A 285,002-nucleotide genomic window follows, 5' to 3' on the forward strand; every position below is an offset into this window, starting at 1 on the left:
CAGCTTAGATATAGTTAGCCATTCTTATCAGTTCTGGGAACAATGAGAGCTCTCCTGAAATCCAAGTTCACAGATGCCTGCCAAGGGCCTGTTATGTTAACTCTTTTCTGCACAACTTCCTCAACTCATTTTATGAGGCCAGTATTACCCTAATACCAAAGCCAGACAAGGACTGTAGCAAAAATCTCCCCCAAACTACAGACTTTTATCTCTTATGGGCTTTAACACAAAAATCTGCAACAAAACATTAGCAATATAGAATCCAGCAAGGTATAAAAATAATTATTTTATGGCCAAATGGGGTTTATTCCAGCTATGCAAGGTTGGTTCAAAAATCAATATTCTATCAACGTAATCTACCATATCCACAGGCTAAAGAAGAAAAATCACACGATCATATAACTTGATGCAGAAAAGCCATTTGACAAAATTCAGCATTCACTCATAATAAAAACTCTCAGCAAACTGTGAATAGAGAGGTACTTTCTCAACTCAATAAAGAGCATCTACAAAAAACCTGCAACTATCATATTTAATGGCGAAAGACAATGTTTCCCCTTAAGATAAGGAACAAGGCAAGTATGTCCACTCTCTCCACTCTTATTCAACATTGTACTGAATGTTCTAGCTAGAACAAGACGGCAAGAAAAGGAAATAAAATGCACACAGATTGGAAAGGAAGAAATAAAACTGTCCCTATTCACAGATAATATGATTGTCTACATAGAAAATCCCAAAGAATCTGCTGAAAAATTCCTAGAACTAGTAAGTGAGTTTAGTAAGGTCAGAGGAAACAAGATCAACACATAAAAATTAATTGCATTTCTATATATTAACAATGACCAATGAATGTGAAGACAAATTATAAACACAATACCACTTACAATCATGACAAAGAAAATGAAATACTTAGGTATATATTTAACAAAATATGCATAGGTTCTGTATGCTGGAAATTCAAAAATGCTGATGAAAGAAGTCAAGGAAGATCTAAATAAATGGAGAGATAGACATATCGTGTTCATGGATTGGAAGATTCAATATACAATAGTAAAGATGTCAATTCACCTTAAACTGATCTATAGGCTTAACACAATTTCTTTCAAAATCCCAGCAAGGTTTTCGTAGATACAGAATACACTCATTCCAAAATTTATATGGAAAGGCAAATGACCTTGAATGGCTAAAACAATTCTGAGAAAGAACAATAAAGTGGGAGGAAGTGCTCTACCCAATGTTAAGGCTTATTATATAGCTATAGTAATCAAGACTGGTATTCACAGAGGTATAGGCACATAGATCGATAGAACAGAATAGCGAACCCAGAAACAGCTCCACACAAATAGCCCCACACAAATATGCCCAATCGATTTTTTCAAACGTGCAGAAGCAATTCAGTGGAGGAAAAGTAGTCATTTTATTTGAGCCATCAGACAACCATAGACAAAAATATGAACCTCAACCTTAGGTTTAGATCCTATATAAAAAGTAAATGAATCATGCACTTAAATGTAAAATATAAAACTATAACACTTATAGAAGGAAAGATAAGAGAAAATCTTCAGGACCTGGAGCTAGATGAAGATGTCTTAGCCATGACACAAAAACATGATACATAAATGCAAAATTTGATAAATTGGACATCATCAAAATTTAAAATTTGGTCTGCAAAATCTCTTAAGAGGATGAAAAGACCAGCTAGAAACTGGGAAAAATATTTGCAGATCACATATCTGACAGAGGACTTGTATCTAGAATGTAGTATACAGAATTCTCAAAATTTAACAGTAGGAAACAATCTGATTAGAAAATGGGCAAAAGACTTGAACGGACATTTCACCAAAGAGGTTATACAGATGGCAAATAAGCACATGAAAAGATGCTCAACAGCATTAGCCATTAAGGAAATGCAATTTAAAACAACAATGAGGTATCACTACACACCTATTAGAATGGCTAAAAGAAAAAGATAGTGACAATACCAAATGCTGACAAAGATGTGGAGAAACTAGATCTCTTATACATTGCTGGTGGTAATATAAAGTGGTATAGTCTGGAAAAGTTTGGCATTTTCTTGTAACACTAAATATACACTTACCATCTGACCCAGCAATTGCACTCCTGAGCATCTGTCACAGAGAAATGAAAACTTATGTTTACACAAAAACTTCTACATTAATGCTCATAGCAGTTCTATTCTTAATAGGCAAACATTGGAAACAACTCAAATGACCTTCAATGCATGAATAAACAAACTGTAGGACATCCATACTACAGAATACTACTCAGTAATAAAAAGCAACAAATCATTGAGACATGCAACAAACTTGGGTACATCTCAAGAAAATCATGCTGAGTGAAGAAAAGCTGATTTCAAAAGGTATGATTCCATTTATGTAATACTCTTGAAATGACAAATTTATAGAGATGGAGAACGTGTTAGGGGTTGCCAGAAATTAGAGGAGGAGAAAGCGGTGACTGTGACTACAAAGTGTAGCAGGAGGAATCTTTGTGGTGGAGAAAAAGTTGATTGTGGTGATTACACAAATTTAAATGTGTTAAAATTGCACAGAACTATATACACAGACTCAGAAATCAGTGCATGAAAATTGATGAAATCTGGATAAGGTCTGTGGACTGTATTAATGTTAATATCTATATTGTATTATAGTTATCTATTACCATTGGGGGAAACTGGGCAAAGGATACATGGGACCACTCTGTACATTTTTTTTTTACAACTTCTGGTGAATCTATAATTATTTTTAAATAAGTATAATAAAGTGACATAAGTCTGAAGGACTACGAATATTTTAGAACTCACACATTTCCATATTATGGAATATAACTAGATCTTTAACATGGAAAACAGACAAAATACAAAAGAGCCTACATTATTGTTCATCCTAGAAATGTAAACGAAAATAGCCCAGGACAGTAGCTCATGCCTGTAATCCTAGCACTTTGGGAGGCCCAGGCAGGCAGATAGCTTGAGCTTAGGAGTTCAAGACCAGCCTGAGCAACATGGTGAAACTGTCTCTACCAAATAAATAAATAAATAAATAAGTCGGGCCATGGTGGCGTGTGCCTGTAGTCCCAGCTACTTGGGAGGCTGAGGTGGGAGAATCACTTCAGCCCCGGAGGTGGAGGTTGAAGGGAGCCAAGAGGTTGCAGTGAGCCAAGAGATCTCACCACTGCATTCTAGCCTGGGTGACAGGGAGCCCAGAGGTTGCAGTGAGCCGAGATCGAGCCACTGCATTCCAGCCTGGCGACAGAGTGAGACCCTGACTCAAAAAAAAAGGAAAAGAAAAAAGAAAGAGAATGAGTTCATCATAGTTGCATATAGCACATTTCCAAACCCAGAGAGGTAAGCCAAAAAGGTTTGTTGCTTAAACATCTATATTAGGATTCAACCAAAGGATCAGAACCAGTAGGAAATTATATATATATATACACACACACACACACACACATATATATATACACACACACATATATATATACATACACACACACATACATATATATATATACACACACACACATACACCCACGGTGCCCAGCCTGCCAGAAGAATGCGTGGTGGGAATATACGTATATACACTCCCTGTTCATTCATTTCTTCGAAGCTATTGTCTTAGACGATTATGGTGGTGGCCAAGTAAATCCAAAATCTGTAGGGCATACAGTCAGGAAGGGAAGATCAGGAGCAGGCTGGAACCAATGGACATAGGCCAAAGGTGTCATCCATAGGGGAAATTCTCTTTCTCTGACGTACTCAGCACCCTCAGCCCTGATTGAAAGGCTTTCCAACTGATTCCGTCAGGCCCACCTAGATTATCCAGGATTATCTCCCTAACTTTAAGTCAACTGATTAGGAGCTTTAATTACATCAGCAAAATACCTCCAGAGCAACACCTGGATTGGCATTCGATCAAATAACTGTGGGCGATAGCCTAACCAGTGGACACATCGAAAAAGCCACACAACATCACAAACCACCTGTGCTGGCAACTGAATAAATGAATTATGTTAATAGCCACCTTGGCTTTATTATTACAGGTAATTCAAGCACAAGCGACATAAATCAATAGCGGCCACCGAGTTGATGTATGAGAGTCCCACTTTGGAACTTCAGAGTTGGAAGGGGCCATGAAAAGCTTAGTTTGTATTTCAACACAGCCGAGGCATCTGCACCTCGTCCTCTCTAGCGCTCGGCGGGGCTGGGGCGTCTCGGGCAGTGGCGCACCCAGCTGGACGGGAGGGGAGCCCACCTGGAACGCGGCGCCGCGGGTGCGGGAGCGGCGAGTGGGCGGGGCGTCGAGGCGGCGGGTGGCGACGGCGCCCAGCCCGCCAGAAGAACGCTCGGCGGGCAGACGGCTGGGAGCCGCTCCGGTAGGGCGAGCGCGGCCGGCGGTGGGTGGGAGGAGAGGTTGGGGGAGGAAGGAAAGGGAAGAGGCGGAGCGTGGGAGCGCACAGTGTCAGGAATACAATAGTGCTCCGCGCCGCCTCAGCCGCCGCCGCCGCCCAACCGCCTGCCCAGCGCTGAGGCCTGACGGGCCGGGCGGACGAGGGCCGAGGGCGGGAGCTGAGGCGCGGGGGGCGGCCCCGGCGGGGGGCGGGGGCGAGGAGGGGATTAAGGGGCAGGTGCGAGGGAGGGAAGAGAAGAAAGCGAGCGGTTAGGGGGGCGGTTACCACTCCGACCGGACTCACCCGGCACATTGCCGGGCCGCGGCGTGGAGCCGGGCAGGAGCCGCGAGCCAGCTGCGCGAAGGTAGGCGCCGCGGAGGCCGGACCCGGCGCGGGCGAGGTTGGGGGCGTCGCACCGGCTGGGCGGCGGGAGCGGCGGCCTCCGGGAGTGGAAGCGGGCGGCGCGGAGCGCACAGTCCCGGCCCGGCCTCGCCGCGCTCCGGGTCGCTCCGGTTCCACATCGTGGTCGCCTCCGGCGTCCCCGGCGCCTTGGGGCCGAGAGCGTGTGTGGGCTGAGGTAAAGTGCATGGTGGCCCCTCTGCCCGCCCGGGTAGTGCCTGGTGGCCCGGGCGGGGGGCGGGGGCGGACGCGCGAGCTCGGCTGCAGCTCCCGGCTACACCGGGCAGGAATTGAGCGCCATAACTGTTGCGGCTCTTTCCTCCGGTGCCCCCTCCTGGCGCCCCCTCCTCCGTTCCTGCCCTTTGCCTGGCTTCGGGGCTGACAGGGCCAGACCCGTGGCGGGAGGACCTGCTCTGTCGGCCGCCAGGGGTCGGATGCTCCAGGGAGCGAGGGCGCGCCCTGGCTGTTTAGATGTTGGGGGGCGGAAAGAACCGAGTGCCTGAAGAGGGGAGAACGGGTGGTGCTGGGTGCGGCGAGGCACCCCGGGAAGCCCGGGTGCCCACCCGGCGGGAGCGGGAGCGCGGGCGCCCGGCGGGCCGGCGAACTTTCCCTCCCGCTGGCGGCATTGTTCGAACTGCGGGTCCGTGGCCGCCGAGCGTCGGGCGGTCCCGGGGTGGGAAAATCGTGAGGGCTTTGCTAGTCTTCCGGGGAAATTTTCCCACCGCTGGGCACGGCAAAGTTAACTTTTCTCCAGCTTTCGAGTTCGTTTTATTCCCTCCGCCCCGGGGGCCGTAGTTTGTTTTTTTTGTTTGTTTTGTTTTGTTTTTTGTTTGTTTGTTGTTTTTTTTAATAGCCTTCAATCTTTTTCTCCCGCTTTTCACAGCAGAGCCAGTGCTTTGGTGGAGTCTAGCTTTAAATTGCACAGGGCAGCCTGCGTTTGTTATTTGTGAGGAGGGGGTGGCGGGATCTGGAGTGAGTGACCACAATGGTGGTATGTGGAGGCATGTTTCAAAGTTTTTATCGCTGTGCAGCCCTGGGACATATGTGGCTACTAGGGATTTGGCAAGAAACTTGTTTGGCCGCTTCTCCGACTTTGAGTTGCAAGGAAATCCGTGGCCTCAGATGTGCGCGAGTTGTTTGTGTGTGTGTGCCGTGAGGTGCGTTTATCTATGAAGCTGAGGATGAGATTCCCCCCTCCCGCCGTCTGATTGTGTAAGAAGTCAAAACCGTGTTGAAGGTGATTCCAGTGGTGGCCTGGAGGGAAAGGCGACCTCATTCGCTGTGTTCAGTCTGATAAAGTGAACTGCTGCTCTCTAAACTTGGGAAGTAATGAAAAATAATTTAGGTAAAAACTGGTTGCACAACGTCTTTGCTTAGTTTAAGCAACCCACAATCCACTTTCCCAGACCAGTTCTCCTGTTAAATACTTTCCCTTTAGCCACTTCTTGTCAGCCTAGGCTGGGAGGGGGAAAGAGTAGGGCTGAGAGAGGAGTCGGTCTGAACAAAGCATTGTGTTTTTATTTAGTTTAATACTTCCAAAACATCTGTAGACAATGGGAGTATGGGTCCCGGCCTTCGTACCCTTTGAGTAGTGTGGTTCTCATGCTTTTGTAGCATCATGTGATTACTCTTCGGATACGTAAAAATAGAGTTTTTTTCTTTTTTGTTTAACCTAGGAGTATTCTACCTCCATAACATATCATTTTCTCTTTCGTTTAAAGTGAGCTCTGAGCTTAAATACTTGAACTGTAAAAGGATAATACCCTCTCTTCAAGGATTACCTGAGATCGTTGAGAAGTGTTTCAGTGCCCAGCGTGTATTCAACTTTCAATCGATGTTAGCCACCATCTTTGCCACCTTTTCTCCAGTTGTGCTCTTCTTTATGCTTTTGTTTGCTAGAGAATAGCTTTTAACCCAATATTGTTGCCTTGCTTTCTGTCCAGTCAATTCTGGAATACTCAGGGGTGCAAGTCTGGCTCTAGAATTCACACTTTCTCTCTCCCCTCTTCTCTGAGTCATGTTGCTTGCCCTCAGCAATGCGATGTGAATCTGGTCATAGGTAGAAAAAAGTAGAGAAAGGCTTCCCACTCCTCCCTGAAGTGTTGTGACCCACCTTCAGGCCCGTAGGGGAGATTCCCAGGAGCAGGACAGGTGATGGTGCAGGGCTGGCATCATAGCTAAGAAGTATGGATTGGTGAAAGTTAAAGAAGAAAGGGTGTTGAAGACTTGTAGGTTTAGTATTGTCCTCTCCTTTAATAATGCTTGTCTTTTCCCTCTCTTGTGTTCCACCAACCATAACAACCCATTTTTTTCCCCTAACCTACACAAAGCCATATCTTCTTTCTGCCCACTGCTTTGAGGTCTGGCTGGAACTAGGCAAGTATTTTGGAAGAGGTGGGGGAGGTAGGAGGCATCAGGTGCTGGTAAAGACATGGCATTAGGGAGGGCTCTTACAAGCCTTGATCAGAGTTACAGAGAGCCAGTCCAAAAATGAAGCTGAGCATTATCATGGGACATAATGCACCTACCTCCTTGTGGAGCTTACACAAAATAGGAGCTGAGAAGACAGAGGTAATATGCTGTCTTACATTAAGAAAATCTCTCATTGAGGTATGATTTACTATGATCTTGACTTGTCCCACAATATAGGTGAGAAGTGAGTGTTAGGTGACACCTGTCTGGCACTCTCCTAACATGGGGACACTTTAATGGCTCACAAGTTTCTGTTGTTCCAGTTACAGTGGCTGGGAAAGCTGAAACATTCTGGTTTGTATGGTGGGGAGGATCTAGGGTGAATGGGTAAAAGTGATGAACAAATAAACGGGTACTAGCAAGTAAGTGGTCATTATAAACCAAATAACTACCACTTTGAGTTTTCTGATTTCTGGAATCTTTATGACTCCCCCATGGTTATTTTTGCCTTGTTCCTGTAGGTCTTTCCATAGATAATAACAGCAAAATTCTTACCATTAGAACTGCCTCTGTGCTTTTCTTGGGAGAAAGTAAAAAAAAAAAAAAAAAGGGTCCTGGGAAAAACTTGCCCGATTTCATAGCTAGGCTTGTGAAAAGGAAGGTGATAAGTCAGAAGACAGCCGACTGAATAAAGGACCTGGTGTGAGGAAATAGTACTGGGGCTTTGACCAATAGGAAACACCTATGAGTTCATCAATGCTTTTCAAGCAGCAAATAATTTAATCTTTGCCAAAACCCAGGAACTATGGCTGTGCCCTGCTACCCAAGGAGCTCCTTTTCCCTTGGTATTGGCTGATGGGCAAGGAAACCCAAGCCTAGAATGTGTTTTTTTTGTTTTGTTTTGTTTTGAGACACATGACAAGAATATATGATACCAGCATGGCCAATACACTAGACTTTGTGTGTTGGAATCTTCTGGGACACATTCTTTTTTAAATTTTAAAAACTTATTTTGATAATTACAAACTGTTATAAGAATAGTACAAAGAACTCACTATATTCCCAATTAGTAACGGTTTGCTCTCATTTGCTTTATCACTTGCTCTTTTAGTTTCTCTTTCCAAACCATTTGTTAGTAATCACTGAAATTTATTATTTGTTGTTTCTTTCAAGCCATTTGTTAGTAATCACTGAGAGATTGGTACTTATCAAGGGCATCCTGTCCTGAACAGTGGCTCAGTTGCAGCCACTGGGTATAGCAGAACAGTGGTGGTGAGGCAGGGTCCAGAGGTAGAGCAAAGTCTACCTACAGCTGTGAAGCACACAGTTGGTAAACCGTGTAGAATCTCTAGGGCTAGATATAGAAATCATTATCGATTGTAAAAGTGGTTAAGATAAACTCCACTTTTCTCACCATTCTTGTCAAGTTTGTTCTTAACTATGCCAAACTTTAATATTGTTAATGAAAATTCACTCCACTCCCCAACTTTGCAACAATAATATATTCTCCAAGATTTTCATTTAATTCATTCAGCAAACATGTATTAAATACCTTCTGTTTGCTAGGGGTATAAGAGGTGAAAGATACCCCCTTAACAGCTCAACTTCCAGTGGAAAGGAATTAAGTCATCTTCTCACAGTCAGGGGGAAGAGTGCTCTGCTGAAGGGGTTCACAGGGAGTGATGGGAGCACCATCCTGGTTAAGGATCTGAGAAGTAGATCTCTGGGAGTCATTTGGGATGGGTGTAACTATGAAGATCTGTCTTCTCTGAGGCCTGCTCTTAGATGACAAGGTTCATGAGTTAGAGAAGCCTTTGGTGTCATATACCCAGCACAGGCTGTGAGGTCAGGCCAACTTGGATTCAAATCCTAACTCTACCACTTGCTCTTGGCCAGTTATTTAACTTCTCTGTGCCTCAATTTCTTTGTCAAACCATATCTCTGAGGGTGGTAGTGAGAATTGATCAATGCTCTGTAAACATTCATTTCATCTTACTCTACAAAAATGCAATGTATGGGGAAATTGCCTGAAAAGTAATAGGTATTAAGGTGGGATCCAAGCTGGTGGGGGCGGGTGGGGGTGGCGCGGTGTGTTTCTATTTTTTCAACAAATAAATATCTAATTGCACTAAGAGCTATGATGGACATTACCATATAGGATAATAACAATAACAGCAGCAATGATTTCTTAAACATTTCCTGTGTCCCGAGTACTGTGCTAAGTGCTTAACTAACAGAGGATCTCTCTCTCTGAGGTGTGAGACTCAGAAAGGTGAAGCAAAGGTAACTTGCCCAAGGTCACGCAGCAAGTATAAGGTAGAATGTCCCTGTGAGGGAGACCAGCATGGTGCCCTGAGCCTTGAGAATGAGCAGGAATAAGCAAGGTAAAGGTTAGAGAGAAGGGATTGCCAGGCAGGGGTAGCAGCAGGTGTTGTGAGGGCACTGAGGTGGAAGAGAGATGTGGAAAGGATCCACAGAGGTTTGGCTGGGACTTGGGGTAAGAGAGATGAGGGGGACAGGGAAAGATTGACAGGGCCTTATGGGACCTCATTAAAGAGCTTGTGTTTTATTCCAAGTACAATGAGAGGTGTTTCTTTCTCTCTCTCTCTCTCTCTGTCTAATGGGAGGTCTCTCTCTCTCTCTCTCTCTCTCTCATCCTCTCTCATCCTCTCTCATCCTCTCTCATCCTCTCTCATCCTCTCTCATCCTCTCTCATCCTCTCTCTCTCTCTCTCTCTCTCTCTCTCTCTCTCTCTCTCTCTCTCATCCTCTCTCATCCTCTCTCATCCAGGGAAGCATATAGTGAGGCCTAAACAAAAATGGTTTAAGAAAGTCATTTCTCCTTCAGTGTCCCACCTTGCAATCCAATAGAGGCAATGTCTCTGGACCAAATGCGTAGGTCTTAAACAGTTTTTATTGACTGCCATTAACATGGCTAAAAAGAGTTTCTATGATGCTGGAAGAAGCTGATCCTTCAGAATGCTTCTAGAAGGAGGTTTAATTAGGCTCATATAGCTGATGCTTTTTAGGCTGCATTAAGGGAGCTCTTTCAGCTCTCACTGATCCCTGTCACATGGGGAAAAAGTAGAATTGAGAGAAAACATAATTCCTGGAAACCTGAGTTGTTGTTCAGTGTTAGAAATGGAACTGTCGAGTATAAGACTTTGGTTTAAATATATCATGATAAAGATACTTCAGTGACTAAATGGAAATTTTTTTATGTTTTTTGTTTTTTGCATGTGTGTGCCATCTGTGATGGCAGACAGCACATTTGTTAGAATCTGGGAAGACTTAAGTATTTTTTCAATACTTATATATTTATATTTATTCTCATCCAGGTACTGGAAGTTTTTCTGTTTGAAACTATTTCTTATCTACAGAGTAAACTTCACAGGAGGAAAACCAGTGTTCTGTTCCCCTTCCCATAAGTACTAGGCCACAAACATATTTACTTTTAAGTAGCCTGTGTCAATTAGCTTTTTGGGGGAGGGTGGTTAGCTGGTGGCTAGATGATCTGGGATAGCCTTACTCACACATCTGGTGGTTGGCAGGCTGGTTGGTCTAGGAGGCCCTAAGCCGGGATGGTTCATCTCCATTCTATGTGGTCTGCCCTCCAGCTGGCTAGTCTGGACTTATTAACATGGTGGTCTTGAAGTCACAGAGTAGCAAGTGAGAGCAAGCACCAGTGCACAAGCACTTTTCAAATGTTTGCTGTGTCACATTTGCTATTGTCCCATAAGCTAAAGCATGGAAGTGCTTCTGTGGCGAAGCCCAGAGTCATTGTAGGTGGTGACCATTCAAAGGTGTGGATACAGGGAGATGTGAAAAAATTGGGGGCCATTACTGCAATAATTCATAATAATTAGCAATGAATGTAAGCTGTTAAGCTTTGATAAATCTTGTTAAACACCCATTTCTGAATGTAGTGTATTCTAGAGACTAAATAATGTGATTGTGCCATTGGTAACACCTCTTCCACCAAGTGTGGAATGGAGTGATGGTTTTTCTGGGAAGAAGCCAAAGGCAGACAGTGTGGTTTTGGACATAGATATTCTTGTGAGTGGCTTAACTGCTTTCTGATCTTGTGTGGCTATTATCAAAGGAGTCTCTAGATTTCCTCAACCTTCCATTCAAGCATTATCACGAAAACCCTAGTGTATTAGACTCTACTAGGTTTTGTGGTCAAGCCAAAAGACCGTTATTTGGGAACCACCACCACTTAAGAGATGAAATAAACATTTGCAGTCTTTCCTTGGAACCTTTATATGATTTATAATTTGTACCTAAGAGAGGAAATCCTTATTTGAGCATTGGTAATAAGGACAAGGGATTCTCTGTAAATGTGTTTTAATTGGTTAAGATTTAAAAATCTTCCTGTGGTTGCAGTGAAAAATCCAGCATTGTACTGTGAAGTGAGTGGCCAGGAATTACCAATTTGGGGCATCAGCCTTTGACCTTTGCTTGTGAAGATCTCAGAAGTAACACTTTCCACATAACTGAAATAGGCTTCACAACAGCTTGTGGCCTGAAATATATTACATGAAAATGCAACTGGACCCCAGGAAGTATGTGTGGGAAACTATACAAGGGTCATTTTGTATGTCTTAGAGATGTACATTCCCCCAGAAAATTGCCTGGTGATAGAATCTTAGCTTTTCTTCTTTCCTCCTAGGATAAAAATTAAAAATCTCTGACATTTTAAAAGTCAGTGACTTGAAAGAGCAATCAAAATTTATAAACACACACATCATTAGACCCCGCAAACACTTCCAGGAATTTATTCAACAAATATTTGCATATTAATTGGAGTATTGCTTGTAGTAGCAAAAGATTGGTAATATCCTAAGGGTCAATCAAGAATATTGAAGACACTGATAGTTTTGGAACATTCATGACCAAGCAGGTAGAGGGTGAGAGGGAGACTTTTCACTACATAAACTTTTACGTATGTGTTTTGAATTTTAAGCAATGTGAATATATTTTCTTATTTTAAAAGTTAAATACATTTTTTAAAGAGATGATATATAGTGATGCAAAATTCCATAGACTCCTATCCGAGTTGACCTGATCAGAGCTATTCCTGTTCAAAAAAAATCTAGCCAGTTTTTCCCCCTAGAAATGCCTCACGATAGTGTACTTCTGAATTTTTAACTATAATTCTGCCTTTTCCAGAATATCACATGAGTGGAATCATGCAATATGTAGCCTTTTTTTGGTCTTGCTTTTAGTGGATTCATCCATATTATGTGAATGAATAGCCTGTTCCTTTTCATTACTGAATACTATTCCATTGTATGGATGTACCACAGTTTGTTCATTCACCTGTCGAAGGACGACTTGGTTGTTACCAGTTTTTTGGTGGTTATCAATAGAGCTGTGGTAAACATTAGTGTACAGATCTCTGTGTGGACATAAGTTTGCAGTTTATTGGGGTAAATACGTAGGAATGGGATTAGTGGATTTTTCTTTGACAGAAATTACCAAACTATGTTCCAAAGTGGTTCTACCATTTTATATTCTCCTGCCATGAATGTGATTCCACGTATGGATGTCTAGTTATCCCAGCACCACTTGTTGAAAAGACTACCCTTTCTCCATTGAATTGCCTTTGCATATGTGTCAAAAATCAGTTGACTATCCTTCTGTGGATCTATTTCTGGGCTCTCTGTTGCATTGATCTATATATCTATCATTTCTCCATTAACACACAGTCTTGATTATTATAGCTTTATAATAAGCCTAGAAATCAGGTAATAGAGTACTCTGGCTTTTTAAAATCTTTCTCTCAGGGTATGCTTAAGTTAATTTAAAAAAAATTTTTTTTATAGAAACAGGGTCTCACTGTATTGGCCAGGCTAGTCTCAAACTCTTGGTCTTAAGCAGTCTTCCCACTTTGGCTTCCCAAAGTGCTGAGATTACAGGCATGAGCCACCACGTCTGGCTTTTTTTGCTTTTTAAGAGACAGGGTCTTGCTCTGTCACCTAGGCTAGAGTGCAGTGGCCCCATCATAGCTCACTGCAGCCTTGAACTCCTGGGCTCAAGTGATCCTCCTGCCTCAGCGTCTTGAGTAGATGGGGCTATGGGCACATGCCACTATGCCCACCTATTTTTAAATATTTTTTGTGCAGAGATAAGGTCTTGCTATGTTCCCCGGGCTGGTCTTGAACTCCTGCCTCAAGTGATCCTCCTGCTTTGGCTTCCCAAAGTGTTGGAATTACAGGCGTCAGCCACTGCACCTGGCCTGGCTTTTTTCTTCTTTTTCAGAGTTGTAGTGGTGAGAGAGGACATCCTTAACTTGTTCCAATCTTGGAAAGCATTCCATCTCTCATCATCAAGTATGATGTTGTAGGATTTTTTTTTTAATATACTGTGTTGTGCAGAAAAGAGTTAACATAGCAGACCTGAGGCTGCTGTCTTTAGAAGGCCAACGTGCACGATTGGCCCTTAGCTGGTGTTTGGGAAATTGGCTTTTCAAATGTTTAAAAAGAAAAGATTATATTCTACCTTCATTTATTCCTTTTCCAATGCTTTTCATTTCTTTATGGTAATCCAGGTTTCCTACCTTGATCACAGTCTTTCTGCTTAAAGAATCCCCTTTAACCTATCTTTTGAGGGCAGATCTGGCAGTAAATTCTCTGTTTTTGGTTGTCTGAGAAAGTTTTCATTTTCCTTCACTTTTGAAAGGACGCTTTTGTGGGTTGACAGTTTTTTTTCCTCTTTCAACATAGTACTCCACCATTGCCTGGCTTACGTGGTTTCTGATGAGAAGGCTGCTGTAATTCATTTTTTTTTTTAATACCTTAAGTTCTGGGATACATGTACAGAATGTGCAGGTCTGCCACATAGGTATATATGTGTCATGGTGGCCCGCTGCACCCATCAACCCGTCACCCACTTCAGGCACCTCTCCCAATGCTATCCCTCCCCCAGTCCCCCATCCCCCAACAGACTCCAGTGTGTGATGCTCCCCTCCCTGCGTCGATATGTTCCCATTGTTCGACTCTCCCACCCATGAATGAGAACATGTGGTGTTTGGCTGTCTGTTCCCGCGTTAGTTTGAGGCTGCTTTAATTCTTATCCTTGTTCCTCCATAGTTAATGTGTCTTTTTTTCTCTGACTACTTTGAAGATTTTCTTTTTGTCTTTGGTTTTCAGCAGCTTGAATATGATATGCCTAATTGTGGCTTTTAAAATTTTTTCATTTTTGTCCTGCTTTGTGTTCTCTAAACTTTATTGTATCTGTGGTTTGTTGCCTGTCACTAATTTTGGAAAGTTTCTCAGCCATTATTTCTTCAAATAATTCTATCTTGTTCTTTTTTTTCTCTCTTTCTGGGATTCTAATTACAAGTGTGTTATACTGTTTGTTATTGCCCCACAGTTCTTGAGTGCTCTTCAGTATTTTCATTCGTCTCTTTTTAATTTTTATTGACTGATCAATAACCTTGATCTTCAAGCTCACTGAGTCTTTCCTTGGCTATGTCAAGTCTACTGTTCAGCCCATTGTTTTTCTTACTGTTTTTTTTTTTTTATTTCTAGCATTTCCCTTTGATTCATTCTTACAGTTTCTATCTCTTTGCTGAAATTATCTGTCTGGTCTTGCATATTGTCTATTTTTTACATTAGAGTCTTTAAGATATTAATCATAGTTCTTTGACATTTTTTTCTGATAGTCTCAACATCTGCATTTACTGAGTCTGGATTTAGTAATTCCTTTGTCACTTGGAATGTTTTCTTGCCTTTTGTTACGCCTCCTAAATATGCTGAAAGCTGAACATGGGCAGGAGATGCTTAGGTAAATATTTGATATGTTTGGAGAAGAACATATTTATGGGAATTTGTGTTAATTTGGTCAGGAGTTGGCCTGTGTTTTTTTGTTTTTGTGTTTTTGCTTTTGAGATAAGGTCTCTCTCCGTTACCCAGGCTGGAGTGCAGTGGCATGATCATGGCTCACTGCAGCCTCGACCTCCTGGGCTCAAGCTATCCTCCCATCTCAGGCTCCCAAGTAGCTGGGACTATAGGTGTGCTCCACCATGTCCAGCTAGTTCTTAAGATCTTTTGTAGAGATGGGGTTTCACCATGTTGCCCAGAGTAGGTCTGGAACTCCTGGGTTCAGGTGATCTGCCCGCCTTGACCTCTCAAAGTGCTGGGATTACAAGTGTGAGCCACTGCGCCCAGCAAGAGTTGACCTGTTTGATATTGGGTTTGTTTTGTTTTGCTGTGGGTACCAGAGATTTCTTTTCTCTCTCTCTCTCTCTTTTTTTTTTTTTTTTTTTTTTTGAGACAGGGTCTTGCTCTGTCACCCAAACTGGAGTACAGTGACACGATCATGGCTCACTGCAGCCTCAGCCTCTCAACCTTCTGGGCTCAAGCAGTCCTCCAACCTCAGCCTCCTGAGTATCTGGGACCACAAGTGCATGCTACCATGCCCAGCTAATTTTTAAATTTTTTTTTGTAGGGATGGGGTTTCCCTGTGTTGCCCAGTCTGGTCTTGAATTTCTAGGTTCAAGCGATCCTCCTGCCTTGGCTTCCCAAAGTGCTGAGATTACAGGCATGAGCCACTGTGCTCCACCAGGCACCAGAGATTTCTGATTTCTCTAGTAATACATTCATTTTGACTCTTGCTTAGCTTTGGGTTTTTATTTTGTGCTGCTTCCCAAGAGCTAGCTCTAACAGCTCTCCCAGTTGTATTCTATTGTTCTTAACCATGGAGCTGGTTTGCCAGGTTGTGGTTAGTAGGGGAGGAGGGAGTTCTCTGATGATCTGATTAAACCTTACTTAGACAGGTACTAGAGCCTGGGTCTTGAGTGTGTCCTTGGCAAGATTTACTTTTCCTCCTCCTGGACTGGAGCTTCTTTTTCTTTTTCCCATGTTCCTTTACCCTAGCTGCAGTGGGTATCCACCAGTGTTCTCCAACCATGGGTTTCAAGTCCTTCCCCCGAAGACTAAGCCTTTTTTTCTGTATTGGGGATAAAGGGATCTGGGTAGGTTTCACAGTGGGTGCTGTTTTCCTCAGCCAGCTAGCCAGCACCATGGTGGGCGCTTTCTCTGAGATTTTTCCCTGATCTTCTCTGTGAGAGCCTGGTGGAATTCCTGTAGGAAAAGCTTGTAAGAGTGTAGCAACCTCTTACAAGCTTCACACTCTCATGCCAGCTCATACTCTGGTCTCCAGTAATTTGTCAGAACTTCTAGTTTGGTCCTCCTACAAGTTTATATGCTCGGATCCTGTGTCTCCCTGCGGGTATGAGTATTTCCATATATTGGGATTGTGGGATAGTGGTTTGTCCTAGGACCTCAGTTCTGTCATATTGAAGAAAAGTAGTTGCTTTTCAGTTTGTCTAGCATTTTTCTTTTAGTGAGAGTGGAGATGGTAGCATCCCAGTGCTTTATATCCAAGCTGAAACCTGGAAGTTTTAATCTATATAAATGTCTAATGCAGTGCATGGTACATAGAAACTCAGTACAGGTTAGTTTTCCTTTATGTTTCTTTTTCTTACTCTCTTGAATTTTATGGTTTTATGACTAGGGAGCCAGGAATAATTGATTCTAGTTTGGTTTCTCCCTGTTTTAGGCTTAAAAATCCTCTATACCACTTAAACATTATACGTTTGTCTTGCTTTCTTCCAAAATTCAATGTATGCCTTTGTAGTTTTTGAATATGTCATTAGCACTCAGTAATTTGCGTCACTGAAAATAAGAGCATGATTTTATCTGTTTAGATTGTAGATTTTGTTAGTGACCATGTTTTTGTCATTTTTGTTATCCACATCGCCAGGTGCCGTTCGCTTCAGCAGACATTTGTTGAGTGCCCACTGTACTATGAGTGAGGCACTAGGTATTGAGTAGAATACAAACCTGACTAGGTAAGTGGAATAACCAAGGGGTCCCCAAGGGCAGTGGAAACTCCATGGAGGGAAGGATATTGCAACTTGCACAGTATCTCCATTTCAATCTAGAAAGGTTTAATTCTTTTAAGAATTCTATTTTTATACTAATGATACATGAATGCATCCTAGCAAAAAATTGAAAAATTGTAGAAAGAGCCATGGTTGTTCTTGACATCCTCCTCCTATCACATTCTCCTTCCCAGGGTTAATTTTGATTACTATTTCTGTTTGACTGTAGAAATTGCTGTGTGAAATATCATGCCATCTAATAACTTAGTAAATACTTTTATTTTTAAGGGAACAAGCTCTCAAATTTATTTAACTTTTAAGGAATGCTTATTTAAAGAGATGACTATTATCATTCAGTGGGGATGTGTGACCTGATGATGGTTCTTTGTTTCACTTTATAGTATAGCTATTTTAATTGTTAAATCCTACGTTAGTGGTCAGTGGAAATGTTGTAGTAAATGGGAAACACAGAAATTAGTAGTGACCAAAAAGATGACCTATTGGCTGGGCGCAGTGGCTCACGCCTGTAATCCCAGCACTCTGGGAGGCTGAGGCAGGGGGTTCATGAGGTCAGGAGATCGAGACCATCCTGGCTAACACAGTGAAACCCGGTCTCTACTAAAAATACAAAAAGAGATTAGCTGGGCGTGGTGGCAGGCGCCTGTAGTCCCAGCTACTTGGGAGGCTGAGGCAGGAGAATGGCGTGAACCCGGGAGGCGGAGCTTGCAGTGAGCCGAGATCACAGTACTGCACTCCAGCCTGGGCAACAGAGCAAGACTCCGTCTAAAAAAAAAAAAAAAAAAGATGACCTATTGACTTTTTTTTTTCTTTTTTGAGAGTCAGGGTCTCACTCCATCACCCAGGCTGGAGTGCACTGGCCCTATCATAGCTGACTGCAGCCTCAAACTCCTGAGCTCAAGTAATCTTCCCACCTCAGCTTCCTGAGTAGCTAGGACTACAGGTGTACACCACCATGCCCAGCTAATTTTATTTTATTTTATTTTATTTTATTTTATTTTATTTTATTTTATTTTAAGAGATGGGACCTTACTGTGTTGCCCAGGCTGGTCTTGAACTCCTGGGCTCAAGCAATCCTTCTGCCTCAGCTTCCCAAAGTGCTGGGATTGTAGGCCTGAGGCACTACACCTGGCCTATTGACTTAAAAAAATTATACAGTAGGTTGGACTTTTTTGGGGTTATTTATGGTTCTGTGGATTTTTTTTTTAAGACAGGATGTCACTTTGTTGCCCAAGCTGGAGTGTCACAGTTGTCACTCACTGTAGCTTCGAACTCCTGGGCTCAAGCAATCCTCCTACCTTAGCCTCCTGAGTAGCTAGGCCTACAGGCACGCATTACCACACCTAGCTAATGTTTTAGTTTTTTTGTGGAGACGAGGTCTCACTATGTTGCCCAGGCTAGTCTTGAACTCCTGGGCTCAAGTGATCCTCCCACCTTGGCCTCCCAAAGTGCTGGGATTACAGGCGTGAGCCACCACACCTGACCCAGTTCTGTGGATTTTTAACACATAAATAGATCAGTGCAACCACCACCACAATCCACCACAATCAAGGTGCAGAACAGTTCTATTACCCAAAAAATTCCTGTGTGCTGACTCTTTAGTCATACTCTCTTTCCATCCTAAACTCTGGCAGCCACTGATCTGTGTTCTATCACTACAGTTTTGTTATTTTGAGAGTATCACATAAATGGAGTCAAACTGTAATCTTTTGAGTCTCATTTTCCTCTCTCAGGGTAATGCTTTTGAGATTCATCCAAGTTGTATATATCAATGGTTTGTTCCTTTTTATTGCTGAGTAGTATTCCATTGTCCAAATATACCACAGCTTGTTTAATCATTCACCATTGAAAGGCATTTGAGTTGTTTCCAGTTTTTGGTGATTGAGTAGAGCCGCTATAAAAATTCATGTACATGTGTTTGTGTGCATATAAGTTTGCATTTCTCTAGGATAAATACCTGGGAGTATGATGGCTAGAATTGTACTACCATTCATGGTAAAACTAGTTAGCTAGAGTTTGAATGCTAGGATGGATAGAGTAGCAGAGACCCAAGTTTGAATCCTGCTTTTTCTTTTTACTAGCTCTGCAACCTTGAGTCAGTTTAACCTCTTTGTGCCTCAGTTTCCTCATTTGTAAAATGAAGTTAACCACTGGTATTGTGTGAAATAAATGACATATTAAGGATAAAATGCTGAGCAATGTATGACATACTGAATATATTATTATCTCATGTTTAATAGAACCCTTTTTGTGAGAAACATTCATCTTTGATGAATTAAAATGGAGAAATTAAGTAATCTATAAGTGTGGCGTGTTTGGTAGGCAAGCCTCCAAAATATGTTGTCCCTGGGGAAAATTTCAGAAGTCCTCAGTGGTGAAAAGGTTTAGGAACATAGATGTATGAGAGTCTTGTATAACATCCAAAGGTTGGACCAGATGCCCAAGTTTGGTGGTTTGACTTGCCCTGTCAACACTGAAGAATCAGATTCACCAAAAATTGAATACATTGCTATATTTCGTGTAAGAAGCTGCAAAAAGTAGCTCAGAATCAGTGAACACTTATTGAGCTCAGGAGATCCACCTGCTTTGGCCTCAGAAAGTGCTGGGATTACAGGCGGGAGCCACCACCTGGCTTAATCTCCCCAGTTTTGAGAAACACATTGAGGTCGGAATTACAGAAATACTCAGCAAGTCTTGCCCTAGAGCACTATACCATTAGAAAATGCAGTGGAGACCCTTTCTTGCATAACTGCCACATAGTATGGTCTGGCTCAGTCTGAGCAGGCACCAAGGGCAGAGAGGATATGTTTTCCCCTGGAGAATTTTCCCGTATCCTATGAGGTGCGCACAGAAGACTACCCATTCACTCACCAGGCAGTGGATGAAATTCAGCATTTGCAATAAGGAACCTAAATGTTCTTTTATTGTCTGTTCATCATTTTGTAATGTTTTCACATGGTACAGTCCATCAACGGTGACAGTTCTTTATCTGGGATTTCAGCAGAACTGGGTGGAACAAAAAGTCTTGAGCACACAATCTTAAGAGATGTCATCTCTGGACTGTTTCTGCACTGCCTTCCCTCCCCCGTACCATCAACAATCCAACACTCATGTTTACCTGCACCTTTCCTCACAGCTGGGAAATCCTTCCCTCTTTGCCCTGCCAATCCTGCCTGGGCCAATTCTTCCAAATTCCTGTAAATTCTATCTCAGCGAGAGATTTTCCACTATCCCCAACTCTATTCTTTTGGATGCCATCCCCTACTACATATTTCCTCATTAAGTCCTGTCTTTTCTATTCACTTTGGCCCTAATGCCATACTTCCTTACTCTGTGACCTATTTGTATACATGTGACTTGCAGGTATACAGCTAGACAGAGTGATAGAAAACCCTCAGGTTCTCTGCATCTTATCTCCCACAAATACCTGAAGGGGACTTGCTGCCTCTTATTCAATTAACAAACCAAATATCGATTATCATTTTGTGTAAAAAAAATTACATGTAACATGTTCTTATTTGTGTTTTTTGGTTTTTCTTAAAGACAGGATTTCACTCTGTCACCGAGGCTGGAGTACAGTGGTGCTATCATAGCTCACTGTAACCTTGAACTTCTGGGCTCAAGCAATTGTTCTACCTCAGCTTCCTGAGTAGCTAGGAGTACAGGTGCACACCACCATGCCTAGCTAATTAAATGGTGGGTTTTGTTTTGTTTTGTTTTGTTTTTTGTAGAGACAGGGTCTCACTATATTGTGCAGGCTGGTCTTAAATTCCTGGCCTCAAGTGATTCTCCTGCCTCAGCCTCCCAAAGTGCTGAGATTACAAATGTGAACCACCCTCCCCAGCTGCATGTAGCGTGATCTAATGGCCATATACTTCCTGTGGAAAACAATAGTTAGGAAAAGAAATATACATTTTGCAGATTGTCAAAACTGCTGCTTTGCCATGCTACCGTTGTGAAAAGTGTGGCTGTACAGTCTGCCTGGGTAAAGTATGGCTTCAGAGTGTAGATTGCAGACAGCTCTTCCCTGGCTCCATTTTAGTTTCTAGCCTTCCTCATGATTCCTTGCCCACTTAAACAATGTTAACACCAGGAATTTTGTCTTTTCAAATATAGACAAAACTTTGACTATAAACAGCTGTATCCTACTTGTCTCACATGAAACTTATACAGGAGCGGTGTTTGTGTATGTGTGTGTGATAAGCCTAAATTTAGCTCTCTTTGGAATAACTAACATAAATCCAGAAGAAACTTTTTTCTTTCTTTAGTTGATAGTATGGATTAGAAAATAAACATGCAAGAAGGAGCTTTTTTAGACTTCTAAATAAACTTACTTGAAAGAGCTCCAATTATGCCCCTTAGCCTCTTAAGGATAATCCGTGTAGACACTTGCCTTTAGGGTAATTGTCTCTAGGTTACTTTCTTCCCATAATCTCTGTGTCACCATATTCCAAGTCCGACTCAACTTCCTTCTGGACTGCTGTCCATAAAGATGCAGACTCAAAAGGCTTTTTCACTATACCCGTGTTTCCCACCCTCACCACTAGGCTACCACTGACCTCTGGCTGTGCACTGCACAGTAAGTAGTGTGTGTACCCTCTAGAACCTGACATTCAAGGTCCCCCATACCCAATCATAATCTTTCCCACTACCCTTGACTCCTCTCAAATACTTTTCTCTAGCCACTCTGTCCAAGCATGTATTCACTAGAGTCTAAACATACCATGAGTCATTCTGACCGTCTGCCTCTGCCTGGAGTGTTCTCCATATTGCTCTGAGTTTGTTCCATCCTGTGTGTTCTTCAGGACCCAGTGAAAAGCTCATCTTTTCACTACAGTGGTTTCTTCCACCTCTGAAGCCCCACAGGACTAAATGTGCTCAACACTCATTTACCCAGATGGGATAGTGTGGTAGAGTACTTACTGGCTACAATGTCCTTTCATCTCTGTATGTACACTTAGAGTGTGATTTTGCAGATCCTTGCAACAAGAGGTGGAGTCTGTTTCTCTACTCCTTGAATCTGGGCTGTCCTTGTGACTCACTTTGGTCAGTAAAACATGGCACAGGTAACTCCAGATGACTTATGAGCCTAGGTCTCAAGAAGTGTTGTAGCTTCTTTCTTACTCTCCATTCTGAGGCAACCATGTGAGGAAGCCCCAGCTAACCTGCTGGAGGAAGAGAGATGGTGTGGAGAGGGAGAGAGAGATCCAGTCATCAACCAGCCATCAGATATGTGAGTGAAGCCATCTTAGAACATTCAGCCCCAGTCACATTGGCAGATGACTGTAACCATATGAGGGACCACAGAAAAGACCAGCAGAACAACCACCTAGCTGATTCTAGCCGAAATTGCTAATCCACAGAATTGTGAGCTAATAAAATAGTTATTATTTTAAGCTACTAAGTTTTGGGGTGAATTACATAGCAATAAATAACTGAAAGGGCAGGGTTTGTACTGCTATATCCCCAGGGCCTAGAGGGCATGACCATGGCAGGTTTTCAGTAAAAGACTGTTGTGGATTACTGTCATTGTGGTGTCACTCCTCTCTTTGCTTAATAGACAACCAAACTTCCCAGTCCTCTTGGCTCTCACAAAAGTTCAAAGCTTGACTTCAACACATTCTTCCAGAATAACACCTTGAAGTTCTTCTTTGCCCCACTGCACCAGCATCTATCCATTTGCCCCCATCACAGCCCTATGACAGACAGTTCATTACACCCCACCTCAGCTCCATGTTGCATCCCTCCTACTTACCCTTATTCTCTAACCCTGTGGGGTCAACCCATTGACCACCTCAGTGCCATAAAGCTCTTCTCAACTTCCCAGCCCCCCATCCATACCCTGAACGCTCACTACCTGAATCACATGTGCTTATAATTAGGAGGAACCTTAGAAATTGAGACAGTCCCTTCTAGTTATGAATGAGGAAAGGAAGGCCCAGATAAGAAATAATAATAAATGGCTTATTCAAAGTCACATGGCGGCAATGTCAAAAGTAGAGCCCACATCTCACACAGATGATTACCTAGTGGATTGCCTGTGTTTTCCTGCATCTGGTGCTTGGTTTATGTGTAGGACAATGCCTTTAATGATTAAACTATGGGAATTCTTTGGAGGCAGGCATAATACCTTTTACTTATGCCTTTTCTCATTGCCGGCATATCTCCACTTAAAGACTAACCAGTGACTACTAGACACATCAGTAGTCAATAAATACCTGTTGATTAATTGACATTTTAAAAACAATTATGCCTGGAACTTTTTAATATATTGTTTGTGGTAGTGATTACAATAGTATACATTTGTCAAAACTTTAACTGTACGTTAAAAAGGGTAAATTAGAGTATATGTAAATTTTTTTTTTTTTTTTTTTTTTTTTGAGACAGAGTCTTGCTCTTGTTGCCCAGGCTGGAATGCAATGGCACGATCTCAGCTCACTGCAACCTCTGCCTCCCGGGTTCAAGCGATTCTCCTGCCTCAGCCTCCTGAGTAGCTGGGATTACAGGTGCCCGCCACCATGCCCAGCTAATTTTTTGTACTTTTAGTAGAGACGGGGGTTTCACTATGTTGGCCAGGCTGGTCTTGAACTCCTGACCTCAGGCGATCCACCTGCCTCGGCCTCCCAAAGTGCTGCGATTACAGGCATGAGCCACTACGCCCAGCCTATATAAATTTTTTAAATTAAAGCGTAATCAAAGCAATTATGCTGAAGAAATCCATTTATTTGATAAATGTGGCTAAATATATAGGTAACATGTTACTATGTGAAAAGAAGTTTGGCCCTTTGAAAATAAACTTGCATATAATAGGCACTCAATGTTAGTTTCCTTCTTCCTTGTATACCAATGCTTCATGATCACCTGTCAAGGCTGCTAAAGAAAGCATTCTTGTACTAGAAGATAGCTGGATCTGATCTGACTTCTAAGATTCTATGATTTGTTTAAAAGGTAAATAAATGACTGTTTTGAAATGCCTGTGTAAAGTAAAAATACGTAAGCACTACAACACTGTTCTAAAAGGTGGCCCCCTAGGACCTTAATTTTACTTTCAAAGACTTAGTTACAAAATAATTAGTCCCCTGTTAATAGAAGTTACTTAAAACTTAAAGCAAAAGGATGTCTGAATATCCTTTCAGTGTCATACTGGAGCATTGGCTGACGGGCCCACCCAAGAATTACTTAGTTCTCTAGGGGATTGCATCTTTGTTTGGCTCACTGTTCACTAATGATTAGAGTCGAGACCTTTTCAAGCAACATGTTAACTTATAGATTTTTGCCTGGTAGAGATGTAAAATTTTCTGTTTGGTAGAAGAAATTATCCTAAAGACTACAGATTAATTTTCCTATAGGGCATAACCACTTTTCTGTCTAATTTAGCAATTTTATTCGAGCATTCTTTCAAGGCCTATATATAGCAAGTCTCTCAAATATTCTTTGAATAAGCTTTAAATCCTGTTAGTTCCCTAATAAGTTAAATGTCTTTGACATGTGTTCAGTCTACATTTGTATGAGTCATGTTTTTAATTTTGAAAATTATATTTCAATACCCAAACATTCTACAACATTGCCTGTGGGTCATGACCCATCCTGTACAGAGTCCCTGAAATCCATTACTGACTGTTGGTTTTGATGCTGTGCTAGCACCTTCAAATACCTTTGTGATCATGCTAGTACTTGAAGAGGTCTTCACAGGAATAATTTTGGATACCTCTGCAGGTACTCAAGAACACTGCAGAAAGACTTTCTGGGACTTCTCTCACAAAATGAGAAACTAATGTTCCTTCCTATCATGTTATTGTTCTGTCTATAAGCTGAGAGGATGACATTAAGAGCCTTTGTTTTAGGAGATCCATGGCAAACAGACTCACAGAGTCTTTCTTGTTAAACAATATTTCTATAATCTGGCTTTCCTAGTAATGGCCATAAAATAACTATATCATAGCAATAAAAATTGATAAACTATCAGCTGCCTCAAAAATCTAATAGCTTTGGCAAAATATACTATAGCTCATGTATATCCTCTTTTTCTCTAACAGATTTTAATACTTTTCCTTTTCATACTACTGAACAGCATAATCAAATCAACAAATTCAGCTAATGGCCATTGTGTTGTGGGCACTGTGCTTGGCCCTGCACATCCCCATGTTCCCTCTCCCCTTTGTCAAAAACTAGCTCCACTGGTTCTTAATGTCAATCACTGATTTGCGGTTGTCCAGAATAAAAATGGAGAGCAGAGCCCAAACGCGGAGGGTGGCAGTTGGCCTTGTCATTACCCAAAGAACTAAAAATGGAGTCATGCAAAAGAGTGGAACTCCTTCACATTAACAAAAGCTTAGTTATATACAGTATAAGACCACTGAATATTAAACACACAAATTTGAAATATGCAGAGAACCAAGAAGAACAGGTTAAAACATGGTTCACTAATTCTGGTATTTATAAGTATTCTGAGTCAGCTTGACAACTTTATTGAAAGAAGCATGAAACATCTTACAATAAAAATTCAAACTCAGAAGTAATCCAGGTGTGATTCCCATTCATACAAAAGGATCAAAGTGCCAACTTCGTGTGCAGTATAGGGAATCCTCTGCAGAGGAAGTGTGAACCAAAATTTTAAAATACCAGGGAGGATGAGGTGGAGTGGATTGAGAACAGGAGTGGAAGAAAAAATTTCAACCCACTTTTCCTGGTGATTATTTAAAAACAAAAAATCTACTATTTAATGTTTCGCAATAAAGTGTTTTAGAAAAAGTAATTAGCTCGGCCAGCTTCTGCCCCAGGATGTAGAAAGCTGGAAGCAGTGTTGTTCACATCCTTAAAATTAAAAAAAAAAATGCTGGGCTAATTTCAAATTCATGACTTTTGTCAAACCCATCAGAGAGAAGTATTTTGCCCAAGTATTAGTTCAGAGAAGTATTTGTTCAAGTGTTTTGCTTATTTAAGTTGGGTTGTTTCTTACTGTTGTTTCTGAGGTTTTTTCCCTAATAGTCTGGGTAAAAATCCTTTGGTTATTTGATTTATCAGCAAATATTTTTTGTATGTAACTTGGCTTTTCATTGTCTTAATGGTGTCATTCACTAAGCAAGATTTTCATTTTGTTTTTTTTAAGACGGAGTCTCGGCTCTGTCACGCAAGCTGGAGTGCAGTGGTACAATCTTGGCTCACTGCAACCTCTGCCTCCCAGATTCAAGCAATTCTCATGCCTCAGCCTCCCGAGTAGGTGGGACTACAGGCGCACACCACCACGCCTGGCAAATTTTTTTTTTTTTTTTTGAGACGGAGTCTCCCTCTGTCACCCAGGCTGGAGTACAGTGGCGCGATCTCGGCTCACTGCAAGCTCCGCCTCCCGGGTTCAAGCGATTCTCCTGCCTCAGCCTCCCGAGTAGCTGGGACTACAGGTGCCTGCCACCACGCCTGGCTAGTTTTTTATATTTTTAGTAGAGACGGGGTTTCACTGTGTTAGCCAGGATGGTCTCGATCTCCTGACCTCATGATCTGCCCGCCTTGGCCTCCCAAAGTGCTGGGATTACAGGCGTGAGTCACCGCGCCCGGCCTTTTTTTTTGTATTTTTAGTAGATGTGAGGTTTTACCATGTTGGCCAGGCTGGTATCCAACTCCTGATCTCAAGCGATCCAACTACCTTGGCCTCCCAAAGTGCTGGGATTACAAGCCTGAGCCACCGTGCCCGGCCTTCTTCTATGTTTATAAGAAAAACTTGCTTATAAAAGTTTTATAATTTTACATTTATGTCTATTTTGAGTTAATCTTTGTAAATGGAGTGAGGTTTAGGTGAAGGTCTATTTTTGTGTATATGGATGTCTTTAATTTACTTTTGCATCTTTGTTGAAAATCAGTTGCCTATATTTATGAGGGTCAGTTTCTGGTCTCTCTTTTGTTCTGTTGGTTTATTCTCAGTCTCACTCTGGCTCCCAGGCTGGCGTGTACAGTGGTGCGATCTCAGCACACTGCAACCTCCACCTCCCAGGTTCAAGCCATTCTCGTGCCTCAGCCTCCCGAGTAGCTGGTATTATAGGTGCCCACCACCATGCCCAGCTAATTTTTGTATTTTTAGTAGAGACGGGCTTTTGCCATGTTGGCCAGGCTGGTCTCAAACTCCTGACCTCAAGTGATTCACCTGCTTCAACCTCCCAAAGTGCTGGGATTACAGACATGAGCCACTGTGCCCAGCTTGTTGGTCTGTTTTTAATCACTTTGCCAATACCACTACCTTGATTACTATAGCTTTATAGTAAGTTTTAAATTCAATTGTTATTATTCCTCCAATTTTATTCTTCTTTTTAAAAAGTGTTTTTGGCTCTTCTAGTTCTTTTGCTGTTCTTTATAAATTTTAGAAGCCGCTTGTCTCTCTCTACAAAAAATAGGCTGTGGACTCTTACCAGCCTGTGGCCTGTTAGGAACCAGGCCACACAGGAGGAGGTGAACAGTGGGCAAGCAAACATTCCTGCCTGAGCTCCACCTCCTATCAGATCAGTGGTTGCATTAGATTCTCATAGGAGCACAAACCCTGTTGTGAACCGCTAATGTGAGGGATCTAGGTTGCACACTCCTTATGAGAATCTAATACCTGATGATCTGAGATGGAACAGTTTCATCTGGAAAATCATCCTCCCTTCCCCCGTCCGTGGAAAATTGAAACCTGTCCCTGGTGCCAAAAAGGTTGGGGACTGCTGCCTTATTGTACAGGCTGATACTTCCAGTATGACGTTGAATAGGAGTCATGAGAAAGGGCATCTTTTTCTTGTTTCAACTTTAAGTCTTTCACTTTTTTTTTTTTTTTTTTTTTTGAGACAAGGTTTCTCTCTGTCACCCAGGCTGGAGTGCAGTGGCGTGAACACGGTTCACTGCAGCCTTGATCTCCTGGGCTAAAGCCTCGACCTCCTGAGATTACAGGCATGAGCCACCACGCCTGGCTGATTTTTCTTTTTTTAGATTTAACGTGGTTGAATACATTGATTTTTTTTTTTTTTTTGAGATAGAGTCTCACTCTGTCACCCAGGCTGGAGTGCAGTGGCACGATCTTGGCTCACTGAAACCTCCGCTTCCTGGGTTCAAGCAATTCTCCTGCCTCAGCCTCCTGAGTAGCTGGGATTACAGGTGCCTGCTACCATACCCAGCTAATTTTTGTATTTTTAGTAGAAACGGGGTTTCGCCATGTTGGCCAAGCTGGTCTTGAATTCCTGATCTCAGGTGATCCGCCCATCTCAGCCTCCCAAGAATACATTGATTTTTGAACACTGAACCCAACCTGCCTTACATTCCTAGGGTAAACCCCACTTGGTTGAGGGGTATTATTATTTTTACATATTGCTGTTAGATTTGCTAATATTTTGTTGGAGGTGTTTGTTTCTGTGTTCATGAGGGATATTGGTCTGTAGTTTTCTCTTTTTGTATGTATTGTCTGTGTTTGGTATCAAGGCTTCATAAAATGAGTTGGGAAAGCTTCCCTCCTTGCCCATATTCTGGAAGAGATCTTGTAGATTTTTTTTTTATGTTTGTTGGAATTTGCCAGTAAAACCATCTGAGTCTGGGCATTTCTTTTTTAAAAGGTTTTAAACTTTGAATTCAGTTTCCTTAGTAGTTATGGGAGTATTCAGGTTATTTATTTTATTTTCAATGAGTTTTAATAGTTTGTTATTTACAGGGGATTGCTCCATTTCATTTAAGTTGTCTATGTGTGCAGTTGTTCATAGTGTCCATTTATTATCCTTTTAATATCTGCAGGACCTGTAGTAATATCCCCTTTCATTCTTGATATTAGTAATTTGAGTGTTCTTTTTTGCTTTTCAGTTGTGCTAGAGGTTTATCAATTTTGTTGATCTTTTCAAAGAACCAACTTTTGGCTTCATTGATTTTTCTCTGTTGTTTTTCTGTTTAGTCCTTTATCTTGACTGTTTCCTAATCATCTTGCTTTGGATTTATTTTGCTCTTCTTTTCATAGTTCCCTAAGGTAGAAGTGTAGGTTGTTTTTTTGAGACCTTTTTTCCTCCTAAAAGAGAATTTAATCCTATAAATTTCTCTCTAAGCACTGTTTCCACTGTAGTCCACAAAATGGGTTATATTTTTGGTTTTCTTGAGTTCAAAATATTTTATAATTTATCTTGAAAGTTTCTCTTTGATTCGTGGATTATTTAAATATATGCTGTCTAATATCCAAGTGTTTGGAGATCTTCCTCTTATGTCTCTGTTGTTGATTCTTATTTTAATTCCTTTATGGTCAGGGAACATGCTCTTTATGATTTCCATATTTTATATTTTGGAAGGTTTGTTTTGTGATCTAGGATATGGTCTATCTTATTGAAAGAACACGTATTCTGCTATTTTCGGGTGAAGTGTTCTGTACATGTCAGGTAATGACGGTTGATGATGGTGTTCAGTTCTTGTATATTTTTGCTGATTTTCTGTCTACTAGTTCTGTATATTAATTAGAGTGTTGAAACCTCCAAGTGTAATTGGATTTTTCTATTATTTTAGATCTTAGAGTTTTGCTTCACGTATTTTGAAACACTATTGTAAATGTTTACACATTTAGGATTGTTAAGTCTTTTGGGTATGTTAACCCTTTTAACATTATGTCATGTCCCTCTGCATCCCTCTTCTATCTTGGTAATTTTCTTTGCTCTAAATTACTCCTTTTGGCCAGGCGTGGTGGCTCACGCCTGTAATCCCAGCACTTTGGGAGGCCGAGGCGGGCAGATCACCTGAGGTCAGGAGTTTGAAACCAGCCTGACCAACATGGTGAAACCCCATCTCTATTAAAAATACAAAAAGTAGCCGGGCGTGGTGGTGGGCGCCTATAATTCCAGCTACTTGGGAGCTGAGGCAGGAGAATCATTTGAACCTGGGAGGTGGAGGTTGCAGTGAGCTGAGATCACGCCACTGCACTCCATCCTGGGCGATGAGCAAAACTGCATCTCAGATAAATAAACAAATAAATAAATTGTTTCTTTTGATCAGTGTTTGCATCACATATCTTTTTCCATCCTTTTGCTTTTCACTTACTTATATCATTGTATTTGAAGTGATTTTCTTACAGATAGTGTGTCGTTGGGTCATGTTTTAAAAATCCATTCTAACAATCTGTCTTTAAATTGTAATGTTTAGACCACTACATTTAATGTAATTATTGATATGATTGTTTTACATCTGTCATTTTTTATTTTTGATACCTGTTTTTATTTCCTCTTTTTTCCCATTTTCCTGTCTTCTTTTGGTTATGTGAACATTTTTAGTGCTACTACATTTTTATTTACCTACTGTGATTTTTTAGTTATCTCTTTTTTTTGTGGTTGTTCTAGGGATTATAATATACATAGTTTTATACAGTCTACTTAGAGTAAGTACTTTACCACTTCAAGAGGAATGCAGAAACCTTACCACCCTATAGGTCCCTTTACCCTCCTTTCTTTATGTCATAGTTGTCTTATATATTACACCTATACCTGTTGAAAATTCCTTCACACATTGTTACCATTTTTGCTGTCAGCCACCAAACATATTTTAAAGAACTCAAGAAAAGGACAGTATATTGTATTTATCCAAATATTCACCATTTATGTTGCTCTTTTCATTCCTAATATTCTAAGTTTCCTTCTGGTATCATTTACCAATTGTCTGAAGAACATCCTCTAGCAGTTCGTTTAGAGTAGGTCTGCTGGCTATAAATTCTCATTTCTGAAGGACATTTTTGCTGAGTATAGAATTCTGTGTTGACATTTTTTTACCCCCAGCACTTCAAACGTGTTGTGCCACTTCCTTCTGACCTCCATGGTTTCTTTTTTGAGACGGAGTCTCGCTCTGTCGCCCAGGCCGGTGTGCAGTAGCATGATCTCAGCTCACTGCAACCTCCGCCTCCCTGGTTCAAGTGATTCTCCTGTCTCTGCCTCCTGAGTGAGTAGGACTACAGGCACGTGCCACCATGCCCAGCTAATTTTTTGTATTTTTAGTAGAGATGGGGTTTCACCATGTTTGCCAGGCTGGTCTCAAACTCCTGACCTCAAGTGATCCACTCACCTTGGCCTCCCAAAGTACTGGGGTTACAGGCGTGAGCCACCACACCCAGCCTGGCCTCCATGGTTTCTGATTAAAAATCCACTGTCATTCTAAATGTTGTACCCCCATAAGGTAATGTAATAGCTGCTGCTTTCAAGATTTTTTTCTTTGTATTACTTTCAGCAGTTTGATTTAGGTATGCCTGGACGTGGGTTAATTTTTTTTTTTTCTGTTGGGATTTTTCACTGCTCAGGCTATTGAAAGTATAAGTCAGCTCTAGATTTTATAATAGACTGGAATAATATTGATAAAAGACTTCTTTTGAAAGTGGCTTGGCATCATAGGGAATTGCACAGTGAAATATGTAAGTATTTACTATACATCTCAGACAGAATTTAACGTTAGTAAATTCTAGTTGTAACTCCTGCTCCCTTTCAATGATGTGGAAGATTGTTAAAAACGGACTAGAATGGAAGGAATTAAGCCCCAGAAAAAATAAGTGAGTTTTGTAGCTTTACATACCTAGTAAGTTGCAGGTCTTATTTTCAGGTACTGTTTCCACTGTAATGTATTGCTGTGTACTTACAGAATTTTCGCCTCCCTCAAGCTGAAACTTTAACATAGGTTTATGGTGAGATACTGGTTTGAAATATCTACTTTTTATCAGGAAAAGTCTGAAATTTTCAGTTTCTTCAGTGAGGCATCAAGTCTTAGTTAAGAGCACGATTGGCACCCTGTGGCCTGCCAGCCAAATCTAGTCTGCTACCTGTTTTTGTACAGTCCATAAGCTAAGAATGGGCTTTTCATTTTTAAATGGTTGGGAAAAAACTCAGAATATTTCATGACATGTAAAAATTATATGAAATTCAAATTTCAGTGTCCATAAGTCAAATTTTATTGGAACCCAACCACATCAGTTTGTTTACGTATTGCCCATGGTTTATTTTACACTACAATGGCAGAATTGATTAGGACACAGACCAAATAGCCTGCAAAGCAAAAAATATTTACTGATTAGCCCTTTACAGAAAAAGTTCGCTAACTCCTGGTTTACAGTAATGTTGAGTGAATTAGGTTAGAGTGTCAGTAATCTGAACTGTGTGAAAAGGGTAGCTAGGATTCAAACTTTGCTCTTTGAATAAGTATCTTAGATGTGAGAAAATTAGAAGATGAGAGTTAACTGATTATAATCCTAGTCTATTAACATATATTAAACATTATCAGTCCTACAGCAATATTCCACATTATCTGTACTTTTTAAATTAGCCCATCAGATCAGGAGAGGTTGATAGGAGGAAAAGTCGGAGTTGTTTCTACCTAGGTATTTGAAAATTGTTGGAGGCATTGAGACTCATGCATAAGGGACTTAGGAAGCCTTTACTGGCTGGAGGAGATAAAGGCTCTTATTTAAAATTCTGTGTTTTCCTGGTTATATTTCTGTTTTCCTAGAGTTGGGCTTTTTATAGGTCTAGTTAGTTACCTAGTTGCCTTTCTGCAGGCTTCTTTTGCGAGGGTGTTTCTCTATGGCTAGTGGGAGGAAATGGCTGGTCATTTTTAAATGAAGAGGAAAGCCCAACTCTTACCAGGACCTCAGCCTGACATTGTCCCTTACCCCTATAGAGGCCTTTCTTCTGAGCCTATAGACCCACCTTGCCAGCTGACATCAGAAGCCTATTGAGATGTCCATAGCCTGTTGTTCCCAACCTCTTCCCGTTTTCTCCCCTTCTTTTCAAAGACCAAATGAGCTACATCTACACTACGTATACATTTAAGGATTTTTTTTAAGGCACACATCATCTTGTTACCCACTGAAATTTAAGCTTAGGTGGGTCACCTAAGAAACAACCTAGAAACTGCCAATTTTATTTTTTCATTTAAAAATATAATTTCAGCTTTTATTTTAGATTGAGAAGATACATGTGCAGGTCTGTCACGTGGGTTTGTTGCATGACATCGAGGTTTAGGGCACAGATGGTCCTGTCACCCAGGCAGTGAGCATAGTACCTGATAGGTAGTGTTTCAGCCCTTCCTCTTCCCTCTCTCCCCATCTAGTAGTCCCCATCTTTATGTCTGTGTGTACCCAGTGTTTTAGCTCCTGCTTATAGACGACAACATGCGGTATTTGGTTTTCTGTATTAATTCACTTAGGATAATGGCCTCCAGCTGCATCCATGTTGCTGCAAAGAACATGATTTCATTCTTTTTTATGGCTACATAGTATTCTATGGTATATACGTACCATATTTTCTTTATCCAGTCCTCCTAGGTTGATACCATGTCTTTGCTATTGTGAATAGTGCTGTGATGAACATATGAGTGCATGTGTCTTTATGGTAGAATAATTTATTTTCCTTTGGGTGATATACCCAGTAGTGGAATTGCTGGGTTGAATAGTGGTTTGATTTCACGTTCTTTGAGAACTCTCCAAACCACTTTCCACAGTGGCTGGACTAATTTACATTCCCATCAACAGTGTCTAAGTTCCTTTTTCTCTGCAGCCTCACCAGCATCTGTTACTTTTTGACTTTTTAATAATAGCCATTCTGACTGGAGTGAGATGGTATCTCATTGTGGTTTTGATTTGCATTTCTCTGACAATTAGTTTTGTTGAGCATTTTTTTCATATGTCTGTTGGCCACTTGTATATGACTTCTTCTAAGAAGTGTCCATGTCCTTTGCCCACATTTTTTTTTTTTTTTTGGATACAGGGACTCACTCTGTTGCCCAGGCTGGAGTGCAGTTGTACAGTCAGTCTCAGCTCACTGCAGACTCAAGTTCCCAGGCTCAGGTGATCCCCCTGCCTCAGCCCCTCGAGTAGCTGGGACTATAGGCGGGTGCCACCATGCCTGGCTAATTTTGTTTTTTTTTTTTTTTTGTAGAGGCAGGGTTTCACCATGTTGCCCAGGCTAGTCTTGAACTCCTGGTCTCAAGCAATCTGCCCACTTTAACCTCCCAAAAGTGCTGGGATTACAGGCGTGAGCCATTGTGCCTGGCCTTTTGTCCACCTTTTAATGGGGTTGTTTTTTCACTTGTTGAATTTTTTAAGTTCCTTATAGATTCTAGATATTAGACCTTTGTTGGATGCACAGTTTGAATATTTTTCTCCCATTTGTTAGGGTGTCTATTTACTCTGTTGATGGTTTCTTTTGCTGTGCAGAAGCTCTTATTAGGTCCCACTGGTCAATTTTTGGTTTTGTTGCAGTTGCTTTTGAAGACTTAACCATAAATTCTTTGCCAAGGCTGATGTCCAGAAGGTATTTCCTAGATTTTCTTCTTGTATATTTATAGTTTGAGGTCTTACATTTAAATCTTTAATCCAGCTTGAGTTAATTTTTGTATATGGTGAAAGGTAAGGGTTCAGTTTCTTCGGCATATGGCTAGCTAATTATCCCAGCACCATTTATTGAGTAGGGAGTCCTTTCCCCGTTGCTTATTTTTAACTTTGTCAAAGATCAGATAGTTGTAGGTGTGTGGCTTTATTTCTGGGTTTTCTGTTTTGTTCCATTGGTCTATTTGTCTTTTCGTACCAGTACCATCCTGTTTTGGTTATTGTAGCCTTATGTTTTGAAGTTGGGTGATATGATGTCTCCAGCTTTGTTCTTTTTGACTAGGATTGCTTTGGCTATTTAGGCTCTTTTTTGTTGTTGTTGTTCCACATGAACTTTAGAATATTTTTCTAATTCTGTGAAAAATGATGTTGCTAATTTGATAGGAACAGTGTTGAATCCGTAAATTGCTTTGGGCAGTATGGCCATTTTAATGATATTGATTCTTCCAATCCATAAGCATGGCATGTTTTTCCATTTGTTTATGTCATTGTGATTTCTTTCAGCAGTGTTTTGTAGTTCTCCTTGTAAAGATCTTTAACCTCCTTGGTTAGATGTATTCTAGGTATTTTATTTTTGTGTGTCTGGCTATTGTAAATGGGATTGCATTCTTGATTTATTTCTCAGTTTGAATGTTATTGGTGTATAGAAATGCTACTGATTTTCATATATTGATTATCCTAAAACTTTACTGAATTCATTTACAGAATCTGAGAGTCTTTTGGAGAATTCTTTAGGGTTTTCTAGACATAAGATCATATACTCAGAAAACAGATAATTTGGCTTCCTCTTTTCCAATTTGGATGCCTTTTATTTTTTTCTCTTGCCTAATTGCTCTGGCTAAGACTCCTGGTACTATGTTGAATAATAGTGGTGAGAATGGGCATCCTTGTCTTGTTCCTGTTCTTAAGGGGAATGCTTCCAGCTTTTGCCCATTGATTATGATGTTGGCTTTGGGTTTGTCATAGGTGGCTCTTATTATTTTGAGGTATTTTTTTGATGCCTAGTTTATTGAAGGTTTTTATCATGAAGAGATGTTGGATTTTATCAAAAGCTTTTGCTGCATCTATTTGGCATAAATGCATCTATTTAGATGATAATATGGTTTTTGTTTTTAATTGTTTATGTGGTGAATCACATTTATTGAATTGCATATGTTGAACTAACCTAGTATCCCAGGAATAAAGCCTACTTGATCATGGTGAATTAACTTTTTAATGTGTTGCTGGATTTGGTTTGCTAGTATTTTGTTGAGGATTTTTGTCTACCTTCATCAGGGATTTTGGCCTATAGTTTTCTTTTGTTTTGCCTTTGCCTGATTTGGTTATCAGGATGATGTTGGCTTCATAGAATGCATTAGGGAGGAGCCCCTCCTCCTCAATTTTTTTGGAATAATTTCAGTAGGATTGGTACTAGTTCTTCTTTGTACATCTGGTGGAATTTGGCTGTGAATACATCTGTTCCAGAGCGTTTTTTGGTTGGTAGATTTTTTTTATTATTGATTTAGTTTTGGAACTTGATCTGTTTAGGGTTTAAATTTCTTCATGATTCAATCCTGGGAAGTTGTATTTTTCCAGGAATTCATCCGTTTCCTCTAGATTTTCTAGTTTGTGTGCATAGAGGTGTTTATAATAGTCTCTGAGGATCTCTTGTATTTCTGTGGGGTCAGTGTAATGTTACCCTTGTCATTTCTGATTGTGCTTATTTGGATCTTCTCTCCTTTTTGTTAGTCTAGTAAGCAGTCTATCAGTCTTATTTATCCTTTCAAATAACCAACTTTTTGTTAATTCTGTGTATGGATTTCTGGGTCTCCGTTTCATTTGGTTCTGCTCTGATTTTAGTTATTTTCTTCTGCTAGCTTTTGGGGTTCTTGTTTTTCTAGTTCTTCTAGGTGGGCTGTTAGATCATTGAATTGAGATCTTTCTCACTTCTTTTTTTTTTTTTTTTTTTTTGAGACTGAGTATTGCTGTTGTCGCCCAGGCTGGAGTGCAATGGTGTGATCTTGGCTCACTGCAACCTCCGCCTCCTGTCTTGGCTCACTGCAACCTCCGCCTCCTGGGTTCAAGCGATTCTCCTACCTCAGCCTCCCGAGTAGCTAGGATTACAGGTGCCCACCACCATGCCCAACTAATGTTTTTGTATTTTTAGTAGAGATGGGGTTTCACCATATTGTCCAGGCTGGTCTCGAACTCCTGACCTCAGATGATCCACCCGCCTTGGCCTCCCAAAGTTCTGGGATTACAGGAGTGAGCCACCACACCTGGCCTTTTCTCACTTCTTGATATAGGCATTTAGTACTGTAAACTTTCCTCTTAACACTGCCTTTTTTACATCCCAGAGATTTTGGTATACCGTGTCTCTGGAAACCACCAATTTTAAATGTTCTATACACATTAATTTTTAGGCTAATAAAAATGTTACTCTCTTGATTTGGAAACTTATCTTTTAGGTGACAGAAAAACAAATTTTGTACTATTCATGCATATGTATTTTCAATACATATGTGTGTTCTTTTTGTTTAAGACCGGGTCTCACTCTGTCAGCCAGGTTGGAGTGCAGTGGCATAATTATGGCTCAGTACAGCCTCGACCTCCTGGGCTCAAGCAATCCTCCCACTTCAGCCTCCCAAGTAGCTGAGACTACAGGCGCACACCACCACACCTGGCTGAATTTTTTTTTTTTTGATAATTTTTGTAAAGATGAGATTTCACCATGTTGCCCAGGCTAGTCTCAAACTCCTAGGCTCAAACAGTTCCTCCCACCTTGACCTCCCAAAGTGCTGGGAGGTGCCCAGTCCATATGTGTATTTTATAGCTATTCACTCTTGGTTCTGTTACTACCATGAAATACAGCTGTCCTAAATGCCCTGGGCCACATCATCCAGGAGGGTAAAACCAGAGTCTGGATGATAGTCACTCATAGACTTTAGCTGTTATAGTTCTCCAGCTTCCAGAGCAGTCTTCAGCTATACCCATTTTGCCCTGGAGGTATCTGCTATGTTTTCCTGACTAGGTACTTTATAGCACCTAATGTCCCTTCTCTCTTCTTTCCTCTTAGCACTTTTGGTGACCTCTTGGGCAGGGTCTTTCCTGGACTACTATTGATTTCAACCTCTGGAAGCTTCTCTTCTATTAATATGTTTGCACAGCCCCCAGTGCTGCTGCTACCACTGACTTGCTTGACTTCCCATTTGGCTGACCCACTCATGCAGTACTCAACTAAGGGTACTAGTGTCTGTGCTAAGGTTCTTGGCTCTCTCATCTTTCTGCTGTAGCTGGGACTCCTGGAGCTGTGGGAGCTGCATGTCAGCTTGTTTAGGTTTCTGTGAAGAGCCTCTCACTAGGATTCTGAACTGAGTCCTTGCAAGCTAGCTGAGCTAAAGAATGAACCTGAGTAACACACTTCACACAGTTTTATGAATTACTACTCCCTCACGCCTTGGAATATTGCCACCGGATTCAGTTGGTGAGCTACCATTTTCTCTTGGGGCCCCTTCTTTAACAGGAGATTCCTGTTCCCTCAATAATACAAATTTCTGGTAGGATAGGCCGCTCCTAGGCACTCCCTAACAGGTGAGAATCCTCCTGGTGTGTTCATCTCCTTATGCTTAAGTAGGGCATATGTGAGGATTTGTGTATGTATTGATAGTATATTCCTTATAGTGCATACATTCCTGTTGGAAAGCAAGACTTCAGAGTAGCAGGTAAAGAATTACGATTACTAACCTTGCAAAAGAGAAGATCAAGAGGGTGCCCTTTCAGTACTTGGAACATTTTAAATGAAAATAGGTAGTAGCCAGTTATAATTATGGGTACTGAGAATAATATAAAGACTTTCTTGCTATGATAGGTTTAAGAAAATAAGGAAGTATTTCTGACAACTGTTGAAATGGGTCCCAAAGGAATATAGTAGAATTTCCTGGCTAGGCCTGAGAAAAAAATGTCCATATTCTCCCTTTTGGAAGTTAAGGTAAATGTAGAGGACTTAAGAGGCAGTCGGCAGGATGGGGGTGGGGGTGTGTTCTTACGTCATCACCCAGCCCTCCCATGGAGGTAGCATAATGTAGTGGAAAGATGTGTCTTTGGGAATCAGTCCATGGGTTCAGATCTCAGCTCCCTGAAGCTGTTCTGTGTAAATAGATACTATCATGTGGCATGTATGATTAAATGAATTAAAATAGTGCCTCCATGAGTATATCCTCCTGTACTTGGGGAGGGACTTGAGGTCACCTAGCTCTTGAGATCTGATCTGTATGAGGTAAGATGGCAGTTTATTGATATATAGTGAAGATTCAACTGTGATTGCATTTTCATATGATGGAGCCACCTCACACCAGATTGCAAGAGCCGATTTGCGTGCATGGCTTTCAAACTCCATGATGAGTGACATCATCTTAGTAGCTTGAAATTGACCATCGTGGGAGTATCTATATCACAGGAATCAGTAAACTACAAATCAGGGCTTTTTCTCCCTCTTGAAGAGCCTGATGATAAACATTTATCAGCATATCACTGATACTATCTCTCTGTCTTTGGGTGAGTTGTGTGGTAGGCCAAGCCATCTTCACAAGATTACATCCCAAGTGTGGACTTGGACCAGGGACTTTAGTTCTGTGATTCTCATGTTTGATGCCATCAGCATGAGAATTGCTTTTGGTCCTTTTCTTTTCTCTTCTTTTCTTTTCTTTTCTCTTTGAGACGGAGTCTCACTCTGTCACCCAGGCTGGAGTGCAGTGGCACAATCTCAGCTCACTGCAACCTCCCCCTCCCAGGCTCAAGTGATTCTCATGTCTCAGCCTCCTGAGTAGCTGGGATTATAGGTGCGCGCCACCATGCCCAGCTAATTTTTGTGTTTTTTGTAGAGACAGGGTTTCACCATGTTGGCCAGGCTAGTCTTGAACTCCTGGCCTCAAGTGATCACCTACCTCAGCCTCCTAAGGTGCTGGGATTACAGGCATGAGCCACCGCGCCTGGCCTTTTGGTCTTTTTCTGAAACTGCGGTGTTCTTGTCCTTGAGCCCGGAGGGGTAGATACTTGGACATGGACTGTATCTCCTCTGGACCATGCTTACATAGGAATTTCAAGCTGTGTAACTTTCGTTTTTGTACTCCTTCAGACTGATCCCCCTTTTATTTTTAGTCTTTTTCCATCCTAAGTAGAATATAAACTACAGTTGTTTGTTTTTACTAAACTGTAGTCATATTCTAATCCTGCCTCCCTGAAATGAAGTCAGACGTAACTGTTTTTTGTATCCATGCCATTCCCAAATTAATTTGGAGTTTTGGATATTGATGAGCTTTTTTGGCTCCTATATAGGCAATATCAGGGTTTGTCCCCTTAGCTGTCCAATTACATCTGAATGCAGATTTTACCAGTTTATCTTTCATAATAAAAATCTGCATTTTGCTCATCCCCAGCATGAGAGGTACCGTGCCGTTTGATCCATGTCCTGATAATGTGTCACTTCCAACATGGAGCCTCCATGCCATCTCTGGACAGATTTAGTCAATATTCTATCATGCCCCCAGGAAATTTGGAGCCTTCCTTTCTTCCTCTGTTATACAACCTGTTACTCTGGGTTCTGGTAATTTGTTTTCCTTTCTTCCTTATCCCTCCACCAGAGCCCACGTTCCTGGAGATTACAGACCTGCAATTATCTGTCCCTGATATCTGATACCACAACTGTATCAGGCCTCCAGATGAATTTGGCATGTGGATAGATTAATAAATAAAATTATGTGAAATTAAAGGGTCGGTGAAAGTTGTTAGCCTGTGGGAGTTTTTAAGATTAAGATCACTGTCTAAATTCAAGTTGTGTACTGTCAGTTAAGAATCAATTCCTGGGCAGCTTTTTGCCTCCTTTATAATATTTCTCAGCTTTGATAATTGCTAAAGTATGTGAAAGTGCCTTTGGACAGATTCCCTATATAGGAAGGAGCACGCAAAGGAATGTCACTCCTGACCTACACCTTTGTCCTGGAATTATGTGGATAAATAAACTAATCCTTCTATTTAAAGGATGGTTTCCCTTCTATGGGTAGACAGGCCAGATTGTTTGATGCTAACTCATGAAATTCTGCCTGTGTAAAGGATGCCTGTATTCTCCCTGCATTCATTTTGTGGGCTCACTTTATTTGCATCAGTTTTGACTTAAGTGTTCCTAATCATTGGCAATGAAGATACAGGTTAAATACAATATATTATTGATAGTTCAGCAGACAAGAATGTAGAGAGAGAATGCAAAGAAGGATAAAGATAGTGTCAAAGAGGGAAAGCCTTAAATATATGTACATAGAGCATAAAGGAAAGTATATAGCATATAAGTAGAAGTATAATATACCTGAAGAAAAAGTGAACAAGTCATAAGGGTACAACGCTATTAATAATCTCAAAGTGAACTTACACATTCAACCAGTGCCCCAGTCAAGAAGAAGAACATTATAAGCACCTCAGAGGCCTTCTTCCTGAGTACCCCTTTCTTCTACCGCAGAGGTTACCAGGTTACTGCTATCTTGAATTCTGTCACTATAGACTAATGTCATTTTCACACTTTGTGTAGATGGAGAATACACATACACAAACATATCACAATTAAAAAAAAAAACTCTACTTTTTTGTTTGAGACAGGGTCTTTGTCACCCAGACTGGAATGCAGTGGCACAATCATGGCCCACTGCAGCCTTGACTCACTGGACTTAAGTGATCCTCCCACCTCAACTTCCAGAGTAGTTGGGACTACAGGTACATGCCACCATGCCCGGATAATTTTTGTATTTTTTTTTTTTGGTAGAGATGGGGTTTCGCCATGTTGTCCAGGCTGGTCTCAAACTCCTGGGCTTAAGTGATCTGCCTGCCTTGGCCTCCCAAAGAGCTGGGATTACAGGCATGAGCCACCACGCCCAGCCAAATCTACTCTACTAGTGATGAACATTTCTGAGTTGTTTCTAGCTTGGGGCTGTTACATATAGTGCTTATCTGAGCATTTTCATACATGTCTTGAGGAACATTTGTGTACATTTCTGTTGTATATATAATTAGGAGTAAAGTAGCTGGGTCATAGGGTGTGCACATGTTAAGTAAGCTTCAGTAGCTATTGTAAAACAGCTTTCCGAAGATTTTATCCTAATTTACATTCTCACCAGCAGCATAAAGAGGCACTTTGCCAACAACACTCGTATTGTTGATGTTTCGAATTTTAGCCATTTTGATGAGTAGTAGTGGTGACTTCCTTATTTCTCTTTTATTGAGGCATAATTTACGTATAGTAAAATGCAGAGATTTTAAGAGTACAGTTTGAGTTTTGACAAATGTATATACCCACGTAGCCCACACCCTAATCAAGATATAAAACATTTCTATGTCCCTGAAAGTATCATTGTGTCTCTCTTCAGTCAGTCCCCTCTAAGCAGAGGTAGCTACTCCTATTCTGATTTCTGTCACCATATAGTTTTTCCTATGACTGAACTTCATGTAAATGAAATAATATAGTATATATATTCTTGTGTCTGGCTTATTTTTGGTTTATTTTCCTCAATATAATGTTTCTGAGATTCATCCATGATGTAGAGGAATATTCATATCAGCTATATTTCTAATAACCAAAGACTGGAAACAACCCAAATGCCCTCCAGTAAGTAAATGGTTAAACTGTGGTGCATTCATAAAATGTAATAAAAGAAACAAACTATTCATAAGTGGATCAACTTGGGTGGCTCTCAAAAGCATTATGCTGAATGAAAAATAGCCTATCTCAAAAGTTTACATACTGTATAGTTTCACTTATGTAAAATTATTAAAATGACAACTTTATTGAAGTATAATTTATATACCACAAAATTCACCTGCATAAGTATATAATTCAATGCCTTTTAATGAATTTACTAAGTTGTGCAACCATCTCCATAACTCAGTTTTAGAATATTTCCATCACGCTAATAAAATCCCTTGTACTCATTTGCAGTCACTCCACTCTTCTCCCCTCAGCCCTAAGCAACTACTAATCTACTTTCTGCCATTGTAGATGTGGACATTTCATATAAATAGAAGCGTATAACATATGGTCTTGTGTGTCCAGATTCTTTCACGTAGTATAATGTTTTGGGGGTTTATCTGTGGTGGTACAACATATCAATAATTCATTCCTTTTTGTTGCTGAATAATATTCCATCATGTGGATGTACCACATTGTGGTTATTCCTTTGCTAGCAGATGGGTATTTGGGATAGTTCCAGCTTTTGGTTCTCATGAACAGTGCTGCAGTGAGCATTCATGTACATATCCTTGTGTAGACATAAGTTTTCATTGCTCTTGGGTAGAATTTTAGGAGTAGAATTGCTGGGCTGTATGTTAAATTTATATTTAATTTTTTAAAGAAACTGCCAGTTTTCCAAGGTGGCTGAACCCTTTTATAGTCCTACCAATAATTCCTGGGAAATATAGCTTGTGTACTTGAAAAGCATGTATATTTTGCTTTTCTTGAAGTGTTTTGTAGATACCAGTTAGGTCAATTTTTAAAATAGTTCTTGTTTAGGTTTTGTATATTCTTTATTTTTTTCTAGTTCTATTTATTACCAAGAGTGGAATGTTAAACTCTGTTAGTGTCCAATTGTCTATTTCTTCAGTTCTTTGTCTTTAGTTTTCAGCAGTTTGATCATGATGTGCCTAGGTGTAGATTTCTTTGTATTTATTCTGTTTGGTGTTCTTAGTGTCTTGGCAGTTTTAAACTTTTTTTTTATTTTTATTTTTTATTTTTATTTATTTTTTTGAGACAGAGTCTCGCTCTGTTGCCCAGGCTGTAGTGCAGTGGCACAGTCTCGGCTCACTGCAACCTCCGCCTCCCGGGTTCAAGCGATTTCTGGCTAACTTTTGTGTTTTTAATAGAGACGGAGTTTCACCATGTTGGCCAGGCTGGTCTCGAACTCCTGACCTCAAGTGATCCGCCTGCCTCGGCCTCCCAAAGTGCTGGGATTACAGGCATGAGCCACCGCACCCAGCCTGTAATCCCAGCACTTTGGGAGGCCGAGGCAGGCGGATCACTTGAGGTCAGGAGTTCGAGACCAGCCTGGCCAACATGGTGAAACCCCGTCTCTACTAAAAATACAAAAATTAGCCAGGCATGGTGGCATGCGCCTGTAGTCCCAGCTACTTGGGAGGCTGAGGCAGGAGAATTGCTTGAACCCGGGAGGTGGAGGTTGCAGTGAGCTGAGATTGCACCACTGCACTCCAGCCTGGCAACAGAGTGAGACTCCGTCTCAAAAAAAAAAAAAAAAAAAATTATCATCACACTCTTTTTCGTCTCTGTGTTAGATTCTAGTTATACAAATGTTAGATGTTAGATCCTTTATTGTTATCCCACAGGTCCCTGAGGCTTTGTTATTTTTTTTTCCAATCTTTTTTTCGTTTAGATTGGCCAGTTTATCTGTCTTCAGGTTGCCTGCCTCCTCCATTCTGCTGTTGTGTTCTTCCAGTTAATTTTTATTTCGGTTGTTTTCTCAGTTCTAGAGTTTCCATTTGGTTATCATTATATCTTCTTTTTACTGATATTTTCTATTTTAACATTCTTTCAAGAGTGTTCAGGTTTGGTGATTGCCTGTTTGAGTGTGTGGTGGTGGTTGTTTTAGAAGCAAGATCTTGTTCCATTGCCCAGGCTGGACTCAAACTCCTGGGCTCAAGTGATCTGCCCACCTCAGCCTCCTGGGTAGCTGAAACTATAGGTGCAGGCCACCATGCATGGCAATCTGAGCATTTTTAGAGTAGCTGCTTTAAAGTCCTTGTTAGATAATTTCAACATTTGTGTCATCTCATTGTTGGCATCTGTTGTCTTTTCTCATGTGAGCTGGCATTTTCATGGTTCTTTGTATATCGCATAATTTTGGATTTTATCCTGGATGTTTTGGATATTATGTTATGAGACTCTGGATCTTGTTTCAACCCCATGGAGAATGTCAATGTATTTGTTTCAGCAGCAGTTGGTCTGGTTAGGTTCAGACTGCAAGTTCCATCTCACTTTCTGTGGGGTGTAGTTCAAATATCAGTTCAGTATTCAATGGCTTTGCAGTGCTGTTCACCTCTGTCGTGTGTGTGCCACCCACCTGTCAGTCAGGGACCTAAGTGTGTGTTAACTCATTTCTCCAAGTCTTTGATATGCTAATTAGAATCAGATCCACCTGTGAGGAAGTGGAGGCCTTCCCAGGAGTTTGTAAGCAACTTTTTGTGAGTTTGTTTTCCTGAGCTCTTCCTTCGTTGTTATTTCTCTGGTACTTTCTACTTTTCCAGGGCTTTCCTTTTTAGTCCTCCAGTGAGAAACTACACACTTTCACAACACACTGCCTCTAGGGCACAAGGGGCAGGCAAACAGAGAGAAAAAAAGTAAGAAAAATCAATGGGAGGCCAGGTGCGGTGGCTCACGCCTGTAATCCCAGCACTTTGGGAGGCCGAGGTGTATGGATCATGTGAGGTCAGGAGTTTGAGACCAGCCTGGCCAACATGGTGAAACCCCATCTCTACTGAAAATATAAAATTTAGCCGGGCATGGTGGTGCGTGCCTGTAATCCCAGCTACTCAGGAGGCTGAGGCAGGAGAATCTCTTGAGCCCAGGAGGCAGAGGTGGCAGTGAGCCAATATCGCTGCAGTCCAGCCTGGGTGACAGAGCGAGACTGTCTCAAAAAAAAAAAAAAAAAAAAAGCAATGGGATTTGGCTTTGCCCTTTTGGAGCCATAGTTCCACCAAATGGACAGAAGTTTCTTCTCTCTCTTTCAGAGTTTTAGCTCGTACAGTCTCCCTATGCCAGTTACTTTTTGTTGCTGCTGCCACAGCCTCTACCATGGGATTTTCTAGACATTAGAAAGGGGAGAAAAAGGAGAGAAAAACCCAGGGGATTCCCCCCCCACCGCCCCCCACCGCCACCTCACCACTCCAGTTTCTCTGAGCATTAGTAGTTCCCTTTTCCAAAAAAGCACCTTGAACCAGAACATGTGCTCTAACCACAGTGCTCACTTTCAGATTTCATTGTGTTGAATTCAGGCCAGTGAATACTGGAAGAAAAAAAGTGGTTAAGTCACTGCCAGTTCAGTTGTACTCCGCATTCTGGCATTCTTTCTTGATCGCCTGCTGTTATATACTTTTAAGAGTTCTCTAATAGTTGCCCATATTTTCTTTACAGATTTTATAGTTGCATTTGGTCAACAGAAAGGTTACGTGTGTGTTTATACCATCTTACTTGGAACCGGAAGTCTTCACTGATATTTTAATGGATGTTTTGGGTTGCTTTCCCTCCCCCTTAAAGTATTTATATCTCTGAAATAATAGTTTCAGATATGTAGTGTTTGGTGCAGTTAGGTGGACAAAAGTTGCTAAGAGTAAGCAGAGGAGCTGCACTATTGGCTGAATACATAATGACCCCCTGAAAAACAGAACCACTTTTCTAAAGGCATATGTGGTAATCTCATCTGGAAGCACAGTTCTTTGTCTTTGTGTAGCATATCATTGACCTCGTTGTTTTCCTTGGCCCTGCCTCTCTGTCGTAGTCTCTTGCTTCTGTCCTGCTGTTTTCCAGTAACCTTTGCCCTGCAGAACTTCATTCCTCAACCCCTTTCTCCTCCTCCCTCTCCTGTTTGTCTCTGGCTTTCCCCACACTCTGTCCTTCCTAACATTACAGTCTTGCATTTTATCACCAAATTCTATCTCCCAAGGATAAATGCACTGTTTTGTGACATTTTAGGATGTTAAGTGCTTGCATTTGAAGGATGGAGAAACCTGGAGGGGGGTGGGAATCAGGTTTTGCTCATAGATTAGGGCCCCAACTGTGTCTCTGCAAGGCATTGTGGTGGTCTAGGCAGCTGCTTTTCCAGCGTATTGGGGCTTTCTGCCTCACATGGTATTTCTGGTGGGTAACAGAGACCAGGACACATGAAACTCCAGCACAGTCAGGAATGTGGGTCTAGAAAGAAGGTATATTTAAGCCATACTAACCTCATTAACTTGGGAATATTTAAGAGCTTTGTGGGCTGTTTTTTGGTTTTGTTTGGTTTGGTTTTAGTTTTGAAAGTTAATAGAAGAAACTACTAAATAACAGTCACTTTTATGAAAGTATTTCCTATTGTTAGTTATGTGGTACAGAATCACTGAAGGAAGGAAATCCTAAACGAGCAAAAACACATGGGCAGAGCACATGTTTTTATGTTGCAGCATGCTTTCAGTATTTTTGTGGTAGAAATATGCATTCTTTATTTTTTATTTTTATTTTTATTTTTTGAGATGGAGTCTCACTTTGTTGCCCAGGCTGGAGTGCAGTGGTGCGATCTCGGCTCACTGCAGCCTCTGCCTCCCGGGTTCAAGCTATTCTCCTACCTCAGCCTCCTGAGTAGCTGGGATTACAGGCATGCACCACCACACCCAGCTAATTTTTATATTTTTAATAGAGACAAAGTTTCGCCATGTTGGCCAGGCTGGTCTCAAACTCCTGACCTCAAGTGATCTGCCCACCTTGGCCTCCCAAAGTGCTAGGATTATAGGTGTGAGCCACCGCACCCAGCCAGAAATATGCATTCTTTAAAAGCCACAGTGGGCTTCCCAGGTGTCTGTTGAGATCTGTCAGGTTCCAGGCATGCAAAGGCTGCTCAACTTATAACCTTCTAGGCATATATTAACTGTGTACAGCAAAGAACCTTACTGGTTTAAAAGGTATGGTACCTTTTTGAAAGAAAATCCTCAGCTATAACATGTTGTCTCATTTACTCCTATTGAAATCCCTTATCTTCTTGGCTGGGAGCAGGGTAGCAGCAGAGAGCTGCTTGAGTTTTTACCTCACTATCTTTATGCCAGACTGGCCCTCCTCATAGAAGTGATACTTGTTTTCCATTGCTAAGACTTTTATTTTTTCTTTTGACAGCAGCCAAAGCAACTAGTTTAAAAGAAAACACATTCATTATTCTTACTCTTCCATTTTATAAAGGAATGTTTATTTCAGTGGGATGTTTCTGTGGAGATCTCTTTAGCTGTGGGGCAATTTGCCTTTGGTACTGGGAGAACAAATAACAAGTCACAGAAACAGTAATTAAACAGGCAATAGTTCTCCAAATAATACTGATTTAATTATGTGCATAAGGTTGATCGGGGTGTGAGAATTAAAGCTAGCTTTATTCAAGGCCAGTATAATTCTTGTGACTCTCTTGCCTATAATAACTATTAGTCCCAATTAAGTGATTTATTCCTTATTGATTGTGAAATATTCCCAGGTAACACAATTCAGATTTGCATTGTGTTCAGACTGTTGCATTATCTTTTAAAGTTTTCCTTGGGATAACCGTGGTGCATTTCCCAGAGCCTGTGAACTAGAATTTAGAAACTGAGAGGTTCCAGTCCAAGGTTGATGGAACCTGAGAATTGTAGGGAACTTGGAGATTACCAAATCCAAATTCCTTCCCAGTGCAGGAATCCTTGCCACAGTATCTGTCAGACAGGTGGTTGTCTGACTCTTGACAACTTTATTTTTTACCCCAAAGAATACATATTTTTCCTCCATACAGTTTTGAGGCTACTAAAAAAATAAGACCAAAAACCTTAATAGATTGGTGGTTCTTTATTCCCAAGCCAAAATCTGCCTTTCAGGAACTGTCACCATCATTCCTGGCTCTCCTCTCCATAGTCACACACAGCAAATCTCTTTTGTCCAAAATATTTAAAGCTATCTATTTTCCTACTTCCCATTCCCCTTTCTCCCACCCGTGGCCTTTTTTTGTGTGTTTTGTTTTGTTTTGTTTGAGACAGAGTCTCGCTCTGTTGCCCAGGCTGGAGTGTAGTGGTGCCATCTTGGCTCACTGAAACCTCTGCCTCCCGGGTTCAAGTGATTCTCCTGCCTCAGCCTCCCAAGTAGCTGGGATTAGAGGCACACACCACCACACCTGGCTAATTTTTGTATTTTTAGTAGACAAGGGGTTTCACCATGTTGGCCAGGCTGGCCTTGAACTCGTGACCTCAAGTGATCCACCTGCCTCGGCCTCCCAAAGTGCTGGGATTACAGGCTGAGCCACCGCGCTTGGCCTCCGTGGCCTTTTAAGCTAAAACATTTCTGATTCATGTAACAACTTATTTCAAGGATTTTAATATAATGGAAAAATTCAAAGAATAATATGATAAATACTCATATTCTCTACCAGCCAGAATTATCAACAATTAAGATTTTGTAATATCTTTTTTTTCTTTTTTTCTTGCTTGTTTATTTTAGAGACAGGGTTTCACTCTGTCGCCCAGGCTGGAGTGCGGTGGCGCAATCATGGCTCAGTGCAGCCTCGAACTCCTGGGCTCAAGCGATCCTCCCACCTCAGACTCCCAAGTAGCTGGTACTGCAGGTGTGCATCACTATGCCCAGCTACTTTCTTCCTTCCCTTCCTTCCCTTCCTTTCCTTTCTTTCTTTCCTTCCTTCCTTTTTTCTTTTTTTCTTTCTTTTCTTTCCTTTTCCTTTTCCCATTTGTTTTCTCCCCTTCCCCTTCCCCTCCCCTCCCCTTTCCTTTCTTTTTTCTTTTCTTTTCCTTCTCAGGGTCTCTGTTGCCCAGGCTGGAGTGCAGTGGCATGATCTCGGCTCACTGAAACCTCTGCCTCCCGGGCTCCAGTGAGCCTCCCACCTCAGCCTCCTGAGTAGCTGGGACCACAGATGTGCACCACCACGTCCAGCTAATTTTTTTTTAATTTTTGGTAGAAATGAGGTTTCTCCATGTTGCCAAGGCTGATCTCAAACTCCTGAGCTCAAGCAGTCCACCTGCCTCAGCCTCCCAAAGTGCCGGGATTATAGGCATGAGCCACCATTTTTAAATAAAGGGACTAAAACATTACAGAAATGCTTATTTCTCCTTTGGTCACCTCTTCTAATGTCATCCTCCTCCCTCCTCAGTTTCAGATAGATAGATAGATAGATAGATAGATAGATAGATAGATAGATACGATATATAGATTTGTTTTGGATCTATGTTTTAATTTACATAAATGGTGGTATTATGAATGTGTCTGTTTTTTCTACACAGCAAAATATCAGATCTTTTCATATGTTTTCTATTAATCTTTGCATAGTATGTATTATTATATGTCACATGATGTTTTTGGCTGTCTGCCATTTGGGCATGTGGTAGGATTGTAGTTCCTATCCCTTTTGAGGTTAGGCGTGGCCCTGTGACTTGCTTTGGTCATTGAAATGTCAGTAAAAGTAATGAATGCACTTCCAAATGGAAATTTTAAGAGCTAATATGAGATTTGCCACATTCCATTCCCCTGGCCGGTAGAGATGGAGCTTCTGACAGCTTAGGTCGAGAATAACTACAATAAGCTCTCCTACCAACTCACTTTAAACATGTAGCATATGGAATAAACAGACTTTGGTTGTGTTAAGCCACTCAGATTTTAGGTTCCTTTTGTTACCTTGGCAAACTTAGTCCATCCTGATTGATTATAGACCCACTTCATTGTTTTTAACTGCTGCAAAGTATTCCAGAGTATGAATGAACCTTATTCTGTCTAGCCGTTCTATTGATGGAAACCTAACTACTTTCTGAATTTTGCTTTTATAAACAGTTCTATGTTGATCATTGTGCAAATTTGTGAGAGTTTCTCCAGATATGTGTTTAGAAATAGGATTGCTGGGTCATAGGGTTTGGATATTTTCAGTTTTATAGGATTCTGTCTTTGCTTTCCCAGGCGGCTACACCATCTCTCACCCTTTCAATGGTCATTTATGTGATATGATTCCCAAACTTTTTCTAGTCTTGGTTCCCCTCTCTGGATGCACTTTCATTGGTCACCATTAATGGTACTCAGATTGGAACATGGTTGTCCAGTTGTTGTCCAACTGAGGTAGATATTATGTTTCTGAATTCAGCCCGAGTTTAGTAGCTGCATCACTAAACTGTGGTGTTTACTGACATCAAAAGCTGAAACTGCTATCATCCTGTATTTGGGAAACAATTTAATTGCAGTGACTTGACATATGTTCTAGTTAAATTTCATCCTGTTTTTGCTTATAATATTTGCTTTTGAATTCTCCTCTTTTCTTTGATGAATGTTATCCCTCTTAGGGTCAATAACCCTAAATTCATCTATGTTACTCATCAAAGTTTTGATCAAGATAGGGCCAAGGGCATAGCTCTGTGTCCCACCAGAAGACTCCTACCTTCAGGATTACCTGCCTGCAGCCTGCATTTTTTTTAATCTATCAGCAGGAAAATCCTGTCAGCTGCCTCCACGTATTACTGTACCTATAAACAATTTTCTCAATAAATGAGTGACTGGAACAGAAAAGAGCCTAAAGTAAGTTGGGTGTGTCATGTTCTTAGAGAGCCTATGCTGGCTGCTAGTGACTGTTTTCTTTTTCAAGTGCTTATCCAGCCAATGCTTTATTAATGTGGTTTAGAATCTAGTTTGAAGTGATATTCAAGCTTTTTATTTGCAATAATTATATCTACCCCCGTTGAAAATAAGGGAGATTTTTGTCTCTCTGTAGCCTATTGGGAGATCTGGTTTGAGTTTCCACAAATAAAGTAGTTTTTAGGATAATGACCAGCCAGGATGCTTGTGCTCTACTTCCCAGCCAGGGCATCTTTTCTCCCTGAACAATAACCAACCCTTTTTGTAATTTAAGGAACTGTAAGGACTCCCTAGGCCAGTAGCTTGGGACATCACAAGTTAGGCTTCCTGGTAGTCTTTCTCTTGTTCTTTAGGACCAACCACATGCCTAATTCCAGTTACTATTTTTCTATAAGGATTCTTAGTTATACATCTCAGAGTCCTGACTTAAATTAGCCTAAGTAACAGAAAGAGGGTTTACTGGTAAATGAAGTCCACAGGCTGCTGACTTTAGGAATGGCAACATCCAGGCTGTTATTGCAGCCCCAAATCTCCTTTTCTCACCTGTGTGTTCCTGTGATTTAGTTTCACTCTCAGGCAGACTGTATCTGTAGCAATGCAGTGCCTCTTTCCCAATACCTCTGTCAAAACACTTGGCTGACTTGTCGACCTAGCTTAGGCCATGTGCCTTAGAGACAGGAGGTGTGTAGTGTTGGGGATGGGGAGTGAGCCCTGATTCATTCTTCATTCATATGTTTGATGAGTGCCCAGTATGTACCAGGCACCGTGTTAGGCTCTGTGGTTATCACAGTGAACAACACAGGCATAGTCTCTGCCCTCTTGAAGTGTCAATGTGTAAGGAAATGGACTTTAATGTGCCCACAGTGATAAAGGAGAAGTTACTTGGTGCTGGGAAGCAAATGACATGGGTCCCTACCTACTCTGGGGTAGGGGACAGAAGGCTATCCTGAGGAAATGTTGTTTGGATTGAAATCTGACATGACTAGGAAATAGCCATGTGAAGTAGGATAGGGTGATGATGAGCAGTCCAGAGTAGGGGGTAGGATAGTATTGGAGGTAGAAAGGAACATACTCCAGGCACTGAAAAGAATACCGGATGTTGGGACCACAGAGACTGAAGGGGCAGAGTATCACAGGTAGGACTGGAAAATTAGGTTGGCACCACCTCTGACAGAGCTGCATGGTTTGCAGGAGATTTAGAAGCCATACAAAGTTTAAAGCAGGGAATCAAAGTGATTAATAGCCCTGGTCCATATGGGTAACTCACTTTCTGAGATACAGCTTAGTCTCATTAATTTACCAAGCTCACTTACCTGGTTGGCATTTAAATCTATGGACACCACAATATCTATCATGTTCAAACTGGGCTCAGGCATTGCCTCTCCCAAGAAGCAGTCCTCATTGCCCCTTCCTTCTTGCCACTGGAAAAGGATGGGTGTTCCTCTATTCCTGTTCCCTTAGTCCCCTGCTCAGAGTACTGTCACAGTTTTGTTTACCCCATCCAGGTCTGGGCAGAATGTGTAGGTGCCCAGCCAAGCTAATGATTGGCATCTGTGCAACAACAACAAAAAATGTTATCATAGCAGACCTGACTTTGAAAAGGCCTGCTTACAAGGTTGACTCTGGGCTGGCGAATAAGAACTTTATTTTGGGGATGGTTCTTGACCTTCCCAGAACAGATAAGGGTGGCTCATTGTGCCGGAATTGTTTATACAAGTAATATGGTTTATGCTGAATACCTGCTTTATTTCTTGAAGTCTAAAATTTTGGTCTGTACCAGTCAGAGGGTGCCTATGTGACCAGTCCCCAATAAAAACCCTGGGGCACTGAGTCTCTAGTGGGCTTCCCTAGTAGACAACATTTCACATGTATCATCACAACTTGTTGCTAGGGAAATTGTGTTCTGTGTATGCACTAGGAGAGGACTCTTAGAAGCTTGTGCCTTGTCTCCCCTGCACTGCATCCCATGAGCCTTTTCCCTTTGCTAATTTTGCTTTGTATCCTTACAGTGTAATAAATCATAGCCATGAGTATGATTATATGCCGAATCCTGTGAGTCTTCCTTGTGAATCGCTGAACCTAGGGGTGATCTTGGGAACCCCTTACACGGCACCCTTGCAAAAACCATTATTTGTTCAATGCATATTTAAAGGAGAGAGTGAGCCTGGTAAGGAACCAGGGCAGAGAGAGAGGTTCTCTGATGGTGGCAGTGACTCTCCTGTTGAGCAGTCAGATTTCACCCTAAACTCGCACTCTCCACTCTACTAAACCGCAGTTCTGCAGGGGCCTAAAAGGGAGTCTGTGAGCACTGGGAAGCAACAGAAGGGTTTTACACCAAGTATCATAATCAGGTTTGCATTTTGGAAAGAATAAATGCCCCAGAAGCAGGAAAATTTGTGAGGGGAGTTTGCTTTATCAAATTAAAACTTACTACAAAGCCATTATAATAAAAATAATATGATAATGGACTAGAAATTTGGTGTTATCCAGATTTTCCAAATTCCAGCCTAAGTTCCTTCATCAGATCTTTATTGAGTTCTTTGATGGGCCCTGTGAGAGTGAACATGTGAGACTTAGTTCCTCCTTGGCTGTACTTCTGAGACAGATCATGCAAAAACTAGCATCATTTATACTGTCTACAACGGAACGCTCTGAACTTGTTTTTAGGTGGTTGTGATGCTATCAGTTGTCAAAGTAGTTATGTGGGGTTCTGAATTCAGAACTTGATAAAAACAGTAAATGAACAAAGGACTTTTTACCAGTCTCCTGTGAATTATTGATATTTCAAATCGTTGCATATTAATAGCTTAGGGGTAGTTTTAATTTTTATAGTTTTTCAGCTGGTAAAAATGAAATATTTCTGTTTCCACAGTCTGCCACCATTGTTTTGTCTTCCTTTGTGTGTCAGGAGTGGTGTTTCCTAAGGGAAAACTTAATTAGACTGTGCAATAATTTTCTTTGGGAAATAGAGAAAGCTGGTTATGTAAAACACACTGGACGAAAGATCTTATAAAAAACCTTTGAAGGAGGGAAACATCCTGTACTGAGGGAACTGAGGTGGGATGATGGAGTTTTGGTGTCCCTGTTTTGCATTTCTAACAGTAAGCTTGAAAGCACAGGATCTTCTGACCATTGAAGCTGAAATTATGTATGCAGTGTTTCTCATGAAATAACATTTACCATAAAAAAGACTGCGTTTATACTTGGGTAATTCTAAAAATTTCTAGGCAGAAAATTCTAAAACCGTTAATGCAAAAAATTCACAAGCTCAAGACCCACACGAGCACACAAAAGCATTACATTGATTACATGTTTGTATATTGGCCAATCCCTGAAATGGTGTCTCAGAAGGATTAAAATTGAGCCTCTGTTCTGAGCATGTGGCTTCGGCTGTGGCCTGGGAGAGTGCCAGTTATTCGAAGCACCTGCGCCTCCTCACAGGGTCTTGTTGTGGCTGCCCAGGAAGATGGAGGAAAACTGCCTCACCACTCTAGTCACATATGCAGGGGTAGGAATCCTGCCTCTTAGGCTTCTCCTGCTCTGACTGACAAGAGACCCAGAGATGATAGTCTAGCCATCTGGTTGCAACTCTGGGGCAGAAAAAGCAGAAACTAGAATAAAATCAAATATATCCTCCCCCCACTGACACCAAGCACACACTGATAGTAATAATCAGAATACTTTTTTGTCAACAACCTCCTCTTGTGTTAAACAACATTCTGGAATCCTGGTTCGCCGTGTACAAATGGCACATGAAAAGAGGGTGCTCAGATCTGATCTAGAAATTTGAGATGTAGGTAGAGAGACCTAATACTCCACTGGGGACCCACAGGCCAATTACCTTAAGTCTGGTAAGTGGAATACAACTCCTAAAGGAAACTAGGTGTTTTGAATTGAGAAAAAAAATGTATTTATAAGCGAGGCTTTATGTATTTCTTAATATATGTCCTTAAAAGTTCATAGGAATTAAACTTCTCTAGAATATGTGAGGGCTTTGGAGACTAAGAGAAGCAAAGGAAGGAAGCTTTTATTTTTTGCTTATTTTTGTTCATGAGCCAAATCCTGCAGTATTAGATTGAACCCTATGAAATTGCTGATATGCAAACATTTTGACTTGCAACAATGGCAGTTTCATATGGTTCAACCTAATATAAACTAATTTTTTTTTTTTTTTTGGAGAAAGAGTCTTGCCCTGTCTCCCAGGCTGAAGTGCACTGGCTCAGTCTCCGCTCACTGCAACCTCTGCCTCCCAGGTTCAAACGATTCTCCTGCCTAAGCCTCCCAAGTAGCTGGGATTATGCGTGCCTGCCGCCACGCCCAGCTAATTTTTGTATTGTTAGTAGAGACGGAGTTTCACCATGTTGGCCAGGCTGGTCTCGAACTCCTGACCTTGTGGTCCACCCGCCTCGGCCTCCCAAAGTGCTGGGATTATAGGGGTGCTCTGATGTGTTACTCTGACATTCCAGTTAAATAGTTAACCACTGGTTGCAGGTGCCACGCTTATCTCTGGACAGGGGAGGTACCTTATGGCTGCCTTGGCATCAGACAGGATTAGAAACTTCCAGATAGAGTGACATTTGCTACTCGTATGGCTGCTGTTATGTACTTCTTTTGGGTCAAGTGCTTGACCCATCTGTGATCTTGGCATTAGCTACAGTGCCTTCCTCTGTGGATCCCAGCAGTAATGCCTACTTTGGAAAATTAGTACCCAAAGTGATTTAGTGTAGTACGACTGAGGTTTGTGATGAAATTTCCACTCTACAGTTAATCATTAAAAGCTGTGTTTCAAATTCTGTCAGTTAACTATTGCTATATAACGACCACTTCAAAAATTAGTGGCTTAAAATAGTAATTACTTAGTTCATTCTATGGGTCAGTCATTTGGGCTGGGTTCAGCTGAGCAGTTCTGCTGTTCTCAGCTGGTCTCCCCTTATGCCTATGGTCAACTACAGGTCAGCAGGGAGCTCTGCTTTTGAAGTCCAACGGCTGTCAACTGGGGCAGTGGTAGGAGGTAGGAGCACAGAGCTATGCATCTCTCATCCTGCAGCAGGCTAGCCCAGACTTGTTCTCATGGTAGTTGGTCAGGTTTCTGAGAGTGAATAGAAGCAGCAAGGCCTCTTGAGGCCTAGGCTCTGAACTGGCACACCATCACCTCATACTGTACTCGATTGCCCTAAGCAAGCCACAAAGCCAGTCCAGATTCAAGGAGCATCCATAAGGAAAGGGCATGGATAAAGAATTGGGGCCATTTTTGCTATCTATCACGCAGATACAAATTACTCTTTTTTAAGGCACCAGTCTACTCCTATAACACTTAAAAACGCATGTGTTCTATGTGTTTGGAATTAAAGACTGACCAGAAGCAAATAGGAAAGTATTAAAATTGTTCACATGTCATGACCCTGATGATGGTCCTCTTGTGAAGCTAAATTGTTTTGAAGCTTGGATGCTCTGAGACCTGGATGTGTATCACATTTTAAATCAGTCATTAATCCTGGATCCTTGCAATAAAATGATGTGAAACCCATAAATGAAGGTTTAAAACACAGCTGCAAATTTTTTTATTCTCTTCTCCTCGGGAGGTAGGATCTGTGCCTCCTTCCACTTAAATCTGGGTGAGCTTGTGACTACTTCAATACAATAGAGTATGAGACTTCTGAGGCTAAATCATAAAAGGCAATCTGCCTTGTTCATTGGAACACTCATACTAGGACTCCTGAGCTGCCATGTAAGAAGTTTGACTATTGAGAAGCCACCTATGCCAGAGAGGCCTTAGGTAGGCACTCTGGAGGTAGTCTCTGCTAAGCCCAGCCATCCCAGTCAAAGATGCCAGATGAGTGAAGACGTCTCCAGATGATCCAGCTGTTTGAATCTTCCCAACTGAGGTCCCATACATTGTGGAGTAGAAAAAAGTCATCACTGCTGTGCCTATCTGAATTCCTGACCCACAAAATTCATGAAGTGATAAAGTGGTGGTAGTTTTATGCCACTAAATTTTGCAGTTGTTTGTTGCACAACAGTCAGTAACTGGAACAGCATAAGTGAATGGTCATGGGTGTGTTCCAATAAAAGTTTATGGACACTGAAATATGAATTTCACATAATTTTTATATGTCACAAAATATTTTTTAAATTGTTTTCAACCATTTAAAAATGTAAAAACCATTCTTAGCCTCCAGGCCATACTAAAAATAAGCAGTATGCTAGATTTGGCCCATGGGCTGTAGTTTGCTGACCCCGATCTAAAAGGTTGTGTAATAGTCATAAAATTTAAACTTGAGGGCTTCTCGTCAAGATGGCTCTGATTTCATACTTTAAACTCATATCTCCTTTCTTTAAAAGTGATAATAAAGTAAAAAATTAGACATATCTGCGGTCAAGAAAGTATAAATCTCTGGACCAGAAACAGATCAGACAATAAGTGAGGATTATTAGTTACAGGCCTATAGTTATGGACATTCTGGACTCTCAGGTCCAGAAAAAGGTAGAGATGGCTGGGAATTGTATTTCTGTAGATAATGGGATTAAAACATTCAGTGAATGGAGGAAATGATCCCTGACTGTGAAGTCAGAGATTGCCCATGAACAGAGACAGTAAAAAGATGTTGCTTCTGTTCAGAGTGGCAGGCAGGAGAGCAGAGAGAGACTTAGGACCAGGGACAAATGTATTATTGGCTCACTGTCTAAATCTGGGAGATTTTCAAAGAGATAAAGGAAGAATAACATCCATTACAAAATTTTTAAAGTCCAGTCCATACCTGGTAGGAACTCATTCTCGGAGATTTGATAATATTAGTGGTTAAAAATACTTTAAGTTAGTGATGGTAGTATACACAGGCCACTCTGAGAGCATACTGCTGTTGATTGTCAAAGTGTGGGTGAGTCATAGTAGGGGAGGCATCCTAGAAGAGATTTGCTGTGCCTTATAAGGATAAGGCTCCTGTTTGCTGAGCCTTATAAGAATTAGTTTATATGTTTTAAAAGTGAGGAAGCAAGAAGAGGGTCCTCCTGGGAGAAGGGATGGTATAAAGCCTAGAGGTAGGAACTGCAGAGGTTCAGCGTTGTTTGAGCATAAAACTGGGGCAGAATGTGGTGAGGGATAAAGCTGCAGAAGTAAACATGGCTTGATTGTGGAGGGCTGTGTTGGCCTTGATGAGGACCTTAATAAAGATCCTAGGAGCAAAGGACAGCCATTGAAATCTCTTGACCGTGGAGGCACATGATCCAATTTGTGTTTTAGATAGGTCTCTGGCAGTTGGGTGGAGGGTAAATTTGGGGACAACAAGATTAGGACTTTTAAAGCCAGTTAGGAAACTGCTCTTGCATTCTAGGTTTGAGGAAATAGATAGGTCCTAAACTAAGAAAATGACAGCTGAGATGGGAAAGGAACATTGATTTGGAAGATTATTTTAGAGGTTAACTGACAGGGCTTAATAATTGATTGGATGTTCCAGGGTAAGATATAGGAAAGAGTTCAGAGATTTTTCTAGATTTTGTGATGGCATAGAGGAAGGTGCCAACTGAGACCAGTTAGACGGTAGGAAGAACTAGTGGAAAACAGAACATAGTTTCCTCAGTGTTGATCGTCTTCCAGGTTGATGTATCTGGTTGTCAGGACTTTTTTCTTTTTGTTGATGTATCTTTCCTATTCTTTCTTCCTTCCTTCTTTGCTTTGCTTTTCCCTCCTACCTTCCTGTCTCTTTCGCCTTTCCTTTCTATCTCCAGCTCTGGACCAGAGGACCTTGTTTTGGGAGCCATAAGCATGTGGGTAGGGCACTTCAGGGAACCACCATCACCTACAAGATGGTTAGAGGAAGAAAAAAAGTGTTAGCAACACAGGGAACTTGAAAAAAGCTTCTGGAAGCCAAAGGAGTAGTTTCAAGAAGGCCAGAGTGATCAGCGTGTCAAATGCAGCATACAGATACTTAAAGATGAGGGTTGGGAAGTATGCACACTTTTCCAAGAATTCTGGTGAGATAGAAGCAATTAAGGAGAGATTGAGAGTAAGGAAGGAGTTACAGACTGTAAACTACTTTTTGAGGAGTTTGCAAGAGAAGGCAAAGAAAGAAAGAAAGTGGATATTAGCTAGAGAAAAATGAAGTAGGGTCAAGAGATGGTTTGGGAATAAAGGTAGAGAGATTGGAACCTGTTAACAGAAAGAAATCCAGTATAAAGGCAGAATTTGGAAGTTAAAAGGCAGATTTTTTCTGTTCATCGAAAATCATCCATATGTTTAGAGCTGTCTAGACATTAGAATAAATTGCTTGTTAGATAGTGAGCTCCTGGTCACTGGAGTAGTCAAGCAGAGCTTAGCTGTTTTCTGGTCAACTGTGTAGAAAGATACATTGGTGAGTGCCTTCGGGAGTTTTAGCCTGTGTTCAATTCCTAACAGTTTTCCCAAAGTTGCTTTAAGCATTATGAGTTAATGAGTTATTCTGTGGATCTGCCTTGCCTGGCAGCTCTCTAGAGATTTGTGGAATCACTAGACCAAGTTAATTTATTTGCCTTTGATCTTGAAGGATGAAATTAAACTGCAGATTTTCAGATAACAAAATATTGAGGCTTAGGGTCCAGGAAAGTTTCATCACATTGAACAATCAATCATGCTGTAGGCTCACAGGTATTTTTTTTTGACAAGATGGTCACTTTCCACACACAGCAACAAAGAGTCTTTGTTTCAAAATTTTGAGTTTAATTTTTTATCTGTCCATTTTTGTAAAATGGCGTTAACTCAGAATAATTAAAATAGGGCTAAGATAATAGGAGAAATGAATAGAAAGGAAAAACCTGCTTTCTTCTGTGTTTCATATTCCTATCTGGATGTTTTTGGTTTTCTAGGGCCAAGGGGAGGTAATTAGGTTCCATCCATGACTTAGATCTTTTAGTGATCTCTTTCGTTAACATTTAAAACAATTCAGGGGTAACTTGTTGTTTTGTCTCAAATGACTCAGGTACTATCTGTTTCCAAATCTGGCTTCCTGGGGCGGGTACTGGAGCATGAACAGCAAAAATGACTGAACTCAACTAATTCTCAGAAAGCCATATTTTAGTCAGTACTTTCCAGCTTTCTCACTCATCATTGCTTTTACAGAACTAACAAGTGTTGTAACTAACTGATTAGCCTTTTATTTCTTCTCGAGTTACACATTTTAAATTCTGTTAACCTTTCAGAATGCTAATAAGTAGTGAAATGACTAAAATCCAGGCAGGGAGACTAGAAAATGCAAGGACTGAGAAAACAGCTCCCCGCTCCCAAAGCAAAACCAGGAATACCAGGTGTGGTGAATATTTATCTTTTGAGGAAAAATAGATATACTTCCTTGTTACAAAGTGACTTGCTTTCTTCTGGGCCCACAGATAGGGGGTCAGCCTCCCAATTATCCCCAGGCTTGTAAGTTTTACCCGTTTCTTAGCCTGTTTGTTTCCTCACTCTGGAAGAGTACAGTAAGGGAAAATCTCACAAAATGATAGGTTGATTCTTTCTCTTTCTCAAATTAATACTTTCCAGATATGTAGGAACATTAATAAACTGCTCTTTTTATCATATACTTGCTTTTTTAATAGTTAATTTTTAAATTTTGAGTTAATTTTTTATTTTGAGTTAAGAGATTTTGAGATAATAAATTCAGACAAGAGTTGCAAAAATAGTGCAGAGAGCAAATTTCCCATTCCAGACAGGATGGAGTAGACACATTTCAGTCTATTCCAATTCAAAGTAATGATACAGTGAGTTTAAAGGTAAATGGAAAATTAACCAGGCACAGTAGTGCACACCTGTAGTCCTAGCTACCTGGGAGGCCGAGGCAGGAGGATTGCTTGAGCCCAGGAATTGGAGGTTATGGTGAGCTACGATTGTGCCACTGCACTCCAGCCTGTGTGACAGAGCAAGACCGTATCTCAAAATAAAAAGTAAATGGATGGAAAAAAATATCATGCAAACACCAATCAAAAGAAAACTGGAGTGGCTATGCTAATATCAGATAATTAGATATCACAGCAAAGAAAATTACCAGGGACTAAAAGAATGATACAAAGGGTCGATCCACCAAGAAGGCATAGCAATTTTAAATGTGTATGCACCACATAACAGAGCTTCAAAGAACACAAAGCAAAACCCAACAGACCTGAATCGAGAAATAGACAAACCCAAACCCACAATTATGCTTGAGAATGTTAATACCCCTCTTTCAGTAATTGATAGAACCAGTAGACAGAAAATCAGCAAAGATATAGAAGAAATAACACCACCAGTCAACCAGATTTAATTGACATTTATAGAATGCTTCACCCAACAACAGCATAATATACTTACTTTTCAAGTGCACAAGCAACATTCACCAAGGTTGACTACATCCCAGGTCGTAAAACAAACCTCAACAAATGGAAAAGAAGTGAAATCATATAGAGTATATTCTCAGACCATAATAGAATCAAAGTAGAAATCAAAAACAGAAAGACGGCTGGGTGTGGTGGCTCACGCCTCTAATCCTAGCACTTTGGGAGGCCAAGGCGGACAGATCACTTGAGGTCAGGAGTTCGAGACCAGCCTGGCCAACATGGTGAAATCCCCTCTCTACTAAAAATACAAAAATCAGCCGGGTGTGGTGGCACATGCCTGTAATCCCAGCTGCTTAGGAGGCTGAGGCACGAGAATTGCTTTAACCCAGGAGGCGGAGGTTGCAGTGAGCCGAGATCGTGCCACTGCACTCCAGCCTGGGCAACAGAGTGAGACTCTGTCTCAAAAAAGGAAAAAAACAAAACAAAACAGAAAGACTACAAGAAGTTCTCCAAACACTTGGAAACTAAGCGTCACACTTCTCATCAGTACAGTGGCTTGAATGCCTGAATGTAGATGAAAATATAGCATATCAAAACTCGTGGCAGGGCGCAGTGGCTCATGCCTGTAATCCCAGCACTTTGGGAGGCCAAGGCGGACAGATCACCTGAGGTCAGGAGTTCAAGACCAGCCTGGCCAACATGGCGAAACCCTGTCTCTACTTAAAATACAAAAATTAGGTGGGTGTGGTGGCAGGCACCCAGCTACTCAGGAGGCTGAGGCACAAGAATTGCTCGAACCCGGGAGGCAGAGGTTGCAGTGAGCCAAGATCGCTCCACTGCACTCCAGCCTGGGTGACAAGAGCGAAACTCCATCTCAAAAAGAAAAACTTGTGGGGCGTAACTTAAATGAGTGCTAAGAAGGAAATTTAGAGCACTGAATGCTTATATGAGGAAAAGATGAAAGGCCTCAAATGAATAATCTAAGCTCCCACTTTAACTAGAAAAAGAAGAGCAAGATAAACCCAAAGTAAGTGAAGGAAGGAAATAATAAAAGAACAAAAGTCAATGTAATCAAAAACAGAAAAACAGAAAAAATCCATCTAAAAACTGGTTCTTCCAAAAGAGAGATTCTGACTTAATTGGTAATGGGTGCAATTTGGACATTGGGATTTTTGTAAGTTCTCCATATGATTCCCATGTGTAATGGGGGTTGAGAACCTCTGCTGGGGAGGCCAAATACATTTTTTTGGGATTTAACATGTATTGGCATTTATCTGCCAGACCCTTTGATTTCTCCCCAGGGAAATTTGTTGCCATTTCATTTTCCCTCATTTTTTGTTGCCTTCAAAGTCAGTACTGACTTGTATGTTAACTTCCATGTCTGACTGCTCCTTTGCCATGGGCATTGATCTGACCAGAGGTGAGGGTTTAACAGTAACCCTCCTTCATGTCACACCCATACCCTATTTGATTGATCTTGGGATTAACTCAAACCCCCCTCTAATTGGTTTGTCACACATCATTGGTTAACAGTTTTAGGCTGTGATCACCCAAGCCACAGTGTTTGGTGCACCTGGTCCTGTGACCCTGGCTCTGTGGGAGCCAAAGGACTTGGTTTCTCAGTTTTTTCCTTGTCTGTCCTCTTTCTGGTGGCCAGTACAGTGCCTGCCCTCTGTTAGCACAGTATTAAAAGTTGTTGTGCAGTGGATTTGAACTTGCTCAGTAAGTTTGGGGTCATTTCTGTGTGTTTAACCTTATATGTGAGGTTTACATGCCTCACATATAAGGCATGTTACGTTGTTACGAAAACCTGGGATAAAGGTTGTTTTTCCTTCTAATAAATTGGGATGATTACTTTAAATCACATGAACGTTATTGTAAATGTATAGTGGGTACATGTGGGTAAAAATTTCAGTGTGGAAACAACTCACAGCAGCAGATAAAACAATGGGAAATCGTTTTTTTAAATCGTTTGAGTTTCTATCTGGAGAAAGAATTGTGTATTTCATAGTAAAAGCATCTCTTATTGATTTACTTTACTCTTAAGAGGTCTTATCTGCAAATGGTATTTTATCTTAAAGAGACTTGTTTTGTACATGTATATATCTTTTTATTCTTAAGATACCAAGTTGACTTATCTGGGTAGTTGAAATTTTTTTTTTTTTTTTTTTTGAAACGGAGTTTCACTATTGTTGCCCAGGCTGGAGTGCAATGGCGCGATCTCGGCTCACTGCAACCTCTGCCTCCTGGGTTCAAGCAGTTCTCCAGCCTCAGCCTCCCGAGTAAGTGGGATTACAGGCGCCTGCCACCATGCCCAGCTAATTTTTGTATTTTTAGTAGAGACGGGGTTTCACCATGTTGGCCAGGCTGGTCTGAAACTCCTGACCTCAAGTGATCCGCCTGCCTCGGCCTCCCAACGTGCTGGGATTACAGGCGTAAGCCCCCGTGCCCAGCTGAAATTTTTGAATATATGTACATAAATTAAGAAAATATACTGCAAATTTTTAAAAAGTTATTGGAACTGGGGGCCTTTTCTTCAAAAGACATAAAGCAGGCCGGGCACGGTGGCTCACGCCTGTAATCCCAGCACTTTGGAAGGCTGAGGCGGGCAGATCACGAGGTCAGGAGATCGAGACCATCCTGGCTAACATGGTGAAACCCTGTCTCTACTAAAAAATACAAAAAATTAGCCGGGCGTGGTGGCAGGCGCCTGTAGTCCCAGCTACTTGGGAGGCTGAGGCAGGAGAATGGCGTGAACCTGGGAGGCGGAGCTTGCAGTGAGCTGAGATTGCGCTACTGCACTCCAGCCTGGGCGACAGAGCGAGACTCCGTCTAAAAAAAAAAAAAAAAAAAAAAGACATAAAGCAGATTTTAATTTAGAAAGGGCTAGCACCATTAAAATCTGTCAAGATAACATTATAGAGTTGACCACCCAGTGAGGTCTATAGCAGCCAAACAGTGAGCTGAGAAATTAGGGATTGGGGTGGGGAGTGTTAGGAGAGTGATAATTCAATTGTATTCTTCAAATTTTCAATATTCTTTCTTTCAGTAAACATTTTTTTTAGTTTAGACCGGAGGTTAACAAATCAGCCTGTGAGCTAAATCTAGCTTGTCACTTATTTTGATATGGCCTACCAGCATACAGAATGGTTTTTACATTTTTAAATGATTGAAAAATAATGAAAGGAAGAATAATATTTCATAACACATGAAAATTACATGAAATTCAAATAGTATAATAAAGTTTTTTTTTCTTTTTTGAGACAGAGTCTCACTCTGTTGCCCAGGCTGGAGTGCAGTGCATGATCTTGGCTCACTGCGACCTCCACCTCCTGGGTTCAAGCAATTCTCATGCCTCAGCTTCCTGAATAGCTGGGGTTATAGGCATTCACCACCACGCCTGGCTAATTTTTGTATTTTAAGTAGAGATGTGGTTTTGCCGTGTTGTCCAGGCTGATCTCGAACTCCTGACCTCAGGTTATCTGTCTGCCTCGGCCTCCCAAAATGCTGGGATTACAAGCGTGAGCCACTGCACCCGGCCACAAGTTTTGATATGCTGTATTTTCATCTACATTCAGGCATTCAAGTCACTGTATTGAGAGAAGTGTGATGTTTAGTTTCCAAGTGTTTGGAGAACTTGTAGTCTTTCTGTTTTTTTCTTTTTTGAGACAGTCTCACTCTGTCGCCCAGGCTGGAGTGCAGTGGCACGATCTCGGCTCACTGCAATCTCCGCCTCCCAGGTTAAAGCATTTCTTGTGCCTCAGCCTCCCGAGCAGCTGGGATTACAGGCATGTGCCACCATGCCTGGCTAATTTTTGTATTTTTAGTAGAGAGGGGATTTCACCATGTTGACCAGGCTGGTCTCAAACCCCTGATCTCAGGTGATCCACTGCCTCAGTGTCCCAAAGTGCTAGGATTATAGGCGTGAGCCACCGCGCCTGGCTGGAATAAAGTTTTATTCCGAAGAGAGTTGTGTTCATTTGTTTATGTACTGTCTATGGCTGCCTTCATGCTACAATGGCAGATTTGAGTAGTTGTGACAGAGACCATGTGGCCCTCAAAGCCAAAAATATTTCCTATCTGGTCCTTTACAGAAAAAGTTGGGTGACCCCTGGTTTAGACACACTTCCCAACCTGGCCTTCTCATGCAAGGTGATTTCTACTCACAGAGTTTGAAATTCCCAAATAATTTGCTAACAAGTCTTTATATTAAAGAGGGTAAGCCTGGTTCCTGGTGACAGAGATAATTGTGGTTGACAAAGAAATACTTGTCCGTGGCAGGAATCTGCCTAGGTAAATTTGTATGTTCTTCCTTTATTTTTCCTTGGATGTTTTTTGAGGGCTTTGGAAAAGAGTTGACCTCCAGACTCCTCATCTGGTCACAAGATTCATGAGTCATATGGTATATCTTAATTTTAAAAAATAAGCTTTGAAATGCTGAGATAAAGTCTTCATTTAGAAAAGTTCATTATCCCAACTTCTGCTATCTCTTTCAAAGATTTGTTAGGGGTGAGGAGAAGCAGTGACATATGTAGAATATGTTCTCTTCTTATTTTTTGTTTATTCAATCTCTAGATAGATGTTTATGGCTTTAATTACTGGACTACTGAGAAGTGGTAGAAATGAAAGATACACAAGATGAACAGATTTGAAGGATAGAGTTTTGTTTCCATGACATTGAAGCAGGGATAGAATTGTTTTGTAGAGAGGGGTGAATTCTGAATTAAAGCACAGGCACTTAAACTGTCTCACTATAGAGAAGGTTAGGATTGTTTGCCCCAAAGCAGAGGATAATCAGCTCAAGAAACACATTTATAGCATTCATGACTTCTATTTAAGAAATAGTTGGCCGGGCGTGGTGGCTTATGCCTGTAATCCCAGCACTTTGGGAGGCCGAAGTGGGTGGATCACCTGAGGTCAGGAGTTCGAGACCAGCCTGACCAACATGACAAAACCCCATCTCTACTAAAAATACAAAATTAACCAGGTATGGTGGTGCATGCCTGCAATCCCAGCTACTAGGGAGGCTGAGGCAGGACAATCGCTTGAACCAGGGAGGCGGAGGTTGCAGTGAGCCAAGATTGCGCTATTGCACTCCAGCCTGGGCAACAAGAGCGAAACTCCATCTCAGAAAACAAAACAAAACAAAGAAATAGTTTGGGCCGGGTGCAGTAGCTCATGCCTGTAATCCCAGCACTTTGGGAGGCCGAGGCGGGCGGATCATTTGAGGTCAGGAGTTCGAGACCAGCCTGACCAACGTGGTGAAACCCCGTCTCTACTAAAAATACAAAAAAATTAGCTGGGTGTGGTGGCGCATGCCTGTAGTCCCAGTCCTCTGGAGGCTGAGACAGGAGAATTGCTTGAACCTGGGAGGCGGAGGTTGCAGTGAGCCAAGATCGCGCCACTGTACTCCAGCTTGGGCGACAGAGTGAGACTCTGTCTCAAAAAAAAAAAAGTTTGGGAGGTTCTTTGACCACATGGGCAGGAATTCACCCTTCGGGATATAAGAAACATGCTGCTCTGGTCTGACCAGTGGCTTAACTGAAATGTCTGTCTCTGATAATGGCTCTGAATATTTTCCTGAAAGCCTAAGGGAGCTAGACTTTCAGATGTTTCTTTCCTTAAGGATTACTTCCAAATACCATCACAGATTTATTCTGATTTTTATCTCAGTCCTTCTTGAACTTGTTTACATTTTCATTTTGTTTCACTTCTTGAACTGACGAGTTCTCTAAGTTAGTTCCCTAAGCATGGCCGAAAGTCCTGTTTTCCTTTTGATAAAATTGCCTTTAGGTTTCAGGGAATACCCCTTTGTTATTTAATTCTATAATTGGGTGAATAAAATCAAGCTGATCATTTCTACACTCTTCTTAATAGCTCATTGATTTCTGTTTCATCCCTTTAGAGCAAGATTTCTCAGCCTTGGCACTGTTGACATTTTGAGCCAGATAAGTCTGCACATTGTAAGGGACTATTTCTGTGCCTTGTAGGATGTTTAACGGCATCCCTCCTGACCTCTACCCCTAGATGCCAGTAACATCAATTATTGTGATAACCGATAAATGTCTCCAGATATTGCCAAATGTCCCCTGGGGGGGCAAAATTGTCTTCAGTTAAGAATCACTGCTTAGATCTTTGGCTTTTCCAAAATGCAAAGTCTGTGCGACTGTCTTTATGACACAGAGATGTCTCTGTTTAATTGATTATATTGCACTTTTCTGGATTTCTTTCAGCTCTGGTTAATGTCCATCTTGAATGACAGCGATGGCCACTTTTATAGTTTCAATGTTTCAAGTCAGCTGAATCATTTGGGAGTGACATGGGAACAGATATCTTGAAATCTTAGAAAAGTATTTTTTCCGGTTGTAAACGTCCTATATGTTTACTCTAAAACTGTGGGGAATGGAAAAATTCAGAAAGAATGTTTTTATCAACCAGAAATCTGTCACTTCAGTGCAACTAATGTTAGTAAATTGGTTTATGGTTTTTACTTTCTATATATTTTATTTCATACATGTATAGTAATTTCACTGTAAAACCAATTTTTATACATTTTAAAACATATTAGCATAAATGTTTCCCTGTATACCATGTTTAAATGACTGGATGAAATACCATAATATTAATGTACCTTAATTATTCCTCTTTTGTGTGATAGGTCGGTTTTATTTTTATTATAAAGTTTTAATGGACATTTTGGTTCATAAATCATTTTCCGTGTTTCAAATTATTTTTCTTTCTTTTTTCTTTTTCTTTTTTTTTTTTTTTTTGGGACAGAGTCTCGCTCTGTCACCCAGGCTGGTGTGCAGTGGCATGATCTCAGCTCACTGCAACCTCCGCCTCCCAGGTTCAAGCGATTCTCATGCCTCAGCCTCCTGAGTGGCTGGGATTACAGGCACCTGCCACCACACCCAGCTAATTTTTGTATTTTTAGTAGAGACGCGGTTTCACCATGTTGGCCAGGCTGGTCTTGAAGTGATCTGATCCTGGCCTCAAGTGATCTGCCCACCTCGACCTTCCAAAGTTCTGGGATTATAGGCGTGAACCACCGTGCCCAGCCTGTATTAATTTTCAAGGACGAATGTTAGAAATAGAATTCCTAGGTCAAACGGTGTGAATATGTTTAAAGTAGAGCATTATTTTTTAAACTGCTACATGGCCCTGCAGAGGGCAGTGAATAGGGGCCCCTTGCACTGACCATGCATTTCAAAAGTATGTCTCATGGGTATATAGTAGGAAAGGAAAGGGCTATGTTTGAGCTAATCACTTTTCCTTTCCTTGGCCTGCATGTTCTTCCGTGGGAATATTAATGGGGAGTCAAGTAGCCACCAAACCACAGGCTTAGGTTCCAGTCCCAAATAATCCCAGTTGGGTTGACTTCCAGACAGTCCTCCTTTAAAAGGGTATTTTACTCAAGGAAGACATTTACTCCAGACATTTGTATTTTGCCTGGTTTGCAGTCACTGTTAAACCACTGTGCTGTTAATCATTGTACTTGAGATGATAGTAGGAATAAGATCTGAAAACTGCCATCAAATTACTGTTCCCAGTGGTGCAAGGTGAGGTCTAGTGTACATTTTGTTTCTGCCAAAATGAAGGTAAGGAAGAAAAGAATGCCTTTATAAAGTCTGTGCTCTGATCTGAGGACTAGAAAATAAACAGCTGAATAATATAACCAAGTGTAAGACATTGAGATATATCACAGTTACTCCAGGATTACACTATACTGATTTATGGTTTTGCTTAACAAAACATTTTATTCTAAGGTAATTTTTTTCATGGTACAAATAAATTTATTTGCTTGTTTTGTTTTATGTTCCTTATTCCTCTTTTCTTCCCAAGAAGTTACTTTGACAATCACAGACCTTATTGGGCCTCTTTCCCTTCTAGTTCTTAAATGAATATTCATGACAGGGACATCACAGAAAACAATTGTTTGCCGTATGCTTTCAGGTGTCATCAAGCATCATGCTCAGCCCCTGGGCTGCTGTGACTTTGAGATCTGCCTGGTCAACTAAAGAGGGCTAGTCCTTCTATGGGGCTTTTCTTTCTTAAAAAATTTTTTTTGACATACAAAAAGCTGTACATAGTTAATATATACAACTAGATGAGTTTGGCTGGGTGTGGTGGCTCACGCCTGCAATCCCAGCACTTTGGGAGGCCAAGGTGGGTGAATCACTTGAGGTCAGGAGTTGGAGACCAGCCTGGCCAGCATGGTGAAACCCCATCTCTACTAAAAATACAAAAACTAGCCAGGTGTGGCAGAGCATGCCTGTAATTCCAGCTACTCAGGGGCTGAGGCATGAGAATCGCCTGAATCCGGGAGGCAGAGGTTGCAGTGAGCTGAGATTGCACCACTGCACTCTAGCCTGGGTGACGGAGTGAGACTCTGTCTCAAAAACAACAACAGCTACTAAATGAGTTTGGAGATAAGTATATACCTGTAAACTATCATCACAATCTATGCCATAAACCTATCTATCACCCCCAAAAGTTTCCCTTTGCTCTCTTCTTCTGTCGTGGTAAGAACACAATATAAAGGCCTATCCTGTTAGCAAACTTTTAGGTATACAATATAGTATTGTTAACTATAGCACTCTGCTGTACAAAAGATCTCTAGGACTTACCTTAAATTAAGTAGTACATTCTTAAAATTACCACTTAATAAGGATTCACATGTTAAGTAGGGGTGCCTAGAAGCAGAACCTGAGACAGTATTCAAATGTACATGATTTATTGAGGAGTGTTCTCAGGAGAAACCTGTAAGGGGAAGAGGGTAACCGGGTAAGGAAGGAGCTGCCAGTTAGGGTCTTAAGAAAATCTAGCCATAGCCTGTTTGAGGTGATGGCAGAACAATTATTGACTGCAGGCTGCCTCTGGGAGGGAGACTGGAAGAGTGTAATCCCCAGTTCTTGGGAAGAGAGGGGCCATTGTGAGCCATTAGCAGCCAACAAGAAGTAGCTGGAAAATGGGTACAGTATGCTAGCTAGGTAAACAGGATTGGGTGGGGGCAGCACAGTGTGTTATTCCTTTGCCTGTTTATTTTGTGCAGGATACTGTGCTAAGAGCTAGGGGTAAAAAATGAATGTGACACAGTCCCTGCTTTCAAGATGCTTGTGGTCTAGTGACAACAGGGCTGACCATGTAAAGCAGCAGTGTCCAATCTTTTGGCTGCCCTAGGCCACATTGGAAGAATTCTCTTGGGTCACACATAAAATGCACTAACACCTAACGATAGCTGATGAGCTTTAAAGAATCACAAAAAAAAGTCTCAATGTTTAAAGAAAGTTTATGAATGTGTGTTTGGTGGCATTCACAGCTGTCCTGTGCCACATGCAGGCTGCGGGTTGGACAAGCTTGATGTAAAGAATATTGATGGTGCAAGTGAGGTGCTTCTTTGCATGTACTTGGATAGAAAGCAAAGGAGTGAATAATTGTGGGGGAGGGACATCTGGGAAGCTTCATCGAGGACATCCAATGAATGAATAGAACCAGGGTTGGGGAAAATGGGCTGGTCAAGGAAAACATGGGGAGGAATTGTAGGTAGAAGGAAGAGCCCTGTGCAAAGGCTGGCAAGCAAGTATGAAACAAGACGAACGTGTTCCCGGAATCACATGGGGCATAGTATACGCCAAACAATTGGAGTGGGGTGGGGGGAACAGCAGTTGATGAGGCCTGAGAGACTGGGAGCCAGAACTGGGCCTCGCAAGCCATGCTGAGGAGATTGGGCTTAGAAGGGGCACCATTCTTGCTGTCATCCTTCCAGCCTGTCCTCTGGCTTCTGGATCAACTTGGAGTGCTCATTGTCAATGTACCTGACTGCCCCCTGGTGGCCATGTTGCTCTAAGCATGTCGCTTTAATGCTTCTGAGCCCCAATTTCCTCATCTGTAAAATGGCTGCTGCTGCTATGTGTAGGACTGTTGTTGTGCTTAGAAATAATAAATAGAGATATAAAGATTTACCATCATTGAGTTATTCTGCTGATATTTATTGTTTTCTGTCATTTTCCTACAATAATTAAAACAGCAGTATGTCACAGAAATGGACAGACAAATCACTGGACTTTAAACAGCCCATACCCAAAAATTAATTTGCTTTGTTTTCTTTTCTAGAAGTCATTGATGACTCATTTTCTTATTTCCCAGGACTGGTGTAACTCGTATTAGATAATCTGTTTCCTAGGCTTTTCACTGATAATACAAGATTTTTTGTTTCCATCTATAATAAAAAATAGTTGTTACTGTAATTGTTTTTAAAATGCCAAATTTTGCCTATTCTTTAAAATCTCCCTCTGTCAAGAACAGTTTGATAACTCTTTTACTTAAAGAACAGAATATTATAGAAAATGGAGAAACTGTTTTATCCAAAGTACACATACCCAGAACCAGATGAGAGGAGTATCCATCTCACAAGAAGTCTTAGGTCTTCTGAAACTCTCAGGGAGGTGAGGAGAGAGGGTCCATGGTCAGTTGGCTTTCTTCACTGAGATTTTTAGAGAATAAAAATGTTTTTTCTATGACATTTGTTGCCCTTGATCCCATCATGAGTCATCCATATGGAGGTTATATTCAGTATATTCAGTGGGAACATAAACTTTCATTTCTCTGGGATAAATGCCCAGGAGTGCAATTGCTGAGTCATAGTTGCATATTTAATTTTTAAAGAAATGACCGAAATATTTTCTAGAATAGCTATACTATTTTACATTCCCACAAGCAATGTACGAGTGATATAGTTTCTCTACACTTTCTCCATGATTTGATATTTTCACTATTTCTTTATTTCAGCTATTGTAATAATAAGTATGTAATAATATCTTGTGGTTTTAATTGGTATTTCCCTAATGGTTGGTGATACTAAATGTCTTTTCACGGGCTTAAATGCCATTTGCGTTCCTCTTTGATAAAATGTCTGCTGTTTTTTTTTTTTTTTTTTTTTTTTTTGAGACAGAGTCTCGCTGTCACCCAGGCTGGAGTACAGTGATGCAATCTAGGCTCACTGCAACCTCCGCCTCCCAGGTTCAAGCAATTCTCATGCCTCAGCCTCCCGAGTAGCTGGGATTACAGGTGCATGCCACCACACCCAGCTAATTTTTGTATTTTTAGTACAGACGGGGTTTCACCATGTTGGCCAGGCTGGTCTCGAACTCCTGACCTCAAATGATCCATCCGCCTTAGCCTCCCAAAGTGCTGGGATTACAGGTGCGAGCCACCATGCCCGGCCCATCTCTTGATTTTTAATTAGGTCATTTGTTTCCTTACTGTTGACTTTTTAGAGTTCCTTATGCATTCTGTAATATAAGTTCATTGTCAGATATGTGTTTTATAATAAATATTACATGTATAATATTTCTAAGAAATGATCAAAATATTTTCTAGAATAGCTATTCCTTTTTACATTCCCACCAGCAATGTATGAGTGATAGTTTCTTCACATCTTCTCCAGCATTTGATATTACACGTGTGTGTAATATGTGTAAATATTCTGTCCCATTCTGCTTGCTTTTGCGTCTTGTTAACAGGGGCTTTCTCAGAGCAGAAGTTTTTTAAAAAATATAAGTAGATAGTTTATTTGGGCCAAGTTTGAAGACCACAACCCAGCAGCATAGATTCAAGTTGCCCTGGATATGCTTCTGAGAGCAAAAGTCTTTAATTTTGATGAAAACACATTTTTCTTTGCCAGTCATGCTTTAGGTATCAAGTCTGAGAACTCTTTGCTTAGCCCTAGATCCTGAAGACTTTCTCTTATGCTTTTTGTAAATATTTTATAATTTTACATTTTTTATTTAAGTCTGTGATCCATTTTGAGTTACATTTTGTATATTAGGTTGTGGTAGGCAGAGATGTCCGTGTCCTAATCTCTGCAACCTATGAATATGTTAAGATTGCTATTTAGCTGACTATAAAATAGGGACATTATCCTGGATTATCTGGGTGGGTCCAATGTAATTACATGGGTTCTTAAAAGTGGAAGAGGGAAGCAGAACAGAAGGGTCAGAGAATGAGATGCGATGACAGAAACAGGATCAGAGAGATGCAGTGTTGTTTGCCTTGAAGATGGAAGAAGACAGCCGAGATCAAGGGAGTAAGAGTGTCCTCTAAAAGCTGTAATAGGCAAGGAAATGAGTTCTCCCCTGTAGCCTCTAGAAAGGAACGCAGTCCTGATGACATCTTGATTTTAGCTCTGTGAGACCTGTGTCAAAATCCTGACCCACTAAACTATAAGATAGTAAATTTATGTAGTTTTAAGCCACTGAGTTTGTGATAATTTGTTACTGTAACATTAGAAAACTAATAGGTGTTTTAGAAAAGCTTCTGTTAAAATAGGATTTTATACATTTGGGTATACTGTGTATCTGAACAATTTTTATATATGCAACATCCCCATGATATCAGATAAATGAAGTGCTACTCTAAGTAGATCTGTGCATTCAGTGGGGAATAGTTAGAAAATGTATTACTTTTATTTCTGCTTAAATTTCTACGTTCATTGTGACTTTAAATTCCCCACTACTACTTTTTAATAGGAAGTGTCTTGTTGTTACTGTTGGTTTTGTTTGCGTTTCAGAAGAGATTTGAATGAAATTTTGCACCAGAGAGCCAAATGTAGCCCCCAAAATTTATGTGATGGGAGGCTCTTTTTTAAAAATATTCAATTGACTTTGACTGTAGGACAAACAGAACCTTAGTTAATGGTTCTGATTCTTGTACTAATTTTATTAGTTTTTTAAATGACAGCTTTGAGATATAATTTGTATACCATGCAGCTTACCCACTTAAAGTATACAATTCAGTTATTTTAATATATTCACAGATATGTGCAACCAATCACCAAAGGACACAATATGTTTTCACACTGTCTTCTAATTTTGTTTCTGAGAAGTTAGCTGTTAATTTTATTGGAGTTCTCTTGTAAGTGATGAGTTGTTTTTTTTTCCCGGGCTGCTTTCAAGATTTTCTCCTTGTCTTTGGCTTTCAGTAATTTTACTATGAGGAATCTCTTTCTGGATCTCTTTGCATTTATCCTACTTGGAGTTCTTTGAGTTTTCTGAATATGTAAATTAATGTTTTTCAGTAAATTTGGGGAGTTTTTCTAATATTTTTTCTGCTCCTTTCTCATTCACTTTTCCTTTTGGTACTCCTATTATGTATATGTTGATGAACTTAATGATGTTCTACATTTCTCTGAGGCTGTTTATTCTTCTTGTTTCCATCTGTTCTTCAACTTGCCTAATCACTGTTGACCTACTTCAAGTTCATTAATTCTTTTTTCTGCTTGTTCAATCTACTATTGAGGCCCTTCAGTGAATTTTTCATTTCAATTGTGCTTTCATCACCAGAATTTCTATTTGGTTATTTTTTATACTTCCTATTTCTTTATTGATAGTCTCTGTTTTGTAAAATATTGTCATCATACCTTCCTTTACTTCTTTAATCATGGTTTTCTTTAGTTCTTCGAACATATTTATATGGCTAATTTGAAGGTTTTGCCTGTTAAATCTGACATGTGGTTGTATGGGTCATACTTTCCTGTTTCTTTGCATATCTCTTAAGTTTTTGTTGGAAACTGGGCATTTTGGATAATATATTGTAACAATTGTGGATACTACCCCTCCACCAGGGTTCTTTATTATTATTTGCTTGTTTACTGCTTTAGTAACTGCCTGGATTATTTTATTGAAGTCTATTTCCTCAACCCCCATTCTCACCCTGCAGTATGAAGCCTCTAATGTTGCTCTTCGGGGGTACAAGCTTGTATATGCCCACAGTCACCCTGGGATGACAGTGGTTTTGGTGAGGCTCTCCTTGGCTGTCTCTTTACTTGACCACACCATGCTGTTATGGTCTACTAATTGTTGACTGGTTGCTCTTGTTTTGTTTTTGTTTTTTTGAGATGGAGTTTCACTCTTGTCGCCCAGGCTGGAGTGCAGTGGCGCGATCTCAGCTCACTGCAACCTCCACCTCCCGGGTTCAAGCAGTTCTCCTGACTCAGCCTCCCGAGTAGCTGAGATTACAGGCGCCTGCCACCATTCCCAGCTGCTCTGTTGTTTTAATCATGTCCTGGAATATAAATTGCTCCACAAACTGATCCAATCAAATTAGGGCTCCTTTGAAGATAGTTCCTGAGATCTGCGTTTGAGATTTCTTCTGACCGCAAGAGGCTCTTTCCCTGCTGTCTCTTTCTCTGGTTCTCTCTGGCATATTAGGCAGCCTAGGCTTGAACTGCTGTACACTCAGTTGCAAATGAAGTCAGTTTCATTGCAGGAGAATTGAAGCCCCCTATTCTATGCCCTGCCTCTCTCCCTGGGAAAAATCTTTGAGCCACAGCTCTGGCGCAGCGAATGGAGATAAATGGTGAGCTTCCCTCTGAGTGTCAGCCCCAGGTCTCCCAGGTTTGCTTCTTCTGGTATAGAACCCCCACCCCACAAGGTAACGCCAGAGCAATCAAGGCTCTGGTATTCTTGGTGGCACAACACCCAAGGCATAGCCTCCATCCCATGAGTTGGGGGCTAGGTGGAAGAAGGGAGCCCCCACCTCTCAGCCACATTCTCCTGGAACGTAGCCTCAGCAAAAGTAGCTGGGAACAGGATAAGAGATGCCGACATCCTGTTCTTCCCAGGAAGAAAGGAGCTTGGAGCTGGGGTAGAAGGAACCCTGTGTTCTTGCTACTGTACTCTGGCATGAGATCTTTGCTGGGAGGGAAGATGGAGGAAGTGGTTCTAGATCCAAATACTGCAGACTTTGACTTTACTTTATGAATTTTAGTAGATTTTCTCGAATAAGTACTTCTTCATTTGCTGTATGCCCTTAAAACCATTTCCAGAGACTTTAAATGGTTGGGTTTTTTTTAATTGAAATAACTTTCACCAGTTTCACTGGGAAGAGGGTCGTCCATGGAGCTGCTCACACTGTTATGCCAGAAGTGGAACTCTGTAAGCTTTTTAATGTAAAATTTTGTTGCTGCTATTCTTAATTGCTCAGAGTGGCCTTGTATTTGGATTTCTACCTCCTCAGTAGATTGTAAATAGCTTGAAGGCAGTAGCCCTGACCTTTATTCATTATGGAATCATGATAGCCCCTGGTAGCATGTTGTATGTTGTGGCACATAAAAGAATGTCAGTCACTGACTGTATTGCTGTCTTTTCAAGTTTACATTTTCAGCACTTCATTTGTGACTTAAAGTGCTTAACTGTGTCTTCCTTTTTTCTTACACTCCAGTGCTAGTGTGTTCCCAGAAGGGTGATGCTTCTTTTTTATCTGTCATTGGCCATACTCAGGGAAGTACACTTGAACCGTTGGAAGTTTTAGTCCAAAGCATTTTTATTTACCCTTCACAATATAGGAGCTTTGTTTAACATTCCTTGTAGTGTATATATAATTATGACTTTAGGCTACTTATTTGGGATATGGGGACAGGAAGAGAGTGAGAGAGGGATAAAGGGCAGGCAGAAAATCAGTGTGGTCGTGTTCTTAAAGGTGGATGTGCCTCACTTGTTCTTTCTTCAGCCAACTATGTCTCATGCTTTTCAACCTTGGCTCTTGATGGCCCTGCCCTCATGACTGATTTTTTCTTTCCTGTTCGTCTCTTATTGGGGATCACTGGCTGGTTATGGCCCCATGGCTGCCCCACCCTTTGTTTTGGTGGACAGTGGCCATGTGGCCACATCTGAGGCTCCAGTTAGTGCTGTACCACTCATCTGTGGCTTGGGCTTCCTCCTAAGGCTAATGTGGCCTTTCTTAGTCTTTGACATGCTTTGTATTGAAAGATCTGGTAGTACTCTTCTGTCATTATTCTAAGTCATTTGAGAATATTCTTGACAAAAATCATTCCGTTTGTATGATTTGCTTGCTGCTATTTCTGGGATCCGTGGGACAGTGTTGACTGCCCTCTGGGATGGGTGTGTGTGAACTGTTTTATTCAGTGTTTTTCTTTTTCCCAGGATGCTCCAGGATGAAACGCCATAGGCCTGTCAGCAGCAGTGACAGTTCAGACGAGAGTGAGTAGAACCGGCTGGCAGCTGGTAACCTTTCTATCTATATCCCTTGAGGATTTTTCCTTTCATTTGAGGATAAGCCATTTCATGCTTTTTTCAATGGTTGAAAAATGTTTCTGAGAAGGAAAATTCAGGGCACCATTTTCTTATTTAAATTTCATTAGAGATAGATAAATTAGAAGAATTGATTGTGTGTGGCATATAACTTTTCACTTTTCATTTACCTAAATAACAAAAGCCAGATCTAGTAATGCTTTAACAGAGCTTCTCTAGAAAGAAGAAAAGTACAAGAGCATAAATTGTAGGCCCTGATTCTAATTGTAGCTTAGGTACTAAGTGTTTGACTGAGTCAATCATCATTTGTAAAAGGCAGTAACCTTATTAGCAATAGCCTTTGGGGAAGTGCTGAAGGATACACAGATTACTTGCTCCACAATTGTAGTTTTTCCAGTTGTTTTTGGAGATACTTTTTCTTCAAGTGGAATATGAATTGTGTTATTGCAGAACATTATGAGGTGTGATTATACCAAATCAGATAATCTCATCCTTAGCATTGTTGAAGCTTTTGCACTGTAGGAGATCATCTATAAATGTCACTAAACTCCATTATGAGGCACTCTTCAGTGCAGTTTGACTGTTTTCTTCAGTGGTATGAGCTCTCTGGTTTCTCCATCATATTTTTCATATTCTCTTGGACGACATTTAGTTTTATGACATTTAGTTATATTAGTAGGTAATGTGTCTCAGTATTTTTTTCTAATTATCTTTTACAGGTCCTTCCACTTCCTTTACTTCTGGCTCAATGTATAGGATCAAGTCAAAAATTCCAAATGAACACAAGAAACCTGCTGAGGTGAGATCGTATTCTCAATTTTTAGACTTAAGCTATAGTTTGGATGCTTGTCTCCCAAAACCTCATGTTGAAATTATATCCCAATGTTGGAGGTGCAGGCCTAATGGGAGATGTTTGGATCATGGGAATATATCCCTCATAAATAGATTAATGCCCTCCCAGAGCAGGGGGGTAAGTGAGTTTTTCACTCCGTTAGTTCCCTTCAGAGCTGGTTGTTACAAAGAGTCTGGCACCTCCTCCCATTCTCTCTTGCTTCGTCTCTGGCCATGTGATCACATATGCTAGCTCTCCTTTGCCTTCCACCATGAGTAGAAGCAGCCTGAGGCCCTTACCAGCTGCCCAGTCTTGAACCTTCCAGCCAGCAGAACCATAAGCTAAATAAACCTCTTTTCTTTATAAATACTTAGCCTCAGGTATTCCTTTATAGCAATACTAAATAAACTAAGACAACTTTTAAAAATATAAATGGCTGCCTCCTAACTATATACCAACAATACCCAGAATCTGAAGATGTGAAGAATAAAGAATGTGTCAGTGGGTAGGCTTGTTTTCTGATGAACTTATTTGTTTTCCAAGAAAGATTTCATTTTCTATCTCCTTTAGGAGAACAATAATCTTCACACTGTGATTTCATTTTGTGATTTCAATCATCTTCACACTGTGATGACACGTAGTGCCTGGCTTTAGAATATTCCTCCCCTAACCAGGAAGCCAAAGAGAGCCAGACTAGGGGAACTGGGAAGGACCTAGAGATCTCCTGGCCTATGATTGGGAAAAGCTAAGTTAGCAGGTGAGGAGAGATAGTACAGAAAGGGATAGGTGAGTAGGTTGTAGATGGACTACATTAAAGATCATATGGGTCATGGTCTGTGAAGCTGTGATGGGTCCTTACAGCCTTTGGATCACTGCTGGCCCAGAAAGAATAGGTCAATCCCTATCAGGCTGGTCATCTTTTCCACAAAGGGCAGCAAAGTGCCAGCGTTCCTCTTGGACTTGATAATGGTTTAGTGGATCCTACAGACTTTCCTCTGTGATAATTAAATGATAAAATGACTTTGTATATCTTCACTTCTACTATGAGTAGACTTCCTTAGCTGTAAAGGAACAGAGAATATATTAGTTATGTATTGCTACATTACAAATTATCACAAAATTCGTGTCTTAAAGCAGCACACACTTATATCTCAGTTTCTGTGGGTCAGTAATCTGGGCATGATGTGACTAGATTCTTTGTTCAGGATCTTTCAAGGCTGAAATCACTGTGGAAAATGGGATGTGTTCTCACCTGGAGGCTTGCCTAGGGAAGAATTTGCCACCAAGCTCATGTTGTAGGCAGCATTTGTCTCCTTAGAGCTGAAGGACTGAGGTTTCTGTTTTCCTTCTTGCTTTTGGCAGAGAGCACTCTCAGTTTCTAAAGGCCACTTGTAGTTCCTTGCCACATGGCCTTTTCCATAGATCCTCTCACAACATGGTAGCGTACTTATTCAGCGCCAGCAAGGAGGGTCTTTCCCTCCAGTCAGCTAAGATGTAGTGTTACATAACATAATATAATCATGGGAGTGGCATCCCCACCACATTTGCTATATAATGTGACCTAATCAAAGGAATGACATCCCATCATGTTTGCCATATTCTGTTGTTTAGAAGCAAGTCACAGGTCCCACTGCCTTAGTAGAAAGGGAGTGACTCTTTGTGGGTTACTTTTGGGTGTGTCCACCAGAGAGCATTTCTCTCTTCCTTGGCGGTCACTTTTCATTTGTTTCTTTGGCCAGGGATTTTTCTGGGCACAATAGAATGTAAGAGTTTATTTATATATGTCCATGTCATACAGAAAGACTTGTTATACAGAATATAACACACATAAACAGGAGTGGAAGAAATTTCCCACCTGTCTAGAGGAGACTTTGACTACAGAATGGTGAGAAAGAAACCTCGCTACCTACCCTTTTAGGACGACAGCTGGTTCTAGGACATAAGGCAATTCAAGGGCTTTGGGTTTTGAGGCCTACTGCCTCCCAGGCAGTGGTAATAGTAGTCTTTTTTGTTGCAAGGGATAGGGGACCTGGGCTGCTGAAAGCAAATTGTTTTCGTTTATATTTAATATTCTGTTATAAAAAGGAAAACCTGGTGATATTGTAGGACAAAACTAGCCTTTGCATTAGAAGAGCTTGATCCCATGTTCTGCTTTGCTGGCTTATTTCATCTCTCTGAGATAATTTGTCAGCATAACATGGACATTATCATACCTATCTCTCATACCTATCATTTATTGAAGTTTTATGTGCCAAAAGCTTTACATTAAATAGTTTGTTTCCCAAATTTAAACAATTATGAGACTCTCCTTGGATGCCTGTTTAAAATAATGATTCCAGACTTACCCCACCCTGTGACACTACTGAATTAGTATTTCCAAGAAAAGTGCCTGGGATCTGGATTTTAAAAAGTGACTCAGGTGATTTTTATAATCAAGCACGTCGGGGAAGTAATATACTCTTGTTCTATTCCTCCAGTAACACTATAAAGTAGGTACTTTCCGGTTTTTTGTTTGTTTGTTTTGCAGGTGATGAGGCTCAGAGAAGTTACTTGCCCAGGGTCATTAAAAAAAGCAGAACTGACATTCAAGTTTTTATTCATCCTGAATCTTGTTTTATTAACCAGTATGCATTGGACATATTATGTAGGGTACAATAAGTATATAGTAAACATTTGTTGAAACTTTGGCAGTTAAGAAATATGGGACAGCACCAGTGTTTTCTCATGAGTAGTTATAATCAAAGTTTCCATAATGAAGTGAGAGCAAAACTCAAGATTAGAGAGAACAAACCTGGAATTGAACAGGGGCTGGGAACCCAGGCAGCAAGGAGAATATGGTAGGAACCCTTGGTAAAAGAAGAAAAGTAAAAGTTAAGTGGGAATTGGCAAAGGTGACAAGCACACACTACTCACAGGTGAGTCTGAAGGCAGCCTTTGAGGAATCAGATGGAACCACTGTGAATTCTTTCTTCCTATTTGGCCCCTGAAACTGAAGCAATATTGCCATTGGCTGCTTTTTATTTATTTACTTATTTTGAGACGGAGTCTCGCTCTGTCGCTCAGGCTAGAGTGCAGTGGTGCGATCTCAGCTCACTGCAACCTCCGCCTCCCAGGTTCAAGCGATTTTCCTGCCTCAGCCTCCCAAGTAGCTGGGAGTACAGGTGCCTGCCACCGTGCCTGGGTAATTTTTGTGTTTTTAGTAGAGACAAGGTTTTACCATCTTGGTCAGGCTGTTCTTGAACTCCTGACCTCGTGATCCACCCACCTTGGCCTCCCAAAGTGCTGGGATTACAGACGTGAGCCACTGCGCCCTGCCGCCATTGGCTGCTTTTTTCAAAGCGTCAGTTTATGCCCTATTTCTGATAGCAGACTATCACTTTTCTCTCAATTTCTGATTTTCCTGGCCTTACTTGCTGCACCTGTTTGCTTCAAACAATTGTTTTAAGGTTCACTTAAGAAATATGACATATTTGTATGCTTCTTTATTTCTGATGTTCCCATTTTTCTTTTTTGTTCATTTGTTTCTATTTGAAGAATTTCCTTTAGCTGTTATTTTAGGATAGGTCTGCTGGTGATAAATTCGCTTAGTTTTCCTTCATTTGAGGATGTCTTGATTTCTCCTTCATTCCTGAAGGATATTTTCACTTGATATAGAATTCTGGTTTCACAGTACTTTTCTTTCAGCACTTGGAAAATGTTGTGCTACTTCCTTCTGGCCTCCATGGTTTCTGATGAGAAATCTGCCCCCATTCAAATAGGTTGTTCTCCTCTAGGTAGTCATTTCTTTCCCAGTTGTTTTTGAGATTTTTCTTTGTCTTTAGTTTTTAAAAGTTAGATTATGATGTACCTGGGCATGGATTTCTTTTGGCTTATCCTCTTCGGGCTTTAGTCAGCTTCTTGAATCTGTAGATTTATATCTTCCACTAAGTTTGGGAAATTTTCAGCCATTATTTCTTCAAATATTTTTCAACTCCACCTTCTTTTTCCCCTCCTTTTGGGGCTTCAGTTGCATGAATGGTAGATCTTTTGTTATTTTCCCACAGGTCCCTCAGGCACTTTTCTTTTTTTTTCAGTGTATATTCTGTTGAACAGATTGAATAATTTCTCTTGTTCATTGGTTCCATCTTCTGTTTGTTAATTCCATTCATTAGTTGAGCCTATCTTATGAGTTTGTTATTTCAGTAATTGCATTATTCCATCCTAAAATTTCCATTTGGTTGTTCTTTATATATATATTCCATTTCTTCACTGAGACTTTCTGTTTTTTGTTTCAAAAGTGTTTGTAATTTCTTGTTGAAACATTTTTATCATGGATGTTTTAAAATCCTTGTCAGATAATTCTAACATCTGTGGATCTCAGTGTTGATGCCTGTTGATTGTCTCTTCTCGTTCCCAGTTCTTAGTATGATGAGTGATTTTCAGTTGTATCCTGGACTTTTTTAGTATTATGTCATTAGACACTGAGTCTTATTTAAATCTTCTGTTTTAGTAGTCCTCTGCTATAACCAGGCAAGTGGGGAAGAGGGGTCCTGACTCTCTACTACCTGTTGTAGAATTCCTAAGCTCCCCATCCTAGCTCTTTCACTCTCTGGGAAGCAGGGCTGGGGAGTCTCTACTGCTTCATAGAGGTGGAAATTCCCACCACTTTGTTGCCCCCACTGATGATGGAGGGTATGGTGGTAGTGAAGGTACCACCTTATTGATCAGTGATGGTGACAGCCCAGGCTCCCTACCCAGTCTGCCAACATCACATTGAGGAGGAGAGGTGCCTCATTATTGCTGGGAGAGAGTGAACATCAAGACCTCTCAGGTGGTGTACATTGACACCCCAATAATCACCCTCTTTTAAAAACCATTTTAACATCTTTTCTTGAAATATAATTCTTGTAGCATACAATTCACCCATTTTAAGTGTATAATTCAGTGGGTTTTAGTATGTTCAGAGTTGTGTAACCATTACAATCATAATTTAGAACATTTTCATCATCTCAGAAAGAAACCCCTTACCCATTAGCAGTTACTCCCCAATCTCCCTACCTGCAACCCCTGGCAACCACTAATTTACCTTCCTTCTCTATGGATTTGCCTATTCTAGACATTTCATATAAATGGAATCATACAATATGTGCCCTTTGTGTCTGGCTTCTTTCACTGAACATAGTGTTTTCACCTCTCATGTTGTAACATGTATTAGTTCCTTCCTTCCTTCTTTCCTTCCTTCCCTCCCTCCCTCCCTCACTCCCTCCCTCCCCCCCCCCCCACTTTCTTTCTTTCTTTTGGCAGAGTTTCACTCTTGTTGCCCAGGCTGGAGTGCAATGGCGCAATCTCGGCTCACTGCAACCTCCGCCTCCTACGTTCAAGCGATTCTCCTGTCTCAGCCTCCTGAGTAGCTGGGATTACAGGCATGCACCACCATGCCTGGCTAATTTTGTATTTTTAGTAGAGACGGAGTTTCTCCATGTTGGTCAGGCTGGTCTTGAACTCCCGACCTCAGGTGATCCACCCACCTCAGCCTCCCAAAGTGCTGGGATTACAGGTGTGAGTCACTGTACCTGGCCACTTCATTTCTTTTTATGACTGAATGATATTACATTTTATCAGTACACCACATTTTGTTTATCCGTTCATCAGTTGGTGGACATTTGGGTTGTTTCCACTTTTGGGGTATTATGAGTAATTCTGCTATGAGCATTCAGGTACAAGTTTTTATGTTGACGTACGTTTTCAGTTGTCTTGACTATACACATAGGAGTGGAATTGTTGGGTCATATAGTAACTCTACTTAACCATTTAACTACTTAAAGAACTACGAGTCTGTTTTCCAAAGGGGCTCATCATTTTTCAGTCACACCAGCAATATATGAGAGTGTTAGAAATTTGTTATTGCTGTAACAGAGACTTCAGATTCTTCTAGTGACACTGTTTTTGTCTCTCCTCTTGGCTCAAGGTCTCTTTGTGCTTGTCCTCATAGGAATTTTGTTTCTTGCAGCTCTCCCAAGCTGTTAGCCAGTGTTATTATCCCTGGAGTCTTTAGCGTAGTAGAGGGTATGGGGGAGGGGCAGTATTCGCTAATCTTCTCATTAACTCTTTCTTAGTCTTTAGGGTGCATAGTGGTCCTGTTTCTGGGGGTGGAAGTGGTGGTAGGGAAGGTAGTCTTCAGGTAGAGCCTTTTTGCCCCTGCCCCCTATTCCCTCATTGGCCTGTAGCAGGTATCTTCTGATGTTCTCAGCGTTTGTCCTTGAGGTTCTCTCTCTTGTAGATTACCTTTTTGCCCGTTAGGTAACACAGGGAGGCTGAGGCTGGATGCTTTTCCCTTCTCCCAGCAGTAATGAAACTACACCATTGTCCTCACTTGATACCCTTCCCCTGAAGATGAAGCCTTTTGTTTGGTAAGGGAACCAGGGCACTAAGCACCAAGTACCCAGACAGCACCACTCTGGTGCTTTCTCCAGGTACCGCCCCCTGCCCTGGCCCTGCCCCCGCCCCAGCTTCCCTGTGTGAGCCTAATTGGGTTCCTGAAGAAAAAGCTTGCAAGCGGGTGGGACCCCCTCCATAACTACAGCCCCCAAGAACTTCATATTCTCATATCAGTCCCCACGCAGCATCCAGCGATTCAAAATTTCTAGTTTAATGTTCCTGCTGTGGCTTCTGCCACAGGTAACCAAATGCTCTGCCCTGTGTCTCCCTGCAGGCACCTGTCTCTCTGAATTGGGTATTTGTGCTGTGATTCACTTCTCTGATGGGTTCATGAAAATTTGTTAATTTGCTGCCTGTCCTGCCATTTGCTTCTTACAAAAACGGGAGGTTGTTTTGTTTTGTTTTTTGTTTTCTGACTACAGGTCTGAGACAAAACCAGAATTCTTGAGCCTTATGATTTTACTGGGAATTAGTCACTGACATGCAATATAAATTACCCCTTTTGCAGAGGATTAATTGGCTGCATTAAAAGATACATATTTTTCTTTGATATTTAGTGTATCAGTGAGATTCTTGTGCAAATCTCCCTCTAATTTATCCTGTAGAGAAGAGTTTCCTAGGGATATGTGAATCCCCTGTATGGTTCAGGGGCTTTGTGTACCTTCTGGAAATTGTATACAGATTTTTAAGGGTATGTTCTTTGTTAATTTTTTTTTCTGAGATAGTAGCCTTATCTGATTCTTAAAAGGGCCCATACTCGTAAAGTTGTTGTTGTTGTTTTTAATCCCTAGAAAAAGTACATAGTAACTGGCTGGGTGCTGTGGCTCATGCCTATAATCCCAGCACTTTGGGAGACTATTAAAAAGTCTTCCATTCTTTATCAAAAGCTAGGATATTTTTGACTACTAGTCTGGTGTGTAAAACATATCAACCTATCTTAAAACATTGACTGCATATCATCTGTAGGCCTGGAGTCTCATTATTATCCAAGACTTTCATAGCAACAGAATGAAAGCTCATATATTTTAATTCAGTGGAGAGCACTACATACTCTCTAGTAAAGCCTGTTTACATCATTGTACCTATATTTCTAACAAGCTTAATTACTTGGTTTTCTGACCTACAGCAGATAAAAAGCACTGAGCTACAAGTGCATACTTATTACACAAAAAGGGACATTGAGGGAAGGGAGAATAATTTGCAAAGCAGCCTTCAAATGTTATTTCTTGTGCTGAAATTGCTCAGATCTCTAAATCAGACTTTGTTGCTCCCCCTTCTCCATTACACCTCTGTTTGATATGGGGGAAAGGGAATAATCCAACTTAAGCAACCCAAAGGTACATTGCTTTATGGTAATTGATGTTGCAGTTGGTGTTAGCCCATAGCCATCAAAACGTTCTGTTTATTCTTTATAAGAAACCTGAGAGTTATTTTAAACTATTTGAAAAATATTTCCATGGGTTTTAAATTTTTAAATTTAGAAATTACATAAGCTTTTTGATTCATTGAAAAAAATCAATGTGGGATGCAATGTCTTGACAAAACAAGAACAGAGTTTTTAAGGGTTTTAGGCACAGTGTTCTTTGCTAAGTTTTCTCTGCTATTGATTTTCTGGATAACCTGACAACTTTTTTTGCCTAAAGATTGTATAATTATAATTAATTCCTTTTGCTTAAATATAATTACCAGTTTGTAGCTGTTTTATGCTTTTGGGGTGACATGTTAGTTTGTGGTCAGTTATGTGTAGCTTCAGATTTCAGTGACTGAATCAAAATTGATCAATCTCTCTGCTTTATTCACACGGACCAGACAGTGTTACTCTTTGTGTCATACAGGAAGTTAATGTTTTGACTTTTCCTATGAAAAATGTCACACAAATGTTCAGAGGAGCTGTGCTTTAAAAAACTGCCAACTGAGAGATGTTAATGAGAGCAATAAAAGCCAGAGTTGTCTGCAAAGGGCATTTTCATTTTGTGGCTCTGGCAGGTTAAGCATTGATGTTCTAATTGAATTCATAGTGAGGCCTCCTTTGTTTCTGCAAGCATCTGACAGGCCAGATGTGCACACAGTGTTGGGCTTGGCATAGCTTCTGGACTGTATGTTAGCCAGTGAATCCCCTCTTTGATCATAAATGAACAGTTATCTGGTAAGTACAAAGCCTTTTTGTTTCAGGAACTTTTGGGAAAACTACCAGTGCATATAAAATAGACACACTATTAAGAACTTGTAAAACTTCTCAACTTCATTACCTAGAAAGGTCAGGATCAGCATCTAGATCCCTCCTTCATTATCTTTAATTTAGCAACAAATGGCTGTGTTTTATTTTGTGAAGTTTCTACATTACCTTGTGGCCTTTGGAACGTTGGTTAAAGTTCTTGATGGGGCTCTTGCTTGGGAACTGTGTCTTCGGGAGCCAAACCATGCACATTTTAACTGAGCTGTGAACTCATATCTCTCTTACCCCATCAACAATTACTTTGTGGACTATAGAGAAGAACTCAGTTATATACTTGTTTCTGATTTTAGAAGGAATGCTATGGTGATGATAATAAAATAACACCATCTAGCATTTATTTGGAAATTACTGTGAGCTCCATACTGTGCTAAGTCCTTTATACAAGTTCACCCATTTAATCTTTACAACAACCCCTTTGAGGTGAGTGTTATTATCCCCATTTTATAGATAAGTTGAGACGCAGAATTTGGATAACTTGCTGAAAGCCACTCAGTAGTGAAACCAGTATACCAATCCAGGTGGTCTGTCCCAGACCCATATTCCTTTAAGATTTTTTTTTTTTTTTTGAGATGGAGTCTTGCTCTGTCGCCCAGGCTGGAGTGCAGTGGTGTGATCTCAGCTCACTGCAAGCTCCGCCTCCTGGGTTCATGCCATTCTCCTGCCTCAGTCTCCCTAGTAGCTGGGTCTACAGGCACCCGCCACCACACCCGGCTAATTTTTTGTATTTTTAGTAGAGACGTGGTTTCACCGTGTTAACCAGGATGGTCTCGATCTCCTGACCTCGTGATCCACCCGCCTTGGCCTCCCAAAGTGCTGGGATTACAGGTGTGAGCCACCACGCCTGGCCTAAGATTTTTTAATTATATAAAGTATTTGCCTGCTTCAGACTTTAAACTGTAAAACAAAATATATTGAGAGATCCAGCTAGATTCAGCTCAACTATTTTGGTAACTTTTCTATAAGTCTCTCTCCCCTCCCTGTTTTCTCCTCGCTCTGCAGAGTTAACCTTTTTTGTTAAGTTTTTGGTTTATTCTTTTATTGTTTCTTTATGAAAATATATACAAATATGTACGTATGTGTGTGCCACTGTCTGTATATAAAATTCTCCTCACTAATCGGGATTTGCTATAGTTATTTTGTTTTCAGTTCAAAAACTTTAAAAATGCCTTTTCTTATCAAAAGCGGGTTAATTAGACCAGTCTGGTAAATATGTTTTATATCACTTTGCAGATATCTTCTGCCTGAGTACTGAACTGACATTCCCATCCACTCAGCATTTTATGTTCTGTCTCATGCTTGAGATTGACTTCCATAGCAAGATAAGGCAGCCTCTCACACTCTGCCTTAAGTAAAAATGCTTCTCTAGAAAACTTAGATCTGATGCTCTTTAATCTGGCTAGCTTGTAAAATTGAAATCAGGCTTATCGTATGCCTGTTTTTCTCTAAAGGGGAAGGGAAAATTATAATAGTCATTGGATTCAGTTTTCATTTGCTTAAGAAAAACAGGTATGAATTGGTTGGTGGTTTCCCAGACTTCACCTTCGTGGAGGTTTGAGTATTTCTCTCTTTTTTTTGAGGCAGAGTCTCGCTCTGTCGCCCAGGCTGGAGTGCAGTGACGCGATCTCGGCTCACTACAGCCTCCGCCTCCCGGGTTCAAGCAATTCTCCTGCCTCAGCCTCCCAAGTAGCTGGGACTACAGGCATGCGCCGCCACACCTGGCTAATTTTTGTATTTTTAGTAGAGACGAGGTTTCACCATGTTGGCCAGGATGGTCTTGATCTCCTGACCTCGTGATCCACCCACCTCGGACTCCCAAAGTGCTGGGATTACAGGCGTGAGCCACTGCACCCGGCCAGGTTTGAGTATTTCTGAAGCCATAGACAAGGACCACATTTCATTGGCCTCTGCTTTTGTATACCTTTGTCTGTAGTCTTCAAGTTACTCTTCTGTTTGGTAAACATGTGTATTAGTTTCCTAGGGCTATAATAAATTAACATAAACAAGGTAGCTTAGAACAGTAGGAATTTATTCTTTCACAGTATGAAGGCCAAAAGTAAAAAATCAGCCAGTCTGTGCTCCCTCCGTAGGTTTTAAGGGTGATTCGTTCTTTGCCTCTTCCAGCTTTTGGTGGATGTCAGCACTGATTGATTTGTGGATCAATGAATCACTCTAATCTCTGCCTCCATGATCACACTACCTTCTCCTCTTCCATCTCAAATCTCCCTCCACCTTTCTCTTGTAAGGACACTTGTCAATGGATTTAGAGCCCACTTGGATATTCCAGAATGATATCTTCACCTGAAGATTCTTAACTTAATTACATCTGCAAAGACCCTTTTTCCAAATAAGGTAATATCCATAGTTTCTGGGAACTAGGATGTGGACATATCTTTTTGGAGGCCACCATTCAATCCACTGCAATATGTTTTCAGGTTAGGAAACTATGTAGAGCAGATTTCATAAGCAGTTATGGCAAGTATGAAGGTACGGCTTATGCTTTGTAATTAGATCATTTGGCATTATTCATTATTAGTCAAGCCCAAAGCATGATCTTGTAATCAATTGATATATTTTATAAAGACTATCACTTGGAAAATAATGAAATATTTTAGGATGTTGACACACACTTTCCAGAACTAAGGAAGGATTTCCCACAGCACCATCTTTCCCAAAGATAGTAGTTTAGCAAATTGGAAATTGCCACCACTACTTAACCACTGCCTCATTAAAGATACTCTGAGGCCAGGCACCGTGCCTCACGCCTATAATCCCAGCACTTTGAGAGGCCAAGGCGGGCAGATCACTTGAGTTTAGCAGTTTGAGACCAGCCTGGGCAACCTGTCGAAACCCTGCCTCTACAAAAATTACAAAAAAAAAAATTACAAAAATTAGCTGGGCATGGTGGTATGTGCCTGTAGTCCCAGCTACTCAGGAGGCTGAGGTGGGAGGATCGCTTGAGCCTGGGAGGCAGAGGTTGCAGTGAGCCAAAGTCACGCTATCGCACTCCAGCCTAGGTAACATAGTGAGACCCTGTCTCAAAAAAATAAAATTAAATTCTGGAACAGAAAGACATTAGGGAGAAAAATAGTGAAAATTTGAATGAATTCTATACATTAGTTAATAGTATTATAGCATTGCTACTTTCCTGGTTTAGGTAATTGAACTCTGGTTATATAAACTGTAAACAATTAGAGGAAACTAAGTGAAGGATATATGGAAACTTTACTATTTGATAACTTTTCTTTAAGTCTAAAATTATTTCTAAATAAATTTTAAAATGAAATGATGCCCAAATAATTATTAACTATCAGTGGATACTTGTTACTTAATTTAAGAAAGTTAAGGATTGTTTTATACAAACTGTTTTGAGTAACCTGTATTGTTGGTTTAAATTTAGAGAACCCAAGAAAATAATTCAGGAAGGACTGCATTACCCTTTATTAAATCCCAAATAAGCTGGCTTCCTTGTCAGTACTTCAAACCTTTCCAAACAGAAGTTGATCTGGCCATTTAGGAAGTTAGAGATGTTTCTCTTGTTGGAAGCAGAGTGGATGGGGATGGTCTTTTTAAAGGAGAACATTGAATGGTATCAGTTGCATAGTGATGGTCTTCTCAAGATATGTGCAATATCTTTCCAGGTATTCCGGAAGGACCTCATCAGTGCCATGAAACTTCCAGATTCTCACCACATTAATCCTGATAGCTATTACCTCTTTGCTGATACATGGAAGGAAGAATGGGAAAAGGGAGTCCAGGTACCAGCCAGTCCAGACACTGTTCCACAGCCTTCTCTCAGGTATTTGCATGCTTGCACCTTTGACTTAGGGAATGAATGCTCTCATGTTTATCTGTCTGCTGCTTGGGGAGAAACTTAGAGTGGCTAATTATGCATTTATAGTACAAAGTCACATACCATTTTCACCAATTCGCTCAGACCAGTGGCAGATTTTACCAGGCTATAATAAGCAATAAAGTCAGGCTCATGTATTTAGGGACATAGTATGTGCCCATTATTCATAGGATAAAACCATTTGAAGTCCAATCTGAAATTATGATAAAATTTTGGAGACAAGAATTTCCAAGTCTTGACTCAACAGTCAGTAGCATTTATTAGTCTTCTGAGAGAAACAGAATTAATTACATAATGCCTGTCTTAGTCTGTTTACTGTTGTTATAACAATACCTGAGTCTGTTTTATTTATTTATTTGTTTGTTTGTTTGTTTGTTTATTTTGAGATGGAGTCTCACTCTGTCACCCAGGCTGGAGTGCAGTGGCACCATCTTGGCTCACTGCAACCTCTGCCTCCCGGGTTCAAGAGATTCTCCTGCCTTACCCTCCCAAGTAGTTGGAATTACAGGCGTGCACCACCTTGCCCAGCTAATTTTTTGGTATTTTTTTAAATAGAGACAGGGTTTCATCATGCTGGCCAGGCCGTTCTTGAACTCCTGACTTCGTGATCTGCCCACCTTGGCCTCCCAAAGTGCTGGGATTACAGGCCTGAGCCACCGCGCCTGGCCGAGTCTGTATAATTTATAAAGAAATATTTGGCTCACAGTTCTAAAGACTGGGAAGTCCAAGGGCATGGCAGCAGCTTCTGAAGGGCTTTTATACTGTGTCATAACATGTGAGAAAAGAAGAAGGACAAGTGAACATGTGTTTAAGAGATCACAAGAGTGAGCCAAGCTCACTTTTATGATGACCCACTCTTGTGAGAATTAATTCACTCCTGCAGGAACTCATTCCCACAAGAACTAACTGCTGCTATAACAGCATTAGTCAATTCATGAGCACTCCACCCTCAATACCCAATTATCTCTTAAAGACCCCACCTCCCAACACCGTCACATTGGGAATTAAGATTCCAATACACAAACTTTTGGTGACACATTCAAACTATAGAAACACCTGTGGGAAGTTTTATATATATATAACATATATATACATATATAACATATATATATATAAAATAGGGTCTTAAAGTAATGGTATCTATAAATAGAGGGTCAAAAACATAGAGTAATGGTACCTGTAAATAGAGGGCCAAAAACATAGAGTTTGTAAATGCATAAACCCAAATAAAAGGGGATTACTGAATGATTGAGTTGACTCTAAGCACATGGCCTTCATTTGCATTAGACCTGAGAAGAAAATTGAAATAGAAGAGGGCTTTGGTTTTAGAAAGAGGAGAGAAGGACTTTTCTGCCAGAGGAAGTAATAAGTAATAAGTTCAGTTAAAGAGTAGCGACTGGTTTTGGAAGCCATTTTTTCTTTCTGGTCTTTGTGTTTCCAATACTTTACACAAAGGTTGGCATTAAACAAAATGCTGAGTAAAAGTTTGAGTGAATGAATGAATGGGTAGAATGTAGAGTGCCAAATAAAGGGGCTAGTGGGACCTACTGGTTACTGTGAGAAATTGCAGATCTTATTGTACACCCATCAATTTCTATTACATATTAGATTTTTTTAAGGGCAGAGATAACATCCTTGAATTCTCTGCTCCTAGTACTAGGTTTTTAAGACCTAGTCATGCTCCAGAAATGCTTGTTGGAATCATTTCTAGAAACCCAGACTGTCCTACCCACAGAGGCTGTCCTACCCACAGAGAGGCTGCCTATGCTCTGTTAAGGAAAACTCCACAGCCTTGCTCAGCACATGTCCCAAAACTCACTGGCTCATCATCAACACCATCTCCTGCCCCCTAAAAATCAGAGTAGCATCATGAATGAACATATGAGTTGAGTGTTTTCATGTCCTTGTTGTCAGTATTTTTATACAAATATAGCAGCCCTGGTGCTGAGTTGACCATCACCATTCCATTGATACTCCGAGGATTATTGAGTGTGACTAGCATCTTGACTTTAGTCTTGTTGGTAACTCAGTATCAATTATCTACTCATTGGAGGTGATTTTAATCTTTTAGGTTGAGTGGAAAATGTCCCCTGTACCACTTTAAAAATGTTATCTGATAAGTGAGCCATGGGTAAGTAGGGTAGCAAGAATGGAGCAACAGTTTAAGAACAGTAATTTATTTTCATTTTTTTAATTTTTTGAGATAGGGTCTCGCTCTGTCCCTCAGGCTGGAGTGCAGTGGCATGTTGTCAGCTCACTGCAACCTCCGCCTCCTGAGTTCAAGTGATTCTCATGCCTCAGCCACTTGAATAGCTGGGGTTACAGGCATGTGCCACCATGCCTGGATATTTTTGTATTTTTAATAGAGACGGGGTTTCACCATGTTGGCCAGGCTGGTCTCAAACTCCTAGCCTCGAGTAATTTGTCCGCCTTGGCCTCCCAAGTGCTAGAATTAAATGTGTGAGCCCCCGCGCTCAGCCTAAGAACAACAGTAATTTTAGAAACTAAAAGAGTTTAACTTGTTTTCAAATATAGGGATGTGCGTTCCTAATTCATGTGTGGCTTCAGTGCTCTAATATTTGTTCCGAGGGCTTCAAATATTTACCATTATAAGTGCTGTGAATTGTTGGTAAATCTCTTCTGTTTCCCATAGTTCTTTGCCTATCATACGAAACTCTTAATTTTAATGGAACAACAAGGCAGACTATTAAATTATTGATCATATTGAATTCCTTAATGAAATCCTTAACTGGTTGCTCTTGGTAGGTATATCAGTTTCTGTTTTTTAGAAAATATCAATAAGACTTGTACTGTAGTATGTAGCCTTTCCTATGGAACAGTAATTCTCAAATTTTAGGGTGCATCAGAATCATTTGGAGGGCTTGTTAGAACAGATTTCTTAACCTCACCCCTAGTTTTTGATTCAGTAGATCTGAGGTGTGAGGTCTGAGAATTTGCATTTCTAACAACTCCTGACATGATACTGATGCCACTAGTCTGGGGATGACACTTTGAGAACAATTTTGTTATGAAATATGTTTATCTCATTTCCTGAATTTAATGGAAATCTCCATACTTTTATCATCTTCCTTGGATTTCTCTTTGGCTTTCAATATAAGCCAGCCATATTGGAGGCTCAACCTATTTAGGATTTGGTTGGAGTACCTAAACTTTGTTTGGAGTACCTAAACTTTGTTTGGAGTACCTAATTTCCTCAACCACAGCTGCTTATCACAGCAACCCTTAACTATCATCATTTTGCATGGGTCAAACTATGTCTTGTGATTTTTACTTTCTGAATTTTGTAAGTCACCTTAAAAATTAAATCTTTGTGATATGAAATTATATTGGAACATTAATAAATAATTTGTTTTCATGTCCTTCAACAGATTTTCAAAATCAAATGACTTCAATTAACATTTTTAAGTACTATATAAATTCAGGCCTATTTAGATACCCCATGGTATGAAGTTACTCTCAGACTTGCCTTTTAACTAGGAGCTAGTCTTAAGGTTTTTTGGCAGAGCTTTCTATTTGCCATCCATATACCCTTTTCAGTGAAATATATGTCTTTTGCCTGTTTTCTAATCAGATTCTTTGTTTTTTTACTATTGAGTGTTGAGAATTACTTATAAATTTGAGATATGAATCCATTGTCAAATATGTGGTTTGCAAATATTTTCTCCCAGTCTATTTATAGATTGACTTTTCGTCCAGTTAACAGGGTCGTTCACAAAGTATAAGTTTGTGATTTTGATGAAGTTCAATTTATTGATTTTTTTTTCTTCTGGATCATGCTTTTAATGTCATGCTGTGAACTTTTCACTTAGCTCTATGTCTCAAAAATATTCTTCTATGTTTTCTTTTAAGAGTTTTATAGTTTTACATTTAAATGCGTGAACCATTTTGAATTAATTTTGTGTAAGATATGAGGCATAGATCAAAGTTCAAAATCAGGTAAGTTGATTCTTCCCACTTTATTCTTTTTTCAAAATTGCTGTGGCTATTCCACTTTCTTTGTCTTTCCATTCAAATTTTATAATAAGCTTTCCATATGTACAAAAAATCTTGCTGGATTTTCATAAGGATTATATTAAACCTTTATCACTTGGGAAGAATTGACATCTGTACAAGTCCTGTACACATTTTGCTAAATTTATGCTTAAGTGTTAAAATTTTTTGAGCAGTTGTTAATGGTATTGTATTTATAATTTAGGTTTCCACATGGTCATTGCTAGTACATACAAATACAACCAATTTTTGTGTGTTGATCTTGTGTTTTCTATAACCCTGCTGAATTACTTAGTTCTGGCAGTTTTATTTAAAAAAAAAAAAAAAAAAAAAAAGTTTCCTTAGGATTTTCTGTGTAGACCATCATGTTACCTGCAAATAAAGATGGTTTTATTTCTTCCTTTCCAATCTGTTTACTTTTTATTTCTTTTCTTGCCTTATTCTAGTAGCTAAAATGTCTTGTAGTATGTCAAATAGCAGTGGAGAGAGCAGACATCATTGTCTTGTTCCCAATCTTAGGCGGAAGGCTTTCAGTCTTTCAATATATTAAGTATGATATTAACTATAGGGTTTTTCATAGATATTCTTTGTCAAGTTGAGGAAGTTCACCTCTACTCCTAATGTGTGGTAGTTTTTTTCATAAATGGGTATTGAATTTTGTCAACTGAAATGATCCCTATCAAATGATATGATCAGGTGATTTTTTTTCTTCTTCAGCCTGTTAATGTTATAGATTACATTGATTGATTTTTTTTAATATTGAACAAGCCTTGCATTGCTTGAGCAAACCTGAGTATTAGTCAGCTTGGGCTGCCATAACAAAATATCACAGGCTGGATAGCTTAAACAACAGAAATTTATTTCTCAAAGTTCTGGAGTCTGAAAGTCCTAGATCAAGGTCTTGCAGAGTTCAGTTTTGGTGAGGGCTCTCTTCCTTGCTTGCTGCCTTCTCACTGTGTGCTCACATGGCCTTTCCCTTATGACCTTATTTAAGCTTAATTACCTCCTGTAGGCCTTGTCTCCAAATACAGTCACATTGGGGGTTAAATTTTGGGGGTGACACAATTCAGTCCATAACACCAAGTTGATCAGGGATTATATTATATTTTTATACTGCTTGATTTGACTTGCAAATATCTTGTTGGAAATTTTTATGTCTATGTATTTTTATGTCTTATTTTTATGTTCCCGAGGAATATTGACCTGTAGTCTTATATATATATAAATAATTATATATAATTAATGTATATATATAAATTTATATATTTATATAGATATAAATTTATATATATACATTAATTATATATTATAATTAATGTATATATTATATATAATTAATGTATATATAAATTACAAATTATAATTAAATTTGTAATTTATATATAATTTATATATAAATTAATTATATATAATTTAGATATATTTTATATATAATTTTGGTGACATACACCAAAATTATAAATTTATATATATTTATAAATTTATATATATATTTATTTTTATATATTTATATTTTATATATAAATTTATTATATATATAAATTTATAAATTATTTATATATAAAAATAATGTGAGAGACAGGGTCTCGCTCTGTTGCCCAGGCTGGAGTGCAGTGGCACCACCTCAAGCTCAGTACAACTTCCACCTCCTAGGCTCAAGTGATCCTCCTGCCTCAGCCTCCTGAGTAGCTGGGATTACAAGTGTTCATCACCACGCCCAGCTGATTTTTGTATTTTTTGTAGAGACAGGGTTTCACCGTGTTGCCCAGGCTGGTCTCAAGCTCCTGACCTCAAGCAGCCCTCCAGCATTGGCCTCCCGAAGTGCTGGGATTACAGGCATGAGCCAGTGCACCCAACCTCTCATGATATTTATATCTGTATTGTATCAGGGTAGTACTGGTCTTATAAAATTAGTTGGGAAATATTCCTTCCTCTTCTAGTTTTTGGAAGAAATGGTATAGAACTGGGGTTAATTCTTATTAAAATGTTTGATGGAATTCTCCAATGAAACACTCCAGACCTGGAGGCTTCTCTTTGGGGATTTGCTTAAGTATAAATTTGAGTTCTTTTTTTTGTTTGTTTGTTTGTTTGAGGCCTTGCTCTGTCACCCAGGCTGCAGTGAAATGGCACAATCACGGCTCACTGCAGCCTCAACCTCCTAAGCCCAAGCAATCTTCCCACCTCAGCCTCCCAAGAGCTGGGACCACAGGCCTGTGCCGCCATATGCGGCTAATTTTTTAAGAATTTTTGTAGAGATGAAGTCTTCCTATGTTGGCCAGTCTGGTCTGAAACTCCTGGGCTCAAGTGATCCTCCCGCCTCAGCCTACCAAAATGTTGGGATTACGGGCGTGAGCCACTGCACATGGCAAATTTGAGTCCTTTAATAGATAATTTGAATAGCCCTGTAACTATTTCATGTTGAGTGACTTTGGTTAGTTTGTAGTTTAAGGTACTGGTTTGTTTCATCTAAGTTGTTGAATTTACATGTATAGAATGGCTCATAGTATTCCCTGTGTTGCTTTCATTTTAAAATTCAATCTTGGCTAGACTTCTACTTCCAAAAAAATGGAGTAGGTATGCTTTTCCCTATGCCTCCCACTAAGTACAATTAAAAACCCTGAGCATTTTATATAATGCAAACATAAGACTTTGAAAGATCAGGAGAAGAAAGCAGAACAGCTAGAGTCCTTGAGACCTGACGAACAACCCAGTTTTATGTTCCCTGGGATTTCTTTTTGTTCCCAGAGTTGGTGCTGGAGAAGCTAGCAACCCAGAAGCACAAACCAGCAAAAACAAAAAACAAAAACTAAGAAAAGCCTGTCCTCTCTAGCCAGATGACCAGGAAAGGGACAGCCTATCAGACAGGAAACCTTTTTTTTTTTTATTTTATTATTTTTTTGAGACTGAATCTCTGTCGCCCAGGCTGGAGTGCAGTGGCGCCATCTCTGCTTACTGCAACCTTCGCCTCACTGGTTAAAATGATTCTCCTGCCTCAGCCTCCCAAGTAGCTGGGATTGCAGGTGCACACCATCACACCCAGCTAATTTTTGTATTTTTAGTAGAGGTGGGGTTTCACCACGTTGGCCAGGCTGGTCTCAAACTCTTGACCTCAAGTGATCCACCCACTTCGGCCTCCCAAAGGGCTGGGATTACAGGTGTCAATCACTGTGCCTGGCCAACATGGAAAACTTTTAGACAGAAAACTCTTCTCCAGTCAAATACCACAGAAAAATACTTTGGGCCACCCCAACCTTCTCCAGCAAAGATGGAGTAGGGAGCCTAGACAGCAATGATGTACCCCATTTGGGGTTGTGTTAGAGGAGACTGAGTGGACAGTCAGGATTTTCACCTCTGTTCAGCAGTGTCAGTGGAGGCCATGCAGGAAACAATAGCAAGGCATTCTCACCAATCCCAGTGATGGAGGTATCCATGGAAGCCTAGTGGGAGGCCGAAACTCTCAGCCCCACCCAACAGTAACAGGGATGTTGACACAGGCCAAATGGTGAACTAGGTCTTATACAACCACCTGGTGGTAACAAGGCAATGCCCCCAACCCTGATCTCCAGCCAGATAGTGTCATAGGAAGCCAGCCAAAATCGAAGGTTTGCATAAGATCCAGAGTCTCATAATGCCCCAAATGTCTAGGTTTTAGTAAAAAATTACTCATCAAGAATCAGGAAGGTCTCAACTTGACCAAAGACAGATGCCGACATCAAGATGCCAGATATTAGAATAGTTTAACGAAGATTTTAAAACAGCCAACATAAAAATGCTTCAGTGAACAATTGTGAACATACTTGAAACAAATTAAAAAAAAATAGTATCCCTCTTTCATTCCTATTATTGGCAATTTTTGTATTATCTTTTTTTCTTGCTATAGGTTGGTCAGTTATCTTGATCATTTCACAGAACACTCTTTTTATTTTTGTTTGTTTTTAGAGACAGGGTCTTACTCTGTCACTCACGCTGGAGTACAGTGGCATGATCACAGCTCACTACAGCCTGGACCTTTTGGGCTCAAGTGATCCTCCTGCCTCAGCCTCCTAAGTAGCTGGGACTACAGGCGCATGCCACCACGCCAGGCTAATTTTTGTAGTTTTTTTTTTTTTTTTTTTTTTTTTTTTTTTTTTTTGTAGAGACAGGGGTTTCGCCATGTTGCCCAGGCTGGTCTTGAACTCCCGGGCTCAAGCAATCCGACCACCTCGGCCTCCCAAAGTGCTGGGATTACAAGTGTGAGCCAGTGCGCCCAGCCCATTACTTTTCTGTTTTTAATCTCATTGATTCCTGGTCTTTATTATTTTTATCCTTCTGCTTACTTTGGGTTTATTTTGCTTTTTTCTCGTTTCTAGTGTTGAGAACTTAATTTATTGATTTGAAGCTTTTTCTCTTATCTAATGTAAGCATGTAGTACTATAAATTTTCCTCTCAGCACCTGCTTTAACCGTGTCTCATAAATTTTGATATGTTGAATTTCATTTTCGTTCTCTTAAGTATATATTTTTTTAACTTCTCTTGAAATTTCTTCTTTCACCCATGGATTATTTCAAAGTGTGATTTTGGGTTTCCAAGTGTTTGGAGGTTTTCTTGTTATCTTTCTGTTGCTGATTTCTAGTTTTCTTTTTTTTTTTTTCTTTTCTTTTAAGAGATGAGATCTCACTATATTGTCCAGGCTGGTCTCGAACTCCTGGGCTCAAGCAATCCTCCCACCTTGACCTCCCAAAGTGCTGGGATTATGGGTGTGAGCCACTGTGCGTGGCCAGTTTCTAGTTTTGATTCCACTGTGATCAGAAAACACACTCTATATAATTCCAGTTATTTAAATTTGTTGAGGTTTATTTTATGGCCCAGGATATGGTCTGTCATGGTACATGTTCCATGGGTGCTTAAAAATAAGTGTATGCTGCTCTTGTTGGGTAGAGTATTCCATAAATGTCAATTCGTTCAACTCTGTTAGTTGGTGGTAGTGTTGAGTTCTTCTGTACCCTTGTTGATTTTCTGTTTGTTGGTTCTATCAATTATTGAGAGAGGTTGAGGTCTATAGCTATAATCATGGATTTGTCCATTTCCACTTTGAGTTCAGTTCATTTTTGCTTCACGTTTTGGAGCACTGTTGTTTGGTGCACACACATTTGTGATTGCTATGTCTTCTTGATGACACTTTTATCATTATATAATATTCCTCTTCATCTCTGGTAATTTTCTTCACTATGCAGTCTACTTTATCTGATGTTAATATAGTCACTTTTGCTTTCTTTTGAGTGATGTTTGCATCATATGTCTTTCTCCATTATTTTACTTTCAACCTACTTATATCCTTATATTTTAAGTATGTTTTATTTAGACAGCATATATTTGGATCATATTTTTAAATCTGCTGTATCAATCTGTCTTTTAATTGGTTTAGATCACTTATATTTGATGCAATTATTAATATGTTAGGACTTCAGCGTGTCCTTTTATTGTGTGTGTGTGTGTGTGTGTGTGTGTTCTCTGTTTTTCATTTCTCTGTTTTATTTTTCCTACCTTCCTTGGAGGTTCCCTGAACAAACTACCAAACTCGATCCATGTGAAATAGATCATTTGAATAGCCCCAAAGCTATTAGTAACATTGAATTTGTAATTAAAAACTTCCCCTAAAAATACCTCCAGGCCCAGATGGTTTCACTGAGAATTCTACCAAACATTGAAAGAAATAACAAGTGATAACAGTAGAAGAGAAATTTGAATCAAAGATGAATAGAGTTATAAAAGAAATAGCTAACCATGGGAATATGGGGATATGCTGCTGTTTTAGAAGCTCTAGGTTTACAGCCAAAAAGAACTTAGTGAAGGCAAACTTATCAACATAAATGAAGAAAATGGCTATGGTGAAAAGAATGAAGATGTCCCAGAGGAAGTGATACTAGTGAAAAAGTGCACATTAAAGGGATTCTTGGAAGTATTTTACAACATTGAAGGTACAAAGAACAAAATGTTGAAAACTAATCCACACTTAGAAGGGAATATGACAATTTGCCAAGGGGTAGAAAAGGTGCTTGCTCCATGTTGTAAGTTATACAATGAAAAGGAGTTAAGCATTGTAATCTTGATAAGTTTTTACAAATAAATAAAAGTGTAATTCTCAATGTTTCTAGTGTTTCAAATTATAGTATATTAAATACATATTGGTTTTATTATTTTTTATTTCACTATATGTTTATAGTCAATGGGAAGATAGCTTTTTAATGTTTTGACAAAATTTTTAAAGGTCATTAATGACAGTTTTCCCCATTGTTTATTAAGATTGCTTTTCACAGTTTTAGCTTGCACAGTCATTTTTACAGTATCATACCACCATGCAAAGCAAGGACTATCTGTAATCTTTGGTGACAGAAAGCAGATCATTGGTTTTCTGGGAGGAGACAGGGAAGCAGGAGGATACAAGGAAACTTTTGGGGGTGATGGACACATTATCTTGGTTGTGATGCTAGTTGTACAAATGTATGTAGATGTGTGTGTCAAAACTTTATACATTTAAAATATATACAGTTTATTGTATACCCAAATCATGTATATGATGAATATAATACTTTTATATTCATATATACACGTAGATACATTATAAGTATATGAACAATCATCACAAGTAGAGGTGTGTATATGTATAGATGGGTAAGAAAATGTGATAGTGGGGTCGAGTGTAGTGGCTCACACCTGTAATCCCAGCACTTTGGGAAGCCAAGGCGGGAGGATTACTTGAGCCCAGGAGTTCAAGACCAGCTTGGGCAACATAGTGAGACCTCGTCTCTACAAAAAGTAAAAAAATTAGCTGGGCATGGTGGCATGCGCCTGTAGTCGAGCTGCTCGGGAGGCCGAGTTGGAAGGATCGCTTGAGCCTAGGAGGTTGAGGCTGCAGTGAGCCACTGCAGGCTGCAGAGAGTACCACTACACTCCAGCCTAGGTAACAGAGCAAGACCCTGTCTCAAAAAGAAATGTGATAGTGGCTACATGAAGACACAATCATGGGTGGTTAGAAAAGGAGAAAGACAAGATGTGACTGTAAACTACCTAAGGGCAGAACCCCTACTGTTCAGATAAAAAGGTTTTCAGTAAATATGTGTTGTAAGGAGAATAGGAAAAGAAAACAAAGAGGAAAATGGTGGATGTTAATTAAGAAAATTTGAGAAGGGCCAAAATATAAGTCAGAAAAACAAAGATGAGAACAGGAGGAAACTAAACCTTCCATTTTCACCATTTGCATTCCTTTCTTTTTTTTTTTTTCTTTTCATTTTTGAGACAGGATCTTACTCTCTTGCCCAGGCTGGAGCGTGGTGGCACGATCACAGCTCACTGCAGCCTCGACCTCCCAGGTTCAAGGGATCCTCTCACCTCAGCCTTCCAAGTAGCTAGGACTACAGGCGCACACCACCGTACCTGGCTAATTTTTGTATCTTTTGTAGAGATGGGATCTCCTTGTGTTGCCCAGGCTGGTCTCGAACTCCCAGGCTCAAGCAATTCTCCCACCTCGGCCTCCCAAAGTACAGGGATTACAGGTGTGAACCACTATGCCTGGCCCACTTGCCTTTCTTATACTAAAATAAAAAGATTTTTTTGGCCGGGCATCTCAAAAAAAAAAAAAAAGATTTTTTCACTTTCTCAAGTGCTTGATTGAAAGAGTTTAATGTAAGTAGACATAACATTACAACTAATAAGTGATGTTTTAAATCAAAATAGGGGAATGGGAGGTAGGGAAATTTTACTAAGTTCCTCAGTCAGATCAAGTTTTAAGTTTGTCACATGACCTCTGTGGTTTTCATAAATGTGCAGCTTGCTTTTCTTAGATTTTTTTAAGTGGGATAATTCACCTATTAGAAATTTTTATTTTTATTTATTTATTTTGAGACGGAGTTTCGCTCTTGTTGCCCAGGCTGGAGTGCAATGGTGCGATCTAGGCTCACCACAACCTCCGTCTCCCCAGTTCAACCGATTCTCCTGCCTCAGCCTCCCGAGTAGCTGAGATTACAGGCATGTGCCACCACAACCGGCTAATTTTGTAGTTTTAGTAGAGACAGGGTTTCTCCATGTTGGTCAGGCTGGTCTCGAACTCCCGACCTCAGGTGATCCGCCTGGCTTGGCTGGGATTACAGGTGTGAGCCACCGCGCCCGGCCATGTAAATTTTTAAATCAAGATAGAATTCACATACCATAAAATTCACCCTTTTAAATTATATGGTGGTTTTTAGTATATTCACAGAGTTATACAATCATCATTCCTGTGTAATTCCAAAACGTTTTTATCACCCTAGAAAGAAACCCCACATCTGTTAGCAGTTACTAGTCATTCTCCGCTTCCCCCAGCCCCTGGCAACCACTGTATTAGTCTGCTAGGGCTGCCATAACAAAATACCACAGACTGGGTGGCTTAAAGAACAAAAATTTGGACGTTTTCAGACGTTTCTCTTTCTCTCTCTCTCCCTCTCAAAAAAAAAAAAATTATTTTTTCATAGTTCTAGAGTCTAGAAATCCAAGATCAAGGTGTCATCAGGGTTGACGTCTGGTGAGGCCTCTCTTCCTAGTGTGTAAACAGCCACCTTCTCACTGTGTCCTCACATGGCCTTTCTTCTGTACGTGCACAGTTTGTGGGGGTGGAGCTCTGGGGTGTCTCCTTCTAAGGACACCAGCCCTATCAGACAAAGGCCCCATCCTTATGACCTTTCATAACCTTTATTACCTACTTATAGGCCCTGTCTCCAAATAAAGTCACATCATGGGTTAGGTCTTCAACATGAATTTGAGAAGGGCCTGTTGAGTTCACAACAACCACTAGTCTGCTTTCTGTTCTTATGGAACTGCCCGCTCTGGACATTTCATATAAATGGAATCATACAATGTATGGCATTTTGAGTCTGACTTTTTTCATTTAGCATAATGTTTTGGAAGTTCATCCGTGTTATATGTATCAGTATTCATTACTTTTATGACCAAATAATATTCTGTTATATGGATACACCACATTTTGTTAATCTGTTCAGCAGTTGATGGATATTTGGGTTGTTTCCACATATGGGCTGTTATGAATAATGGTGCTAAAAACATCCTCATACAGTTTTTTTTTTAATTTTAATCAGGTCTTCTAGAAGAAAATTCATACAGGTTTTTGAGTGCACATATGTTTTCATTTCTCTTGGGTACACACCTAGGAATAGAATTATTGAGTCATATGGTAACTCTATCTTTAACATTTTGAGGAATTGTCAAACTATTTTTTATAGCATCTGCAACATTTTACATTCCTGTCAGTAATGTGTGAAGGTTACATTTTCTCCACATCCTCACCAATACTTGTTATTGTCTGTCTTTTTGTTATAGCCTTTCTAGTGGGTATGAAGTGTATTTCACTGTGATTATGATTTGCATTTGTCTAATGGCTAATGATGTTGAACAGCTTTTCTCGATGTCCTTCTTAGCCATTTATATATCTTTTGAAGAGACCTTTTCTACTTTATCACACAAAAAAGCCTTTATGAGGTCAGAAAACACAAGATGTTATCTTTGTCTTCTATGAAATGCTGCTGTTCACACAGCCAGAATGAGTCGTCTTAAGTCCCATCACATTTATTTGAGTATGTATGTCCTTGGCTGCTGAAAATCTGACCCTTTAATGAATAGGGCAGCAAAGTTCCCTGACCATCAGTGTTTTAGAATGTCCCATTTTTTAATACTGCATCCATGCACACCTCCTATGTTGTCTTTGGAGAAATTATTCAGATCCTTAACTCAATTTTTTTAAACGGGCAGTCTTTTTATTGAGTCATAAGAGTTTTTTACATATTCTGGGTACAAGTCTCTTATCAGAAATATGATTTGCAAATATTTTCTCCCATTCTATTGATTCTCTTTTTACTTTCCTCATGGTGTCCTTTGAGGAACAACGTTTTTAATTTTGGGCCAGGTGCAGTGACTCACACCTGTAATCCCAACACTTTGGGAGGCTGAGGTGGGAGGATGGCTTGAAACCAGGATCTCAAGGCCATACTAGGCAACATAGCAAGTCCTCATCTCTACAAAAAATAAAAAATTAGCTAGCCATGGTGGCGCATACCTATAGTCCCAGCTGTTCAAGAGACTTACGTGGAAGGATTGCTTGAGCCCAGGAGTTTAAGGCTGCAGTGACCTATGATCACACCACTGCACTCCAGCCTGGGTGACAGAGTGAGACCCTGCCTCAAAAAAAAAAAGTTTTTAATTGTGATGAAGTCCAGTTTATCTGTTTTTTTTGTTGTTGTTGTTGTTGCTTGTCCTTTTGATGTTATATCCAAGAAATATCAAATATTGCCTAAGCCAAGGTCAAGAAGTTTTATACCTATATTTTCTTCTAAGAATTTTATAGTTTGGCTATTACGTTTAGGTCTTTGATCCATTTGAATTCATTTTTGTATCTGGCTTGAGGTATTAGGGGTCCAAGTTCATTTTTTTTTATGTGTGGATATCTAGTTGTCACAACACCATTTGTTGGGTAGCTTCCTTTTTGAAAATGATGAACACTGTACCCCAAACCCACGTACCTTGGTTCCATGTATTCCTTATAAGTCAGGCTGCTATGAAAGAAAGCATAGTTATTGAATTAGCAAGAAATCCTAGTTTTATATTTTGAAATCTTAGTTCTTTTTTCAGAGACAGCGTCTCGTTCTCTGTTGCCCAGCCTGGAATGCAGTGGCACAATCATAGCTCACTGTAATCTTGAACTCCTGGGCTCAAGCAATCCTCCTGCCTTAGCCTCCCCAATTAGTTGGGACTACAGGCACATGCCACTGTACCCAGTTATTTTTTATTATTTTTTTAGAGATGGGATCTCGCTATGTTGCCCAGGCTGGTCTCAAACTCCTGGCCTCAAGCAGTTATCCCATCTTGGCTTCCCAAAGTGCTGAGATTACAAACATGAGCCACTGCACCCAGCCAGTTTTATTTTTTTAATCTCCTGTTTCACAAATCTACCAAAGTGACTTAAAATTTTTTTATCTAGTTTGAGATGCTAATTTCTGTACTTTATGCTTCACTCTGTCCAAATATAAGGGAACTTTTTAAAAGTTAATGGAATAATGGAATTAAGTGATGAAAATTAAAAATATAAACTTCATTTCTCAACGTAAGCTCCATCAAGGTCAAGACACTTTTGTAAGCAATGATACCAGCCATTTAGTTCTTCCCTAGAGAACTGAGCGTCCTGGGAATTTAACCATGTCAGTGCAGTCTTTTTTGCATTATTAACTGAAGGAAAATGGGTACCCTTAAAGATTTTTTAATATTAGGACACAAAAAGAAGTCAGAAGGAGGCAAAACAGGACCGTAAGGTGGATGCTTAATGATTTCCCATTGAAACTCTCACAAAATTACTCTTGTTTGATGAGAAGAATGAACTGGAGCATTGTTGTGATAGCAAAAGACGTTCTGGTAAAGCTTTCTTGAGCAGTTTTCTGTAAAGCTTTGGCTAACTCTCTCAAAACACTCATAATAAGCAGATGTTATCATTCTTTGGCCCTCCAAAAAGTCAACAAGCAAAATGCCTTGAACATCCCCAAAAACTGTTGCCATGACCTTTACTCTTGACTGACCCACTTTTGCTTTGACTGGGCCACTGCTGCCTCTTGGTAGCCATTGTTTTGAATGTGCTTTGTCTTCAGGATTGTACTCGTAAAGCCATGTTTCATCTCCTGTTATAATTCTTCAAAGAAATGCTTCAGGATCTTGATCCCACTTGTTTAAAATTTCCATTGAAAGCTCTGCACTTGTCTGTAGCTGATCTGGCTGTAACCAGTTTCAGCACCCATTGAGTGAAAGGTTTGCTTAACTTTAATTTTTCAGTCAGAATTGTGACTGAAGAACTGTGACTGTATGCTGAACCAGTTGAGATGTCTGTGGTGTTGGCTGTTGTTTGTGCTGTTAATCATCAGTCCTCTTTAATTAGGGCATGAACAAGATGAATTTTTTCCTTGCAAATTGATGCGATGTAAAAATGATGTGAATGTGGGCTTTATCTTCAACTTTGTCTCTTCCCTTCTTAAAACAAGCTATCCATTTGTAAACTGCTGATTTCTTTGGGGCATTGTCCCCATGAACTTTTTGTAAAACAGCGATTTCTCCTTTCTTCTACCCAGATTTCACCATAAATTTGATGTTTGTTCTTGCTTCAGTTTTAGCCAAATTCCTATTGCTCTAATAGGGGCCCTTTTCAAACTGATGTCTTATCCTTCTTAGTGCCTGTAAAAGTTAGTATGAATTTATTTTTGTGTAAATTTTTGAAATCTACATATAGTTTTTTATTTTCCATGAACTTTTTGAAGACCTCTTATATGTTACTGTTTTCCCACCCTACACGACAAAACAGCATTATGTTAATTTTTATTGGTTAATTTTATAACTTTTGTGTTAGTTTTCCTTTTGTGTATTTTAAACAGTTTTTGAAATTAAAAATAGCTTTATTCTCAAAAACCATAAATAAAAATGTTCTCTTCCAATGTAATTGCCAAGTTTAAATAAATGTAAGTGTTCTATAACAAACCCTTGCAATAATTATTTTTAGATTTAAAACTCTTATCTTCAGTGATTATGTATTACTATGTTAATAATTGTTGAATTGTAAAAATTATCTCCACCTTCCAAATTTTAAAAATTGTAAGTCAGAGTGCATTGAAAGCATGATGACATTCCTTAATTCTGCGCTGAAGGTTTTTAATAAAGAATGTTATAGCAATTCACAATAACATATGGAAAGTATCAATGTAAAAACAAAAAATTATGAATATATTATTTTGGGCTTGCTACTTCATATTAGTTTTGGTAAAATTAAAACCCAGTTGGTTAGTTTCTGCTGATGGAAATCTCACTTCTATGGAGAAAATATTACAAAATGTAAATCTGTTAGAGAAATTTAAGAATGAATCTGGCCGGGTGTGTTGGCTCACGCCTGTAATCCCAGCACTTTGGGAGGCCAAGGTGGGTGGATCGCTTGAGATCAGGAGTTCGAGACCAGCCTGGCCAACATGGTAAAACCCCATCTCTACCAAAAATACAAAAAAATTAGCTGGGTGTGGTGGCTTATGCCTGTAATCCCAGCTACTCGGGAGGCTGAGGCATGAGAATCGCTTGAACCTGGGAAACAGAGGTTGCAGTGAGCCAAGATTGTGCCACTGCACTCCACCCTGAGTGACAGAGCAAGACTGTCTCAAAAAAAAAAAAAAAAGGAATTAATCTAATGTAATACAATAGTAAATTAAGTTAAAATGTACTTGAAAATATTTGGAAATAATTATTATGTATTGGGATACGCCATTTGTTATAGCAAACATCCTCAAAAGTCTCAGCATCTTTTTTTTTTTTTTTTTTTTTTTGAGACAGGATCTCTGTCACTCGGGCTGGAGTGCAGTGGCATGATCATAGCTCACTGCAGCCTCGACCTCCCGGGCTCAAGAGATCCTCCTATCTCAGCCTCCTGAGTAGCTGGGACTACAGACGTGAGCCACTGCACCCGACCAGTCTCAGCATCTTAATACAATGAAGTCTTTATTTTTCGCACATGTCTCCATCCAATGTGGGTTTGAATGTGGATCCCCTCTGCCCCACACAGTTATTTAGGGACACAAGCTCTTTTTATGAATGGCGCTTTTATTTACTACCCATTCTCTTTTCTACTCTCTAACTTCTCAATCCAGTGAGCATGAAAAGAGTGGAGGGTTATACAGTTGGGGTTTTTTTCTGGTGGGGGCAGCGGGGGTAGGCTTTGAAGTGACTTACCTACCTACATATCATTAGCCAGAACTCACTCCTATGGCCCACCTAACAGCAAAGGGGGCTGGAGAACGCAGTCTTGCTATGTGTGCAGGTGGAAATGGAAATAGGGTTTGGTGAACACCTCGCACTTCTCTGCTGCTCTTTGATAGTGGCATTACAAAGTCAAAGCTATGAGAGCACAGGAACCTTATTGGTTTTATTCACCACTGTAACCCTGTAGTTGATGCTATGGTCTACACTGCACAGATTTCCATATAGTCTTAGGATCTTTCCACCTAGTGTCTCAGCAGGATAGTCTGACTTCTTACAGACAGTTCAGGACTCCAAGAGTGAATGTTTTAAGAGGTAAGAAGTGGAAGGTGCTCATTTCAAAGCCTAGGCTCAGAAACTGACACAGTATTACTTGCACTATATTTTATTAGAGCAGTTGCAGAGGGCTTCCAAATTGAAGGAAAGGAAAATAGGCCCCATTTCTCAATAAAAGGCATATCAAAGGATTTGTGGCCGTCTTTGATCTACCACAGTCATAATATTTTTAATGTTTGTCTTTTTTTTTTTTTTAAGAGACAGATCTTGCTATGTTGCTCAGGCTAGATTCAAACTCCTGGGCTCAAGCTATCCTCCCGCCTCAGCCTCGTGATGAGCTGGAACTACAGGCACAAGCTACCATGCCTGTCTTGAGTTACTTGTTTTGTTGCCTATAGACAGATTAGTCAGCTAGAGAAACTTTACTAATAAGACTAAAGTACACTCTTGCTTTTTATTTATTAACTAATTTATAAGGTTATCAAAATGCTTTAGCATCTTATTTCCTAATGGACTTAGAGCAGTAATTTTGGATATATATATAAATTAATTGACTTGATCCTTGGGTGCTAGAATTACTCTACTCGTGCTATAGTAACTGAAAATGGATGAGGGAGAAATAAGAATAGATAGAGCACATCCTTTCAGAATCTTTGTTCTGGCTTTCAGATGAGGTTTTCCCATCTGTTTCACTGTCCTTTCTGCAGTTTCCCTGTTAGTTCAGTATAGTGTATATATGTGGTGATTGAGGGGAGGGGTACAGAGATTACAGAGCCATCTTGCACTGTAAGTTATAGCTGCTTAGGTAAGTACTGACGACCAAAAGAAATTTTTCAAAAGTGAGTTCAACAAATAAAGATGGTGTTAACCCTATTTACATGTCTCTAGGTAGACTGAAGGATTTTGAGTCATTAACAGTGAGCTTCAGATATTTCTTTTTGGGTATTCATTTATATATTTTAATCAGTTTCTATTGCAGTAAGATTCCAATAGAAGGAAAACAATGCTTCATTTTTTGTTGAAAGCAAACATACATTATAAGTTGTATAATACACAATGATTAATGAAGTTTTACTGTGTGTGTGTGCATGTGTGTATGTTTTTAAAATTACGGATGAACTATTATACAAATAAAAACAATCAGAATACAAAAAAATTAACTGTGTAGTGTATGCTTATACACATGCATATATGTATATATAAATGGGATTATTCTATAACTTGCTTTTTTCACTTAATATATACTTCTGCATCGTTAATAAAACTGAAAGAGGAAATGATTGGATATAGATAGGTCCCTATTTCCCCTTGCAATGTAAACTCTGGACTTACTGGGCTATGGAGATCAGTGCTTTCTTTACTAAACTCTAGACTCAAATATACAACTGCCAATTCAACAGTTCCACTTGGATGTCCAGTAGACATCTCAGACTAAAAATGTCCCAAACTGAACTACTGATCTTCCCAAACCAGTTCTATTTGTAGTTTTCTAGGTTTAGCTGATAGAAAAATCTATCCTTCTAGCTGTAACTCTGTCTTTTCAGTTTAAGCCAAAATTCTTAGTCATCTTTGATTCTTCATTGTCTTATATCCCATATTCAATATAACAGGATATCCCATTAACTCTACTTTCAAAATATATCCATATTTCATATAGTAAAAGAACAACCCCTAATGATAAATGGAAACACATGCCTGCCTCCCACTCCACTGCTGTATTTGGTCATCTAGGCCCCTCACATCTCCCCTTACTCTCCTCACCCCATCTCCTTCTTCCCACACCTCCTTTTTCATCCCATTTTAGGCAGCAGCATTCTATCACTTTTACTTTCAATTATGAGAATTCAGTAAGGAGCACAATATACAGAGCACTTTCTTTCTTTTTTTTTTTTTTTTGAGATGGAGTCTCGCTCTGTCACCCAGGCTGGAGTGCAGTGGCGCGATCTGGGCTCACTGCAAGCTCCGCCTCCCGGGTTCATGCCATTCTCCTGCCTCAGCCTCCCAAGTAGCTGGGACTACAGGCACCCGCCACCACGCCCAGCTAATTTTTTTGTATTTTTTAGTAGAGACGGGGTTTCACTGTGTTAGCCAGGATGGTCTCGATCTCCTGACCTCGTGATCCACCCGCCTCGGCCTCCCAAAGTGCTGGGATTACAGGTGTGAGCCGCCGCGCCCGGCCCAGAGCACTTTCATACACGTTTATCTTATTTAAAATTTAAAACAGTCCTTTTGCAGTTGTTCCAGTTACTATTGCTGATGATAATTTGCCCCCAAACTTAGCAGCTTAGAGCAGCTGTGTTATACCCATTGATTCTGTGGGTCAGGAAATCAGATAGGGCACAGTGGAGATGGCTTCCCTCTGCTCCATGATGTGTCTAGGGCCTCATCAAGGAAGACAAAGTTTGAGAGTGACCCAACAGCTGGGCACTGGAATCAACTGAAGGCTTATTCACTGCGTGTCTGTGTAACAGCCCATCCCTGGGCTTGGATAACATAGACTACACATGGCCTTTCCATTAGTTTGGCTTCCTCATAGCCTAACAACCTCAGCATAGTCAGATTTCTTACGGGAGTCAGGCACAGGGCTCCAAGTGCATGCGTTCCTGCAAACCAGGAGGGAGCTACATTCTATTTTATGACCCAGCCTTGCAGTTCTCATGGCATCACTTCTATTGATCAAAAACCATCACAAGCCCTCCCCTATTTAAGGGGAAGGGAGATAGACTTCACTACTTGATGAAGATGACAAAGTCACATTGCAGAAGAATGTGGGATTTGGAAAATACCATCTGTCGCAGGGGTTATCATTGTTCTTTGTTTTGAGTCATGGAGACTTGGACAGAAGTGATTATCCCAGAGTGGTAGGATGAACAAGGGTCATCTTGGGAAATGATTCCTAGAGTTGTTATTACAGTAACTACTATCTAGTTAGTTTTATTTGTGTGTTTAGAGATAGGGTCGCACTCTGTCACCCAGGCTGGAGTGCAGTGGTGTAATCATAGCTCTCTACAGCCTCAAATTCCTGGGCTCAAGTGATCTTCCTGCCTCAGCCTCCTGAGTAGCTGGGACTATAGGAACATACCACCACACCCAACTCTATCTAGTTCATTTTTAAGGCATTTATTTCAAACCTTTACAAAACCTACGAGGTTTTGGTTTTATGCAGTTTCTGCAGTGTTCACAAATGATTCTAATCCACTTATTAGGAAATGTAGCATAGTCTGTACCTGCCAAATATTTAGATCAACTGAAGAGACACTGAGGGGTCTCTGTACATAAGACACTGGAGGAGGCCATAGATCAGGTTAGAGTGACTGCAGTTACCTTTTTATTGCCTCCTTAGTTGGCACAGCAGTATCCATAAGGGCCAGAGGTAGTAGTGTTCCAGCCACTGGTCTCCCCTGGAGAGCAGATGTGATTGTGGGTCCTTTCACCAAAGGCTAGTCATCTGGAAAGTTATTACAACATTCATTTACATGCAAGCATCCAAATTGAAAGTTGAGGTTACCTCATCCTAACAAAATTGCTCATGCTTCTAGGCTTGCGAGCTTTTGCTGATTTGGTCAATGGTCTAGTGACCATTTAAAGAGTGTATCAGGCCGGGCGCGGTGGCTCACGCCTGTAATCCCACCACTTTGGGAGGCTGAGGCAGGTGGATCACCTGAGGTCAGGAGTTTGAGACCAGCCTGGCCAACATGGTGAAACCCCATCTCTGCTAAAAATACAAAAATTAGCCTGGCATGGTGGCATGCACCTGTAATCCCAGCTACTTGGGAGGCTGAGGCAGGAGAATCATTTCAACCTGGTAGGCAGAGGTTACAGTAAGCTGTGATCATGCCACTGCACTCTAGCCTGGGCAACAGAGTGAGACTTGGTCTCAAAAAAAAAAAAAAAGTGTGTCTATCCATAGTACATAGCCAAGAAAGAAAATCAGCCATCCAGGGAGGATAATCCTGGGATTTCCTCCAGCTTTAGCCATGTTATATATACTCGAAGATATTGGAGCTGCATTTTAAAAATCCCAAACATATTTTTTTTCACTAATTCTCACAGCCCTTCCCCCTCTATCATTATAAGTACAATAATTTCTCCTTGTGAGTTTATATTAACTTCATCTTTTACCCATGTATTTTCTTGTAGTTGGTGTTACTGTTTTAGTATATAATTTATTGTCATGGTCTTGGTCCTTAGATGCAGACCTTTAGTTCAAGATACACGAGGAAAGATGAGTGAGATGACATTGCTGTCATTATCATTATTGTAAATTTTGCATCGAAGTATAATATCCACACAGAAAAGTACACAAAGCTGTACAGCTCAATGAATTTTCACAAATTAAATGCACTCATTTATCTGCCACCCAGATGGGGAAATAAAACATGGCTGGGCACGGTGGCTCATGCCTGTAATACCAGCACTTTGCAAGGCCAAGATGGGAGTATCACTTGAGCCCAGGAGTTCAAGACTAGCCTGGGCAACACAGTGAGACCCCATCTCTACAAAAGATTTTAAAACTAGCCATCGTGGTGGTGTGTACCTGTAGTTTCAGCTACTTAGGAGGCTGAGGTGGCAGGATCACTTGAGCCCAGGAGGTTGAGGCTGCAGGAGTTTTGGTCATGCCACTGAGAACTACCTAAAAAAAAAAAAGAAAATATTACCAACACCCAAGAACCCCTCCTTCTTCTCCCTGCCAGTAACTGACCTCCCTCACTCAAGGTATCAGTTTTGCCAGTTTTTGAGCTTCCTATGAATAGACTCCTACAGTATAGTCATTTGAGACTGAATTGTTTTGCTCATCAGTAGGATTTTGCCATCCATCCATCCTGTTGCATGTAGTAATTCATTAATTTTCACTTCTGTGTCATGCATTGTGTGAATATGCCACATTTTTTATTCTGCTCTTGATACATATTTGGGTTGTTTCCAGTTTTTACCTACCATAAAAATGCTGATACGAGCCTTTTTATTTATCATTTGGTATGCATCTGTGTACACTTTTGCTAAGTATATACCTAGTGTGGGTTTGCTAGGTCATGGGTATGTGTACGTTCAGCTATAATATCTGCTGCCAAAGTGGTTGTTCAAATTCACACTCCCACCAGCAGCATGAGAGATAATCTATTTGCTCCATTTCCTTACCAACATTTAGTATTTTCAATTTTTGGACAGTCTTTTTAAGTTTAATTATTCTGGTAGATAATAGTGATTGTAATTTCAGTTTGCATTTCCGTGATAACTAATGAGGTTGAGAACCTTTTAAAAGTTTATTTGCCATCTGGATAGCCTTACTTGTGAAGTATCTCTTTAAGTTTTTTTCCCCAGCTTTTAATTGGGTTGTCTTTTTCTAATTAATTTGTAAGAGTTTATTATATATTGTAGATGTAAGTCCTTTGTTGTCTATGTGCAATTGCAAATATCTTCTCCTGTCCCATGGATTGCCTTTTTATTCTCTTAATTGTCTCTTTTGATAACCAGAAGTTCTAGTTTCATTTTTCAGTCTCTTCCTTTATGGTTAATGGCTTTTGTGTCTTATTTAAAATATCTTTGCCTGCCCCAAGGTCATAAATATATTCTCCTCTGTTTTCTTCCAGAAGCTTAATGAGCATATTGGTATAGAAAAACATTTATAGCCTACCTTGTTCCATGTAGAATTTGAGGCGATTGAGATGAATAGTTAGCAAAACGGTCTTCCTTTTAGAAAAAGATAACTCTTGACAAAAAATTGGATATTCTCCCTTCTAGGCCATGCACTAAAGAAACATGACATATTTAATCTCATAGTCTCTAAAGAATTCATATGTCTGTCCTACCCTTTTTAGTTGGGTATGTTTCAGTTGGAAGCAGGCCTCTAACAGTAATTCCCAAAATTTTAGTTTCAATTAGTATTTGAGGTTTCTGCATTTTTCCTCAAATATTTGTTCCCTTTGGCTTTAAAAACTCCATATAGTAGAAAAATTAAAATGTGCAAATGTGTGTAGTTGTTATTAGCTTTATTCAGGTTCATTATTTGGAATCAGGCTTTTGGAAGAATGCTTATTAGGAGGCAGTATTCTCTACATTTATAGGGTGGACTATGCCTGTATATATTTTGTGTTTATTCATTGGAATATGTTTGTGTTTGTAAATCCTTCCATATATGTGATGACTCTAGAGTAAAGAAACTGGCTCTAGAAGCCTTCTGGAGAAATGATTTTCATTATTTTATGATGACATACGTGTGTTTATTTCTTTTTTTAGATGGCCCACCTTGTTCTTTAAAATTGCCACAGAATAATAATCCAGATTTTTCTCTTGGTTAAATTTTCTGAGGCCTCATACAGTATTTAAACCACCAATAATAACTTGTTGGCATGAAAAAAATTTATTTTTTTCTCTGGTTTCCTTGCCTTGAGCCCTTGGATGTCAGGAAGGGTGAGGGGAAATATCAGTCTGCTTGGGCTTAGATTCATGGTTGCTATTGTTTATGGTTGGGAAATGGATTGAGTGTGCATAGCTCCGTGGCCTCTGGGCTTTAACTCATTTGCATAAATAGTGAAAATAATAAGGAATATAAAAACAATAACAATGACGTTATTGAGCATCTATTTTTACTGTACACTAAGCCAGACACTTTCTGTTTTTTTCTATATAATTGTTATAATAGTCCTACAAATTTGGTATTTTTTCCCTTCAACTTTTAAGTTCAGGGGTACATGTGCAGGATGTATAGGTTTGTTACATAAATAAACGTGTGCCGTGGTCGTTTGCTGCACAAATCATCCCATCACCAAGCTGTTAAGCCTAGCATGCATTAGCTATTCTTCCTGATGCTCTCCCTCCCCTCACTGACAGGCAGCAGTGTGTGTTGTTCCCCCTACCATGTGTTCATGTGTTTTCATCATTCAGCTCCCACTTATAAGTGAGAACATGCAGGTTTTGGTTTTCTGTTCCTGCGTTAGTTTGCTGAGGATAATGGCTTCCAACTCCATCCATGTCCCTGCAAAGGACATGATCTCATTTTTTTTTTGGCTGCCTAGTATTCCATGGTGAATATGTACCACATTTTCTTTATCCAGTCTATCATTGATGGGCATTTAGGTTAATTCCATGTCTTTGCTAGATATTATTTTTATCATATTTAATGATTGTTATCCTTACATTTTAGCTAAGAAAACTGAACCTTATGTAAAGTAAGTGGCCAGGCACAGTGGCTCACGCCTGTAATCCCAGTGCTTTGGGAGGCCAAGGTGGGCGGATCACGAAGTCAGGAGTTCGAGACCAGCCTGGCCAACATGGTGAAACCCCTTCTCTACTAAAAATACAAAAAATTAGCTGGGCGTGGTGGCACTTGCCTGTAATCCCAGCTACTGGGAGGCTGAGGCAGGAGAATCACTTGAACCCGGGAGGCGGAGGTTGCAGTGAGCCGAGACCATGCCACTGCACTCTACCCTGGGCAACAGAGCAAGACTCCATCTCAAAATAAATGAATAAACAAACAAACAAATAAAGTAATAGCCTGAGATCACCATGTAAGTGAGTGACAGAAAAAAACAAGCCTCTGTGAGACTAAAGCTTGTTTTCTTTACCACCATCCAGTATTGTCTCCGTGACAGAAAATTATTAATTTGGCTGAAATATATCTTTGGTATGGGATCTGGCTGTGCCTTTGTGCAGATATCGCCCCCTCCCAGGTTGGTTTCCTCTTCTAAATAAACTTGGTGGCCATTGTACCAAGAACACACTAATGTGACGACATTTTATTAGAATGAATGGGCCAGTCGTGGTGGCTCACGCCAGTAATCCCAACACTTTAGGAGGCCAAGTTAGAAGGATTGCTTAAGGCCAGGAATTCAAGACCAGCCTGGACAACATAGTGAGACCCCATCTCTTACCCCCAAAAAAATTTTTTAAACGTTAGCCAGGCATGGTGGCATGTGTCTGTAGTCTCAGCTACTTGAGAAGCTGAGGCAGGAGGATCACTGGAGCCCAGGAGTTCAAGGCTATGGTAAGCTATGACCTTGCCACTGCATTCCAGCCTGGGTGGTTGAGCAAGAGCTTATCTCTAAAAATTTTTTTAAAAATTAGAATGTTGGGAACCAGGATCCATGAGGGTGAATAAAGAATATTGTAAGCAGTCAGCGAGTTAACAGCACATGACAAAACTAAATTTGTAAAACCATTTGCTTTCTAGAAAGGAATCTGCCATACCTCCCAGAGGGCATTTAGCCATCCATTCAGTGCCTGAAATCTGTCATTTGTTTATTGTTATCATTGTCTTTCTGTTGCTTTTCTAGGATTATAGCTGAGAAGGTAAAGGACGTTCTGTTTATCCGACCCCGGAAGTATATTCACTGCTCCAGCCCAGACACCACAGAGCCTGGCTACATCAACATCATGGAGTTGGCAGCATCTGTTTGCCGCTATGACCTAGATGACATGGACATCTTCTGGCTTCAGGAACTCAATGAAGACCTTGCAGAAATGGGTAAGTTCTTTTCTCACAAGTAAGTTGTGACTTAATTCATGTTTTTTTTTTTTAAGTTATCAGAACCCTTTAGCTTGTTTTTATTTTTGTTGCCTCCTTTCTTTTCTGGCCTTTTCATTTATTTTTCTCATTGATTTTATCTTATTTCAGTGAGATATTTCTTCAAATGCATACATAGAAATAAAGCAATAATATTTAAATATGACCTTTTCTTTCCTCATTCATAGTTAATGGCACAGATCAAGGATAGCATATAGGTCTCATGAAGTTGTTTCCCAATTCAGGAAGTTTGAGAATGGCCATAGCTGATTGGCCATAGCTGATTAGACTTCTGGTTGAGAATTCTGAGGCAGGTTCCTGGCCTGAAAAGCAGTGTGATCAGTGAGCAGGGCCAGAGGTAGAGGCCCCTCTGGCAGGGGCTTGGAGAGAATCTCCAACTTCAGTATTGAGCAGCACCACTGCAACTGACAGATTGCTGTGACAGTACCCCTTAATGCAGGACTTGCTACCTGGAAGAAAAGTTGCAGGCCTAGAGCAAAACATTCACAAAGCAGTTCTTAGCTACTTCCACGGAGTTCTAGAGTTGTCATACAATATTCAAAAGATAAAATGAAACAAAAACAAGCAAATAAATTTATGTTTACATATGGAAGTAAACATAATTAATAATTTTAAAGTAAATGTGTGCCATACAATACCATACCAACAATACTGAGAAATGCTAGGCTGAAAGATAACTCATTTTATACTTACACACAGTTCTTGTTCATCTGTTTTCAGTCTAAGCAGTGTTCACGTCCAAGTTTTCCTGTAGATCTGTGGGTAGTTTTTAAGTCTCCATATAAGATATGGTGAAGGATACATTTGATCTCATTTTTGTTTGAATCACATTTTATTTCATTTTTGTTTGAATCACATTTGTTCATTGTTAGTATAAGGATCAGTGGTTTTTCTTTTCTTCCCACCCTCCCTTTTTCCTTTCTTTCTTTTGAGGCTAGTATCTGAATGCACATGAATAAAAAACTAAAATTATATTAAAGCAGTTTGGCATGGGAATGATAGTTACTCTGCCAGTAACCAATCCTTATTCCTTGATTTTTAAAGCTTTTTGTTTTATGTCTTTTCTTGCTCTGCCTCCTAAGAGGAGAGGGGAGTGGTAAATTTAGGGTGGCAACCACAAAGAGAAGGGAATGAAAGACTGACACAGAAGTAAAATCAGAATATGAGGACATAATCAAATGGATTCATGGCTCAATGTGCGCTTGTGTTCATAATGCATATAATATCCATAGCTATCACAATCATTGCAAGGCTGCCTTTGGCATGAAACTACCTTATTATGAGGTTCCTTTGGTATTTTGTAATTAATTCTCCTTGGGTGAGTTTTTTAAATAAACTTTTTATTTTGGAATAGTTTGATTTACAGAAAAGTTGCAGTTAGTACAGGGAGTTCTCATATACACCTCACAGTTTCAGTTCCCCTAATGTTAACATCTTACTTTACCATGGTACATATGTCAAAACTACAAAACCAATACTGGTACATTACTGTTAACTTCAGACTTTATTGGGATTTCAAGGGTTTTTTTTCCATTTACAACCTTTTTCTGTTCCAGGATCCCATCAAGTATACCACATTGCATTTAGGCTTGTAAGAATTTTAAAAGAGGATTGCAGTATCTCAAGCTTTTCTTTAGGGTGAATGATATTGCAGTGAGGTGTCTAAGAGCTTAAAGTAAACTTTTTAAAAACAATATTAAGCATATTATGAATTAAGAACTTTTTAAGTTGAGTGCTGACTACATATTAAGCACCATACTAAGCAATGTACCAATATTACTTCATCTCAGCTTCACAACAAATCACTGGGTTTCTTATTATTATACTTAGATAAGAACACTAAGCCCTAAAGAGGATAAATAACGTGTCAAAGTTTACATAGCTAATATGAGGTAAGGTTGGAATTTTAATCCAAGTTTTCTTGTAACCAGACACTATATTCCTTTACTCCAAAAAAAAAAATGTGTAACTTGTCTTGGCTGGAAAAATGAAACATAAGGCCTGGGCAGTTTTTGGTTTCATAAGTAGCCACACCTTAAAATGGTAGTTTATGTGGAATTCTAAAGTTTCTTAGGACATCTTATATTACAAATGAAGTGGAATACTTGGGTACATTTGTTTTGGATCATCTTGAGGATTATTCCTGAGTTTACAAGTTGTTAGAATAAATACATAAGTGCTGTCACAAAATTTGATTAATAAGTGTGGAAGGCTAAGATAAAATAAAGTTATAGCTGGGAAAAGGAATCAGGAAGCAAAGAAGGTAATTCCAGAATTGAAGTTAGACCTTTGTGAATATTAACAGGTTTATATGTTGTTATAGTTTGCCATTGAAAAATATTATTAGATTTTTTAAAAGTCATATTTGAAAAACAAAATATTTTATATGTGTAATCACCTACACATGGGACCTAGAATTTTCTTTTATGGGCTTCATACATTTTCATATGAAAATTTCCTTGTATAATCATTAGATATGCTCATTGAAGCTAACTTGCTAAGAATGAATTATTATATCCAAATAGTTATGTGATTTTAATTACTATGCTACAAATTATCGTGTCCAGAATTATAAAGCTTGGTGAAAGTCCTCCTACAGTGAGAATAAGAGAAAATATAGAGATTTAAGAGGAGACTGGCAAGGATTTGGACAAGAAATCGAAAGGGTCAGTAATATATCTTCTAAGGAACATGGTGAAATATACATCTCCTTTCATGTGTCAAACACTAATACATGATTATAGGTAAATGTTAGAGTAGCACTAGCAAAAGATTTTTTGAAATCTGGTTGTTTTAGAGCAGGAAAGAGATGTTTTTATCCTTTAGAATCCTACCCACTCCTGCACTGGGCTCACAGTAGGTGTTTTGGGAATGACAGCTGACTGATGGGTTGATTGATTGTTTGTATTTCTGTGCAGGTTGTGGGCCAGTTGATGAGAATCTTATGGAAAAGACAGTAGAAGTCCTGGAACGCCATTGCCATGAAAATATGAACCATGCTATTGAGACAGAGGAAGGGCTAGGCATAGAGTATGATGAAGATGTGATCTGTGATGTGTGCCGGTCTCCAGACAGTGAAGAAGGGAATGATATGGTGTTCTGTGATAAGTGTAACGTCTGTGTGCATCAGGTTAGTGAGAGTGGAGACTGTCATCTCCCTACGGTCAGCCTTTCTGAAGCTCAGTGATGATCTCCAGCACCCATATCTGGGTAGCAGCTTGCATTTAAGGGTGAAAATAAAGATTTGGCCTGGTTGTTCTTCAGTATTTCCTCTAGAAACAATGCTTCTTATGACCCCCAAGATGACTTGCTGACTAACTTTACCCCATGGGGCTAAACCCAGGTCTTTATTGTGTCACTTTATGCCCAGACCATTGGGATTGCCTTGTTCAGCTTGCCCCTAGGCCCCTGCCCCAGGGGGATCTCATTGCTGCCTGTCTGAGGTCTCTCCTCTTCCTTCAAATCTCCATGGCCTCATGAGGTTACACCCATGGTCAGTAACCTTGGTGAGTTTACACTTCCTACAAATAGAAGTCCAGACTCCTTATCCTGGCACTTGTAACCCTCCCCCATCCCCTAAACATGCCACTCCTAAGAATGTCCACCCCACTTTTAAAGATCACAGAATTTTAGGACTGCAAAAGACTGTCTAACTCCTCAATTTTACACAAATACCGGGAGAGGTGAAGTGACTTTACCCAAGCTGGTTATTTGTCATTCTTTCTACTATACTGCCTTTTTAATTAATAATGATGATTATTATATCAACCCTCCTTTCAGCTCTTTCCATTTTTTCCCCCACAAGCACTGTGTTCCAACAAAATAAGGTTACTCAAGGTGCAGTGATGAATATTCCTGACACTGTCCTATCTCCCATGTTTCAGCCACACTCCAATTTGTAAATGCCTCCTCCTATGTCCCAGCTATCAAAAATCTACATATTTTTCAAGGTCTAGTTCAAATCCTTTCGTGAACTCCCTTACCCTAAGTGATTTTTCATTCTTCTGAACCTGTTGTATATTTCATTCATTTTGTTAATTTGTCTAGCAAATAGGTACAGTACTCCGTGGGCCAGGATTGTGATGCATGCTGAGGACACAGTCAGTGATGAAGAGGCAGACATGGTCTGTGCCCCCAGGGAGATCATAGTCTGGTGAAAGAAATATAAGGAAACTGCCAATTTAGCATCATATGCCAAGTGTTTTTATAGATATAAGTCCAAGCTGCTGTGGAAATGCATCTGTGAGAAACGAGGGTCAGGGACAACTTCCAGGAGGTAGCACCCAAGCTAAATCTTAATGTCCAAAAGGAGATGTCAAGTAAACCAGCAGTGTGTGTTCAGGCAGAGAGGAGAAATGTTCAGACAGGGTAGTGAAAGCAGGCAAAATATGTCAGAGGCAACTGAAGCCTTCAGAAACTGTAAAGTGGCAGAGTAGAGTAGGGAAGGCATGGAAAGTGAGGGTAGAGAGGGATACAAGAGACGTGTGTAAAGGACCGTCTGACAAACTAAGGAACTTCAGTTCTGTCCTGTCAACCCTGGAGGATATGATATGTATTTTAGAAAGATCATTCTGGCTACAAAATGACTAAAGTAATTAGAATAGATAACATAGCAGATAGAAACCAGGGCTTAAGATTATTTTAATTCCCTGGGCCTCTTAACCTAACCACCCTGTATGTAAAAGGTACTCAGAATTATTCTGTGACCAATTGGATCTTTTTCTTCATTTACCTTTAACAAAGTGAATTTTGAAAATTTGTCTTCACTTTACCAATTATTGGCATTTATATCAGACTTTAAGTGAGAGCAGAAAATCTTTACCATTTAACTATGAACTTAAGTATTATATCTCACAATACAAGCCCAGAGTCCCTTCTCTGCAATTCCAAAATTATAAAGTTCTGAAAAACGCATGTTTTTGCTGAAGTTTCACACCAGAACTGATTTGAGGACAATACCACAACCTACCCAGTATGAGGCCATTTGTAGTCCTTATCCATTTTGTTTAAATACTCATATATTTTGTTAGAGAACTATTAATGTGTTTGGTTATATGGTATTGCCCCTGGTCCCACTGGGGGCTTAGGTCATATACTATATATATATATATATACTTTCCTAAGATCTGAGCAATTCTGAATTTCCTAATTTTTCTTACCCTAGAGGTTTCAGATAAATGATTGTGGATCTGTAGTAGGCTTAAAAGGAATAGCATAAAGGTCATCTGTATATATTTTCTATGTTTGTCCTTTACAGTTGGGACAAAATAGTAAGTATTCTCAGGTTCTTTAACAAACTCAAATGTAGCATAATTATCTCCAGTGCTATTTATTAGTCTTAAAAATGATTCCGGTAATGAATATGAATGATACCCCTTTCTCACATAGAAAGAGATGAGATGGCAATAACTGACCAGACCTTGCAGTATGTAAACTGGTATGTATTAAAGCTGGGACATTGGTACCCTATAAAGTTTCACATAAGAGATTCTTCCAAAGTGAGTATATTTACTTGGATTCTAAAGAGATACTTGGCTTAGAGCTCCCTCTGTTGGCTGAAAAGTGACTTAAAATGCCTTGGAAGATTTGGTTTACTCCCTAACAGAATGGGGACATGTTGACATCTGAATTTATTAAACATGATTTTTCTTCTTTACTGACACCATATTACATTTCAGTGTTTGTTCCTCAGTGACAAAAAATACACTTATGGTCAGTACTTTTGAAGAGATGTGTACATAAGTAGCCTTTAGATTTTAACAATGAATTTAACATTTTTTCTTTAAAAAATGTGAAAGTTGGGCCGGGCATGGTGGCTCACGCCTGTAATCCCAGCACTTTGGGAGGCCGAGGCGGGTGGATCACGAGGTCAGGAGTTCGATACCAGCCTGGCCAATATGGTGAAACCCCGTCTCTATTAAAAATACAAAAATGAGCTGGGTGTGGTGGCATGCACCTGTAGTCCCAGCTGCTCGGGAGGCTGAGGCAGGAGAATTGCTTGAACCCAGGAGGTGGACATTGCAGTGAGCCAAGATTGCGCCACTGCACTCCAGCCTGGGCGACAGTGAGACTCCATCTCAAAAAAAAAAAAATGTGAAAGTTAGGGCCATTCTAAATCCTTTTACATGTATCTATGATCTTATGACTGTGAGTAAGTCCACAAAAGGGCTCAGTAAATGATGTTCTGCCCTATAGACTGGCCAGGAGCTAAAGGATATTCCAAGAGCCAGTCACTGACCTGACCTCTCTTCTGCCAGTCTGAAAGAGACTCTATTTTAGGGAGGAAGCTTGCTTTCATTTCCTAGCAAACATTCTGGGCCTCAGACAAAGAGCTTTAAAGGTTAGAAACCTTATAAAATGATGCCTTGCTCTTGTGAGAGGAGCCTACCTAGAGTCCAGCTTCAGTTCTTGAGCTAAATACATTTGTTTTATCCAACCACCTACTCAAGCTCAGCATAGGGGGCATTCCAGGTAAATTGATGACAACAGCTCTACCTCTAGTGACTTTAAAATCTCATTGAGTTCTGTAGGCCAGGGTTAATTAAAAGAAAAAAAAAATACTAAAAATCTCACTGAGGAGAGGAAACACAACAGCAAATGTAGAGAAAAAGAATACATGATGCTGGCCGGGTGCTGTGACTCACACCTGTAATTCCAGCACTTTGGGAGACCAAAGTGTGGATCACTTGAGCCCAGGATTTTGAGAGTAGCCTGGGCAGTATGGCAAAACCTCGTCTCTACAAAAATTAGCTGGGCAGAGTGGCACATGCCTGTGCTCCTAGGTACTCGGGAGGCTAAGGTAGGACAATTGCTTGAGCCCAGGAGGTTGAGGCTACAGTGAGCCAAGATCATGCCACAGCATTCCAGCCTGGGTGACAGAGCAAGACCCTGTCTCAAAAAAAATAATAATAAAATTAAAGAACACATGATGCTGACTATGTACTTGGTGAGGGAAATTGCATGGAGTGGAGGATGGGAGTCAGGCAGTGGGACAAACGCAAGGGGCTACAGTGACCTGAGCAGGATTTTTGGAGGGGCCTGGAGTTTGAACCGGGTCTGGAAGGGTGAGAAAGGTCCAACTATGGAAACAACAGTTGACCATGTAGAGCAGGGAAGCTGCTTAGACACATGGATGTGAAAATAAGAATGACCAGTTATGGAGAAAACCAGGAGGCCTGCCTGTCCAAGTCAGAAGCCCTGTGTTTGGGTATAGTGGGGCATGAGATCAGATAGTGAAGTACAAGGAACAACAGGCTTTAGATAAGGAACCGGCAAACTTTTTCTCTAAGGATCCGCTGTAAATATTTCAGTCTTTATAGCCACATACAGTCTCTGTTACATGTTCTTCTTCTTCTCTTTACAACCCTTTAAAAATGTGAAAACCATTCTTAGCTTGTTGGCTTTATAAAACAGACCTTGGAAAATAGCCAACCCCTAGTTTGGATAGTGGGGGGCAGGTAAGAGTAGAAGGAATATCTAAAGGGCTTGCCACTGTACAATGGTATGAATTCTTTTAGTGAGGAGAATCTGGCAGTCAAGTAGAAGAAGGGTTGAAGGTGTGCAGGGGGAAAAAGAAAATGTAGAAATTAATCAATCCAGGCATGGCATAATGAGAACTTGGGTAGAGCAAGTGGTGAGGACGGAGAGGAACGTCAGAGTCTTGGGGCCACTGTAGGGAGAATAGCAAGTACCAGGTCAGCAGATGAAAGAAAGTGAGTAATACAAGTCTAGGAATTTGGATCTGGAAGATAGGAAGTATGGTGGTAACACGGAAAGAAGGAGCTTGGAAAAGGACCAGGTTGTGAGGGGACCGATATTATGGTAACTGTTATAACTTGAATCTGAGTTGAGGGTGAATCTCCTGAGGCAGACAGAAATTTTGAAGCTGCCATATTGAATCAGTTAGTCTCTAATAGAGTAGAGCAGTAAGGAGGAAATGATGGGCAAAATTGGGGATAGCAAAAAGGGAGTCTAGAATGTTTCCCAAACTAATCTCCAGTTTCTCACAGTAATTATTTATTTGTCCAACTTCATTCCATAAAGGATTTGAAGCACCTTCCAGAACTCATTATGAATTATTGTGATTAGTGCAATATTCTATTCAAGATTCATTCACAAGTCCCTGTTTCTTCAACCCAAGCAAGCAATTGCTACGATTTACTGAGTACTTTTTATGCACCAGGCGTTAATAGGCTTTTTATAAACGTCAGTTCATTTGCTCCTCAGAAGTTTCATTCTCTTTATTTTCTAAAACTTTTTTCTTGATCACAACAGTGTATGACTTTTAGGAAATGTTCAATAAGTGTTTGACTAATTATAATACATAGTCATTGAAGAAGCTTTAGAAAACAGACCAAAAAATGCTGTAATCACAACACTCAGATAACAGTTGGGTTAACGGTTGGCTGTATCTCCTCGTCTTGTTCTATCATCCTTAAAGTCAGTTCTCATGGACAGACATGCTGATCTTAGGAGAGATGCTGGAAGTTGCTTTTTTGAGTATTTTTAAATCACTCGATACTGGATATAAGCTTGTTCGGCTTTATTTGCCTTTCTCCCAAAAGCAGAGGATACTCTGTGACTGTGTATCAGAACAGATACCAACCCTGGTGAGAAGGTGCTGACCATTCTCCCCTCTCCTCCTCATACCTCCAGGCCTGCTATGGCATCCTCAAGGTCCCAGAAGGCAGCTGGCTGTGTCGCTCCTGTGTCCTGGGCATTTATCCGCAATGTGTGTTATGTCCAAAGAAAGGTGGAGCCCTGAAGACCACCAAGACAGGGACTAAATGGGCTCATGTCAGCTGTGCCCTGTGGATCCCAGAGGTAAGAATTCATCCAGGCCCGTGAGACCATTTGCTCCAGGGTGTCCCTGTTCCCCACAACATTCAGACTGACTCAGGCTTAGTATGGAAATGCTTCATGCTTGCCCATGTTTCTGAAGTAATAGTACTTCCACTTGAGCTACCTCAGATCCTTATTGGATGCACACTTGCATGTAAGCCCATGGTGATTAATATATAGGTGGTATTCCCAGTGGTATTTGGGATAATACCCAAATATATACACGATATTTGGGATAATACCCAAATATATACATGATATTTGGGTATATCATGTATAAATTGATAAATTTGTATGAGAGGAGAGACACAAAAGACCAGGGTGTGAGCAGCAGAATTTTTTAAGGTAAAACTTATATTTAGATGCCAAATTTTAAGTGTAGAGTTTTGTGATATTTTACACATGTTTGTTATCTGTAACCACAACTCAGACCAAGACATGAAATACCCTAAAAATAGACATAAAGCACCCCAGAAAGATCCTCTATACCCACTTTCCAGTCTCTATCCCCCAAGAATAACCACCATTTTTGTCTTGATCATGATAGATTAATTTTGTCTGGTTTTAAACTTCATACAGTATGTATTTTTTTCAGTCTGGCTAACACTCCATGTTGTGGTGTGTATCAATAGTTTATTCCTTTCTATTGCTAATATTCCATTGTATGGATATACTCTGATTTATTCATTTTCCTTTGATGGGCATTTGGGTTGTTTACAGGTTTAGGCTATTACAAATAAAGTGAGCAATAACTCTTTGTCTACTGTGATGATGCCCTTTACTTTTTTATTTTTATTTATTTTATTTTATTTTATTTTATTTTTGAGACAGAGTCTCGCTCTGTCACCCAGGCTGGAGTGCAGTGGCGCTATCTCGGCTCACTGCAAACTTCACCTCTCAGGTTCACGCCATTCTTCTGCCTCAGCCTCCCGAGTAGCTGGGACTACAGGTGCCCGCCACCATGCCTGGCTAATTTTTTTTTTTTTTTTTTTTGGTATTTTTAGTAGAGACGGGGTTTCACCGTGTTAGCCAGCATGGTCTCGATCTCCTGACCTCACGTGATCCACCCGTCTAGGCCTCCCAAAGTGCTGGGATTACAGGCGTGAGCCACTGCGCCCGGCCGATGCCCTTTACTTTTTGAAGCTCTTTTTAGGGCTTACACTCAACATCTGCCAAAGACCTTCTTTACTCAAAATTCAATTTTTTATCGTTATCTAGCCTGGTCCTTCAGTTGCTGGTATTTCCTGAGTGGCTACATGTACACTAACTTAATTAAAATGGGGCTTGAAGACATTTCTTCTTATGGCTGCCTTTTTTTTTTTTTCTTTAGCTGTGTGGATATCCCACTCATGCCCTCTCTCCCCAGCCACTATCCAAACCAGCAAATTTGTTAGGCAGTTTAACTGCATGACAAGAGAGACTGCAGAATCTAGTTAATGGGGAGCTGGCATTATATCAGTAACTCATTCTCCTTTAAGATTTTCCTGTTTTTAATCTTGTTAATATTGGTTCCAGGGGAGTTATTGTCTAATAAAGAAGCTCACAGAGTTACACTAAAAGTCCCATATATATACTTTTGTATTCCTATGGCTATAGACATCAGTATTTTAAAAAAATATTTGAATAGTAGTTTCTTTTTCTCACTAAGAACATCTAGACGTAAAATAAACTCAGGTTTCTGGCTTGAGAATGACTGTTTTCCAACAGCAAATCCCTCAGCTAATAGAGTAGGCTCTCTCAGCTTATAAAAGTCCAGAACATGACTCAGGAAGAGCTCTTTAAAAACAAAATAGACTTTCTCAGCTATTGACATTCTCTTATGATTTCTAGTTCTTGGTTTCCAGTGCCTTCTGGACTACTCAAGATCTGTTAGTTTCCTGATGTGAGCAGAACCAGTACTAGTTTGGCATCCTTATTTGACAGTTCTTCACCTTTTAAAGCTGTATCTCTCTTAGAAACTCATGTATATATTTGGCGGGGTGGGGGGAGTGAAAATACTTTTTACCAGCAGTTGCTTGACCCCTTATTTTCACATGGAAAAGAATATTTCCATCTTTTTAAAAAACATCCCTTTCTGCTGGGTGTGGTGACTCAACGCCTATAATCCCAGCACTTTGGGAGGTCGAGGCAGGCAGATCACTTGAGTCCAGGAGTTTGAGACCAGCCTGAGCAACATGGCAAAACCCCATCTCTATTACAAATACAAAAAATTAGCCAGGTGTGGTGGTGCATGCCTGTAGTCCCAGATATTCAGGGGGCTGAGGCGGCAGGATCACTTGAGCCTGGGAGGTCGAGGCTGCAGTGAGCCCTGATCCTGCCACTGCACTCTAGCCTGGGTGACAGAGTGAGACCCTGATTCAAAAAGGAAAACAGAAAAAGCATCCCTTTTTTGATGGGGTTGTTTGTTTTTTTCTTGTAAATTTGGTTGAGTTCATTGTAGATTCTGGATATTAGCCCTTTGTCAGATGAGTAGGTTGCGAAAATTTTCTCCCATTTTATAGGTTGCCTGTTCACTCATGAACAGACACTTCTCAAAAGAAGATATTTATGCAGCCAAAAAACACATGAAAAAATGCTCATCATCACTGGCCATCAGAGAAATGCAAATCAAAACCACGATGAGATACCATCTCACACCAGTTAGAGTGGCAATCATTAAAAAAGTCAGGAAACAACAGGTGCTGGAGAGGATGTGGAGAAATAGGAACACTTTTACACTGTTGGTGGGAGTGTAAACTAGTTCAACCATTGTGGAAGTCAGTGTGGCGATTCCTCAGGGATCTAGAACTAGAAATACCATTTGACCCAGCCATCCCATTACTGGGTATATACCCAAAGGACTATAAATCTTGCTGCTATAAAGACACATGCACACGTATGTTTATTGCATCATTATTCACAATAGCAAAGACTTGGAACCAACCCAAATGTCCAACAATGATAGACTGGATTAAGAAAATGTGGCACATATACACCATGGAATACTATGCAGCCATAAAAAAGGATGAGTTCATGTCCTTTGTAGGGACATGGATGAAATTGGAAATCATCATTCTCAGTAAACTATCGCAAGAACAAAAAACCAAACACCGCATATTCTCACTCATAGGTGGGAATTGAACAATGAGATCCCATGGACACAGGAACGGGAATATCACACTCTGGGGACTGTGGTGGGGTGGGGGGAGGGGGGAGGGATAGCATTGGGAGATATACCTAATGCTAGATGACGAGTTGGTGGGTGCAGCGCACCAGCATGGCACATGTATACATCTGTAACTAACCTGCACAATGTGCACATGTACCCTAAAACTTAAAGTATAATAAAAAAACAAAGGAAAAAAAAAAGCATCCCTTTCTTTTCAGCCCTCTCCCAAAGACTAATTTCACTTTGAAGCTACTTTGGCTGAGGGAGTAGGGTAAGCTCATGATAGTTATGTGGTTTTAAAGACTTTTGTTTTAAAATGTCATCCTCCTCCTTTCTACTTACATTCTGCAGTCTCTTCATTACACGGATGTGCTGTTTTTCAACAATATCATGGTTCCTTTGTAAATCAAATGGAAAGACTTGTCACTCCCTCTGTTTTTTATCCTTAGTTGATTAAATGAAACAACAAGGCATGTAGCACCATCTCTTAACATAATAGATACTCGATTTAGTTACTTTCAGTAGCTTTCTTTGGTTCCTAAGTAAAAGTGTCCATTACAGTAACCTTGGCTGGGCGCAGTGGCTCATGCCTGTAATCCCAGTACTTTGGGAGGCCAAGGCAGGAGGATCACTTGAGGCCAGGAGTTCAAGACCAGCCTGAGGTAACATAGCAAGACCTGGTCTCTACAAAAAAAAAATAATAATTTTTAATTTTGTGGGTACATATTAGGTGTATATATTTATGGGATGCATGAGATTTTGATACAGGCATGTAATGCCTAATAATGACATCATGAAACATGGGGTATTCATCCCCTTCAAGCATCTATCCTTTTTGTGTTACAAACAATCCAGTTATGTTCTTGTAGTTATTTTTATATGTACAGTTAAATTATTTTGACTATAGTCACCCTGTTGTGCCATCAAATAGTAGGTCTTATTCATTCTTTCTGACTATCCTTTTTGTACCCATTAATTATCGTCACCCTCCTCCTGCCCTGTTCCCCCCACTACCCTTCCCACCCTCTGGTAACCATCCTTCTACAGTCTATCTCCTTGAGTTCAGTTGTTTTTATTTTTAGATCCCACAAATAAATGAGAACATGCAATGTGTGTCTTTCTGTGCCTGGCTTATTTCACTTGACGTAATGACCTCCAGTTCTGTCCACGTTGTTGGAAATGACAGGATTTCGTTCTTTTATATGGTTGAATAGTACTCCATTGTGTATATGTACCACATTTTCTTTTCCATTCGTCTGTTGATGGACACTTAGCTTATTTCCAAATCTTGACTATCGTGAACATTGCTGCAAAAAATATGGGAGTGCAGATACCTCTTTGATATACCGATTTCCTTTCTTTTGGGTATATACCCAACAGTGGGATTGCTGGATAATATGGTAGCTCTATTTTTTGTGTTTTTTTTAGAATCCTCCAAACTATTCTCCACAGTGGTTGTACTAATTTACATTCCCACCAACAGTGTATAAGCATTTACTTTTCTCCACAGTGTTTGAGGGTTCCCTTTTCTCCACTCCTCACCAGCATTTGTTATTGCCTGTCATTTAGATAAAAGCCAAAAATATTTTTTTTTTAATTAGCCAGGTGTGGTAGAGGCTGTGGTGGGAGGATCACTTGAACCCAGCAGTTCAAGGCTGTAGTAAGCCATGATTGCACCACTGAACTCTAGCCTGAGTGACAGAGGGAGACCTTGTCTCTAAAAAAAAAAAAAAAGAAGAAAGAAAGAAAAGTAAAAGGTAATCATGCCTAGTCTATACTCCTGCTCTCTCATCCCATATGTGAATTATTTACATTACTGGAAATGAGTGAAGGACTGAGCAGTGGAAATAAGTTTTGTTTATTCTTGATTCCATATTAACCTTAAGAGATGTGACTTACCTCATTGTTTTGATGTTCTTAGCTTTATGTAACATCGTTTATGGTTTGTGAAAGGTACTTCTGGGATGCCTTGGTACTTCTGCCTTATGGTGGTATTTTATTTGTAGGTCAGCATTGCTTGTCCTGAGAGGATGGAACCGATCACGAAGATCTCCCACATCCCACCCAGTCGGTGGGCCTTAGTCTGCAACTTGTGCAAGTTGAAGACGGGGGCTTGTATTCAGGTAAGTCCCCATGAGAAGTGGTAGAGTGGGCTAACACCAAATTAGCTGGACTCACCCTCCCAGTGAGAGTGTCCTGTCGACTGAAAGGTCACTCAGGAGATCGCCCACCCACTCTTAGGGCTCTGCCATTGTACGGACCATTTCTGGAAATCCCTTTTTTGGATATTGCCTCTGGACCATTCAGCTTATTCTTTTCAATATTCGTAGTGATAGTTTATCTTCATCCTTTGCTGTCAGAGCTGATGAATTAAGTGAGTTCTAAAGCTAGGTGATACCATCCTGGGTGGAAATCGGCTATAATTCTGAAACAACCAGGCCCATGTTCTTTTTTTTTTTTTAATTTCAACTTTTATTTTCAATTTTGGGGTTACATGTGCACATTTGTTACATGGGTATATTGCGTAATGCTGAGGTTTGAAATACATTTGGTTGTATCACCCATATAGTGAGCATAGTAAGTACCCAATAGGTAGTTTTTTAACCCTTGTACTCTCCCTCCTCCCTCTAGTAATCCCCACTGTCTATTTTTCCTGTCTTTATGTCTGTGTATACCCACTGTTTAGCTCCCGTTTGTAAGTGAGAACATGTGGTATTTGGTTTTCTGTTTCTGAATTAATTTGCTTAGAATAATGGCCTCCAGCTGCACCCATGTTGCTGCAAAGGACATGATTTCTTTTTTTGTTTTTTCTGTCTTTCCAACTTTTATTTTCTGTTCAAGGGTACATGTCCAGGTTTGTTACATGGGTAAATTGTGTGTTGCAGAGGTTTGGTGTACAGATAATTTTCTCACCCAGGTAATCAGCATAATACCCAACAGGTAGTTTTTCAATCCTAACCCTCAAGTAGGCCCCAATGTCTGTTGTTCCCTTCTTTGTGTCCATGCCTACTCAATGTTTAGCTCCACTTATAAGTGAGAACATGCAGTATATGGTTTTCTGCAATTAGGGGAGACGTGGATGGGATTGGGAAGGGCCAGTTACCTCCAGCAAAGGCACAAATGTTGCCTTCTCTTTCCATGTTATTTCTCCTTCTATCCCAAATGTAATAAGATGGCTCTTCTGGCTAGAGGGATGGAAGGGCTGACCTTTCACCTCTCAGACCTCCTACATGTGAACTGCAAGCTGGTTGGAGTTATATTTGCCTGCCGACCTTCTTTGGTGAAGAGGGGACATTGCACAGTGCAGGGGTCTGCAACCTGCCACAGACAGGTACTGGTCCATGGCCTGTTAGGAACCGGGCCGCACAGCAGGAGGTAAGTGGTGAGCAAGTGAGCATTACCACTTGAACTCCGCCTCCTGTCAGATCAGCAGTGGCATTAGATTCTCATAGGAGTGTGAACCGTGTTGTGAACTGCGCATGCGAGGGATCTAGGTTGAGCACTCCTTATGAGAATGTAATGCCTGATGATCTGTCACCGTCTCCCATCACCCCCAGATGGGATCGTCTAGTTGCAGGAAAACAAGCTCAGGGCTCCCACTGATTCTACATTATGGTGAGTTGTATAGTTATTTCATTATATATTACGATGTAATAATAATAGAAATAAAGTGTATAATAAATGTAATGTGCTTGAATCATCCCAAAACCATCTCCCCCCAGTCCATGGAAAAATTATCTTTCACAAAACTGGTCCCTGGTGCCAAAAAGGCTGGGGACCACTGGCTTTAGGGATAATGACTCTAGGTGCTTTGTGACATTTCTTGCTGTCTGGCATGATAATATTTTCCAGGCTTATCGTGTAGATTTCTTGCTCTAGACCTGGGATTAGCTATTCCTCCAAGGAACCCAGGGTCTTTTACTGGGAAGTTGTAATTGAAGAACACAATCTGGACCCCCAAAGGCCCTTTTAATTTTTTGAATTCATTCTTATATTTGACAGAATTGGCTACTTCCTCTTTTTTTTAACCTTTCTTGGATGATTTTATTTATTTTAACTATGGCACTTTAAAAATCATAAAGGAAAAATATTTAAAGGAAAACTCTTTCCATGGAGACTACTACCCTAGGACATTGCCTGTGGTTTATCTAAGCTCTCTCCTGGTTGCTGCCCATGTGTGAGTCCCTTGAGGGCCAAGATTGTGCATCATTTTTCTGTGAATTTCCCTGGCACAAAGTAGAGAGCCTGACCATTGTTAGTACTTAATTATGGTTTATCGAATAAATACATTCATGTTTTATTGTACCATGGATTCATTTGTGATATGCATTTCCCCCTCTAAAAATAATATATTTTTCATTTTTCAGTTATTGGTCATTTTATAGTAGCACATTGGATTTATATCCAGTAACTTATTTTCTTTATTGTGGTCACTGCAGTTTCCCCCATTTTTGCTTTTGTTGTGGGACAGGGTCTCACTCTGTCACCTAGGCTGGAGTGCAGTGACACAATCATAGCTCACTGCAGCCTTGAACTCCCGGGCTCAAATGATCCTCCCAAGTAGCTGATACCACAGGTGCACGCCACTACACCTGGCTCATTTAAAAAATTTTTTTTTTGTAGAGACAGGATTTCGCTGTGTTGTCCAGGCTGGTCTCGAACTCCTGGCCTCAAGTGAGCCTCCTGCCTTGGCCTTCCAATCCAAAGTGCTGGGATTACAGGCATGAGCACTGTGCTCTTTTTTTTTTTGGTCCGAGTCTCTCCTTGTTGCCCAGGCTTGAGTGCAATGGCGCAATCTCTGCTCACTGCAACCTCTGCCTCCTGGGTTCAAGTGATTCCCCTGCCTCAGCCTCCCAAGTAGCTGGGATTACAGGCACACACCACCACACCCAGCTAATTTTTTGTATCTTTAGTAAAGATGAGATTTCACCATGTTGGCCAGGCTGGTCTCGAACCTCAGGTGATCCACTCGCCTTGGCCTCCCAAAGTGCTGGGATTACAGGCATGAGCCACCACACCTGGCCTTTTTTTTTCTTTTCTTTCTTTTTTTCTTTTTTTTTTAAAGAGAGACAGAGCCTTGCTTTGTCACTTAGGCTGGAGTGCAGTGGTGAGATCATAGCTCACTATAACCTTGAACTTCTGAGCTCAAGCAATCCTTCCACCTCAGTCTCCCAAGTAGCTAGGTCTGTAGGCACATGCCACCATGGCTGGCTAATTTTTTTGTTTTGTAGAGATAGGGTCTTGCTGTGTTGCCCAGGCTTATTTTTTTTCTACAATAATTAGTAATTGGCAATAAGACTTTGGTGAGAGAAAATATTGGCCTTGACCTTAACAGACCTGGATTTGTATTACAGCCCTGATGTACCACATTCTGCCACTATTATGGTTATTTATCTATGAGTTTTATCTGCCCTAGTAGACTGTAAACTTAGACTTTCATCCTTAGATCCCCTATACCCGAATCTGGTAGACAGACAATTAATAGATTGATGGATGGATGATGGATGAACAGTTTGAGAGATGAAACATTCTGGTGTAAGTTTCTCATTTGCAGAGCAATGATTCTTACTTTCATTACTTGAGTTCAGCTTCTTTATTTTATAAAGGTCTTACCAAATTGAGACTCTTACAATTTTGATTATAAGGAATTTCATTACAGAGACTCCTCTGCATGAGGAAAGGGGAGGAAACGTAGAAAGGACTTTGTCATACAGCTTGGGTGCCAGCTCAGCCACAGTAGAAGAAAGCATCAGATAAGATTCCTAAGGTTCTTGACTCCAGGCCTTGGGTCCCAGATAGTATCTCTGGACCCACCCAAGGCCAGGAGGAATTCGCCACCCTGAAAGGAAGGACACAAGCCTTGCTGGATTTGCCACCTACTGATTGTAGAGCCCTTGGGATGTGAACGAACATAGGTAGTAGCCAGGCAGTGATCACTGCAGGCCTTGGGCGAGACCCAATGCTGTGCTGGCTTTAGGTCTGACTGGGTGCAGTCCCAGTGGTGGTGGCCATAGGGGTGCTTGTATTAGCCCTCCTCCATCTCCAGGCAACTCAGCACAGAGAGAGACTTCATTTGTTTAGAGGGAAGTAAGGGAGAAGAACAAGAATCTCTGCCTGTTAATCCAGGGAGTTCTTCCAGATATTACCCAGTAACACCAAGGTAGTATATCTACAAGTCTGCAAGAGCCATGGCATTACTAGGCTTGCGGTGCCTCCTAAAGCAGATATGGCCGTAGTGACCAAAGACTTAGATCACAACACCCAAGTCCCTCTGAATACCTGGAAAGTCTTCCGAAGAAGGATGGATACAAACAAGCCCAGACTGCAAAGACTACAATAAATGCTGACTCTTCAATGCCCAGACACTGATGAACATCCACAAGCATCAAGACCATCCAGGAAAACATGACCTCACAAAATGAACTAAATAAGGCAACAGTGATTAATCCTGGAGAGACAGATATATAACCTTTCAGATGGAAAATTCAATGTAGCTATTTTGAGGAAGCTCAGCAAAATCCAAGATAACACAGAGAAGGAATTCAGAATCCCATCAGGTAAATTTAACAAAGACATTGAAGTAATGGAAAAGAGGCTGGGCGCAGTGGCTCACGCCTGTAATCCCAGCACTTTGGGAGGCCAAGGCGGGTGGATCGCAAGGTCAGGAGATTGAGACCATCCTGGCTAACATGGTGAAACCCCGTCTCTACTAAAAATACAAAAAATTAGCCAGGTGTGGTGGTGGGCGCCTGTAGTCCCAGCTACCTGGGAGGCTGAGGCAGGAGAATAGTGTGAACCTGGGAGGCGGAGCTTGCAGTGAGCCAAGATCATGCCACTGCACTCCAGCCTGGGCGACAGAGTGAGACTCCGTTTCAAAAAAAAAAAAAAAAAAAGAAATAATGGAAAAGAATCAAGCAGAAATTCTGGAGCTAAAAAATGCAATTGACAGACTGAAGAATACATCAGAGTCTCTTAACAGCAGACTTAAGCAGAAGAATTAGTGAGCCTGAAGACAAGCTATTTGAAAATGCACAATGAGAGGTGACAAAAGGAAAAAGAATGAAGCATGCCTACAAGATGTAGAAAATAGCCTCAGAAGGGCAAATCTAAGAATGACTGGCCTTAAAGAGGAGGTAGAGAGAGATCAGAGTAGAAAGTTTATTCAAAGGGATAATAACAGAGAACTTCCCAAATGTAGAGAAATGTATATCAATATTCAAGTACAAGAAGGTTATAAAACATCAAGCATATTTAACTGAAATAAGACTACCTCAAGACATGTAATAATCAAACTCCCAAAGGTCAAGGATAAAGAAAGGACCCTAAAAACAGCAAGAGAAAAGAAACAAATAACATACAATGGAGCTCCAATACATCTAGCAGCAGACTTTTCATTGGAAACCTTACAAGCCAGGAGAGAGTGGCATGACATATTAAAAGTTTTGAAGGAGAAAAACTTTTATCCTAGAATAGTATATCCCGTGAAAATATCATTCAAACGTGAAGGAGAAATAAGGACTTTCCCAAATAAACAAAAGCTGAGGGATTTCATCAACACCAGGCCTGTCCTACAAAAAATGTTAAAGGGAGTTCTTCAGTCTTGAAAGAAAAGGATGTTAATGGCAATAAGAAATCATCTGAAGGTGCAAAACTCACTGGTAATAGTACACAGAAAAACATGGAATATTATAATATTGTAATTGTGGTATGAAAACTCCTATCTTGAATAGAAAGACTAAAAGATTAGCCAGTCAAAAATAATAATTACAACAACTTTTGAAGACATGGACAGTATAATAAGATGTAAGTAGAAACAGCAAAAAGTTAAGGGGATGAAGTTGAAGTGTAGAGTTTTTGTTTTCTCCTTGCTTCTTTGTTAATTTGTTTATGCAATCAGTGTTAAGTTGTCATCAGTTTAAAATAATGGGTTATAAGATATTATCCGCAAGGCCCATGGTAAACCTCAAATCAAAAACATACAACAGATACACACAAAAATAAAAAGCAAGAAGTTAAGACATACCACCTGAGAATATCACCTTCACTAAAAGGAAGACAAGAACAAAAGAAGGAAGGAAGAAAAGACCACAAGACAACCAGAAAACAAATAAAATGGCAGGAATAAGTCCTTACTTATCAATAACATTGAATGTAAATGGATAAAACTCTCCAAAAGACACAGAGTGGCTGAATCAATACAAAAAACAAGGCCCAATGATCTGTTGCTTACAGGAAACATGCTTCACTATACAGACACATATAGGCTGAAAATAACGGGATGGAAAAATATATTCCATGCAAATGGAAATCAAAAAGCAGGAGTAGCTATACTTAATAGAAAAAAACTATAAAAGGAGACAAAAAGATCATTATATAATGATAAAGGATTCAGTTCAGCAAGAAGATAGAACAGTTGTAAATATATATACACCCAATTCTGGAGCAACCAGAAATATAAAGCAAATATTATTAGAGTTAAAGAGATAGACCTCAATAAAATAATAGCTAGAGACTTTAATACCTTGCTTTCAGCATTGGACAAATCATCCAGATAAAAAATGAAGTATCAGACTTAATCTGTACTGTAGACCAAATCAACCAAGTAGATATTTACAGAACATTTCATCCAACAGCTGCAGAATATACATTCTTCTCCTCAGCACATTGAGTATTCTCAAGGATAGACCATGTGTCAGGTGCCAAAACAAGTCTTAAAATAATTTTTAAAAATTGAAATCATCAATTATCTTCTCTGGCCACAGTGGAATAAAACTAGAAATCAATAACGAAGAATTTTGGAAACTATACAAACACTTAGAAATTAAACGACATGCTCCCGAACGACCAGTAGGTCAATGAAGGAATTAAGAAGAAAATTTAAAACTGTCTTGAAACAACAACAACAACAAAAATGGGAACACAACATACCAAAACCTATGGGATATAGCAAAAGCAGTACTAAGAGGAAAGTTTATAACAATAAGCATGTATATCAAAAAAGTAGAAAAACTTCAACCTTATGATGCATCTTAAAGAACTAGAAAAACGAGCAAACAAAACCCTAAATTAGTAGAAGAAAGGAAATATAAAGATCAGAGCAGAAATAAGTGAAGTTGAAATGGAAAAAAAAGATCAACAAAACAAAAAGTTGGTTTTTTGAAAAGATAAAATCACCAAACCTTTAGCCCAACTCACTGAGAAAAAAAAAAAGAGAGAAACCCCAAATAAATAAAATCAGAGATGAAAAAGGAGACATTGCTACTGATACTGCAGAAATTCAAAGGATCATTAGAGGCTACTATGAGCAACTATATATGCCAACAAACTGGAAAACCTAGAAGAAGTGAACAGATTCCTAGACACATACAACCTACCAAGATTGAACCATGATGAAATTTAAAATCTGAACGGACCAGTAACAGATGGTGAGATTGAAGTCGTTATAAAAAGTTTCCCTTCAAAGAAAATCCTGGGACCCAGTGGCTTCTCTGCTGAATTTTACAAAACATTTAAAGAAGAACTAGTACCAGTGTTACTCAAACTATTCCAAAAAATAGAAGAGAAGGGAATACTTTTAAACTCATTCTACAAAGCCAGTATTACCCTGATACCAAAATCAGACAAGGACACATCAAAAAAAGAAAACTACAGGCCAGTATTCTGGATGAACATTGATGCAGAAATCCTCAACAAAGTACTGGCACACCAAATTTAACAATACTTTGAAAAGATCATTCACCATGACCAGTTTATTGAGGGTTTTTATCATGAAGGATGTTGAATTTTATCAAATGCTTTTTCAGCATCAGTTGAAACGATCATACGGTTTTTGTCCCTCATGCTGAAGATACGATTTTTCACACTGCTTGATTTGCATATGTTGAGCCATCCTTGCATCCCTAGGATAAATCCTACTTGGTCATGATGAATGATTGTTTTAAAATAACTAAAAGGGTATAATTGGATTGTTTGTAACATAAAGGATAAATGCTTGAGGTGTGGGATAGAAATTGAATAACATAGAGTGGCTAGAATAAAAATCTTGAAAAAGAACACCAGAGACTGATTTAGGAATTAAGGCATATCATTCCTCTTTGAAGAAACTTTGGGTTGGATGCAGTGGCTCATACCTAAAATCCCAGTGCTTTAGGAGCCCGAGGCAAGAGGATTGTTTAAAGCCAGAAGTTCAAGATAAGCCTGGGCACGGAAACTCTTCTTATAAATGTGGATTTGTAAAAGGTAGCATTTTTCCTCTAGTGAAAGCATTTGAAAAAGTATTTTTCTTCTACAATTCCTGAAGAATATGTAGAAAATTGTTTTTCCAGCTGGGCACGGTTGCTCATGCCTGTAATCTCAGCACTTCGGGAGGCCAAGGCGAGCAGATCACCTGAGGCCAGGAGTTCAAGACCAGCCTGACCAACTTGATGAAACTCCGTCTCTACTAAAAATACAAAAAGTAGTTGGGCATGGTGGCATGTGCCTGTAATCCCAGCTACTTGGGAGGCTGAGACAGAATCGCTTGAACCCAGGAGAGGCAGAGGTTGCGGTGAGCCGAGATCGCACCATTGCACTCCAGCCTGGGCAACAAGAGCGAAACTCCATTACAAAAAAAAAAAAAAAAAAAAAAAAGTAAATAAACCACAGTGAGATACCATTTCATACCTACTAGGGTGGCAGTAATAAGAAAGGCAAACAATCAAGGATGTGGGAAAATTGGAACCCTCATGCATTGTTGGTGAAAGTAAAAACGATGCAGCTGCTGTGAAAAAAGTTTGGCAGCTCCTCAAAATGTTAAACATAGAGTTACCTTATAAACCAGTAATTCTACTCCTAAGTATATACCTGCAGTTTAAGAGATCACCAAGACCATTCTCAGGTTCAGTAATTCACTAGAAGGACTCACAGAACTCAGAAGAACAGTTATACTCACAGTTATAGTTTATTATAGTGAAAAGATACAGATTTAAAATTAGCCAAGGATAGAGGCACATAAGGCATGGTCCAGGAGAGACCTGGAATGCAGCTTCCAGTTACCCCTGCCAGTGGAGTGGTGCAGATAGTGCTTATTTCTCCCAGCAGCAATGTATAATACACATAGAGTATTGCTAGCCAGGAAAGCTCACCCTTGGTGTTCAGCGATTTTATTGAGAGTTGGCCACGTAGGCATTGCTCACCATCCACGTGGCTGATGTTACTCTCCAGTCCCTCCAGAGGTCAGGCTGATAGAAGGTGCCCCAAAGTCTCTACCATAAATCACATCGTTAGCATAGACTATCTCACTTGGCCCAAGGACCCAAGGTAAACAAAGACACTCTTATCAGGCAGGGCATTCCAGGGGCTTAAAGGTTACTTCTAAGGAGCTAAAGACAAACAGCCAAACCTTTTTTTTAGACAAGGTTATCCTTTACCACACAATACCCAAGAGAAATAAAAACATATATCCACACAAAAACTGCTGCATGAATTTTCATAGCACCATTATTTCATAACAGACAAAAAGTTAAAACAACCCAAATGTCCATCAACTTGATGAAATGGGGTATATCCATACAATTATTTTTTGCCCATAAAAAGGAATGAAGTTCTAATACATGCTACAACATAGAGGAACCTGAAGAACATGCTAAGTGAAAGAAGCCAGACTCACACAGCCACATATTGTTGTAATTCCACTTACATGAAATGTCCAGAATAGGCACATCAATAGAGACAGAAAGTAGATTAGTAGTTGCTTGGGGCTGGAGTTGGTAACAGGGAGTAACTACAAATGGACACAAGATTTGGGGTTGGTGGTGATGAAAATATCCTGGGATTAGGTAGTGGCAATGGTTGCATGACTGTAAATATACTGAAAACCATTGAAATGTACACATTAAACTGGTGAACTTTATGGTATATAAAATATATCTTAATAAAGCTATTTCTGTCATTTCAGTGAATGAATATAATGACCATGCTGTAATGCACGTAGTAAAGTGTTTAAAGGACACATGTATAAAAGATGCTTTGTACAAGTGCTATTTGCTTGCCACAATGAGAACAGTGCTATCTCAATTTTTTATTTTAAATTTGTAAAGATAAAAATATTTTTTAAATGGGCATAATAAAACCTCTCTATCACCTTCCATGGTTACAGTGGAAATAAGTGAGATGTATGCAAAGGCATTTTGTTTAATAGAATGCGCCAGACATATGTTTTAGAAGAAAACAAATAGGTATCTGGTATCTGACTGGCACCTTTCTTCTTCTTCTTTTTTTTTTTTTTTTTTTTTTTCCCTGAGACTGAGTCTTGCTCTGTCGCCCAGGCTGGAGTGCAGTGGCGCGATCTCAGCTCACTGCAACCTCCACCTCCCAGGTTCAAGCAATTCTCTGCCTCAGCCTCCTGAGTAGCTGGGATTACAGGTGCCTGCCTGTAATTTTTAGTAGGGATGGGGTTTCACCATCTTGGCCAGGCTGGTCTTGAACTCCTGACCCATGATCCAACTGCCTCAGCCTCCCAAAATGCTGGGATTATAGGCGTGAGCCACCGCGCCCAACCCTTTTTTTTTTTTCAGGGTCTCACTCCCATCGCCCAGGCCGGAGTGCAGTGGCACAATCACGGCTCACTGCAGCCTCAACTTCCCAGGCTCCCACCTCAGCCTCCCTAGTAGCTGAGACCACAGGTGTGCACCACCACACCCAGCTAATTTTTGTATTTTTTGTAGAGACAGGGTTTCGTCATGTTTCCCAGGCTGGTCTTGAACTCCTGGACTGTAACAGTCCTTGCGTCTTGGCCTCCCAAAGTGCTGGGATTATAGGCGTGAGCCACTGCGCCTGGCTCTTCTTCTTCTTCTTTTTTTTTTTTTTTTTTTTTTTTTTTGAGAGGGAGTCTCGCCCTGTCGTCCAGGCTGGAGTGCAATGGCGCGATCTTGGCTCACTGCAACCTCTGCCTCCTGGGTTCAAGCAATTCTCCTGCCTCAGCCTCCCAAGTAGCTGGGATTACAGGCGTGAGTTACTGCACCCGGCACTCTTCTTCTTTTTTTTAATGGTAATATTATTGTATGTTTTTTGTTGTTTTACAGTCTAGCTGGAGTGCAGTGGCACAATCATGGCTCCTTATAGCCTCGACCTCCTGAGCTCAAGTAATCCTCCCACCTCAGCCTTCCGAGTACCACAGGCGTGCACCACCACACTCTGCTAGTTTTTTTATTTTTATTAGAGACGAGGTCTCACTATGTTACCCAGGCTGGTCTCGAACCTTTGAGCTCAAGCGATCCTCTTGCCTCAGCCTCCCAAGGTGCTGGGATTATAGGCGTGAGCCACCATGCCCAGCCCAAGTTTTATCTTTTAAATTGCAATTTTTATTAACACATTGTAGTTGTACATATTTGTGGGGTATAATTTGATGTCTTTATATATGTTGTATAGTCAAATCAGGATATTTAGCATATCCGTCATCTCATGCGTTTATCATTTGTTTATGGTGAGAACATTCAAAAGCCTCTCTTCTAGCTATTTTGTAAAATATAATACCCTTCTGTTAACTGTCGTCACCCTGTGCAATGGAACACCAGAACTTATTCCTCCCAATTATAACTTCGTACTCATTGACCAGCATTTTTTCACCACCAAAATATATAGATCTCCAGCTATAAATACCACAGAATTACCTTTTTTTGAAAAGAGTTGGATTTTATGGCAGTTTCCTAAGAGGTATTATATTTTTCATATAAGTACCCAATTCTTATCTGTGCATTATCTTTTATTTTGAGTAATTTATGTTTATATTTGTCTCTACATTCTATAAACGTTCTATAAATTTCACCTGAGAAGATCTGTTTTTAGCTTCCCAATAATAGTAGTTTGATGTCACTTACTCATTCCCTTGAATAGAAAATCATTTGCTTTTTCTTCCCATATCTTTAACAGTTATTAAACAGCAAAAGAGTACTGTGCCCAACACTTTAAATCTTTTACTAAAGAATACCTTTTACTTTGTTTTTCAAACGTCTGACTAGTTTCTTAGCCAAGTGATAACAAAAGGTACCCAGGTAAAAGTACATCTTGAACTTTCATCATCCTCATTTTCGAGAGGCTTCAGTGTAATATAACAAACTTTTCTGATAGTGGTGTTAAAAGCCGGGGTGGACCATCTTAGGAGCTTCTTATCTGGAAGAATTCAGTAAGTGGCTAGATTACCACTTAATTGGAAAGTGGAGGGGGAGGTGTATAGAGTGGGGGATGGAGGCAGAAAATCAGGTACTCTAGAGGAAATTCAAGCAATAATAAATGTAAGGCTGGATTAGATGATCTTAGAATTATATTTCATCCCTGGAATTCTTTATCATATGAAATTAGTTTAAATGAAATATGGAATATGCCCCTTTAAAACTTTGACAGTTGCCAGTATTCTCTTAGGTGTTGAATTTCTCAATCTAAGATGATCTATTGGGCCTTTGCATTCTTTTTGTCTTTATTCATATGTAAGAATTAACACTTGGCTTTAACCATAAGAATTCCCAATATTTCCTTAGAAACGAATCTTCCCTTACTTTCCCCACTTCCTCTACATAAACACATAGATGCACTCATGCATTTTAAATCTTTGGGCAGCAGGGTGCAGTGGCTCATGCCTGTAATCCCAGCACTTTGGGAGGCCAAGGTGGGCGGATAACTTGAGGCCAGGAGTTCAAGACCAGACCAGCCTGGCCAACCTGGTGAAACCCCGTCTCTACTATAAATACAAAAATTAGCCAGGCATGGTGGTGCACACCTGTAGTCCCAGCTACTCGGGAGGCTGAGGCAAGAGAATCGATTGAACCCAGGAGGCAGAGGTTACAGTGAGCCGAGATCACGCCACTGGCACTCCAGCCTGGGCAACAGAGTGAGACTCTGTCTCCAAAAAAAAAAAAATTAGGCCTGGCACAGTGGCTTATGCCTGTAATCCCAGCACTTTGGGAGGCCGAGGTGGGCAGATCATTTGAGGTCAGGAGTTTGAGACCAGCCTGGCTAATTGGTGAAACCCCGTCTCTACTAAAATACAAAAATTAGCAGGACGTGGTGGCGCACGCCTATAATCCCAGCTACTCACAAGGCTAAGGTGGGAGGATCACTTGAGCCTGGGAGGCAGAGGTTGCAGCGAGCCAAAATCGCGCCACTGCACTCCAGCCTGGGCAACAGAGTGAGACCCTGTCTCAATCAATCAGTCAATCTTTGGAAGGAAAGCTGTAACATTGTAACCATAACAAATAGTAATTAAGGCTAACTGAAGCACAGGAGTATAGTAGTCATGGGCCAGGTCCTTCCCCCTTTGCCCCCCCCTATGAATAGTCAGTACATACTGCATAGTAATGCTTAATAAATGTGTTAAATCTATGACTGAATGGCAGAATATTAGAAACTTAATTTCAGATTGTCTGTAACCATATTGTTCAATAGAACTTTCCACAGTGGGCCAGGCACAGTGGCTCACACCTGTAATCCCAGCACTTTGGCATGCTGAGGCGGGCGGATCACCTGAGGCCAAGCGTTCGAGACCAGGCTGGCCAACATAGTGAAACCCTGTCTCTACCAAAAATACAAAAAAATTAGCCAGGTGTGGTGGCAGGCACGTGTAGTCCCAGCTACTTGGGAGGCTGAGGCAGGAGAATCACTTGAACCCTGGAGGTGGAGGTTGCAATGAGCCGAGATTGTGCCACTGCCCTCCAGCCTCAGCAACAGAGCGAGACTCTGTCTCAAAAAAAAAAGTAAATAAATAAAACTTTCCACAGTGATGGAAATGTTTTATGTCTGTGCTGTCTAGTGTAGTTAAAATGTGGCTACTGTGACTGAGAAACTAAATTTTTAAATTATACATAATTTTAATTAAATTTAAGGCTAAGCGCAGTGGCTCACACCTGTAATCCCAGCACTTTGGGAGGCTAAGGCAGGCAAATCACTTGAGGTCAGGAGTTTGAGACCAGCCTGACCAACATAGTGAAACCCCATCTCTACTAAAAATACAAAAATTAGCCGGGCATGGTGGCACATGCCTGTAATCCCAGCTACTCGGGAGGCTGAGGCAGGAGAATTGCTTTAACCCAGGAGGCGGAGGTTGCAGTGAGCCGAGATTGCACCACTGCACTCCAGCCTGGGTGACAAAGTGAGACACCGTCTAAAAAAATTTTTTTTAAAAATTAAATAGCCACTCATGGCTACTTGGCCACCAAGTTGGACAGCTCAGTTCTATAGCAACAATTTCACGGGGCATGGTGGCTCACACCTGTAATCCCAACGCTTTAGGAGGCTGAGGCTGGTGGATCACTTGAGCCCAGGAGTTCAAGACCAGCCTGAGCAACATAGATTCTCTATTTTTAAATATTTTAAAAAATTCTTTTTGAGATAGGTTCTCACTCTGTTGCCCAGGCTGGAGTACAGTGGTGTGATCTCGGCTCACTGCAGCTTGGACCTCCCGGGTTCAGGCAATTCTCATGCCTCAGCCTCCCAAGTAGCTGGGACTACAGACATGCGCCACCATGCCCAGAAAGCTTTTGTATTTTTAGTAGAGACAGAGTTTCGCCATGTTGCCCAAGCTGGTCTCGAACTCCTGGCCTCAAGTGATCCACCTGCCTTGGCCTCCCAAAGTGCTGGGATTACAGGCGTAAGCCACTGTGCTCTGGCCTAAAATTTTTATGTTTAAAAAAAAAATTCAAGAAGTTAGGTTACTTAGATATTGGAATTCCTATGACTTTTTTAGAACCAGTGGATGCTCTAGCAATAATACTCACTTTGTGTGTTTTCTTTTGTTTGTTTAGAAACATTTTCTGAGCAACTGCTTCTTCAATAGTTAATGACGATGCAAAATGAAAGACACAGCTTCTGTTTTTAAGATCTATCCCTAAGGACTTGACAATTGTTATAGGTACAGTGTGAAAAGTACCATTTTAAAAGCATTCATAGGGTGATGTGGGAGACACAGAGAAGAGACTACATGACTGTTTACAGGAGCCCAGGAAAGCATCTCAGAAAACTTGATGCTTGAATGCTTGAGCTGAAACCTCAAAAGGAGTGTTTGAATTTTTTTTGGCCTCTGTGTTTGCTGTTTTCTGTAAGAACAGGTTTCTTGGGTTACTTGTAAAGTATCTGTTATGGTCAGTTTAGGACTAACTTTCTCCCGGTCTTTCTTTTGCTTCCTACAAGCTATCAATTTAGGTCCAGAAACATAGGTCTCTCCCTTTTCCTCCAACTCTGCTACCTTGACACATATTTTCTTCCTACAGTGCTCTATAAAAAGCTGCATCACTGCCTTCCACGTCACCTGTGCCTTTGAGCACGGCCTAGAGATGAAGACCATCCTAGATGAGGGAGACGAAGTGAAGTTCAAGTCATATTGCCTCAAGCATAGCCAAAACAGGCAGAAACTTGGAGAAGCTGAGTACCCCCACCACAGGGCTAAAGAGCAGAGCCAGGCCAAAAGTGAGAAAACCAGCCTGCGGGCACAGAAGCTTCGGGAGCTGGAGGAGGAGTTCTATTCCTTGGTACGAGTGGAAGATGTGGCCGCAGAGCTGGGTATGCCCACGCTAGCTGTGGACTTTATCTATAACTACTGGAAACTGAAGCGGAAAAGTAACTTCAATAAGCCATTATTTCCTCCAAAGGAGGATGAAGAAAATGGGCTGGTGCAGCCAAAAGAGGAAAGCATTCACACTCGAATGAGAATGTTTATGCATCTACGCCAGGACCTGGAGAGGGTAAGGTGACCAGCTGTGACTAGTATATAGGCCTCGGTCTGTGTAGAAATGGAGGTCCCACTTCTGGTTTAATAATGGTCAGTCAGCTCATAATAGTGTGGGCTTCTGTGTCCTTGCTTATCTTCTGATCTCTTTATGGCCCCAGACATTGGGCTCTGTGTAAATTCTGACAGGCACATCCAGGGGATTTGGGAGGCCTCGGGTATATGCTCTATGAACTTTACATTTGAAATAAACTCTCATTTGGTTTACTTTTTATTCACTGTTGAGCCTAAATTGGCCCATCCATATTTTACTGACATATTTATGAGACTTTAGGCTGAAGAAAGAGTGAATTTTGTTCAGGAAAACACCAAATTAGAGTTTCACAAACTTGGCACTGTTGACATTTTGGACTGGATAGTTGTTTGTTGTTAGGGGGCTGTCCTTTGTTGTAGGGGCAATTTAAGATGTTTACCAGCATCCCTGGCCTCTACCCACTAGATGCCAGTAGCACCCGCACACACACCCCTAGCGTGACAACCAAAAATGTCTGCAAATTACCAAATTTGCTCTCCAGTTGAGAGCCACTCCACATGATAATTCAATATAACTCATGGTATATTTATCAGGTATCTACTAAATGAGATACTGCAGGGCTTCAAAGGTAAGTTAAGCCCTGTGTTTATCCTAGAGAATTTTCTAATTAAGTGTAAATCTATAAATGGCTTGTGTTTTTTTTTTTCTCTGCTACCAGAATTTGAAAGAGAACTAATAGATTTGGCTCACTTTTAAAAATTTAAGACACTCACATATAGCACCTACTATTACTATTATTGCCAACACTGTCCTAAGCATTTTATAAATATTAATTCATTTAATTCTAACATGCCCATGAAAAACTATTATTATCATCATCACTATTTACAGATGAACAAACTGGGGCAAAGAAAGTTTGTGTAACTTGCCTAGGTAGGGAGTATGAGAGAGAGAGAGTATTTCACCTTTGTGGCTGTGGAAACTTGATTGAGCTGAAAGTGTGAGCAAAAAAAACACTTCTAGTCTTCCCAGTGGAACTGTATCCTGCTCGTCCGGCACTGATTAGAAAATTGTACTGGATACAGCCAGCATTGCCATCATTCGTACTCAGGGATCTAAAGGGAAGGCTGAATTGTTAAACCATTATTCAGTCTTCCCAACCTGGCTGTGCAAATAAATATCAAGCCCATGACACTGCAAAGAGAGTAGGTTTCAGAAGGCAGATTTGGAGCATTTTGCTTTTACTATTGGTTGATAGATCCCACAATTGACCATGCTGTGTGAATTCCTGTGGAGTGGGTCTCATTCTGCAGCTCTTGGATTCTGTCTTCTCTCCTCACCCCCACCTGACTTTAGGTCTTTATTTTAGCCAAACAATTTCAGTTGTCAGGTTTGCTTAACATGACAAACATCTCTATTTGTTGGGGATTGGGCTTTCAGGTCCGAAATCTGTGCTATATGATAAGCAGACGAGAGAAGCTGAAGCTGTCACACAACAAAATACAGGAACAGATCTTCGGTTTGCAAGTCCAGCATCTTAACCAAGAAATTGATGCAGGTAACCTGTATATTTAAAATGTCCTAACAAATATGTAGACTCTGGTTATATCCTATCTTAACAATTTAAATTTCATGCCAGTCATTCCACTTAAAAATCTTTTAAAATTCTTGTCAGATATCTCATTTGCTTCAGTCTAATCTTAATATAACCTGGCCCATTTCACTGTCAGTTCATAAGGCAAGAAATCCCAGGGTGGGGTAGGAGGAGTTGCAGGTCTAGGGCAGGTAATCTAGGTCCCAAACAGATATTCGAGGCCATTAGTGGAAGCCATGAAATTATTCTGTAATTATCAAATTCATTTAGAAATTGACGGGATAGGATCTAACACGTTTCCAGAAAACACTTAATTCTAGGGTTACTCATCTTAACAATAGTCTATTAAAACAAATCCTTAGCCAGAAGTAAGTTTGGAGATCTGAGTTGTTATCTTTTCATTTATTCACTAATATTTGTTGAGCACCTACAGTGGACTAAGAGCTGAGCTACAAGATACAGTAGAAAGCAAGACAAAATCCCTGCCTGTAGGGTACACTGCCCACTTGGTGAGCAAGACAGGTGAGCATAATTATAGTGCCCTAAGCATAGGGAGCTTGGCTGGAATGATGACAGTCATATTCAGTGACACCTGTAAACTCCCTGTGCCTCATTTAACACAGAGGTCAATGGCAGAGCCTAGGCAACTAGGGGTCACTGGACAGGGTGTGCAGAATCAGCTCCTGCCAAGGGAGGGTCAGCCATGGAGCATGAGAGAGACTCAGAAATGAGGTGACAGGTGGGTGTCAGAGGCCTTGGGGTATCTGAGTGTCATGGGTCTCAACAGAGTAGTGTAGCAGGAGGCAGCAAGACTGCTCAGCCACAAAGGGCAACATGACAAGCAAAACAAGGAGAAGCAGAGGACAACAGGGAGAGTCCCTGCATGCCAAGGAAATTGGCTCCTACCCACATGCCTTCTGATGTGTAGGAGTCAACCTCATTATGACTTGCAGCATCAGCAGGTGACAGCTCCTGACAGAGATGGGGGTTGTGGGTGTTCAAGGTGGACCTTTGGGGAACAAATGCTGCCCACTGGGATACCTAAGAGCTATCCTCTTAATATCTCATTTTTGTAAGGGTACAGTAAGATGGTAATGGGCAAAGGTCAAGTCCATATACAAGGAGGAATTGTTTGATAGTGCTTTTTAAATTTCAAAGTACTTGAAATAATAGAAGAAGACCTGCTCTGACTGTGATTGTAGGATGACTTAACTGAGAAACTGATTGCCGATACTCCCCAACCAATCCTATAGCAGGCTGGTTGGCAGGAATGTTATGATTCTTTTCTGCTGGCCTTACCACTACAAAACCTCCCACCTCCATAATGTTCATTTGTAGTCAGGAAATTATTCTAGGTTAAGGATATAAAATTTATGGGAACCACCCAACTATCACCTCTAATGCCAAGTTCAAACACATACATACTCTTCACCCACCAAAACCCTTGCAACGTTTCTGAAGGTTTGTGTTTGCCTTGCTTCAGGAAGGCCAGAAGAGATTAGAGGATGGGGCCTGAAATGTGTGTGTTTAAGACACATACTAAGTGCTGTGCCATACCAACACATGCATGCACAGACACACAAATAGGAAGACCCTGTTCTAAACCATTGCTAGAGACATTCTTCTCAGAAATGGAAGGGCAGAGATGGGACGCAGGAGGCAACACACTAGTTTGTGATCATTTTACAGACTGAAAGAGCAGAGGTGAAGAGGTGTGGAGCCATATAGCAAACAGTGGCATTGCTGAGTTTTTCATCTGTAGCATTCTTGGCCCCAACCTCTAGTTCAGCTCACTCCAGCTGCTACACCATGATATACATACATAGCAGAGCCAGGTGCTTGTTAAACATTTGGAAGAGTAGGTATGTGAACTCACTCTGCCATAAGCACAAAAGCCATTATTTAAATCGGTTGTTAAAACGAATCTTTCTTTTTTATCTCAGGGCTTCCTTTGACAAATGCACTCGAAAACTCACTGTTTTACCCACCACCAAGAATTACCTTGAAGTTAAAAATGCCCAAATCAACCCCAGAAGACCACAGAAACAGCTCCACAGAAACCGATCAGCAGCCCCACTCTCCTGACAGCAGCTCATCTGTTCACAGTATAAGGAGCATGCAGGTGCCTCAGGAGTCACTAGAAATGAGAACAAAATCGTATCCGAGATACCCGCTAGAGAGCAAGAATAACCGTTTGCTGGCCAGTCTCAGCCATTCTAGGAGTGAAGCAAAGGAGTCCAGTCCTGCTTGGAGAACCCCGTCCTCGGAGTGCTATCATGGGCAGTCACTGGGAAAGCCTCTGGTCCTTCAGGCTGCCCTCCATGGACAGTCTTCCATTGGGAATGGGAAAAGTCAGCCTAACTCCAAGTTTGCCAAATCCAATGGCCTGGAGGGCAGCTGGTCTGGGAATGTCACCCAAAAAGACAGCTCGAGTGAGATGTTCTGTGACCAGGAGCCTGTGCTCAGCCCCCACTTGGTCAGTCAGGGCAGCTTTAGAAAATCCACTGTAGAACACTTTAGTAGGTCCTTTAAAGAGACCACCAATAGGTGGGTGAAGAACACAGAGGACCTCCAGTGCTATGTGAAGCCAACCAAGAATATGAGCCCCAAGGAGCAGTTCTGGGGTAGACAGGTTCTCAGGCGGTCTGCAGGGAGAGCTCCATATCAGGAAAATGATGGCTATTGCCCAGATTTGGAGCTGAGTGATTCAGAAGCAGAAAGTGATGGGAATAAAGAAAAAGTCAGGGTAAGGAAAGATAGCTCAGACAGGGAAAATCCTCCCCATGACTCTAGACGGGATTGCCATGGTAAAAGCAAGACACATCCCCTTTCCCACAGTTCAATGCAAAGGTGATTAGAAACTTCCAAGGATGACCCAACCTTTGCCTTTGCCCCATATATTGGGGAAAACCCATACACCAAAAGGATTTTAGCATATGTTAAGAGGAATTGCAGTGAAAAGGATAACATTTTTCCATAGTAAATTGTCTTGCAGTTTTTGAAAATGTTTCAAGTCTAGTTTTTACAAGCACATTACAGTAATTGCAGGTTGTCCAGAGGTTGGTTTGTCAGAGGCTATTGGGAACAGCTGGGCCCAGGGTATTTGCTCAGTAAATATTTTGGGGCAGCTTTCCGGTTATATAACACATTGACAAGTATATGTATTAAGAGTCCTTGCATTGTTAACTGATTTGCAAGAGACCATGATTATCAGACACTAAAACTACTTATCTTTTGAAGCTACAGCATGTGACTCCCCAGAGCTCCTGTCTGTAGGAAGTTTCTAATTCCACTGGTATCTATAAACCCTTTTCAGGGGAGAGACCAGGAGACCACCATCTTAGATACTGTCAAACTCACTACTGTCTTCCTTTGTTCTGCACAAGGTTGAGTTTCTTTCACAGTATCTTAACTTACTGAGTCAATACTCCTCATGCTTATCAGTGTCCAGTGCCTGTTCCTAAACTTGCTTGTTGGGGACACACTCATAACTATTTCACCTGACTGACAAGCATAAAAGGCTAACTTGTGGATAGTGTTTACAAAAGTACAAAAGTACTACTTCCAAGGAAAATGCTCTGATTCTCTGTTTAGGCATTTGTGAAGGATTCCAGAGCCTTTCCCAAAGTGAGACCATTTCTGGGGTATTTGTACCAGGTCAGGGTTTTTGTGTTGTTTTCAAATAAGTTTGACTAAAATAAGTTTGGCTGACAGTTTTTGTATACCTGCTTTAATGTTTATAAAATTTTTATTGAGGTATAATTAAAATATAGTAAAATGCACAGAGGTTAAGTATTCTTACCTGCTTTAATTTTGAAACAGATTTTTATTGTCAAACAGAATTTGAAAGCATGTGTTTAACACATGGATATAATTTAGCTTTGTGTCACCTTTGAATCTGAGGCAGTTTCCCAAACAAAAAGGCTGGAGCCATTTTTCAGAAGTTGCTTATACCCTGTTCCCAAACTATCAGCCTTGATTAATTTCTAGTAGGAAGAGAATAATTACATTTGCGGGGGGTGGGGTGGATAAAAACATGTCTGCTTCTCATTTAAATAAGAGAGAAATGATGCCGTTTTTTAAATGTGAAGCAGACTATAATTCTCAGCTCTCTTTTCTTCTTAGCCTTAAATTAATATTCTCTTTCTTCTAGTTTGGGAAAGTGTAGTGGGAATATTCAGACAAAAGAGGCCATTTTCCATTTTTAAAGCTTCTTACTGGTGAAACAGCCCAGTTGTAGTAGGTGCCAGTCAGTCAAGGCAGGGGCCCTCTCTCCGTCAATATGGAAAACTCAGCAGTTTTCCTCTCCCCCAGTTGTGTTCTTGTAACGTTGTTAATGGGTTCCTTTGCTTTTTGCTTTCTCCTTTTCTGAAAATGTATGTGTTCTGCCTCTCTTTTGGCTACATCTTCAAAATATTTCTTTTGTGCCTATGTACATGTGTAAACATGCCATAGCATGTGTGGTAGGTGTCCTGTATTTTGTTTGGAAAAAAAACTATCAAAATGAGGAAGAGAATTTCCCCTATTTATGCACTAGGTTTCTGTGCTTTTTCTTTGAGTTCTCTGGAGTAGATATTAATTTGATACCTTCATGGTAATGAAATTATGATGGAGCTGTGTTATAAATTCCTTATGTCAGAGGCCAGTGCGGTAGCCTTTGTCCCTTCATGCCTTTCAATTCTGAGTGGGAGGAAAAGCAAACATCAAAACAGTGCTTCAGCCAAATTCCATATGTAATGCCATTGGGAGAGTATTGACTAAAATATCATTCGTCAGGGAAATATAGTTGTAATATTTTTACAGGATATTCCTAGGTAAATGAAGGAGCCTTCAGTTGTAAATTTCAATTACCCCAAAATGTATTTGCTACATTTTGTTGTTTGAAGTATTACCTCTTAACCTTCTTTGTTAATTTTTTTCATTTTGTCTTATATAGTCCAGTTTTCCAAGATAAGCTCAGTCCTTTTTCAAATGTCACCTTTTTACCAATACTTTTTCATTAAATTATGAAAACTGCTACCTACTGTCAGTGTGTTTTTTATTTTGGCATATTGGTTACACATGTTCCTTTTATATTTAAAAAATTATATTCACTGAACAAAACAGATAGTGTGGGGAGAGGGAGGAGGAAGAGGAGGAATTGAATGTTTAGAAGCACACATTCAACATTCGAGTCAATACCGGGGACCCAGGAGAACTCTGGATACTTGAACTTTACCCAGAAATCATGATTTTATCAGACTGTTAAGATAAAGGCCTTAGGATCATCATAAAACATCACCAGAGAGATAGATCCTATCTAAAGTGACAAGATTGAAAAGGCTTCAGTCAGGCATCTCTATATGGAGTCTTGTGAGTATGTTGATGTCATGGGGTTATGTGGTGTCAAGGGTGGCTTTTAGGCATTATGAACATTTTCATGATTGAAAAATGTACTTGCCAAAGGTCATTGGGTAAATCAGTAGTGAAGATAGGTAAAAGGTGAAGTTGGTTCTCTCTCTCTCTCTTTCTCTCTCTCTCTCTGCTAGAGAACTGAAACTACAGGTATACCCTGTTATAGCCAACAAAAGCTATTGAGTTTATACTAATGTGTACATTTTCAATGGGAGATGAATCTTTGTCCTTGTGTTGAAGCAACTTTAAATTCAGAGGATAAGCCAAAGAATGCACAATCCTGGGTTATTTTCCTTCTAGGACTTTAAAATCCTCAGTATGCTTGCTGACCTTTCAGAATTGAGGAAAAGTACATGATAGAAGTAAAAACTTATTTACCACTGAATAGCTTTCATGTGATATTTTCCAAAAAATCTAACTTATTTATAAATTTTATTAGATTTTCACAACCTTAATTCAGCTATTTTCAAGTTTAATATCAATAGAAAGCAGCAATTGTGTGGGGTTTTTTTATTCTTTTAACTAACAACCATGCAAGCTTGGATTTTTTAAAGTAATTTTTAGTTAATAAAGACCCACCCTGAGGCTATCACTTCTATGTGGGAGCTTTATAACAATCTAGCACTGTAAAAGAAGTTTCTTTGAATACGGTTAATTTTACTATACAGATTGGAACAAATTGCATGACCTGAAGATGTGAGGATAGTTGTTCTTCAAATAAATCAAGGTTAAGGAGGATCAAGCCCCAGACTAGTGTCCCCTACTCTATGTAGTCACTGATCATCTTTTTTTTTCTTGAGTTGGGGTCTCGTTCTGTCACACAGGCTGGAGTGCAGCAGCATGATCAGAGCTCACTGTAACCTCCAACTCGTGGACTCAAACAATCCTCCCACCTCAGGTCCAGAGTAACTGGGGACTACAGGAGCATGCCACCATGCCTGGCTACATTTTTCTATTTGTAGAGCTGGAGTCTCACTATATTGCCCAGGCTGGTCTCAAACTCCTGGGCTCAAGCAATCCTCCCGCCTCGGCCTTCCAAAGTGCTGGCATTACAGGCATATGAGCCATGATGCCTGGCCACTGATGATTTTTTTTTTTTTTTAGGGTCTTAGAGCATCCATCATTTCTCATTTTGTTAAGATGGATTTGGATGTGAGCAGTCCAGCCTCAAGGCTTGAATGCCCCAAGCTTTAAATTTCTTTCCCCTCCTCTCACTACTTCCACTCTTCTTCTCAATTTCATTTATTATAACTGAATATCAGGTTATAAACAAGGTGGAAAGATGGAATTGGTCTGTTCAAGCTGTACTGATTACAGCGAGTTATCTGAATTGGGAAGCCATTTGCGGAACCACTTTTTGCTCAACATTGCTTTCTAAAGTATTGCCATAATGTAATGACACTGCTTTCATACACCACACGTGGAAATGGATCTCGTTATTTTATAGTCATTTCTCACATGAGAAAACTTCATTCGAAAAATTGCTGAAATTTTGAAAATTATAATCACTTCAGCCTCACAACAGAAAGACACTTCGGGTTGGACCAGTACCATTTTAGATCTTTCAGCTGCTGCTTAGGGAAAAAAACATTAAATACGTATTCCTGCTTCAGATAAGCCTGGCATAGGTGCCAGTGTTCTGGTAACAGATTTTTCCTCTCTTCACCTTAACTTTTCTACTTTACAAAACTGGATCTCTGGTTCTTTCCCCTCCCCCTAGCTCTGCAAACAAAGGTGGCTCTAGGGGTTAAGCAACAACAGTGTTCACAAAGTGGTGGTTAGCTGTGTGCAGTACTGTGGCCACTCAGTCTTTTCAGTCATATTTGCCTTCAAGGACAACAATGAACAAGATCAGACAGTGCTGCCTGCATCTTTGGGGCAGAATTTGTGCCCGTGTCTTGTCCCCCAGTCCTTAAAGATGGACTGAGAGCTGCATGAGCAGTTTCAAGTAAAGGTCAGTTTCAAGACAGCTACTTGGGGCCGGGCATGGTGGCTCATGCCTGTAATCCCACCACTTTGGCAGGTTGAGGTGGGGAGGATCGCTGGAGCCCAGGAGTTCGAGACCAGCCTGGGCAACATGATGAAACTCCATCTTATAAAAAAAAAATAATAAAAATAAATTTAAAAAAAACCTTGGTCGGACAAGCCAGGAAACTTGTTTGGGACCAGTCAAGCCTTCAAATAATAAAAGTTACAATATTCATCAAGCCCTTAACCTATGGCAGGCCTTTTGCTAAGCCTTTTACATGGGGCTACCTTATATTTAGTTCTCACAACAACCATATGAAGATAATACTATCAGCTGCATTTGATACGTGAAAACTGAGGCCAAATGTTTAAGACAGTTGTTCAAAGCTAGAACCTGTGAGGTTGCCTCTACAACTCATACTTTTAGTCACTTTGCTTGACTCCTGTGCCCAAAGCCCCCTCTCTAAACACTCTTACTCAGTTTCTTCCTGAGGAAACCAACCTGAGTTGGGGTTTGGTCGTAAGGATTCTGTACCACTTTATCCGTGATGCCTGGACAGAGTTGATTGGACCACAATTAGTCATCTAACACAAAGTCAAGTTTAGAGGTTCACATCCAAAACACAAGATACGTCACACAAATCTGAACAGTACAGACCTCACAGATCTAGGACCTGGTGGATTTGCCTTCTCCGTAGCTAATCTAACTTGCAACTGGGCATAGTAAAGATAAATAATGCCCCCCCAAAGATGTCCATGTCCTAATCCCTGGAGCCTGTGAATATGCTACCTTGCATGGTAAGAGGGGTTTAGCAGATGTAATTAAAGTTAAGGGCTTTCGACCCCAACCATTACACATGGAGCACACAAGCACATATACCCCCGACTCTAAAATAAAAATTTAAGGGCCTTAAGATGGGGAAGTTATCCTGGATTATCTAGGTGGGCCCAACCAATATAGTCACAAGGGTGCTTATAAGAGGGAGGCAGGAGTATCCAAGTCAGTAATAAGAGATGTGACAATGGAAGCGGGAGGTTGGAATGATGCAAAGAAGAGCCATGAGCCAAGGAATGCAGACAGTCTCTAGAAATGGAAAAAGACAAGAAACAGACCCCACCTCAGAAGGTTTTCAGAAACAACTCAGCCCTGCCTATGCTGTGATTTTAGACGTTTGACCTCCTGAACTCTTAAGAGAATACATTTGTGTTGTTTTAAGCCACTAAATTTGTGGTAATTTTTACAGCAGAAATAGAAAACTAATACACTAGGCATACTGCAAGTGCTCCCTACCCTTTTGGGGGAATGTTCCTTTCCCAGTATGTCCATCTCTCCTGTGATACTCTAGGTTGGTCCTGTACTTTCATTAGTTGAAACTCTTTCCATTAAATGGAAAACCAGTGTTTTTTTCGATCAATAGAATCCTCCCCTAGAGAAATTAGTTTTCTCTTTCTCGCCCCATCCCCCCAACACTTTTTCCAAGGTAGCCTTTGGTACTTCTTAGGTAGCCTTGGATAATCCTCCATGGGCCTGCTGGATCCACTGTGGCTGAATCTGGCACTGCCTGAGGAGTTGCCCATAGGTTTGTATGGTCCTGTTGTCTGAAAAACTGTCCTGGGGAAGTAGAAATAATTCCTTGAGTGTTACTCCACGGGGGAAGTTATAGAAGGCACATGTAGCTCATTATGATAAATGCTTTCGTTATCAGAGCTTCCTAAAAGGAAGTGAATGGCCTGAGAGTTGAGTTCTTAGAACACCCCAGATACCTGAGCCAAGCTTGGAGGTTAAAGAATGCAACTCTATGCTGCCTACAAGAAGCCCACTTTAAATATTGGCCGGGCACAGTGGCTCACGCCTGTAATCCCAGCAGTCGGGGAGGCCAAGGCGGGCAGATCACCTGAGGTTGGCAGTTCGAGACCAGCCTGTAATCCCAGCTACTCTGGAGACTGAGGCAGGAGAATCGCTTGAACCCAGGAGGTGGAGGTTGCAGTGAGCCGAGATTGCGCCATTGTACTTCAGCCTGGGCAACAAGAGGGAAACTCCGTCTCAATAAATAAATAAATAAATACGAACAAACATACAGGCTGGGCGCGGTGGCTCATGCCTGTAATCCCAGCACTTTGAGAGGCCAATGTGGGTGGATCACCTGAGGTCAGAAGTTCGAGACCAGCCTGGCCAACGTGGTGAAACCCCATCTCTACTAAAAGTACAGATCGCTACTAAAAGTACGGGCATGGTGGTGTGCACCTGTAGCCCAGCTACTCAGGAGGCTGAGGCACGAGAATCACTTGAACCCAGGAGGCAGAGGTTGCAGTAAGCCGAGATTGCACCGCTGCACTCCAGCCTGGGTGACAGAGTGAGACTCCATCTCAAAAAAAAAAAAGGAGATAACCTGAATAGCTCCTTATTATTAAATGAATTGAATTTGCAGTCAAACTTTCCTTTGAAGAAACTCTGCCCAGATGACTTCACTGGTAAATTCTAACAAGCTCTTAAGAAACAGATAATACTAATTATACATAAACTCTTCCAAAAAATTGGACAGGAGAGAATACTTCTCAACTCATTCCATGAAGCCAGCATTACCCTGATACCAAAACCAGACAAATACATAAGAAAACTAGAGACCAATATCCTTCATAAAAATTAATGCAAAAGTGGCTGGGCGTGGTGGCTCATGCTTGTAATCACAGCACTTTGGGAGGGCAAGGCAGGAGGATCACTTGAGGCTGGGAGTTCAAGACCCAACCTCGCCAAGATGGTGAAGTCCCTGTCTCTACTAAAAATACAAAAATTAGCTGGGCATGGTGGTGGGTGCCTGTAACCCCAGCTGCTTGGGAGATTGAGGCAGGAGGATCGCTTGAACTCAGGAGGCAGAGGTTGCAGTGAGCTGAGATCATGCCACAGCACTCCAGCCTGGGTGACAGAGTGAGACTCCCTCTCAAAAATAAAAATAAAAATAATGCAAAAGTTCTTAACAAAACGTTAGCTAATTTAATCGAAGAATATATCAAAAGTAAGATTTATCCTAGACATGCAAGGTTGGCTTACAATTTGAAAATCAATCAGTGTAATTTACCATATCTCAATAGATACATAAAAAGCATTTGAGGCCAGGTGCTGTAGCTCACACCTGTTATCCCAGCACTTTTTGGGAGGCTGAGGCGGGTGGATCACTTGAAGACAGGAGTTTGAGACCAGCCTGGCCAACACGGCAAAACCCCGTCTCTACTAAAAATACAAAAATTAGCTGGGCGTGGTGGCAGGTGCCTGTAATCCCAGCTACTTGGTAGGCTGATGCATGAGAATCGCTTGAACCCTGAAGGCAGAGGTTGCAGTGAGCCAAGATTGTGCCACTGCACTCCAGCCTGGGTGACAGAGCGAGACTCTGTCTCAAAAAAATAAAATAAATAAATAAAAACATTTGACAGTATCTACTGCTGATAATAGTGTTCAGCAAACTGTGAATAGAAGCTGAATAAAGGATATCTACCCAGAACCTTATAAAGAACACCTACAAAAAACCCTACAGTTGGCCAGGCACATTAGCTCACACCTGTAATCCCAGCACTTTGGGAGGCCGAGGTGGGAGGATCACTTGAGCCCAGGAGTTCCAGACCAGCCTGAGTAACACAGTGAGACCCCATCTGTACAAAAAAATTAAAAATTAAAAATTAGGGTGTGGGGGCATACCCATTTTTTTTATCAGATCATAAGATTTTTTTCCTATAGTATGAACTCCTTATATATTCTGGTTATTAATCCCTTGTCAGATGGGTAGTTTGTGAATATTTGCTCCTATTCTGTGGGTTGTCTCTTCCCTTTGTTGATTGTTCCCTTTGCTGTGCAGAAGCTTTTTAACTTGATGTGATCCCATTTGTCCATTTTTCTTTGGTTGCCTGTGCTTGTGGGTTATTACTCAAGAAATCTTTGCCCAGACTAATGTCCTGGAGATTTTCCCCAATGTTTTCTTGTAGTTGTTTCATAGTTTGAAGTCCATTTTGATTTGATTTTTGTATATGGTGAGAGATAGGTTGTTTTTTTTTTTTAATAGAGACAGAGTCTCATCATGTTGCCCAGGCTGGTTTCGAACTCCTAGACTCAAGCAATCCTTGGCCTCCCAAAGTGCTGGGATCATAGGCGTGAGCCACCATGCCCAGCCGAAACCACTACTTTTTGCAAGATGCTATTAATAGACTGAAAAGAGAAATCACAGACTGGGAGAGAAGAATTTCAAAGTAATTATGCTCAGCCAGACAAAACAGAATACATACTGTATAAATATAATCCCAGGTACCAAAAAAACTACAAAATAGGAGCAAATCTAGAGTGACAGAGAGCAGACCAGTGGTTGCCTGGGGGTTAGGAGCAGGGAAAGGTGGGACAAAGGGATAATAAAAGGGCAGGAGGAAACTTTTGGGGGTGACCAGAATGTTCATTATCTTGGTGGTGGAGATAGTTCTAGACATGTATACATATGTCAAAACTAATCAAATTATACTCTGGCCAGGCGTGGGTGACTCATCCCTGTGATCTCAGCACTTCAGGAGGCCGAGGCAGGAGGATCGCTTGAGCCCAGGAGTTCAAGACCAGTCTGGGCAACATAGCAAGACTCTGTCTCTACAAAAATTTTAAAAATTAGCCGGGTGTGGCAGCATGCATCCGTGGTCTCAGCTACTAGGGAAACTGAGTCAGGAGGATCACCTAAGCCCAGGAGGTCAAAGCTGCAGTGAGCCATGATCACACCACTGCACTCTAGCCTAGGCAACAGAGTGAAACCCAGTCTCAAAGTTAAAAACAAACTAATCAGCCTGGAATCAGGAAGTTTTACATGGCCTCTTGACGGGTAATGATTGGCCTTCAGCCAGGTTCCATAGACACAAAGTTGCCCAAGCGTCATCATTACAGCCCATGAACATTCACATGGGGTCTTCCAAGTCTAAAACTGCAAGTCTTTAATACTAAATACCTGCTTCCTTCATGTTTTCCTACTATAATATTCTCCATATGGCAAAATTTCTCTAGGGTCAGTTTGAAATTACTGCGGCCACATTGGGGAACTTTTGAGATGAACAAGATTGTTCATTTAAGAGGCATCTTAGAACAAAGAGTGAAGAAAACCTTATTAGGAGATTATTTGGTTTTGCCTAAAAGAAAAATTATTTTGGGGGGTAGGTGACCCCCCCTCCTTTGTTTCCACATTTCAAGGATTAATGAGTGGTAGCTTTAAAATTCTTTACATGGATAAAACTGTCAAAGGCCCAAGTTATTGTCTAAACCAATAACTTGGTTTAGACAATACTGTACTCTGTACTCTGTCTCCCTCCCCACCCCCCAGTGTGCTTGTCAAAATGGTCTTTCTATGTTTATATATTCTTCCCTGTCCTTCAAGAAAGAACAAAATTAGCCTTTTATTATGTTGATGCAAAAGTAACTGCAGCTTTTGCCATTAAAAGTAATGGCAGTTCCTTTTGCACCAACCTAATAAATGATAATTTCATATTTGTCTGAAGCTGGCTTTTTGTTGTTGTTGTTCCTCTCCCTCTCTTTTACTCCGTTGGGAAACTTTAAAGATTAACTGATCAAAAAAAAAAAAAAGAAATTCAGGGCCAGGCACAGTGGCTCACGCCTGTAATCCCAGCATTTTGGGAGGCCAGGGCAGGTGGATCATTTGAGGTCAGGAGTTCAAGACCAGCCTGGCCAACATGGTGAAACCCCGTCTCTACTAAAAATACAAAAATTAGCCAGGTGTGGTGGTGGGCACCCAGCTACCTGGGAGGCTGAGGCAAAAGAATCCCTTGAACCCGGGAGGCGGAGGTTGCAGTGAACCAAGATCACACCACTGCACTCCATCTTGGGCAACAGAGCGAGACTTTGTCTCAAAAAAAAAAATTTAGTTGTTCTGCGTACACTCTAGAAATATCTAGTCTGGATAAACTGTCAAAAGTGTCTAAAAGAAGGAAAGAAAAAGTTATTGAATGTGTTTCTTTTCGGGGACACTAGAAAGTATATTTAACACAATAGTCTTTGTTATTATACTTATGAAAAAATAAGAAAAGAATTTAATTTCAAGATAAAGAAGAGCTTTCAATTATGATTGAAGATCTTTAAAAATAGTTTACCATTTTAAAGTAATGTCAGAACAATATTTTTGCTTGTACAAAAATCAGGATTAAATTACTTAAGCTTTCTAAATTTCCTACACTGATTTTATGGGTTAAGTAAATTACCATTGTTTCTATAACTTCATATATATATGAACGACTGAAAAGAGTAATACTAACAGGTGTCTTTTTAAATAGTTTAATTTTATGAAAAAAAAATTTTTTTTGAGACAGGGTCTCACTCTGTCACCCAGGCTGGAGTGCAGTGGTGCAATCATAACTCACTGCAGCCTCGATCTCCTGGGCTCAAGCGATCCTCCCACCTCAGCCTCCTGAGTAGCTGGGACTATAGGCATGAGCCACCAGGCCTGGCTAATTTTTTTTCTGTTTTATTATATTTTGTCATTCTGCACCTTCATGAAATAATTTTTGTTGTTGTTTTTGTTTCTGTTTGTAGATACAGTGTCTTCCTATGTTGCCCAGGCTGGTCTCAAACTCCTGGGCTCAAGTGATCCTCCTGCCTCAGCCTCCCAAAGTGCTGGGATTACAGGTGTGAGCCACTGCACCCAGCCTGAAAAATTCTTAAATTTCTACAAATCATAAGGATTTAATGTATTGGCTAAAATTGAAATCTCTAGATCCCAACTTTAAGACTTAAGACAAAAGATTAAGTTCATTAATAAATAATCTTTGGACACATAAGAAACTGACAGTTTCTGAGTAAGGAATAGATAGAAAACACTAGTCACTGAAGGTGATTTTTTATTCTCATTTCCTAAAGTGGCATGGTCCTTATCAACTGTCAATTCAGAAAAATTGCAGAGAACTGGCCAGGCATGGTGGCTTACGCCTGTAATCTCAGCACTTTGAGAAGCCAAGACAGGCGGATCACCTGAGGTCAGGAGTTCGAGACCAGCCTGGCCAACATGGTGAAACTCCATCTCTACTAAAAATAAAAAAATTAAAAAAAAAAAATTGCCGGGCGTGGTGGAGCACGCCTGTAGTCTCAGCTACTTGGGAGGCTGAGGCAGGAGAATTGCTTGAACCTGGGAGGTGGAGTTTGCAGTGAGCCGAGATTGCACCACTGCACTCCAGCCTGGGTGACAGAGCGAGACTCTGTCTCAAAAAACAAAACAAAACAAAACAAAACAAAACAGAGAACTCTTGGAATTCGAAAACCACAATAATCAAAGCTCTTAGAAACCCCTTGAACTTCCATAGCCTCAAGTATTGCCATTATTTTTCATGGCAATAAGATCTGCATCCCCCCCAAAGGATTCACAAGTTATCTGCTTCTGAGATAATAACAGGTTTCCCTATGCATTTGGAAAGTATTCCCAATGCTAGACTCCACTCTATTACAGGCTGATATGACTCATTACTGCAGGGGACTCCTACAATACCTCCAGCTTTCTCACCAACAGGTATAAACTGCATTTTCGTTTTTGTTTGTTTTGAGACGGAGTTTGGCTCTGTCTGTTGCCCAGGCTAGAGTGCAGTGGCCCAATCTCTGCTCACTGCAACCTATGCCTCCCAGGTTCAAGTGATTCTCCTGCCTCAGCCTCCTGAGTAGCTGGGATTACAGGCCTACGCCACCACGCCCGCCTAGTAAATTGCATTTTCAAAACCCCCACCTCAGCAGCCTCTGCAGGATCTCAAACCTGAAGGTTTGGTTTTCTGAAAAGACATCAGAGAAAAACTACTTGAGTCTCCATGGAAAAGACCTTATCAGGGACTGTTAGCAACTTGCACAGCAATAAAACTCCAACGGGACACTTAAGTTCCCATTTCCCAACTTAAAAGATATACATCAGTTTATCCTGACTCCTGGATGTCCATTCCATCGGGACACTTTAAATTAAGACATTCTTAGAAGCCCTCCAGAAACTGCTGACTGCAGAAGTGGCCAGCTTCAACTCAAGGTTAATTTTCTGATTCTTAGCAGCCCTTTTCTTTCCCTTCACTCTCCTGCTCATCTTGCCTATTGTGCTTTACACTCTCTCTATGATACTAACAGACGAAAAGGCTTCTCAGTGTGTTCTCCCTTACCCTCATCCTGTGACTTCTGAACCCTTACAGTCCCCTCTCACTTAAGAAAAAACACAGCCTGGGCAACATGGCAAAACCCCCTCTCTACAAAACAAGTACAAAAATCAGCCAGACTTGGTGGAGTGTGCCTGTAGTCCCAGCTACTTGGGAGGCTGAGGTGGGAGGATCACTTGAGCCCAGGAGGTTGAGGCTGCAGTGAGCCGTGATCGTGCCACTGCACTCCAGCCTGGGTGACAGGGCAAGACCCCGTCTCAGAAATAAATTAAAAAAAGAAAAAACAAAGCATCCTGATAGGTTTTTCTCAGAGCATAGCTACTGCTCTGAATTTAACTGTTTGCTGACAAAAAAATTAATCATTCTTCCTTAAACACTACAGAAGGTACATTTCCTTTAGTAAGCCCCTTCTGGTTCTTAAGTTTCCCTTGCATCATTAACCCCAAACTTTGGTCTTATAAAAACTGGCCAGGCACAGTGGCTTGCGCCTGTAATCCCAGCACTTTGGGAGGCTGAGGTGGGAGGATTGCTTGAGCCCAGGAGTTCAAGACTAGCGTGGCCAACATAGTGTGACCCCCATCTCTACAAAAAATAAGAAAAAAAATTAGCCAGGGGTGGTGATGTGTGCCTATAGTCCTAGCTAATCACAAGGCTGAGATGGGAAGATTGCTTGAGCCTAGGAGGTCAAGGCTGCAATAAGCCACAGTCCTGCCACTGCACTCCAGCCTAGGTGACAGAGCAAGACACTGTCTCAAAAAATTTTTTTACAGGGTGGGGAGACTAACCCTTGTCCTACTACAGACAATTTTCTTGGAGCCACCTGTAGATCAGCAAAATCCTGGTAAATGGTGAAGATCAGAAAATCATCGATTCACATCCTATGGCCTTTACTTAATCTGACCTTGGACAAAAGGGGAGATTAAAAATGCTCATCATCACTGGCCATCAGAGAAATGCAAATCAAAACCACAATGAGATACCATCTCACACCAGTTAGAATGGCAATCATTAAAAAGTCAGGAAACAACAGGTGCTGGAGAGGATGTGGAGAAATAGGAACACTTTTACACTGTTGGCGGGAGTGTAAACTAGTTCAACCATTGTGGAAGTCAGTGTGGCAATTCCTCAGGGATCTAGAACTAGAAATACCATTTGACCCAGCCATCCCATTACTGGGTATATACCCAAAGGACTATAAATCTTGCTGCTATAAAGACACATGCACACGTATGTTTATTGCGGCATTATTCACAATAGCAAAGACTTGGAAACAGCACAAATGTCCAACAATAGACTGGATTAAGAAAATGTGGCACATATACACCATGGAATACTATGCAGCCATAAAAAAGGATGAGTTCATGTCCTTTGTAGGGACATGGATGAAATTGGAAATCATCATTCTCAGTAAACTATCGCAAGAACAAAAAACCAAACACCGCATATTCTCACTCATAGGTGGGAATTGAACAATGAGATCACATGGACACGGGAAGGGGAACATCACACTCTGGGGACTGTGGTGGGGTGGGGGGAGGGGGGAGGGATAGCATTGGGAGATATACCTAATGCTAGATGACGAGTTGGTGGGTGCAGCGCACCAGCATGGCACATGTATACATATGTAACTAACCTGCACATTGTGCACATGTACCCTAAAACTTAAAGTATAATAATAAAAAAAAAAGATCAACAGCCAAAAAAAAAAAAAAAGAGAAAGAAAGAAAAGCAGTCCGTGACATCCAAAATCCGCCATGGCACCCACAGCTAGGCCTTGGCATTCTCCTGCTGAACATGAACAATTTCAGAGGTCACCAACATCAGACAAGGCCATTCTGGGACTGCAATGGATCAAGACAAAAACAAGATTAATCATAGACTGACCAAATGACAAAAATGGACTGGACCTGATGGCTCATGCCTATAATCCCAGCATTTCAGGAGGCGGAGGTGGAAGAATCACTTGAGCCCAGGAGTTCGAGACCAGCCTGGACAACACAGGGAGAACTCGTCTCTACAAAAAATTAAAAATCTGGGCCGGACGTGGTGGCTCACACCTGTAATCCCAGCACTTTTGGAAGGCTGAGACAGGAGGATTGCTTAAGGCCAGGAGCTCGAGACCAGCCTGGGCAAAACAAAGTGAGACCCCCGTCTCTACTAAAAAAAAAAAAAAAAAAATCACAGGCCGGGCACAGTGGCTCACGCCTGTAACCCAGCACTTTGGGAGGCCAAGGTGGGCGGTTCACGAGGTCAGAAGATCGAGACCATCCTGGCTAATACGGTGAAACCCTGTCTCTACTAAAAATACAAAAAATTAGCCAGATGTGGTGGCGCGTGCCTGTAGTCCCAGCTACTCAGGTGGCTGAGGCAGGAGAATTGCTTGAGCCCAGGAGGTGGAGGTTGCAGTGAGTGGAGATCACGCCACTGCACTCCAGCCTGGGCAACAGAGCAAGATTCCGTCTCAAAGAAAGAAAGAAAGAAAGAAAGAAAGAAAGAAAGAAAGAAAGAAAGAAAGAAAGAGAAAGAAAGAAAGAAAGGAAGGAAGGAAGGAAGGAAGGAAGGAAGGAAGGAATGAATCACAAAAATGACTCAACATCGCCCCATCCTGGCTCATCTGAGTGAGGGCTGCTTGTTCTTCAGCCCATTCTCCTTGTCTTCTAGATGAAAATTAAAATGCCCAATCATGGAGTCACCCCTACTCCCTGACAGCATTCAATCCTTGGACTCGCCCCAAAATCACATCACCTAATACAAGGCCAAATTCTATAGTAGTTTCTTTTTAAAAAAAAAAAAAAAAAACTTTTTTTTTTTGAGACAGAATCTCGCTCTGTCACCCCAGCTGGAGTGCAATGGCACGATCTCTGCTCACTCACTGCAACCTCCACCCACCAGATTCAAGCCCCAGCCCCCCAAGTAGCTTGGATTACAGGCATGCACCGCCACACGCACTAATTTTTGTATTTTTTGTAAAGACAGTGTTCCCTATGTTGGTCAGGCTGGTCTTGAACTCCAGACCTCAAGTGATCCACCCTCCTCTGCCTCCCAAAGTGCTGGAATTACAGGCATGAACCACTGTGCCTGGCCTATAGTAGGTTCTTTCTAACAGCCTGTTACTGAGATGTCCCAGGGTACCCTGTGGTGTGTGTTCTCCCTCCTCACTGTAAAGAGTCAATGAACCCAGATGTGTTTGACTGCAGGTGGTCTGCGAATAAAGAGCACTTATATTGTAATAAAAGATCCCTATGTATCCTCAGAGAGCTCCTGATAAAGCAGGAGAGACACATAAACCAATGGATCTCAGTGTGATGAGTAATGTAATAAAACATAAAGAGGCGCTCCTGGAAGAGCAATAGGTCAGAGAGCGAGGAGGGTCAGTGAAGTCTTCCTGATGGAGGGGACATTCAACTGACTCTTAGATAGAAGTTAGTCCAGTGCAGAAGGGAGCATTGGATTAGTGGTCAGAGAAAAGTGTTCTAGGCAGAGGGAATAGCAAGTTCAAAGTCAAGAAGCAGAGAACATGGCTAGAACATGAGAGAGGTCAAGAAGGGACTCCCCACAAGTTCGAAGAGCCTTGTGTGCTCGGGGTCCATTGCAGGGTGCTATGACTACACTTTTTTTTAAATTTTATTTATTATTATTTTTTGAGACAGTGTCTCACTCTCTTGCCCAGGCTGGAGTGCAGTGGCATGATCTTGGCTCACCGCAACCTCCGCCTCCCGGGTTCAAGCAATTCTCCTGCCTCAGCCTCCCAAATAGCTGGGATTACAGGCACGCGCCACCATGTCCAGCTAGTAGAAATGGGGTTTCACCATGTTGGCCAGGCTGGGACCTCAAGTGATCCACCCGCCTCGGCCTCCCAAAGTGCCGAGATTACAGGCATAAGCCACCATGCCCAGCCAATTTAAAAAGATTCATAACCACATATTATGATCAAAGTTAACAAATCAACATTCGTTTGCCTGCAGATGGTGAGGATACAGCATCACTTTTGTAGCATTGCCAAAAAGGCATAGCCTGAATTGACCATGAGGAAAAATCAAGGAATCCCAAATTAAGGGACATTCTACATTTTGAATTCCAAAAATGTCAATGATGTCAGGAAACAAAAATAAAAGGCTGAGGAGCTGTTCCAGGTGAAAAGCAACTAAATGCAGCTAAATGCAATGCCTCGCCCTGGATTGGGTTTGGGCATGAAACATCTTTTTTCCTTTTATTATAAAGGACATTAGTTGGACAATTGGTGAGATTCCAATAGATAATCCTGTATCAATGTTAATTTACCTGATTTTGACCATCGTGCTGTGTTTATGGAAGAGAATACCCTTGCTTTCAGGAAACACACACTGAACTACAGTATTTAAAGGTAAAGGAGCATCATGTCTGCAACTTGCTCCCAAACTGGTCAGAAAAAAATTATATATAGATGTGTATGTAAATAAGAGAGAGAAAGGTAAAGCAAATGTGGTAAACTTAACATTTGGGGAATCTGGGTGAAGGGTAATCATGAATTTTTTCTATTATTCTTGCAGCTTTTCTGTAAAACTGAAATTTTTTTCTAAATAAAGGTACCCCTCTCAGCAAAAAAAAAAAAAAAAAAGAAAGAAAGAAAAAGAAAAAAAAGCATATAGTTTTTGTTGTTGTTGTTTTGTTTTTAGAGACAGGATCCCACATCCCACTCTGTCACCCAGGCTGAAGTGCAGTGTCGCTATCATGGCTCACTGCAAGCTTGATCTCCCAGGCTCAAGCGATGTTCCCACCTCAGCCTCCTCAGTAACTGGGATCACAGCCACCACGCCTGGCTATTTTTTTTTTAATAGAGATGAGATCTTGCTGTGTTGCCCAGGCTGGTGTCAAACTCCTGGCCTCAAGTGGTCCTCCTGCCTCAGCCCCCCAAAGTGCTGGGATTACAGGGGTGAGCCACGGTGCCCAGCCTAAAAAGCATATAGTTGAACAACCTCTATGTGTCAGCACTGTGGCAGGACCCAGGGAGGTGAGGGTGAATAAGATACATCCCCTCCCCTGCAAGACTCACGGTCTAGCAGGTCATTTTGGCAGCAGATCCACAGGGATGAGATGAGGCCTCCGGGAAGATTAAAACAATCTAGGCAAGAAATGGGGAAAGCCTGAATGAATTAAGGCAGTGCCAACATAGAAGGACATTAAAGGGACAATTCTATGACCTGGTGACTAACTGGACTTGAGTTAGGGACCAAGAGGAGGCTCGCGAGGTGTCAGGGCTTCTTGCACAGCCCGTTGGCTGCACCACAGCCCATTTCCCAGGACAGAGTGCTCAGGAGGTTGGTGGGAAATGATGTGATTGGTTTGGGTCAGCTCAGTTAAGCTGCTGGCCTGTATCCTGGGGGCGACATCTGGGCTGAGATAAGGTTAGGGAGACATCAGCACTGAGGAAGTAGAGGAAGAGAGTTATTTTTGTTTGTTTGTTTTTGAGACAGTCTCACTCTGTCACCCAGGCTGGAGTGCAGTGGCATAAACTCAGCTCACTGTAGCCTCAACCGCCTGGACTCAAGTGATCCTCTTGCCTCAGCCTCCTGAGTAGCCGGAACTATAGGCATGCACCACCACACCCAGAAATATATATATATGTTTGAGAAGTAGTTTCACTCTTGTTGCCCAGGCTGGAGTGCAATGGCACAATTTCAGCTCACTGCAACCTCCGCCTCCCGGGTTCAAGCAATTCTCCTGTCTCAGCCTCCCGAGTAGCTGGGATTACAGGCATGTGCCACCACGCCCGGCTAATTTTGTATTTTTAGTAGAGACGGGGTTTCACCATGTTGGTCAGGCTGGTCTCAAACTCCTGACCTTAGGTGATCTGCCTGCCTCAGCCTCCCAAAATGCTGGGATTACAGGCATGAGCCACCACACTTGGCCAGTTTTGTTTTGTTTTGTTTTGTTTTGTTTTTTTGTTTTTTGGGTTTTTTTTAATTTTTAGTAGAGACGAAGTCTCACTTTGTTGCCAGGTTCATCTCAAACTCCTGGGCTCAAGCGATCCACCCTCTTCGGCCTCCCAAAGCGCTGAGATTATAGGCCTGAGCCACTGTGCCGGCCCTGGCCATTTTTTTTTTTTAATATGGGTTATTTGGAGAAAGCCCAGACCGTCAGATGGCAGGACCAGGAATACATTTAGGCTGAGAATGGGGTTGTAGAGCTGAGTGTTGTTGAGGAATGTGTTTTCCATATGATTTGAAAATGAAATCGAGTCTTTCCTGTTCCCCCACCAAAAACGTTTTTGCAAGAGTTGGCCTTCAGCCACCAGGGTCTTCTCCACCAGGATGGAGAGGAGCTTTGTTCTTTCCTTTTTAACCTGTTTGGGTTTAACCGTCCCAGTCTCTCTCTGTTCGGCATTTAACAACTTTTCTTGGTTGAAGTAAGAGGTAAACTAGCTATTCGTCCAAACTCCAAAGCTCAGGTTCACTGGGCCGTAAAAGCCTGTACCCACCATCCCCGGGCCTGCCAGGGGCGGCTTTGCAGGATTCTTCCAGCCGCGGGGGACGGGGACGGGGACGGGGCGGGGTCCCAGGCCCATGCCATCCACCTGCCAAGCCGCCGGGTCCCGGGAGGCGTTTCCCCTCCCCTCGGCCCGCTGCCTGACCTTCGAGCCGCCTGAGAAATCTCCAGCCTGGCGAGTGCCCGAGCCAGGCCGGCCTCCCCGCCCCCTCCCTGGAAAGGAAAGGCCCCAGCGACAACAGAGCCAGACCCGCTCCTCCCGATCTCCCAGAAGGCGACTGACAGCTGACTGCCAGAAGGAGATCGCGCCAGGAGACTGACTGCTCTGTGCCCACCCGGGGACCCGGGCCCGTTCAGCCGGGCTGACTGGTGCGCCCTCTGCAAAGCCTGCGCCAGGGAGGAGGCAGGCTCAACCTTCAGATTCCCAGGGCCTCTCTGTCGCTGTCGCCGTCGCCGTCGCCCGAGGTCCCAGCGGCTCTACCAGATTGTTGTGGAGGCCTCTCACCCGCACAGGTACCCCGGGTGCAGCGCGGGCACCTGAAGCCCCGTCCCTGCTCCCTGCTGCCCAGCCACCCCTTTGTGGTCACGGGCCGGGCCTAAATGGAACATTTGGCACCCCCGTCCCCTCCCCACCGGCTTCTACTAGGGAGCATGGGGTTAAAAGTCGCTATTGCAAAAGTCGTGCCACTGCTCTTGAGCCTTATCTAAGACTGATAGGATGAAGGCCTTTGTAGTCTGAACACTGCCCCCCACCCCCGCTTTTTTTTTTTTTTTTTTTTTCGAGACAAGGTCTCAGTCTGTCGCCCAGGCTGGAGCGCCATGGCCCAATCTCGGCTCACTGCAACCTCCTCCTCCCAGGTTCAAGCGATTCTCCGGCCTCAGCCTTCCTAGTAGCTAGGACCACAGGCTCGAACCACTAAGCCCAGCTAATTTTTTGTATTTTTTGTAGAGACGGGCTTTCACCATGTTGCCCAGGCTGGTCTCAAACTCCTGACCTCAATGTTCCTCCACCTCAGCCTCCCAAAGTGCTGGAATTACAGGCACGAGCCACCGGCACCGGCCTGAGCCCATTTTTAATAGCCAAAAAACATTTCAAATGCTGCTGCAGATGCAGGCAGTTTGTATTTGGGACCAGTTTGGGCTGAGGTTTTTTTGTTTGGTTTTTTTTGTTTTGGTTTGGTTTGGTTTGGTTTGGTTTCTGGTTTTTTTTGTTTTGTTTTTTTTGTTGTTGTTGTTTTGGTTTTTTTTTTTGAGACGGAGTCTTACTCTGTCGCTCAGGCTAGAATGCAGTGGCGCAATCTCGGCTCACTGCAACCTCTGCCTCCCGGGTTCAAACGATTCTCCTGCTTCAGCCTTGTGAGTCGCTGGGATTACAGGCACCCGCCACTGTGCCCAGCCAATTTTTTTGTATTTTTAGTAGAGATGGGGTTTCACCATATTGGTCAGGCTGGTCTTGAACTCCTGACCTCATGATCCACCCGGCTCGGCCTCCCAAAGTGCTGAGATTACAGGCATGAGCCACCATGCCCGGCCTGTGTTTCTTTTTTAAAATGTAGTTTATTGAAGGAAATATTAGATCAAACATTATTTTTCTTTTTTCCCTCTCTATTCATTTGCCCATCATGTGTAGGACCACTTACTTCAAAGCAGACAGCTACCCTGGGAGAAGGATGAAGATGCAGGCCATTTTTATTTATTTATTTAGAGACAGGTTCTCACTCTGTTGCCCAGGCTGGAGTGCAGTGGCATGATCACGGCTCATTGCAGCCTCCACCTCCTGAACTCAAATGATCCTCCCACCTCAGGCTCCCGAGTAGCTAGGACCACAGGCATGTGCCACTACACCCGCTAATTTTTTGTTGTTTTGTAGAGTCAGGGTCTCACTATGTTGCCCATACCAGTCCCAGACTCCTGGGCCCAAGCAATCTTCCTGCCTCAGCCTCCTAAAGAGCTGGGATCACAGGCCTGAGGCCCTGTGCCTGACAAATGCAGGCAGTGTGGATCATTCCTGGAAACTGCCTACTCAGGGCAGAGGTACAGAAAGAAAAGATTGCTCTTGAAAGTTGCCTGTCTTTCCTCTCCCACATGGGATTCTTATCTGATTTTTTCTCCTTTTCAGATAATTTTTCTCTGTCTTCTCCCAGTTCGCTGGTCATGGTCCCTGGCCTAAAGCACCAGCATAGACTGTTCCTCTCCTGTGGAGTCTAACACTCTTTGCCAAACTGGCACGGTGTCTTCCTGGGAAGCAAGAAATCACTGAGGGGCTGTCAGTTCCTGCCAGGGTGGTTCGATGCTGTCCTTTTCTCCACTCCTTCCATGGTCTGCATTGGAAAATGTGTGTTAGTTCGAATTCAGCGAGTTCTCATTGGGGTGAACATAGTCCTAAAAATGCAGTTCATAAAAATCAACCACACAGAGAAGAAAAATAAATAAATCAGTAAAGCAGCTCAGAAAAATGCAGGTGTGGCAGGCCCTGGCCTCTGCACCCTCATAGAGGGGCTCAACAGCATCAACAGAAGGTGGGGGAGCAGAAGGTGCCCTGCAGACACCCAGAGGGGCCACCAATGAGCAAACTGCCAGCTCCCTGACCCGCCCTGGGGCCCAGGGTATTGACATAAAGGACGGCCTTGCACTATTTCTTTTTTTTTTTTTTTTTTTTTGAGACGGAGTCTCGCTCTGTCGCCCAGGCTGGAGTGCAGTGGCGCGATCTCGGCTCACTGCAAGCTCTGCCTCCCGGGTTCACGCCATTCTCCTCAACAGCCAGTTATCTGAGGGTCACAAACACCAAGGAGTGGAGGTCAGAGTGTCACTTTTTTGTTTTCTTTTTGAAAGATCATTCGAGAAACACGTCACTGGTAAGTTGGTTGAAGATGTTTCATGGTCCCTGTTATCAGCTCTTTTCTTTTGCCTATGTGTCTCTCCCTGTCACATTGCATATCCTGCTCTGATCTGGGGGAAGTGTATCCAGCCTTGCCAGTTCTTAGCCAGGTGTCTTACTGTATTTGTTCTGTGCGATGACCTTTCACTCACCTCTGTTACCTTCAATAGATCTCCCCTGCGACCATGTCTTCCATTAAGATTGAGTGTGTTTTGCCAGAGAACTGCCGGTGTGGTGAGTCTCCAGTATGGGAGGAAGCGTCCAACTCTCTGCTCTTTGTAGACATTCCTGCAAAAAAGGTTTGCCGGTGGGATTCATTCACCAAGCAAGTACAGCGAGTGACCATGGGTAAGGATGAAGGCTGGACTCAGATCAGCCAGCTACCTTTTCCCAGGGGAGGGGCGGTCACCACGGCACCCTTCTTGTTAAAGCACACTGAATACACTTGTCACGCTGTCTGTCCCCACTCCATATCCTCCCACTTTGACCCAGGGTTTAATTATGGATGGTCAATACTTTCCTCTTCCTCTTTGAATGAGGGGCAACATTCCTAGTTTTTTTTTTTTTGGGGGGGGGTGTGTTTTTGTTTATTTTTTGTTTTGTTTTTGTTGAGACAGGGTCCCACCGTGTTGCCCTGGCTGAAGTGCTATGGTGTGATCACGGCTCACTGCAGCCTTGATCTCCTGGGGCTCAAGGGATCCTCCTGCCTCAGCCTCCCTAGTAGCTGTGACTACAGGTGCGTGCCACTATGTCCAGCTAGTTTGTATTTTTTGTAGAGATGGTGTTTCACCATGTTGCCCAGGCTAGTCTCAAACTCCTGGGCTCAAGAGATCCACCCACTTCGACCTCCCAAAGTGTTGGGATTACAAGTGTGAGCAACCACGCCCAGCCCATTCCCAGTTTTGTTTGGATGCTGGGGCACTCCAGTTCCTGTCTTTCCTTAATACCTTCAGATAACCATGGAAAGTTAAAGACCCAGTTATCTGCCTTGGGTCAGGCCAAGACCTTAATTTTCAAACAAAACAAAACAAAACAAAAACAGGTGCCTCTCTTCTTTGAAAGTGAAAACTAGCTTTTGGATGTATAAAGCATCAACCAGGACCATCTTTGTTTACTGCACAAAATAGAATTCATGATGGAATTTCATGTGCATTTGAGTGTGATGCGTTTATGGCCCTGCGAATTCTAAAGAAGGGATTTATCACTTTCTATGGCCCAAGGGAATAGGCTTAATGTAATTACTGATAGAGAAAGAAGTTTCTTGTTTTCATTGAGCCCATGGGAAAAAATATCAGGAATTCCTATAATCTTGGGACATTCTTTCTCAACCCAGAACTGGGACCTCAACTTTTTTTTTTTTTTTTTTTTTGAGACAAGGTCTGGCTCTGCCACCCAGGCTGGAGTGCAATAATGCAAACATGGCTTACTACAGCCTCAATCTCCCAGGCTCAAGCGATCCTCCCACCTTAGCTTCCTGAGTAGCTGGAACCACAGGCACGTGCCACCACACCTAGCTAATTTTTATTTATTTATTGTAGAGACAGGGTCTCCCTATATTGCCCAGGCTGGTCTTGAACTCTTGGGCTCAAGCAATCCTCCTGCCTTGGCCTCCCAAAGTGCTGAGATTACAGGTGTGAGCCACCATGCCCAGCCTTAAACTTCTTTATTTTTAAATGAAAGGGAACAAATTTTTAATTCACCCAGAAGTATGACTGTGGTAAAGTGACTGTGACCTCTGAGGGTAGAATGGGGATGGGGTCCCCTTGCCTTTTCTAGTCTCTTTTGCAGCAGACACACATGCCAACCTGTGATCTGAAAAGCCCGCCCCCCCCACCACCTGCCCCCAACCCATGGAAAAAGCTGTGGTGTCAGCAGTAGCTTAGAGAGCTACCAAGAGAAGTCTCAGGCTGCAGGCTGGGATCCCCAATGAGAGTGTGTCCTACACATTCCTTGGGACCCTTGATGGCTCCAATCAAAGTGTGAGCAGGGCTTTGAGCTAAGGGTGGCTCCTGAAGCTCCCATTATCTTACACTGAAGGGGTGCTTAGGAAATGCTTTCAAAATCTATTCTGATAAATTTATTTCCTGTGACCATTCACCACAGCAATCAATCTCTCCACTTAAAAAAATAAAATAAATTTTAAAAAAAAAAGCTTTCTTGGCCGGGTGCAGTAGCTCATGCCTGTAATCTCAACACTTTTGGGAGGCTGAGGTGGGTGGATCACTTGAGGCCAGGAGTTCAAGACCAGCCTGACCATCATGGTGAAACCGTGTCTCTACTAAAAATACAAAAATTAGCCAGGCATGGTAGCACAGCCTGTAGTCCCAGCTACTAGGGAGGCTGAGGCAGGAGAATCCTTTGAACCTGGGAGGCGGAGGTTGCAGTGAGTCAAGATCACGACACTGCAATCCAGCCTGGGCAACAGAGCAAGACTCCATCTCAAAAAAAAAAAAAAAGTTTTCTTATACATGGAAAAATATTAAATGAAGAAAACCTAAAATTTAAAAACATAAAATATAGTAATATAATGAAGTAATATATATATAATGATTGTACTATCTCTGCATCTACATTCCTATCTGTTTATTATTTTTTACCATGCTTACTTCCAAAAAAGGATCTGAGAAACAATTTGCAATTAAATACATATAAAATAGGGCCCCTTAGAAAAGACGAATCCTGGGCCTGGCGTGATGGCTCACGCCTAATATCCCAACACTTTGTGAGGCCAAGGCGGGTGGATCACCTGAGGTCAGGAGTTCGAAATCAGCCTGGCCAACATGGTGAAACCCCATCTCTACTAAAAATACAAATAAAAATTAGCCAGGCGTGGTGCATGCCTGTAATCCCAGCTACTCAGGAGGCTGAGGCAGGAGAATTGCTTGAACCCAGGAGGCAGAGGTTTCAGTGAGTTGAAATTGCACCATTGCACTCCAGCCTGGGCAACAAGAGCAAAACTCTGTCTCAAAAAAAACAACAAAAAAAAATGCAAATCCTGGATTGGAGAGGGAGAGAGATGTCACAAAACCTAGTTGCTGTAAATAAACTCGGTTTGTGTCTCTGAATTTTCTGGAGCATTTTCTGGCAAAATGGGGCATCACTCGCTCTGTGATGACTGTCCTGGTGCCCCTAGATTAGAAACTCCTCCTCTGAACTGGATGTGGCACCTGCCCCATATCATGGCCACTGTACTTTCACTTCTCTGCTTTTCCCACAAGACTGGGAGCTTCCAGAGGAGTTGGGGTTTTTTCACATTTCTATCTATTGCTGCCCAGATCAGCACACAGAATTCATACTCAACAAATGTACTAGGTTACATAGCCTTCCCTACTCAACAGAAGGAAGAGAGCGCTCCCATTGTCACGAGAGCTGGGCTCCCACTCTAAGAGATGCCAGGTAGCACAGTGATCTCAGTGGCCTCAGCCACTAAACTGGTACTGTTTTTAAACTGTTGCTTTACCTCTACAGATGCCCCAGTCAGCTCCGTGGCTCTTCGCCAGTCGGGAGGCTATGTTGCCACCATTGGAACAAAGTTCTGTGCTTTGAACTGGAAAGATCAATCAGCAGTTGTCTTGGCCACGGTGGATAACGACAAGAAAAACAATCGCTTCAATGATGGGAAGGTGGATCCCGCCGGGAGGTACTTTGCTGGTAAGATTTCTCTTAACACCTACTTATTACTGAGCCTTGGAGGAAATACTTTGACATACAAAGTTCTCACTACTGACCAGGGTGGTGGCTCCCGCCTGTAATCCAGCACTTGGGGAGCCAAGGCGAGTAGGTCGCATGAGCCCAGGAGTTCGATACCTGCCTGGGCAACATGGTGAAACCCTGTCTCTACCAAAAATACAAAAAATTAGCTGGGCCTGGTGGCATGCATCTGTGGTCCCAGCTACTCAGGAGGCTGAGTTGGAAGGATCATCTGAGCCCAGGAGTTTGAGGCTGCAGTGAGCCAAGATCGTGCCACTGCACTCTAACCTGGGTGACAGAGTGAGACCCGGTCTCGAAAAAAGAAAGAAAGAAAGTAAGTAAGTTAGTTAGTTCTCACTACCTCAAAAGTGTTATTTATAATGAATCTTGGGTTCTTCTTTTATTATTGCCTGAGTAAGTTGTAGGACAAAAAAAAAATTCTATGATAAAATCTTCATTTGCATTTCCATCTCTAGCAGAGACTAAAATCTGTATGGTATTTTGGTGGTTTAAATGAGTTTTAAATACAGGGGTTTTGTTGTTGATGTTTAAATCAGGAATATTTTCAAATTTACAGAAAAAAATAAGAATAGTACAGGCCAGGTGTGGTGGCTCACGCCTGTAATCCCAGCACTTTGGGAAGGCCGAGGCGGGCAGATCACGAGGTCAGGAGATTTGAGACCATCCTGGCTAACACGGTGAAACCCCGTCTCTACTAAAAATACAAAAAATTAGCCGGGCGTGGTGGGCGCCTGTAGTCCCAGCTACTCGGGAGGCTGAGGCAGGAGAATGGCATGCACCTGGGAGGTGGAGCTTGCAGTAAGCTGTGGTCGCACCACTGCACTCCAGCCTGGGCAATAGAGCGAGACTCCATCTCAAAAAAAAAAGAATAGTACAAACAACACTTGTATACCTTTTACCCGGGTTCACCTATTGCTAACATTTTGTTCCATTTGCTTTATCATTTGCTGTCTGTATATATCTAAACATATTTATCTCCAGAGTCCTTTATTTAAAAAAAAAATAGAGATGAGATCTCACTATGTTGCCCAGGCTGGTCTCAAACTCCTGAGCTCAAGTGATCCTCACACCTCTTCCTCCCAAGTGCTGGGATTACAGGTGTGAGCCACTGCACCTGGCCTATCTCCAGAATCATGTGAGAGTAGGTTGCATGTATATCCTATGTGCCTTTACCCCTAAAATGCTGCAGTGTGAATTTCCCAAGAAAGACGACATATTCTTACATGACCACAGTTAGAGTGATCAACTTAGAGAAGTTTAGCATTGACACAGTCATTTTATCTGATATACTATCTAAATCCCAGTTTTGTCAATTGTACAAAAAGTGTTCTTTCTCACATTTTTCCCTCCAGCACAGGATGCAGTCTAGGCTCATGGATTGCATTTCCTTTTCATATCTCTTTGATCTTTTTTAAAACTGGAACATTTTCATAGCTTTTTTTGTTTGTTTTTTATAACATTGCCATTTTTGAAGAATACAGCCAGGCCTACCCAACTCCCCCTTTTTTAATAGGGCATTCCTTATTTAGTATTTGTCTAGTGTTTGTTTGTGATTAAGTTGATGTTATACATTCCTGACTGGAATACCGCATAGATAATGTTCTGTTCTCAGGGTAACCCATCTGGAGGTACACGATGTCCGTGTGTCCCCTCGTTAGTGATTTTGATCACCAGGTTAAGGCCCTGTCAGATTTCTCTACTGCATAACTATTTTTAATGCAATTTATAAGCAATTTGTGGGGGTTGTTAGTTATCTATTGCTGGATAACAAATTACCCTGAAACTTAGAGGCTTAAAATAAGAAATATTTATTATCTCAGATGGTTTCTGAAGGTCAAGAATCTGGGTGCAGCTTAGCTGGATGGATCCAGTTCAGGCTATCTCATAAGACTGTAGTCAAGCTTTCCACAGGGGCTGCAGCCTCGGAAAAGGCTGGATTCTCTGCAGAGGTCTGAAAGATCCACTTCCAAGCTCATTCACATAGGGGTTGGCAGGAGGCTTCAGTTCCTTAGCTGGTGGGTCTCTCCACAGGGCTGCTCAGGACATGGCTGCCCCTAGAACCAGTGATAACAGGAGAGAGAGAGAGAGAGAGAGAGAGAGAGAGAGAGAGAGAACGCATGCACCCAAGATCCAAGATGCAAGCTACAGTCTTTAACCAATCGGAAGTGACATACCATCACTTATGCCATATGCTATTGGTCACACAGACAATGACAGAGGGAACTATCCAAGGGTGAGAATGCTGAAAGGTGGGAATCATTAGGGGCTATCTTGGAGGCTGGCTACAACATGGGGAGATACTCTAAGTCCACACAAATATCCTGGTCCTCATCAAAATTTCTTCCTTAGGTTTTACATTCATTGATGATTCTTTCTTGAACCAAAGTTTACTATGATAGTTGCAGAATGACTTACATGCAGGTTTAAAAGAATTTTATCTACAGTTTTAAATTAGATACTGCATTTCACATATATTTCTCATCATAATAACCTTCTGAGTTAGCCGAAGTTGATTCTCCATCTCTACTATTCCCACCTTCCCACACTGCCGCCTCACATTGTTGGCCCTGCTGTCCTGGCCCTGTGCAAGTTCAATATGGAAGGCAGGAGAGGTCAGAGCAGCTGACTGTAGACTGCTTCCCATCTTCCTGGACTTTATACAACCACAGATATGGTCCGGGACAGGTTGAAAGATTAAAGATGAGAATCTGTTGGAAGCCCTTCTGCAGTAATTTCTGCAAGATAAAGATATGTGATTGGATATTTCACCTCCTGGTGAAATTGATTTTCTCTCCTTCTTTTAAGTAGAAGTTGACAGTTCTGTGCTCGCTTCAGCAGCACATCTACTAAAGTTGGAACGATAGAGAGAAGATTAGCATGGCCCATGCACAAGGATGACATGCAAATGCATGAAGAGCTCCATATTTTTCTTAAAAAGTTTACAGTTCTGAGGCACTCTGTGAGACAAAAATAAAGATGGCCTCCAAGGCCTCCATTCTTAGCATGGAGTCTCTGGGCCATCAGGAGACCTCTTAAAATTGTAGGTGTCATTGTAGGTGTAACTATTAGGTATTACTATAGTATTCTATAGTACTAATACCAATACTATAATATTATACTTATAATAATATATAGCTTTACTTTATGTATTATAATATATAATTTTAAATTATATATTATAATATAGTATTATAATTATATAAGCATATATAATATCATATTATATGTAAATATAATTATATAATATATAATACAACTATATATAATATATTATATTAATATATAATATTATATTATATATAATTATAATATAATACTATAGTATTCTGGCAGATGCATAACACTAGTACACTAGTATATACCTGTTAGGTATATACTAGTGCTATGCATCTGCCAGAAGCACCTGAGACTCTTTCTCAAGAGAGGTCATAGCTCTTGGCAGGTGCTCGGAGGTGCCCCAGGCCCAGAAAAAGGTGGGGTTATCTTATAGTCTAGATGGATTCTCAAGGTGATCACACCCTGAATATATCACCACACCCAAGATCTGACCTGTCTATGCTTGTTACTAGATAATGAAGCCAGGGCTCTAGATTATTCTATCCACCAAGGAAGAGGCTTTCCAAGCAGCAGGAGATTCACATGCATGTTCCAGGCCTCTTTTTCTGTGAGGCAGATAATGTGCAGGGAGAGTCATGAAATAAACCCAACTGCCCTAGAGCAGGAAACTGCCGAGGGAACATCCTTCTCCCCAGGGAGGGAGGATCGACCCTGTCTTGCTTGCTATTCAGGCTTCCCATCTACATTGTCTCTGGCATCTGTGCCATCTCATTTTCGGCATCTGTTGATTCTCTTCTCCTATGTGAGTTGAGATTTCCATGTTTCTTTGTGTTGCCAAGTAATCTGGGGTTGTGTTCCAGACATTTTGAATATTATGAGGCCCTGAGTCTTGTTGAAATCCTTTGGCCGGGCACGGTGGCTCAAGCCTATAATCCCAGCACTTTGGGAGGCCGAGGCAAGTAGATCACTTGAGCTCGGGAGTCTGAGACCAGCCTGGGCAACACAGTGAAACCCCGTCTCTACAAAAAAAATAAAACAAATGAGCCAGGCATGGTGGCTTACTCCCATAGTCCCAGCTGCTCAGAGGCGGAGGTGGGAGGAATGCTTCAGTCCGGGAGGTTGAGGCTGCAATGAGCTGTGATCACGCCACTGCACTCCAGCCTGGGCAACAGAGCAACACTCTGCCAAAAAAAAAAAAAAAAAAAAAAAGAAGAAGAAGAAGATAGAAGAAGAAGGAGACGGAGAAGGAGAAGGAGGAGGCTTGGCATGGCAGCTCATGCCTGTGACCCCAGCACTTTGGAGGCCAAGGCAGGTGGATTGCTTGAGCTGCTTGAGCTACTCGGGAGGCTGAGGTAGGAGAATCACCTGAGCCTGGGGGAGGTGGAGGCTGCATGAGCCGAGACTGCATTACTGCACTCCAGCCTGGGCAACCAGAGCAAGTCTAGGAGTTTGAGACCAGCCTGGGCAACATGGCAAAACCCCATCTCTACTCAAAATACAAAACAACAACAACAACAACAACAAAAACCTAGCCTGGCGTGGTGGTATGTGCCTGTAGCCCGAGCTACTCAGGAGGCTGAGGTAGGAGAATTGCCTGAGCCTGGGAGGTCGAGGCTGCAGTGAGCCATGACTGTGCCACAACACTCCAGCCTGGATGATATAGTGAGACCCTATCTCAAAAAAAAAAAAAGAAGAAGAAGAAATCCTTTGAAGAATGTTGTTATAGTTGTCTTAGTTGTCTTAGCAGGCAATGTATATGTGTAGGTTCAGGCCACAAGTTCCAACCTGTTTTTTATTAGATGTTATTAGGATCTGTCCCACACGTGTGCCACTCAGTGGTCAGTCAGGGACCCAGAAGGAGTTCTATCAACTCCGCTCTCAATGTCTTCAGTAGGCTAATTCGAATCCAATTCATGCATGTAAAAGTCCAAGTTGGGGGTGAGCCTAGGAGATCATAAACAGCTTAAGGGGGTTGCGTTCCTGAGCAACTGCCCTTTCACTATCTCTCAGTCATTTCCAGTTTCCTGGAGCTCTCCTTTTCATTCCTCCAGCCAGAAACCACCCATTTCTATGACTGTGCTGCCTCTGGGGCCAAGCAGCAAGAAGGACAGAGAAAGAGAATATAAAAGCAACAGTATTCGCCATCACCCTTTTGGGGCTGCAGCTTCACCCAATGGAGATGAATGTCTCCTTCCCTTGGAGTTTTCATTCCTACAGTTTCCTGCTGCTGGCCATTCTCTCTGCCGTTGCTACCCGTGCTGCGGTATTGTCTGGGGACTGGTGCGTGAGACAATGGAGAAAAAGGAGTAGAAAATAACCTAGGGATTTTCTCCACTCTCTCTGAGCTTCAGGAGTTTCTTTTTCTGCTCCTTGAGCCAGATCTAGGGGGTTCCTCTTGGATCTCTGTCTGCACCACAGTGCACATTTCCAGATTTCAGGATGTGTTGAGTTCAGGCTGGCAGATACCAGAGAAGAAAATGAAGAGCTCACCATCAATTCCATGGTACTTCCAAGTCTGCTGTTCTTCCCTGAGCTACCTGCTAATATTTGCTTTTCAGAGTTCCAAGATGGCTGTGCCATGTATTTTATCTAGGTTTTATAGCTGTGCTCAGTGGGAGAAAATGAGGTTCGTGCATGTTTACTCCTTCTTATCTTGAACCAGAACTTCTAGGCACAGTTTTAATTTGCATTATATGCAAGATAATTGTCATTTTTTATATATATATAAGTATATATAATATAAAATTATATTATATAATTATAATATAATTATATAATATAGTTATATTATATAAATATAATATAATTATATAATATAGTTATATAAATATAATATAATTATATAATATAGTTATATTATATAAATATAATATAATTATATTATATAAATATAATATAATTATATTATATAAATATAATATAACTATATTATATAAATATAATATAACTATATTATATTATTATATTATATAATATAATAATATAATATATTATATAAATATAATAATATAATATATTATATAAATATAATAATATAATATATTATATAAATATAATAATATAATATGTTATATTATATTATATTATATTATTATATTTATATAATATACTATAATTATATTATATAAATATAATAATATAATATAATAATATACTATAATTTTGTTATATAAATATAATATAATTTTGTTATATAAATATAATATAATTATATTATATAAATATAATATAATTATATTATATAAATATAATATAATTATATTATATTATTATATTTATATAATATAATTATATTATATTATTATATTTATATAATATAATTATATTATATTATTATATTTATATAATATAATTATATTATATTATTATATTTATATAATAATATAATATAATTATATTATATAAATATAATAATATAATTATATTATATAAATAAAATATAATAATATAATATAATGATATTATATAATTAAAATATAATTATATAATATCATTATATTATATAATTATAATATAATTATATTATATAATTATATTATATAATTATAATATAATTATATAATATAATTATATTATAATTATATAATATAAATATATTATATAATTATATTATATTTATACTATATTATATTATATTATATTATATTAATTATATATTATTATATTATATTATATTAATTATATATAATTATATAATATATTTATATTATATAATTATAATATAATTATATAATATATTTATATTATATAATTATAATATAATTATATAATATATTTATATTATATAATTATAATATAATTATATAATATATTTATATTATATAATTATAATATAATTATATAATATATTTATATTATATAATTATAATATAATTATATAATATATTTATATTATATAATTATAATATAATTATATAATATATTTATATTATATAATTATAATATAATTATATAATATATTTATATTATATAATTATAATATAATTATATAATATATTTATATTATATAATTATAATATAATTATATAATATATTTATATTATATAATTATAATATAATTATATAATATATTTATATTATATAATTATAATATAATTATATAATATAATTATATTATATAATTATAATATAATTATATAATATATTTATATTATATAATTATAATATAATTATAATATATTTATATTATATAATTATAATATAATTATATTATATTTATATTATATAATATAATATAATTATATTATATTTATATTATATAATTATAATATAATTATATTATATTTATATTATATAATTATATATATAATTATATTATAATTATATTATATAAATATAATATAATTATATATATAATTATATATATAATTATATATGTAATTATATATATAATTATATATATAATTATATATATAATTATATATATAATTATATATATAATTACATATATAATTATATATGTAATTATATATAATTACATATATAATTATATTATATAATTATATATAATTATATTATATAATTATATATAATTATATTATATAATTATATATAATTATATATAATTATATATAATTACATATATAATTATATTATATAATTATATAATATTATAATATAATATATAATTATATAATATAAAATTATATATACATATATTATATATACTTATATATACATATTATATATACTTATATATACATATTATATATACTCATATATATACATATTATATACACATATATACATATTATATACACTTTATATATATATATATACACACACACACACACACACACATATATATATATGGCCCGGATTGGAATTGTATAGTGATTTCCTTTGATTTAATCACTGGAAAGGATCCCTGGTGAGAAAGGATGGTGTCGTGCATGGGGTGAGATGCTATGGGGCAGAGCTCAGTGCTCTTTGGTTTTTGTAGGCACCATGGCTGAGGAAACAGCTCCAGCAGTTCTTGAGCGGCACCAGGGGGCCCTGTACTCCCTCTTTCCTGATCACCACGTGAAAAAGTACTTTGACCAGGTGGACATCTCCAATGGTTTGGATTGGTCGCTAGACCACAAAATCTTCTATTACATTGACAGCCTGTCCTACTCCGTGGATGCCTTTGACTATGACCTGCAGACAGGACAGATCTGTATGTATTTTTCATTATTTGTCTCAGTGATGCCACTATTGTTTTCATATGTTTGTGACTAGTAAGGCGCCTCTCCCTCGCCTCATGTGAAGAAGTCTTTACTTAAATGGAGAGCTTTCTGATGCTACTATTCTAATATAGTAACGACAGCACAGACTTGACTGTGCTGCCAATCAAATCATGGTCCTCAACATATTTAAATATGGCAAGAGTTTGGCATAATATGGATAGATCTGGGGAAGCTAATAAAAAATAATTAATACAAATATGGGTAGATTCTCAATCCTTTTCCTTGCCATCATCACCAGAAAGAGGTTCACTGCAAAAGAGATCCTATTCTACCAGGAGGTGCCTAAAGGCAGATAATACTTAATGGAGTATTGGCGCAAAAGAGCAGAAAACTTGAGGTTTTTGATTGCTATTTCTTGTTTGTACTTTAGTTAACCATAGGCAAGTACTCAGAAGCTAATTACCAACCTTTCAAAATGGAAAAGCAAAAAAAAAAAAAGTAATTGCACGTTGTCCAACTCCATCAATACGCTTGAAAGGAGCCATAGTTGGAAACTGGGAGGGAAGGAATTATTTAGAATCTAGAAGGGAGTCCTTGAAACTGTTTCATGAAAGGTGCCAAACCTTTTATGAAACAAAAGAGCAACACTAATAATAAAAATGACTTGGAAAAAATATCCCCAGAACTCTGCATGCAGATTTAATCAGAGGCAAACTATTCTGGTGCAGATGTTTTGCTTTGAAATATGTAGTGCTCGGGAGGCTGAAGCAGGAGAATCGCTTGAACCCGGGAGGCAGGGGTTGCAGTGAGCCGAGATCGCGCCACTGTACTCCTGCCTGACGACAGAGCGAGACTCTGTCAAAAAAAAAAGAAAGAAAGAAAGAAAGAAAGAAAAGAAGAAGAAAGAAAGAAAGAAAGAAAGAAGAAAGAAGAAAGAAAGAAAGAAAGAAAGAAAGAAAGAAAGAAAGAAAGAAAGATGTAGTGCTCTTTTTTATGACTGTTTTTACCCATTGTCATTGTATGTGGTTTTAACATTTTTCCATTATACCTCAATCTAATGACTGTAGTGACCTGGACTTTGTAGTATAAAGTTCTGGATTTTGATATTTGTTTTTTGTATACCACGGTTATCCCCCTTTAAGGGCACCTACTTTGTTTCTGAGTGCCCCTCCTGCAAGAAACAGGCTCTTCTAATATTTAGTCTTGAATTTGGAGCACTCAGTCAGGCAGAAAAAGAATTCATGTATCTTGCTAGTTTTTGTGCATGAACTGTTCACGTGGTACCATTAAGTTGCCTTGCGGATCTCAAGAGTTTTGTAACTGAAACAGCAAATGTCTAACCACAAGCTGACATGTACTTGACATAGACATGCAGGGCCCCAGTTCAGGTCAGCTTCAAAAAGAAGTATTATTGGTATTTTAGTAAGAATTCTGCTTTCTTTTTTCTCTCTCCCTCTGAATGCTTAAACAGATATGCCTGTACCCAAATAAAAGACAATGAATCCATCCCAATCATGTGGTAAAAATCCTTTGTTCACATGCCAGACACTGGATAAGCTGAAGTGATCTGTATTTATAACCAGCTTGAGAGCTCTCTGTTTGATTCTCAGTATTTAGTGGCCTGTTGTTTTGTTGTGGTTCTGTTTTTGTTTTTGCCTTTTAACCATAGCCAACCGCAGAAGTGTTTACAAGCTAGAAAAGGAAGAACAAATCCCAGATGGAATGTGTATTGATGCTGAGGGGAAGCTCTGGGTGGCCTGTTACAATGGAGGAAGAGTGATTCGTTTAGATCCTGTGACAGGTAGGCCTGCAGCAAAATGAAAAATCCTTGTCATGGCTAGGCAGAGATATAGCCCTATAGTTACAGTCAGAATTTCTTTTCCTGTAGAGGTGTGACTTTTTGCTCAAAATAAATTGTCAGGGAAAGTAGATTAAATATTAAATGCACAGATTAATCCTGACCTCCACAGTCTTCTTAGATCTTCCCTAGAAACAATACACAGGTTGGAAATTGCTACAACTAAACTTAAAATAAAATATTTGGTGGTCTAGGGAAAAGACTTCAAACTGTGAAGTTGCCTGTTGATAAAACAACTTCATGCTGCTTTGGAGGGAAGAATTACTCTGAAATGTATGTGACCTGCGCCCAGGATGGGATGGACCCCGAGGGTCTTTTGAGGCAACCTGAAGCTGGTGGAATTTTCAAGGTGATATGGCTATTTCTTTTATTTTGGGGGTGGGGGATCCCCTGTAAGTAACTGAGTGATTGGTACTTTTGCATACTTCCAAAGCATAATCCTATTTAGCATGTTAAGCTCATCATACTAGACTGAAAAACATTTTATTTCAATTTTCTAGAGAGTAAGTTATCTGAAGTCCAAGATGATGTGTTTAGCCTACTTTGTACATTACTTTAATTTTTTTACTTCCTGTTTATTGAAATTCTTCAGATCAGTAGAATGAACTTGGAAAGCCAGTATTTACAACATGCCTAGAAGATCAGTTGATTGTTTTGATGTCTTAAGGATTTTTCAGATTTTAAACATCTTTTGGCAGCAGAATAAACACTGATAAAAATCGTAGAGCTTTTGAGCTGAAAAGAAATACATAATGTAGAAACCCCTTTCTTAGCAGGCGGCAGATGATAGGAGTAATCCAGTTTTAAATCTAAGTTAGTCGTAAATGATTGCTAGTTGAATTATAAACTATATGAATAATTGGGTTGGACCATAAATATCCAGTCAGGTAATTCCTTTTTATGATAGGAGATAAAACAAAGATAATAGGTGGCTAAGTATATTACTACAAATCATAAAAATGCTTTTGAAGAATACTTGTGAATTACCTTTCACCTGAGATTCCCTCTTTTCTTTTTCAACAGATAACTGGTCTGGGGGTCAAAGGAATTGCTCCCTACTCCTATGCAGGATGAGGACAGGTCTTCTTTCCTGCCAGAGGGAGCTCTGAAGACAACTAGAGAATTCTGGGCCTGAAATTTCAATCTAGTTAGAAAGAAAAATGAGGCAATGATTTTATTAACAGCGTTAAGTTTTAATTTACAACTTTTAAAAGGCAGAGCATTTTTAACAAGGGGTGACAGGTGGTTTTGATAACACACTTATAAGGCTTTCTGTAAAAGGTACTATAGAAGGGCGAAGAATCGTTCAACTGTCAATCAGCCTCTTGATTCTTTGTAAATTGCCAGGGTGGGTGGGTACATATCTCTTCTTGATTCTGCATTTCATACTTAACTATATTAAAGCTTCAAGGAACAATAAATAGTAACCTGGTAATGACCTATTATGTTCCTTTTTATTTTCATCACAATCTTATAAAATATACCACAATGCTAACTAACCTACATAGATATTTCACCTCCTATATGTTATTTTACAAACTAAAATACGGCTGGAGGGTTAGACTCAAACATGCTGTCAAAATCCATGGTTCCAGCTGCCACCTACTGGATGTAAAAGTAATATGTCTCTTTGGAAAGAATACTTATTTTAAAAATAGCTTTATTGAGTTATAATTGGCCTGTACATATTTAAAGCGTATAATTTGACAAATTTGTCACATATATACATTCATGAAACCAACACCACAAACAAGATAATGAATCTATTCACTACCCCAAAACTTTTCTTGTCCTGTCATAATCCTTTTCTTCAGCCCCTCTGCCTGCCTGTCCCCTGCTCCCAGGAAACCACTGATCTGCTTTCTGTCACTATAAATTAGTCTTAAAATTAGGTAGTGTGATTTCTGTAACTTTGTTCTTTTTCAAAATTGTTTTGGCTATTTTAATTCCTTTGACCTTCCATATAAATTTTCAAATCAGCTTGACGATATCTACAAAAGAAATCAAGCTACAATTTTTTAATTGGAATTGCTTTTTTTTTTTAGACAGGATCTACTCTGTCACCCAGGTCGGAGTGCAGGGGCACAATCATGGCCCATTGCTGCCTCTACCTCCCAGGCTGAAGCAACCCTCCCACGTCAGTCTCTCGAGTAGCTGGGCTGAGACTGCAGGTGCGTGCCACTATGGTCATTTTTTCGTTTGTTTGGTTGGTTGGCTTTTTGGATTTTTTGCTTTTCAGAGACGAAGTCTTGTTATGCTGCCCAGGCTGGCCTCAAACTCCTGGTGATCCTCCCGCCTTGACTTCCCAAAGCTCTGGGATTACAGGAATGAGCCACCGCGCCGGGCCTGAAATTGCTTTAAATCTGTAAAACGATTTGGAGATAATTGACTTCTTTACTATTCTGAGTCTTATCCATGAACAGGGCATGTCTCTCCCGTTATTTAGGCCTTCTTCAATTTTTGTCATCAGTGTTTTGTAGGTTTCAGCATACAGATCTTGTACATGTTTTGTTAGATTTATATCCAAGTATTTCACTTTTGGGAGCTATTGTAAATGTTATTATTATTATTATTTGAGACAGGGTCTTGCTCTATGGGCCAGGCTAGAGTGAAGTGGCACGATCATAGCTCACTGCAACCTTGCACTCCTGTATTCAAGCGATCCACACACCTCAGCCTCCCAAAGTGCTGGGATTACAGGCGTGAGCCACCACACCCAACCTTATTATTATTTTTTGGATTTGTTTCCAGTTGATCATTGCTTGTTTATAGAAGTGTGATTGGCGTTTATAGGTTGACTTTGTATCTGATGAGTTTGCTAACCTCACTAATTGGTTCTAAGAGTATTTCTGTAGCTTCTCTGAGATTCTTTGGGTATATAATCATGTCTTCTGTGAATAGAGACAATTTTCTTTCTTTCTTTCCAGTTTGTATGTTTTTATTTTTCTTGCATTATTACACTGGCTAAAATTGCCACTATTATGTTGAATGGAAATAGTAAGAGTAGACAGCCTTGTCTTGTTCCCAATCTCAAGAGAAAAGCATGCAGTCTTTTATTATTAAATATGATATTAGTTATATGTATTTTTGTGGATGGCCTTTCTCAAATTGAGGAAGTTCCCTTCTCATTTACTTTTCTGCATGTATTAATGTGATTATGTGGTTTTCCTTCTTTAGACTGTTAATATGATCAATTCTTGCATTCCTGAGATAAACCTCCCTTGGTCATGACATATTACTACTTTTATATGTTGCTGAATTCCATTTTCTAATATTTTGTTGAGGATTTTTGCAGCTACTATCTTTTGTCTGTGGTTGACATCAGGGTAATTCTGGCCTTATAAAATGAATTGGAAAGTATTCCTTCTTCTACTATCTGGAAAAGATAATGTATAATTATTATTCTTCTTTAAATATTTGGCAAAATTCATCAGCGAAAACATTTGGACCCGGAGATTTCTTTTTCAGAAGCTTTTTAACATTCCTTAATAATGACAAGGCCACTTGGGTGCCTTACTTAATTTTGGTGAGGTCTGTTAGTTTGCGGCTTCCAAGGAATTGATCCTTTTCATCTAAGTTGTCAAATTTATGTATGTAGAGTTATTAATAGTATTTCCTTATTATCCTTTTAATAATGCCTGAGAGGTTTGTAGTGATATCCCCTTTTTTACCTGCTATTGGTTATTTGTGTCTTTTTTCTTTGTCAGTCTTGCTAGAGGTTTATCAGTTGCATTGATCTTTCAAAGACCTAGCTTTTGATTTCATTTTTTGGTTGTCTATTTCATTGATTTATCCTTTTATCTTTGTTATTCCTTCCTTCTGCTTTATTCTGATTTATTTTGCTCTTTTTCTAGTTTCTTAAATTGGAATCTCAGATTATGGATTTGAGACATTTCTTCTGTTCTAAAATAACATTTAATGCTATACATTTTCCTCTCAGTACTGCTCTTTCTGCAGCCCACAAAGTCTGATATATTGTATTTTCATTTTTGTTAAATTAAAAATATTTTCTAATTTCCTTGGAGACATTTTCTTTGACCCATGGATTATTTAGAAGTGTGTTTAATTTCTAAATGATTGGAGATTTTATTATCTTTTTGGGTATTGATTTCAGATTTAATTCTATTATGGTCAGAGAGCATATTTTTTATTTCAGTTCTTTGAAATTCAAGTTGGATTTGTTTTTTGTTTTTGTTTTGAGATGGAGTCTCTCACTCTGTTGCCCAGGCTGGAGTGCAGTGGTGTGATCTCGGCTCACTTCAACCTCCACCTCCCGGGTTCAAATGATTCTCCCACCTCAGCCTCCTGAGTAGCTGGGATTACAGGTGCCCACCACCAAGCCCAGCTAATTTTTGTATTTTTAGTAGAGATGGGGTTTCGCCATGTTGACTAGGGTGGTCTCGAACTCCTGACCTTGGCCTCCCAAAGTGTTGGGATTACAGGCATGACCCTTTCTCCTTCATGTTACAAGTGTATTATATATTCTGTATACATTGAAAACTCATCAATGTTAAAAACTTTTGCTTTGAACTGTCAAACATGTTTTAAAGAACTCAAAAGGAGAATAGTCCATTATATTTACCAAGATGTTTACCATTCCTGTTCTTCTTCCTTCATTCCTGATGTTCCAAGTTTCCTTCTTGTATCCTTTTCATAGTTTACAGAACTCCCTGGCTGGGAACAGTGGCTCTTGCCTGTAATCCCAGCAGTTTGGGAGCCCGAGGCAGGTGGATCACCTGAGGTCAGGAGTTGAAGACCAGCCTGGCCAACATGGTGAAACCCTGTCTCTACTAAAAATACAAAAATTAGCCGGGCATCATGGCGGGGGCCTGTAATCCCAGCTACTCAGGAGGCTGAGGCAGGAGAATGGCCTGAACCCGGGAAGTGGAGGGAAGTGGAGGTCGCAGTGAGCTGAGATCGCACCACTGCATTCCAGCCTGGAAAATTCGATTTAAAAAAAAAAAAAAAAGGAACTTCCTTTAGCAATTCTTTTAGAACAAGTATCCTTTAGCAATTCTTTTAGAACAGGTATCCTGGCTATGAATTCCCTTAGTTTTCTTTTCTTTCATATGACAATGTCTTTATTTCACTCTTTCATATGAGAATGTCTTTATTTCACATGAAGGCTATTTTCACTGGATATGCAATTCAGGGTCAATAGTTCTTTTCTTTCAGCCTTTTGGCACTTTAAAAGTGTGTAATTTCCTTCTGTCTGTCTGAATCTGTTTTGTATTGCTATCATAGAATACCTGGGTCTGGGTAACTTACGAAGAAAGAGATTTATTTGGCTCACAACTCTGGTGGCTGGAAAGGTTAACAGCATGGTGCTGGCATCTGCTTAGCTTCTGGTGAGGGCCACGTGCTGCATCACAAGATGGCAGAGAAGCCAAAGGGGCAGCAGGTGCATGCAGAGAAACCAAACACAAGAGACAACCTCACTTTATAACAATCCGCTCTCATAGGAGCTAATGCATTTCAGAGAGAACTAATCCATCAGAACTAATCTAGTCTCACGAGAAAGACATTAAGGTATCTTAACAACCTAATCATATCTTAAAGGCACCATCTGCCAACATTGTTGCACTGGAAACTAAGGTTCCAATGTGAGTTTTGGTGGGTATGCTCAAACCATAGCACTGGCCTTCACGGTTTGTGATGAGAAATCCACAGTCATTGAAATCACTGTTCTCCTACAGGTAATGAGCCATTTTTCTCTCACTGCTTTCAAGATATTTTATTTTGCCATTAGTTTTCAGCAATTTGATTATGTGTCTGGATGTGGATTTCTTTGGCTTTATCCTATTGGGGGTTTGCCCATCTTCTTGACTTTATGTCTTCACCTAACTTGGAAAGTTTGGGGCCATTATTGCTTTAAATATGTATATTTTTTGAGACAGGGTCTTGCTCTGTCACCCAGGCCTGTAGTGCAGTGGCACAATCACAGCTCACTGCAGCCTTGACCTCCTGAGCTCAAGCAATCCTCCCACCTCAACCTCCCAAGTAGCTGGGACCACAGGCAAATGCCACCACGCCTAGCTTTTTTTTATTTTTTTTTTATTTTATTATTATTATTATTTTAGAGACAGGGTCTCCTTATGTTGCTCAGGCTGGTCTCAAACTCATGGGCTCAGATGATCCTCCCGCCTTGGCCCCCTCTGTAGTGCCGAAATTACAGGCTTGAGCCACTGCCTTCACCTGGCCTCAAATATTTTTTCTGCCCCACACTCCTCTCTTTCTGGGACTCCAATAGCTTGAATATTAGACTTTTTGTTGTTACCCCACAAGTTCCTCAGACTGTTGTTGTTTTTCAATCTTTTTTTCTCTGTGTTGTTCAGGTTTAATATTTTTTATTGATCTATTTTTAAGTTCACTGGCTCTTCACTCTGTCATCTCTATTCTGCTGTTGTGCCTACCCAGTGATTTTTTAAATTTTTATCTTTCAGTTCCAAAATTTCCATTTGGTTAGTCTTTATGTCCCCTCTTTTCTATTCCAATACTTTCCATTTTAATATTTGTTTCAAGGATGATTGCTCATTCAATCATTTTTATAAAGCTGCTTTAAAGTGCTTGTCAGATTATTCCAACATCTGCATCATCTTATTCTTGGCATCTACTGGTTGTTGTTCCCCATTTGAATTGAGCATTTCATTATTCTTTGCATGCTGAGTAATTTTGGATTGTATCCTGGCCATTTTGAATATTGTGTATTCATAATACATAATATGGGCCTTGTTTAAATCATATGAAGAATGTTGATACATTTGTTTTAGCATGCAATCTATACGGTTAGGTTCAGGCCACAAGTTCCATCCTGCCTTCTGTTGGTGTGGGTTTTTTTTCCATTCAGTTTTTACAGACTTTACAGTGTTATTCAGGTCCATCCCATTGTGTACCACCCAGTAGTTAGTCTAGGACTTGGACGGAGCATTAGCTCAGCTCACAGTCTTTGGTATGTAAATCAGGATCCAATCCATGCACATGAGGTCAGGAGCTGGGGAAAGCAATGTCATAAAGTTGTTTATGAATTCCTGGGCTCAAACCTAACCTACAAAGGCCATTTCATTGGAGCTCTCCAAGGTACCAGGTGGATATGATGGTCCAGGCTGGCCTCCTCCTCCCCATCCCCAACCCTCACTGTGGCCTACTAGTTGTCTGATCTCTACTTGGTTCTTTTTCATCCCCATTTCTCAAAAGAGGGTATTGAGAGAGCAACAGGGCTGGCACAGGGAGGTTCCCAAGGCTCCAAAGAGAGTATAGAGGTCTTTATTGAAGACCCTCAGAAGACCAGGGATGATCCGAAGCCTAAAATAGGGAACCGTCCCCCACCTCAACAGAACTGGCTAGCCTCCTAACCCAGTCACTTCCAGCCCATTTCTCAATCAAGGTAGAGGGGAGAGGAGTGGAATGGTTCCAGGGAGCTCCAGGGGCCACAGTGGTGTGTTCTGAGAAGTCTGAGGAGGAGATCACCAGGAATTACAGGTAATCCGAGGCCCCCAGTGTGGCTCTCTTGCCCTCTCTGGAACTCCTGGACCTGGGAACTCAATCTATTGGGGCACAGGCTCTAGCTCCACTCCCCAGTGGTGGAAGCCTCCGCCCTGACAAACGTTAAAGCCCAGCACTATCTGAGTCTTTTTTGGCCAATTATCTAAATGGACATCTAGTCAACCAAACTTCTAAAAGGAACAGTTGGTTGAATCAAGACATCTGATCAACCTGTGAACCCAGACTTATGGTCAACCCCCAAATCAGAACATCTTATCAAATCACAAAGCAGGCCATTTGGTCAATCTGACTTACCAAAAGGCAATGCGCCATGGTTCCTGAGGGTCCCTGCACATTTGTGCTAGGCATGCCAAGAATGCGAGTCCCTGACCACTCTTTACAGAGGCAGTGGCTCAATGAGCTCCCTTGAGAAATCAGGTAATATCTCCTTCCAGACAAAAGCAGAGCTTGTCACTGCTCATTATAAAAGCAATGAATCCACCACATTCAGTGTACCTCTCCTATAACACAACCCCACTATGTGCGCACACATGCATCTAGGCCCACCTGCATACCCATCTGAGACCTGGGGGCATGGCAAACCAGCCCAAACATCATGCTGATACTCTGGCTACTGCTTTTGCTGTGAATAGTATAATCCTTTATCTCTGACCAAGGAATCTCTTGTCTTCTGCTTGCCTCCATGATATAAGACATCTTGTTGGCTTGAAAATAGGGTAAAACCTCAATCCCTTTACAGTTCTAGACATTGATTCTCACCCATCAGACACTGAGTTTAGGGTCCTCAGGCAGGCACTAACACCAGACTCCTCACACCAGACACTAAGTCCTGCCTTCCCCCTGCCAGATACTATGTCGCCTACTACTAGGTCCCCAGTTCCCCCTTCAGAAGCTAACTCCACATTAATAGCTCTAGGACCTAAGTCCTACTTTATGCTTCAAGGCTGAGTCTTGACCTATCTTGCCAGAAAGCAAGTCGGGATCTCTGCCTCCAGAGGATAAGTCCCAATTTATGCCACCAGCACTAGGTTCCCCGAATCCCCCTCCAGGGACCAACTCTCCTCCACTGCCCCTACAGATGCTAAATTCTGATTTCAGCTCCCAAGTCTAAGTCCCCACTTCATAGTCCTGATAGGAAGTCTCTAATTTTCTCTGCAGAGGCTAAGTCCCAACTGTCATAAGCAGTCACTGAAGCTGTCTTACCATTCAACCTCAGCCTGGGGATTTTGTGACCCCATTTCTCATGCAGGGGAGAAAGGAGAAGAGAGGGATTGACAGAGGTAGCCCTGGAGACTTCCACAGAGGATGCAGAGTCCTTTTAGAACAGACCTAAGGGAGGCCGGGCACAGTGACTCAACGCCTGTAATCCCAGCACTTTGGGAGGCCGAGGCAGGCAGATCACCTGAGGTCAGGAGTTTGAGACCAGCCTGGCCAACATGGTGAAACTCCATCTCTACTAAAAATACAAAAAAATTAGCTAGGCATGGTGGTGGGCGCCTGTAATCCCGCCTACTTGGGAGTCTGAGGCAGGAGAATCGCTTGAACCTGGGAGGCAGAGGTTGCAGTGAGCCAAGACGGCACCATTGCACTCCAGCCTGGGCAACAAGAACAAAACTCCACCTCAAAAAAAAAAAAAAGAAAGAAAGAAAAAGAACAGACCTAAGGGAAAGCAGGAACAATAAGAACTCTGAGCAGGGATCCCCAACCCTCTATGTCTGTCTGGTCTTTAGACAATAACCCAGGCACCTGGTGGCCCTATTTCTTGGGTAAAGGAGTTTGGAGGGCAGCAAGACTGACATGGGAAAATCCCTAGGCGCTAACACTAAGGGTGCCCAGTCCCTTTAGGGAGGACCCACTGGGGAACAGAAGCAAAGCCAAACACCAGTACATGCTTTCCCAACACAGGTGGCTAGACATACAACCTGACTCGGGCACTTAGTGGCCCCATCTCTTGGGCAGGGAAGAAAAGAATTGGGGAGAATGGCACAGATCAGCCCTGGGGTTCTCCGTGGTGAGTGCAGTGGCCTTTCAGGAGGGGCACTACAGGAACTGAGGGCATCTGATATCCCAAGAAGCCTCCCTACCCACTCCATGCAGCCAGCCGGCTTTCCAATAACTACCAGGGACTTACGGCCCAGTTTATCACATGGAGGAGGCTGAAGAGTGATGGAACCCCATGGGATGACCCCAGTGGCCACTGTGAGGGGGGAAGGGAACTTTCAGGGAGACCTTCTGTGGAACAAGGGCTCTTTGAAAACCCATCTGGGCTCCATCCTCTCCAGCCAATTGGCCACCTGCAATCGTCCTGGTCACTCTCTCACACCATGGTCTGGAAGCCAGATTGACTTGCTCAGCCCCCAGGGGCTTCTGCATAAAGTGCAAAGGCCTTTCTGAAGGTCCCCTCCAGATACCTATCTCTAGGTGTACAAAAGCCCCAGATCAAGCTCCTCACACCTCAGGAGGCTGTTTTGGGGTTTTTTGTTTGTTTGTTTCAATATAAGGTCTTGCTCTGTTGCCTAGGCTGGAGTACAGTAGTACAATCTCAGCTCACTGCAGCCTCAAATTCCTGGCCTTAAGCGACCCTCCCGAGTAGCTGGGACTACAAGCACACACCATCATGCCCAGCTAATTTTTATATTTTTTGTAGAGATGTGGTCTTTTCATGTTGCCCAGGCTGGTCTTGAGATCCTGGCCTCAAATGATCCTCCTGCCTCGGCCTCTCAAAGTGCTGGGATTACAGGTATGAGCCACTGCACCTGGCCAAGACTAACTGTGTGACCCCCACCCCATGGCTTTCCAGCTCCAGCTCTCAGCAGGTGAGGTCAGAGAGAAGTAGGACAGGCTTGCTGGTCCTTTCGAGGCTCCCATGGAGAACAGGCATGCTGGGCTCCCAGGCTCCTTCCTCAGCAATCAGCAGGACTAGCACCAGCAACCTCTGGAGGTTATAGAGGCTTTTTTTTTTCTTTTCTTTTCTTTTGAGACAGGGTCTCGCTCTGTCGCCCAGGCTGGAGTAAAGTGGCGCAATCTCGGCTCACTGCAACCTCTGCCTCCCAGATTCAAGCAATTCTTGTGCCTCAGCCTCCTGAGTAGCTGGGATTACAGGCATGCACCACCACACCCGGCTAATTTTTGTATTTTCATTAGAGACAGGGTTTCTCCATGTTGGCCAGGCTGGTCTCAAACTCCTGACCTCAGGTGATCTGCCTGCCTCAGCCTCCCAAACTGTTGGGATTACAGACATGAGCCACCATGCCCAACCAAATTTTTGTATTTTTAGTAGAGATGGGGTTTCACCATGTTGGCCAGGCTGGTCTTGAACTCCTGACCTGAGGTGATCCACCCACCTTGGCCTCCCAAAGTGCTGGGATTACAGGCGTGAGCCACTGCGGCCAGCCAAGAGGCCTTTTTGAGGGATGACCCAACATCCAGGGCTGGTCCCTACCTCTAGACCAAGCTCCTCCAACTGCAGCAGGTTAAGCATGCTATTTCAAGCCAGCCTTTACTCAGCTGGGAGAAATCAGATAGCAGCTAGAATGACTTCATGAACACCTGAAGGCCTCCACAGTGAAGAAAGAAGCCTTTTAGGAGGGACTACAGCAGACCAGGTTGGGGGTGGGGGCATCCATCACTGCATACTGTGCTTCCCTGTATGCAGATAGCTTGCTATTTCGCATAGTCCCAGTTGTCTCCAATCCCCATTCATAACATGGGGACATCAGAGAGGAGCGAGACCAGCACCAGAAGGTCCCACGGATCTGTGCAGAGGGTGCAGAAGCTGTTTGTGAGGGGCATCTCTGGGAAGTCCATAACAGCCAACACAGAGTTCAGAGGCCTTTTAGAAGAGGCCTTCCATGGACCGGGCACAGTGGCTCACGCCTATAATCCCAGTACTTTGTGTAGGCCGAGGCGGGCAGATCACCTGAGGGCAGGAGTTCAAGACCAGCCTGGCCAACATAGTGAAACCCCATCTCTACTAAAAATACAAAAATTAACCAGGCGTGGTGGCACATGCCTGTAATCCCAACTACCAGGAGGCTGAGGCAGGAGAATCGCTTGAACCCAGGAGGTGGAGGTTGCAGTGGGCCAAGATTGTGCCACTGCACTTCAGTCTGGGCAACAAGAGTGAAACTCCATCTCAAAAAAAAAAGAAGAGGTCTTCGTTGGAATGGAACAAGGGTGATCCAAATCCCCTGGATATGCTCCTCCAATCCCAGCTGCAGTCAGCTAGTTAACCAACCTCAAGTAGGGAACCCCAGCCCTGTTTCTAACCCACACCTAATTCTGGCCCTAACCCTGAAATTGAACAACTGAACATTGACCTCAACTTAAACGTAACCCTAACATTAACCCTGACCATGAACCTGACCCTCCCATTAATTATAATCCTAAACCTGATTATAAACCTGACTATAAACCTTAATGCTAGGCCAGGCATGGTGGCTTATGCCTGTAAGCCCAGCACTTTGGGAAGCCAAGGCAGGCAGATCACTTGAGGCCAGGAGTTCAAGACCAGCCTGGCCAACATGGCAAAACCCCTGTCTCTACTAAAAACACAAAAATTAGCTGGGCGCAGTGGTACATGCCTATAATCCCAATTACTAGGGAGGCTGAGGCAGGAGAATCGCTTGAACCCAGGAGGTGGAGGTTGCAGTGGGCCAAGATCGTGCCACTGCACTCCAGCCTGGGTGACAGAGCAAGACTCCGTCTCAAAAAATAAAAAAATAAAAATAAAAAAATAAACCTTAATGCTAACGCTGACCATAAACTAGATCCTAAATATGACCTGGTCATGACCCTGACTTCAACCATAACCCCTAACTTAACCATAAACTTGATCTTTACCCTAAACATATCCCTAACCATGAAGCTGACCCTGACCTAAACCTAACCAGAACATTGACCATGACCCAGAACCTGCCCTGACCCTAATCCTGACCGTGATGCTAAACCCTAATCTTGATACCGAAAACGAACTTGACTCATCGTGACATCGATTCTGAAATTGATACTCAAACTCTGACCATGAACCTGACCCTAATAGTGAAATTAACTGTTTCCTGGCCAGGCGTCTTGCCTCATGCCTGTAATTCCAACACTTTGGGAGGCTGAGGTGGGCAGATCGCTTGAGCCCAGCAGTTAAAGACCAGCCTGGGCAACATAGCAAGACCCCATCTCTATTTATAATTTAAAAATTTTTTTTTAAAAAGAAATTAACTGTTGCCCTGGTCCTGAACCTTACCTTGATCCTAAACCTAACCATAACCCTAACACTAACATTATCCCTTAACCTAACCTTCATGCTGACTTTGTAGGAAAATGTGTTATTCTGACTGATCTTGTTTATTTGTTTTGTTTCGTTTTTGTTTGTTTGTTTGTTTTTGAGACAGAGTCTCGCTCTGTAGCCCAGGCTGGAGTGCAGTGGCGTGATCTCGGCTCACTGCAACCTCCGCCTCCCAGGTCCCAGTTCAAGCAATTCTCCTGCCTTAGCCTCCCAAGTAGCTGGGATTACAGGCTCAAACCACCATTCCGGCTAGTTTTTGTATTTTTAGTAGAGACAGGGTTTCACCATGTTGGCCAGGCTGGCCTCTAACTCCTGACCTCAAGTGATCCACCCGCCTCGGCCTCCCTAAGTGCTGGGATTACAGGCGTGATCTGTAATCACGTGCCCAGCCGTGATCTTGTTTTCGTATACACTGTTTATAATAACAAGATTTCTGGCTAGGTGCAGTGGCTTATGCCTCTAATCCTAGCACTTTGGGAGGCTGAGGAGGGCAGATCACTTGAGGTCAGGAGTTCAAAACCAGCCTGGCCAACATGGTGCAACCCCATCTCTACTAAAAATACAAAAAAAAATAGCCGGGCGTGGTGGCGGGCACCTGTAATCCCAGCTACTTGGGAAGCTGAGGCAGGAGAATCACTTGAACCCGGGAGGCGGAGGTTGCAGTGAGCCGAGATTGCACCACTGCACTCCAGCCTGGGCCACAGAGCGAAGCTCCATCTCAAATAATAATAATAATAATAATAATAATAATAATAATAATATTTTCTCCAATTAGCCATAAGAAGTTACTTTGAGAAGAATGCGTTATTTTGGTCTTTTCACTGAGCTTATTCTCACAAATACTCTGATTTCATCTAAGTTTATTCTAACTCACAGTAAAAAGTTACTTTGGGACCAGGTGCAGTGCCTCACGCCTGTAATCCCAGCACTTTGGGAGAACAAGGTGGGCAGATCACCTGTGGTCAGGCGTTCAAGACCAGCCTGGCTAACATGGTGAAACCTGTCTCCACGAAAAATACAAAAAAAATTAGCCGGGTGTGGTGACACATGGCTACTTGGGAGGCTGAGGCTGAGGCATGAGAATTGCTTGAACTCGGGCAGTGGAGGTTGCAGTGAGCCAAGATCGTGCCACTGCACTCCAGCCAGGGTGACAGAGCGAGACTCTGTCTCAATTTAAAAAAATAAAAATAAAAACAAAGAAAAGTTAATTACTTTGGAAGAAGAATGTGTGAGTGATTTTGGCCAGGCGCAGTGGCTCATGCTTGTGATCCCAGCACTTTGGGAGGCCAAGGCGGGCGGATCACTTGAAGTCGGGAGTTTGAGACGAGCCTGGCCAACATGGTGAAATCCTGTCTCTACTAAAAACACAAAAAAATTAGCCGGGCATAGTGGCGCATGCCTGTAGTCCCAACTGTTCCAGAGGCTGAGGCAGGAGAATCACTTGAACCCAGGAGGCAGAGGTTGCAGTGAGCCAAGATCACGCCACTGCACTCCAGCCTGGGCAACAGAGCAAGACTGTCTCAAAAAAAAAAAAAAAAAAAAAAAAAGGAAGAAAGAAAGAAAGAAGAAAAAGAAAGAGAAGAAAGAAAAGAAAGAAAGAAAAGAAAGTGTGATTCTAAGCACATCTTTACTTATAATGCTTATGCTTAGACTAATCTAAATTTGCTCAAACTTTCAAGAATTGGTTTCCTTGCCAAAGAAGGTGAGGTTCTGAGCTTGTTTTAAGACATGCTGCTTCTTTTCATCTAATTTTGCCCTAACTCACAGTGGGAAATTACTTTTGAGAAGAATGTGTCATTCTAAGCTTGTTTTCATTTATATTGCTTAATTTTACCTAGAGTTGCACTAAGTCACCATATGCAGTTATTTTTTAGAACTATGTCTGATCTTGTGCTTGTTAGTACATATACAGCTTAGTTTCATCTTCACATACTCTTAACTCTCCATAAGATATTACTTTTGAGAAAAAAATTGTGATTCTGAATATTTTAAAATAAAGCTCTTAGTTTCACCTAGATTAACTCACTATAAAATTTTATTTAGGGAAAATATGTGATTCTAAGTTATTTTATACATAAATTGCTTAATTTTGCTGGATTTATTCTAACTCATATTGAGAAGTTACATTGGAGTAGAATGTGTGATTCTGAGCTTGTTTTCACATCAATTACTCAGTTTCATTTAGATTTACTTTAATCAGTTAAGAATTTTTTAGGGCCCAAGTTATTTGAAAGTAAACTGCTTGACCGGGCACAGTGGCTCACACCTGTAATCCCAGCACTTTGGGAGGCTGAGGCGGGCAGATCACAAGGTCAGGAGATCCAGACCATCCTGGCTAACATGGTGAAACCTTGTCTCTACTAAAAATACAAAAAAATTAGCCAGGCTTGGTGGCGGGCGCCTGTGGTCCCAGCTACTCGGGAGGCTGAGGCAGGAGAATGGCATGAACCCGGGAGGCAGAGCTTGCAGTGAGCCGAGATGGCGCCACTGCACTCCAGCCTGGGTGACAGAGCGAGACTCCGTCTCAAAAAAAAAAAAAAAAAAAAAAGGTAAACTGCTTAGTCTCATCTAGATTTCTTCTAAATCATATTGAGATATTGAGAGGCTATACTGGAGAAGAATGTATGATTCAGATTTGATTGTCCCAAAGATGGACAGGGATCAGATTTACCCTCCCACCTGAAACAACCAAATAAACCAAAAAAAAAAAAAAAAATGCATGAAACAACAGGTTTTGAACAATGGACAGCAGGCAACCAAGGGCTGAGAGATGGGAAACAAATGAGATGAAGAGTTACCATTCCCCAGTTTACTGCCTTTTTTTTTTTTTTTTTTTTTTTTTTTGAGACAGGGTCTCGCTATGTTGCCCAGGCTGGAGTGCATGTGGCATGATCACAGCTCACTGCAGCCTCGACCTCCTAGGCTCAAGGGATCCTCCTGCCTCAGCTTCCCGAGTAGCTGGGACTACAGGCGTGCACCATCATATGCAGCTAATTTTTTTATTTAATTTTTAGTAGAGACAGCATCTCCCTGTGTTGCTCAGGCTGATCTCAAACTCCTGGGCTCAAGTGATCCTCCTGCCTTTGTCTCCCAAAGTGCTAGGATTTAGAGGCGTGAGCCACCACACCCGGAAGACCAGTTTGCCCCCTTGAGAAAGTGTTCAGGCTATGGCACAAGATGGGAGAACTGAGGTAGAGCCCACCTGACTCCCTGAGTTGAGGATTTGGAGCTAAGACTTCTGGGAGATCAAAATAGCTAGAGTTGATAGAACAGAGTACCAGAAAGCAAAAAGCTACACAAAGAGTGTGATGGTTAATTTTATATGTCAACCTGGCTAGGCCTTGGAACCCAGATATTTGGTGAAACATTATTCTAGATGTTTCTGTGAAGGTAGTTTTTAAATGAGATTCACATTGAATCAGTAGACTTTGAGTAAAGCAGATTACCCTCCATAATGCACACGGGCCTCATCCTATCAGCTGAAGACCTTAATAGAAAAAGACTGATCTCCCCAGAAGAGGGAATTCTGCCAGGAGACTGCCTTCAGACTCACACTAAAGCATCAATGCTTCCCTGGGTCTCCAGCTTGCTGGTCTACCTTGAAGATTTTGAACTTTGCCAGCCTCCACAATCATGTGAGCCAATTCCTTAAAATCTTTGGGGATGGATAGATAGATAGGTAGGTAGGTAGATAGATATAGATACATATATCCTAATATATCCCATTGGTGCTGTTTCTCTGGAGAACCCTAATAGACAGAGAACCCTGGAGATCTGAAGAGCATACCCTTCAGTATTCAAAAGAGTACTTACTGATCAGTATATGCATGTGAGGAAACTGCCTGGGGCCAGGGAGAGAACACCTGAAAGGATTAGAGGGAATAGTGCCTCATGCTCACACAGAGCCAGTAATAGTGCCTGCTCCCACCAGTCAGATTGGAAAAAACACATAATTTATGAGGTATTGGGTAGAGTCCTCAGGAAGTTCTTTTCTCAGTTGTGGAGAATAATTAGCCCTACACAAAGCACTGCTCGACTCCATCAAACAGATCATAAAAGCTAGACCTTAAAGGATAAAAATATTTCCAAGGAAACTTAACTGCAACTCAACAAAGTTCAAGAAGATTTATATTGAATACAAAAATATCCAGCACCCAAAAAGAAAAAAAATCACAATGTTTGACATCCAATCAAAACTTAATAGGGCCAGGTGCAGTGGCTCACGCCTGTAATCTCAGCACTTTGGAAGGCCGAGGTGGGTGGATCACCTGAGGTCAGAAGTTCAAGACCAGACTGTCCAAAATGGTGAAACCCTGTCTCTACTAAAAATACAAAAAAATTAGCCAGGTGTGGTGGCACATGCCTGTAATCCCAGCTACTCGGGAGGCTGAGGAGAATCGCTTGAACACGGGAGGCGGCCACATCAGTGAGCCGAGATGGCGCCACTGCACTCCACCCTGGGCGACAGAGTGAGACTCCGTCTCAAAAAAAGAAAAGAAAAACTTAATGGGGCCAGGCACAATGGCTCATGCCTCTAACCCAGTACTTTAGAAGGCTGAGGAAGGTGGATTATTTGAGGCCAGGAGTTCCAGAGCAGCCTGGGCAACATAGCAAGACCCTGTCCCTACAAAAAATTCAAAAATTAGCTAGGTGTGGTGGCGCATGCCTGTAGTCCTAGTGTGTCCGGAATTGGTGGGTTCTTGGTCTCACTGACTTCAAGAATGAAGCCGCAGACCCTCGCGGTGAGTGTTACAGCTCTTAAGGTGGCGCGTCTGGAGTTTGTTCCTTCTGATGTTCGGATGTGTTCGGAGTTTCTTCCTTCTGGTGGGTTCGTGGTCTCGCTGGCTCAGGAGTGAAGCTGCAGACCTTCGTGGTGAGTGTTACAGCTCTTAAGGCGGTGCTTCTGGAGTTGTTCATTCCTCCCGGTGGGCGTGTGGTCTCGCTGGCTTCAGGAGTGAAGCTGCAGACCCTCGTGGTGAGTGTTACAGCTCATAAAAGCAGTGTGGACCCAAAGAGTGAGCAGTAGCAAGATTTATTGCAAAGAGCGAAAGAACCAAGCTTCCACAGTGTGGAAGGGGACCGGAGCGGGTTGCCACTGCTGGCTCGGGCAGCCTGCTTTTATTCTCTTATCTGGCCCCACCCACATCCTGCTGATTGGTAGAGCCGAGTGGTCTGTTTTGACAGGGCGCTGATTGGTGCGTTTACAATCCCTGAGCTAGACACAAAGGTTCTCCACGTCCCCACCAGATTAGCTAGATACAGAGTGTGGACACAAAGGTTCTCCAAGGCCCCACCAGAGTAGCTAGATACAGAGTGTCGATTGCTGTATTTACAATCCCTAGGCTAGACATAAAGGTTCTCCAAGGCCCCACCAGAGTAGCTAGATACAGAGTGTCGATTGCTGTATTTACAATCCCCGGGCTAGACATAAAGGTTCTCCAAGGCCCCACCAGAGTAGCTAGATACAGAGTGTCGATTGCTGTATTTACAATCCCTGGGCTAGACGTAAAGGTTCTCCAAGGCCCCACCAGAGTAGCTAGATACAGAGTGTCGATTGCTGTATTTACAATCCCCGGGCTAGACATAAAGTTTCTCCAAGGCCCCACCAGAGTAGCTAGATACAGAGTGTCGATTGGTGCATTCACAAACCCTGAGCTAGACATAAAGGTTCTCCAAGGCCCCACCAGAGTAGCTAGATACAGAGTGTCGATTGCTGTATTTACAATCCCCGGGCTAGACATAAAGGTTCTCCAAGGCCCCACCAGAGTAGCTAGATACAGAGTGTCGATTGCTGTATTCACAATCCCTGGGCTAGACGTAAAGGTTCTCCAAGGCCCCACCAGAGTAGCTAGATACAGAGTGTCGATTGGTAACATTCACAAACCCTGAGCTAGACACAGCTAGGGTGCTGATGGTGTATTTACAAACCTTGAGCTAGATACAGAGTGCCGATTGGTGTATTTACAATCCCTGAGCTAGACATAAAAGTTCTCCACGTCCCCACCAGACTCAGGAGCCCAGCTGGCTTCACCCAGTGGATCCCGCACCGGGGCTGCTGGTGGAGCTGCCTGCCAGTCCCGCGCTGTGCGCCCGCACTCCTCAGCCCTTGTGTGGTCGATGGGACTGGGCGCCATGGAGCAGGAGGTGGTGCTCATCGGGGAGGTTCTGGCCTCCCAGGAGCCCATGGAGGGGGTGGGAGGCTCAGGTATGGTGGGCTGCAGGTCCCGAGCCCTGCCCTGCGGGAAGGCAGCTAAGGCCCGGCAAGAAATCGAGCGCAGCACTGGTTGGCTGGCACTGCTGGGGGACCCAGTACACCCTCCACAGCCACTAGCCCGGGTGCTAAGCCCCTCATTGCCCGGGGCCGGCAGGGCCAGCCGGCTGCTCCGAGTGCGGGGCCCGCCAAGCCCACGCCCACCCAGAACTCCAGCTGGCCCGCAAGCGCCACGCGCAGCCCCGGTTCCCGCTCACGCCTCTCCCTCCACACCTCCCCGCAAGCTGAGGGAGCCGGCTCTGGCCTTGGCCAGCCCAGAAAGGGGCTCCCACAGTGCAGCGGTGGGCTGAAGGGCTCCTCAAGTGCTGCCAAAGTGGGAGCCCAGGCAGAGGAGGCGCCAAGAGCGAGCGAGCGAGGGCTGTGAGGACTGCCAGCACGCTGTCACCTCTCACTAGGTATTCAAGAGGCTATTTGGGAGGATTGCTGGAACTCAGTAGTTCAAGGAGGCAATGAGCTATGATGGCATCACTGCACTCCAGCCTGAGTGACAGAGCTGACCCTGTCTCTAAAAACAAACAAACAAAAAACTTACTAGTCAGGCCGGGCATGGTGGCTCACGCCTGTAATCCCAGCACTTTGGGAGGCCAAGGCAGGTGGATCATGAGGTCAGGAGTTCAAGACTAGCTTAGCCAACATAGGAAAACCCCGTCTCTACTAAAAATACAAAAATTAGCTGAGTGTGGTGACAGGCACCTGTAATCCCAGCTACTCAGGAGGCTGAGGCAACAGAATTGCTTCAACCCGGGAGGCGGAGGTTGCAGTGAGCTGAGATCGCACCACTGCACTCCAGCCTGGGTGATAGGGCAAGACTCCATCTTGGGGGGAAAAAAAAAAGCTTACTAATCATGCAACAAGGCAGGAAAATATGAAGACAACAGTCAATCAAGGAAAACCAACCCAGATTTGATGCATAAATTAATTAGCAGATAAGGACATTAAGAGTTATTAAAGCTATGTTCCACAAGTTCATAAGAGTTCAACAAGAGACATAGAAGATATAAAAATGACCCAGTGGTGCAACATTTTTAAAAGAATGAATTTTAAAAACTGTCAACCTAGGGAGCAAGATGGCTGAATAAAAGCATCCTGATCATCCTCTTCACAGGAATGCTGAATTGAACACCTATCCACACAATAAAGCACCTTCATAAGAACCAAAAATCAGGTGAGCAATCACAGTACCTGGTTTTAACTTCCTATCACTGAAAGAGGCACTAAAGTGGGTAGGGAAGACAGCTTTGAATCACCTACACCACCCCGCCCCCATCCCCTGGTAGTAGGTGTGTGGCACAGACAGAGAATCTGTGCACTTGGGGGCAGGAGAGCACAGCAATCGTGAGACTTTGCGCTGGAACTCGGTGCTTCCCTGTCACAACAGAAAGCAAAAACCGGAGAGAACTAAGCCGGCACCCATAAGGGGAGCACTTGGACCAGCCCTAGCCAGAGGCAAACTGTCCATCCCAGCAGTCAGAACCTGAGTTTTGGCAAGCCTCACCACCGTGGGCTAAAGTGCTCTGCAGTCCTAAATAAACTTGAAAGTCAGTCTGGGCTACAAGGACTGCCGTTCCTGGGCAAGTCCTGTTGCTGTGCTGGGCTTGGAGCCAGTGGATTTGGACACACAACCCAGTGAAACATCAGCTGGGGTGGCCAAGGGAGTGCTTGAGCCACCCCTGTCCCAACCCCAAGCAGTGCAGCTCAAACCACTGAAAGAGATTCCTTTCCTCTACTTGAGGAGAGGAGCGGGGAGAGTAAAGAGGACTTTTTCTTGCAACTTGGAAGCCAGCTCAGCCACAGTAGGATATGGCACCAGGCAGAGTCCTGAAGTCCCCATTCCAGGCCCTAGCTCCCAGATGACATTTTTCACACTTTTTTTAGAAGGAGTCTCATTCTGTCACCCAGGCTGGAGTGCAGTGGTGCGATCTCGGCTCACTGCAAACTCCGCCTCCCGGGTTCAAGCAATTCTCCCTGCCTCAGCCTCCCAAGTAGCTGGGATTACAGTCACGTGCCACCACGCCTGGCTAATTTTTGTATTTTTAGTACAGACGGGGTTTCACCATGTTGGCCAGGCTGGTCTCAAACTCCTGGCCTCAAGTGATCCGCCCACCTTGGCCTCCTAAAGTGCTGGGATTACAGGCGTGAGCCACTGCGCCTGGCCCCAAATGACATTTCTAGACACACTTTGGGCCATAAGAGAACCTGCTGCCTTGAAGGGAAGGCTCTAGTCCTGGTATAATTCAACATCTGCTGACTAAAGAGCCCCCGGGCCCTGAATAACAAACAGTGGTACCCAGGTAGTACACCATGGGCCTTGGGTAAGACCCTGAAACATGCTGGCTTTAGGTGTGACCCAGCATATTCCCTGCTGTGGTGGCCACAGGGAAAGACCCCCTCTGCTTGAGGAAAGGAGAGGAAAGAGTAAAGGGGACTTCGTCTTGCAGTTTATGTTCCACTTCACCACATGGGGGTAGAGCACCAAATAGGCTCTTGGGGTCCCTGATTCCAGGCCTTGGCTCTTAGACAACATTTCTGGACCTTCCCTGGGCCAGAGGAAAGCCCACTAGCCTGAAGAGTGAGTTGCAGGCCTGACAGCATTCACAACAAGCTGAATAAGGAGCCCATGGGCACTGAGTGAATAGCAATGGTAGCCAGGCAATATTTGCCAAGGACCTGGGTCAGTTTTGGCCATGGAGAGAGACTCCTTTGCTTATGGAAAGGGGAAGGAAGAGTGAGAATGACTTTGTCTTGTGGCTTGGGTGCCAGCTCAGCCACCATAAAATAGAGTACCAGGTAGATTCACAAGGTTTCCATGCCGAGGCCCTGGCTCCTGGATGGCATCTCTAGGCCTGCTCAAGACTGGGGAAACTTGCTGCTCTGAAGGGAAGGACACAAGCCAGGCTGGCATTGCCACCTGCTCATTGTAGAGCTCTAGGACCTTGAGTGGACATTAGTGGTAGCCAGGCAGTGGTTACCATGGGCCTTGGGCACGACTCAGTGCTGAGCTGGCTTCAGGTTTGACCTGGGGCAGTCCCACTGGTGGTGGCCACCGGGGTGTTTGTGTCACCTCTCCCCTAGCTCTAGGTGGCTCAGAACAGAGAGAGAAACTGTGTGTTTGGGAGAAAGTAAAGGAAGAGAACAAGAATGTTTCCCTGGTAATCCAAAGGAATCTTTTGGATCTTATCCAAGACCACAAAGGTGATACCTCTACGAGTCTACAAGAGCCACAGTGTTATTGGGCTTGGAGTCCCCCCAATGCAAATATGGCTTCAATGACAAAAAACATAGATCACAACACCCAAGTGCCTTTGAATGCCTGGAAAGGCTTCCCAAGAAGGATGGGTACAAACAAGCCCAGGATGCAAAGATTGCAGTAAATACCTAACTCATCAATGCCCAGGCAAGCATTATGACCACCCAGGAAAACATGACCTTACCAAATGAACTACATAAGACACCAGGGATCAATCCTGGAAAGACAGAGATATGTGACCTCTCATACAGAGAATTCAAAATAGCTGACTTGAGGAAACTCACAGAAACTCAAGATAACATAAAGAAGGAATTCAGAATCCTATCAGATAAATTTAACAAAGACATTGCAATAATGAAAAAAGAATAAAGCAGAAATTCTGGAGCTGAAAAATGCAATTGACAGACTGAAGAATGCATCAGAGTCATTTAATAGCAGAATTGATCAAGCAGAGGAAATAATTAGTGAGCTTGAAGATAGGCTATTTGAAAACACATAGTCAGAGGAGACAAAGAAAAAAGACGCCGGGCGTGGTGGCTCACGCCTGTAATCCCAGCACTTTGGGAGGCCGAGGTGGGCGGATCACAAGGTCAGGAGTTCGAGACCAGCCTGGCCAAGATGGTGAAACCCCACCTCTACTAAATATATAAAAATTAGCCAGGCCTGTAATCTCAGCTACTCGGGGGGCTGAGGCAGGAGCATCACTTGAGCCCAGGAGGCAGAGGTTGCAGTGAGCTGAGATCGCGCCATTGCACTCCAGCCTGGGTGACAGAATAAGACTCCATCTCATAAAAAAAAAAAGAAAGAAAGAAAGAAAGAAAAAAGAACAAAAAAGAAAGAAGAATGCCTACAGAATCCAGAAAATAGCCTCAAAGGGCAAATCTAAAAGTTATTGGCCTTAAAAAGGAGACAGAAAGAGAGATAGGGAAAAAAGTTTTCTGTTAAGGGCTAATAACAGAGAACGTCCCAAACATAGAGAAAGATTTCAATATTCAAGTACAAGGTTACAGAACACCAAGCAGATTTAACCAAAATAAGACTACCTTAGGATATTTAATAATCAAACTCCTGGCCAGGCGTGTCAGCTCATGCCTGTAATCCTAGCTTTCTGGGAGGCTGAGGTGGGTAAATCACGTGACCCCAGGAGTTTGAGACCAGCCTGGGCAACATGGCAAAATCCCATTTCTTTCTACCCAAAAAAAACCCCACAAAATTTAGCCAGATGTGGGGTCATGCGCCTGTAGTCCCAGCTACTTGAGAGGCTGAGATGGGAGGATCACTTGAGCTCAGGAAGCCAAGGCTGTAGTGAGCCATGATTGCACCACTGCACTCCAGCCCGGGCAACAGAGCAAGATCCTGTCTCAAAAATAATAATAAAACCCCAAGGGACAAGGATAAAGAAAAGACCTTAAAATCAGCAAGAGAAAAGAAACAAATAACACTATGGAGCTCTAATACATCTGGCAGCAGACTTCTCAGTGGAAACCTTACAAGCCAGGAGATAATGGCATGACATATTTAAAGTCCTGAAGGAGGCTGGGCACAGTGGCTCACGCCTGTAATCCCAGCACTTTGGGAGGCCAAGGCAGGCAGATCACCTGAGGTCAGGAGTTCAAGACCAGCCTGACCAATATGGAGAAACCCTATCTCTACTGAAAATACAAAATTAGCCAGGCATAGTGGCACATGCCTGTAATCCCAGCTACTCGGGAGGCTGAGGCAGGAGAATCGCTTGAACCCAGGAGGCAGAGTTTTTCGTGAGCCGAGATCGCGCCATTGCACTCCAGCCTGGGCAACAAGAGTGAAACTCCATCTCAAAAAAAAAACAAAAAAAACAAAAAAAACAAAACAAAAAAAAAAACACTAAAAGATGTGCCAGTTGAAAATGATAACTACGACAACATTTCAAGACATAGTACAATAAGATAGAAATAGGAACAACAAAAAGTTAAAAAATGGGGGATGAGGTTAAAGTGTAGGAGTTTTTATTAGTTTTCTCTTTGCTTGTTTGTTTGTTTGTATGTTTATACCATCAGTGTTACTTTGTCATGAGTTTAAAATAATGGGTTATAAGATATTTGCAAGGTTCATGGTAACCTCAAATCAAAAAACATACAACAGATACACAAAAAATAAAAAAGCAAGAAATTAAAACATACCACCTGAGAAAACCACCCTCACTAAAAGGAAGACAGGAAAAAGGAAAGGAGGAAGAGAAGACCACAAAACAATCAGAAAACAAACAACCAAATGGCAGGAATTGATAAAGCTCAACATCCCTTCATGATAACAATCCTCAAAAAACTGAGTGTAGAAGGAACATATCTCAACACAATGAAACCGTATATGATAGACCTACAGCTAGTGTCATTCTGAATGGGGAAAAACTGAAAGCCTTTCCTCTAAGACCTGGAACAAGACAAGGATGCCCACTTTCACCACTGTTACTCAACATAGCACTGGAAGTCCTAGCTAGAATAATCAGACAAGAGAAAGAAATATGGCGGGGCAGGATGACTCACAACTGTAATCCCAACACTTTGGGAGGCCAAGGTGGGCGGATTAACTGAGGTCAGTTCAAGACCAGCCTAGCCAACATGGTGAAACCCCGTCTCTACAAAAAATGCAAAAAAAATTAGCTGGGTGTGGTGGCGTGCGCCTATAATCCCAGCTACTCCAGAGGCTGAGGCAGGAGATAATCACTTGAATCCAGGAGGCAGAGGTTGTAGTGAGCCAAGATCGAGCCACTGCACTCCAGCCTGGGTGACAAAGCGAGACTTCGTCTCAAAGAAAAAAACGAAAGAGAGAGAGAGAGAAAGGAAAAAGGGCATCCAAAGTGGAAAGGAAGAAATCAAATTATACTTTTTTGCAGATGATCTGAGCTTATATTTGGAAAAACCTAAAGACTCCACCAAAAAACTATTAGAACTGATGAACAAATTCAGGAAAGTTGCAGGATACAAAATCACCATACAAAAATGAGTAGCATCGAGACCCCCATCTCTACAAAAGCATAAAATAATTAGCCAGGTGTGGTAGCACATGCCTGTAGTCACAGCTATTTGGAGACTGAGGAAGGAGAATTGCTTTAGTTCAGGAGGTTGAAGCTACAGTGAGCCACACTATAAGAAATGTTACAGAAGCCGGGCGCGGTGGCTCATGCCTATAATCCCAGCACTTTGGGAGGCTGAGGCAGGCGGATCACGAGGTCAGGAGTTCAAGACCAACCTGGCCAATAAGGTGAAACCCCATCTCTACTAAAAATACAAAAATTAGCTGGGTGTGGTGGCATGTGCCTGTAGTCCCAGCTACTTGGGAGGCTGAGGCAAAATAATCGCTCGAACCCAGGAGGTGGAGGTTGCAGTGAGCCAAGATCACGCCACTACACTCCAGCCTGGGCAACAGAGCGAGACTCCATCTCAAAAAAAAAAAAAAGAAAAGAAAAAAAGAAATGTTACAGAAATGCATCAAGCAAAAGGAAAATTCTCCAGTTGTAAATAAATAAATGGTAATTATATGGATAAATATATGTATTTTCTATTATTTAAATATTTTAAAAATATAATTGGCTCCTTAAGGTTTACAACATATATAAAAGTGGAACGCATTAACTAATAGCATAAAGGCTAAAAGGAGAGAGATAAAAGTATAATATTGTAAGGTTTTTTAATACTACACATGAAGTGATATACCCCTTGAAAGTGGACTCTGATAAGTTAACAATGTATACTATAAACCCTATATGTATAAATATAGTAACAATATATACTATATAGTATAACAATGTATACTATATAAGGCAACCACTAAAGCAATAAAACAAAGACTTATAGCTTATTAGACAACAAAAGACATGAAATAGAATCATAAATGTATTTAATTGATCCAAAAGAACACAGAAAAAAATTAAATTTGGAACAAAGAACAGACGGGACAAATAGAAAACAAATAGGAAGGTGATAGAATCAAATCTAACTACCACATCAATATGACATTAAATATAAGTGGTTTAAACACTCCAATACAAAGGCAGACATTGCCAGATTGGATAAAAAAGCAAGACCAATCTCCGTGCCCCCTACAAGGAATGCACTTCAAATACAAAGACGCTAATTAAAAAAAGTAAAAGGATAGAGAAAATATATCATGCTCATATTTTCAAAAAACTTGGAGTGACTATTAATATTGAAAAAGGTCAATTTCAGGGATAAAGAAGGTCAAGAAGATATTAAGAGCCTTAACATTTATAGCCTGAAAAGAGAGCTCAAAATGCATGAAGCAAAAACTGATAGAACTGCAAGAAGATATAGACAAACCCACAATCATAGTTGGAGCTTTCAATAAGCCTTCGTGTCTTTCTTGTTTGTTTATTTGTTTTTGGTTTTTTTTGTTTGTTTGTTTTTTGTTTTTGAGATGGAGTCTTGCTGTGTTTCCCAGGCTGGAGTGCAGTGGCGCAATCTCGGCTCACTGCAACCTCCGCCTCCCAGGTTCAAGCGATTCTCCTGCCTTAGCTCCCTCAGTAGCTGAGATTACAGGTTCCCACCACCATGCCCAGCTAATTTTTGTATTTTTAGTAGAGACGGGGTTTCTCCATGTTGGTCAGGCTGGTCTCGAACTCCTGACCTCAGGTGATCCACCCACCTCAGCCTCCCAAAGTGCTGGGATTACAAGTGTGAGCCACCTTGCCGGCCTCAATAAGCCTCCTTTTTTTTCTTTTTTCTTTTTCTTTTCTTTTTTTTTTTTTTTTGAGATGGAGTCTCACTCTGTCGCCCAGGCTGGAGTGCAGTGGCGCGATATTGGCTCACTGCAACCTCTGCCTCCTGCATTCAAGCAATTCTCATGCCTCAGCCTCCCGAGTAGCTGAGATCACAGATATGTGCCACCATGCCCAGCTAAATTTTTTTTTTTAGTTATTTTTAGTAGAGATGGGGTTTCACCATTTTGGCCAGGCTGGTCTTGAACTCCTGGCCTCAGGTGATCCGCCCTCCTCGGCCTCCCAAAGTGCTGGGATTACAGGCATAAGCCACCGCACCCGGGCAATAAGCCTTCTTAATAATTAACAGAATAAGTAGTCAGTCAATATCAGCAACGACATAGTAGACATGAGCAACACTACTAACCAACTAAACCTTAATAACATTTGTAGAATACTCCTTCAACAACAGCAGAATACACATTATTTTCAAGTGCACATAGAAAGCTTACAAACGTATATTCTGGGCCATCGACAGGCCTCAATACATTAAAAAGGACTCAAGTCAAATGAGAAATGTTCTCTGAACACATTGGAACTAAATTTGAAATCAATAATGGAAAGATTCTTGTAAAATCCCCAAATAAAGGGCTTCTACAAAAATCCTACATCTAACATCATACTTAATGGTGAAAAACAATGCTTTCCTTGTAAGATCTGGAATAAGACAGGAATACCTACACTTTATCACTTCTCTTCAATATTGTACCCAAAGTTCTAACTGGCTTCACCAGTGAATTCTAGCAAACATTTAAAGAGGAAGAAAACACTAATCCTAGGCCAGACACAGCGGCTTACACCTGTAATCCCATCACTTTAAGGAGGCCAAGGCAGGAAGACTGCTTGAGCCCCAGAGTTTGAGACCAGCCTGGACAAAACAGCAAGACCCCATCTCTACAACAAATTTTAAAATTAGCCAAATGTGGTGGTGCACACCTGTGGTCCCAGTTATTCAGGAGGTTGAGGTGAAAGGATTGCTTGAGCCCAGGAGGTTGAGGCTGCGGTGAGCCATGTTCACACCACTGCACTCCAGCCTGGGCGACAGAGTGAGAACCTGTCTCAAAAATACATAAAACACCAATCCTACACAAACTTTTCTGGAAAAGATATCACAGACCTGAGGTTGCACAAATAGTATAAGGAGGAATTTATTGCATCAGAAATAATTTTATATGAAGGAATGTATCCTCTCCTTCTCGACAAACTCATCTTTTCCCAAAGTCTCAACAACCATCCACTTTTATTTTTCTTGAGATGGAGTCTCACTCTGTCACCCAGGCTGAAGTGCAATGGCATGATCTTGGCTCATTGCAACCTCCACCTCCTGTGTTCAAGCGATTCTCATGTCTCAGCCTCCTGAGTATCTGGGATTACAGGCACCTGCTGCTACACCTGGCTAATTTTTGTATTTCAGTGGAGACAGGGTTTCACCATGTTGGCCAGCTAGTCACGAACTCCTGGACTCAGGTGATGCACCTGCCTCGGCCTCTCAAAGTGCTGGGATTACAGGCGTGAGCCACTGTGCCCAGCCACAACCATCCACTTCTGAACATGCATCCCAGGCCCCTCTGCAGAGCCCAGACACACATATCCAGTTGCCTACTGGATATTACCAATGGGATAGATAGATAGATAGATGATAGATAGATAGATAGATAGATAGATAGATAGATAGATAGATATACCCAGAATGTATTTTTTCTGTCCATTGGCACTCCATGAGGGCAAAGACTTTGCCTGTCTTGTTCCCACCTGTATATTCAGTGCTCAAGATACACAGTAGATGACTAAGAGTTTAGTTCCTATTCAAGAAATACCTTCCCGCAAAGAAAATAGCCCAGAGGGCTTTGCAGTTGAGTTCTACGAAACACTCAAGGAACAGATTACTTTAGTACTGCATAAACTCTTACAGAGAAGGGGAAAAAAGAGGCTTAAATCTCCAATTCATTTTAAGAGGATAGTGTATTAGCTCCATAGAAGTGCCATTATAGACGACCACCAACTGAGTGGCTTAAAACAACAAAAATTTATTCTCTCACAGTTCTGGAAGCTGGAAGTCTGAAGTCAAGGTGTCTGCAGGGCCGTGCTCCCTCTGAAACCTGTCGGTGAATCCTTCCTCTCCTCTCCTAGATTCTGGTGGTTTGCCAGCAATTTTTGGCGTTCCTTGGCTTGCAGCTGCAAAACTCCAATCTCTGCCTCCGTGGCCACATGGCATTCTCCCAGTATGTTTCTGTCTTCACATGGCCATCTTCTTATAAGGACATCATCCTAACTAATTACATCTGCAACAACCTTATTTCCAAACTTTACATAAGATCATATTCTGAGCTACTAGGGGTTAGGACTTCAACATCTTTTTGGCGGGGAACACAATTCAACCCATAAAAGATAGCATAACAAACAAGGATCACTTGAGGCCAGGAATTTAAGACCAGCCTGGGCAATATGGTGAGACTCTGTCTGTAAATAAATAAAAATTTAGCCAGATGTGGTGGCGTGCACCTGTAGTTCCAGCTACTGGGGAGGCTGAGGTAGGAGGATCACTTAAGCCCAGGAATTCAAGGCTGTAGTAAGCCATGATCGCATCACTGCACTTTAGCCTGGGCAATAGAATGAGACCCTGTCTCTAAAAAATAAAAGTAATAATAAAATTTTTTTAAATAAAGGAAATTTTCAGGTTTATCTCCTTCATGAACATAGATGCAAAAATCCTAAATGAAATACTAGTAATACATAAAATGTTAATATATTATAAACAATAAACAAGTTGGGTTTATTCCTGGAATACAATGTTAGTTTAATATTGGAAAATTAAATAATGTAATTTACTTTTTTTTTTTTTTGAGACAGAGTTTCGCTCTTGTCCTCAGGCTGGAGTGCAGTGGCATGATCTCAGCTCACTGCAATCTCCGCCTCCCAGTTTCAAGCGATTCGCCTGCCTCCCAAGTAGCTGGGACTACAGGCATGTACCACCACACCTGGCTAATTTTTTGTATTTTTAGTAGAGAGGGGGTTTCACCATGTTGCCCAGGCTGGTCTTGAACTCCTGGTCTCAAGTGATCCACCTGCCTCAGCCTCCCAAAATGCTGGGATTACAGGCATGAGCCACCTTGCCTGGCCAATTTACCATATTTACAGATTAAAAGATAAAACTCTTGTGGTTGCCAAGAAAGACACAGAAAAAGCATCTGACAAATCTTAACATCCATTTATAATTTTTTTAATTAAAGAATTAGCCAGGTGTGGTGGTGCACACCTTTAGTCCTAGCTACTTAGGAGGCCAAGGGGGGAGGATCACTTGAGCCCAGGAGGTCGAAGCTGCAGTGAGCTATGATTGCATCACTGCACTCCAGCCAGGGTGACAGAATGAGACCCTGTCTAAAAAAAAAAAAAAAAGCTGAGCATGATGGCTCACACCTCTATTCCCAGCATCCTAGCCCTTTGGGTAGCTGAAGCAGGCAGATTGCTTGAGTCCAGAAGTTCAAGACCAGCCACAGGCAACATGGCAAAACCTCGTCTCTACAGAAAAAAAAAAAAAAAAAAAAAAAAAATTAGCTGAGCATGGTGGTGTGAGCTTATCCTACCTACTTGGGAGGCTGAGATGGGAGGATCGCTTGAGCCCTGGGAGGTCAAGGCTGCAGTGAGCAGTGAGCAATGATGGCGCCACTGCACTCCAATGTGGGCAACAGAGCAAGACCCTGTCAAAAAAACAAAAAAACAAAAAAACTCCTATCAAACTAGGAAAAGACAGGACGTTTTTTTTAACGTGATAGTCTCTACAAAATATGTTCTCAATGGGAAAAGTTGAAAGATTTTCCTTTAAATCAGGAAAAAGACAAGGGTTCTAGTATCAATATTGCCATTCAACATTGTACTGAAATTAGCCGGGTGTGGTGGCAGGCATATGTAATCCCAGCTTCTCAGGAGGCTGAAGTGGGAGAATCGCTTGAACTCGGGAGGCAGAGGTTGCAATGAGCCGAGATCACGCCACTGCACTCCAGCCTGGGCGACAGAGTAAGACTCCGCCTCAAAAAACAAACAACAACAACAAAAAACACATTGTACTGAAGAATCTAGCCAGTTCAGGAAAACTAGAAAAAGAAACGAAACTTTAAGAATGAGTAGTCTGTGGAGGTCAGTGATTGTGGAGGGCAGGGGGCATCTGTGAGGCTCAGGTCAAGAGCTCAGGCTGCAGGATGACAATGTCAGGGTTACTTAAAATAAAGCTCCTGAATATTTCAGTGCGCATCCTGGGCAACCTACACTGCCTACCCTCTGCTGACAAGATTACAAACTTCTCTGCTGACAAGATTACCTGCCTAGGCCGAAAACCAGGAGATCTGTCCTAGGACTGTCTCCATGCTAGCCTTTCTCTGAGTCAAACTGTGAACCTGATAGGACACGTGAAGGTCGGATTTGTCCGAGGGAGTGGAAGTACCTCACAGGATACATGGAGATAGGATTTACCACAGAGAGGTGGGGGAGCAGCTGCCCTGCAGCAAAGCCAGTCCCCATTCATGATCTCCCCACCTCTCGCCCTGCAAGTCCTGAATCCACAGGGGTGTATCCCAGTGTGTCACTGCCCCTATTCCCACAAATCTTCTATGGCTTTACGCTATGGAAAGGACTTTCCACAACAATACTAGGACATTGTATATATTATATACTATATATATTACAGTATTATATAGCATATGCATTCTATATTATCTCCATTTTCTAGATAAGGAAACTTCTGAGGCTCAGAAGGAATCAGAAACTCGACCAAGGTCATACTATGTTAGTAAGTAGTAGAGCTATGTACCAAATAAATGTAGGTCTGAATCTAAAGGGAGACTATTACCTAAAAAATTCAACTCTGTGCTTTCCTGGAGACCCATTCCCACCTGCCTGGGGCAGCTGTTTCCCACAGGGTCCTCCAAAGTCTCCAAACAGTAATCACACATAGGCCCAATCACTGACCCTCCAAGAATCCAATTAAGGAACCAAAGAAACCACAATCAAGGCCGGGCACTGTGGCTCATGCCTGTAATCCCAGTGCTTTGGGAGGCCAAGGTAGGGGACCTCTTGAGGGGAGGAGTTTGAGGCTGCAGTGAGCTATGATTGAACCACTGCACTCCAGCCTGGGTGACAGATCAAGAAAGAAAGAAGAAAGAGAAAGAGGCCGGGGGCAGTGGCTCATGCCTGTAATCCCAGCACTTTGGGAGGCTGAGGTGGGCGGATCACTTGAGGTCAGGAGTTTGAGACCAGCCAGGCCAACATGGTGAAACCTCATCTCTACTAAAAATACAAAAATTAGCTGGGCGTGCTCGCTTGAACCCAGGAGGTGGAGCTTGCAGTGAACTGAGATTGTGCCACTGCACTCCAGCCTGGACAACAGAGCAAGACTCTGTCAAAAAAAAAAAAAAGAGAGAGAGAGAGAGAAAGAGAAAGAACGAAAGAGAGAGAAAGAGAAAGAATTAGAGAAAGAAAAGAAAGAAAGAAGAAGGAAGGAAAGGAAGGAAGGAGGGAAGGAAGGAAAGGAAGGAAGGAGGGAAGGAAGGAAGGAAAAGAGAAAGAAAGGAAGGAAGGAAAAGAGAAAGAAAGAAAGAAAGAGAGAGAGAGAAAGAAGAAAGAGAGGGAGGGAGGAAGGAAGGAAGGAAGCACAGAGCGTCACTCATCACTGGCTCACACGAACACTACCACTATGGCCCCTCTCCCAATGATTGACAGCCACAGACCCTCAATCAGTAGCCTCAAAGGTCTCCAATTATTAATTACCTCAGGATTCGAGTCCCTGGAGCCTCATCCTGATACCACTGGCAACCAATCACTGATCTTCCAAAACTGTGGCCAGACCATAGAGACTGTCAGAGCATTAAGAAAAATCCCTCCACTGTTGATTGTCAGGGTCTGCGAAAGGTCTGAGACTTCACCCTCTTACAAGCTAACATGTTTTATAGATGCTGACAGAAAACATGAGACTCCTGAGGCTGAGACAAAGGATTTTCCTGCTCCTAGGACAGCAAGCAGCATGCACGTCACGTGGGCACCTGCTCCCCATGTCCTCCAAGTCCCACAGCAGTGATGCAGAGGGTCCCTGGTGGATGTTGCACACACAATAGGTTTACATCACAGCCAAGAAACACTGACCATGGGTGATCCAGCCTGTTTTTTGCCCCAGAGGGAGACATTGCCTCATCCCACAGGGTTGCTCGGTGTCATCACAACCCTGAGAAATGGCTGGGGTAATCAGTGATTGGGGCCTTGTATCTTTAGGCAGCTACAAAGTAGTAAAACTAAGGCCAGGTTACTATACGCTACAACCCACACAAAGGAATTTAGACTGATGCGCTGACGTTTGGCATACTGTCAATAATTTAGGGGGCAATACATGGGCCCCAAAGCAAACCCTGTCCCAGTGGAGAGACATTCTGTTACCTACTGTTCCCCCCATATACAAATATACCATCCAAAGGGGAACAGTTCATTTCACTTCAGCATTTGTTGTTCAACTTGATTGGACTCACCATTACATTGGTTTGGTAAAGTGTTATGAGCAGTAGTCTATTCAGGCTGCTATAATGGAATACAACAGACAGGGTAGCATATAACCAACAAGTTTATTTCTCACACGTCTGGAGGCTGGAAGTCGAAGATCAAGGTGCCAGCAGATTTCTGCATCTGGTGAGGGTCCACTTCCTGGTTCACAGATGGCCATCCTCTCACTGTGTCCTCACATGGAGAAAATAACAAGGGAGCACTCTGGGGCCCCGTTTATAAGGGCACTAATTCCTTTCATGAGGGCTCTGCCCTCAAGACCTAATCACCTCCCAAAGACCCTACCTTCTAATACCTTGGGGCTTAGGATTCCAACATATGAATTTTGAAGTAACATAAACATTCCACCTATAGCAAGTAGCATCTTAGTGCTTGTACTTAAATCTCTAAACGTGGCATAATCCAAGGCCACTTGGGTGCCAGGAGAAGCAGATGAATTTGGATCAATCAGATCTAAACAAGGTTGTGCTGGCCCACGTATGTCTACAGGTATGAGGGAAGCCTGTGTTCAGGAGCTGCTGTTGATGGCATCAGGCACAGCAGAGTAATTCAGGAGCAGCCATACTCACATGCTTTTTTCTGGTTTTGTCACCCAAGGACGGTGATGGCAAACCTAGCAGCAGGTTAGATGGCCAGCTGCACCTGCTGCTTGACTCCAGCAGACCAGATGATTGTTTTGTTGGGCTGCGAGTGCTCGATCTAGGGGACAAAGAGAGCATTCATTTTCTCCCCATCTTGTACCTCTCAGGGTCTAAGATATTCCCTCCCTGTATTAGTCCATTTTCACACTGCTATAAAGAGCTACCTGAGACTGGGTAACTTATGAAGAAAAGAGGTTTAATTGACTCAGAGTTCTGCATGGCTGGGGAGGCCTCAGGAAACTCACGATCATGGCAGAAGGTGAAGCAGAAGCAAGAACCTTCTTCACAAGGTAGCAGGAGAGAAAGCGAGGGAAGAAAGCCACCCACTTTTTTTTTTTTTTTTTTTTTTTGAGACAGGGTGTTGCTCTGTCACCCAGGCTGGAGTGCAGTGGCGTGATCTCGGCTCACTACAACCTCCACCTCCCAGGTTCAAGACATTCTCCCGCCTCAGCCTCCTGAGTAGCTAGTACCACAGGCACACACCACCACGCCCAGCTACTTTTTGTATTTTTAGTAGAGACAGAGTTTCACCATGTTGCCCAGGGTGGTCTCAAACTCCTGAACTCAGGCAATCTGCCCACCTTGGCCTCCCAAAGTGCTAGGATTACAGACGTGAGCCACCGTGCCCAGCACCATGCACTTTTTAAACCATCAGATCTCGTAAGAACTCATTCACTCACTATCACAAGAACAGTGTGGGGGAAACTCCCCCCATAATCCAATCACCTCCCATCAGGTCCCTCCCCTGACACAGGGGGATTACCATTCGAAGTGAGATTTGGGTGGGGACACAGAGCCAAACCAACCATATCACTCCCCAAATGCTCTCCTTCCACACCTCATGAAATCAATGTATCCCATCCCAGAGCCTGTAACTTCACTTTTTCCCAGTCATCCCCTATTTGTACCCAGACCTTTCATCCAGAAGGGTCAAGTACAAGAGGGCCAAAGGCATTTTTATAAAATTTACAGAGATTTTTTTTTTATGTCTTCTATCTTAGTCAGTGTGAGCTGCTGTATGGGAACTTGGTGAGTGGTGTACTCAATCAAGTGGTCATTGTCATTAGGATCTAGGACCGTGTCCACCCAACAAGATAATTCAGGTGACTGACCAGAATTAACTTTAAGTCCGAGCCAGGCATGGTGGCTCACACTTGTAATCCCAGCACTTTGGGGGGCCAAGGTGGGCAGATCACCTGAGGTCAGGAGTTCGAGACCGGCCTGGCCAACATGGTGAAACCCTGTCTCTACTGAAAATACAAAAATTAGCCAGGCGTGGTGGTAGGTGCCTGTAATCCCAGCTACTTGGGAGGCTGAGGCACGAGAATCACTTGAACCCAGGAGGCAGAGGTGGCAGTGAGCTGAGATTGCGCCACTGCACTCCAGCCTGGGCAACCGAGCGAGACTCAGTCTCAAAAAAAAAAAAAAAAAAGTTTAAGTCCCCTAGGGCTCTTTTGGGCTGGGCTGCTGCCTGGAGGGTTACCAACTAGGCTAGCCTGGAACCTGTGATTACTGTTAAAGGAAAGAAAAATACATCACGTCCAGGAACGGCCAGGGCAGAATCCCAAATGCCTCTATAGCCCACCCCTTTTGTTCTGACCATTATCTGAGGTACCCAATGGGAGATAATGCCATTCTTGGGACAGCCACATTTAGTGACCAAACTGCCTTACTAAGGTGAGTGGACCAGGAGAAGGAGAGAGAGGTAGGTTCTGCAATCCTTTTGAGTTCATTTTTGAGGAGGCCATTTCAATATTTAACAATATCAGATACCTGCCCATGGTAGGGCACATAGAACATCTATGGAAGGCTTTGACTACTGACCCATAGTTGGGTGGCCTTTGCAACAAAAGGCACACCACTGTCAGACTGCAAATGGTCTGTGTCAGAAACATAGAGTCCTTTACTTTGTGCCCAGTCTATGATGGTGGATGCATTGCCATGTTCAGGGGGCAGTGAACTAGAAGTGCATCAGCTGTTTGATTCCAGTCGGCCTCATCAGAGAATAGGCTCTTACTATGGGCGTCTACATGGGTGACCCAGACTGACCAATTCCACCAGTAGCTCTCTACCCGCTTATCTGTTAAAAAGGCATATGATGTTTTAAAACGTTTGAAAGTCTCAGCTTTAGAACAGTTTAGCTTTTCCACTAACCATCTATTACTGATCTCCACAGACCCCAATATTGTCCCTAGAACCCTTCCATCACTCACCCCAGAAATCTTCTATCAGAAACACCCGCCCTCCATTGTAGCCTCTCAGGCCTAAAATCTCAAATCAAATTCCAATCCTAGGCCAACTCCCCAACCCTAAGACTGCCTTTTCTGGGGCGGCTCTTTTTTCACAGGTGCAGTGAGGCCATCGTTTCTGTACAGCGCGGAAAAGCTAAACTGTTCTAAATCTGTGACTTTCGAATTTTTTAAAGCATCATATGCCTTTTAAAAAACAGATAAGGCCGGGCGCGGTGGCTCACGCCTGTAATTCCAGTACTTTGGGAGTCCGAGGCGGGCGGATCAATTGAGGTCAGGAGATCGAGACCAGCCTGGCCAACACGGTGAAACCCCGTCTCTACTAAAAGTACAAAAATTAGCCGGGCGTGATGGTGGGCGCCTGTAATCCCAGCTACTCAGGAGGCTGAGGCACGAGAATCGCTGGAACCCGGGAGGCGGAGGTTGCAGTGAGCGGAGATCGTGCCACTGCACTCCAGCCTGGGCGACAGAGCGAGATTCCGTCTCAAAAAAATAAAAAATATAAAATAAAAAACAGATAAGCGGGTAGGGAGCTACTGGTGGAACTGAGTTTCCTCTTTAAGGGAAACGAGGACAAGGACAAGATCCCGTCTTTCCTGCACTCAGTCGCCCCGCCCCCAACGCAAGTAGGCATGTTTATTGGATGATAAGAGGGTCAGTCAAAGTAAGGACCAACCCTCTACTGCCAAAAGACACATACTACTCAAGGGCCCCTGACTCAGACGTTCTCACTGGTCGGAAATGCCATCAATCAAGTTTCAATCCCCGCCCCCTTCTCGCGGAAGAACTATGAGTGCTAACCTCTCTCTCAGGCCTGCTGTCAATCGGCTCCGCATCCTCTAGTTCTGCACATCCCCGGCCATCAGAGCACGAACTTCTGGTCGGTCCGCCTGCCGTTCTTTCACCTATAGAGCCCACCCTCTAAAGGTGTCCAAGCTGCTCCAAAGAACAATTGATTAACCCAACGGCTGTCTTTGGCCCTCAGAACTGTCACACCTGGCTCCGCCTCTTCCCGGACATCATCTGTTGCACCAGAGACTGGCGGGTCTGGAAAGAGGCTCTGAGCCCATCCCCGTTTCTCTGTTGGACCCTGTCAGGTCTCTTGTTCCGTGTCCAATGTCAGTCGGGTAGGGAGGCAGTGGGGCAGTCTTGGTTCTCATCCCACCCCGGAGTCTCTGCGCAGCCACAATTCAGGAAAACAATCTGGAGGCGGGTTCAAAACACTAAGATTGATTGAACGCGCTGATGGTTTGGTTTTCTCCTATAGCGCTTTGGTAGTGGCTTTTATCCAGACCGCCCCCCCACCCCCTCGGAATGAAACCTGGTATAGAAATGTTACCCGTATGTGTGCATATGATTGTTTTTAATATATTTCAATTTGATGAATCAGCCTTTTTCAAGGTCAGATTCCAGACCGACCCTTCTGGCGCCCACCCCCCGCTTTTTTTTTTCCCAAAATGAAAGCTTTCCCAAAGAGGCCACGTTTGTAGGGCTAGTGGAATTTTTTGGAAAAGGGAGAAAGCGGATTCTGGATGAGGACAATGGTGGCCTAGAAGTCGCTATGATTTAAGAGTCTTGGCAGAGGCAGAGGCTGGGGAAAGCGAGCAGAGTGTTTTTCATTTAGGTGGCATCTGTACGAATCCTAGTTTGGAAAGGTGCGAAGGTTATGTGCCTTTGTTTTTAATATTTTGGATTTTTAATTTTCGGTTTCTTTTTTTCACTTAGTTTTTATCTTCGAAGTTTAATTTTGCTGTTTTTTTATTTCATATTCTTAAAAATTGTATAATTAAATTTTATTGCTACTGGCTTTTAATTAATTCATTAATTAATTTTGAGACGGAGTCTCGCTCTGTTGCCCAGGCTGGAGTGCAGTGGTGCGATCTCAGCTCACCACAACCTCCGCCTCCCGGGTTCAAGCAATTCTCCTGCCTCGGCCTCCCGAGTAGCTGGGACTACAGGCACGCGCCACCATGCCTGGCTGATTTTTGTATTTTTAGTAGAGACTGGGTTTCACTATGTTGGCCAGGCTTGTCTCGGACTCCTTACCTCATGATCCGCCCGCCTCGGCCTCCCAAAGTGCTGGGATTACAGGCGTGAGCCACCGCGCCTGGCCTTACTTATTTTTAAAGCAAATTCTTCTAGATCCTGAGTTTCTGGCTTTTTAAATTAAAATTACAAGAAAATGTATTGATTCCTCTGGTGTTAACAGGTCTGGAGACATACATTTATGATGCTTTGGAGCTATTGATAATATATAGAGTACTTTATTCATTAATTATTTCATTCTAAAAACCCTGCTTTATATATCCCCAGAATACTAAGGCCTGATGAGGAATATCTTATAAATAATTAATGGTTATTACTAATTATTAATAATAACCGTCAATGAAAGTAAGATAGAAACTGTTAAGAGATTCAGTTAAGTACTGTGTAATTTTGTGTTGATTATATCTGCCAGTAATATTCATCATGCATTGCATAGAAGTGGGATTGTCTTTCTTTTTCTCCTAGCTGGTTTGTGAGAAAATTGTGAGCAATTTTGCACAGGGAGACTTCGATGTCTGACTAACATTTATTGACTGCTTGTATGTACTAGGAATAATTCTAAATGCCGATCATGTGTTATTTTTTTCTCTTTTTTTCTTTTTATTTGTCATTCTAAATGCCCTTCATGTATTGTCTCATTTAATCCTCACAAATAGGCACATTTATTCTCGTCATACTACAGATGGGGAAACATCCGTAAGTGGCAGAGATGGGATTTGAACCCAAGCCGTCTTAAGGACTGCACTGGAACGGTGTTTTTTGTTTTCTAAAATGGGGGTAATAATACATGTAAAGTGATTAGGACATATAGTTAGCTCTGAATACATGGCAGAACTTACTGCAGTTATGGCCTTGTTTAAGGCTCCCAGCCACCCTGTGAGTTAGGGATCAACACGATCCCCCTTTTCTACAAGAAGAAACAGGTTCTGAGAGAATAAATGACTTGCCCAAGGCCACTCGGTACATGGCCTAGCTGGGCTCATGCTGTGGTCATTTTCCTGCTATAAACCCTTCCCAAGTTCCACACCCTACTCTGGATGAACTCTTGGTGCATTAAGGCTTTTGATTAATAAAATTTAAATATATTTCTAAGCTAGGTACGGTGGCATGCACCTATAGTCCCAGCTTCTCGGGGGGCTTAGGTGGGAGGATTGCTTGAGCCCAGGAATTCAAGTCCAGCCTGGGCAATATAGCAAGAACCCATCTCTAAAAATAAACAAGTTTCTGAACACACACATGTCAAACCCCTGTGTGATCTGGCCCCAACCCACCAGTCCTGCCTTATCTTAATGGATTTAGGGGTTTTTAAAATTTATTTTTATTTTATTAGTATTATTTCAGTAGTTTTGGGGGAACAGGTGGTGTTTGGTTACATGAAAAAGTCCTTTAGTGGTGATTTCTGAGATTTTGGTGCACCCATCATCCGATGTGGAGTTTTTTACCCCTCACCCCCTTCCCACCCCCTCCCCCCAGTCCCCAGAGCCCATTGTATCATTCTTATGCCTTTGGGTCCTCATAGTTTAGCTCCCACTTGTAAGTGAGAACAGGGCGGACGCGATGGCTCACGCCTGTGATCCCAGCACTTTGGGAGGCTGAGGCGGGTGGATCAATTGAGGTCAGGAGTTCCAGACCAGCCTGACCAACATGGCGAAACCCTGTCTCTACTAAAAATACAAAAATTAGCCGGGCCTAGTGGTACAAACCTGTAATCCCAGCTACTTGGGAGGCTGAGGCAGGAGAATCGCTTAAATCCGGGAGGCAAAGGTTGCAGTGAACCGAGATCACGCCACTGCACTCCAGACTGGACGACAGAGCGAAACTCCATCTTAAAAAACAAAACAGAACAAAAAAGTGAGAACATACGATGTTTGCTTTTCCATTCCTGAGTTACTTCATTTAGAATATAATGGTTTTTTAAAAAAAAAGAATATGATGGTTTCTTTCCTTCCTCCCTTTCTTCCTCCTCCTCTTCTTCTTTCTCTCTCTCTCTCTCTCGCTCTTTCTCTCTCACTAAAATAACCTAATTTATTTTTTTAAATTCCCAGTACCATGTCTTAAACTTATGAGTAAGGAAAATAACGATTGTTATTCGGGGTGACGCCCGAATCCTCACTGCTAACGTGAGACGAATTTTTGAGCTGGTAAAGGTCGCCCCTAAGGTGACCAGCCTACTTTGCGGGATGCCTAGGAGTCGCGATCTGCCTGACACCTTTACACCTAAAAAGTAGACTGGGAGCCTGGCGCGGTGGCTCATGCCTGTAATCCCATCACTTTGAGAGGCCGAGGCGGGCGGATCACGAGGTCAGGAGATAGAGACCATCTGGCTAACACGGTGAAACTCCGTCTCTACTAAAAATACAAAAGAAATTAGCCGGGCGTGGTGGCGGGCGCCTGCAGTCCCAGCTACTCGGGAGGCTGAGGCAGGAGAATGGTGTGAACCCAGGAGGTGGAGCTTGCAGTGAGCCTAGATTGCGCCACTGCACTCCAGCCCGGGCAACAGAGCGAGACTCCGTCTCAAAAAAAAAAAAGAAGTAGACTGGGGCCGGGTGCCTTGGCTCACACCTGTAATCCTAGCATTTTGGGAGGCCGAGGTGGGTGGATCGCTTGAGGTCAGGAGTTCCAGACCAGCCTGACCAGCATGGTGAAACCCGGTTTCTACTAAAAATACAAAAATTAGTTGGGTGTCGTGGCACACACCTGTAATCCCAGCTGCTCTGGAGGCTGAGGCATGAGAATCACTTGAACCCCGTAGGCAGAGGTTGCAGTGAGCTGAGATCGTGCCACTACCCTCCAGCCTGGGTGACAGAGTGAGACCCTGTCTCAAAAATAAAAAAAATAAAAAAATTCCCAGCACCATGACTATAACTAAAAGGACACCATGCCTAATGCAGTTTGTGTGTGATATGCAGGGAAAACATTTGGAGAGTGAGTAATAAAAGGGGATTGGAATTTTAAATAAGGAAAGTCCACTTTAAGAAGTTGATGTTTACCAACGACTTGAAGGAGGTGAAGGAGTTGGAAAGAAAATAAAAAGACAAGGCTGGCTGGGCACAGTGGCTCTCACCTGTAATCCCAGCACTTTGGGAGGCCAAGGCAGGGGGACTCCTTGAGCCCAGGAGTTCCAGACCAGCCTGGGGAACATAACAAGACTATGGAGACTATTTTTTTTTTTTTTTGAGACAGAGTTTCGCTCTTGTTGCCCAGGCTGGAGTGCAGTGGCACAATCTCGGCTCACTACAACCTCCACTTCCCGGATTCAAGCAATTCTCCTGCCTCAGCCTCCCAAGTAGCTAGCATTACAGGCATGTGCCACCACGCCTGGCTAATTTTTTCTATTTTTAGTAGAGATGGTGTTTCTCCACGTTGGTGAGGCTGGTCTTGAACTCCCGATCTCAGGTGATCCACCCGCCTTGCCCTCCCAAAGTACTGGGATTACAGGTGTGAGCCACCGTGCAGGACCAAAAAAATCTTTTTAAAAAAGAACAAATAATAATTTGGGGTAATGATAATAGCTAAATAAGTAAATATATACCACTTTTTTTTTTTTTTTTTCGAGACAGGGTCTCACTGTCACCCAGGCTGGAGTACAGTGGCATAATCATGGCTCACTGCAGCCTCGAATTCCCGGGCCCAAGCAATCCTTCCACCTCAGCTTCCCAAGTAGCTGGAACCACAGGTGTGCGCTACCACCTGGGTAATTTTTTTAAATTTTCAGAGACGAGGTTTTGCCATGTTGCCCAGGCTGGTCTCGAACTCCTGAGCTCAATCAATCTATCCGCCTTGGCCTATCAAAGTGCTGGAATTACAGGCATGAGCCACCATATCCTGCCCCACCACTTTCAATAACAGAGCCAAAACTTCGAAGTAGTGACTGCCAGGGTTCCAAAACCACCTTCCATTTTGGGGTCCACAATTTGAACATTCCCCAAACCATTGTCCCACAATCTCATTTTTGAAGAAGTTTTTTTTTTAATTTAAAAACTTCCATGATTACTGTATTAATATGAAGATTAATTCATTCAGCCAGCCAATGTTTACAAACAGCTAATCTGTGTCAAACAACATTGTAAGCACTCAGATTAATCCTCTCGATATCCTTATGAGGTAGTTAACATCATTAGCCCCAGTTTACAGAGGGGGAAAATAGGAGTATGAGGTCACACATTTAGTATGGAGGAAGCTGGGATTTGAACCAAGGCAGTATGGCTCCAGGGGACGTTACCCTAACCCCTGTGTTAGACTGTCTTGAAAGTTTTACTCGTCTTTCAAAGTTCTCTCTTCAATTAGACACTTCCCTCAGATCTTCATCAAACGTCATTTTTAAATTTAATTATTTTTTAAGAGATGGGGGTCTTGCTCTGTTGCCCAGGGTGGAATACAGTGGCAGGGATCATAGCTGACTGCAGCCTTGACATCCTGGGCTCAAGGGATCCTCCTGCCTCAGTAGCTAGGACTACAGGTGTGCGTGCACATACAAACACATACACACAAATACTATATTCTTCCCTGCTTCATTTTTCTCCTCAACATATATCACTATCATATTATATATTTTACTTTTTTTTTTTTTTTTTTTGAGGCAGGGTCTCACTCTGTCACCCAGGCTGGAGTGCAGTGGCACAATCTCGGCTCACTGCAGCCTAGACCTCTGCGATCCTCCCACCTCAGCCTCCCAAGTAGCTGGGACCACAGGCACATGCCACCATGCTTAGCTAATTTTTTGTATTTTTAGTAGAAATGGGGGTCTCGCCATGTTGCCCAGGCTGGTCTTGAACTCCTGAGCTCAAGGGATCTGCACCCCTCAGCCTCCCAAAGTTCTGGGATTACAGGCATGAGCCATGGTCCCCAGCCTGTATTTTACTTATTTAGCTATTATCATTACTCCAAATTGTTAATTATTCTTTAAATTTATTATCTGTCCCCTACAGATAATAAATAAGCTTAATAAATCAATAAGCTTCCTTCCTCTTGAAGGAAGCTCCAAGAGGGCAGGAATTTTTGCCTGTTTTATTCACTGCTGTATCCCTGTCACATAGTAGGCACTTGATCAATATTTGTGAGATGAATGAATAAATGATTGAATGAACAAATGAATCCTTCTTCACACTTATGTATAGGTAATGGTTGTTGATTCCCAGCTGCTTTGCCTGGGTCCTGTGCCTTCAACTGGCCCTGGATTCACCCCTCTGACTCACATGCACTTGACCTCTAAAGTATTGGCTCTGCTTACGAATACTAACATTTAAAATTGGAATCAGGCCAGGCGCGGTGGCTCATGCCTGTAATCCCAGCTCTTTGGGAGGCTGAGGCTGGTGGATCACTTGAGGTCAGGAGTTTTAGACCAGCCTGGCCAACATGGTGAAACCCCGTTTCTACTAAAATTACAAAAATTAGCCCAGCATGATGGTGCTCAACTGTAGTCCCAGCTACTTGGGAGGCTGAAGCACGAGAATCGCTTGGACCCAGAAGGCAGAGGTTGCAGTGAGCCAAGATCACACCACTGTACTCCAGCTGGGACGACAGAGTGAGACTCTGTCTCAAAAATTAATTAATTAATTTAATTTAATTTAATTGGAATTAAGGCCAGTCATGGTGGCTCACGCCTGTAATCCCAGCACTTTGGGAGGCCAAGGCGGGTGGATTGCTTGAGCCCAGGAGTTTGAGACCAGCCTGGGCAACATGGTAAAACCCTGTCCCTACTAAAAATACAAAAAATTAGCCAGGCATGGTAGTGCACGACTGTAGTCCCAGATACTCTGTCAGCTGAGGCACAAGAATCGCTTGAACTTGGGAGGTGGAGGTTGCAGTGAGCCAAGATCTTGCCACTGTACTCCAGCCGGGGCGACAGAGCGAGACTCCATCTCAAAAAAAAAAAAAAAAAAAAAGCCGGGGCGGTGGCTCACACCTGTAATCCCAACACTTTGGGAGGCCGAGGCAGGCAGATCACAAAGTCAAGAGATGGAGACCATCCTGGCCAACATAGTGAAACTGTCTCTACTAAAAATACAAAAATTAGCTGGGTGTAGTGGCACGCACCTGTAGTCCCAGCTACTCGGGAGGCTGAGGCAGGAGAATCACTTGAACCCGGGAGACAGAGATTGCGGTGAGCCGAGATCGCGCCACCACTGCACTCCAGCCTGGTGACAGAGCAAGACTCTGTCTCAAAAAAAAAAAAAAATTAAAAAAAAAAATTGGAATTAGACCAACTCAACTCAGGTGAATTTTTACTGAGCAACTTTGAACCGGAGTGAATTCTCCTGAGCCAATTTAATTCCTTGATCAATGCCATACAGTGGTGCAGTTAACCCAAAACCAATTTTGGCTGTCTCATTTCTCTGAAGTTATTTTCATCGTGATCATTTTCTGGTTAATTTTTGCAACGATGATTCAATCCATACATTGATTCTCTTATCTGTGTCAAATTCAAGCAGTAACAGCTTCCCTCAGATAGCTCCTTGGCCTCAGGCTGCTCCTTGACCATCTCAGGCACATACATTCTTGCTTCTGGAACTTGGTACTGATTGTTCCTTCTGCCAGAAATGCTCTTGCATCTGTGTAGTTCATCTCTGGCTTCCTTCACATTTTTTTCCTTCAAGTAATCACCTTTGCTGACTATCCTATTTAAATTCAGGTTCTCCTCTCCCCCCAACTCCCTGACACCCCCCTTACCAGATTTACTTATTTATTTATTTTTGGGATAGGGTCTTGCTCGGTCACCCAGGCTGGAGTGCAGTGGCCCGATCTCAGCTCACTGCAACCTTTGCCTCCCGGGCTCCAGCAATTCTCCACCTCAGCCTTCCGAGTAGCTGGAATTACAGGCGTGTGACACCATGCCCAGCCCAGTTGCCCAGGCTGGCCTCAGGCTCCTGGTCTCAAGTGATCTGCCCACCTCAGCCTCCCGAAGTGCTGGGATTACAGGCGTGAGCCACCACACCCAGCCTCTGGATTTATTTTTAACTTAATCCATACTTATCACTTCCCTACATACATATAATACACAAATTGTGCTGTTTATTTTCTGTCTCTCCCAGCTGGAATACAGGCTCCATGAGGGCGGGCATTTTTAAATCTTTTGTTCCCTGCTGTATCCCCTTTGCCTGTAACAGTGCCTGGGCAGGAGGATCGCTTCAGTCCAGGGTCCAGGCTGCAGTGAGCCATAGTCACGCCACTGCACTCCAGCCTGACCAACAGAGCAAGACCCTATCTCAAAACAAAAATAAAAAAAAAAACAACAGGAACAGTGCCTAGGACCCTGTAGGCACTTCAATAAATATTTGTTGAATGAATACCTCCTGTCATTCTGAGCTTTATTTGTGGACAGTTTCCATTGAGTCTAATATTTCAGGATCAAAATTTGCAGGTCCACATTTTGTTGAGAACATCAAAAACTTCCATCAATTTTCCCTCAACACAGTTTCAGGTTCACAGTTTTGGCTGCTGTCAGTTTATTCTGTGGTGCTTATGTTTATTGGTAATAGTCACTGTTAATCTGGTAAGATGTTCTATTTTTATTTTCTGGGTAATGTCCTATTAGATTGAAGGATAAAGGAGGCCAGTATCTATTATGTTGGCAGAACAAAGTTGCGTCCAAAATATGAAAGTTCAAAGGTCCCTGGGGTCGAACAGTAGGGTGAAAACATTGTATTAAGGTCTCTGATCACTCACACCAGCCTCTGCCCTCATCCTGGGAAATTCCTAAGGGCAGGGACCCTGATATCCGCCAGTGCCTGGCACACTGTTGGGGCTTGGCACTCAGTAGGCACTCCCTCCCTCTTCATCCCAATGTGGTCCTTAAAAGGTCAGTCATCCCCAGCCTGGCCAACATGGTGAAACCCTGTCTCTACTAAAAAAAAATACAAACAAAATTAGCCGGGCGTGGTGGTGGGTGCCTGTAGTTCTAGCTACTCAGGAGGCTGAGGCAGGAGAATCGTTTGAACCTGGGAGAAGGAGGTTGCAGAGAGCCGAGATCGTGCCACTGCATTCCAGCCTGGGCAACAGAGTGAGACCCTGTCTCAAGAAAAGAAAAAAAAAAAGGTTAGTCATCTGCCAGAATGGCTGCAGTGAAAAAGATGGGAAATGCCGAATGATGGGGAGTCAACTCTGGGAAAGTGTAGATTGGAAAATTGGCATGATTTACTGAAGCTGATTGGTCACATGTCTACGCAATGACTTAGCAATTCCATTCCTAGGTTATATACCCAAGAAATGAGTACATATGTCTATCAAAAGATGTGTACAAGAATGTTCACAGAATTATTCTTAGCCACAGGCACAGTGGCTCATGCTTGTAATCCCAGCACTTTGGGAGGCCAAGGTAGGTGGATCACTTAAGATCAGGGGTTCGAGATCAGCCTGGCCAACCTGGTGAAACCCTGTCTCTACTAAAAATACAAAAATTAGCTGGGCCTGGTGGCTCACGCCTATAACCCCAGCTACTCGGGAGGCTGAGGCATGAGAATCACTCCAACCCAGGGAGGTGGAGGTTGCAGTGAGCCAAGATCGCACCACTGCACTCCAGCCTGAGCGACAGAGCAAGACTCTGTCTCAAAAGAAAAAAAAATTCTTAATAGCCCCAAATATAAAACAACTCAAATGCTCAGCAACGTAAGAATGGCTAAAGTCTGGTCTGTTCATACAATGAAATGGAATACAGCAATGAGGATGAACAAACTACTCATGTATGTGACGATGTTGATCAGTCTCACAAACGTTGTACAGAATGAAAGAAACTGGACACAAAACCAGACCAAAGTAACCTAACATTGTTAGAAGTCAGGAGAGTGGCTACCTTTGGTGGGGAAGAGGGAAGACCTGAAGGGAGCTTCTGGGGTTTGCCATGTTGTGATTTTTGTTTGTCTTTTTGTTTTTGAGACAGGGTCTCACTCTGTGGCCCAGGCTGGAGTGTAGTGGCACGGTGCGATCTCGGCTCACTGCAACCTCTGCCTCCTAGGCTCAAGCGATCCTCCCACCTCAGCACCCTTAGTAGCTGGGACCATCATGCCTCGCTAATTTTTGTATTTTTTGTAGAGACGAGGTTTCACCATGTTGCCCAGGCTAGTCTCAAACTCCCAAGCTCGAGACACCAGTCTGCCTCTGCCTCTCAAAGTATGTTTCTTGACCTGAGTGCTGGTTATATGGGTGTGCCCAATGTATAAAAAGTAAATGAGCTTTGTGAGCTTTTCTGCATGTGTATTTTAATTCAATGATTTATAAACAGTCAGTCAGTGTGGCTGGGCCATGATGAGGGAGGGGAAGGTAGTATTGTCAGAATGGGGCCAGGGCTCGGATTTTAGGATTAAGTCTAAGTGCAGCCTTCTGTTTGACCAGAATGGAGGCTTCTGGAGAGCCCTGGAGCTTGATGAGGCAGAGCAGAAGGGAATGAGAAGTGTTCATCCTCAGGGGGGTAAGCCAGAAGGCAAGGATGGGTATGGGATGTCACCTACACAGGAGGTATCAATACCAAATGTTTATCAAGCACATACCATGCCAGTCACTGCTCTAAGTGAACAGAACATATGTGAATACCTGCCCTTCTGGAATTTACATCCTGGTGGGTGGTGAGTGGAGAGAATGTGCTCTCTAGGCACCAGGCTGAGGCTTATTATGGGGGTTATTGCTCCAATATACCCAGGTACTTGGTGGCTGGGGTAACATGCCCCTTTCACTTCCATAGTCCCACTAACCGCAGGGGGGAGGGTAGAGAGTGCTCCCTTTATACATTAGTACTCTCAGCTTTGGGGTACACTCGAGTTGGGAGACTGGCCCCACAAAGCAGCGCTGGGGCAGGGGAAGCCCTCAGGGTCTTCCTCACTTGCAGGAAGGCTCATGCAGATATGGCTCCCGCCTCAGCCACATGTAAGTGGATTTGGGTTCTCCTGAGACCCAGTAGCTAGAAGTAGGGCATTGCCTCTAGTGGTGAATTTGGCAAGCCAGATTTTCTTCCTGTAGCCAGTGGCTGGAGGCTCCCACACCCTCCAAAGCCCCAGGCAGGGACAAGCACAGAGATGGTAGCAATGAATATATGAGGTGGTGATTTGAATGTGGGAGCTGTGGAAGGAAGAGATGCCAAGAGGGTGAAGGGAAGCCCACACTTAACAGAGATGCTTTTGAAAGAAACAAACTCAGCCAGGGCCAGAACAAGTCCCCTACTCCATCTGCCAGACTGAGAGACAGCAACCCTGGTGCAAGGAGACAGCCTATTTCCACAGAGGAAGAAAGTAAGGGAGAAAAGACTTCTTGATTTCGAGACACAGAAAGACAAAGAGAGGAAAGGGGGTGAGGAGAGAAACAGACACACGTGCACACACATACACACACACAGATGCATATCTTGAGTTAGAGGTCATCCAGATTTGGGGCAGAAGGGAATACAGGCATCCAGACTCACCAACACACAGGACAGGGGCAAACCCTAAAGCCCAGAGAGAAGCAGAGAGGACAGGGAGGGGAGACAAAACACCCACCCTTAGCAACAGAAAGCCCTGCACTCACCCTCCACCTTAATCCCTGGTCTCCCTGGCTTCTCTTCAAATGTAGAGGTCCCAGTGAGGTGGTCTGGCTCTAAAGATAGCCGCCAACAATTTCTTCCCATGTGCCACGCTGTCATCCAGAGGAGCCCCAAGCCGTCATCTAAGAAGCTGAGGTTAGGCTGGGCACAGTGGCTCATGCCTGTAATCCCAGCACTTTGGGAGACCGAGGCAGGTGGATGACCTACGGTCAGGAGTTCTAAACCAGCCTGGCCAACATGGTGAAACCCCATCTCTACTAAAAATAGAAAAATTAGCTGGGCATGGGGCGGGCGCCTGTAATCCCAGCTACTCGGGAGGCTGAGGCAGGAGAATTGCTTGAACCTCGGAGGCAGAGGTTGCAGTGAGCCGAGATGGTGCCACTGCATTCCAGCCTGGGTGATAAGAGTGAAACTCCTTCTTAAAAAAAAAAAAAAAAAAAAGGCTGGGTACGGTGGCTCACACCGCTAATCCCAGCACTTTGGGAGGCCGAGGCGGGCAGATCACGAGGTCAGGAGATTGAGACCATCCTGGCCAACATGGTGAAACCCTGTCTCTACTAAAAATACAAAAATTAGCCAGGTATGGTGGCGGGCACCTGTAGTCCCAGCTACTCTGGAGGCTGAGGCAGGAGAATCGCTTGAACCCGGGAGGTGGAGGTTGCAGTGAGCAGAGATTGTGCCACTGCACTCTAGCCTGGGTGACAGAGCAAGGCTCCATCTCAAAAAAAAAAAAAAAAAAGTCAAGGCTGTTCTGCTGGAGAGAGGCCATATGGAAGAGGACTGAAGTGCCAGACATGTGAGTGAAGAAGCCATCTTAGACACCCAGCCCAGTTGAGCCTTCAGATGACTCCAGTCCCAGCCACCATCTAACTACAACTACCTGAGACCCCTAGAAGAGCCACCTTACTGAGCCCAGTCAACCCACAGGGCCATGAAAGAGAAGACTGAATTGTGGTTTTAAGCCACTAAGTTTTTAGGTGTTTGCTACACAGCAATATATAGCCAGAACACCCAGGGAAGGTTGCAGCAGCCCTTTTAAAGCTTTTGACACCCCCATCCCATATCCCCTTCACAACACAATCAACACTAGTGAGTCAGACTTTCAGCCCCTTTAATTAGGTGCTCTGAGAAGAGGTCAGAATGGCAGGCAGGGGGTGGGGAAGGCGGTGCTTCTTGAGCCCCACTTAGCAACTGGTCACTCATCCTCTGGCAGCTGGATCTTGCTGGGGTCGAAGCAGTTGGATTCCATGATGGGAAGGCCATTGGCCTCTCGGTATTTCACAAGCCTCTCAGCTTCGCGGCGGGACCACTCTTTCATCCTGGTAGTGCAAATAGCAGGGGTAGACGTGAGGGAGCCTCAACTGATACCAATCCCTCATCTCAGCTCCCCATTCCCAATGGTGCAGGAACAAAACTCCTGGCAGAATCCCCTTCAACCTCCATCCCTGCCTCTGCCTCTTACCCATCCCACGCCCTTGGACACCCAGTGCACCTGTAGTCAGGCAGATAGGCCACAAAGGTGCTGCCAAGGACCAGGATGATGGAGACGCCAAAGAAGAAGACAAGTCGCATGTTCCAGACGTCCAAAACGGGGTCCTTGTCATAACCATGGGAGTCTGGGTTCTGTGGAGAAATAGAGGTCAATGAGGGCTTCCTGCTGCTCCACAAAGCCTTATTCTGGCCCTGCATAACTTGGTCTCCGTGTGCCCCTCTCACTAAATTCCTCTGTTTCCATTCTTGGGATATGTCAAGCTCCTTCCCGCTGCAGGGCCACTGCACTTGCTGCTCTCTCTGCCTGGAAAGCCTTTCTTCCAGCTCTAGTCATGGCTGGATCTGTCTCCTCATTCAAGGTTTTAGATTCATCACCACTTCCTTCAGGAGGCACTCCCTAGTTACCTTGTCTTTCAAAGTTGAAGCATAGGAAACTGCTATTTTTATAGGTCACAAATGGTTGAATACTGGCAATTTCTTATAGCTCAAGCTAATGAAATAGCCCCCTACACCCAAGTCATTCCCTATCCACTTATCTTGCTTAACTTTGTCTTCACATCCTCTCTTCCTTCTGTGTCTCTTTCTAGTCTATGTTTACCTAAGTAGCATACTTTCCCCATTCTCTGTATATCATACGTTCTCATGTTATATTATCTATTATACTACTTTGTATTATTGTTTTCTAATATTTTACTGTTTATTTTCTGTCTTCCCCACTATCATGTAAGCTCTCTGAGAGCATGGGCTTTGTCTGATTTCCACACTGCTGTATCCCCAGGGCCCTGAACTGAGCCTGGCATACAGCAGGCCCTCAATACATATTTACAGAATGAACAAGCATCCTATATATCCAAGCCCCTTAACCAGAGGTTAGTATTGATGAAGTACTTATTATGTGCCAGTCTTTTCACATAGAAACACCTCACAATATCTCAGTGAGGTGAAACATGGCAATAATAAACACATTCTAGTGCTGAGTACATACTTACGAAGTGCCAGCTGCTGTTCTGACCATTTTTACTCATTTAATTACATGAGGCAGGTGGGGTGTCCTATTTTTTAGAAGGTGTCCTATTACTGTTCCCATCTTACAGACAAAGAAACTGAGGCACCAAGGGTTTATGCTACCAAGATCACACGGGTGGGTAACCGTCAGTGCTGCCTGATTTCACAGCGTCTGCTATTAATACAGCACAGCAGACCTGGTAGCCCTAAATTCAAATACCAGTTCCACCTCCACCATGTATTCAGTTATGTGAGCTAGGGCAATCCACTTAACATCTCTGTGCCTCAGTTTCCTCATCTGTAGGATGAGTATAATAATAGAGCCCACCTCGAAATGGGGTTTGTTTCGAGGATAAGATGAGCTAATGCATGTCAAGTGTTTAGAACACAGACGGGGCCCCGGAGCGGTAGCTCATGCCTGTAATCCCAGCACCTTGGGAGGCCGAGGCGAGAGGATCGCTTGAGCCAGGAGTTCGAGACCAGCCTGGGCAACATAGCGAGATCTCGTCCCTATAAAAAAAAAAAAGAATGCAGACGGCAACGAGCAAGTGCCATATCGGTGTTTAGTATTATCGTTGTACTATACTGCTTCTAACGTGTTTTGAGCGCTGTCCACTTGAGGTGTGATTTCTGTCTGCAAAATAAAACCAATCCTGCCTCTGGCCCTGGAACGAAGATACCGAGAGACAAAGGAGGAACACAAGGTAGGCAAAATTCCCAAGTCTTCTAGGCTTTCGCCGGCCGCGCAGTCCTCTACTACCTAAGAATGTCCTCTACAGCCTAAGAACGTCCTCTACAGCCTAAGAACGTCCTCTACAGCGCCCCATCTGCCGATCCCGGACTGACCCCTTCGGGGTTCCGTCCCCACTACCCCCCCCCCGCCTCTCACCTTCTCATACAAGTTTTCGTCCTCGGGTTCTGGGTCCTCTTGCCACTGTGTGGTCGGTTCTGGGGGCCGCTTTCCCGCCACAGCGGACGGGGCGACCACAGTCCTGGAGAAGCTAGATTCCCAGCGGACGCGGGCGGCCGGGAGCCCTCGCGTCGCCGCTGCCGCCAAAAGAAGGCGAGCGCTCAAACCAAACAGCCCAGCCGCCATGACAGATGGTACTGCAGGGTCTCAAGGGCGGGGAAAGAAATGCGACTGTGCGCAGCTGCAGTGGGTGCGAGAGCGACAATCATCGCCCCGCCTCCGCCACGCTATATAGGTCCCAGATCTGATTTGGTTTTCCAATGAGGCGGGGCGTTGAGCAACCCTCTTTGCCTCCAGTTGTCGTGGCTTCGTGGGGCCAACCATTTTCGGCCAGGCTGAGAAATTTCTTATTGATGGGTCTGCTCATTTCCTGCATAGGAAGAAATCGGTGACATTTGGGTGGATACAGTTCCCAGCCAATCGCCCCGAGTTCCCTCGCCCACTGGGGAAAGAGGCAGAGCTTCCGCTAGTCTTTCATCTTCAAAGGAAATCAAGCTTCTAAAAAGCGGGCCCTGCCGAATTGGCCAATAGCTACTCCTTTTCTCCACTAGGGGAGCGTTCGCAAGGGGTGTGGGGAGGTGGCCAGCGCTTGCCAATCAGAGGAGGCCAGGGCTGTCCCCTAGCGGGCGGTGACCAATCGCCGGGGCCGGCCAGAGCGCGCTTCCTTAGTAGGTGGATGGTGGTCGGAGCGCCGACTCCCTTCTCGTCGTCGCCATTTTGAGCTGGTGACTGTGGCCGGCTGGGAGTAGGCGGCAGTGAGTTTCCCTGGGAGGGCAGCGCGCTTGGCGCTTCTCCCCTCCCCCCGATCTGCCTCCAGTCTCGGACTTGGTTGTTGCGCGCTCCGGCTCCGGCTGAGCTGGGAGAGTTGGAGGAGGTGGCGGCGGGCAGAGGTGATGTCTGGGAGCCCTCCCTTGACAGCCCGGGCCGAGAAGGTGAGCGTCGACGCTGGTCGTGGGGGCGGAGGTAAGGGGCCCGGGGCGGGGACGTAGAGGAGGCGCGAGGGCGGACTTCGGGTCGGGGGAGATGCGCGGAACGGAGGGGTTCGTGCAATGTCTCAACCCGGGAAGGTTTTTTTTTTTTTTTTTGGGTTTTTTTTTTTTTTTTTTTTTTTTGGTGTGAGCAAAGGCGCGTGCGCGACTGGGACATGGGATGGGTGCATGCGGGTTGGGGGAAGGGAGGGACGGATGGGAGTGGGCTACTGTGGATCACTGTGTCGGCTACATCGAAGTTTATCAGTGGGGAAGCGGTTGTCTGCGACTTTGAGTTTGTGCATAGGAGAGGGGATGCTGCTCTGTGTTACTCTGGTGTTTATCGGTCCATGGGGAAATGTTCTGTGGTTCTGGTCTCTATTCCTGGGGGATCGGAGGGGGGATGTGACTCTGGTCTTTACCCTTTGAGGGGGGGCGGTCTGTGACTCTGATCCTTATCCATGGGGCGGGGCTTGGGGGACGACTGTCTTTTGATTGACCCTAACCCACTTATTGGGTGGGAAGGGGCATGCAGGGAATGTGTGTGTGACTCATTGCCCCTTCTTTTGGGGAGTTTGTATCTGTGACACTGACGCTCATCCATGGAAAGGGGACCCACTGTGTAATTGTGGTCCTTACTGTGTGTTCCTTCTGTGATGTGGGCCCGTAGTTATTTGGGGCTCGTGTCTGTGACTGGCCCTTGGCTGTGGTGGATGTTACTGTGTGACTCTGGCCCCTTTGCCAGAGTCTCTTGAAGGTTTTTGTGCTCTCAGACGCCAGTGCCTCTGTGTGATTCTAACTCTTGCCCACCTGGGAGCAGGTAACTCGGGTTCCCTGTGGCTTGAGGAGGAAGAGAAAATTGGAGTGTGTTTGTCTGTGTATGTGTGTGCACGCGCATAGAGCAAAGGTGTGGCAGCAACCTAGTGTTGAGCAGGTGCTATTATTGCCTGGCTTTACCTGATTCTTATTCAGAGGATGGGGCCTGAAGATCTGGGATTCATCCTGACCTCTGGCTGGGTCACAGGGTTCTCAGGACTCCCTGAGTTCTCACCACAGCCCTGAGGGTTGGATGAAGTGGCTGCTGCTCCATCCCAATAGAAGAGCACAGTGGTTCAGAACAGCCTCCAAAAGGGCCCCTTTTGCCTCTGGAAAACGGGCTTGAGCCCTGGGGAGGGAACCACCTTAGGACCGGGCTGCACATAAGAGACAGGGCTCAGGGCTGAGCCAGTTGCTGTGTGAGGGCCAAGGCTGTGTTGGCCAGGAGCCCAGGGAGGTGGCAGCTGTCTCGTCGCCAAGTTCGCCCCTTCACACACCCCCCCAAGAGCCTTTCATGGTCTTTTGCTGCCTTATAGGGGACAGCCAGCAGCTTGTTGGGAGGATGAGATGGTCCCTTGGGGCCCGTGGAAGGAGCCTGGGGCCCCCATTGTTGTGAAGTCTTGTCTGATGTGCTGAATCTCAGGCAAGACTTTCAGCCCTGAGAGTCCCCTACCCCGACCCTGGGATGCAGCCCCAGGCTTGAATTTGTCTACCTGTCTTAGGTGGCAAAGCCCTGATCACACTGTGGGTGGCCCCGCCAGGTCTCTCTGCAAGATGCCCCCTGTCTGCTGAAGTCCTTGCTGTTTTCTAGGGCAGTGGGCTCTAGCCTTATGTTTGCGGGGAAAGGGAGGAGCAGGCCAAGTAGGGGCTACCTTCATACTGTGATGCACAGGAGTGCTGGGAGCTGAAAGACAATGTCCCTGGGCTAAGGGGCAGCGGAGAGCCTTGACAATAAGAGTTTCTCAAGGAGGCCCTCTCAGTCCCAACTGTTTTGACCCCTTTCTTCCCTCCACTCTCCCCAGAGTCCCTGCAGGAAGCATCACCCAGGCTGGCAGATCATGGTAGCAGCAGCAGGGGTGGCTGGGAAGTGAAACGGAGCCAGCGGCTGAGGAGGGGCCCCAGCAGCCCCCGAAGGCCCTATCAGGACATGGAGTATGAAAGACGGTGAGTTATCTGTTCTCAGCTTCCCAGACAGCCTAGGCTTGCGTCTATGTGAGAATTGATCCAAGAAGGTGCTAGGATGGGGCTTCTGGGTAGAGGAAACAGCATAGCAGATGATGGGTTTCTTTTCAGCAGACAGGTGTTTGGCACCTGTTGTGAGCCAGGACCTGTGCTAGGCTCTGATAGTGCAGTGATGAATGAGACATGAGATTGCATCCTTCTCAGTACTCAGGGTGTCACAGGGACGCTATGCAGTTAACGGGTGGGAGGTTGAGGTTGGGGCTATAGCCTGGGGTATGAGGGATGGGTGGGAATGGCACCATCAGAGTCAGGATTTGCCCGGGACCACTAGGGGACAAGCCAGGTCAGATAGTGGAAGACTCCAGGGACAGTATGGGCTACAGTTGGCATGATACTTGCTGGGAATGGATACTCTCAGACAGTTATTTCTTCAGCTCTGCTATGAACAAGGAATAGCTGGAACACTGGGTAAAATACAGAAATCCTGAGTAAAATTCAGTGATCCCTCGCCATCCAGGTGATTCCGAGGCAGGTGACCCAGCCATGACACTTGAAGATTGCCTAGAAAAGCAGACCTAACTCTCTCAGAAAGCCTCTATTAAGACTCAAGAGTCAATAGCTTTATAAAAAGAGAAAATAATTTTAAAAATGTTTTACGAAGTGTTTCTTCTACCACCACTCCTTTTAAAAATGTAGAATTGTAATATTTTGTTTTCTGAAAAGTAAGCCCAAATTTGAGATAAGGTCATCACCTAGTGTTATTCAGTCTTGGCTTTCATTAGAAATGTTTTTTGAAAGACATTTGATTTTGGACGGTATTCACTAGAAGTGCTCTGTGGCCATTTCTGAATTTGAGTAGCTGACATACATACTTTGTTCAAACTTTATTACCAAGTAAAACCATTGACTTTTAAAAGCCCTCAAGTGCAGAGGTTTGAGTTCATCATACTTTCCAGTTCAAGGTAGGTTTCTGTCATAGGTCAGCAAAAGGCTTCCTCTTGTCATGTTTATTTTTTCATTTTTATTCCCAATTCCCACCTCTGTGGGCAGCTGCTCTGTCGTGTTTGATATGTATCCTTCTATGATACATATCATAGAAAATGTATCATAGATTTATCATATAGATCATTTTCATATAAATGTATCGTATAGATACATGTATCATATAAATACATACATAAATGTATCATATAGATACATTTTCATAGAAAATGAAAATATGAAGTGTTGTTTTGAGTGACTGTGTTTTCAGTTGACACACATGGCATGGTGCCACAGTCTTCGTTTTGTTTCCTGAACTTTGTATTACTCAGAGTGGGAGGTTTTTTTTGTTTTTTGTTTTTTGTTTTGAGACAGGGTGTCTCTATGTTGCCCAGGCTGGTCTCAAACTCCTGGGCTCAGGCAATTCTCCTCCCTTGGCCTCCCAAAGTGCTGGGATTAAAGGCATGAGCCGCTGTAACTGGCCAACAGTGCTGTTTTTTTTGTTTGTTTGTTTTGTTTTGTTTTGTTTCTTTGTTTTGAGAAAGAGTTTCACTCTTGTTGCCCAGGCTGGAGTGCAATGGCGCAGTCTCGGCTGACCACAACCTCTGCCTCCCGGTTTCAAGCGATTCTCCTGCCTCAGCCTCCCACATAGCTGGGATTTCAGGCATGTGCCACCACGCCTGGCTAATTTTGTATTTTTAGTAGAGATGGGGTTTCTCCATGCTGGTCAGGCTGGTCTCGAACTCTCGACCTCAGGTGATCCTCCCATCTTGGCCTCCCAAAGTGCTGGGATTATGGGCATGAGCCACCACACCCGGCACAGTGCTGTATTTTTAACATCTGTCTGTATTGCCATGTATATGTTACTACTTTGTTTCTAATTGCTGGCAAGGGCATCATGGGGCATGTCTACTGAGTTTTACTTAATAATTCCCCCAAGAGTAGATGCCTGTTGTTAATTTTGATGTGCTAGCATCATTTTTTTTTTTTTTTTTTTTTGAGACGGAGTTTTGCTCTTGTTGCCCAGGCTGGAGTGCAATGGCGCAATCTCGGCTCACCACAACCTCCACCTCCCAGGTTCAAGCAATTCTCCTGCCTCAGCCTCCCGAGTAGCTGGGATTACAGGCATGCGCCACCACGCCCAGCTAATTTTTTGTATTTTTAGTAGAGATGGGGTTTCTCCATGTTGGTCAGGCTGGTCTCGAACTCCTGACCTCAGGTGATCCACCCGCCTCGGCCTCCCAAACTGTTGGGATTACAGGCGTGAGCCACCGTGCCCAGCCCAACGTCACCTTTTTTGCTTTATCTGTTAATGTATAGTGTTTTTTGTTTGTTTGTTTGTTTGTTTTGAGATGAGTCTCGCTCTGTCACCCATGCTGGAGTGCAGTGGCACGATCTCGGCTCACTGCAAACTTCGCCTCCCGGGTTCACACCATTCTCCTGCCTCAGCCTCCCAAGTAGCTGGTGCTACAGGTGCCCGCCACCACACCTGGCTAATTTTTTGTATTTTTAGTAGAGATGGGGTTTCACTGTGTTAGCCAGGATGGTCTCGATCTCCTGACCTGGTGATCCGCCCGCCTTGGCCTCCCAAAATGCTAGGATTACAGGTGTGAGCCACTGCGCCCAGCCTAATGTAGTTTTTACCTTTTGCATTCATATCTTTAATCCATCTAGATTCCACTCTTGAATATGGCATACGGTAGGCTCCGGTTTTATTTTCTTCCATATAGTAGGCAGTTTTTCCAGTACCACCTCCTAAATAGTCCATTCTTTCTTTATTGATCTGTGGTACCTCATCTGATTTCAGGTTCCCTCATGTACATAGATCCGTCTTGAGTGATGTGATTTGTTCCATTGGTCTATTTGCACATTCTTGTGCCAGCACCTTACTGTTTTTATTATTATGGCTTTATAGAATATCTTAGTAGCTCCTTTGCACTTATTTTTCAAAGCTGGTTTAATCATTTATGGGGCTTTATTATATATCAAAAGTTATCAAAGTCCCTCAAAAACAAGAATTTTGATCGATGTTACACTGAACTTCTCTATTAATTTGGGGAAAATTATCTTTGTAAGTAGTCATCTCATCTAAGACCTGTGTAGAGAATATTTTGAAATTTATGTAAAGAGCATAAAAAGCTTTCATTTTCATAAATGGAAATACAGGTCTTATGTATTCTTTGTTAAAGTAATCCCTAGGTACTTCAGTCACTTTCATTATCTTTTTTTTTTTTCTTGAGACTTGGTCTTGCTCTGTCACCCAGGCTGGAGTGCAGTGGCGACCTCCACAGGCTCAAGTGATCTTCCTACCTCAGCCTTCCAAGTAGCTAGGACTACAGGCACGCACCACCACGCCCAGCTAATTTTTTGTAGAGACGGAGTTTCACCATGTTGTCCAGGCTGATCTTGAACTCCTGAGCTCCAGCAATCCACCCACCTTGGCCTCCCAAAGTTCTGGGATTACAGGCCATTATCTTATTTTTTAAAAAATATTTTTCATGCTGGTATTTGCTGGGGTAGAGGAAAGCTGTTGATTTCTGTAAGTTGCCCCTGCTGTATGCCCTTATTATTTCTAATACTTCATTGTTGATTCTGATGTTCTTTCTAAGTAGTTGGTCATATTGTATGCAAATCTATCCTGTCACTTATTTATTTTTCTTCATTTATAGTATTGTCCAGGACTTTTAGTACCATATTAAATAGTATAAGTGATACTGGGTACACAAATTAAGATTTACTTTGGCTGGTTGTGGCAGAAAGTCCAAAGGATAATGGCTTAGACAAGATAGTTTACTTTTCTTTCCCATAAAGGCAGTCTGCAGAAGAGCAATTAATCTAGGGCTGACAGGCAGCCCCTTCTGTGTAGCCATCCTCAGCACATGGCAGTTGAGACAGTAGGAAGAAGGGAGAGGAATAAAAGGGAATGTGTCTAAAGTTTCTCCATTAAGTATGGTGCATGCAGTAAGTTTTTAGAATGTATCCTTTAATAAATCAAGAAAATTATCTAATCTTCGTTTGCTAAGATTGACCATAAATAAGTATTGAACTTCAAAATCCTGTGCTTTTTTTCTCCCTTTGTCCATTAATTTCATAAATTGTGGCCTGGCATGGTGGATCACAGCACCTTGGGAGGCCAAGGTGGTTGGATCACTTGAGGCCAGGAGTTCAAGACCAGCCTGGCCAACATGGTGAAACCTCATTTCTACTAAAAATACAAAAATCAGCCAGGCGTGGTGAAGCATGCCTGTAATCCCAGCTACTGGGGAGACTGAGACATGAGAATCGCTTGAACCTGGGAGGTGGAAATTGCAATAAGCTGAGATCGTGCCACTGCACTCCATCCTGGGCAACAGAGTGAGACTCCATATCAAAAAAATAAATAAAAATTTTGTAAATTGCATTAAATTATATCCTTGGCATTCTTGAGCCCCACTTGATCATGGTATGTATGTATATGTTTATGACTTCTTACTTTGAAAATATCTCAAATTTACAGAAAGGTTGCAAGAAAAAGTATAATGAATTCCCATATATCCTCTACTCAGAATTACTTGTTTTAAGTATTTTGCCACATTTGCTCTATCACTCTATATCTTTTTTTTTTTTTTTTTTTTTGAGACGGAATCACTCTGTAACCCAGGCTGGAGTAGTGCGATGGCCTGATCTTGGCTCACTGCAACCTCCGCCTCCCGTGTTCAAGCAATTCTCCTGCCTCAGCCTTCCAAGTAGCTGGGATTACACGCGCCTGCCACTACGCCTGGCTGATTTTTGTATTTTTATTAGAAACGAGGTTTCACCATGTTGGTCAGGTTGGTCTCAAACTCCTGACCTCAGGTGATCCACCTGCCTCAGCTTCCCAAAGTGCTGGAATTACAGGCGCGAGCTACCGTGCCTGGCCCACCCTATAGCTCTATATCTTTACATAGACACACACACACACACACACACACGTTTTTTTTAATCGTTTGAGTTGGTGGCAGACATGACTTTTCTTTTTGAGTCAGAGTTTCACTCTTGTTGCCCAGGCTGGAGTGCAATGGTGCAATCTCGGCCCACTGCAACCTCTTCCTCCTGCATTCAAGCGATTCTCCTGCCTCAGTCTCCCAAGTAGCTGGGATTACAGGCATGCGTCACCACACCCAGCTAATTTTGTATTTTTAGTAGAGACAGGATTTTTCCATGTTGATCAGGCTGGTTTCAAACTCCCGACCTCAGGTGATCCGCCCATCTCGGCCTCCCAAAGTGCTGGGATTACAGGCATGAGCCACCACATCCAGCCTGACATGACCTTTTAAGTCTGGCAGCATGTACGTCCTAAGAACAAAGGTGTTCTCTTCCATAACCACAATATACTTATCAATATCAGGAAATTAAACAATTATATAGTACTTTTATTCTATATAAAGCCCATATTCAGATGTTATCACTCTTCTCAATAATGTCCTTTATAATGGTTTTCCCCAATCCAGGATCCAGTCCAAGATCACATATTGCATTGAGCTCCTTGTCTCCTTTAATCTGAAACAGTTATTCTATCTTTGTCTTTTATGACCTTGTCATTTTTTTTTTTTTCCTGAACCTATGGATTATATTGAAAGCATGTTTTAAAGTTAGTTGTTTTATAGAATGTTTCTCAGTTTGGATTTTTCTGATGCTTACTCATGAGTTTTTGGCAGAAATGTTATTTAAGTGATTTATGTATATTTTTAAAACCTTGTTAGATTTTATTAGCCATTGTATCATCTAGGATATCTACACCTGTATTTATCAGTGAGGTAGTCCAATATTTTTATTTTCAGTATTTATCTGGCATTGGAATCAAGGTAGCCTCATTACATGAATTGGGCAGCCTTTGTTATTCTCTCTTTATTGGAGAAACTTGTATAAGAATTATCTGTACCTTGAAAAACTTGGTAGGACTCACCTTTAAAAGCATCTGGAGGCTGGGCGCAGTGGGCCGAGGCAGTTGGATCACTTGAACCCAGGAATTCGAGACGATCCTGGGCAACATGGCGAAACTCTGTCTCTACAAAAAATACAAAAATTAGCTGGGCGTGGTGGCAGGTGCCTATAGTTCTAACTACTCAGGAGGCTGAGGCAGGAGGATTACCTGAGTCTGGGAGGTTGAGACTGTGGTAAGCCATGATCATGCCACTGCACTCCAGCCTCAGTGACAGAGTGACACCCTGTCTCAAAAAATAATAAAATAAAAGCATCTGGAGCTTGTTTTTGATTACCATTTCATCTCTTCTGCCAATTTTAGCATTTTATATTTTCTAGAAATATACTCATTTTGTGAAGATCCTCATATATGATGATTCAGTCCAGCATCCTAGAAATGCTTTATAAAAGGGGTATGCCTTTGGAAGGTGTTTGTTCAGAGTGCTCTGGTGGCCAATTAAAAATATTCCTTTCTATCCAAATATGTTCCCTTCCTGAGTTTAGATAGCAAGAGTTCAATACCTGAATTTATTTGGTTTGGATATTGGATGTCAAGAGAGTTCAGGATAATTTCATCTGAAAATTTATAAATTTATTCATATCTGTTCAGTTCTTGATTTTTTTTCCTTTTTTTTTTTTTTTTTTGTTTGTTTGTTTGTTTTTGTTTGTGGAGATAGTCTCACTCTGTCTTCCAGGCTGGAGTTCAGTGGTGCGATCTTGGCTCACTGCAACCTCTGCTTTCCAGGCTCAGGGGATTCTTGTGCCTCAGCTTCCTGAGTAGCAAGGATTACAGGCGCGTGCCACCACACCCGGGTAATTTTTGTATTTTAGTAGAGACGGGGTTTCACCATGTTTGCCAGACTGGTCTCGAACTCCGTACCTCAGGTGATCCACTCGCTTCAGCCTCCGAAAGTGCTGGGATTACAGGTGTGAGCCACCATGCTGGCCCAGTTCTTGAATTTTGATGACTACAGTTCAAATTGATTGTATCAAGAACCTTATAACTACTCATACCACTGACAGTGATTTCTTCTCTAGGCATTTACGGTAGGGAAACAATTTGGAGCCAGGTGTGGTGGCTCACGCCTGTAATCCCAGCACTTTGGGAGGCCGAGGCGGGTGAATCACGAGGTCAGGAGTTTGAGACCAGCCTGGCCAACATGATGAAACCCCATCTCTACTAAAAATACAAAAAATTAGCTGGGTGTGGTGGCAGGCACCTGTAATCCCAGCTACTCGGGAGGCTGAGGAAGGACAATCGCTTGAACCCAGGAGGTGGAAGTTGCAGTGAGCCAAGATCACGCCACTGCACTCCAGCCCGGAGGACAGTGCGAGACTCCCTCTCAAAAAAAAAAAAAAAAAAAAAAAAGAGTTTGGGTTCCAAGCTGAGTTCGTGGGGACAGGGACTTCATTTTGTTCACAGCAGTATCCCCATTACCTAGAACAGTACTTATCGTATAGCCAATGTTAGGTTAATATTTGTTGAATGAATGCATGAACAAATAATTGTTTAAAAAAATGGAAGTCAACCAAAATGTTTGAAAACATGTTTAATGGATATTTGCCCCATTTGTTACTTATCTTTATGGTGTTTTCCATAGTTTAGTGTGAAATTTCAAGCATGTAGCAAAGTTTAAAGAATTTTACAATGGGCCTGGTGCGGTGGCTCATGCCTGTAATCCCAGCACTTTGGGAGGCTGAGGTGGGCAGATCACGAGGTCAGGAGATCAAGACCATCCTGGCTAACACAGTGAAACCCCATCTCTACTAAAAATACAAAAAAATTAGCCGGGTGTGGTGGCGGGCGCCTGTAGTCCCAGCTACTTGGGAGGCTGAGGCAGGAGAATGTCATGAACCCGGGTGGCGAAGCTTGCAGTGAGCCGAGATCGCCACTGCACTCCAGCCTGGGCGACAGAGCGAGACTCCATCTCAAAAAAAAAAAAAAAAAAAAAAGAAGAATTTTACAATGAACACCATATATACCCATCCACTAGATTCTTTTTTTTTTCTTCTTTCTTTCTTTTTTTTTTTTTTGAGATGGAGTTTTGCTCTTGTTGCCTAGGCTGGAGTGCAATGACACAATCTCAGCTCACCGCAACCTCTGCCTCCTGGGTTCAAGTGATTCTCCTGCCTCAGCCTCCCGAGTAGCTAGGATTACAGGCACGCGCCACCACACCTGGCTAATTTTGTATTTTTAGTAGAGACGGCGTTTCTCCATGTTGCTCAGGCTGGTCTCAAACTCCCGACCTCAGGTGATCTGCCTGCCTCGGCCTCCCAAAGTGCTCGGATTATAGGCGTGAGCCACCGTGCCCAGCCCACTAGATTCTACTATTAACGTTTTACCATACTTGCTTTATTACATATTTACTTCTAAGTTTCTCGTATTTTTTACACTCTATAGAGATTTATAATTTTTACAAAGCCAGATTTATTCATTTTCCTTTTATGACTGCTGGGATTTGTCTTGCTGAGGAAGGCCTTCCCCACTCTTAAGGTGATACATTTTTTTCTTATGTTTTCTAATATTTGTTTTCTTTTTTTAAAAGTTCAACTTTTATTATAGATTAAAGGATACACATACAGTTTTTTTTTTTAACTCAGTGAAGAAGTCTGCACAGCAGGAATCATGTGGGATGGGATGGCCCTTTTTCCTAACGCTGGACCACTTGATGTTCTCTTCCATCTTCCCCCAACCCTCATTTAGATCATGACATCAGAAAATCAGGTTAAAGTTAGGAAAAAGAAGAATCAGATCATTGGGGATTCTTAGTAGTAGCATCGCCATTGGGAGCTGCTAGCCCAGCGGGTATTCCCCATGCCACCCCTCTGGATCTTGGCTCCATGGGTACTGGGAGGAGGCCTTGTTGGCCAGGGAGGCCACGCTGTGCTGCTAGAAGCTGGGCGACATACTGGTGGTGCAGCAGAGTCTCGGGTGCGGCAGCTTGGAGGTACTACCCACATAGGCGTTGGCCTTCCAGGGTGCATCCTGGCCCATCATGCTGCTGCAGCAGCTGTGGCTGGTGCTACATGTCTGCTTGCCTGCTAGGCTGCTCGCCGGCTTGGCCAGGAGCTTGCTGTGCCTCAGTGGGGCCACATCCCCTATGGCTGCTGTGGCTGTGCTCTGGTCTTGGAAAATGGTGGCGATGTGGTTCCAGAGGTCTGTGAAGAACCTGCTCACACCCTCGTAGGCTGGGAAGGCGTTGATGTCGATGACGGCATGCTGCCCCATCTGGTTGTTGATGATGATGTCGGTGCCGAACAGCAATACTCCCAGTGCCTGCCGCAGGGCCCGGGGGAGTTCCCAGATGACCTCTTTGCTCGGCTGCTCTTGAACAGACCAGACCCCTCGATCTTGTCCAGCTCCATCAGGACCAATGACGACTCCGGCTTTGACACGCTGTGGCTATTGAGGAAGATGGATTCATGGTCACATTGTGTCCGCGGAGAATTTCTTGAGCAAGGGCCTCTGGTCCACGGTGTAGGACTTGCTGACCACGAACACCTTGTACAGAACGGTGTTGTGGTTGATGAAATTCTAGACCACACAGGGTGGCTGTATGCCATTCAGGCCCTCCTGATTGAATACAGTAGACATCTCGTGAGAGTTGGTGCCGTGAGCCACTCTAGTTTTGCACATGAACGGGAAAGCCAGGCCGTTCTTCTCCAGCAGCCACATGGTGTCATCCCCGCACAGGCTTGTGACCTCCATGAAGGGCAGCAAGCAGATCCTGCCGCCTTCCATGTAGATCTCAATCTTCCAGATGAGTTTGCAGGACTTGGAGCGGTCGAGCAGGGTTCTGATGGCAGGGAAGGAGTCCAGGACGATGGTTTCAGGGTGGGCATCGATGTAGTCCTGAAACCTGTGCACCAGCTCCAGGGACTGGCTGTCATTCTGGTCGGCTTCAAGGATGACATCAGTCAACTTGTGAATGATGATGTCCAGGGGTCCCTGCTCCTCGATTGGCCGGCTGAGGTTCAGCTGCATGATTTTTTTTTTTTTTTTTTGAGATCAGTCTCACTCAGTCGCCCAGGCTGAAGTGCAGTGGTGTGATCTCGGCTCATTGCAACCTCTGCCCCCCGGGTTCAAGCGATTCTCCTCCCTCAGCCTCCCGAGTAGCTAGGATTACAGGCACTTGCCACTACGGCTAGTTTTTGTATTTTTAGTAGAGACAGAGTTTCACCATGTTGGCAAGGCTGGTCTTGAACTCTCGACCTCAGGTGATCCACCCGCCTCGGCCTCCCAAAGTGCTGGGATTACAGGCGTGAGCCACCGCGCCCGGCCTCAGCTGCACCACTTCTATCCCTCACTTCCTGCACACCTCCGCTAAAGCCTGGAAATTGAGCTTCTTGATTTTCTTCTCATGCAGCCAGTAGCCAACTCTCTTCCCTTTCATAAAGGTCTATATCTTCCTCCTCGGGCAAGGAGCCTGGGTCCTGAGGAAATCGCCCATAGGCTGAGTCTGTTGGCCAGTGAGCGCTGGGAGCGTGCGGGCACCCCCTGGTGGCAGGGGTGTGGAAAGGGCTCGGGGTGCGGGGTTAGGGCCGCCTGGTGTCACGGTCTCCACAACCCCCCCACCCCTGGCCACCCAGCTGGAGCTCACGGCCCACATACAGGTTGTTGTTCTTTTTTTCATACGCAGTTTCACTCTGTCGCCCAGGCTGGAGTACAGTGGTGCGATCGGCTCACTGTAACCTCCGCCTCCCTGGTTCAAGCAATTCTCGTGCCTCAGCCTGCCCAGTAGCTGGGACTGTAGGTGTGCACCACCATGCCCAGCTAATTTTGGTATTTTTTAGTAGAGACGAGGTTTCACCATGTTGCCCAGGCTGGTCTCAAACTCCTGACCTCAGTGATCTGCCCCCCTCGGCCTCCCAAAGTGCTAGGATTACAGGCATGGGCCACCGCACCTGGCCCGTACAGGTTTTTTACATGGGTAAATTGCGTGACACTGAAGCTTGAGGCCCCGTTGATCCCATCACCCAAGCAGTAAGCTTAGTTCCCGACAGATGCCCCCCTTCAGCCCATGCCCCCCTTCCCACCTTCCCGGTCTAGTGATCCCCAATGTCTGATATTCCAATATTTACATTCATGTACATTCAACATTTAACTCCCATTTATAAGTGAGAACATGCAGTACTTGGTTTTCTGTTTTCGTGGCAGGTGGCTTAGGATAACAGCCTCCAGCTCCATCTATATGGCTGTGAAGGACATGATTTTGTCTTTTTTATGGCTGCATAGTATTCCATGGTGTATATGTACCACATTTTTCTTTATCCTGTCCACTATTGATGGGCATTCAGGCTGATTCCATGTCCTTGCTATTGTGAATAGTGCTGCAGTGGCCAGGCCCCATGGCCCATGCCAGTAATCCCATCACTTTGAGAGGCCGAGGTGGGCAGATCACCTGAGGTCGGGAGTTCAAGACCAGCCTGACCAACATGGAGAAACGCCATCTCTACTAAAAATAAAAAATTAGCCAGGCGTGGTGGCACGTGCCTGTAATCACAGCTACTCGGGAGGCTGAGGCAGGAGAATCTCTTGAACCAGGAGGTGGAGGTTGCGGTGAGCCGAGATTGCACCATTGCACTCCAGCCTGGGCAACAAGAGCGAAACTCTGTCTCAAAAAAAAAAAAAAAAGTGCCACTTTGAACATGGGTGCATGTGATAGAATAAATTATTTTCCTTTGGGTATATACCCAGTAGCAGGATTACTGGGTCGAATAGCCAAAGCAATCCTAAGCAAAAAGCACAAAGCCAGAGGCATCACATTGTCCAACTTCAAACTATACTATAAGGCTACAGTGATCAAAATAGCATGGTCCTGGTGCAAAAACAGACACATAAACCAGTGGAACAGAGTAGAGAACACAGAAATAAACCCGCACACAGAACCATCTGATCTTTGACAAAATCAACAAAAGTAAGCAAGGGGGAAAGGACTCCCTGTTCAATAAGTGCTGGGATAGGTGGCTAGCCATATTCAGAAGAATGAAACCGGACCCTTACCTCTCACCATATACAAAAATTAAGATGTAAGACCTCAGACTATAAAAATCCTAGAAGGCCAGGCGCGGTGGCTCATGCCTGTAATCCCAGCACTTTGGGAGGCCGAGGCAGGCGGATCACCTGAGGTCGAGAGTTCGAGACGAGCCTGACCAACATGGAGAAACCCCATCTCTACTAAAAATACAGAATTAGCCAGGCATGGTGGCGCATGCCTATAATCCCAGCTACTTGGGAGGCTGAGGCAGGAGAATCACTTGAACCTGAGAGGTAGAGGTTGCAGTGAGCCAAGATTGCGCCATTGCACTCCAGCCTGGGCAACAAGAGTGAAACTCTGCCTCAAAAAAAAAGAAAAAAAATCCTAGAAGAAAACCTAGGAAATGCCCTCCTCGATACAGGGTTTGGCAAAGAATTTATGGCTAAGTCCCCAAAAGCAATTGCAACAAAACCAAAAATTGACAATTTGGACCTAATTAAACAGCTTCTGCACAGCAAAAGAAACTACCAACAGAGTAAATGGACAGCCTACAGAATAGGAGAAAATGTTCATAAGCTACACATCTGACAAAGGTCTAATTTCCAGAATCTACAAGGAAATTAAATCAATAAGCAAAAAGCAAAATTTCCAATTAAAAAATGGGCAAAGGACATGAACAGATACTTCTCAAAAGATAACATACAAGTGGCCAACAAATGAAAAAATGCTCATCATCACTAATCATCAGAGAAATGCAAATCAAAACCACAAGGAGACACCGTCTCATGCCAGTCAGATGGCAATTATTAAAAAGTAAAGTGAGGCTGCAAAGAAAAGAATGCTTATATACTGTTGGTGGGAATGCAAACTAGTTTGGTCATGGGAGAAAGCAGTTTCGAGATTTTTTTTTGGAGAGAGAGATTTCTTTAATATTTTTATGGTTTCTATTTGGGAATTTAAGTTTTCACCCATCCATAATTTATTTGGCGTAAGAAGTGAGGTAAACTTTGTTTTCTTAGTGGGCAACACTTTTCTGTGAAGGATCAGATAGTAAATATTTTTGGCATTGCATTGCAGGACTGTCTCTGTTGCAACTAAACTGAAAGCAGTCACGGACAATTTATGAATGAATGAATATAGCTGTGTTCCAGTAAAACTTTATTTAATTAATTTTTTCTTTGAAACAAGGTCTTGCTGTGTTGCCCTGGCTGGCTGGAGTGCAGTGGCGCGATCAGAGCTCACTGCAGCCTCTGTCTCCCTGGCTCAAGGGATCCTCCCACCTCAGCCTCACACACAGCTAATTTCTTTCTTTCTTTTTTTCTTTTTCCAGTAGAGACGAGGTCTGACTACTGTGTTACCCAGGCTGGGTCTGGAACTCAAGGGTTACTCCTGCCTTGGCCTTCCAAAGTGTTGGGATTACAGATGTGAGCCACTACATCTGGCCTCCACTAAAACTTTATTTAAGGAGACTGGATTTGGTCCACTGGCTATAGTTTGCTGATTCCTAGGCCAGATAGTTATTGTAACTATTATTTATTGACTAATTTGTTTTCCCCTTGTTAGTTTGAAATATAACCTTTGGCTTATACTGAATTTCCAAGTGTGTTTTTGTATGCTGTAGATTCTATTCTATTTCACTGATCTGTCTATTCATGTTTTAATTAATTTACCTTTATAATGTTTTAATATTTGCTAGAGTTCCTCTCAACTCATTAGTTTTTTTTTTTTTTTTTTTTTTAGTGAGAGAGAGAGAGAGAGGGTCTGGCTTTGTCGCCCAGGTGCAGTGGCGCGATCATGGCTCACTGCATCCTTGACCTCCTGGCCTCAAGTGATTCTCCTGCCTCAGCCTCCCAAGTAGCTGGGGATACAAACACGCACCACCACGCCTAACTACTTTTTGTATTTCTTTGTAGAGATGAGGTTTTGCCATGTCACCCAGGCTGGTCTTGAACTCCCGGGCTCGAGCGATCTGTCCACCTCATCCTCCCAAAGTGCTGGGATTAGGGGCATGAGCCACTGCTCCTGGCTTATCCTTTGTTTTTTGTTTTTGTTTGTTTGTTTTGAGACGGAGTCTCACTCTGTTGCCAGGCTGTAGTGCAGTGGCGCAATCTCGGCTCACTGCAATCTTCGCTCCCTGGGTTCATGAGATTCTCCTGCCTCAGCCTCCTGAGTAGCTGGGATTACAGGCACGCGTTACCACACCCAGCTAATTTTTGTATTTTTAGTAGAGACGGGGTTTCACCATGTTGGCCAGGCTGGTCTCCATCTCCTGATCTCGTGATCCTCCTGCCTTGGCCTCCCACAGTGCTGGGATTACAGGCATGAGCCACTGCGCCCAGCCTATCCTTTGTTTTTTAAAACAATGCTACAGTAACTTTTTTGTACATGTGCAAGTATGTGTATACTTTAAATTCCCAGAAGTAGAACTGTGGGTCAAAGGGTATATAGATTTTTAGTTTTGTCAGCTATTGCCAAATTCTCCTCCATAAGGATTATTCCATTTTTAACTCCTACCAGCAATAGAAAGTACCTGTTTTCCATACAGTCTTGCTGTTTGTTTTCAAACATTGGACTGTTGTAAATCTGTTAGATTAAAAATGTTCTATCAAATCTTCCTTACTAGTGATTATTGTATAGTACAATACTATATTATTTAATAGTTATCATAAATAATAATTTTAATATAACTCCAAGTAATGTAGATACTCCCTCCTCTAGGAGGTAGAGCTTAATTACCCTCCTTTTGACTGTGGGCTGGTCTTAGAGACTCACCTCTAAAGAATAGAGTATGGAGGCCGGGTGTGGTGGCTCACGCCTGTAATCCCAGCACTTTGGGAGGGCGAGGGGGGCGGATCGTGAGGTCAGGAGATCGAGACCAGCCTGGCCAACATGATGAAACCCCGTCTCTACTAAAAATGCAAAAATTAGCTGGGGGTGGTGGCAGGTGCCTGTAATCCCAGCTACTTGGGAGGCTAAGGCAGGAGAATTGCTTGAACCCGGGTGGAGGTTGCAATGAGCTGAGATGGCGCCACCGCACTCCAGCCTGGCAACAGAGCGAGACTCCATCTCAAAAAAAAAAAAAAAAATAGAGTATGGAGAGAGAAATAGAGAAATTTTACAGGGAAGAAACCTGGCAGACAGCACCTTAACTAGGTGATCATGGTTAACATCACCAGAGATAAGTCATGTTGTTATCATGTACTCTTCTGTGATATGATCAGAAGGGCATTTCACTATCTCACTTCTGTTGTATGCTTCTCCAAAAAAAAAAAAAAATCCATAATCTTAGGTCTAATCATGAGAACACATCAAACAAAACCAGTTAAAGGGCATTCTACAAAATACGTGGCCAGTGCTCTTCAAAACTGTTAAGGTCATTAAAAACAAACAAGGACAGACTGATAAACCTTCACAGGCCAGAGGAGACTGAGGGAACATGACAACTACATGTAATGTAATATTTAGGATTAAATCTTGGATCAGAAAAAGGATATTAGCGAGAAAATTGGTGGAATCCTAATATAATCTGTAGTTTAGTTAATTCCTTAGTTTTGACAAATGTGCCTTAGTTTTGTTAATATTAGGGGAAGCTGGGTGAAGGGTATACAGGGATTCTTTGAACTTTTCTGTAAATGTAAAATTATTTCAAAATAAGAAGTTTGACTTCATCAAAATTAGAAACTTTTGTTTATTTTTGTTGGTTTTATAGCGATGAGTTTTCGGTATGTTGCCCAGGCTGGTCTCAAACTCTTGGGTTCATGTGATCCGCCCGTCTTGGCCTCCCAAAGTGCTGGAATTACACGTGTGAGCCCACCACGCCTGGCTACGATTAGAAACTTTTGGAAGTCTCTCTGAACCTATTCTGGTTCAGAGACTGCTGGTAACAACAACAAAAGATTAGAAACTTTTTTTTTTGAGACGTAGTCTCACTCTGCTGCCCAGGCTGGAGTGCAGTGGCGCGATCTCGGCTCACTGCAAGCTCCGCCTCCCAGGTTCACGCCATTGTCCTGCCTCAGCCTCCCAAGTAGCTGGGACTACAGGCGCCTGCCACCACGCCTGGCTAATTTTTTTTTTTTTTTTTTTTTTGAGACGGAGTCTCGCTCTGTCGCCCAGGCTGGAGTGCAGTGGCGCGATCTCTGCTCACTGCAAGCTCCACCTCCCGGATTCACGCCATTCTCCTGCCTCAGCCTCCTGAGTAGCTGGGACTGCAGGCGCCCGCCACCACGCCCGGCTAATTTTTTGTATTTTTTAGTAGAGACGGGGTTTCACCGTGTTAGCCAGGATGGTCTCGATCTCCTGACCTTGTGATCTGCCCGCCTTGGCCTCCCAAAGTGCTGGGATTACAGGCATGAGTCACTGTGCCTGGCCGATTAGAAACTTTTATACTTCCAAAGACACTATCAAGAAAGTGAAAAGACAACCCACAATGGGAAAACATATTTGTAAATAATATATCTGGTAAGGGATTAACATCCAGAATATATGAACTCTTACAACAACAAAATTATCCAATTTAAAAATGGGCAAAGGATTCATGACCAGCTTGACTTAACATGGTGAAACCCCTGTCTCTACTAAAAATACAAAACATCAGCCAGGTGTGGTGGCAGGCGCCTGTAATCACTGCTACTCGGGAGGCTGAACCTGGGAGGCAGAGGTTGCAGTGAGCTGAGATCATGCCACTGCCCTCCAGCCTGGGTGACAGAGTTGTACTCCATCTCAAAAAAAAAAAAAAAAAATTGGCAAAAGGACTTGAATAGACATTTCTCCAAGAAAGATATACAAGTGGCCAGTAAGCACATGAAAAGATGCAAAATAACAAGTGTTGGTGAGGATGCGGGGAAATTGGAACCCTTGTGCAACACTGGTAGGAATGTAAAATGGTACAGCTGCTGTGGAAAACAGTTTGGCGGTTCCAGAAAAAGTTAAACACAGGATTACCATGTGATCCAGCAATTCCACTCCTAGATATATACCCAAAAGAATTGAAAGCAATAATTCAAACAGATACTTGGACACCAATATTCATAGCAGCGTTATTCACAATGTTCAAAATAACCAAGGGGTGGAAACAACCCAAGTGTGCACGAACAGATGAATGAACAAAATATGCATACTACAATAGAAGAGTATTATTCCACCATAAAAAGGAAGGAAATTCTAACATACTGCCTTGTGGATGAACCTTGAAAACATGCCAGGTGAAATAAGCTAGACACATAGGGACAAATATATGATTCCACTACTATGAAGTACCTAGAATAGGCAAATTCATTGAGACAGAAAGTAGAATAGAGGCTGTGGGGTGGGGTGAGAATTGTTTAATGGGTACAAAGGTTTTGTTTGGGATGATGAAAAATTCCTGGAAAAGGTGATGGTTGCATAACATTGTTAGTATACTTAATGCCACTGAATTAGGTAATTAAGAATGGTTGGCTGGGCGCGGTGGCTCATACCTGTAATCCCAGCACTTTGGGAGGCCGAGACGGGCGGATCACCTGAGGTAGGGAGTTCGAGAGCAGCCTGACCAACTTGGAGAAACCCTATCTCTACTAAAAGTACAAAATTAGCCGGGAGTGGTGGTGCATGTCTGTAATCCCAGCTACTCGGGAGGCTGAGGCAGGAGAATCACTTGAACCCGGGAGGCAGAGGTTACAGTGAGCCAAGATTGCGCCATTGGACTCCAGCCTGGGCAACAAGAGTGAAACTTGTCTCAAAAGAAAAAAAAAAAAAAAGAGGCTGGGTGCGGTGGCTCACACCTGTAATCCCAGCACTTTGGGAGGCCGAGGCAGGCGGATCACCTGAAGTCAGAAGTTCGAGACTGGCCTGGCCAACATGGTGAAACTCCATCTCTACTAAAAATACAAAAATTAGCCAGGCATGGTGGCACACACCTGTAGTCCCAGCTACTTGGGAGGTTGAGGCACAAGAATTGCTTGAGGCCCGGCCCAGTGGCTCACGCCTGTAATCCCAGCATTTTGGGAGACCAAGGTGGGCAGATCACGAGGTCAGGAGTTCGAGACCAGCCTGGCCAGCATAGTGAAACCCCGTCTCTACTAAAAATACAAAAATTATCCAGGCGTGGCTGCGTGCATCTATAGTCCTAACTACTCGGGAGACTGAGGCAGGAGAATCGCTTGAACCCAGGAGGCGGAGGCTGCAGTGAGCCGAGATTGTGCCACTGCACTCCAGCCTGGGTGACAGAGCGAGACTCCGTCTCAAAAAAAAAAAAGAATCGCTTGAACCTGGGAGGCAGAGGTTGCAGCGAGCCAAGATTGCACCACTGCACTCCAGCCTGGATGACAGAGCGAGACTCCATCTCAAAATTTAAAAAAAAGGATGGTTAAATGGTAAATGTATATTTTACCACAATACAAAGTGATCTAGAAAAAATATACAAAAATTAAAATTTTAAGTTTATTTTAGGCCATGTGCAGTGGCTCCCGTCTGTAATCTCAGCACTTTGGGAGGCTGAGGCAACAGGCTCACTTTAGTCCAAAAGTTCAGGATCAGGCTGGGCAACATAGTGAGGTCCTGTATCTACAAAAAATTTGAAAATTAGCTGGATGTGGTGGTGCATTCCTGTAGTCCCAGCTGGTTGGGGCTGAGATGGGAAGATTGCTTAAGCCCAGGAGGTGGAGGCTACAGTAAGCTATGATTGCACCACTGCACTCAGCCTGGGCAACAGACTGAGACCTTGTCTCAAGTAAAATAAAATTTGTTTTGAAACAGTCTATCCAATGTAGTTTTAATTCTCATCTTTCTCTCTCTCTTTTTTTTTTTTCTTGAGATGGAGTCTCGCTCTGTCACTCAGGCTGGAGTGCAGTGGTACAATCATAGCTCACTGTAACCTAGAACTCCTAGGCTCAAGCAGTCCTTTTGCCTCAGCCTCCTGAGTAGCTGGGACTATAGATGTACACCACCATGCCCAACTAATATGTTGTGGTGGTGATGGTGGTTTTGTAAAGACGGGATCTTGCTATGTTGTCCAGGCTGGTCTTGGCCTCAAGCGATCCTCCCACTTTCACCCCGCAAAGTGCTGGGATTACAGGATGAGCCATCTCACCTAGCAAAATTTTCTTGTTTTTTTTTTTTTTGACTGAGTCTCGCTCTGTCGCCCAAGCTGGAGTGCAGTGGTGCGATCTCGGCTCATTGCAACCTCCGCCTTCTGGGTTCAAGCGATTCTCCTGTCTCGCCCTCCCGAGTAGCTGGGACTACAGGTGCGTGTCACCACACCCAGCTGATTTTTTTTATTTTTAGTAGAGACGGGGTTTCACCATGTTAGCCAGGATGGTCTCTATCTCTGGACCTCGTGATCCGCCTACCTCACCCTCCCAAAGTGCTGGGATTACAGGTGTGAGCCACCATGCCCGGCAAAATTTTCATCTTTCATTATGAGTGAGATAGAGCATCTTTTCAGATACACATCATTGATATTTTTATCTGTGAATTCTGTTTACTTCCTTTCCCCATATTTTTTCCTAGTTTATTGTCTTTTGACTTGGTTAATGATGTTTTTTATTTTTCTGTTTTTTTCTCCAAGCAAAAGTATTTTATTTTTATGTAGTTGAATTTAGTAATCTTTTCTGTGGCTTCTGGATTTGGATTATAGGTTTCCCCATTTCAAGATTATAAAGAAATTATTCAGTTATTCTATGTTTTCTTTTATGATTTCATTTCTTTTTTAAGACAGAGTCTTACTCTGTCACCCAGACTGGCAGTGGCTCACCGCAGCCTCCGCCTCCCGGGTTCAAGCGATTCTCCTGCCTCAGCCTCCCAAGTAGCTGGGATTACAGGCGTATGCCACCACACCCAGCTAATTTTTGTATTTTTGGTAGAGATGGGGTTTCACCATGTTGGCCAGGCTGGTCTCGAATTCCTGACCTCAAGTGATCTGCCCACCTCGGCCTCCCAGGGTGCCACCCACACCTGGCCTATGGTTTCATTTCTTATGTTTAAATCTTTGATCTATTTCAAATATATCCTGGTATATATGTGAAGTATAGTCATAATATCTTGCACATGTCTAGGTATTTAACCTTTTTGATGAATTGTACTTGGGACCTTTCTATTTTCTAAACAGTGGTTACATTAATTTGTACCCAGCATCCTTACTGATTTATTATTTATAACAAGTTTTTCAGTTGATTCTCTTAGGCTTTGCAGGTATACTCTCATATCATTTACAAATAGTGGTAATTTTACCTTCTTTCCAGCTTTTAACCTCTTTTCTTCCTTCCCTGTTTAATTGCTTTAGCTAGTGTCTTTAGAATAATGTTAAGAATGCTGTTGATAACGGACATTCTAATGTTGTTCCCGACCAGAATTGGAATCCTGTTAGTATAGTAGCATTCTTCTGTGGCATCTAGTTTTTTCTATTTTAAATAAACATATATTGGTTGCTCTTAGAATGCTTTTTTAGTCATTATTTGTTCAAAATAATTGTTGAGCGCCTACTGAGTGCTAGGGAATATGGCAGTGAGCTAAGGGTCCCCTCATTTCCTGGAGCCCATATTCTAGTAATTTTTTAACTCACCAAAGAAACACAGATTAGGCCATGCACAGTGGTGGACGCCTGTAATCCCAGCACTTTGGAAGGCTGAGGTGGGTGGATCACTTAAGCCCAGGAATTTGAGACCAGCCTGGCAATGTGGTGAAACCCCGTCTCTACAAAAAATACAAAAATGAGCTGGGCATGGTAGTGCGTGCCTGTGGTCCCAACTACTCAGGAGGCTGAGGTGGGAGGATGGCTTGAGCTTGGGAGGTTGAGGCTGCAGTGAGCCCTGATAATGCCACTGCCCTCCAGCCTGGGCAACAGTGCCAGATCCATTCTCAAAAAAAAAAGAAAAGAAAAGAAATGCAGATGAAATCAGCTTTGAGATCATTATTTTACAGTTATTGCGGTAGGAGAAATTTTAATGAAAGAGCTGCTAGTGTCGGCAAGGTGACAGTGAAGCAGGGGCAGGGGACGTGGTGCAAGACAGGGAGGAGGAGCCTCACCCCCGGGGATCCTGCAAGCCGCATGAGACCTTGGTGAGCATTTTGGTATTTGATCCTGAGACTGAGGGGGAGCCACTAAAGGGAGTGAGATGGGTTTGAGTGGCTTTGCCTTAGAAAGCACTCACATTTGGGATTTGGGATGTAGAGACTGAACTGGGGAGGTCCAGGTAGAAGTGAGGAGAACAGCCAGGCCACAACCAAGGTGCCCCATGAGGGAAGCCAGTGGCATGGACCAGAGAGTGACATAGGGATGGAGAGCGGCAGGTTGCACTTCAGAGGTGTGGAGCAGGGATTTAGGAATCCCTGTATGGGGGCGGGCCTGAGGGCTTCCAAAGAATAGAGTAGGGGGAGGGAAAAATAGAAAGTTTACAGGGGATAAACCTGGCAGACACTGCCTTAACCAGATGACCATGGTTAACATCACCAGAGCTAAGTCATGGTGGTATCATGTACTTCTTTCTCTGATAGGATCAGAAGGGCACCTCACTTCTGTTGTATGCTCCTCCAAAAAAACCAAAACCCTACGAGAACACATCACTTGGGCCTCTTGCACCTTTTAGAAAGGGCAACCTTCTGATCCCTCCCCATCCTTCTTCCTCCACTAGTGGTGGTCGTGGTGACAGGACTGGCCGCTATGGAGCCACTGACCGCTCGCAGGATGATGGTGGGGAGAACCGCAGCCGAGACCACGACTACCGGGACATGGACTACCGTTCATATCCTCGCGAGTATGGCAGCCAGGAGGGCAAGCATGACTATGACGACTCATCTGAGGAGCAGAGTGCGGAGGTGAGGAGGGGGCGTGCTGCGCCAGGCCTGGCTGGGATGGGCTCCCAAGGGCCCTCTGTGTCTGGCTGCAGCACCGTGTGCAGGCAGCTCTCCACTCCCGTGCCTTCAGACTGTGCTCGGTGGCTTTGCCTCACCTGGAGGGCCTGTTCCCACTCCCCTCTCTGAGGGCTCCTCTCCCAACCTGGGTCTCCCTGGCTTCCACATGCTTGGCTCTGTACTTCTGAGGGCCCCTGGCCACCACTCTTTCCCTTTCTCCCTGTTGTTCAGTTCGGGCCCATGGCTCACTGTGAACCCTGTACTGCCCGCTCCCAGCCAACTTGGGCACTTGAAGAGCCTCTTCCATGGGACCCGGCGTCTGGGGTTGGGAGGACAACAAGGGGACTGCAGACCACCAAGCTGAGGAGCTCTGGGAGGCCAGCCATGGGCATTCCCAGTGTTGATAGAGCCCCTAGACAGAAGGGAAGGACCCTTCTGGAGAAGCCAGTGCCATGTTGGGTAGTTCACCCTAGTCTGCGGGATGAGGCGCGATGTTTACACCATCAGGGAGCCCCCACCCGAGGGGAAGAAACAGGCTTGCCTTAGGGGAATCCCAGTTGGAGGGGCAGTCAGGGACCTGGTCCATGCGAGCAGGCAGCTCTCCTGTCCAGCAGGCTGGGAAGGGTGTTCTTGCAAGCCCAGCCCTGGGGGGCAGTCTGTGAGCTGCCCACTGCCCTCTGGAGGGTCCAGGGCAAAAACCCCTTTGGTGGACTGCCAGGCTTCTCCAGTGGCAGCTGTCAAGCTGTGCCCAGACGTCTCCAGGAGCACTGGGCCCTGGCCAGGGTGGGAATGGAGCACCAAGTTATCTGGTGCTTCCCCACTGTGGGCGGGAGGGCTTTGGCCCCAGGCCTGGTCTGCTTAGTCCTGGAATGGATGGATTGGGCAACAGCCCAGAGCCCAACAGCCATACCGTTTTGAGCGTGGTGTGTGGTGGAGGACTGGCCAAGGCTGAGGATCAGGGACTGAGGAGGGAGTGTCTGCAGCCCTCACACCACCTCCACCAGCTCCTGCTGCCTGGCTCTGGCTGAGATCTGAAGCTGTTCTTATGCCCCCAGCTTGGTTGCAGGGTGGAACCGTAGGAGACATGCAGCCTTTGGTGGTACAGTGAAGCAATTGAGCACACCCCCTGAGCTGGCCAGAGAGGAGAGGAAAATCAAGGGTGGGGTCTGGTGTGCTGACCCCAGGCCATCTTGCCCCAAGGAGGTTTAAGCTGTGTCTTGTCAGCTACCTTTGGGAGTTCCCCCCACACCGATACTGTCACCTACCTCTCCCCACCCCCTGAAGGCAGCCCCCAAAAGGACCCCATGGAGAATTTACAGTCCCAGAAGGATTGCAGGCCGGGGCCTGCCCACCCTGCCTGCCTGAGCCTTTAGCCGGAGCCCACACATCCCTGGCTTTCAGAGCCTGCCTGCCTCACAGAGCCAGCGGCCAGCTCCTAGGCCTGCCCAGACTGACTGCCCGTCTGGTGTCACTCATCTCATTCTGTCGGCCAGGATTCCTACGAGGCCTCCCCGGGCTCCGAGACTCAGCGTAGGCGGCGGCGGCGGCACAGGCACAGCCCCACCGGCCCGCCAGGCTTCCCCCGAGACGGCGACTATCGGGACCAGGACTATCGGACCGAGCAAGGGGAGGAGGAGGAGGAGGAGGAGGATGAGGAGGAGGAGGAGAAGGCCAGTAACATCGTCATGCTGAGGATGCTGCCACAGGCAGCCACTGAGGATGACGTACGTGCCCCCCATGGCCCCGGGCAGGAGGCCAGGCTGGGTCTCCTCCAGGGCCCTCAACTTCTCCCCACCCCTCCCTCACCTGCAACCTCAGCGCCTTTCATCCCTTCTCCCCCTCCAGCTCCTATCCCCCAGCACTGATCCGTCCTCTGTGGGCAGGTCCCATCGGCCCCCCGGTCTGGAGGGAGGAGTGTCAGAGAGGCCGGCTTGGCCAAGGGACATTGGCCGTGGGTGTCTGGTAGTGGTGGGTATGGGCGGGAGAAGAGCAGTCCTGCACATTCCACTGGTCATCCAGCCATTTTGCATGTGTGCATCATGGGCCAGACGCTCACCGGGCCAGTGCTGGCTATTGCTGGTAGCAGAGATGACACTGGGGCCCTGTAACCATTGGGGGAGGGATGGGATTTTCTGAAATTTCCTTCTCTTTTTCCCCCATCCTTTTTTGTCAGCAGCCTGGCCTGGCCTCAGAGCCTTGGGTGGCTGCTAACAGCCTCCCCGCCTGCCTCCCTTTCCTCCTGTTTCCTTTTCATACATACTTCTCATGACAGCCACACTGAAGCCCCACGAGGCCTACCAGAATAACCTCCAAGAATAGTGTCCTGATCTTGGTCCTTCTTAGTCTACTCCGCCGCCCCTCACCCCCCACCCCCATGAATTCTCTGATCAGCCCTCCTCTGAAATCTGCTAGCTGCTCATTTTGTAGCAGAGAAAATCCCACTTGTGTATTTGAGGGTTTCTAAGGTCTGGCCCACCTGCCCTGTTCAGGGTCAGACAGTAGCTGGTTGCTGACATTTGTTGAGAATGTATCTCAGGGTGGGCCATGTGTTAGGTATGATTCAGTCCCCATGGCAGCCCAGCAGGGAAGGTACTCTTTGTATTCCATCCTTCGGATGAGGAAACCAAGCCCTGAGTGGGAATGTGACTTGCCCCAGGTCTCACAGCCAGTGAGTGGCAGAGCAGAGCTGGAGTCTGAACCCGGGCAGCTGGACCCTAGAGCCCACTTTTTGCTGCTTCCTCAGCCTTCCCTGAGTTTGGAGTCCTGATAAGCTCTTCTGTGTGTTTTTCCTTTTCACCCTGTGTATGGGTGTGTGTAAGGCTAATGTCCTGTCTGTTGTTTAACCTGGTGGGGAAACTGAGGCCCAGAGACATGAAGACTCCTTCCCAAGAATGGCTGGCATAGGCTCCTGGTCCTCAGTGAGAGACCTCACTGGCCTAGAGACCCTGCCTCACCTGGGCCAAATCCCGAATTGCCTCTGCAGTTTCCGTCTGGCCTACTCCATCTGGGAAGCAATCCCCAGAACTACATCTTTTTGCTTTTTGTCTCCACCCTAAGTTATTGCTACAGTCATGGTCTAGGGCACATGGCTGGGATTTGCTCAGACTCCTGTCCTCCCCAGTTTGACATTTATGTCATGGATCTCTTTTGACGCAAGCTGCAGGTCAGCGGGGCAGGGGCGGGGGTGCGGGTTATCCCCTTGCCAAGGGCAAGAATTGCATCCCAGATTTCCTTACTTCGTGGCTGCCAGCGAGCACTTTGTCAGATCACCCTGCCCACCGTTCTTAAGTGGCTGGCTCACTTGCTGTCTTGTTCTCTGTGCCCCTGAGGGTCGTCCTGCTGCCATGCTTTACCTTGCTGTGCCCATTTCTTCATTTGATTCACTTTCTGCAAGTCTGGGGCTGAAAGTCAAGACTGTGAACTGGTGTGGGCCTGGGGCTGTTGTCACTCAGGGAAAGCTGCGAAAGAGGCGGAGGAGACTGTGTGCACATCACCGATGACCCCTCGGAATCCAGAGGCCTCCAGCCAGCCTCAGGTACCCAGCGGCCCCATTGTGCTGAGCCTGCCCTACTCTATCTCCCCGTATAGATCCGTGGCCAGCTGCAGTCGCACGGCGTGCAAGCACGGGAGGTTCGGCTGATGCGGAACAAATCTTCAGGTGAGCTTTTGTTCCAGTGCCCTCCCCTTCAAGTGGCCAGCCTCAGCCTCCGAATCTCCCTCCTGCCTCTGCCTTCTCCCCCACTCCCTCCACCACCTTCCTGCCACAGCTGGGAATGGGCAGCGTGGGGGGTGCCCTCTCTTCTCTCCCACTCCCCACACTCTCCTCACAGCTCCAGCCAAAAGCCTCTTCAATGGGGCTGTCGGGGCAGGGGTGCAGCTCTGAGCTGAGCTGGGTGCTCCCTGGGGTCAGGGCCAGGGCCAGGCTCCCAGGCACCTCCTCTCTGGGACTCTGAGTATCTGAGATGGTAACCCCCTCCCATACACTCCCTTCCCTCTCCTTTCTTCTCCTTCCTCTGCCCCTCACTTTCCCCCACATTTTTTGGTAACAGCCTCTGACCAGAAAGTAGCTCTGACGTGGTGGTCCCACATGTGTGTCCCAAGGGGGAAGTGGGGGATGGCTCTTATCCAAGGACACATCCCAAGGAACAGCCAGGACTTCCTGGCCTCGCCTGTTCCCTCCCTCCCTCCCTCTTGCAGGCTGCTTGGAGCTGGCCTGAGGTTAGCAGGGTGGTGGTGGGGGGAGTTGTCTCTACAGGACCTCTGCCCAGGCTCCCCAAGGCAGGCACAGTGGGGCCTCACTCTGCCTGGGCTTCTCTCTCCATCTCTCAGTCTCTCCTCCCCACACCTCCATCTCTCTCTCTTTCTCTCTCTCTCTCTCTCTTTCTCCCTCTCTCTCTTTCTCTCTCTCTGCCCCCCCCCCAACTATATTATTCATTCCATCCTCCTATGCATCCTAACGGTTATTCTTTTGAACATTAAGCATGCCCCCCCAAGCCCCTCTCATCCAAGCCCTCCCCATGTATCTGCCTCTAAAGGACATGCTATCCTGAGGCCTCAACCCTGAGTCCCTTTCCCAAGCCTGGAATCTTGGTTGCATGTAGGTCTTGCTCTGCATCACCCCAACTACACCACACACGGACAGCTTCTGGGTCTCTCTCTCCACAAGGAGGTGTTCCAGGTGCGGCCTTCTCAATGGCCCTGGGCGCTTCTCCCAGGCACCCATTGATTCTTACCTCTAAGGTCCTCCTGGCCAATCCTGGCCACCATTCTCCTTTTGTCCAGGGGAACCTGGACTGTTTGTGGCTGTAGTCTCCACCCTGTGGCCCTGAGGTGGCTCCCTAGCGAGGCCCGCCTCCCCTGCGCTGCGGTGAGGCTGAGATGAGGTCGTGTCTTTAACCGCCCCTGGTTTCCAATGGGCCAAGAGCCTTCCTAGCCTCGCAGAGCAGCCTGGCCCAGCTTCTCTTTTGCTCCTGTGATTCAACACCTGTTACAGGACCCCTCCTGGGCACCCCTGGCCTTGAGCTGGGCCCGCCCTGGAGTTACGTATTGTGGCTTGTGTGGAGCCAGCAGCCTGCCCACCGTCCCCTCCTTCTTTGGAGGCAGATCTCTCGTATTCTTTCCCTCCCGGCTGCTTCTCTCCGTCTCTGTCACCCCAGGCTGGCTGGGCAGGTCTGCCCGAGCCCCATCTCTCTCTCTCTTCCCAGTTGGTGTGTGTGTCTCTCCCCCTACCGACCTCTGGCCTCTGTTTTTCTCCCTCCGCCTTCCCTGCCCCACCTGGCCATCTACCTTGCCCCCCACACCCGCTAGTCTTTCTCTCTCTGATTGCCTCTTTCTCTTTCTTCCTTTTTCCTCTTCCCCTTTCCCTCTCTGCCCCCGTCCTCTCCCCTCGGGTCCCGCCCCCGGGAACGCCGTGTGTCCAAAGCTGTTGACTAACCCACTGCGTCTGTATCTGAATGCTGTCTCCAGGTCAGAGCCGGGGCTTCGCCTTCGTCGAGTTTAGTCACTTGCAGGACGCTACACGATGGATGGAAGCCAATCAGGTTGCTTTGCCGCACTTGAACCCCCCCCCAAACAAATACTACTTTGTAATCGAGCGCTCCCCATCGCCTGATTCTTATGGACACAGTTCCCTGCCCTGTGGCCCTGTGTCCCATCCCCCCGCCCCCTCTCTCCCCTTCCTGACCCTCACTATCTCCTCTTCCCATCTCTCGCTACCCCACTGGGCTTCTCATCCAGAGCCCACACTCACCACTGGCCCCTTCCTACCACCAGGCACTAGTGCTGCCCCTTCACCTCTCCCAGCTGAGCGTTCAGAGAAAGAGCTGCCAGGGTGGGTTCTTTCACCTAGCTTCCCACTCCCCCGGGGCTGGTGGGGGGGGCACCCCTCTCTGGGGTTAGCCAGAGCCAGGACCTCATTCCACCCTCAGGACCACTGGAAGTCCTGCCAGTAAGGAGCTTAGCTATTGGCACAGTCACTAGCAAGACTCATTTTGTCAGCCCCATCCCTGCATGTGAATTTGGCCCCTTGATTTTCATGCAAGGGGACAGCACTGCTCTGTTGATCTCAAGTTCCCGTCGAGTATGATAGTTTTATCGACACCCTGGCCTCACTTCGCCGCCCCTACCCTTCCTATCACATCTCCGCACTCGCAGGAGGCACCACCTCAGGCAGCTCTGTCTTCTCGGCAAGGACCTGTGCACAGTCAGCCCTGGGGGGAGCCTGTCCCCCAAGCCTGGCACGGGATCCCAACTCAGCAGCTTTGGGACCTCCGAGACCCAAATATCTGCCTGGTCACCCACCCCTGCCCAGATCCCTGGTGTAGGGCACTGGAGAGAAGTTTCAGGGGAGGAAGGGGCAGAGGTGGTAGAATGGGGGATCCCGGCAGAGGCAGCCCTGGGGCTGTCTCCTCGGGGTTGGTAGGCTAGTGCCATGGGCCCAGGACCCAGCCATCCATGGGAAGACGGCCTCATGGCAGAAACTTCCATCTGTTCGAAATGGCTCTTTCTTTTTCCCCTTCTCCAGCACTAGCGCACCTGCGCTCTCTTTCTCTTTTTCTCCCCTCTCCCTCCCCCTCCCTGTCTCCCCTCACCCCCCAAGTGTAGCCTGTGTAGTCCTGGCCCTGGGTGTGGCCTGGCAGTGTCAGGGCCGAGTGGGGGTTTCTCCCCACTGTCCGGCAAGCGTCGGTCAGCCGAACACTGTGTGCCTGGTGGTGTGTGTTCACATGTGTGCGTGCGTGTGCCCGGCAGAGCAGCAAACAGCTGCGCCCGAGAGCTGTGGCGCTTTCCCTCCCTACCTCCCTTCTTCCCTCCATCCGCTCTCCGACCTCCCTCCGTTCCCTGTCCCTCATCCATCCAGCTGAAGGGCTCGCTCACTCTCTTCTCCTGTGCTGAAACGGTGCGTGGGGCACTGCTGCCTGGACCTCACTGTGCTCTGCTTTTTCCCGCAGCACTCCCTCAACATCCTGGGCCAGAAGGTGTCGATGCACTACAGTGACCCCAAGCCCAAGATCAATGAGGACTGGCTGTGCAATAAGGTACAGGGGCGGTGGGCAGCAGTTGTCATGGACAGAGACAGCAACAGCAGTGGCGGCGATCCCTCCCTTCCTCTCCCGCTCTTTCTCCCTCCGTCTCTCCCCCTCCCCCAATCTCTCCTCTCCCTCTGTCTCTCTCTCTCTCTCTCTCTCTCTCATTCTCTATCCCTTGCTCGCTCAGCTTGAGTAGTCACCATTCCTAGCCAGCCATATACAAATGTGTAGTGAGCGTTCACTTGGTGCAGGCTCTGTCCTCCTAAAATGCAGTCTTGCCTGGAGTTCCAGTAGACTTTAAGGAAATATATACGTGGATGATGAATTAGTGACAGTGTAGACATGAAGTGGTGGTGTGGAGAATGTGGGCTTCAGAGCCAGACTGGCTGAAATGAGACTATCCCAGATCGGCCTTGATTTTGGCCAAGGTGCTTAGCCTCTCTTTGCCTCACTTTCCCCATCTCTAAAATGTGAATATTAATGACACCTCTCCCAAAAGGTGGTTGGGAGGATTCAGCTGTGTTAATGAGAGGGTAACACTCAGAACAGCGCCTGGCCCACATTTAACACAGTCGAATTGTTAACTGTAATCATGAAAGAAAAGCACAGAGCATTCTGAGAGCCCATATCAGGTGGCTCAAGCCTGAAGGCCACTCTGACCAGGCCAAGTCAAACCTGAAACTGGAGGCTATGGTTTTGTAGTCACCTCTGTCTTCCCTGAGGGGAAGCTGAGGCTCAGAGAGGTGGAACCATGGGTGAACCTTTAGCTGTGCCCTGTGCCTTGCTCCTGATCACAGGGACTTGGATGCCACAGTGGCTTCAGGTCTGCCCTGGGGCCAGCGTTGTGATTCCACAGTTTGTAGAGGCCCCAACCCTCTCCCCAGGAAGTACTCTGCCTAGTCAGGGAGAGTGGTGCATCTGTTTTAAAAAAAAAAGTCCCATCAGAGGATTGGTGCTTAACATTTCTGGAGAGATAAAGACAAAGTGACAGTGGAACTCCTTCCTGTATTTCCAGATAGCCTCAAAACCAGGGAATTCTTTTTTTTTTTTTTTTGAGACAGGATCTGGCTCTGTCGCCCAGGCTGGAGTGCAGCAATCTGGGCTCACTGCAACCTCTGTCTCCAGCGCTCAAGCCATCAGCCTCCAGAGTAGCTGGGACCACAGGCGCATGCCACCACGCCCACTAATTTTTGCCTTTTTTTTTTTTTTTTGGTAGAGACAGGGTTTCGTCATGTTTGCCAGGCTGGTCTTGAACTCCTGAGCTCAAGCAGTCCTCACGCCTCAGCCTCCCAAAGTGCTGGGATTACAGGCGTGAGCCACCACGCCCAGCCCAAAACCAGGGAATTCTCTTGAACTCCTTCCCCTCCCCTGCATCCTGTTGGCCACCAGGTCCTGTCACTTCCATCACAGAAACGCCACCTTCCCTCCCTCGCCATTCCCGCTGCTCATGCCAATCGTCACGCTCTCACCCACTCGCTGTGGAGCCCTCTCTGGTATGCTGGCCTCTTGTCCTCTTTCTCCCACGCCCTCACCTGGAACATTCCTCAAAACCACCTCTGACTACCCACGCCTCTCCTCGTCTGCTTAACCAGCCCCAGCTCAGCTTAAGCATAAGATCCTCCATTACCTAACTGGCTTCCTTCCCCGGCCTTGGCTTTTGCTTCTCCCCTTACTCTCCCACACCAGTTTCGGAAAGTCCATTGTTCCCTCCGATAACAATCCCTCCCCAGCAAGGCTTAACAAAATGAAACTTCTGGGCATCCCAGGTCACACCTCCCTGCTTCTGTGCAGGGACTGTCCCTGCCGAGTAAATGGCACCCCACCCCCAGCCCATTTCCCTCCCGGAGCCCCTGCTGGATGGTCCATGCAGACCGACCTGCCCCTCTTCATGCTGCATCTGCCCCTGTGCTATTAGGCCATGAGGGCAGAGACCATGTTCTGGCCATGTGCAGCAGGGCCTGGCCCAGGAGTGGTGCTTAGTACCTGAGTCTGGAACAGAGATGGAGTGTCGTAGAAGCTGGGTCTGCAGATGCTGGAACATTCAAGGAAAATTTCTCAAGCGTAGCAGGATCCAACCCAGTCCTAGAGCTAAGAGGAGGGGTGCGGGTCTGGCTACTGACTTCTAGGGCTGAAACACTGAAAGGTTTCTGAATAGAGAAGCAAGTTTCAGGGAGAGGAACCTAATAAAGGGATTGAATACATGAGGTGGGGAACAGTCCTGGGAGTTGGTGGCCTTAAGAAGGCAGAGGAAGGAGAGGAGGGAGTTGTTGTACCAAATGGGGGAGTTGTTTATTCCTGAGCTGAGCGGGTTGGCACAGAGGACAAATGAGAGTCTGGAAAGGGAAGATGCACAGTACTGAGAACAACATCAGAAGGTTCAGAAGGCACCTGCCACGTAGGGGCTTTCCTTCCTGGGGCACTGCGGGGTCCCTGGGAGATCTCTTCATCCAAGTTTGGAGGGTGCAGTGGGAAATCCCTGCTCCCTCTGACGGCCTGGCCTGTGCCTCACAGTGTGGCGTCCAGAACTTCAAACGCCGAGAGAAGTGCTTCAAATGTGGCGTGCCCAAGTCAGGTGAGGCCCACCTACCTCTCGCACTCTCCAGGGCGGGGCGGTTGGGGAGAAGGGAAGGGTGAGGGGTCTGTGCTCAGGGCACAGTCGTGGAGCCTTATCACCAGCCTGTCTCCCACTGCCCCTGACAGAGGCGGAGCAGAAGCTGCCCCTCGGCACGAGGCTGGATCAGCAGACACTGCCACTGGGTGGCCGGGAGCTGAGCCAGGGCCTGCTTCCCCTGCCGCAGCCCTACCAGGCCCAGGGAGTCCTGGCCTCCCAAGCCCTGTCACAGGGCTCGGAGCCAAGCTCAGAGAACGCCAATGACAGTGAGTCAGTTGTTCCTTCTTCCTCTGTGCCCTAGGGTGTCGGGCTGGGCTCACCAAGACCAGAGAAATGGCAGTGAGCAGGACCTCATCCTCATGGAATCTCCACTTGGTGCGGGGATAGACATTTGATGTAGGGAGAACAGGGGGAGTGGCAACATCCCACCTGACTTTGGGGGTGTGTCGGGAAGGTTCTCAGCAGACAGGCAGCCAGGCTGGCACCTGGACCGCCAAGCAGAGTTGATCCTGGAGGAAGCAGTGAGGGAAGCGGCAGTTGCAAAGGCACGGAGCGGGTGGGGGCAGAGGAAAGGGAGCAGTGGGGGCATTGAAGGGCAGGGCTGGCAAGAGTGCCAGGGGTGTCCTCTAACATTGGGCCCCTTCCCACAGCCATCATTTTGCGCAACCTGAACCCACACAGCACCATGGATTCCATCCTGGGGGCCCTGGCACCCTACGCGGTGCTGTCCTCCTCCAACGTGCGCGTCATAAAGGACAAGCAGACCCAACTGAACCGCGGCTTTGCCTTCATCCAGCTCTCCACCATCGTGGTGAGGGCGGCACAGTTGGGGGCCGGGCAGCCAGGGTCCCGGCCCCCGGGGTGGAGACGAGGGTCCTTTTCCCCAGCCTCCCACCGCGGCTGCCAGCCTGGAAATCGGGCAATGGAGCCGGGGGCCTCCCCGGGCCTGACCCTTCTGTCCCTGCCTCCCCTCCTCCCACAGGAGGCAGCCCAGCTGCTGCAGATCCTGCAGGCCCTGCACCCACCACTCACTATCGACGGCAAGACCATCAATGTTGAGTTTGCCAAGGGTTCTAAGAGGTCAGGGCCCCACCTGTGTGCCTTCCCACCCTTCCCCTCCCCACCCTCCCACTCCCCCCTACCGCTTGGGGCCTCCTATCTCACTCCCAGTCTCTAACATCCTCCTCAGGGACATGGCCTCCAATGAAGGCAGTCGCATCAGTGCTGCCTCTGTGGCCAGCACTGCCATTGCTGCGGCCCAGTGGGCCATCTCACAGGTACTCAGACCCCTTGTGCCTCCCAGCGTCCTGAGACCTGGGCTTTCTCAACCCTCCTGCACCCTCTCTGAAGCAGGAAGGCTGGCTTGCTATCCATGGATGCAAAACCCTCTCCCAGTAGCTGGCATGGCTATTCTACCTTGCTCCTGGCTCTCTAGACCCCCTGGGACATTCCCCTTCATCATCACCGCAGCTTTCTTCCCAATTGCCTCCCATGCGCTCATGTACGACGCCATTGTGCCTGGCATTCTGTGCTGTTTGGTGGAGTTTTTATTGTCCTGAATAGGTATGATATACACATATCCTTATATGTAATATATATATGATATACACGTATCATATGTTCCTGAATAAAAATAACGTATAAGTGGTTGAGAGAAAATTGGGAGAAGAGAATAAAGAAGTAAGAAGATGGTGTCTTCCTTGGCCTGACACCCAACACACACACCACACACAGCAGAATCAGCAGAATCAGCCCTGGAACATTTTGGCGTTCGTCTGTTTTTCTGTCTTGTGTTTGCCACTGGCCTATTTGTTCTCTTGTGGCCAGGCAACCCTCGCTTTCCACTTGTCTTAAGGCTGCATGCTTTGTCTGTCAGGTAGAAATACTAGCCCCACGTGTGGGACAGATGCTTCTAGCAGGTTCCCCACCCCCCATCCCCACACCTTCCTGTTCTAATGAACCCTTCCCACCTGCCCTTCAGGCCTCCCAAGGTGGGGAGGGTACCTGGGCCACCTCCGAGGAGCCGCCAGTCGACTACAGCTACTACCAACAGGATGAGGGCTATGGCAACAGCCAGGGCACAGAGTCTTCCCTCTATGCCCATGGCTACCTCAAGGGCACCAAGGGCCCTGGCATCACTGGAACCAAAGGGGATCCTACTGGAGCAGGTGAGCCCCAGCATCTCTTTCTGCAGCTGTGGTGGGGGCCAGCAGGCATAAAGTCCCCGGCCCCATTATTCACAGGCATTCTCCCTGCCCTGTCCCTCCTTACAGGTCCTGAGGCCTCCCTAGAGCCTGGGGCCGACTCTGTGTCGATGCAGGCTTTCTCTCGTGCCCAGCCTGGTGCTGCTCCTGGCATCTACCAACAATCAGCCGAGGCGAGCAGTAGCCAGGGCACTGCTGCCAACAGCCAGGTGAGTGAGCCCTGTGGGTATGTATCCCGGGGAGGCAGGCAGGCGGCAGGGGTGGCATGGGCAGACACTGAGCCCTGTTCTCCTGTCTGGCCCCATGACCAGTCGTATACCATCATGTCACCCGCTGTGCTCAAATCTGAGCTCCAGAGCCCTACCCATCCTAGTTCTGCTCTCCCACCGGCCACCAGCCCCACTGCCCAGGAATCCTACAGCCAGTACCGTGAGTAGCCACAGCCTGTGGGTAGGGGTGGGGAGTTCTTAATAAAGCAGGGAATAGTGTGACCCCATTCCCCTCACCCCCTAGCTGTTCCCGACGTCTCTACCTACCAGTACGATGAGACCTCTGGCTACTACTATGACCCCCAGACCGGCCTCTACTATGACCCCAACTCCCAGGTAATAGGGCAGCCCAGGGAGGGATGGGATCGGGTCAGGTCGCGTCAGGAGCAGCTGGCCCTGCAGGTTCCCTTCACAAGGTCTTCCCTCACATCCCCTCTTCCCTCCTCCTCCCTCAGTATTACTACAATGCTCAGAGCCAGCAGTACCTGTACTGGGATGGGGAGAGGCGGACCTATGTTCCCGCCCTGGAGCAGTCGGCCGACGGACATAAGGAGACAGGGGCACCCTCGAAGGAGGGCAAAGAGAAGAAGGAGAAGCACAAGACCAAGACAGCTCAACAGGTGAACACCAGGGTCCAGCAGTCACTGGCTGGCTGTGTGATGTCTTCCAGCAACGGCACTCTGTCAGCTCTTGCCCTCTCCTGCCAAGGGAGATGGCGGGCAGGTGTGGATGTGGGCAGTGACTGCTTAGCAGACCATGCTCTTGCCCCAGCTCTGCTCTTTGCTGAATGGCCTTGAGCCAGAGCAGTCTCCTCAGTGTGTGGCAGGGTTGCCCAACTCCAGGAGGTGGCTTGTGCCATCCGAGTGAGCCCTGTCAGGTGTCTTCTGTCCCATGGTGGGGACCCTCACATTCTGCTGGTGAATATACATGTATGCCAGAGAAATTCTCACAGGCCATAAGGGGGTGGGCAGGAAAAAAGCCCTGCAGTGTTTTGTGGGAGTGGGCAGATGGAGGGCACCTCAGTGTCTCTCTGTGGAGAAAGGGTGTGACACTGTGAGCGTAGCGTTTACAAGCAAGCACTAAGTGTTCCCTCAGCAACCTGATGAATTCTAAAAATGGTGCTGTGCTGGGGGGAACATGGAAATATAGAATGTGGCATTGTGTCATGCATATAAATTAAAGTTATACACAGATAAACATTCCTATGCATTTTTAAATGATAAAATGGAAATGCACAACAAATGTGACAGCGTGGGTGTATGTCAGGGGAAGAGGAGTGTCTTCATCCATTTGCTGCTCCATAACAATACCACAGACTGGGTAATTTATAAGGAAAAGAGATTGATTTGGCTCACAGTTCTGTAGGCAGGGAAGCCCAGTGGTGTTGGCATCTGGTGAGGGCCTTCTTGCTGCATCATAACATGGCAAAGGGCAAGAGAGCATGCATGAGAGCAAGAGAAAATTGGGCCAAACTCCCCCTTTTTATCTGGAACCCACTCAGTGATGGCATTAAATGGAGACTCAAAAGGTGGAGGGGGGCCGGGAGCCGTGGCTCATGCCTGTAATCCCAGCAGTTTGGGAGGCTGGGGTGGGCTGATCACCTGAGGTCAGGAGTTTGAGACCAGCCTGGCCAACATGGCGAAACCCCGTCTCTACTAAAAATACAAAAATTAGCCAGGCATGGTGGCAGGCGCCTGTAATCCCGGCTACTCAGGAAGCTGAGGCAGGAGAATCACTTGAACCCAGGAGGCGGAGGTTGCAGTGAGCTGAGATCGTGCCATTGCACTCCAGCCTGGGCAACAAGAGCGAGACTCCTTCTCAAAATATATATATATTATATATATATAAAGGTGGAGGAGATGGGAGGGGGTGAAGGATGAAAAATTACTTAATGGGTATGATGTACATTATTTGGCTGATGGATGCTCTAAGAACCCTGACTTCAGCACTATACAATCTGTGCATGTAACAAAAGCACTTGTTTATTTTATTTATTTATTTATTATTTTTTTGAGATGGAGTTTCGCTCTTATCATCCAGGCTGGAGTGCAGTGGCGCAATCTCGGATCACTGCAGCCTCCACCTCCTGGGTTCAAGGAATTCTTCTCCCTCAGCCTCCCGAGTAGCTGGGATTACAGGCATCCGCCACCATGCCCAGCTAATTTTTTTGTAATTTTAGTAGAGACGGGTTTTCGCCATGTTGGCCAGGCTGGTCTCAAACTCCTGACCTCAGGTGATGTGCCTGTCTCGGCCTCCCAAAGTGCTGGGATTATAGGCATGAGCCACCGCGCCTGGCTACAAAAGCACTTGTTACCCCATAAACTTATACAATTTCTTTAAAAAGCAGCCGCGATCTCTTGAGGAGGGCAGAGCCTTTGTGACCTAATCACCTCTGAAAGGCCCTGCCTGTCAACACTGTTGCATCAGGGATTAAATTTATCTTTTGAGATGGAGTTTCACTCTTGTTGCCTGGGCTGGAGTGCAATGGTGCAATCTCAGCACACTGCAGCCTCCGCCTCCCGGGTTCAAGGAATTCTCCTGCCTCAGCCTTCCAAGTAGCTGGGATTACAGGCATCCACCACCACGCCCAGCTAATTTTGTATTTTTTTAGTAGAGCTGGGGTTTCACTGTGTTAGCCAGGCTGGTCTCAAACTCCTGACCTCAAGTGATCCACCCGCCTTGGCCTCCCAAAGTGCTGGGATTACAGGTGTGAGCCACTGCACTCAGCCGGGATAAAGGCTCCACCTGTGAACACTGTTGCATTAGGGATTACATTTCTGACACATGAACTTTGAGGGACAAAAAACATAGCAGAGAACACAGCCAGAGAGGGGCTTGGCAAGAAGCACTGGTGACTGGTGACAGAAAATAGGAACTTGCACTACTGTGTCCCTCACCTTCTGATTGTTCTGCCTCAGCTTCCACTCATCTGCCTCCCAGATGGGCCCACCACTCTGTCCACACTGCTTCTGCCACCTCACCATTGCAAACCAGTGGGGGTGGGGGCACAGGGTGTGTTCAGTGATGAGGTCAGGAGTAGCCAGGTGCCAAGTGCCTTGCAGGCTGTGGTTGCGAGTTTGGGTTTATTCTTGGTGTGATGGGAGGCGAAGGAAGGGTTTTAAGGACATTGTATTTGGGGGTGGGAGTGGCTTATACTTCATGAAAGAGCGCTCTGCTGGGAAAGGTGGTCAGGAACCGTAGCCCAGAGGCCAGATGAAGCCTTCTGCAGTGGTTCGGACTAGGGATAGTGGCCGGCCCGTGTTTGAGGATGCAGGGCAGTGGGTCAGCAGATAGAGTTAGTAGCCCCAGGGGCATGAGGGTTCTGGGAACCTCACCTCCACCCTCACCCCCAGATTGCCAAGGACATGGAACGCTGGGCCCGCAGTCTCAACAAACAAAAAGAAAACTTCAAAAATAGCTTCCAGCCTATCAGCTCCCTGCGAGATGACGAGAGGCGGGAGTCAGCCACTGCAGATGCTGGCTATGCCATCCTCGAGAAGAAGGTGTGTTGGGGCCACCCCCCTGCACCCTGCCCCACAATCTTGTCCTTCCTTTGGGCCCTCTGTGGAGTCCCTGAATTTCTGTGTCCCTCCACCCCAGGGAGCACTAGCCGAGAGACAGCACACCAGCATGGATCTCCCGAAATTGGCCAGTGACGACCGCCCAGTGAGTGCCCAAGGCAGAGAGGGGCGTGGGCTCTGATCTGGCCAGGCCTGACCGCCCACCCTCACCCTCTACAGAGCCCTCCGCGAGGACTGGTGGCAGCCTACAGCGGGGAGAGTGACAGTGAGGAGGAGCAGGAGCGTGGGGGCCCTGAGCGGGAGGAGAAGCTCACCGACTGGCAGAAGCTGGCCTGTCTGCTCTGCCGACGCCAGTTCCCCAGCAAAGAGGCGCTCATCCGGCACCAGCAGCTCTCAGGGCTCCACAAGGTAACAGCGGATGGTTGGCAGGGCATGCTGGGGCCTGGCCCACTGAGGCTTAGCCTCTTCACTTCTCATCCTGTCCCTCTTGCAGCAAAACCTTGAGATTCACCGGCGAGCCCACTTGTCAGAAAACGAGCTAGAAGCACTAGAGAAGAATGACATGGAGGTGAGGTGTGACCTGCCCCTGGGCTCCCTCCCCTGTGTCCCTTCCAAGTCCCCATCACCTCAGGCAGCTGGAGTTCAATTTCTCACGTGTTAACCCCGTGAGCCTTCTTCCCCATTTTCCTATCCTGGCTGCTTGTGCCTGTGATGGCCTGACCCTCAGGACCTGAGCCTCATTAGCCAGATGCCCTGTGGGACCCCACTCCCCATGCCTGTGTTGCCTGAGAAAAGAGACCAGCTCCCCAACATTCACATACACATACAAACTTTCAGCAAATGAAGTACCGGGACCGTGCAGCTGAACGCAGAGAAAAGTATGGCATCCCTGAGCCGCCAGAGCCCAAGAGGAGGAAGTACGGCGGCATATCCACAGCCTCTGTGTGAGTGGCTGGGCTAGGTGAGGGGGTCTGGAGCCTGGGGCCGGGGCCGGCAGGCCGACCACTCATGCTGTGCACTGCCCCTGCAGAGACTTCGAGCAGCCTACTCGGGACGGGCTGGGCAGTGACAACATTGGCAGTCGGATGCTCCAGGCCATGGGCTGGAAAGAGGGCAGCGGCCTGGGCCGCAAGAAGCAGGGCATTGTAACGCCTATCGAGGTGAGTCTCAGGCAGTCCTGTCCCATCCCCCAGCACCCCTCACAGCATCCCCCACCAGCCTGACAGAGCCTGCCTCCCTCACACAGGCCCAAACACGGGTGCGGGGCTCCGGCCTGGGTGCACGGGGCAGCTCCTACGGGGTCACCTCAACCGAGTCCTACAAGGAGACACTGCACAAGACAATGGTGACCCGCTTCAACGAGGCCCAGTGAGCAGCTTCAAGAGCAACTTCTCCACATGTTGGGTGTCCATCCTGGGGCAGGGAAGGACAGAGTGTTGGATGGCTGGGACGGGGCCTTGCTCTTGTCAGCCAGCCCACTCCCCAGCCAGAGAGGGCTTGACCAAATCAAATTGAGGTGGTGACTTTTGTTGGAAAATTGGGCTGGGATCATGTCCTTTTTTGTAATAAAAGCTGAAAAGTCTGCATGTTGGCCTCTCCTCTTTCTCGTGCTCTAGCACAGTTGTATAGCCTATACAGACACGGGGACCCAAGCAGATGGACAGGGGACCTTATCAGGCCAAGGTGGATGGCAGTGGTGGCATTCAGTGTCTGGAACATAATGGCTACTAGAACATGGGGTTCTGACCTGTACCCCAACCCATAATATCCTGGTTATGGCCCCTCTCCCTTGTTGGTTCCAGCAGGTTATGTTGTACCAGGAAATCTAGCACCACCAGGCATGAGGCCCCCCCTGATCAGAGCTAGGACTGGGAACCCCCATCCCCTGTCCTTGCTGCCCCCTGGCTTTACTTAGCCTGCAGTCCCAAGGCTAAACTGCATTTTGCCGTCCCTAGATCTGGAGACAATGCCCTCAGGCATCTCCAAGTAGAAGACAAGAGGTACTCAGGTACCAGTTGGCCCAGAGCCCTCAACAGGCTGATGACAGAGGGGTGGAGGTGGAGCTTGGCCTGCAAATCCAAGGCCAGGTCCCAGGGATGCCCTTTGAGAACCATTCAGGCCTACCTTCTCTGTTGTTACCACAGTGCCTCACCCCTCTAGTCACTGCAACCCATGATTCCCAAGTATGTGCTTGTGCTCTTGGCAGAGGTTCTGGGTACAGTGGACCGTGACGCTGGGGCTGCCCTCTTCCAAGCCTCAGAGGGCCACAGCGTGAAAGGGGGATGGTGCTAGAAGACCAGTTGGTGCAAAGCCCCTCCCCCATTTATTAATATACATTGTGACACCACCCTGCAACAGTCATAGGAGGTGGGGTTAGAAGGGGACCCCTAGAGGTAGGATGGTGCTGATCTGGGGTGGTGGGTGTTGCCCAATGAAGGAAGGGGATGGGAGAAAAAAAGGGTGAAGGAAACAGGATTAAAAAGAGGCCTCCTGGGCCTGGGCACAGTGAGTTGCACCTGTAAGTAATCCCAGCAATTTAGGAGGCTGAGGCAGGCGGATCACTTGAGCTCAGGAGTTCAAGACCAGCCTGGATAACATAGCCAGGCCCTGTCTCTACAAAAATAAATAAATAAATAAAATTAGGCTGGGCGCAGTGATTCGCGCCTGTAATCCCAGCATTCTGGGAGGCCGAGGCAGATGGATCACTTGAGCTCAGGAGTTTGAGACCAGCCTGGGCAACAAGGTGAAACCCCGTCTCTACAAAAAAAAAAGTACAAAAATTAGCCAGCTGTAGTGGCACACACCTGTAATCCCAGCTACTCAGGAAGCTGTAGTGGGAGGATTGCTTGAGCCCGGGAGGTGGAGGTTGCAGCGAGCCGAGATCACGCCCCTGCACCCAAGTCTGGGGGACAAGAGTGAAACCCTTTCTTGAAAAAAAGAGGCTGCCCTAGTCTCAGGATGGGTGTGTCTTTTAGCAGAGACGCCTCCACATTCCCTTCCGTCTTCCCACCCCAGAGCACTGCTCCCAAAATCCCACAAGGAACCCTCAAAGCTCAACTGGCAGGAGTGCAAAATGATACAGCCACTCTGGAAAACTGGCTGCTTCCTATAAAGTTAAAATATGCTTAACCTATGGCCCGGCAATTCTACTCTTAGATATTTAGCTCCAAATACATGAAAACATGTCAACAAAAGACTTGCATACATATATTTGTAGCAGCTGTATTCCTAATAGCCAAAAACTGGGAACAACCCAAATGTCCAACTAGAGGAGAATGGATACAGTGTGGTATATTCAAAGGATGGACTACAGCTCAGCAATCAAAAGGAACACAATGCTGATACAGATATCAAAGGATGAGTCTCACATGGTGAGATTGTTCACATGGTGAAAGAAGCCAGACACAAAAAGCACATAATGTTTCATTCCATTTATATGAAGTTCTAAGGCAGGCAGAACAATTTTATGGTGATAGTAGAAGAGGGTTGAGGTGAGGAGGGTGTCACTGGAAAGGGTTGCAAAGTAGCTTTCTGGAATCATGAAAAGTTTCTATGTCTTGATTGGGGTGCTGGTCACATGGGTGTATACCTATTTAAAAGTCCAACAAGCTGTATAACTAAAATCTGAGTGTTTTATTGTATGTAAATTATACAAGAAGTTGGAAAATGACTGCCACAGCAAACCTCAATAAATAAGAAGGAAATAATGAACAGAAATTGATGATATAGAGAACAAAAAATGACAGATTAATAGAAACCAAAAGCAGAATCTGAAAACAAAAATTAAGAGGAAACACTTTTGGCAAGACTGGTCAATTGAAGAAGATAGAAGATGCAAATGCAACAGAGCTTTTAAAAATAAAGAATGTATCTGAAAATCTAGATGAAATGAATATATTCCTAGAGAAATATCAAATGCCAAAACTGTTCCATGGAGAAACTGATTACTTAAATGGAGCAATTAGTAATATAGAAATTGAAATGGTAGTCAAGATCTTCCCTTTCCCCACAAAAAAAAAAAAAAAAAAAAAAAAAAGGGCCCAGATGATGTGTGTATGTGTGTGTTCCTTTCTTTCTTTCTTTCTTTTTTTTAGATGGAGTCTTACTCTGTCACCTAGGCTGGAGTGCAGTGGTGCGATCTCAGCTTACCGCAACCTCCACCTTCTGGGTTCAAGCAATTCTCTTGCCTCAGCCTCCTGAGTAGCTGGGATTACAGGTGTGCACCACCACACCCAGGGAATATTTTGTATTCTTAGTAGAGATGGGGTTTCGCTATGTTGGCCAGCTGGTCTTGAACTCCTGACCTCAGGTGATCCACCCTCCTTGGCCTCCCAAAGTGCTGGGATTACAGGCATGAGCCACCTCGCCTGGCCCAGATGGTTTTTATAAGAGCATTCTACCAAACTCTCAAGGATTCCTTTCTTATTAAAGTTAATTCCTTTCTTATTAAAGTTGTTCTAGATATTAGAAAAAAGAAAAGATGTCTATTTTAACAGGCTAGTGTTAGCTGAAGCTGCGAAGGAAGAGGCACTCTCATACATCGCTGGAGGCAATGCAAAATAGTACAACCCTCTCTTCCACCCTCCCTCTCCCTCTCCTTTGTCTATTTTCCTGCCTCCACAGGGCTCACTGTGGGACCACAGATGCACCCCACTATGCCCAGCTAATTCTTTGATTTTTTGAGGAGACCAGGTGGTGGTGGTGGGGTGTGTGTGTGTGTGTGTTGGGGGGGGGGGGTCTCACTTTGTTGCCCAGGCTGGTCTTGAACTCCTGGGCTCAAGCAATCATCATGCCTCAGCCTGCCAAAGTGATGGGATTATAGGCGTGAGCCGCCGCGCCCGGCCAAGACTCCATTTATTAAAAGGCTAAAGAATTTTGCCAGGTGCGGCGGCTCGCGCCTATAGTCCCAGCACTTTGGGAGGCCGAGCGGGCGGTATCGCCTGAGCTCAGGAGCTCGAGTCCAGTCTGGCTAACGTGGCGAAATCCACTATGGTAACATATGTAAACATAGAAAAGATAACAGTAAAATTTTTTCTGTGTTATAGGACCGTTGACCAAAATGTTATGCAGCACATGATTGTATATCCATAATTTATATTACTGTGTATAGTCACAGATATCTATTATAATACGGGTTT

The 285,002-nt window shown here is 43.0% G+C and overlaps 4 protein-coding genes, 1 long non-coding RNA gene, 2 other non-coding genes and 1 pseudogene across 20 annotated transcripts; 5 read left to right on the forward strand and 3 right to left on the reverse strand.

Annotated features, from left to right (window-relative positions):
- Positions 1-4,285: 4,285 nt before the first annotated feature.
- JADE3 (jade family PHD finger 3) lies at positions 4,286-153,414 on the forward strand. 3 transcript variants are annotated; one of them, XM_016942706.2, is made up of 11 exons: positions 4,286-4,395; positions 77,036-77,092; positions 77,863-77,942; positions 90,267-90,424; positions 116,836-117,026; positions 120,005-120,216; positions 125,742-125,909; positions 131,082-131,198; positions 146,313-146,783; positions 148,242-148,359; positions 150,339-153,414. In XM_016942706.2, the coding sequence occupies exons 2-11, from the start codon at positions 77,047-77,049 to the stop codon at positions 151,247-151,249; spliced, it is 2,472 nt and encodes an 823-aa protein (XP_016798195.1). In that variant the 5' UTR covers positions 4,286-4,395; positions 77,036-77,046; the 3' UTR covers positions 151,250-153,414. The 3 variants fall into 3 exon arrangements, with proteins under 3 accessions (XP_016798195.1, XP_016798194.1, XP_016798196.1); XM_016942705.3 differs by lacking the exon at positions 4,286-4,395 and adding an exon at positions 4,476-4,774; XM_016942707.4 differs by lacking the exon at positions 4,286-4,395 and adding an exon at positions 16,992-17,079.
- A 17,059-nt stretch (positions 153,415-170,473) lies between these two features.
- On the forward strand, positions 170,474-188,481 carry RGN (regucalcin). 3 transcript variants are annotated; one of them, XM_016947512.3, is made up of 7 exons: positions 170,490-170,880; positions 173,416-173,593; positions 176,714-176,896; positions 184,956-185,171; positions 186,851-186,982; positions 187,234-187,388; positions 188,063-188,481. In XM_016947512.3, exons 2-7 carry the CDS (start codon positions 173,431-173,433, stop codon positions 188,111-188,113), a joined length of 900 nt encoding a protein of 299 aa, XP_016803001.1. In that variant the 5' UTR covers positions 170,490-170,880; positions 173,416-173,430; the 3' UTR covers positions 188,114-188,481. The 3 variants fall into 3 exon arrangements, with proteins under 3 accessions (XP_016803003.1, XP_016803001.1, XP_016803002.1); XM_016947513.4 differs by lacking the exon at positions 170,490-170,880 and adding an exon at positions 173,050-173,222; XM_016947514.4 differs by lacking the exon at positions 184,956-185,171 and having other exon boundaries at positions 170,474-170,880.
- Positions 179,779-179,885, forward strand: LOC112207129 (U6 spliceosomal RNA). The gene has a single exon (XR_002941598.1). It is a non-coding gene; the product is annotated as a U6 spliceosomal RNA (small nuclear RNA).
- Positions 188,482-219,970: 31,489 nt separating the features above from the next.
- Positions 219,971-224,815, reverse strand: LOC134809316 (uncharacterized). 2 transcript variants are annotated; one of them, XR_010154734.1, is made up of 3 exons: positions 224,326-224,815; positions 221,204-221,333; positions 219,971-220,808 (listed from the first exon to the last, which is right to left on the reverse strand). It is a non-coding gene; the product is annotated as an uncharacterized LOC134809316 (long non-coding RNA). The 2 variants fall into 2 exon arrangements; XR_010154735.1 differs by having other exon boundaries at positions 219,971-220,801; positions 224,326-224,814.
- Positions 224,816-227,619: 2,804 nt separating this feature from the next.
- LOC112207259 (U12 minor spliceosomal RNA) lies at positions 227,620-227,775 on the forward strand. Its single transcript, XR_002941701.1, has one exon. It is a non-coding gene; the product is annotated as a U12 minor spliceosomal RNA (small nuclear RNA).
- Positions 227,776-237,171: 9,396 nt separating this feature from the next.
- Positions 237,172-239,669, reverse strand: NDUFB11 (NADH:ubiquinone oxidoreductase subunit B11). 2 transcript variants are annotated; one of them, XM_063803796.1, is made up of 3 exons: positions 239,463-239,669; positions 237,540-237,700; positions 237,172-237,396 (listed from the first exon to the last, which is right to left on the reverse strand). In XM_063803796.1, exons 1-3 carry the CDS (start codon positions 239,667-239,669, stop codon positions 237,273-237,275), a joined length of 492 nt encoding a protein of 163 aa, XP_063659866.1. In that variant the 3' UTR covers positions 237,172-237,272. The 2 variants fall into 2 exon arrangements, with proteins under 2 accessions (XP_063659866.1, NP_001065278.1); NM_001071810.1 differs by having other exon boundaries at positions 237,273-237,396; positions 237,570-237,700.
- Positions 239,670-240,019: 350 nt separating this feature from the next.
- On the forward strand, positions 240,020-281,450 carry RBM10 (RNA binding motif protein 10). Of its 8 annotated transcripts, none has more exons than XM_063804117.1 (24): positions 240,020-240,475; positions 242,350-242,491; positions 264,015-264,198; positions 265,728-265,958; positions 267,823-267,892; positions 269,701-269,774; positions 271,182-271,268; positions 273,771-273,831; positions 273,960-274,136; positions 274,521-274,678; positions 274,853-274,950; positions 275,060-275,147; positions 275,852-276,038; positions 276,144-276,283; positions 276,386-276,503; positions 276,588-276,679; positions 276,799-276,963; positions 279,697-279,846; positions 279,944-280,009; positions 280,084-280,272; positions 280,358-280,432; positions 280,702-280,808; positions 280,895-281,024; positions 281,111-281,450. In XM_063804117.1, exons 2-24 carry the CDS (start codon positions 242,475-242,477, stop codon positions 281,234-281,236), a joined length of 2,790 nt encoding a protein of 929 aa, XP_063660187.1. In that variant the 5' UTR covers positions 240,020-240,475; positions 242,350-242,474; the 3' UTR covers positions 281,237-281,450. The 8 variants fall into 8 exon arrangements, with proteins under 8 accessions (XP_063660187.1, XP_016798187.1, XP_016798186.1 ...); XM_016942698.3 differs by having other exon boundaries at positions 240,210-240,475; positions 274,521-274,681; XM_016942697.2 differs by having other exon boundaries at positions 240,255-240,506.
- LOC107970929 (inositol-tetrakisphosphate 1-kinase-like) lies at positions 251,315-252,416 on the reverse strand (annotated as a pseudogene).
- Positions 281,451-285,002: the final 3,552 nt, after the last annotated feature.

The sequence above is a fragment of the Pan troglodytes genome, chromosome X (genome assembly GCF_028858775.2).
Source record: "Pan troglodytes isolate AG18354 chromosome X, NHGRI_mPanTro3-v2.0_pri, whole genome shotgun sequence".
Classification (NCBI taxonomy): domain Eukaryota; kingdom Metazoa; phylum Chordata; class Mammalia; order Primates; family Hominidae; genus Pan; species Pan troglodytes.

Coding starts and splice junctions, on each gene's coding strand:
- JADE3 (XM_016942706.2), top strand. CDS start 77,047: ATGAAACGCCATAGGCCTGTCAGCAGCAGTGACAGTTCAGACGAGA. Junction 125,910..131,081: donor GTGCCCTGTGGATCCCAGAG/GTAAGAATTCAT, acceptor TTTTATTTGTAG/GTCAGCATTGCTTGTCCTGA. Junction 131,199..146,312: donor AGACGGGGGCTTGTATTCAG/GTAAGTCCCCAT, acceptor TTCTTCCTACAG/TGCTCTATAAAAAGCTGCAT.
- RGN (XM_016947512.3), top strand. CDS start 173,431: ATGTCTTCCATTAAGATTGAGTGTGTTTTGCCAGAGAACTGCCGGTGT. Junction 185,172..186,850: donor CCTGCAGACAGGACAGATCT/GTATGTATTTTT, acceptor TTTTAACCATAG/CCAACCGCAGAAGTGTTTAC. Junction 186,983..187,233: donor TCGTTTAGATCCTGTGACAG/GTAGGCCTGCAG, acceptor TTGGTGGTCTAG/GGAAAAGACTTCAAACTGTG.
- NDUFB11 (XM_063803796.1), bottom strand. CDS start 239,669: ATGGCGGCTGGGCTGTTTGGTTTGAGCGCTCGCCTTCTTTTGGCGGCA. Junction 237,701..239,462: donor ACGAAAACTTGTATGAGAAG/GTGAGAGGCGGG, acceptor ATTTCTCCACAG/AACCCAGACTCCCATGGTTA. Junction 237,397..237,539: donor TGTCCAAGGGCGTGGGATGG/GTAAGAGGCAGA, acceptor TTGCACTACCAG/GATGAAAGAGTGGTCCCGCC.
- RBM10 (XM_016942696.3), top strand. CDS start 240,437: ATGTCTGGGAGCCCTCCCTTGACAGCCCGGGCCGAGAAGGTGAGCGTC. Junction 264,199..265,727: donor CTGAGGAGCAGAGTGCGGAG/GTGAGGAGGGGG, acceptor TCTGTCGGCCAG/GATTCCTACGAGGCCTCCCC. Junction 275,148..275,851: donor CCCAGTGGGCCATCTCACAG/GTACTCAGACCC, acceptor CCTGCCCTTCAG/GCCTCCCAAGGTGGGGAGGG.